At 34.6% G+C, this 288,358-nt stretch overlaps 3 protein-coding genes across 3 annotated transcripts; 2 read left to right on the forward strand and 1 right to left on the reverse strand.

Annotated features, from left to right (window-relative positions):
• Positions 1-24,471: 24,471 nt before the first annotated feature.
• On the forward strand, positions 24,472-186,244 carry THO2. Its single transcript, XM_089819141.1, has 33 exons — positions 24,472-24,792; positions 24,923-25,129; positions 28,594-28,719; positions 29,862-29,903; positions 44,036-44,095; positions 44,194-44,256; positions 44,483-44,563; positions 70,836-70,910; positions 71,037-71,084; positions 71,619-71,687; positions 71,901-72,034; positions 83,092-83,167; positions 83,385-83,578; positions 99,413-99,493; positions 111,347-111,515; positions 111,647-111,889; positions 112,138-112,218; positions 112,381-112,500; positions 112,608-112,667; positions 115,681-115,808; positions 139,490-139,586; positions 139,693-139,821; positions 149,724-149,827; positions 149,954-150,134; positions 164,055-164,218; positions 164,372-164,978; positions 165,203-165,307; positions 180,411-180,566; positions 180,683-180,763; positions 180,929-181,435; positions 181,931-183,139; positions 185,338-185,654; positions 185,901-186,244. The coding sequence occupies exons 2-33, from the start codon at positions 24,989-24,991 to the stop codon at positions 185,974-185,976; spliced, it is 5,724 nt and encodes a 1,907-aa protein (XP_089675267.1). The 5' UTR covers positions 24,472-24,792; positions 24,923-24,988; the 3' UTR covers positions 185,977-186,244.
• On the reverse strand, positions 49,168-52,323 carry LOC149565634 (uncharacterized). The gene is made up of 5 exons (XM_089823350.1): positions 51,584-52,323; positions 51,120-51,418; positions 50,607-51,004; positions 50,265-50,488; positions 49,168-50,139 (listed from the first exon to the last, which is right to left on the reverse strand). Exons 1-5 carry the CDS (start codon positions 52,321-52,323, stop codon positions 49,929-49,931), a joined length of 1,872 nt encoding a protein of 623 aa, XP_089679476.1. The 3' UTR covers positions 49,168-49,928.
• A 33,199-nt stretch (positions 186,245-219,443) lies between the features above and the next one.
• LOC149565635 (beta-glucosidase 17-like) lies at positions 219,444-221,671 on the forward strand. The gene is made up of 6 exons (XM_089816361.1): positions 219,444-219,474; positions 219,589-219,703; positions 220,378-220,623; positions 221,050-221,270; positions 221,425-221,456; positions 221,543-221,671. Exons 1-6 carry the CDS (start codon positions 219,444-219,446, stop codon positions 221,669-221,671), a joined length of 774 nt encoding a protein of 257 aa, XP_089672487.1.
• Positions 221,672-288,358: the final 66,687 nt, after the last annotated feature.

The following is a 288,358-nucleotide window of genomic DNA, read 5'->3' on the forward strand; positions in this document are numbered from 1 at the left end:
TATAAAAACAACCGACCATAGTTTCTAATATCCTAGAAAAGGGAAAATAAAGCACATTGGATCTACTTTCTATCCCCCAATGGATGTGAAATTTCCACAGTGGGATTTCATGATAGAACCATTTTAAATGCTCAAACCCTCTCTAGTCTAGAATATTGTGTACAAGAGTATGGTTTCTATTTGAGAAACTAAAACTTTACAAGATCAAAAACCCAAATGTATAATAAAAGGAAAAAACCTACTCTACCTAATTAAAGTGAAAAACTTGTTGATTCAATCCATTAAACAAGAAATGTTATTGAAGTAGTGTGACTATGATAAGATTATAAAAAACTGTGTTGATTGTTATGCTATTCAAACTTCAAACTACCATCCAACCTCCATAAATTACCATGGAAGGGCTTATATATGTACCCTCACCATGATCTAGTAGTTGGTTTGGGTTCTTGACTGATTTGGAATGAGATGCAATTTCTTTTAAAATGTTGTCATGTAACTTTGCAAAGTTACAAATATTTTCATGACAATATTTTTGCAACCTTGAGCAACTTTTCACTTGTCCTTACAACCTGTTGGTGAATAAATTTGTCTCCTTCGTAAATTATCACAATCTCAATATTTTCATCCTTCCTTGGAGACAACCAAGCCAAAAGAGTTGGGTAAGTGTTTGATAATCACTTCCCTCACAATTTTTAAGAGGTACAACTCCCTCAAAAGATATTCAATGAATAATGCACAGGATATGTCTTTAACCAGTAGACACCAAGGTGCACTAAAATTCATCCATAAACATGTGATGAATGTGATTATAATGTGAATTTCTTAGAGAAGAACAAATTTCTAACCAACAAATCAATTATATAAGCTTCCCTAATTATAGAGAAATCAAGAGGAAGATCAAATCTCTCAATTCATGCAATATAAATACAAAAAACACACATATTTATAATGTATTCATAAACTTGACTAAATGATACAAGAGATAATTAAAACCATGAATGAAACAACCCATTGATTGAATCCAATCAAAAAAAGTAGTATTCAAACCCCCTAATTTGATGTAAAAATCTTTCTTTGGTTTCAAATATATCATAAAATAACACAGATTATTTATGCTTGCATCCCCCCTATAAAATTGATCCTATTCCCCTATTACAATTAATACATAGGAAAAATTATTTTCTTTCTCCTATATCCAACTCACTTTCTAAAAAGAGAAGAACCCCCTCCTCAGTAGAAAATTTCTTCTTTTATAGATTCCTTTCAGTAACCATAATCATTTCTTGAAAACATTATCATTTAATTTCTTCTCATCTTTATATTCCCTTAACATTCTCTTTTTTGAGCTCCACATTTTATAAAGATTTTAGAATTTTAAAGTTTATAAAAATAATATCACAAAGTCTAGAATGATCCACATATATAATCATATTTAGGCAGGTGGCACTTAGAATGATGACCTATATTTTGATTGTTGTTGACAATTCTAATAGTGTTGTAAATTATGTCATCCATTTCTTTTAAACCTGGAATAATTTTGAGAATTGATTCAATGAGGATTTAGATAATTAGGTTTCTTGAAACATATCTGCAATTTGATCCAATGTTGGAATATAAAGTTATGCCCCCAAAACATGACTTTTTTTTGTCATCAGCAAATTCATGGTTACAAGTTGCATTGAAAATTATTAACATTATTCATATCAACTCCTACATGAACCACCAATTTGAATCAATCTTCATTGTCTGGTCATGTTCTTTTATAAAATCCTTTGTATGGAGCTCTATCACTATTTTTATCCAACATTATGACACAAAACTAGGGTGCAATATTGACTAAGTCCGCTATCAACACTTCACTAAATAACCAATCTGAATTATTGAACTAGTTGGAAGTGCTTTGAATTGTGTTCAAATAATAGATAGACATTCATCTTTTGAAACCTTTGGAACTCTCTTGGACTTTATTGAACCATTTCAAACCCAAGGGACCCTTATCAAACCATGTTTAACCTTTTGAACCCTACTAAACTATATTGGACCAAATTGAACCTATAAGAACCTCATCAAGCTTGCTTGATCCTCTTGAACCTGTTTAAACATTTGTGAACCTAGTTGAACCAAAGTGAACCTAGCTGGACTGCTTTGAACCTGGAAGTACCTTCCTAAACTAGATGGAGCTAGCTTGAACTATGTCATACCATAATGAACCACCTAAACTTGGTGAACTGATTTGAAACATATACATTGAACCAAATTGAAACACATTAAGAAGGTTCCAATTTAATCTCTTCCTTGTCATGGTTTAACATGTGGGTTTAAAAGGGGTAATGCTTACCAAAATATGATATTCAAGTGGGGATAGTTTTGTAATGTCCCCATTTTTTTCCAATCTATGCGATTGATAGAGTTAGCTCATCATAGTGACCCTCATGAGTTGACAGGGTGTTTTGGGGTTCTTAGTTGATTACTTACTATTTTTAGTAAGTCTATTATGGGCAGTTGCTATTTTCACCAGCGCAGTAGATGGCTTAGTAGTTGGTCGTCACTTATGGTTGATCAGGTTAATAATTGCACGAGCTCTTATTTATATATTATTCATTGAGTTCAATTATTATAATAATGTTTATATTAGTATAATAATAACTTTAAGAGATATTTCTAAAAAGAAAGTTAAAAAGTTTAAAGTGTTGAGTTCTTTGGGGAAACTTCCACATTTTATGAAGTGGCTTTTTATGAAAACTTTTGCTAACAAAAGCTTATAAATAAGAGTTCATTTCATTGGAAAAAGCATGCATTAATTATATATTTGATTTTGTGCCTTTGTGATTTTTTTCTAGGTTCTTAACTGTATGTCATTTCTAACGTATAAGGGTCTCTAAAGTTTCTAATGTTTGAAGTCACTACTGATGTATAATGATTTCACTATCTAAATCTCCTATATGTGTTTCTCATGTTTGGGAGATTGTTCTGGTAATTTCTTTGCAAATTGTGTTGTTAGAAACAATATGTTGAGTCTCCTTACTCTATTATTGTGGGTTGGAGAAATTGTTACTAAATTATTATGGAGGTGTGGAGATTCACGTCTTTGCTGAGAGCCTATATTGGAGTTCAAGTTTGTTAATGGAAGTTTGCTATTCCTTAATTCTGGTGGCCAAGGTTGATAACAAAGGTGTTTACATCTGAGAAGGTTGGGAGGTTATCAATATTACCATGTTTTTATTGTTTGTAGCCTATGTTTGACTTGAAACGACCAACAATAGACCATGAGGCATTTCCTTCTGTCAATGTTTTGGGTTTGCAGTTGGGCCGAGGGTGTTAATGAAGCTATGTCTGAATTCTAACTTCCTTGCTTGTTGTTTTCTTTATATGAATTGTCGTGAGCTGACTGAGGATATCTAGCAACTATGGTTAGGTTGGCATTAAGAGATTATAGTAAAAAATAAGGAGCTGCTAAGTTACACAAGTTTGACACCCTTAATTGCAATCCAGGTGCCATCTTTATATTATGTAATTTTGATTTGTGATTTTGAAAATAACAAGAAAAATAAAGTGTTAAGAAAGTTACCTAGTTATTATCTGATTTTATTTTATCATCTGAAGCTCTTGAAGTTGTTGATCTTAATCTTTCAAAGAGTAAAGAAAATACTTTATTAAATTGTTAAAGAATCGCAAAGACAACAAATTGTGCTTCTATATTCAAGTCAGTAGCTAGTTGGGGTTCTTACAGTGGTATCAGAGTGGTTTCTTGCCATCCTATAGGGTAGGAAAATTATTTCATTTTTAGATTTGTTTGCGGAGTGACCAACACTTTAATTTCTCCAATTATGGATAGACATAGGATTGGCAGTCCTAGAAGTTGATGGAGTATTGAGGAAGTTAGTCCAAAACTGAATGCTTTGCAAGAGAGTATGGAGAAACTTACGCTTCATCAACAGAGGTTGTTGGAGAGCTTGTCGGATCTAGTAATAGTTGAGAGGGTAGCGAGGTATATGGTTTCCACCTTTAGAAGGTCGACATTGAGGTTGCAAGGAAGGAAGCTTGAGTTTTCCCGACAGGTATCCATGATATTGATGTACCTATATTTAGTATGACACCTGCTAGTCCTATCCGTAGTGTTGATGATGAATTCATTTCACAAGGACATGTGGATGTGCCTGTGATGGATAGAAACACTGAGATTCAACAGGTTGAGGTTCCCAAAGTTTTTGCTATGGTTAGTTCAGAGGTAGTTGGTGATCTAGTTGTCATTAATTTTTCAAACTCACTAGAGGAGAGAGTTTTTATTGGCAACTTATATGTCAGCTACTATAGTGTTGCTCCTATACAGGAGGCAGTTGCTTCTTTAGGTGGGACTGAGGCATGTATGAAGTCACCCAACTTTGATGTTGGTGATATAGGTGTTACAACAAAGTCGGGAGATGTGGATGCAGATGGTATGGTCACATTTAATGATGCTATGAGTTGCACTGGGTATGATATCCCTTATCAGATTTTGGGTGATGACTCTAAGGAAGTACCTAGTAGTTGTATCTTAGACGTGGAGTTGTGAGAGGATGATGGTGCATGTATGAGTGATCTTGTGGTGGGCAGTTCTAATTTAATTTCCTATCACAGTGTAGGTTGTGAGACTTAGAGATTGCATAGGATTCAAGGGTTACAGAGGCATCATGTGACCAGTCAAATGAAGGTGAGTGATAGTGACATTTCTTCAACTCTTGGGCATTACGATGTTGTTCATTAGATGCTAGCTACATTTGGTTGGGGTGCTTCGATGTCTAATGAGCATAGTGATAACACTCTTTCTCTACTAGAGGTTCATGTGCTTTGAGAGGCTGTTAGGATATTGAAGCATAATTACTTGCAACTAGTTGTTGACCAAGATTACCTTCTAGAGTGGGGTAGCACCTATCACCAGACATTGTTAAAGAAAGAGGAGGAGGTGGTGGAGCTCACCCAAGAGCTTGAGGTGACTGTGGACTCTCTTCAATGTACTCAATGGGCTAGTCAAGAGTCACAGTCATGATTGGATGAGGCGACCATGGAGTTGGAGTAGGTTCAGACCACACCAGCCCTAGATCTAGTTTAGTTGCATATTGTGGTTGGTGGTGAGTTTGCTTCTATACTTGGGGATGACGGATGTGATGATGTGACTAACACTTTTGTCTAGGATATGGATGTAGTAGGTATGAATGAGATGAAAATATCTGGGGAGTTGGGCTCTCATGCTGATTTGCTTCCTTTTGTTGGAAGCAAATCTATTTCTTCATCTCATACAACTGATAGCATTGGACAGTTGGTAGTGCCACATTTTCAAAGGGATCAGCTCTGGGTCATAGGGGAGCATGTCAATGCTTCCACATATAATTTCTACTGCATAGAATCTTTCATGGAGTATCTATTGGAGAGTTCGAATGTGAGGGATGATTCATATAGAGTGTTTGAGGGTACTCTCATCCGAGACTCTAATGCTATTAAGAGGTTGCTGGGAAAGATTGTAGAGGCTCTATCTATTATGCTTCCCCACAGGGATTTTGAGGTTGGGTTTGCTGGGAGGGTTGCCCAGGATCCTGCCTAACCAATAGTTCAAAGTCAGAGGTTGGAGCTATCTTTTGATTCCCAGTTTGATGATGATGAGCCCTTGACAGAGATTGAGAGTTTTTATTGGCATTACATTATAAGGAGTGCTCATCATTTTTCTTCTGTCCCATAGGTAGAGGACTTGGTTTCATGACGGTGTGGGTTGGCTCCAGTTTCATACCATCCATTATGGGATGGGTTAGCACCATCTTTTGCAGATGGGATTGACACCTACAAGTTAGACCCCTTGCAGTATCTACACATCTAGGACATTTTGGCATAGGTTGGAGTTGGTGTTAGTGATTCAGGTACCTGTGGTTGTTACCATCTCCACAGCATAGTTGGGTGTGATTAGTAGTTTGGTGGGAACTCAGGTGTGGACATAGTTGGTATTTTAGTTGTGTTGAGTTCCAATGAGTTGTTGCCTTCATTAGCACCTCAGGTCCATTTTTAGATGATTCTGATATTGATGCCTGTTATTTGGGTGTTGGTGCTATATGATTTGCTTGTACACAACAAGGATGGTACACAGTTCTACCTTTGGGATCCAAGTGGATTGTGTGTTCATTTTACTCTGAGATTGCTCGGGGACAAGCAATCCTAGGGAGGGAGGACTGTTATGTCCCCATTTTTGACCAGTCTGTTCGGTTGATAGAGTTAGCTCATCATAGCGACCCTCGTGAATTGACAGGGTGTTTTGGGGGTCTCAATTGATTACTTACTATTTTTAGTAAGTATATTATGGACAGTTGCTATTTTCAGCAGTGCAGTGGATGGCTTGGTAGTTGGTCATCACCTACGGTTGATCATGTTAATAATTGCATGAGATCTTATTTATTTATTATTCATTGAGTTGCATTGTTATAATAATATTTATATTAGGCAAAAGCCTACAATGCAATGGTAACTTGCGAGCCTCTCATGTGTGAGGTCTTGGGTTCGAATCTACCTTCGCTTAACATATAATAATAATTAATTCTAAAAAATAATAATAATTAATCTAGGCTTCGATCGTTTACCGATAAAAAATATATTTATATTATTATAATAGTGACTTTAAGAGATATCTCTAAAAAACAAGTTGGAAAGTTTCAAGTGTTGAGTTATTTTGGAAAACTTCCACGTTTTCTGAAGTGGAGTTTTATGGAAACTTTTGCCAACGAAAGTTTATAAATGAGGGCTCATTTTATTGAATAAAGCATTAATTATATATTTGATTTTGTACCTTTGTATTTTTTTCCTAGGTTTTTAACTGCATGCCCTTGCTGATGTATAAGAGTTTCTGAAGTTTTTGATGTTTGAAGTCACTATTGATGTACAATGATTTCACTATCTAAATCTCCTATCTATGTCTCCCATGTCTAGGAGATTGTTCTGGTGATTTCTTTGCAAATTGTGATGTTAAAAACAATTTGTCAAGTCTCCTCACTGTATTATTGTGGCTTGGAGAAATTGTTACTGAATTATCATGGAGGTCTGGAGATTCACGTCTTTGCTAAGAGCTTGTATTGGAGTTTGAGTTTGTTAATGGGAGTTTGTTATTCCTTAATTTTGGTGGCCAATGTTGATAACAAAGGTGTTTACATCTGAGAAGGTTGGGCGGTTATCAATATTAGCACGTTGTTATTGTCTGCAGCTCATGTTTGACTTGAAACAACCAACAAGAGACCGCGAGACATTTCCTTCAGTGAGCGTTTTGGGTTTGTAGTTGTGCCGAGGGTGTTAATGAAGCTACGTCTGAATTCTGACTTCCCTGCTTATCATTTCCTTCATATATATTGACGTGAGTTGACCGAGGATATCTAGCAGCTATGGTCGGGTTAGCATTAAGGGATTATAGCAAACAATAAGGAGCCGCTGATTACACAGATTTGACACCTTTAATTGTAATCCAGTGCCATCTTTATATTATGCAATTCTGATTTGTGATCTCAAAAATAACAAGTAAAATAAAGTGTTAAGAAAGTTACCTGGTTATTATTTTATCATCTCGAGCTCTTGAAGTTGTTGATCTTAATCTTTCAAAGAGTAAAGCAAATACTTTAGTAAATTGTTAAAGAATTGCAAAGACAATAAATTGTGCTTCTATATTCAAGTTAGTAGCCAGTTGGGGTTCTTACAAGTTTGGTTTTAAAATTTTAAATCTGGATACCAATAATGGGCTAACACAACTTTGACTTCAATTGATGCATAATGATATGAAATCACTTCCTAAACATGCCTAACACCCAAAAACAACATTTTGAGAACTTTTAGTGCCATTTCCCATTCTAAGCCAAATTTGGCCTATATGGCAAGTTTTGGCCAATACATTGAAAACTTTGCTCAACTTTAGCAATTAAACACAAAGCAAGTTTTGGACAATACATTGAAAACTTTGTCCAAATTTAGCAATTAAACACAAAAACTATCAAGCCTCCTAAGCTCACCTATTGGACTCTTGGTTAGTCCTTATTCTCTAATTGAACCTTATAAGATCTCACAACCAAATCTGAGTGCCCACCACATGGAACCCCTAGGGGCTCCTGCACCATAACGGTTTTAGGAGATATTTTAAACCAAGCTTTGTAATACTGCAATAGGGTCAACAATTCAAGTGAGATTAGTAGGAGTAAAGGAAAAACAAAAGTTTAAGGAAATTTACAATTTGACTTGGAGCTTTTTGAATCAAATTTAAGTAGCTTCATTATTCATTATATTTGTATAATGTAAGAGATTTGTAAAACACATCAATAGTTTTGATGAATAAAAAAGAAAAGTCATAAGAATAATTTTAAAATGGTGTGATGCCTAGTCAAAATATTTTGTAGTCCAACCAAAAGGGAAGTTGCTTTATGAATGATATTGTGTCAAATAAACTTTTAGGACGAAAAATACTAGAGAAGTGCAATGTTAGCAAATGTAAATGTGAACTTGTTTCAATAACAACAAAAGTTATACCATCATAACAATAAAATAACATGTACATTTACAACTTGTGTTTGCAGAAAGGAAGCGAACATCTTTAAAAACAAATTACATTAAAGATATTTAAAATCTTAAATGATTCAAACATTGAATAATAGCACACGAAAGAAAAAGGATTGGTATATTGAACATAGCACGATTGTCAATTATGTTGTAGTTGAGGCTAGTGAAAGGTTGCATCAATATATTAAATTCATAATTGAAAAAACAAACCAAGTTATTTCAATTTAGAATGTATAGAAGAATAAAGATGTTAAACACACTCATGATATCTCAGAAAATGTGAAATTAATATAAAGTAATGAGAGATTTCATGTATCAAGAATAATCGAAGAACATTGACTAATAGAAGCAAAGTTAAACCAATGAGAATCGAGTACCCACCTAATGTAAGGATAATGAAGTAATGAAAGGACAATCAAAGGTATGGTTTTTTACTTTAAGCCAATATAGTTCATTTTTAAAAACTACAAGCCAAATATGCATTTAAGGCTCATAAATATTCAATGTTATTATGAAACTTTAGAAAGGCCATGAAAAGATGAAACACCAAAGATAGTGTCATTGAGTGATCAATTAAGTATTACAAAGATGCAAATACCCTATTTGGAAGACACAAGTTCAACAACAAGAGTGATTTTATTGGTAATTAAAGCATCTCAAAATTTAAACCACAAATTCAAAGTGTGAACAATGTTACAGGGGTCAAGAACTATAGATTGTCAATAAGCATAACCAAGCACAAAATTAATGATTAGTCAATCAATAGATAATTAAAAGAATCTCAAAAAGTTAGCAACATAAACAATAGTGCTTTGAGGTGCTACAAAGGACACATTTTTTTTAATTTACATTTATTCTCAAGATATTTATTAAAGCATCTCAAAATTCAATGAGAAAAATCAAGAAATTATGACAAAGACATAACCAAACACATAATTTATCAAACAATCAATAAATGATTAAAAGAATCTCTGGAAGTTAGCAACATAAGTAATAGTGCCTTGTGGTGCTATGAAGGACAAAAAATATATTTCCATCTATTTCCAAGACAAAACAATAAGAAAAATGTTTCTATAGGGCGGTCTCTACTATAAATTTATATAACTTTACTTATTTCTAAGAAGCTTTTTCAATAAACAAATGTCTCTTTACAATTTTAATATTATTTGTTAAATTATTTCTTTGTTAAAATATTATATTTTAATATTTAATATTCTCCTATTAAAAAAAGACTAGCTTGGGATTCACTCATCATTTTAACCTTTATTCATTCCATCGACGTTCAATCTTTATCTAACAACTCATTAATCAATTCTCATATTCTTTGATTTTACCTGAAAATTAGAATAAACGCCATTATTTGAAGAATCCATTGCTTGGCCAAGTAAAATGATAATCACATCATTTGTTAAAACTAATCCATTTGTATTGAAGAGTTTAACTTGAAAAGAATAAATAAAAATATAAAAGATCAATGAGTTTTAGATACAAATGAATAATATTAATGACTTTTGTTGAGCATCAATGAGAAAGTACATATTACTCGCTAAAGATAACAATGACCAAGTTTTGAGGTGAGGGGATGACGATAAGAATAATTCCATGACATATGGAAATGGTTTAATGATAGAGTAGGTATGCAATATGTTGATCATATCTAGATCTTGGACAAAATTTTCAAAGACTCAACATGGTTCTGACACATCGACCTACTCATGGCTATTGTCCTCAAGCCTTTTACAAACTAATAAATGTAACCTAAAACACACCATATACCAAAACATAAAACCCTTGTCACAATGCCAAAGAAGAAATACAAATTCCCGACTTGAGCATCAAAGATCAACAAAAAGAGTAGATTGAAAGAGAACCAATCATACCAGACGAGCATTTTTTTCCACTTTGAATGAAAAATTTCATTTTTATAAATGATGTCCTAAAAGAAACCTTTACAAACATTAGAGATTCGCAAGATATTCACGAACTACCCAAAATAATTACTCAGTGACCATAAAAAATGCTAAATACTAGAAATACACAATAATATATGTTGTATCCTTAACAAATATTCCAAAGGCAAAGCAACAAGTTTCAACTCCTGGAAATTTCAATTGAATGAAAGTGGAAACACCTCTATTGGCAAAATGATTGAAGTGAGGATTAGAAAGATAACAATAGCCACAAGAATAAAAAATTGACTAGTTAGAATTGGAAAGACAAACGATAGCCACAAAAATTAAAAACTAGCCAAAGTGAAAATCATCTAAAAAACAATGTTTCACTATTAACAATCTCTAAAAAAAACCAAGGCTTAACTACATCAGAAGAAAATAAAAATAAAAAATTACTTAAAATATTGAACAAAACTCCCTTCTCAAAGCTTATCAAGTTAAACATATCCACCAACTAACATTATTTAGAAAGCCCTACCTCAATTTTTTTTGGAGTACTTCTCCCTAAAGCCTAGCCTAGAAAAGGACCAAATATTTCAATATTGATTTTTCTGCAATCGATGTTTATTAGCTGATAGGCTTTCCCATTGGGATTGCCTGTAATCATGATTTGTCTCATGCCATAAATATGGAGCCAGTTAATAGTTTTTCAGGCAGTATTAAAAACTTTTCCTCCTACGCTGGCAACCCAGGGTTTCAACTCATGTCAGAGTAAATGTACAGGTGGCAAAGTAAATGCTATTTCAGGCCATCATAGAAATCATTGAACCTAATCCAGTGATATGACTATCAACGGCCAAAAATCTGCTCAAATCATAAGCTCGATCTCATTTATGGGTCTCATGAGTTATTTACAGCACTATCACAGGCTCCACGTTATGGAAAGCTTGGAATATCATTAACTATTGCATCTAATATTCGCCCATATATTAGCACGACTATTTCTTAATATGGATATCTAAACTTTACATAAGTTAGATGCATACAAGCCATCCAATTTATTTCTTAAGTAAGTTGTATTGAAATCTAAACATGGATACAAAATTGATTAGATTGCTCCCATCACGTTAGGATGGATCATCACGTAACAGAGTAATTACAGTAATCCTACTTTTATGACTTGGTGTGATAGCTCTTTACTATCATTTATGAGAGTTAAATACTATACTCAAGTGTTAGTGCTGCCATGGGGTCTTTAAATAGTAAAACTTTTTTTCATATTTCTAGTATCCACAATCAGGCATGGGATTATTGTAGAAGACTTCTGGCAGAATTTGCAGCTTTAGGTTGACATTTATAATTTTCTATTTTAGTTTTATGTTTTTGTCAAATTTTTAGATTGAAAAATACTTTTGCAGATTATAGATTGCTTTAAATATGAGTTGGAATAGCTTTTTTTGGAAGATAACATTTGAATTAGGCAACATAAGTTTGTTAAGATCTATTTATCTCAATAATAATCAATTTTTTAAATCAACTTCCTCCTTCATTTGGTAAGCTTTCAAGTTTTATAGTATGCAATTTTTCATACAGTAATCTTACTAGGCTATTTTCAAATATAACTATATTTCACAAGATGCCTGTTAGCTATTTCATTGAAAATCACATTTACTGATAGCAGTGAAGAGTAACTTGAGGATAAATTCTTGAATATATAAAACTATAATCTTCTAAATTTATAGACTAAGACAACATGAAATACATTGCTTAAGCAAACGCATGATGATAGCTACAGAGTGTGTTGAATAGGAAACCTATGAGTGCATCGAAATGATATAAAATTAAGGGGGAGAAGCTTAGGAATATCCAGTAACCTGATGCATGGATCTCAAAACATATTAAAAATGAGATGAATTACATCGAATACCATATATATATGTAATATCCTAAAAAACAATTATTATAGGAGAGGAATTTTATCTACAAGAACTCAATTAGAATTTCATACATAGAACTAATGCTCTAAATTGTTTGAAGATGTAGATTAGGAAACCTAAGCATCAACTTATGCTTTGTAGACAAAACAATCGGAGTTGTTACTGTTGTATATTAGGAACCTATGGAGCACAACAATAAAAATGTGTGGATGCCCAGTTTTACTATGTAATGAAAAAAATAAAATAAAAATATGCATCAAATGGAATAATAATGATAAAATATCACGTTATAATTTAAGAAGTTTCAGTTCCTTTTCTTATAGTACTAGCCATCCAAATAAAGATAACATATACTTCTATTAGTCTTTAGTTTTAGACCTATCAAGCTATATGTACTAGACTAAAAGACTGATTAGATGAGTTCCTAGATTTAAGATAAATTCTCCATTTATTTTTTGAATCTTTTATTCACCACTTCAGGAACTCTGTCATGACAGCAATTATGAAGCAACTAAAACATCAATGGGCCAAATCATGGCAATAGCTACTACGGTAGTAGGAAAAATTTCACAATTTATTATTGGTAAGGTTTGTTCTTTTTCTTAGGCGTCCAGTGTATGTGATTGTCCCTTTTGAAGGCCGTCATCTTGTTACTTCAGAGGTTTGTTTTTTCCCACAAGTGGGACTTACACGCTAAAATCTAGCAAAATCCATACATAATTTGATGATTTTGGCAATTAAAACATGATAATTCTCTACTATTTTTGCTTGCAGATTAAGTACAGATTGTTTAATTGAATGTTGAATCATGTTGATTGCTGGAGTACTAAAACATTTCATGTTTAACAAATAAATATGGAACCATCTTTTGTATCTTATTGAACACATATTTCCAAAAAAAAAACATTGCTTATGCGTTTTCCCATTCAAAAATACACATGCTTGTATTTTCTGAAATATGCATGCATTTCCCCAATAAATAAATAAACAACAGTTAAATTCTAAATAGCTACAATCTTCTCTAAAATTAGATACATTTTCTTCCAATTCAATTGGTAGCAAAATCCATAGTTATATTTGAATATATTTATATCAGTGGCAAAAGTGGATTCTAAAATTCTAATTAGTTGCCTAGGTTTGAATCATAGTCATATTTGAATATTTAAAAAATAATAATATTGATAGTAATTACATTATATAATTTATGTTATTAAAATATTTTATAGAAAAATGTTTATACTAATAGAATTTATCATATAAATTTATTAATAGTTTGTTAGCTATTTCTGAATATTTTATTATTTTATATAATTAAACTTTCCGTTAGAAAATATATTTTATTATTTTTAAGTACAAATACTTATGTTATTATAAATTAAGTTTTTAATTATATGTTACAAAAAAGTTTTTATGTCAAGCAGCCAACAAACTATTATGAAACACTACTACACCTTTTCATTTTATGATATTTTAATATAGTAAGATGATTTTAACTATGATACATTCAAAGAAGGAAGTTCTACTTGCTATAATTTTGAGCTGCGGAATTTAAATTACAATGTTATACTTCAAAATTTAACATTTGTAATTGTTGGTTTTGTTTACCATGTGTTTTGGTTTATGGCATTCTTAACTTCTATTTTTTTAGCCATGCACGTAATAGATACATACATACATACATATTCTGTATATACTATTTTATTTTTTGTATGAATGAAAGATTTGGACCAAATCTGATCCAATTTTTATTTTGCTTTGTCTATGGATGCAGCTTGGGGTTTGTGTTTGTTTGCAAATTGTTATAGTTTGAGTTTTTGATAAATTAGTTCAAGTTATTTTGATAAATTTGAAATCTTGTTCAAATATTTCCATTGTAAAGCATTTGGTTTCATTCTTAACCATTTTCCTTTTACGTACATGTTTTCTACATATTTTTTGCTCACCAACCACAAATAGGGGACTCAAACTATTAATTTCAGTACTTATACATTACAACCCAACTCTTTAGAATAACGTTCATTCATGCATTTACACTTATCTTTCATTAAAAAGGATATTCATGCAAATTAGTTATAATATATGGATAAAATTAACTTCCATTCAATACTATCAATGTTCCTATTGGTTCTCTTTTTAATATTTAGCATTTGTTTTGGTTTTTTAGGTCATGGCTAATCTTCCCCAACCTCACCACATAATAGACATCTCGAGCAGTACATCAGAGGTCAATACTCCACAACCATCTACAGGGTCTAATGGGTCTTCAATTGGAATGGGTATCCCCAAACTGAAATACAAAGTCTTGCGAATTGTGCTCAACTGTATGCACAAATGAAAGTGGCAAGCATACATACATGTGATATTCAAGAATTTGAGATCATTAGGGTTGAAGAAGTTTTGCAAGAAATCAATTTACAACAACTTGATTACTATCATTATTGCAATTATCTAAGGGAGATTCATGTTGACGAGTATTACAGACAAGGGAATGCACCTATTAATTGTTGTGCTTTTCAAGACTATCTTAACTGTCCATAAAGCACGCTTCACTTGTGTTATCCCTTTTTGGTGATTATTAGTGGTTACTCTATTACAACTCTCCAAAAAATAGGGGTTTTTTTATACTTCTCCTATTACTGTAATACACGAGTCGACCTTATGTTCCTCCTCTATTATGTCGTATGTTGATTGAAGTTTAATTTATACACACTCGGTTCTATTTTCAATACAACTATGCATTACATATATCTCTAACAACTATTCACTTTTCTTCTTCCTTTACCCTTACATAGTTTACTTTTCTTAAAGAGATGCCACATTTGTTTGATATTATAAAGTGAGCTACAATATCTACAAAATAGTTCATATATATTTAACTAGAATGATTTTTTTTCAAGGCACAATGTTTTATACGCTATTATGTGTGTCACATCTTCATGCCTCTTTGCACACTTTTGTCTTATGTTTATGTTTGCACACTTTAGAATACAAGTTTGAGCACTCTTTTCAATCTATTCTCACACTTTATTCGACAAACTTGGGCTTCACCAAAGCAATTTTGGTGTATCGTTTCCTTGTATGTCCTCTTATGTTTAGACAATTTCCACACGTATATGTTTTGGTTTGAAAATAAAGTCAATAGATACGATTAGAACTATCTCTTTATTATAAATTAATATCTTGTTCCTAAGTAGTTCTATATACTAACATCAATAAACAATATTCTACCGTTTCTAAAAACCAACTATTATTTTCAATCGTACTAACCACTTATGAAAAACATTACTTCTCATCCAGGAAAATGCTTGGCAACAAAAAATGTGTATCTGAAGAAATTACTTTTGGATTGTACATTCCTGGTATGCTTTCTTACCTATATTCCTTTTGCACATGTACATGTTTTGCTATACAAGTAAGAATATCTGAGTATGCATTGTTTTAGCACAGAGTTAAATTGATGTTACCTTCCATTTTATTTCACTTAAATTCATAGTGGGAGCTCACTATAGTTACTAATTCATTTCGCTCCTACACTTCACCATAAGCATTCTTTCAACCATATCAAAGTAACCTATAACTACTCTTATTATACTATGACCACTATGTTCCCACACAAAGTGGTACCATACTATAATGCTTAGGTCCAACCCTACTAATGTAATGTGGCCTATTATGACATTGACAACCACATGCTCCTCTAAGTTGACCACTTTTTTTTGACTACTATGTTTGTAAATCTAAACAAGATAATGATAGTTATCTGTCTCAGATTATAGGGAAAATTCAATCTCCCCAAATGATGTCTCAAACTCTTATGAAAGATGCTATCAGACTTATCAACAATGAAAACAATCAGTTGCAACCACATCTCCAAGTATTTGACATTGCACTATTTGGACAAGGAACTCAAGCAATGAATAGATACAAGTTAGAGTTCTCTGATGGCCTTCACCTACAAAAAGCAACCTTGCCAAGGAAATTTGATGATCTTATACTTTCAAAGGAAATCCAAAAAGGTTCTATAATACATGTCACCCACTATTCTATTCCCACCATTTGCGAGTCGAGGTAACTCCACTTCCACTCCACTTCTATTTAATGAATCCCTTCATGTTTTATTATGCAAACATGTACCATTACTAATACTATTATTTAATCTACCTTTTAAGGTGGATTGTAATCTTTGACTTAGAGGTTTTGTGCACAAAACATGATATCATTGGTGTTCCCATCTTCTTATTCAAAGAGCCAAAGAAAACTATAAACCACTCCTTTGTTAGTCCATTGAGCACAGGAAAAAAATGTTGATTAGATAGGAACATTAGCACATATGACTCATACTAAATTGATGTTTGGCCTTGATGCATCTCTACGAAAAAAATGTCGCACTTTAACAATCACTCCATTTAGAAGTTTGAACCCATATCAAACAACGTGGACTATTAAAGGTCGCGTGACCATGAAAAAGGAAAAATACCAATTCAACTCAAAGAATGGGAATGGTCATATGTTTAGTTTTGACATTATCGATACTAAAAGGATTGAAGTCTGAATAACTTGCTTTGGTGATGTTGTAAACCTCCACTTTGCTAAAGTCCACATTGGGAGTGTCTACACATTGTCTGGTAGTACCATAAAATCTGCAAACAAGTTCTACAATAAATTGAACAGTGATTTTGAAATCACCTTAACAGAGGATTCAACACTTTCATTATGTGATAATGACCTCTTAATTCCAACACTTCGATACACTTTTACACCCATTGCAGAGATTATGAATATGAATATTAATTCTACTCTTGATCTCATTGGAATTGTCATTTGTGTGGATCCTGCCTCTACAATAAGAAGGTGAAATGGAATTGAGGTTGTAAGAAGGAGTCTCGAGATGGTTGATGTTTCTACATCCACTATCAATGTAACTTTGTGGGGACAGACAACTATGAAAGAAGGTGCACAATTACACGAAATGTATCATCTACATAAGTCAACTGTGCTCGTTATAAAAGGTGGTCGTTTGACAGAATACAATGGTAGGGTCGTAAGCACACTTGCAACTTCATAGATACTTGTAAATCCTGATATTGATGAAGCCAACCAACTATAGTCTTGGTTTTCTGAACATGGGCATACATTTCTTGCAACAACACCCACCCTACTAGATTCGCCTCTGATTTTAGCATGAAAAACCATTACCAAGATTGAAGAGGAATGTCCAACTTCTTCAAAACCTATCCAATACATTGTTAAAGCAACTCTTGTTTTTGTTGTAAGGAAGAAATTTTGTTATCCAGCTTGTCCCCTTGTCATAGCAGGAAAGCAATTCAAGAAAAGGGTTGAAAAAAATAGTGATTGTAGGTGGTATTGCCCAAAGTGTCTAACCACCTTTTCAGATTGTGATTATAGATATGTACTTCAAGTCAAGATTGAAGACCATATTGGATCATTGTGGGCAATTGCTTTCGATGAAATTGGAACTAAACTCCTTTGTATGCCTGCAAAAGAACTCTATATGCTACAGTTTGATGATAATGAACCTAACCGTGCAGAGTTTTCTATACGAACTGCTCAATACAACCAGTTTTTATTCACAATTACAAGCAAAATGGAACCATATAATGATGAGTTGTGTATGAACTCAACGATCTTGGAAGTTGCTAAGTTGGACTTCATAAGTGAGCGCACCTCACTCTTTGATGGAATTATAGCCCCTGTGCCTGCAACTGAAAAGATAATGCACCACACATGAAGGCACATGACTTCCATTTTTTTCAAACTACTTTCCATACATGAAAATGACATCTTTTTTGTATAATTATATTTTATATGAATCATAAATTTTGTTGGTTCTCCTTAATATCCATTCTCTATGCTTATCGCCTCCTCTTTGTTGTATTGATCACTATCCCCAATAATGTATACTTGTCAATAGGGTTTCAAGACCCCTTCAAAACTTGTCTTTTAACCTTTTGCTAGAAAACATTTATAGTTTATGTTTTTCTTATTATATCTATTATTTAATGTCTTTCAATGACTTAGTTTTCTCTACAAATTATGTACTCTTTGTTATACTTGTACCCAATGTTTAATTTCTATTTGCAACTTCATTATTATCTAATATGTTTTACATTTGGTAATACCAAATACGTTCTATGACAATAATCAACCCTTTACTTAGGCTAATTTAACATTTGTAAAAAGAGGTTCAACACAACTACTACTCTTACTCTTCAACATTTTTTTTTCCACCTATACAACTTACGTTAAAGGGTGGTTACTCTTTTGATATTATTGTTATTGTTCTTGCGGTTCCTTGCTTTTGTAATTTTATAATGGTGAAAGAAATGCATTTTTCTTCTTACTATACAATTCAGGATATGGCTTCCGTTGTTCCTGATCAAGATAGACAACCCATCCACAATAATAGTGTTTCTAGGCAATCACACAAGAGAAGTCATGTATACTATGGCTGTCATAGAGAAGAAATTAGAGCACGTCGTTGCATTCAACGCTACCAACATTTGCAGTCAACATTGAACCAAACATTCCCCTGCCACCTACACAATTCTACAGATTCTCCTACACCACAACCTTCCATGAATGCACCACCAAATCCTAATGAGAAAATCCCTCAGCTCCTTGTCAACAATCAATGAACCACATCGATTTCCAGTTTTCCTCTAAATATATAGATGCAACCCACAGATTTAGAACTAGGATAGATGCCCTCTCACAACTGAAAACATGTACTACTTGTAAGGAGTGCTACCCCGGCATGAATGTGTGTATATCAAATGGAGTTATAACTTGTAAGAGATGTTTTTTCTAAAACGGGAATGCATAGCTTCTCAGAAGCCAACAACATGGACCCCTCTAAGCAACCAACTGTGTTAAGAGTTCTCAGCCAAGTAGAGGAGATGCTTATTGCACGTGTTACTCCCATCTTGCAAGTAACCCATGCTCATGGTGGGCAATACAAATATAGTGGCCACACAATAAGCTTTCCCCAAGATATTTAAACAATTACAAAATATTTACCACTTACAATTGACCAACTAGGTGTCTTAAGGGTTCGAAGATTAAATACAAGTGGGAAGAATTATGATTGCTATGTTAGTAGAAGCCATGTTCACAATGCACTCTCATACATGATCAAGTTTGACCCTTACTACAAAGATGTAGAAATAGACAGTTTGGCGTTATCAATGCTTCCTACTTGCACTACCGATATTTCACAAATGTTACATACAATTGATGATTGCAACGAACCTCTACCTTTGACAACTGCTTTAGTTGAAAACATACAATGTGACATGGAAGATGCCTCCCAATATTCAACATCATTTATTATGAGCCTACCAAACAAATGTCGTCAACTACATATCATAAAAGATTCTTTACAAATGGACCAAGAGATAGATGCCATTTCGGTTTGGCCACCGATAGGTTCAACCCCATTAATGAGTATACTACTAAGGGCTTGTTTGACATGGCCTTCCCCACACTTTTCCCAAATGGTTCTACACTACCCATGCAACCTTGTGCTAGAGAAGTCAAAATCCATGAATATGTTGTGCATCTTATTCATTACTATGATAATAGGTTTGGCCAACATCCACGCTTTAGATACTTCCTCTCGAATCTTATGATGCGTCATCATAGCCAGTCTATTACATCTGTATTTATTAAATGAAAAGTGGAAGACAATACACCATCCACTATAGAAGACCTTCGCTCCCACCTAACTAACCTCCCTGACAATCAACTCGTAGAAGAACTGATGCACTTTGGGTCTACTTTACGAGGGACAAGAACATTCTGGAATACACGTCATATGGAGTTGACAAATTTGATAACCCAAATAGGATCTCCAACATTCTTCTTTACATTGAGTGCAACAGACACTTAATGGCCTGGTTTGCATAGTGTTCTTTCCCCAAATGTACCATCTTCATTGCTTACCAACAAACAACGTATTGATAACGTGATTAATAACCCGCATACAACATCACTATATCTACACCAATGCTTCAAAAAATTTCATGAAGAGATCATTGAGAAACTCATTGAGGCAACTAATTATTGGTATCGCTTTGAATGGTAGGGAAGAGGATTTGCGCACATACATGGTATCATTTGGATTAAAAATGCTCCAATTATGGACACACTTGATTGGGAAGACCCTGAAGCACTAGAAAAGGCTAAACAATTCTTTGAGAAATATGTTTCAGCTATGAACCCTAGCTGAAAAGTAGACATAAACAACTTTCAACATAGGGCTCCAATAGAAGATCCATGTCTTCTAAATACAACTGAAATAACTTATATTGATCCTTTAGTTGATTATGAAGAGTTGGTTAATCATGTTCAAAGGCACACTCGATGTACTAAGAGGACATGCCTATGTGTGAAAGGTAAAGAAATGAAATGTAGATATAAAGCACCTTGGAAAGAATGTGAACAAGCATCGTTATACCGTAATGAAATAGGGCACAAATGCTTTGAACCAGCTAGAAATGATGATAGGTTGAACATTCATAACCCACATATGCTCTCAATATGGAGAGCAAATATTGATTGCCAACCTATTACATCTCGAGCATTAGTTCTCAAATACATTGCTAAGTATGCATCCAAATCTGAAAGAAAAAGTGAACACTGTGTTCAAATGTTGGCTAGAATTTGCTCAAATTCAAATGTAGATGACAATGCCGTCAAAGCATACCAGAAGTTTATGGTTGAAATTGTTGCCGAGAGAGATATTGGTGCACAAGAAACATGTCACATGCTTCAAAAATTGCCCCTTGTGAATTGCAATCGTCAATTTATGTCTTTGAATGTGGGGTGAAAAGTTTTGCACCGCCTTAAACAAACAAGTGTTGGTAGCAGAATAGAATCTAGCTACATACAAGCATACATGGAATGTCTAACTGAGCTTCAACAACTTACACTAATTGAATCAGCAAGATCATACACATATGCTGCATCTCGCAAATGAGATAAATGGAGAATAAGAAAGGAAATAACAATAGTACAAGTGTATCCAAAATATTTTACAATTCCCAATGAAGACTTTGAGCATTTTGAAACCTTTTGTTGGACTGAATTTCTCTTGTACAAACACTTTCGTGATATCTGCGTAGATATAGGTGTGGACAAAGATGACATTATTAGACATTGGAAGCAATTAAAAATAGAATAATATAATGTTTGGCATGTAGACCTCACTGATGAAGATGGCGAGATCTTGGAAGAGTAGAATGATTCAGATGGTGACATAAATATACAAGATTCATTGCAACTGAATGAGTGGGAATTTCTATCCCAACTAGGCCTTGCCAATAGTTCTAGCCTAGATGATCTTGACATGTTGGGAAAACGTGACTTTGACAACAACCATCCACGGGAAGACCATAATGTTCCTTTGAATTTGCATGACCATGCCATTCAATTTATACATAGACAGAAAAATGTTGGCTCAATTGTTGGCCCTTCTACCTCTATCTCTGCCAATAGTTACACTTTATCACAACATCAAAAAATTGCACTTTCTATCATTAGAAACCACTCTACATCTAATTTCTCCATGGAACCTTTATACATGGTCATACAAGGAACTGCTAGAAATGGTCAATCATACCTTATCGCTACATAAAAAATGCACTACACAACTCAATGCCAAATATAATAAATTTACTCCTTGTTCTTGCACCCACAGGCATTGTAGCTTTCAATATTCATGCATCAACCATACATGTAGCCCTCAAAATCCCAATTTGAGAAATGAAATCACTTCAGGGTCAAGCATTAACAAAATACCAAGAAGACATGAAAAATATTCAATAGATTTTAATAGATGAAATGAGTTTCATAGGTCCTAAACTACTTCTTAAAATTGATTATAGGCTACGTGAAGCTATACCCCAAAAAAATCACCTTTTCTCTGGTGGCATGTCGCTGATCCTTGTAGGTGACCTAGCCCAACTTCCACCAGTTATGGATAAACCGCTCTATGCATCTCACATAAATGCAAAACAATTGTGTCATAGCTTTAACATAGTGGTAACATTAGAAATGATATTTAGACAGGAAGGTGATGATTTGCTTCAAATACAATTTCGCAGAGTACTACACAATATCCACAATGCCGAGCCAATGCTACATGATTGGGATTTGTTAATGATTCGCACAAACAGGAACCTTACTCCAGATGAACATATTGAGTTTGACCATGAAACACATTTGTTTGCTACCAATGGACGAGTTTCACTTCACAACAAAAAAATGCTAAAAAAGCTCAATGTCCTTATTGCACTGTGCACTGCAACAAATATAGATCGTAGGCTTGAAGAAACGATTGATGATGACCAATTACCCAAAGAAGTTTTATTATGTAAACTTCAACGTGTCATGCTTATAACGAACCTTTGGCTGGCTGCTGGTCTTGTTAATGGGTCTCTTGGAGAGGTCAAAGATATAGTGTATCCAATAGGATGTAGACCTCCTTTGTTGCCTTCATATGTCACGGTATAGTTCAGTAGTTATACTGGTCCACCTTGGGATCCTAGAAACTCAAAAATCGTTCCGAGAGAACCCATTTCCTGAGGCAATCGTACACAAATACCTCTTGCCACAGCCTGGGCTATCACTATACACAAATCACAAGGTTTAACCTTAGGCATGACTATCATTGATATAGGTAAAATTGAAAGACAAGGCCTCACCTTCACAACAATCTCTAGAGTCAATCCATCCAAGGGCTTCGTATAGAGCCCTCCTTTTCTTTTGAGTGCGTTTATAAGATGAAAAAGAATCTATACAATATTCTTAGAAAGAAAGAAGAAGCACGTTTGCACTCAATCTCGCATCAAAACCATGGCTTTGAAGCTACTTCTACAAAAAATGGTAATGTCTGTCATTCTACAAATATCCATTTTTTCCATTTACTTGCGTGTTTGTGTGGCTTCCTAAGTAATTCATTACTCTTTTCTATAGGTCGACACTTGTTGGATTGAAAGAAGGTGTTCACACACAAAAAAATGCTCAAGAAACTTTCAGGTATTTCAGGTATCTTTTGATTGCTTCTATAATTTCACAACTACTACATTTCCTACAATTGCCTCATTTCTACTTCTTATAAATAATTAATCCTATTTTTTTTGCTTACATACAGGTCTTTGTTGCCTTGCCACAAATAAGGCTCTTATTACATTTCTACTTACAATTTCAAAAAAATTCAAAAAATGTGCAATTCAAATCAAGTATGAAGTCTATTTTTATATCCTCAACATTGAGCGAGTGGACATTTTTGGGTTCCATCAGTGAAAAAATAATGTGAACTTTACCATTGAGATATGTTTCAAGACTATCTATTCTAGCGTTGGATGATCCTTGTAGTTACATCATTATGATTTATCTTTTGTGACTTGTTCTATCTTCTCATCTTATTCTTTAGTACATATTTATGTATTCGATGTGCCTCCTTGATGAGATTTATGTGTATTGTTACGTTTCTATTTACAATTTCAATAAAAATAATAAAATGTGCAATTCAAATCAACTCTTGAACTCGATGTCTTGCATTAAATCAAATAATATAGTTCTACATTTCTTTTTTACCTCCAAAGAGAAATGTCAAATGTATATCCCTCTATTCTAAATATATAATCTACACTATCAATTAGAAATATTTGTTTTAAATTTACGTCTTTTGAATTTGTCTAAAAAAATAAAAACTATCGGCATACCTCTTGCACCTCTTTCTGTAACCATAAGAATTAAAAAACTGGCCAATGTGAAAATCATCTAAAAAACAATGTTTCACTATTAACAATCTCTAAAAAAAAACCAAGGCTTAACTACATCACAAGAAAATAAAAATAAAATTTTACTTAAAATATTGAACAAAACTCCCTTCTCAAAGCTTATCAACTTAAACATATCCACCAACTAACATTGTTTAGAAAGCCCTACCTCAATTTTTTTTTGGAGTCCTTCTCCCTAAAGCCTAGCCTAGAAAAGGACCAAATATTTCAATATTGATTTTTCTGCAATCGGTGGTTATAAGTATCTATTGAAAGTTAACAAACTGCAAAGAAAAGGAAATGCAATTATTATTATTTGTAAAACACTGTGGGCCGTTCAAAAAATCTTTTAATACATCAGCACCATTGCATCGAGGCATACCGTGTAATTCTGAGTGATTCCTGTAACGTTGGATGGGAACACTAAATATTGTCCTTTACTTTCTTCATTAAATTTCATTTTTGCGCAGGCAGGGCGAGGGCCCAATTTGAAGCCAAAGCTTCGTAAATCTCTTCCCTTCACATGCCCATCTTTTTCTGCTAGGGTTTGGGTCGAGGAAAGGAAAATTTGACGCAGCGAGGATAAATCTTCACTTCTTCAGCATGCAGGTACATTTATACTTCTCATCAGGAAATGGGATTATTTCTCCAAAAACATTAGTACTTGAACTTGAACTTGAATCGATCGAAGGGGAAACGAAACCACTGAGCGTGTTAATGGTGGTATCTTCTTCTTCAGTTGCTGTAGCAGCGGCAAAGGCAGGGTCAAAAGTGGACGCGGGGAAATAAGACTATTTAGAAGAAAATGGCTGTTCTGCTCGTGGAGTGTAAATATGTGACAGATGATTGCATTCGGGAATGGAAAAGTGGTGGAAGTGGAAGTAGCGTGAAGCTCCCTGTGGTGGTACCGCCTGAAAGATTTATCTACGAACTCTGCTGGACCATTGTAATACACATTTTTTATAACCCTCTCATCTTTTAATTTTCTCTGTCTTGTTAATGGTGCTGTCCTCAGATGCTCCGTTTGACGAAATAATGTGTAGAATTATTATTTAATAAATACGTCATTAAATGGCCAGAGCTGTACAAAATCAGATTCATCACTTCGTAAGTTTTTGGAATAATGCCTCTTCAAGTTTTTAATAAGTTGTGCGTCATGTTGTTAGAGTTGTTAATGTGTTTATACTTATTAGCAGTAATTTTAATATTTATCTGAATACAACTTTGTCAAACTTTTAGGCCAATTATTGGACTCTTCTTTTACTTCCAACGACAACGCTACAATTTAAGCATTACACATACCACCATGGGCTCTTTGGTTCCCTCTTAAAGGATATAGATTAAAGAATTGTTGACAGAGCCGTATCTGGATATATATGTTGTAATGTTCACGTGCGGAAATCTTTAATTGTTTAATTCTGTTGTTATGTATGAAATTTAACACACATCACGTTTGTTTAGAATTTCGGTACTTTGAGAAAATGAAGTAAAACCTAGAATATGATCAAATGCTCTTTAATTTTGCATCAACATAACTGATTGATTGTTAATGATCATTTGGTCTTGACTCCAGTTAATTTTATTCCGTGCTACTTTCCTCTTCAAAATATAATTTTTAAGGATTTCACATGCACTTCTTGGCTAACCTTTTTGTGCTCATGAATCTCTCTTTCCTCCCTCCAAAAAGAGAACACAATGGAATATAGGTTTAAGTTTAACTCAGTTCCTTACCCACTATTATTCAGCATATTTATTACAGGGCCACTTTACACTGATCATATTATTTGTTTCCTCAGAAAACAGTTCAAAATTATTACAATGTACAGACAATACGCTGGAAATGCTATGTAGCCAACTAATCTTCCTGAATATATCGAAACCAAAATATCAGGATTGATCTGTTTTGCTTATCCAAAAGCATCTTATTGGTTCACAAGAGAACAGTTTAAAAAGTATCAAAGGGTAGAAACATTGGTTCTAAATTCCAGTGTAGCTAGTTAATCTCAATAACTATTATAAAGGTACAAACATAGTTTTGAAGTTCTAATAGCGGACTAATCTCCATGAAGACATTTAAACCACGGTTTCAGAGTTGATTTTTTAAATTTATCTAAATATATCTATTAGAGGCTTGCTTTTGAATAGATGTTTTTGAAACCATTGTTACTTAAGAGCCCAGTTCCATGTTTTCCCTTTTCCTTGTTTTTGAACTTCCTGTGTTCAAATTGGGATTTGTTGATTTAGCCACTCTCATTCCCAGGATTAGTGTCTTTGTTTGTCTTTCTTCATCATTTTCAGACTTATTTTGAGATGCCATCATTCTGCTCTGGTTGATTGTTTTATATAGCCTTTCCCTTTGGTTTCATCTTGTTTCCTCTGCACATGACTTTTGTTTGAAATTATTTAGAACAATAGTCATCTATTCTCCCTCCATTCAAACTCCATTTGATCATTAAGTTCTTATTTGTTACTAAGTCATTCATTTCAGGCTTAGGGAGAATTTTCCCTGCCTGTTGTGTAGAAGGAAAAACAACTTCATTTCCTTTAGAGGCATTATTATCAAGGCCATAATTAAGTATAGATATAAACAAGAGAAATGCAATAGATAGCAACATAAAAGACTAATGAAGTATGTGTCAAGGCACATCCAAAAGTCGTTAAAAATAAAACAGTGAATGCTGCGGGAACCTCCTGCAGCCTGACAGACAGGTGCAGCAGAGCACAGTGACATGGGGGGACAGAATACAGTTATAGTAGAATACCCACGTTATGGGACGAGGGGATGCAGAAATCCATATCATCCATTATTATTTAGATTTTAAAATGGGTAGACATATGACACTCATATACCATAAAATGACACAAATTAACAACCATTGGATTTTACTATTGCTATCCAGTATCACATGTGCCTTTGAACTATATGCTTGTCCTACAAAGAAATATTCTTTCTTACATTTACAATATTTGCTATGAACTTTGAAGACTTATATAAAGGTTGTCAAATGATAACATATTTTCAGTGTTACCCAGGTGCACGCACCTGGGTCAAAAGCCCAGCTGACCGGGTGCGCATACGTCCCCAGTGCGGGTACGTTGTGCACACGAGTACCCCCACCACGCAAAAAGTGCGGCTGCACTGGTCGGAGCACCCGGGTGGGACACGGGTGCGTCCGGGGTGCGGGGGTGCACGCTCAGGTGCAGCTAGGGTGTGCGTGGGGTGGGGCCGACATGTTGGCTAAAAAGTAAAAAAAAAACAAACATTTTTTACAATTGTTTTTTATTGTTTCTTTTAGCAAGGGAACCCTAATTTGATGTGCGTCCCATGAGGTCTATTTCATTTTTGATATTCATTTGATAAATTGACAGTCAATGGTTGACTTACATGGTACTATGTGTGGTTTATATTTTTCATTTATCATTAGGTTTATAAGTTTTAGCATTTTACTAAGTTCAATGGTCATTGGTAATGGTTATGAAGTTTCAAGTTTCAAGTATGAACTTATGCTTCATGAACCGCATTTCAATTTTCTCCATTCAACTATATTTGGTATGTTATATTGTAGTATCATTTCATAATTAGCATTTTCAGGTATAGATATACTATGCAACCACCACATCCCCTCAACCCCCCGGCCGTCCCCAAATCGAGGCCTTTTTTTCCCACACCTGAAACTCGTCCCGACGTTCCCCCGCACCTCCGCACCCCTGCGCTGGTGTAACACTGCATTATTTTTGACAAACTAATGACAAACCAATTAAAATATTAGATTGATCTAACATAAACATGTCTTTTTAGAATTATCTGAAGCCAACAACGGCTTCATTATCTCATACATAGATTAATTGCTGTTAATTTTTTGATTTTATTTTGTGGATTGTGTTTTTTTATGTTTTTTTTTAACTTTTTATTCAGTAGTATCTTTAAGACTGTAGCTTTTTTGAGTATTCGTAGTTGCAAATAAGCTTTTGAATCTCCAAGAAAAACTGCTCTGGGGTTATTTAGTTTGAAGAGTGTCTAGCTCCATGATCAAATTTTCAGTATATTATTTTGTGCCCTGAGCAAAAGTGTTGCAGTATTACCATATACAGTGAACATTACATGCATTATACAATGCACATAATAGTATTTGCAAGCTCTGTAAGATTTCCCATCATGTACATCAAAGAAAAGTTAAATTTAGAATCAAACTAATTACCATATACAGTGAACATTACATGCATTATGCAATGCACATAATAGTATTTGCAAGCTCTGTAAGATTTCCCATCATGTACATGAAAGAAAAGTTAAATTTAGAATCAAACTAAGATTTTGTATGAGTGAAATCAGAAACAGCCATGTGCCTTTTGTGGTTGGGGTAGAATGCATTCTTATGTTTTCATTTCTACTTTGGAATGGCATTTTAGGTGCGTGGAGAATTGCCTCTTTCCAAATGCAAGATTGCTATTGATTCAGTAGAATTCTCGGAAAGGCAAATCAAAGAGGAAACTGCTTCTATACTTGCAGATACCATTGCACACATGGGCCAAGAAGTAAGCATATTGTTCCTTGTTATTTTTTTTTGGCATATATGCAAAGGTTTTTGTTTTTGTTTTGTGTGTCGAATTTTTTCAATCTATGAACTCAGAGGGTTTATAAATGAAGGGACTAACATTCCATAATATGATGCAAAGATGCCGTTAATTCCACCCCAATTTATCATTGGATGGGTTCCCCAGACATGCTCTACTGCAGTAGACAGTGCTAGTCAGATTGTTATCACTTTGGCTGTTCAAGGGAATCTATCATCGCAATCATAGTTATACCATTTTTTTTTGCATACCTCTTTACCGTCAATATAGCCTTATACTTGTCAGTTGTTTCATAAGCCTTCTGTATGATCTTATTATACCCATTGAATTGTATAGTCGTTTTGCATGCCAACTGCGGAATATAGTCCTGGGGTTTGTTTTCCACAGCTAGCGTCTCTCTCTTCTACTGGGTCCCAACCTCATTTGTTGGGGGTATTGGCAACCTGGAGTTGTTGTGTTGATTTCTGAGAGCTATATTTAGGTGTTGATTTTTGGAGTCGGATATTAAGTGTATCTGGTTAGTAATCTAGGCAATTAATTTGTTAGTTTACATAAGAGAGTGAAAGAGCAGGACTCGGTTGTTTCTTATGAAGAAAATTAAAAGGATTGTGTGCATGTTTTATAATACTTAAATACATTACTGTACACTAGTAAAAATTGAGGCGGAGATGCTGCTCTTGTATGATTAGTCTCACAGAAATTAATGTTATTATAATTTATTCCTCCCAAATATTTTGTTGTTCCTTGTAAAACTGATTGGTTTCCCTAAAATACGTGTTTGTAGTTTGTATTATAATTTATTATGATTGGAGCCTGTTGTTCTGACTAATAAATTTAAGGATGCAAATATTTGAATGGCTTATGAATTCAATTTTTTTTCTTTTGATTCCAAGTAATCTTAGACACTGCTTTTGGAAGAGACAACATGATTGCTAATTGTAATGTAATCAAATTATCTGTGTAACATGGCTTCTGTGCATCACTGTTGAGAGCCTTTGGTTTTCTTCACGTGCTTGCTTCGTTGCTTGTTAATTAAATGCTTGCTTGACTGTGTTTTGAAGGTATTATTATTTTCTAATATCTGTCATTTGCATGTCTTTCAGCTTTCGTTGCCTGATGAATTCAGGGTTCGACTTGTGGAATTGGTAGGCTTCCAAACTTATCCAAACAGTTGAGGGTTACTGTGTTATGTCTCCTTTTTTTTTATGGTTTAGTCTATGTGCTGTAACTTAATTTTTTGGATTGAAAATAGAGTAATAATATGCAAAAAAATTACTGTCATATGTAACCTGTTTATATCATCATGTGCTACGTTACTACTCACAAGATCATGCAGGGTCTATGTCACTAATATATGCTAATGCAGATTGCTGGCCACGCCAGGCCAGTAGGGGATTTATGAAAATAGTTATAGCTACAAACTAAGTCACAGGATACGTCGAATTTCATCCATGAGATTTGAATTTCAGTGAATTTTTACCCTTTCCAAACATCATCCGAATGTTATGATATTTAATATAATACTATTTTATTTTAAAATGATATTGAATTATTTAGTTAAATTATTTAGCAATTTTAAACTATTTTGACAGTTTTGTGGATATATTTCTAATATTTTAAAATACATAGATATATAAAACTTAAATTTAATGTTGATTTTTTTTTCCCAAATTTATACCCCTGTCGAATTTCATTGAAACATTATGATGGACGAACTCGAAATCGAATTCAAACCTTGTGACTTAGGCTACAAAAGCCTAATCTGGATATTGAACTAATCTGTAGTTGTTTATAGTCGCAAAAACTGCCTGTAAGGGTAAGCTCCCTTTGAGGGGAGCTTCCTAAAATAATTTGGTGGGTGCTGCTGAGAATTTTTAGGAATATTCTGAAGGTTATCATCCTATTAAGTCAGTGGGTGCAGCTCCTTAAAAGTTTAAGCTCTGAAATTTAGGGTAGATGGCGGTCTCATGAAGATTGCAGCGAAAAAAGAAATTAATAATTGAACATGATTTTCCTTCTATTTTTTTCATTACAATGTAATATGTCCTTATTTTCCATTAAATACATACTAAACATATATAGGATTCCATATCCTATATTATTGAAAACTCCCTGAACTATTTTCCTTATTATCCTAAGTTGTTTTAACAACTCAACATTTGTACATCTAATATAATAGGTTTTTAAATAAACTTTAGCAAACCTAAGAAATATTAATTATATGCATCCTATTAATGATGCAATATGCATCATTCTCCAAATGGGGATAGTGGACCAACAATATTTGATGACCACTTTTAGTAATTCATCAGTTGTGAGGAAATAATATATCCTCCCCCCCTTGATGTGAAATTCTTAAAAGGAGTGTTGGGTACTGCCAATCATGCACTTCAATTACAGTGGATTTTATCAAATGAAAATATTGAAACTTGACTTAATCTAAAAAACCTATCATAAAGATTCAATCTACAAGCATATGACTCTAGTAAATAGAATTAATTACTTAAATGACAAGATTATTCCCTCTCTATGTAAATAAATCCATGGTTTCTTGTTACATCATGCTCAACTCTTTCTTCTTCTAAAGCAATAATTATAACCATGGGTAGAATTGTTCCACGTCTACAAAGTTCTCATTATGACACAACCTTTCTGGATCATATAATGTTCTAGAAACATGACCCTTTAAGTTCAACCTAACCCAAAATAGATGCATAAATGTTTTAAATGCAGATTTGAATTGGTAGCCTATAGATGTTAAGAATGATAAAGATTTCCTTTTCCTCCATCAATGGAGAGATCCTTAATTGTGGTGTACAATGCAATAATTTGAGAATATACAAGATTAATCTTGTTTAACTCTAGATGATTGTGATGCATGCAAATATAACACAACTTTATTTAATGCTCTATGTGACTTGGATGATGCACTTACAATGGTCCATATTCTGTTGAATGGGTTAAGAGCTATTGGATATCATTTCATTGGAAAGTTGAAACAACCATACTTTGCAAAGGTAAAGTGTGCATACTATAAAGATCATTCGCTTGTTGAAAGGGTTGACAAGAGAATGATATAGGTCAACAATTACCAATCGACAAAGGCACAAACTGATTTGATGTGCTAGACTATGTAGGAATTGTCTGAAAAATAAGTTGATCCACCTCCAAATTGGGCACAATGACCACATTGATTGATGCACTACTTATACTCACACATAAGAATTGTGTTGAATCCTGTCAGATTGGAGCCGCTTGTATCATATAAAACAATAGATAGTTCTCCAAGGAATTAAAATGGCATTGTTATCTTGAAGTCTCACTATTCCTTTCAGCTTTCAGGAAACACCGTCCGTTCTAGAGAACCCTTTATTTAAGAGGTTGCAAGATTTAGAAGTGTTCCAGTTTGGACATAGAAATATGACCTTCGGCAAACTAGTGGGATTTTAAGTTTATGCTTCCCATGGAAAGCACTTGCTTGTCACCAATCACAAGTTTGTATCTCAGTAAACGTAGATAATTATGGAGTAGTGCAATAATGGCCTAAACATTTGGACAAGTAGATCGATTGCCAATTCTTAAGAATGGATCTATAATTAATAATAGTACGCTACAAAAGCTTTAAGATAATGCGCACCTCCCTCTTGGTTTGTCTACATTAGGGTATAAAGTGTACAATATAAAGTGAGAATATTGATAACAAATTTCAAATAGTTCTTGCACACAATACTAATTGAGACGCTTGATAGCCCAAGAAATTTGTGCGCTATGTCCGTTCCTTGGCTCACGAGTGCCCTCTTCTTTACAAGTTTGTATCTCAGTAAACTGAGAGAATTATGGTGTATTTGATATTATACTAGTAGACAATGGACAGTCATAATGAATTTACTTGAGGATGTTGAAATTGTTAAAGAGTGAATGAATGGAGAAAATGATATTAATATTGCATTAACAATATTTTTTTTTGATGGGTAAGAGGCTGAAGCCAAGATTAATTATTATAATTATGTGTTGTGATTAATTATTATTAATTATTTAACTTGATTGAGCTTGAACCCAAGACCTCCCAGATAAGAGGCTCATAATTTACCATTGTGTTGTGGGCTCTTGCCTCATTAACAGTGAATTCTTAAATAGAGTTTATAAATGCTAATTCTAACGTGAACAAAAAAACAAGGTTGTCTTATCAAAGACATCAATAAATAAAATCGGAAGAGCAAACTAAAAAGAAAGCCTAAATAACCATTAACTTGAACTAGCTAAATGTAGCAAGATACTAAACATATTAAAAATATTCCAATATCCTCCCTTAATGGTCATTCTATCAACTACCCTATAGAAGACAAAACATTTTTTGTAGGCACAAATACTTTAGAACATTACATTGGCACCAAGACCCTCCTTTGTGTGAAGGAATATGATTTCAGATAGAATACAAATATCACTGAAATTATTTACTTGCAGGCTTGATTATGAAAATAATTCTGATATATATGAATATTCAATATACTTCTGGCCTGTGATATCAGACAAGATATATTTCTTAGACAGAATTATATTAGTATAACTGTTGCCAAGAAGTTACATGATATGCTAAGTATTGTGTGTGGTAGAGCAGACATGAGTTTGCAAGGTAATAACATGCATTTTTTATTGATGCTTTTCCAAACATAAAACTCATGTCATATATACTATGAGAAAGGTCACCCACGTAGGGGCATGACCCTACGTGGTCTTTAGTTGACTTAAATGCAAGGTAATCCCGATCACAATAGGGTCTTATTTAAGAGTCATCGTGCCTTAACTAATCAGGCCTAAAACAGTCACTGCATTATGAGATTGATTTAATAGATTTGTTTATAATGATTATTCACATTATAGTATATATATATATATATATATATACAGACATAATCATTATCATGAATCAATCCGACAGATGCTATCACATTAACACTCCCTCTTAGTGAGGGAGGATTGATACATCCCAATCATCTCTTCATTTGTATGATTTTCATCACTCTCACATTCTTGCGAAACAAGAATATCACACTAAGTCATCATATCCTAGAAGGATATAAGTTATCTGATTTCTGGCACATTCCGGGACAAAACCAAGTGTAGTCTATCAGATATTATCTTGATCTTTAGGGACAACACAGTAGTCTCCTATATCACAGGTATCATGATCTCTGGCTTATTCCGGGACATCAACTTAAAGTAGTCCATTGTGATACATTAATTATCATGACCTCGGACACATTTCAGGACAATAATCTAATGTAGTCTGTCATGATAACTCAATCTCAGTATCATGATTTCCAGCATATTCTGGGACAACAACTTAATGTAGTTTATCATGATAACTGGTCAAAGTATTGCTAAGATCATCACCTTGCAATAGTGACCTTACAAATACATCAAATGAAAAGTCGTCACCTTTCATGACATAAACCACATATGCAACATTCTAACTCTTTAATATTTAAAATATACATGAATATATATTAAATTTAAAATTGACTTGAGACTTAATCTCAGGAATCACAACTACCATTTATTCATACGAAGTTTACCTCTAAAGTGTTCCACTTTCAATTTTGCAAGAGGCTCGGTAAATATGTTGGCATTTTTCTCTTTACTGCTGATATTATACCAACTTGATGACATTCCTCTCTACCATATCTCTACATTATCAATATACTGATATATATTATCAATATCAATTTATTGATTGCTGCCAGCAATATAGTATGATGCATTTCTTTTTATGAACACCATTTATTATCACTATCATTATCCAACATTCCTTTATCGAACATTCCTTTCTTATCATTATCCATCTGATCAGCACCCAGTTTGTTTTATTAATTTCTCTTTTCCTCATGTCCTATTTGATGCCTTTCGGAACAAGGAAGAGTATCTTCATATGTCTTGTTGCTGGGTTGGAATGTCATGTGCATAGGACATGACTCATGTCTTGTTGTTAACACCACTCTTCTGAACTATTTCTAATCGCCACTTGTGTTATTTTTGGAGATTAGTCTCTTTAGTATTACACTAAGGATTATCACACCCTTTTCATTATGGACATACATCAAGTAATCTTTCATTTATCAATGCTATTCATTGTCCATCTTCTTTAGCTAGACAAAGCCTTATTGGTTAAATCTGTTTGCTTATGTTGGTTTGACTATCAGTTGATTTATTTCCTCCATCAATATCTTGACCATAATTGTCTTCCTTTGATAACTTAATCATTGCATAGCTTGAAGTATTGAGAAAGGAGTCTGAAGCATCAACAACATGCATATTCATATATTTGCTGTTGTGTATAAGCGTAATAAACACATCATTTCATTTGTTTGCCGCTTGCTCACTATTCATATACTGATATACTTAAGATGCAATTTTCTTAGTATTAGTAAGAAGACAAGTAATTAATCCATTCTAACATTTCAATATTAACGGATTGCCAAACATATGATTTGAGTCTTGACTATTTATCTAACTTTAATGATATCCTCCAATGGCCACAATACTTCAATCATTGTTGACTTGCTTCAATATTCCAGCCACAAAATGCTCCTTAGCCATGAGTGATGTCAACTTTGATTTATAAAAAGTGTCGTGTTTATTTATTGCCGGTTATTTATTATAATAATAGTTGCTTGATTATAGAGTAACGAGACTCGCCGTGAGTTTTTGAGTCGGTGAGTCAAGCAAGGCTTGCTGGGTCAAAATGACCCGTGACTTGGGCTTGGCGGTTCAGGTTAGGTGACTCGCTTGACTCATGAGTCAAGGCGTGACTTGTGGGTTAGGATTGTCGTGGCCTGACTACAACAATCAAGTTCCGGGTATGACAAACAATTAAAAAATGGTTTTTAAAAAAAATATTTTTAAAAGTGATGGATTTCATGGATTGATATACATTTTGATGGGTTTCATGGATTTTATATATCTATGTTTTCTATTTCCTTCAGCTACCATTTAGTAGTTACCTTTGTACTAATGTAATCAATGTATGTTTAAGTATGCGATCAAATTACCTTCTATTTCATGATGTTATTGCGTTTTTAAGCTTTATTCAATAATGGGTGCATGGAATGCTCTTTAAATCCTAAAAAATCTCAAAATTTCAAGGGTTTTGTCAGTTTGCTGAGTCACTGGCGAGTTGGAGCCGGGTCATGAGTCGAGCTACCCTTGCTGAGTTCGAGCTGGGTCCGAGTCTCGTTACTTTGTTATGGACAGCGCTTTGTCCATTTCTTATTATCTTATTTAACTCGGGAAAGGAGACATGACGAACTTGCCGACCCACAATGATGAAAGGAGGACTTGAGCTAATGAAGCTAATAAAGGCCATAATATACGGTTGATTAAACTAAATGAAATTGTGAAATTTTTTCATTTGGGTTAACAAGATTGAAATTTTTCAGTCATGATAGAAAAACAAGCGTAATCTTTTGCAACTTCTTTTCGTCAGGTAGAATATGATTAAAATTTGTTAGGGTTCTTTCTATATAAATCCACAAGTAGAATGAAGGACTGTTTTAGACCGTAGGCAAATCGAATGAGGACCAAACATTCAAAACTCAACCGTATATATTTGTTGCACTCGTATTATTTCCTTGCTCTTTTGGTCCACCTTTGAAACTTTTACTAATACCCGAGTCAAAGTTGAACTTGAACCTTAATTTTATCCCAAGTTCAAGTTTAGGTTCAAGTTGTCGATGAGAAAGTTGAAAGCCTTATTCTTTCAGTTTTGGGTTGGTGGCCTGCCAAACTTAGACGTTGAACCTTGAACCTCCCAGTTTCAAGTTCAGGTTCAACATCGAGATTTCATTAATTGATGATGCTATTTGGATGACTTTTAACTATAGGTGTTTCTTTCCTAATAAGATATTGACCCCAAATCATGGTGAGTGCTTCCCAAATTTGGAATGCCGCACATGATGGAACCGTTGGATAGCAAAATATAATGATAAAGACAATTGGTGATTGCATGGCAGAGTACGGGTCATCATTAGATGAAGTGTAATAGTAAGATGAGGTCATTGAGAACTGGAGATGCGTGTGGATTTGATAGAGTTAACTAAAAGGCCATAAATGTCTTGTCAAATAAATCTTCACATGAATGTATTTATTATTCCACACTCCCATATCTGTTCGTAATCTTTCTCAAATTCTTACCAAAATGTCGGTCTTTTCACTATTGTTTCTTCGTCGGCTATTCTGGAGTTAGAGACGATGACGCTGGTAAGGAATTGTAGTAGTGTTTTGACACGGGAAATCGTTGGGTTCATGCGCCTTCTTCTATGATATCCCATTTTTGGTTTCTCTTTAAGAAATTTGGGCTGTTGTATGTTGAGGGTTACTTTCATTTTTAGATTAAAATGCCTCTTTTTTGACCAAAGCTCCCCAAACTTGAAAAAGAGAATTGTTTGCTAAGTTCTCTCCCTTAAACTTGTGATACATCCTTGGTGAATGTAAGCTTGACGAATAAATAAAGAGAACTGCCCAAAGTGGAAGGATTTGTTAAAAGCTAACCAACAATGGATTATTAGAAGCTGCGGCTTTTCCTCCCACTCTGGCATGCCCTGAATTAGTGATAGAATGTACAAATAGACATGACTCCAAAAATAGGTGCATTAGAAAAGTTTTAGGAGAAATCTTGGCAAAGATTGATAGGGTTCCTGTTATAGCAGGTTTGAAAATTACCCATAAAGAACCCTACAAGCCTTGGACCTTTGAGGAAGTGACACATATTTATGAAGGAAAGAAGAAAGACTATAATTCCCTCATCGCATAGAGCTGGCTTTTGAAACCGGTAAAAGGAGGTTTGTGATTACCTAAGCCCTTGACTTTTGAGCATTTCATAAAGGAGATTGCAGATATATTTTTCCTTTTAAATAGGGTGAAAGGAAAGGAACATGCTTTTCATTGGGAAAACAGGATGTATTTCTTTATACAAAAAATTGTGGGAGGTGAAAAATTTATTGATTGGGCAGAGCTAATAGTCGAAAGATTGCATAGAGAGCTGTTGGGATTAGCCAATTTGACCCCTTGCTTCATGTCATCCTACCTGTTCTATATATTAGTTGTTTCAAAAGACTGGGAATGGCTTCCCCATAAACCATGGACTGGATACATAAAAATTTATGGGTATTACAAACATTTGCAAGCCAAGAGACCCTCCCAAGAGTACATAAGGGTCAATGACATATTTTTGGGGAGATTAGTATTTGAGCTAAACAGTAGAGAAAATAATAGGTTCTTTGATGAAGCTATAGAGGTGATTGATACCTATGGCTGTCATTTTATCCAATTTCCAAAATTTACCTACATCAAAGTTGGGGCTTTTGATGGTGAACCTCTTAAATTACCCCAATATTGCCTAGATAATGCCACACTATTGGAGGTATGCAGACAATTGGTCACTATTGAACAACAATTGAAAAGCACCAAAAGGCAACAAGAGTCTTATTCCCTATAGACCTGGGTCATTACAGATGTAAAAGTTTCAAAGATGCCATGGCAATAGAAGATGAACTCCAGAACCTGAATCTAAAGCCCTACGTCCCAAGGAAAGATTTTGATTATGCAGGGTTTGCAAGAGAAAATCTAGATACCCACCCACATTCAGGCACATTCTGCATATGGAAGATTATTGGGTCAATTGCCCAGATGAATTCGAAGCCAGAAAAAAGATTGTGGTCCAGAAACACTTTGAGGCAGGTTGTAACCTTTAGAATCGGCCTAGGCATAAATGGAGTCAAAATAATGAGCATGAAGATGTGTCAGACCCATGGTACCTGGTACCGATTGAATGTTTTCCAATCCCCTAGCTAGAGTGGAGTAAAAGAGAAGGAGATGATTTGCAACCTAGAACTACCAATGTGATCAAGAGAATAGAGGAATGGCTATTGAAAAGGAGAACCCTTAAAACTATCACCCGGTCATCAAAACAACATGCTCAGTCGAAGAAAAAGAAGTCTTCGAAAAGAATGTTTGCTCTCACTGACCAATTCTACCAAAGGTTCAAGTTCAACATAGAACGAAGCCTATCAAAAGGATAACTCGCTCAAGCGCGAAGAAGAAGCAAATGGAGAGTAATCCTAAGAAAGATTGTGAGACATTAGTAGATTTGGATCCTCTCGAAGTAAAACAAGAAACAAAGCAGATTTTTGGTTGCGACACTTCCAATATGGCTGCGACACTTCCAACGAGCCCTGAGTGGTGAAGGCAACATTCCAATGGATTCCCTCGCCTTAACCAGCAGCTTCGCAACACCAGAGAAGACTCCAATAGTACCCAAATGATTAGAGACTTCTGTTACCAAGAAATGAAGTATAGTGCCTCTCTCTTTACCTATTGATGACGTAGTAAGTAAATGTTTGGGCAAGTCACCTAAGAGAAAAAAGCCAAAGACTGAATCTAGGCTCAAGTTTGATGAAAATACAAGGCATTGGATGGCAGAAATTTCCAAACCAGTCTAGGATAAAGAAGATAATGAAATGACTACTCAAGATTATCAAATATCAAAGGTAGACCTTGGAAAAGACAGTAGGGCAGCCAATATGAAGATTTTTGAAGTGCCCAACAAGAAGATTGCTAAACGAGTCTGGAAAGATGCCAAGGACAAACAAGACATGAAAGAAATGATGAAAAGCATGGCTCAATATATCAATGCCATCCAACACCTTGAACCAATACAACTCAGTGAAATGCCTGCTATTGTAGATGTCAAGTCCCCAATTAATCAAAAATTCTTGGATCATCTATAAAGGAGCAAGGCAATCACCAAATCATTTGAGGAGTGGGTTGAGTTTGTCAAGGCAGAGGCAATCAAACAGATCAGTTTTTTGAGTGAAGCTTGAAAAGAGACCGCTAATGTGATCAAGAAGCTGGAATTAAGCATAGAGTCCCATGAAAAAGAGAAAAAAACAATTGAAGAGGTGTCATGGATGGAAGAAGTACAGGAATACGACTTACATAAATTTCTTGTAGAATGACCAGTGCTGGGACTTGATGATAAAATTCTCTATCTGATAAAGGATTGTAATGAATGGAGGAACGAAGCTATCACGCAAGGCATTTTTGAGATCAAAGAATTACTCAATGGACTTGAAATCATAGATGGCATCATTCAAGGGGATTTGAAATGGATCGATAAACAGTGCACCAATGTGGAGGAGAAGTCGGCTAGGTCTGGTGAAGAAATTGCTAAAGATTTGTAGAAAAAGTTCTAGGAGCCAAAGGAGGTGAAGGCACCAATGGTACAAGATTTCTCCAAGGTCACCCATGTGGAATCTATGCTGATAATCAACGAGAAACATTTGGAGATGCACGAGACAAAGGTTGGGCTAATTCACAAAGACAAAGAAGTATGGAAATAGAGGATCGCGTATCTCGGGTTGCCACATCAGCAGATCATCTCTGCTTTTACTTCCGCCTATGAAAATTGGAAAATCGCTTGATTGGCTTCTTCTTTAGCAGAGAAATCCTAGGATTTTGGACACCTGGAGATACTTGGCAGGCGCTGAGCACCATAGTTCAGTTTTATTTTGTGTTATGCTTAAGTAGTTTAAGTAGTGGTAACTGAAGACTATTCACTCTTGGTGGAGAAATTTTGACTATGGTTAATTTCAGCGCTGCATTCTATATATGTAAGAACTTGATATTGGTTTAAGGTCAACTCCCTGTGGATACAAAGAAACTATTTTGTTTGATATCTACACTTGAATTAAAGTAAGAACTCTATGATGAAATATATTTAAAATTCTATCTTATAATCAGAGTTTCTGAATGTTGGATACTATTGTCCATTGAGCTGTATGGTTTGTTTTCTTCTGGAGATAAATTGTATGTGAAAATACTCATATTTTATCATAGATAAATTCTTATTTTGGTCTGAAGTAATAGAGGGAAGAAGTGCTAAAGTTATAATTTCGGTTTTGTAATAATAAGAATCATGTGGTTGATTATTGTTATAAAGTTTGAATGGTTCTTCAAATTGCACATTCTGTTCATTTTGATGAATCGAGTGTTTTCCTTTGTATTTTCTGGTTAAAAATATGTGCGAGAGACATTCTCTTTCGTGATGAGAAATTATTGAATATCTTTCAATAAGGTAGCTGCACATAAAAAAGTAAAATTAACAAAGAGTTTGCTATTATGCAAACTCTATCATTGGTATTGTGAATAATTCACTTTCCTTTGGCATGAAAACAACAAACTTAGATTGTCAGGGAAAAAATTGTTTGCCAACAATATTCATCAACAACAATGAATGTTTGTATTAATTTTGACAGTGTGTGAACAATCTCTAGTTTCTTGTTTGCAATGAGAAAGGCCTAGACCTTTTAGGGATTTTTCACTTGAAATGAATGGCCAAGATTTATATTTACTAACGGCCAAGATTTAATGCAAACACTAGGGTGTTTTAGAGCTTTATCAAAACCAGTTTGTTACAACAGGTAGAAAAGACAAAACTGAAATTTATCCTTATTAGGAAAAGACAATAGAGGGAAGAATGTGCTACACTTCCTGGCACATTCTCACGTTGAAAAGACAAGTTTAAAAGAAGGCGTTGGAATTTTCTCTTTGGTAGTGTATCCCAAAAATGTTGGAATGATATTTGTGATATCCATGTGTGGCGTGGGTGTAATTCTTATCATGTATTCCATGGATGCTAGTTCAACAATAGATTCTTCAAATTTTTTGTTCCATTCCAGCTTGTATGGCATGCATTGTAATAAAGAAAGTTGAGTGATCTTCTAAATTGTGTTTTTAGAAGGAAGAGTTTGGTTGTTGGAAGAAGTTATTCTTTGCCGAGCTATGAATATATCAATATCAATTTTCTCTTTCTCATCAATTGTTTTTCAAACTATTGCCTAAAGGAGCAAAATCTCCCTCCTGAATACCTTTAATTGCCTTTTTTGTCTCGGTGCTATCATTTTAACACTTTCCAAAGCCTATTTTCTAAAGGTTAGAGCTGGAAACCAATTATTAGGAACATTGCTTGCATTTAACTGCTCTTCAACACGTGCTTAATAATTCCTTTGATTTACATTCACAATGCTTTCCAACTTTCTAGTACATACTACAGTTACAATGATATTCACACATCTGCGAAGAATAGAAATAATGCATTAGCTATTTGGTCACATCAATTTGCCTTGATGAAACGTGTGATAAGCTAGCTGCAATAGTCCACATGCTATTCCAGAAGAAAGAAGAGGCTACTAGGTTCCTAATGTAACCCTATTTGTTCCAATGGCTATCCACACACTACCACTGGAAGGCACATGCTACAAGTATTTGCCACATCAGTTTGCAACAACTACGTACGCGATTACTAGCCACATGACCCTCCTGTCATTTCAACCTTTTTGTCTGTTGAACACAAAATTGGGAAATTCTGGCTGGGATATGATAGAACATATGTCTACATCTTCTCCTTTCAATCCCAGATCATAGCTCTAAAATTTGAAGTAACACTGATTAAATCATGCTACCATTTCAAGCTCACTATCTGGTTAACTTCATTTGGATAATTGAAAGGAAATGTTTCTTTCTTGCATTTTCCTTTTATTCCTCCATTGTTGTTGTTTGGGTTTATAGGGGGACTATCCTTCATCAAAGCAATGCATTCATATTCCATCACTAGTTTTGATTCTTTGGTCAATAATTGCATATCAGCGGGCTCTGACTTGATCATACCAGCTCTTGTGCTCGATTTGGGATTTGTTCATCACTGCCTCCACTAAATTGGTCGGTCATTGTGACATGCTGCCCAAGAGGTGATGATGCATCAAGTTTGAAAGACATAAAGGCCATTGGTCTATTCAGCTAGAATTATCAACCATAATAAGCTATTCTTGTATCTACATGTTCTAAGATAAATAAATATTAAAAAGTTTTGGAAAAATAAAAGATTACGACTATGCAGCTAGGATTATGATTATCGGTTAAAAATAAGAAAAAGAATAATGTAACTCTAAGCTGCCATTCATGTTAAAAAATGATTGACAAATTGAAGAACAACAATAAATTGTTTTTTAAGAAAGTAAGGAGTTTGAAAATAAATTTATTGAACTTATAAGAACTTTGATACAGGCATATTGATTTCTTAAGAAGCCATTTAACTGTTTTTGAGAGGTATTATAGGCATTTTGATTTGTCTACAATGCCTGACTACTTCAGAAACTACTGACTACTTAAAAAAGAAAGAGAGGAGGTTGGAAATAAATTTATTCTGTATAAATATGTCGTATGGGTGCACAAGGTCTTCTGCTCTTAGTTGTAGAGCAGCTGGTGCTGGAATGGCTGCAATTCTGAAATGGATGGAAGGCCCTAATGGTTGGACTACATGGTTAGATAGGGGAGGGATCGAGTTATGCTTATAGTTACCTTAGATGTTAAGTTTGTTATAGTCATATGATATTTTTTGTAGCCTGGATATCATACTCTCCGTTGTTGACCAGGAAACCAAATGTTTTGTATGATGTAATTCTATAAATAGGTTCTGATATACTCTTTGATGTTGCATACATTATAAATCAATAGAAAAAAAATTAATTGAACTTACAAGAACTTTGATACAAGCATTTTAATTTCTGTAGTGCCGATTTACCCATTTTTGAGGCACTACAATATGCCTTTACAGTGCTTGGCTACTCTAAAAACTAGAGATTCCGAGGAATGAGAAATGCAACTAGGTCATGATTATCTGTTAGAAATGTAAGAAGTTAGAACACAACAATGTAACTCTAGGCTTCTGTTGTTAAAAAATGATTGACTAATTGAAGATCAACAATAAATTGTGTTTTAAAAAAAACAAGGGAGGTTATAAATAAATTTATTGAACTTTTAAGAACTCTGCTACAAGCATTTTGATTTCTGTAGCACCTATCTAACTGTTTTTGAGGCATTACGATATGCCTTTACAATGCATGGCTGCTTAAGCAACTAAATGAGTTTTTGGTGAATGAGGAATTAGAGGCATTATTGTTTGTGTTTTGCGTTTTGTTACTGACATTAGAGTCATTTTCAGGGCAGACATTTTTCTCATGTATACACTATTAACAACTTTGTTGTTGTGTTATTATGTGGGGCTGCCACTAGCGAAATGACAATTAATTTGGCAATATTTCTTGAGAAAAACTTTGCTAATGGTTGAGACTGTAACATAATATACCGTCTTCAATTGGAGTGCTTTAGAAATAAAATGATTGTGTTGAACAGCCAGTGATAACTTACTTCTTCTTCTTATCAGTCAAAATGGCTTGTGGAATCCAACTTGGTTCCTGTGAGGCTTCTTCAGGAGAGATGTGAGGTAATTAGAATCTGCGGTGTTGCTTTCATATTATTCAAATTTTTAGCATGATTTTTATTGGATTGTTTGATGATAATTTGTGTCTGGTTCTCTTACAGGCTGAATTTCTCTGGGAATCTGAAATGATAAAAATAAACGCGGGAGATCTAAAATCCAAGGAGGTGAGTTTCATAAATAGGCTATTCAATTTCAGCAAAACATTACCAATCATGGTTGGCTGTTTGTATCAGTGGCCGTTTTCTAGATGGTAATACTTCAACATAATTTCTTGAATCCTAAAACAATTACAAATGACCATATGGATTAATAGATATATTGTTCAGCATTTTTCCCTCTTCATCTTCATTGGTTTCATTTCTGCATCTGTAATAATATTTTTGTTTCCAGGTGAGGGTGAACACTCGTCTTCTATATCAGCAGACAAAGTTTAATCTTCTTCGAGAAGAGAGTGAAGGATATGCAAAATTGGTATGATGAGTTACTACTTAATGTCATCCATTATTTTTTCACATACTGGAGGGTTGTAATCGTTGTGTCTGTATGTGTTTAATTCTGTGCAATGCTCACATTGAACATTTATTTTGAATTTGAGTTGCTGGTTATATGTAATCTTACCAAAGTGATGGTTTTTTGGTATAAGAAGGATTTTGCATAATGAGAAGTGTTTTACATTTAGGAACGTCACTGTAAAGAACTGGTAGAGCATGGTTAATGACGAGTAAGAGTGAAGTAAAAACTAACATAATCCAAAACTCAAATACTGGCTAATTGTCTCACATGTTGGAAATTGAACCAGCTGCTCTTTGGGAGTCTGGGTACAATGAAACTATAAGCCCGTTTGTTTTGCGGAATTGAATTAGAATTGGGTTTGGCAAAATCCGGTTTTGTCAAACTGGGCGTTTGGGTCGAAATTGTTAAAACAAAATTAGAATACCAGTCTTCTAATTTTGACCCAAAACAAGGATACCAGTCTTCCATTGAAATATCAGGAAATGGGAAGTGAATCTGAGGTTTGCTATTTTCGGGATTACGATAGAATTTAAACAAATGTTTTTTGGCGTCTGTTGATTTTGTAACCTAAAAACAATCTCATTTTACCATTGTGCGGTTGCAATTTTCTTGGTTCTTGTGCTTTTCGGCATTTGATTCCATACTGAGTACACAAGCAGAAAATGCTTTCCATGGAAAGTGATTTCGCCAACCAACGAAACATTTTTGAAGTTAAAGAAAATAATTTAATAGAAAATGAAAATGATTACAAGATCCCAAACTGTGAATAATGCAGGTAAGCATACCTGGTCCTCCGGAAATGAGATCGTCAACAAATAGAAACTCCTGATGTTGTGAATTTGAAGGATTGAAAACATGATAATTGCGTTTTTCCTTCTTGTTAATAATCATCACAAAAGAACACTTTTTGACAGTGCGCATGATAAATCGTTAGACACAGAGCACCTTTGCAGAAAAATAGTTGAAGAGCAAACAATTTATTTCTGAAATTTATTTAAAATCCGTCAAGAAATTTAGTTTATCTCTCTAGAATCGAAATACTTTTTGACACTTACATGATAAATCGTTAGACACAGGGCATGAGGTAAAATAGTTCAGGTAAATTCCAATTCCAATTTTACGAACCAAACGCAAAAGATGTATCTTCCGACTCATCTTCCAGGTTAACCAAACAGGACAAATTATTTTTTCAAAATCAGATTTTGAATCAAAACCTAGTTTTGTTAATTCCGTGAAACAAACAGGCCCTAATGGTATGGAAGAGGTGAATTTTGGATGTGATAGTATGAAGATGAAGTCAAAAGCAGTGGTGCTTCATGTTCATGTTTTTGACATTATAAATGGAACTTAGTCTGCACTTAACATCTAACACAGTTTTCACAAGAGGAATAATACAATTGTTAGGAGGGCTTGGATGGGGAACGTTCCAATCAAATGCAATCAAGGATTGACTGCAGATCTAAGTATTGATTGCAACCTATTATTATGTATGGATAGGAGGAATCTGCGAGCCTTGATCTTGTGGTCATGTGAGGATATAATAAATATACAAAATGTAAGCCTTGTTAATCATGTACATGGTAGTATATTGCACTAAAATTAGTGCTTTATAGAATTAGAAAACACTAGTATATGGACTCGAAGAAACATATATAATAAGGCCCATGAAGTTTTTCACGTCTCATTTTTACCCACTGCTATTTGAAATTGGGCATGTTTAAGGTTCCAAAATTCTGATACATCCTTACATTGTGAAGGATGCACTTTGCTGGTTTCTAGTATCCTAGAGGATCCTTCATGAAGCATGAGGAGAGATGAGGATCACATTAGAGAAGTTTAGTTGGCTATAACTCATACAAATCTATTACAATGGTAATTGCTTGATAATCCAAACTCACGGCGAGTTGAGGTTGTCTGACGAGTTGGTGAGTAGAATCAACTCTATCAAGTTTTGACAACTTGTCTGCTCGGCTTGCCGGGTTTTGATCCATGACTCACCTAACTCGGCAAGTTGGCAAAACTAACCCAACTTGCTGAGTATGAGCATGCATAACTTAGATGGTCCAAGCATACGCTTGCAAGTTTACTGTGAAATTCAAACCTTGGCTCTGGGGGCAAGAGGATTTATTCAAATATAAGATAGGTTTCTGCTTCATAGGAGTTAAGATGCAAAATCTAGATAAATTCCAAGATTCACCATGCCTTCAACACTCTAACTCCTCATAACTCATGTTGGCTTTCTAAAGTCAAACCGAAGCTAGAACAAGGATTGTCTAAATGTTTAAAGTTTTGAACTCATTTCATCGAAAATTTCTTCAGTTTCAATTCCATATTCCTAACAAACTTAACTACGATTCACATTTTACGTATATGATGGATTTAGCATTTATGTTCCTTGTTTATGTATGTGATGACGAATAAGCTTTGATTTGATGATTTTGTAGTGTCTTTAAGTTATACTCCATAAAGGGTTCATGAAACAAGTTTTAAATTCTTAAAAATCTAGAAATTTCAAGGGTTTTTTCATTTTGCCGAGTTGTAGACGATTCTTTGGTGATTCAAGTGGAGTCACCCTTGCCGAGTCGGAGCTGGGAACTAGTTTTGATATATTCAAAGAATGAAATGTACATATATAAGAAATTACACTGACAATGTTGCCTAAAGAAAGAATTGATAACTGCTTACTAATTCAGAAACTGTCTAACTAGACCTTATATTAGATTATTGGCTATTAGCTAAATAAGTATATAAATACTATTCTAGTACCCTCCCTTAATGGTCAATTTGTCAACTACACCTAGTTGCCCCCTAATGTTTGTAACTTTGTAGTGTGATTTTTTGGTGGAACATTCTACATTGTACTGATTTTCTTCTTAGTTGGAACATTCTACGATTGTACTGATTTGTCTTTCACAGGTTGCTTTAACATTTCCCCGATATTCAGCTCCAATTGAGGAAAGAGCCACTGCCTGCTGTTTATTGCTAGTGCATGTGGCTGTGTTGTGCTTAAGCTTAAAGCATATCCTGTGGTGGACTTCTTGTCATCAACAAAAGCTGCCCAAGCTGAGTCTGTGAAACCAATACATTTAGGATCATTGCTTCTTCCATATAGATCCCAAATTTGGAAGTGCCCTTCACATATCGCAGCATGTAGCGAGAGATGTAACTCATGACAAAACTAAGGTCAGGTCTAGTGGAAATGAGATAGATGAGGCTGCCCACCAGTTGCCTGAATATGGATTCATCCACCATAGGTGAATCTGATTTGGCAGACAGTGTCAGCCCTTTTCCCATAGGTGTGGATGCAATTTTGCAATCTCACATCTGAAATCTGTCTTGTAGACTCTCGGTATACTTTGAGTGAGATAATAAAATACTATAATGCCAATACCTAAGCAGTTGGCTCGTTCTACAACAACTCTGTCATGCTCTCCTTCAACTACAAAATGGAGAGATGTCATGGTGCTACAATTACGTTGCCCTTAGTAAAGAAGCATTTGACAATATTGAGATTATCCCAATGTGCATCAAACTCTCAATGACCGCTCGTGTTGTGTTGGCAATCAGTAAAATTAGCAGATAGAAGTACATGAGGTACATATGCTTTTATAAGGGTTATTGAAATTTATCATTACTATTATTTCTAACATTATATGAACCTGAATATAATAGAGTTAATGATAAATAAGAAAGTCATGTTTAATATTACCCATAGAACTATTATATTTAAATGATGAATAATAATTTATTCAATTATGTAGATAACTAACTATGTGTGTAATGTTTCCTTATTCATTTTTGAATCAGAATTTTATAATCGTAGTTATTTGATAAGGAAATAAAATGTTGAGAAGATATGTATTAAAGTATATATTTCAATTAGATTATTATATATATTATTGGAATTATTTATTGTGCAAAATTATTTATTCTTAAGTATGATATAAATCTTTCTCTTATTTCTTGTTTTTCTCTAGGAGCACTTGCTTTGATTTTTTCTTTTCAGTATGTCTTGTAGAAAAGGGGATATTGATATCAGATCTAGAAGGAGTTTGACACTTCCAAGGTAAAGGAGCCTAAAATTTCATTAGAGGCAAGCTCGTAAAGAAAGGGAAATACACAAAGGTAAATCATTAGTGCAAAAGTATTTCGGTACATCTCCATGATTGACCTATTCTCCCAAAGCGCTTAATTCACATAGAAGTGGGGAACTATTCAGCAAAGGTGGTTGAATCCATTGATGTAAAAATCGCCTGAGGAGATTAATCGCCTAGGCCTGAAAAAGTTTAATCGGGAAAAATTGGGAAAAAATCGGGAACTAAAAAACCACTAAATTTTAATAAAAAAATGTGATTTTTTTTACAGAATTCAATGTTTTTTTGCATCTAATGACTTAATTACTAACAATACATAAGAAACAATCATGTTTAGATATATATCAATGCAAAAAGAGTTATTAATTGGTAAATTACTAACAAGTAAGTAGTGACAAGTTGTAAATTACTAACAACTAACAAGTTCACAACACATGAGAAGTATTCTCATAAATAAAATGTCAAATGTAAAGAGTTCAAATAAGCACATCAACATGACTACAAATAAGTACAAATGTCAAATACAGGACTACATCTTCCTCTTCCCAGTCACTTTACTAGCGAGTGCGGGAGAGGGTAAAGCTCTAGAACTAGAACCCCGCAGGGTTTGTGCCCGTGTCTGTGTCTGTGCCAATGCAGGAGATGGTGTAGCTATAGAACTAGATGTCGGTATCTCCACATTCGCTGCGCGCAAGATGTCAAGGTCCTCTGCAGTAAGCTCAATGTCATCATCCTCATCATCGCCCTCCTCGATGTCATCCAAATCGATGTCATATCCAGTTCCACCCCCTTCCTCCTCCGCAGCCTCCTCCGCGGCCTCCCTCTCCAAATTGGAGATGTCCTCCTGTGTAAATAAGGGAGCCTGCTCCTGTGCCGTCCAATCATAATAAGGATCTATCTCATCCAAATCGATTGGCCCAGGAGGATCTTGTTGCGCCTTTTTCATGCGCAATTTAAGATTATATTGCACATAGACCATGTCATTCATCCTCTTTTGGGACAACCTGTTTCTCTTTTTTGTGTGGATGGCCTCAAACAAACTCCAGTTGCGCTCACAATGTGATGCGCTACAAGGCTGTGATAGGATTCTGAGAGCAAATTTTGCAAGATTTGGAGTGCTTGCACCCCAATTGGTCCACCAAGCCACTGCATCACAAAAATTGTACAAGTTAGAAAATACTAATAGACAACAAAAAATGAAACATAAATATTACTTTAGCATTTGAGATTCAGAAGTTTGCAAATGTATTACCTAGGGTTTGTGTAAGCCTTGCTCTCTTGCAGAGAGAAGTGGAGAACACCTTGCCTCCTGCTGAAGTGAAGATCTCCTGCTCAGCGATGATTTTATCTCTTGTTTCCTCGCTGGTTACCATCTTTTCGACGCACTCACTTAGGCCTCTGATGACCTCTCCATCAGGATCTGCATATGTACCATCAGCCCTAAAACCAAAAACCAAAAACAAATAAGTCTTCCAATTTTAGTACACACCCAACACCCTACGAAAGCAAAATGAACTCAAGTCTTCGTTAACTTAAATTTGAGTAAGAATGAGCTTACAGTATACCTAAAACGTGGGTTGAGGAAATATCCTGCTGCATGAATGGGTTGGTGAAGCTGATTATTCCACCTTCTATCAATGATCTGCCAAATGGGTTCATATTTGATGCTTTCCCCCTTGTAGTAATTTTTGACAGATTCTTTGGCCTTGTCCATGGCCTCATATAGTTCACCCATTGGCGTTTGGTCTCCATCAACCAAACGCAAAACTCCGACTAAAGGCTCAGACACCTGCAATATAAATTTGAAATTAGTTGACAAGTTACAAAATTATTATTTACTTGAGTTACAAACTTAGTATGTTATAAAGTTGTAAAGTGTAAACTAAAACTTAAAGTTTTGTAGTTACCTTTACTATTTCATTAGCCTTATCTTCAAAATATTTATCAAACACAATCCGCACAACATTCTCTCCTTCACTCTTCTTTGAAAATGTGGAAGCAAGCCATTTTTTGGAAACAAACATTTGCTTCAAAGAAGCCAAATTATCGAGAATGCTTTGCAATGTCAAAAAAATCGTTGCAAACCTTGTGATGGCAGGCCTGACAATTTCTTTGCCATCAGTGTGCTCTCTCATCAGGCTAAGGACCCATGGGTGATTGTATATGTATTTTGTCACCCGCCTTGCATCCTCCACAATTGGAGTGACCCACTCAAGTTTGCCCATGTCCTCCAAAAGAAGGTCAAGGACATGTGCTGCACACGGGGTCCAAGAGAGAGTGGGGTGCCTCTGCTGTAGGAGTTTTCCTGCCAATTGTAAAAGCAAATACTAATTAGTTTCCAACTTTTCAAATATATCAAACTATTAAAAATTCTTCTTGTGAAATTCACAATGCACATGCAACATAAAATTACGGTTTACCTGCTGATACATATGCAGCAGCATTGTCTGTGATGATTTGTACCACATTTTCAATGCCAATCTCTAAGACCATGTTCTCCAACATCAATGCTAATGTCTGAGCATTTTTTACCTTGTTGGAGGCATCGATTGATTTCAGGAACACCACATTATCATTACAGCAGGCCAAAAAATTAATTATGGTCCTGCTCTTCCCATCCGTCCACCCGTCAGAAAGAATGGTGCAACCAAATTTTGTCCATTCTTGTTTCTGTTCCTCAACAAATGCTTTGGCCCTCTCAACAGCATTTCCAATAAGCCTACAAAAACAAAATTTAGTTATGTCTTAGATTCTTAGTAATTTAAAATTGATTTAGACTTTAGTAATCAACATTCTAATTTCTAGATAAATTAATTAAAATTTAGAACTAAGTAAAAAGTTAAAAATTAAAAGGAAATCGAGTGTAATAAAATTATTTGCTTACCTGCCACCCAACACAAAACGAGAAGGGGACTTGTACCCCTTTCCTGCAACTGTCAACCCTGTGGCCAAAGCCTCCCAATAGGGACTGTCAACAACACTAATAGGAAGGTTGTTGAAAACCCAGAAATCTGCTAGTGCATTGTCCAACTGGTCATGGACCTCCTTATTCCATCTAGTGGCCTCTAATGAAGGTTGTGCACCAGGTGTGTGCCTCGGCACAAAATAGCTCCCTATCCCAGAAGCACCTGCTGATCTTGATGGTGCGGAAGTGCTAGGAGGTGTAGGAGTGGGAGTGGGAGTGGAACTCGTGAAAGAAAAAACACCCTGTTTGCGGACACGCAGCCCACGATAAGAGCCAGCCATGCTCTCAATGGCTGCCTCCTCCTCCTGAACATCAACGAAACTGCCCTGGGTCTCTGCTATGGCTGCCCTGACATGCAATTTATTCCGCTCTCTTTGCAATTTTTTTTGCTTTCCAGCTGCGAGCAAGGCATTTGCAAACCTTTTTATTTCTTCTGTTGTATTCTCACAAGGATTCGTATCATGTTTTGAGATCCCTGCGATGTGATATTTGAACCGGTAAATGCCCCCGAATATTACTTTTTCACATCGAATGCAAATCACTTTGGTTGGTTCATCGGGTGCTTCATAGGCATATTTCCATGCTTGATCTCTCACATTCTTTGGCCTGGTGCCAATGTAGCCTGAGGGGCATGGAGTCAATGGCCATTTGTCTGCCATTTAAAACTGTTGCGGGCTGCCTACACATACAAATTAAAAAAAAAAACTATAAATAAATTATAACAAGATCAAAGTTAACAGTTAAACAAAGAATTCAAGCAACATTCCAATAACAGCACCAATAAATTGAAATCCAAATAACATTCAAACAAACTAGCTGCTAGGGTTTCAAAATTTTTTTAAAAGGGCAAATTTTTAGCATAAATTCGATCTAGAATGGAAAAAAATGCAAATGAATGCATTTAATCTTGCTTACATTCATCAAATGCATTCCTAACTAATTAGGAATGTATTTTTATCCATTTACATGCAAGAAAAAAAAATTCAATCTCTTGCAAAAACAAAAAACAAAGATTCAAATCACTTACCTAGTAACGAAGAAATCGAATCAAAAGGCCTCCAAATGCACTTGATTCTGCCTATTTCTTGCCAAGAACTCCTTCTCTATCCTCTCCTCTCCAAAACACCCTAAGCAATGTAAAAACATAATGAAAAAAACGTGTTTTTTCGTCACTTTATGTGACTGCCGGGCGCGGGCGATTTTTTGCAAAAAAATTGCGATTTTTAGGCGATTAATCTTGCGATTTTTTGGAAAAAATCTGCAAAAAAAATCGCGATTTTTGGGGTGACTAAATCGCCGGCCCCAAAAAATCGCGATTTTATCTCGTATCGCCGATTAATCGGCGATACTAACATCTATGGTTGAATCTATAAGGATCCTTAAGGTAGTTAAGAGTAAATAATGGATAAATATCCTATAATCACCATTTCAACATATAAGGGTAATGAGGTAAGATATATATTTTGTGCATATATTGCTATGAAATAATTGATAGTGTCTTTCTTATTATTGAGTCACTGACACATTTGTTATTGTGAATAAAATTGAAGTCTATCAATGATTCTAATTACAAAGACATGAAATCAGAATCTATGAAACATGGAAGGATATTCTAAATTAGACATGAAATATAAAGGAATATATATATATATATAAAGATCGGCATATTCTTAAGATTAGATAACATTAAGAATGCATTCCAGTTATAGTACAGAGAGTCTATCTCTCGTCCAAAATTACGTAATCTTAGATAGGGAGTTGGTGGAGGGAAAGGCAGAGTAATTTTGAGCACTTGTCGGATCCGCTTGGAGTTTATTTCACTCGCCCTCTGCACTATCATTCTACCATCAAGATGATCGTAACAAGGAGAGAGAAAGTTGTTTGTGTACTATAAGAAGAAACCTTTCAAATGAACTACGTAAATTAAATTTAATACTCATTTTCTCGTCCACATTATGATCTCTTAAGATAGGGAGTTGGTGGAGGGAGAGGCGGAGTAATTTCGAGCACTTGTCAGATCTGCTTGGAGCTTGTTTCATGCGCCCTCTGCACTGTCATTCTACCGTCTCAAGATGGTCATAACTAGGAGAGAGAAGATGATCTGGTACTATGAGAAAAAAACTTCCAAACAAACCAGTTAATTAATAAATTAATTTTTAAAACTCAACTCCTCAATATCTTAATAGCATGTAAGGGTCATAGGCTTGTTTAATTTGGATAACTTCCTAATTTATATCTAAAATCGAATATTAGGTTAAAGGATTAAAAGGGGGTCATCACAGTTGGTAGCCTGTTTCACACGCCCTTTGCATCATAAATCTACCATCTTATGATGATCATAATAAGGAGGGAAGGAATCATCATAAGACTCATATTTCTTTGGAGCTATTATATGCTAATAATTATTTGTGTTTGTAGGATCCATGATCAAAAGGTGTATTGGGAAGTATATTTTAAATCTTTCCCTTTACTCTACTTCATTGTGAAAATTAAATTATAGAGAACCAACAAAGAATGTATGATATGTTTGCATCGTGTTTACTTTTTATTTTCAACTGTTTGCACCGTGTTTACTTCGTGTCTTCAACTGTTTGCATCGTGTATATTTTGTGTTTTCATGCATTCATGTGTCTACTTCATGCTTGCTTTGTGTATTTCTGCATCAATATTTATATTCAATATATGCTTATATTTTCTTACATCATAAGGATATTAACATTACATGTAGATAGTCTTATAAGTTGTCTTTGCTTGAGGACAAGCAAATTCGAGGGGGGAGGACTCTGATGTCCCCATATTAGTATATAATTTAAATAATAAATAAATGTTTTATAGAAAGTAATATTAATAATGATATTAAAATAATAATATTTTTATAAAGTAATATTACATTCTAATTATATAATAATATCATATAATGTAATAATAATAATAATCTAATATAATATAGCAACATCCTATATTATAATTTAATAATATAGTTGATATATTATTAAATTAATATATATTATAATATAAATATTTTGAAGTTGATTCTTACATATATGCATGAGTATATATGATTTGCAAGTATTAAGCATGTAGATTAGATAAAATTAATAATGAAAGATCTCATTTTAAAAATGCAAAAGGAACAATTGTGAGTGAGCAATATTTAGAGATATTTATTACTCCTAATCATGAGTCAAATTCCAAAGCCAAAGTAAATAATTGAACCTGGTTGTTGTTCTATTCTTGCCTAATGATTACCGATCATTAACATGAATAAATAAATAAACAATAGGTTATGTAAACATATATTAATTAATTGTATCATGATATATAAATTATAATATATTTATAATATCAACTAACTAAATAACAAATCATATCATATTGCCTTATTACATATTAATTATTATTGACAAGCTAAAGTAAAGAATAATAATAAAGACAATATATGTATTATGCTGATTCTATTAATCAAAGGCAAATGACATAATAGATACAATCTAGGTAATATCAAGTGAAGCCAAGAGTATGTTAATCCAAAGATTGTAGACATTATTGTCATGCTCAGTATGGATTCCTAAATACCCCCATAATATTAACAATGATTGCCATCAAATGGATACATGATGTCTATGTTGATGACAATCAATGATGGTTGGAGAATTCATAAAAAGGAGACTACGGCATCAGTAAACTACAGCCATTATATTATAATAATGTCATAAGAATAGTTATATCGTATATAATTGAGGTGATAGAAATTAGGAAATATTACATATTCAATATGCCTCATATTTATTAACGTTCTAGATATAATGACAAAATAATACAGTCATCTATCACGTTGCTTCTTAGGATAATGATAAAGTGGTTTAGGAAATACTATCTCTGTCCCAAATAGTAAGCCCAATAATAATTAGTTAATGTGTGATTATAAAGGTTGAGTACAACACAACCAATTGGCATGATTTCACCAAAGAGTCACAACTCTTAATAAGGAAGGTATATTGGATATATAAAGGATTTGAAGAGAAAAGGGAAGGGCAACGAATAAAAAAATCAGGAGATGAACAGTTCAGAAACCATTGACCAACCAATCATAATTCTCATTGTAAATTGGCAGCTTCAACCCGACTGAACAATAAGCAAAGGAATGACAAATAGAAGGGAAAAATATGGCAAAAGGATACAAATAAAAGAAAAGGTCGAAATAAACAAATGACCCCCAAAAGGGTTCATTACAATATCAAAGTCCCATATTTGTCATGTCAAAGAGATGGCACAAACTCTACTTGATCCACTCAATCAAAAGTACAAAACTACTAATAACAATCAAGTTATTGACATAGATTGCAAGTACAAGTATACCACCATTACCAGTTTTGACATACAGATTGGAATCAAAAGAAATCCTCTGAAAACCTTGATTAGTAAGGTACTTTTTTGTAAGTACCACGCTTGAGGAGTCATTTTTAGGCCATAGAGTGCTTTCACTTGTTTGCATACTTGGTGTTCTGTAACTACTAACAACCTTGAGACTTAGAGGTTCTGTCATGTAGGCTTCTTGCTTTCTATCCGGATTGGACCGAAAGGGCAAGGATAAGCTGAATGCTATTCGTTTTGACATTTTGAGACAAGCTGAATATAATGCAAATAGACGAGATATATTTCCTATGGATTCTATTTTTAAATAGCAAGTAATTATAATGATTATTGAATTGAAGAAAGAACTATCATTGGAGCGTAGATGATTTCAATTAATCATTATGTAGAAGGCAATGAATAGGTTGTACACAACAATCTAAATAATACTAGTCACTTTTGTCGATGATTTGCTAGGAATGCATAACATGAAGAGGAATATGTACTGAGTAGATGTTCACATTTTCTGCAAAGAATGCCACAATTTTGTTCTAATCCTGTCAAACAATACTTTGACTTGGTAATGTCATTTACAGTGGTCTCATGTCGACATAATTTAAAGACACTTTAGTGCTATACACAGTCACACACACACATGCACACACACACATATAAGTGCTCTATCAGAGGAAAACTCAACACTTCCGTCTTATCCACCGTAGTAGACAGTAATTTGATGTTTGGCAATTTTTTTATTAGGTTTCATGTTTCTTGTTCAAATTATAAAAGGCATATACAATTAGTAGATTTATCTATAACCAATATATGCCACTTGTAGATTTAATTGGTCGTGATGTCATTTATTCATCAGTACACATGTGCCTATTTCTTGATTGTATTTGTGATCGAATTGCTTCAGATGGATGATTATATATGGATGAGCATTCCATAGGCTAGACAGTTATAAACTTCAAAAGGAGTTTGATTGCTTAGTTAAAAAGCCATATTTGAGGAAGTTGGGTGGTAGTTGAGATATATGTTGCTTTAAGAAAATTGGGTTATTGCTTAGGATGTTTAGTGGGTGTTGAAGAGTTAGTGATCTTAGGGGTTTGATGACTCCTTAGTATTAGTGTCCTTAAATATGTTAGAATATTATTATGTTTCTTTAATGGCATTTTTGTTAGTCTTTGATTTATTGATTAGTTTCTATTTTCATCTTTAGTTCACGATTGTTTCTTTTAGAAACATCGTCTTTGTAAATCTATACAAGGAGTTTCATCTCCTTGGTTTTATTCAACTACAACAACATCGATCTAACATAACATGGTATCTGAGCAGGTGGATGGGACTTCATAAAATTTGGCGAATTTTAAAGAAAAACTGAGCCTCTTAAAATTTTGTATTTTTTCTAGAACTTTGTTTCTTTGATTTTTTGAAATGAAAATTGTAAGGGGTATTTTATAAATTCGTGATTTGTCCTTGAAGATTAGTGCCAAAAACCGTAATCCTGGACAAGGTTTTTGAATGCACAATTTCCTAGTGAGTTGCATGTTCTTGCATGTGCTGTTTTAACATGCAAAGTCTCATGTTTTGTGCATGAAGGTTTCTATGCTGGGTTTATAATGTTCTATTCAAAATTTATTTTTGTGGGTTTGTAATTTTTTCTCAAAAATTATTTGATAAGTTTTCATAAAATTTTCCCTCAAAAATTTATGATTCTGTAATTCACAAAGTTGCGTTGGATGACTTTGTGGGTTTATAATTCATTCCTCAAAAATTATTGGTGGGCTTATAATTTTTGTAAAAAATATAGTCGGGTTTCACTATTTTTCCTAAAAAATGAACCTTTGTATTTTCTAAATTTTCTCCTTACAAAATCATGGCCTTTTGCAATCTGTTATCAGACATCATGTTCAACTACAAAGTTTGGAGGGTTCGCCAATTGATCCTTAAAAATTGTGTTAGCTATTATCAATGTTTGTCTTTGTGACTAGGGATGTTATGGTGATTCTGAGAGGGTTAGTGGCAGATTCATCTCAGTGGCAGGCTCCGTTAAGCATGTTAGCATTGTGGAAATTGAAATTAAAGTATCTTGTGTCTAAAGATATTATTATACTTGTCTATAACTTAATATCTTTATTTACTACTCATTTTTAATATGAATATTATATATATATATATATATATATAATATCATTTATGTTATATATATATACACAATATCATACAATATTATTATTGTTTATTAGTAGTGGGCCGTATTATATCCTATTGACATTTTCATTTAGATGGGACTAATTCACTTTAGTTAGTGTGGCTTATTAACAGCCGATATCATTCATAACGAGTACCAACATGTTAGTCGGCCCGTATCCTTGGTTGCCGACAAGACATGTCCGCTACCAATGTCTTTTGAACTTTGTATAATATGCGATGGTGAGAGACAAGACCAACATCATCGGGAATCAAAGTCTCTTCACCAATCACCTTCAAGCAGTACTATATCACTCTCAATTATATATATTATAATATATGATATTTTATCTTATATTAATAACTAGATTCTTATCAAGATTAATATTAAGATATTATTGTAATTGAAGATCTATTCAAACTTTAGATGGTATTAGAGCCAAATTGGTAGACAAATCTCGAATTTCATTTCAATTGAAAAAGGGAAGACATCATGACAAACAATATCAGAGTAGAAGATAGACTTGAAGGTGCATCAAATTTTTTCTCTTGGAAAACTCGTATTATTACGATCCTTGAAGAACTGGAATTAGAAACCTTCATTGAAGAAGATATTCCAATACCTCGAAATGAATCAGAAAGACTCACCTAGAAAAGGTGGAACAATAAAGCAAGGAAAATTATTTCCGATTCAGTAAAGGATCACATTCTTCCTTCTGTATCAGATATCAAAGGTGCATATGAAGTATTTAAGACCATAAAAAGTACATTTGAGATAAATAACTCAAGTAGATTGATCACCTTAAAAACTCAACTATTGAATACTAAAATGGAAAAAGGAGATTTTGTTCAATCTTATTTTGAGAAGATTTCTGAAATCAAGAAATAATTATCGTCTATTGGAAATAAAATAGAAGATCAAGAGCTTTCATTAATAGCCCTTAGAGGACTGCCAATGTCTTGGGATACATTCATTCAAGTGGTAAGTAGACCTTCAATTCTTACTTTTGATTAGCTAAAAAATGAATGCATATCAGAAGAGTTAAGGTTAATCTCCAGAGGAATCACATCAAATCAAGAGGGAGAAAATCAAGCTCTTCACACTGTCTCAAATAAACGAAAGAGAAAATTCAATAGAAGGAAATTCAATAATAAGAAAAAGAATTTTAGAAATAATGATTACTCCAAAGTTAAGTGTTTCAAGTGTGAGAAGATGGGACACACCTTCAAAAACTGCCCAGAGAGAGAAAAAATACTAGCCTCCCTAGCTGAAACAAAGGAAGATGAAAATCAACAATACTATTCTGCACTTTCAAGTGAAGTAAATTCAAATAAGGAAGCTTGGATTGTAGACAGTGGTGCATCTCGTCAGATCTTTGGATTCAGAGATATGTTTGATACATTTGGAACTTATATTACTGAAGTAGTCACATGGAGACAACTCCACCTATCCTGTCAAAGGTATGGGGAACTGTTCCATTAACTTAAAAGATGGAGCTACACAAAATCTCAACGATGTCTTATTTGTACTAGGTATAAAGAGAAATCTAGTTTCAATCTCGAGTCTAACCGATGATGGATATCAAGTTGCCTTCAACAAAGACAAAGTATTATACCGGCCTAATAACTCAAATATGAAAAGAGCTATTATCATAGGGTCCACACTTGGAACATTATATAGATTGAGCAATATTCAAAAGCAAGCCCTTAGTCATGAAACATCAAATGTTAATGAATTATGGCATAGAAGACTTAGGCATATTGGGTTCTAAGATCACTTTTGGAACCCCTAAACTAGACTCAACCCATATAGGAACTTGCAAAGGGTGTGCTCTAGGGAAAATCATAAAAAGGCCATTCCCTACTAGTGAACACAAGTCAAAATCAGTCTTGGAACTAGTCCACCCAGACTTATGTGGGCCCATGCCCACACCATCTCTAGGGGGATTCCTTTATTATATATCTTTCATTGATGACTTCTCTAGGAAGACTTGGATCTATTTTTTGAAAACTAAAGAATCTAATGAAGTATTATCAAAATTCAAAACCTTCAGAGCCTTAGTGGAAAATTAGACTGGTAAAAGAATTAAAACATTAAGATCAGACGATGGAGGTGAATATACATCTGAAATCTTTAAAAGTTTTTGTAATTTTGTTGGGATTAAGAGGGAGTATACGATACCTTATAATCCTCAACAAAATGGAATCGTAGAAAGGAAAAATAGAACCATCATTGAAGCCACAAAAGTTATGTTACATGATCAAAATATGCACGCTTCATTTTGGGCAGAAGCCTCTAAAACTGCAGTATACATTCAAAACAAATGTCCACATTCAGTTCTAGAAAATACCACACCAGAAGAAGTTTTCTCAGGGACTAAACCGGATTTAAGTCATCTCAGAATATTTGGATGTCCAGTCTACATTCACATACCCAAAGAAAAAAGGACTAAACTCGAACCTTCTAGAAAGAGAGGTATATTTGTAGGATACATTGAAAATTCCAAGGGTTATAGAATTTACACTCCTGGACAAAGATCAGTTGAAATAAGTAAAGATGTAATTTTTGAAGAACACACTGCACTAAAACTTTCAACCGGTATAGAAGATGAACCAAACTCAGATGTTGAAGAATCTAGACAAGTTAAGACTCAGAGGGAGAACACATCTAAAGGAAGAGAATCAGATATAGCTAATGAGGTAATTGCTAATGGGAAGAAAAGACCATTATGGGCAAGGAAGATGATTGAAGAAAACAATGAAGAACCAGATGAGATCTCCAAAGAAAGTAAGAGAACTCGAAATCAATCATGTTACACTGCCTTGATAACTAAGCTAAATAAAACCGAACCATCAACCATTGAAGAAGCTCTAAGTTCGCAAGAGTGGAAAGATGCCATGGTGGATGAATACAATTCCATACTTCAAAACGATGTCTGGGATATTGTACCTAGACCTAAAGACAAATCAGTTGTATCTTCAAAATGGTTATACAAAATCAAATACGCGGCAGATGGAAGTATTGAAAAACACAAAGCTAGATTTGTTGCTTGAAGTTTTACTCAGAAAGCTGGCATCGACTATGAAGAAACTTTTGCTCCAGTAGCTCATTACACTTTTGTAAGAACAATCATTGCAATTGCAGCATCCAAAGGATGGAGGATTCATTAGATGGATGTAAAAGTTGCATTCCTAAATGGGATCATTGGTTAAGAAGTCTACATAGAACGACCTGAAGGGTTCACTGTGAAAGATAAAAAGTATTTATGTAAACTCAAGAAAGCGCTCTATGGTCTCAAACAAGCCCCTCGAGCTTGGTATGAAAGGATAGACACCTATCTATCCAAACTTGGATACTCAAAGAATGAAGCCGATTCTAACATATACTTCAAAACCTCAAAGGATGAGATGTTAATACTTGTTTTATATGTTGATGATTTACTAATAACATGAGATGATCATTTGATTGAAAAATGCAAACAAGACCTGATAGCCAAATTTGAGATGAAAGATCTAGGGTTACTACACTACTTCTTGGGACTAGAAGTTAATCACAAAAAGGACCACATCTTACATCAAGGAAAGTATACTCAAGATATTCTGACTAGGTTCAAAATGATGGATAGTAAACCCTTATCTACTCTGATGGAAACAAACTTGCACAAGCTAAAAGAAGAAGCTATAAACTCTAAGGACATTGATCCTACTCTCTTCAGACAGATTATTGGATCACTTATGTATCTTGTAAATACCTGACCAGACATATGCTATGATACCAATGTCTTAAGTCATTTCATGTGTAAACCAAAGAAGATTCACTTAATAACTACCAAACACGTCCTGAGATACTTATGAGGAACTATTGGTTTTGGTTTAAAGTATAAAAATGTTGAGATAAATCTTGAAGGGTATATTGACTCAAATTGGGTAGGTTGCTCCACAAATCGAAAAAGTACTATAGGTTGTTGTTTTAGTCTTGGGTTAGCTATGATATCTTGGTTCAGTAGAAAACAACCAATTGTTCCCTTAAGTTCTACTGAAGCTGAGTATGTAGCTGCCTCTATGGGAGCACGTGAAGTAGTTTGGCTCAGGAAACAATTATTTGGGTTATTTAGAAAACCTCTAAATCCTACAGTGATTCATTGTGATAATCAGAGTTGTATCAAACTTTCTACGAATCTAGTTTTCCACAATCAGTCGAAGCATATTGAGACCCCTTATCAGTATATAAGAGATATGGTTGGTAGAGATTTTATTAAATTAAGTTATATCAGTACAAATGAGAAGAATGGTGATATTTTTACCAAGCCTCTTGCGAAGTTGAAAATTGTGTACTTTAGAGGTAAACTTGGTATGACATTAAATGCATTTATTAACTAATATATTCATGAATATAAATTTTGTTTCTTGCAAGCTTGTGTTGTGAAAGGTGACGACCTTTCTTGTGTTTTGATACTATCATAGAGTGACAACTTTATTTATAGTTGATCTGTCTTTGAAAAAAAATGTTTGAAGTTAGGGTTATCCTTGTTCTTTGGGCCGGTTTTGCCGGACGCATTGATGACCTTCATGGTTCTTTGGGTCAGATTTTGCCGGACACCATGAAAATCCATTATGCTCTATATTCTTGGTTCAGATCTTGCTGGAAACCATATCGTGTATGTTTGTTTTATTTTCATTTCAATTCCTCTTGCTAAAGAGGAAGTGTTAAGCATGCTAGCATTGTGGAAATTGAAATTAAAGTATCTTGTGTCTAAAGATATTATTATACTTGTCTATAAGTTAATATCTTTATTTACTACTCATTTTTAATAAGAATATTATATATATATATATATATATATATATATATATATATATATATATATATAATATCATTTATGTTATGATATTATATATACATATACAATATCATACAATATCATCATAGTTTATGAGTAGTGGGCCGTATTATATCCTATCGGCATTTGCATTTAGATCGGACTAATTCACTTTAGTTAATGCGGCTTATTAACAGTCGATATCATTCATAACGGTAATCGACATGTCAGTCGGCCCGTATCCTTGGTTGCCAACGAGACACGTCCGCTACCAAATGTCTTTTCAACTTTGTATAATATGCGATGGTGAGACAAGACCAACATCATCGGGAATCAAAGTCTCTTCACCAATCATCCTCAAGTAGTACTATATCACTCTCACTTAATTATATATATTATAATCATCGATAGATGAAACATAAATTGTGGATTTTCCAATGGAAGGAACATCTATAGGGACCAATCTCATCAGAATGAATAAGGTCCAAGACATCACAAGATTTGAGAACTTGAGTAAAACTAAATGTGGCTTTGTTTTCCATAAATACAATGCTCATGGAAATTAAAATCAAGTTTACATTTGAACAAGGTTTTTCTTTTTCAAACCCTTCTCTCCAATGTGGCCAAGTCTTTTGTGCCATAACATAGTCTTATTTGTAGGAAACTTTGATTTAGAAGAAAAACACCCTTGGGTAGCCTTACGTTTTGCAATGATGTGTACAACTTATACAATGTACCAACTCTAACACCTCTAGCAATCAGCGAAGTACCTCTCAGCATTTTGCATCTTACATAAATTTTTGGTACTTGCATACTCAAATCTATTCGTTTGCTCACATAGAACACATTTCATCTCTGACTAGGGAATGCAAGATACCTTTAATCTTTCTCACTGTACCACCAAGAAACTTATTTTTAACTTTACCATGACCAGCAATAAATAAGTGAGAATTATCACCCAAGTACAACTTACCTCCATTAATCCTTCATATTCAGAAAATCAATCTTAGGCAAAGCACAAAACATGATCTAACTTTTCTCCTCCTCATCCATGTTGACACCAATAAATGACAACTAAGCCACCAAAATATTGAATGCTTTTAGGTGGTTTGTGATTTGTCCACTTTCTATTCTCAAGAAACATAGTTTCTAATTTCTTCCTTTGGTTAATCTTGTTTACTTAAGATTTCTCTTGAGAGATCTCACCAGGCTTCTTTTTTAGATGCTTTGTAGAGGACTCTTCATGGACATTGAATAAAACAGTTTGCAAGCACAATCTACTTCGGCACTTGGCTTTATGGTCCATAAAAACATATTTGACAGCCTCATCTAGACGTGTAAGTCTCAATACATTCTCATCAACGAACTCTAACAGATCTCGATCTTTAGTAGATCGTCCATCTTTAGCTTCCATTTCTCCACCTCTATTCTCTTTGACAACGTAGCCATCTGAAATTTTCCACTACACGATCGTAAAGTATCTTCTAGATAACCCTTGCGAGAGAAAAACTCCACACTCCAAAACCTACCCAATGTATTATTTAGAAATCGACAACAAATTACAATATACTTGCAGAGAAAGCTTCTAATAGGATTATCACCGTCTAAATAATTAGAGGTTTTTGAATAGCTATAGGACTCTAACACACACCCTCCATCTCATGCACCTAGTATATGTGATATAGTCTATAGTTCAAAATCTTGTTCTCTGCCACTTCTCGACGAGGCAAATTTTTTTTTTTAAAGCAAATATCGGAGAGAAATCAGCAAGTTCTCAGGAAAATATCGAGAATTTTAAAAATGACTTAAATTTGATTAAAAATGCATTTTTTTCATAAAATTCAATAAGTAGATGTATGTAAGGAGTTAGTAAATGAGTAAACAAGCCAAACAAGCTGATCTAGGTGTATATAAATGCAATAAGTAACAAAATCGCATCCTCATGCGGAATGTCGATGTAGTCAAAGACTATGAACTCAGAAGCAAACTACAAATACCAAGTTGTCTTTGTAAAAATATAAGCAAATACAAATGTCAAGCTCAATATAAAACTAGTCTACATCTTCTGCTTCCCTTTCCTAGTAGTTTTAGTAAAAACTATGGGAGAGGGAGGGGGTCTAGTGGCTCTAGCCGTAGTAGTCGTTTGTGGTGCTTGTGGTGGTGGCCTTGGCAGTGACTCCTCATCCTCCCCATCCTCACTATCATTGTGCTTACTGTCTGTGTCCTCACTCTCACTGCCCTCCTCCTGTATGTCGTCGAGTCTCGCTACAAACCCCTCCTCCTCCATAGCTTGCCTCTCCAACTCATATATGTCATCCTCAGTGAACAATGAAGGCTGCTCTTGTGCTGTCCAATCACCAAAAGGATCTTTGTCATCCAAATCAAGTGGCTTAGTTGCTGATGACATTATCTTTCTTATGTGCAACTTGAAGTTATAATGCACAAACACAAGGTCATTTAGGTGTTTCCGTGGCAACTCGTTCCTCTTTGTGTGAATGGATTCGAACAGTCTCCAATTACGCTCACAATTGGATGAGCTACATGGCTGACATAAGATGCGAAGAGCAAGTTTTTGCAGATTTTGGACATTTCCACCTCAATTTCGCCACCAAGCATTTACAAGATAAATATTAAAGAGTTAGAAAGCAAGGTGAGGACAAGTTTTTGTATCTTAGTATTTATCTACTTATCATGCATGTGAAAAACTCCTAATTCCAAATATTGTGCCTGGGGTTTGAGACAGTTTGCCTCTCTTTGCCAAGGGTGAGGAGAATAGTTTGCTCATTGCATTTTGATACACTTCCATCTCGACCACAATGAGGTCTCTCACCACAATGACAATTATGATCCTCTGCATGCATTTACTGAAGCCCTCCATGACCTCTCCATTGGGATCCATGTATGATGGAGAGAAGTAGTAATAGGGGTTGAGGAAATACCCCGTTGCATGAATGGGTTGGTGGAGCTGATTGCTCCACCCATCAATAATATCCCATATGGGCTGAAATTTTGGGCTCTCCCCCTTGTACATATTTCTTACAATCTCTTTGGCCCTATCCATGGCCTCATAAAGGGACACCGTTGGGGCTTGTTCCCCATCCACCAAGCGGAGAACTCTAACCAAGGGCTTCACCACCTACAATTGAAACTTAGAAAACAATTATTAATCAGATGGTAGGGTTATAATTTAATAATGAAAGACGTGATTAATAAGTACAAAAAAATTAAATATTCAACTTTTGAAGTTTCTAAGTTACCTCCACAATTTCTGTAGCTTGATCAAAAAATCGGATGTCAAAGACAATGTGTGCAACACTTTGTCCATTGACCTTCTTTGAATAACTTGACTGTAGCCATTTTGGACACACAAACATCTGCCTCAAAGGATTCATATGAAGAATAACACTTTGCAATGTTAAAAAAATCGTTGCAAATCTTGTGACCGTGGGTCTAACCAACTCCTTGTCTTCGGTAAAGTCTCTCATCAAATGAAGCACCCAAGGGTGATTGTAGATATATTTTGTTATCTTCCTTGCTTCCTCTACAACTGGTTTCACCCAATCCAATTTCCCTATATCCTCCAAAAGAAGGTCAATAACATGCGCTGCACAAGGAGACCAAACAAGTGTGTTATGCTTTTCTTGTAAGATCCTAGCTGCTGCCACATATGTCGCTGCATTGTCAGTTATGATTTGCACCACAGTTTCAGCCCCAACCTCCACTACGACATTCTCTAGTATTAGAGCCAAAGTCTCAACCGTCTTTATCTTGTCTGAGGCATCCAAGGATTTAAGAAAGACTACTTGATCCTTGTAAGAAACCAAAAAGTTGATGATGGTACGGTTTCTTCCGTCTGTCCATCCATCTGAAAGTATGGTGCAACCATATTGTTTCCATTGTAACTTTTGCTCTTCAACCACATCTTTATCCCTAGAGACAACATCTTTGAGCAATCTACAAGCACAAAATAAAAAATGGGATTAAGTACACAACTTTTATAAAAAAATATTACTTTCAACAAAAATAAGTAAATTGTAAAACTTTAAAAGTATTAAAGTTTGAAACAAGTAAACTAACCTCCCACTCAAGGTTGCAGGAGTAGGTGGCTTGTAGCCCTTTCCCGTTACTGTACAACCAATCACAAAATTTATAAAATATGGACTTGCTGCAACATTGAAGGAGAGGTTGTTAAAAAACCAAGAATTAGCACATTGAATGTCAAGTTGCTCATGCACATCACGGTTTCATCTAGTACCCAGTGATTGTTGTGCTCTAGGTGTGTTTCTATGCACAAAATAACTGTCAATAGAAGAATTTTGTGCTCTATAGAGCCAGGGAATGTGGAAGTTGAGCCTGAGGGCTTGCCACGGGTAGGTTTGGCTCATGCACAGATTGTGGGCCACAGAAAGAGCCCACTATCCCCTCAAGTGCATCTTCTTCTTCATCAAGGGTGATTGAGATATGTAGTCTCAACCCACATCATTTCATTATGAATCATGATGATTGTTTTAGCACAATCATTAGTCGTGATTGTTAAATAATAATTGATTCTTAAAAAGAAACATATCTTACAATTCGTAAATGGATGCCTTCATGGCCAATTTTGCCATTTCCCTTTTCAACTTCTTCTCTTCTTGGGCACTAAGCAAAGCAATCATCTCTCTTTTTATTTCCTCTGTAGTCGCATCACAAATCCTTGTGTCACGCTATTCTATACCAGCAAGGTGGTACCTCAAATGAGATATGCCTCCATGAATTTGTTTTTTGCATTTTATGCATATGATACTACTATACTCCGTTCCTTGAAAGGCATATTTCCATGCAAAGTTTTTAGCCCCTTTAGGGCGCGTGCCTATGAATCTAGATGGACATGCTACGGGGCCACTGGGAGATGCTGCATTTGGCCCAGTTGTATTTGCCATTCAATGTAAAATCAACCTACACATACAAAATAAGCCACAAATTTAGAAATTTAATAAACATATTTAGGAACAAACTATATTAGATGAAAACTTCAAATAAGTTTAAACACAAGCTGGAAAATCATAGAATAAAACAAAAAATGTATTAGGTTATGAAATTATTGAGAAAAAGAATTTTTTTTTCTAGAAAAATTGCAAAAACATGGTGTTAGATCTTTGTCATTACAGTCTAAAATGTATTAGAGACGTTAGAAATGGTATTCGCTTGTCATTAATTAAGTTAGATGCAAGATATGCAAGTATAGGAAGACAAACAAATTTTAACTCAAAAGAACAAAAAATCAAGAAACTTACTTGTGAATCTGGATTTTCTTGGAAAGAGCTTCGAATCCACTTCTGATCCATTGGAAATCGCTTTAAATCAATGCCAAACACTTAGGAGATGCTCCAATACCCGTCTGCTTCACCCTAGAAGCTGAACACAGCAAAACAAATAATGAAACGTTGAACTTGTGTGCGGGTTTTTATTGGCAATGTGTGCGCGAGAAGTTTGTTAGTTATTGTCGAGAAATGGCGATATAGCGCCAAGAAATCACCAACTTCTTGCGGGATAAAACCACAATCTCGTCCCTTGAAATTGGCAATAAAAACTCAAGTTTTCTTGCCACCATGAATTTCTCGCGAGAAAATGATATATCGGCGAGAATTTGAACTATGTGATATATAATATAAAATTCCGTCAAATGGTATTACAAAACCAAGGGCTCAGAACCACTTATAAAGTGACTCCCTATTACAACCTATTTATGTGTTCAATGCGTTTTTACATTTCTTATTTCAGATTTAACTTCTAGAGGCTATATTTTTCAATCTGATGTCCGCTTGATGAATCATTTGAAGTGCCAGCTGATGATGAGCTCTATTAGATGGTAAACCATTGCTTCATTTACAGACATTTCGGGACCATTTCAGAACTTTTAAAGTGCTTGTAATTGAATTCAAATTTTTTATGGACAATTTAAAAAATGGAAATTTTAACTTCTTCAAAATCAGACATGATGTTGTAACAAAATTTTATGACATGTAGACCTAACCCATTTGAACCTTTGAGCAACTGCATGTAAATGCAAGGTTGAGACATATTTTCCTAACAACTATGTGCAGATTTAGAGTGACCTTATTGTGTGCAAACATCGAAATAGAATCATGTGCGGATGGCACACAAGATTAAACCCTAGAGAATCCGAGTATAGCAAACCTATAGAAAACGAGGTTGTGCTTCCATTACATAATGACCAATGTTAAGGCATGGCTTTTGCTTCTCAAATATCTTTTCCTTAATGATCTCGTACTTTTTTTTCTACAAATTATTATTGACTCTTCAACCCCCTCCAATACATTCTTTTAGCTGGAGCCTTTTGTGAACCTATCATGGATAACTCCAACCCATAAACTGGCTGAGTATATGGCATAGAAGTCATTCTATTTTCCAGTCTTAGTGATGGACTTCAGTCCTGATTAAAACCGTTGATATTGCTTGGGTGACAAGTGCAGTGTCGTATGATCTTGCTTCTGTTCTTGGCTATTTTTGGACGGGTTTGGTCAGTGACCAAATCTGTCATGTACTATTGACATATTCTTGACAATGGGTTCTGTCTGGCAGAGACCCATCTTCGAAACCAATTTTAAGGAAAACATAAGATTTGGAAGGATTTCTTGGTATTCTTGAAACCTTCCTGGATTTTTTCTCACACATATACAAGTTCTAGATGTTTACACCCTGCACATTTATGCTTTATTTACAAGGCTAAGAGAGACTAAATACATATAGAATGATGCTTGAAGTAGCTCATAAAATGCTTAAAAGTTTTTTCAAACAGAGATATAACATTGAAGGGAGTGTTTTATAAATAAGACAATTTGATCCAATTCTGATATGGTAATTTGTGGAAGAGAGAAATTCTTGTAAAAGTTTCTGTTGCAAGATGGCAGATAAATATATGCTAAATGGTGTGGTGGCATAGAATTCATGGTCAACACAATTTTTTAAAACTAGATAAGTATTCATGTGCATGAATTTTTGAAGTCTTCTAGAGAGCAAAATTCTTATGAATCCTGTTTATTTTTTTCCTTTCGAAGAACCTTCAGAGAGCTTTTTAGGCTCTCAACTTCTTTATAAATATCTTCATCTTTCCACAAGTTCCAAATGTTGGTGCCTTATTCATTTCCTTGTTAGTACGAGTCTTGATATGTGTTCTAGGATACAATTACCAGCGAAGGATAAAAGATTAAAGAAAAACATTTGTTGAAACTGGATTAATGCATGAGTTCTTGAGTAAAAACATTTGTTGAAACTGGATTAATGCACAAGTTCTCCAGTAACTATTTCAAGATTAAACCAAGGTTACAAAATGATGCAAAACATTCAAAATATAGCATAAGAGGTAAGATTTTTCCTTTACTTGAATTAACGCATAGATACATGAAGTTACATGAAGACCATCATACATATGGGAACAAGATTACATTAGGAATCACTGTCAGGTAATATAAAGATCACATGTTCATATCAAGGACCAACATGCCGATTTACTCTTTCTTTTACATCATCGATAAGCATGGATACATGTTCAATATTACAATTTACTAGATTTCTCTACATCATGTTTGCATATACATATTACATTTGCCCCTTCAACTAGTTGAATACATCAATGATATATCACTGATGTATGGGCATAGATAAAAACTGTTTTATAAAAACATTAATACTAATCTTTTGCATGCTTAGCAATAATAGATTTCTCTTAAAATAACATAGGATTATTACTAGAAGCATTTGGACAGACTAAAAACAGTAATGATGCACATTTTCTGATGTAGGTGACTCTTCTATGTCAACGCGGTGCTAGTGCATTGACACATAAGACTGCTCCAGCAGCTATCAGCACAATTAAGGTTTATTATATTTAACTGTTTTGCATGTTTTGATTTTCATCATGTTTTGATAATTTCCAGTACATATTTTGAGTTTCTTAAACTCTGTTCAAGCTTTACTTACCTCAACTATTCTTTACTGTGCAGTCTTTAATTGGTCACTTTGATTTGGACCCAAATCGAGTTTTTGACATTGTAAGTTTTTAAACTATTATCTGCAAATTTTTTTTTGGTTGAACTTTAAACTGAAGAAATTGGTGTTCCTTCTAGAATTTTTTTGGTAAAGAAATAATGCTCCAATTTTTGATGTATTTTGCTGATGAAATTATATTCCATTAAATGTTTAATCAACATCATTGTTTTTTGATGTTCTCTCTCAAATTGGCCTTCTTTATAGCACTAAAAATGCTGCAAAGGACTTCATCAATTAATGATAATGATTAGTGTTTTTTGTGTCAATATTTTAGAGTTTGGTTGAGAACTTGTTAACCCATGATTTTTATTTTGCGGAGTCTTGGCAAGTCTGGTTATGTTTTGCACTTGTTCCATTCTTAATTTATTCTTCTGCAGGGTCTTAACTCTAATTGGCTAAGTTATTATAATTAATATTAATATTCAGTTGTACATTTTTTTTTGATGTTTATGAGCTGTTTGTGATTTAGCTTCTATTCTTATAAGCAGTTTGGAAGTTACGTTGTCTATTGTGAGCTGACTCTGAACATTTTGTAGGTTTTGGAATGTTTTGAGCTTCAGCCAGAAAATGATGGATTTTTTGAGCTGATACCTATTTTCCCTAAGGTAGACTTTTGGGTTTCCATACTCCATTTTGTTATTCTAAATAAAATTACTGAACGCTAAGTACTCCAGAGGACCCAATGAACAATTTGTTTTCCAGTAACTGAGCAGTACTTCTGTTGGTTGACTGGAACTCTATGAAAGTTTGAAACTTAATATTTGACAATTAATGTTGTGGGTGAGTTGTCTCTAATCTTGAAATATCAAAATTGACAGTCTCATGCTTCGCATATACTTGGATTTAAGTTCCAGTATTATCAGCGTTTGGAAGTAAATGAACGTGTACCTGATGGTCTCTACAGACTTACAGCAGCTTTGGTGAAGGCAGATTTTATTGAGCTCGATAACATGTATGCTTCCTTTCCTAACCAATTCCATATAATATTTTGTTTTGACAAACTTGTTTTCTGTGGTGTGTTTTGTTGTTCTGAACTTGGTACTTTCAATTTTCAAGTGAAGTGGTACTTTTGTTTATTCACTGGATTTTGGTCACTTTGGATCATGTTGTAATGTAACATATATCACTTGCTGGAATTTAGTATTGGTTCATTTGTGACTCAATAAATATATGGTCTATACTTTTCTAGCGTGTCTTTTGAGGCATTGGTAATTGTTGTGTATGTCACACACATCAACGGGCAAAGAGGTAGAATGGAAACTTAGAATATACCAACACTTATCATGTTTGCAAACAAACAAAATATAAAAAATCAATTGTTGGCGAAGTTAATGTGAGGTTTGCTGCACAACAGCAAGGAACAGTGACAAAGAAATTGTAAGGACTTGTGATTTTGTTACAGTTCACAAAGTGAAAGATTAAATATACTTTGTTTAACAAAGTTATTTTTGATCAAGCATGTTGTACTGTCTCCTCTTTCTCAAAGACATTAATTACCCTACTGGCTCATTATGTTTACATGTTAAGTGAAATGACAGCAATGCTGTTGGTGTATGCTTCAAAGCTTGAACATAAAAAGTGGATTTCTACTATGCTTCTTTGAAGAAGTTGCTGGTGACGTGAACCTGATAGTATGGTTCTCATTCATAGTCTTCAATAACTGTGTTAATATCTTTCAACTTACATGACTGTTAAATTGGTGCAGCCAAAGCAATGGGGAACAAGGGGACAGTCACTGTAATCAGAGTGTCTTTTAAAAGTTGCAGGTGAATACTGTGAGCTGGCTGATGTGTATATTTCAGGGTATTCTTGGAGGGAAAATACAAAATGGTGAATTAATAATGAGATCTTGAGGAATTTATTCCAGAAAAAGAGAACTTTAGTTGTCATAAGAAAGTATGCCAGTTAACAATTTTTTGAGATTGCTTGTCTGGACAGCATCTAAAAATGGAGAATCTCCTGCAAAGATTTGGTATGGGTTCTGAAGTCTAGATATTTTGGTGATGGCAAAAGTTAGTTTTGTGGCAGAGTGTCTTCAAATGTGAAAATGATGCAAAAAGCTCTATTTGGAGAAAGCATAATAAGGAAATGAAGACTGTTGGAAAGCAGAAAGGGAAAACTAAAAGTTTTGGCAAGAATGTTATTCATCTATGACTGAAAATATGTGTGCAGGAATGTACAAGGCCAAACTCACTCTCAAAATACTTTTAACAGATCTCAGTAAAGTTCAGATGTTAGAGACAATTCTAGGAAGCATAAGACTCCAGCAACTTTTAGATCAGAGTAAACATACTTCTACATGCCAAAATTATTCTCATGGTGTAATTGAGGGATTAATGTGGAGAAAAGGCTCTGTTTTCCTTTGGATAATTTTAGATCTAGCAATTCAGGTCTGATTATTATTGAAAGATCCTCCTTGTTCGAAGGTGGTGCCAATAAAATAGTATCTAAGCCAGAGTGCTACATGTTTAACAAGCCATGAAAGCCATAACCCAATGGTTGAACTAGTGCAAACTTTAACGTGGTGTGAGAATGAAGACAGAAGTAACAACTATTACTGGAGCTTGCAAAATCTGGCCGTAAATTCTTCGTGATACTTTTACCAGGATTCGCAGGTGCATTCTAATCCTTTGAGTTAAGTGTAATTTATTGTTTATTTCTGTTTACATTCTATCCGTAGGCAATTTTAAGAAGAAAGCCATCCAAGACATTTTGAATTGGTTAATCTTTTCAAATCCATAATGTTTCTTCTTTGGGGGAGATTTCTTCATAGCAAAAACAGTTGAAGAGAAAAAAAGTATCCTAAATTGCCCGACAACTTAAAGCTAAAAGGGTGTTTGACGGTGTTCATTGACTGTGTGATTGATGTGAATGACTGTGTGATTGATGTGAATTTTAATTTTAATTTTTGAATGTGACCAGATTTCATTCAGATAGCATTATAGTTGGAAGGGTACCAAATATGTTGTTGAGAAAATAGATTAGTCTTTGGTCTCTAGTTTGTCGGTGAACAGTCAATGGTGCAGATCAGTAAAACAGGGGCTATCGAGGATCCCATAAACATCTTTTCATAGTATAGGATTCAGTGCATTTAATTAGACCTCAATTGAGGGACAGCTTCCAAGATGGTGGAATGAAAACCATCTCATTCAAGGGTTTGCAATAAATTGTTTTGCAGAAAACCTTTATCTCTTCGAGCAGAAAACAGAAAACCAAGTGTGGGAATTTCTGAAATATCCCTTTTCATACTCATATCTCCCAAAATACATCTTTGTTTTATACCTATTTTTCTTGATTATAATTGCTATCTACTTAGTCCTTCAAGAAGAGTTAATTTTACATTTTGTTCACGAACAAATGTGTCAACAATTTTGTGCTAAATGACCATTCTTTGGAATCAAATGATAGAAATGTTATGTGTACAATTTGGTTGTCTTTATGCATTCTCTTTCTTGGGGTGGTTTAGAGCACTATCTTAATTCCATATGGGAACTGGTTTTAGGAGTGAATATTGTGTTTTATCCTCAACATCATTAAAGTCGATTATGCCTTGGCCACTGTACTGTAGGGACCTTTGCCATTGCATTTTATCTGGTAAGTGTCTCGATTTTTTTTTTGCACGTCAATGGGACAGTATATGAGGTAAAATGTATCTTCATTTTGGGAAGGGAAGCTCCCTTTTAACTAAAACTGACTGTTTACAAGATATGGTTATTGAACTGACGCTCAGCCATTCTCTAGGTGTATTTGATGTAAAGTTAAAACACAAAGTTGAAATCAGTTACTTTTTGGCAGATGAAATTTTCTGTTTTAGAACTCTGAATTGAAAAAATCAGCAGCTAATCTAAACATACCAATCACATATCCAACTGGCTAATAGCAGAAAGCAGCATGCCAGTATATATGATAGTTTGAGAAGTAAACTATCTAAAGCACAAATAACTGTAGATTAAATTTAGTCCAAGCTGCTTGCAAAGTACAACCTAGATAAACAATAATGTCAATACAGGGATGAACATTTTTATTAACTTTTGAGTTCAATTAATCAATTTAAAATACAGTTGTCAACATAAACTGGAACTATACTTTCAGTGGCATAGTTGTAATACAAGTATTATTTCTGTAAATATTGTGTTATTTATATGTATACAAAATGGTATTCTATGTTTCAGGATAAACATGAAATACTAAAAAGATTTAAGCCAAAGCTATAAAGAATGTTTTTAGATAATTGATGATATAAAATAGAATTTATAAAAGACTGTTCCAAAATGGATCCTTCTTGAGTCCATTCACATCCTTCTTGAGTCCATTCACTAAGTGCTGAAATTCACCACAGAAGTTTGGCAAACCTAGGAAATGGAAACCATTTTGGTCACCAACTCTAGAGTTGAATGCTTCTTGCTAGAATGATAACCCACGCTTTCAATTTTGGTTCCATTTTTTAATTTTGGAAAGTCATGCTTGGATTCATGTTTTTGGAATCTTAGCCTCGTAATGAGATGAAAATTGTGTGCTTTTGAATCATGCTTGAATCTGCACATTGCGAGCCAGCCTAGTAATGAATGATGATTGTGTGCTTTTGAATTGTGCTTGCATTATTGCAATAAGTGCCATTACTGGGAGCACTTTTTAGGCAAAAAGGACCAAAACACACACAACTCGACTTATAACTAGGACAAAACCACTTAAAATGTGTGATTTGAGGTTATAACCACTTTTGATGAACCACTGAAATATTTTGGCTCTAACAAAAATTTGCCACTTTTTTTGTTTTAGATAATGTTTACTTCCATTTTTGGCAAAATCAGCCAAAGTGTGCTCTTGAAGGTCTCAGCAATGTCAAGGCCACTTAAAGTACACACTTTTGAGGTTAGAATAACTTTTCTGACAATCAATCTCACACACAGCAAAGCAATGAAGGAACCATCTTGCCATTTCTTGATATGCTGTTGTTTTATCTTTTTGTAATTTTACTTTGACTTGTCACTTGTCCAATGACTTAACAAAGCAAGTAATAACTTTCTGGGATGAAGGAGTTCACATACAATATGTTCAAGCAATGAGGGAACAACATTGAATTTGATAACTTCCCATGATAGATTGATAAGAAAACTTATTACATCACATATAAGGATTCCTAAAAGATTTTTTTGGGCCAAAATGTATTTACCTCAAGTAGAAGTATATTGAGATTTGCAGTCAATTTTTACGGAAAAATACATAAATGTAAAAGGAAAAATAATCTTTGTTAGGGGCATGATGAATTACTTGTGGGAGACATAGAGGAAGAATTATTTTGTAAGTATTCCTTTGCATTTGGGCACAAATTGGTATATAAAAGTTTAAATGTAGTAAAATTCTAGTAGGAACATGGATTGGTCACTTGTTATGATTTAATACTTGAGCTGGACAAGCTCAGCAGGGTAATAGATTAAAATGGGATATCATAATTAAAAATTACGAGTAATTTGACACTTAGGGCTTAAATTGTATAAATGAGATGAAATTCCTAGCTTAAAGCATACCCTCTCATTGGAGATCAGTTTGTTTATCAAGATATGGAAACAAAATCATTAACAATGATAAGGATGTCGTGCTGGGCAAAGCAGTCCCATATAAGGAATCGAACAAATGGAAGCTAGTAGATCGCCTAAGATTGTTGTCAATGATATTATGAGCAAATGCAAAAGGTCATGGATGAAACAAAACAACAAATGGATCGGCAAATACAAGGAGTTTTTGAATGCTTGTTCTACAAATAAAAGAAATTGTTTTAGATAAGTTTCATAAACATATGCCGCAGGGTAAAGCACCGAGGAGAAAATAAGTATTATCCTGAAGAGTTCAATCCCACATGTAACCACCTACACTAAATGTCAACAATAGCTAATATTCTGCAGAGAGCCAAAATTATCATTGCTCAAGTAATATCCAACTCTCATTATCTCTGATTGAAACAGGGAAGTGGAAAAGACCTAAAGAGGCTTGGGAAGAAAGGACGTGATTTTTTTGCAATGCGGGGACAGGTCAATCGGTAAAACATTATTTTAGAATGTGACGCTTTCAAGGAAATCAAAAGAAAGCACACCAACTTAATGACAGCTGCTTCTTGGCAAATTTATTTTGTGTGGAGACAATTGAGAAGGTGGGGTTGTTTATCATCTCATTCAATAAGAAATGGACTGAAATGCAGGCGAAATAAAAATTAAAATCAAGGCTGGATGTCCCATAGGTTATTTTTAGCCTCATTGATGTTAAAAGCTCTATATAGCTATCTATTTACACCACAAACATATTTCTATTGTATAATGCAAAGATACAAGTCCATACATGAAGTTTGGAGACTGAAAAACTTCCCAAAACTAAAGTGTTAATCTTAATTTTAGTCCACAAAACAATTATTGTTGAATGTTTTCTGTTGAACAAAGAAAGGATAGATACACTAAGATAAATCCAAACTACCAAATTGGACTTGTGAAAAATCCGTATCTTTTCATTGAAAGTCTCTTTGTGGTGTTTTCTTCCGCTCATCAACCTTTTCAACCTCTTTCAAGGTTGTTTCCGAAAAAAAATGACTGCCATTTTTGCCTGCAGCTTTGTTTTCGAAGCTTGTCTACAATTTTTTTGAGTTTTTTCCAGCTGGCTAGGGTTTCCTTCGAAACTCCTTGTTCTCTTGCTTGTTAAAACATCTACTTGTAGATTCTTGGTGCGTTATTCAAATCCTCAAGTGGGTCATCATCAGATTTGTCTGGGTATTCGTGCCTCAAATTCCGTACCAGCTGGATTTTTATTATGATTTTATATTGCATTAGGGTTTTTTGAGATCTCTTCTAGGTCTTCATTGAATTTCTCATGGTCAGCCAAAACATTTTCTCGAAATTCGCACCTATTCGGTTCTGATCAATGTTTTCCTCAAAAGTCGTATCTAATCAATATGTATTTTGTGATGTTTGTGCGAGATTTTGTTCTCTAGGTTTGTCAATGTTTTCCTCAAAAATTGTTCTTTGGGTTTTGTAATTCATAGTTGCATGGGATTATAAGAGATTTTAAAGTTTTTTTTCAAAAAAACGATGCTTTGTAAAACTTTGGTTTATGGGTTTTTTGGTTTCCTATCTATTATGAGTTGTAGTACTCTTTTGCAAAAACTCTTGGTCTCTAACATTTTGCAAACCGAGGGAGGGCCTCAACCATTGTAGAATGTTCTGACATCAATACAGTGACCATTAAGGGAGGGTAGTAGGATAATATCTTCGAAAAGAATGAATGTTTCTTTAGTGGTCATCTGCAAAATGTTAATGACAAAGAAGCTATCCAAAAAAGAAAAGAAACAGAGACAAGAGCCTTCCATTAACTCGGCCATTGAGATGAGTCTACCGCTACCTCTCTGAGGATCAACAAATCTTTTGACCAGAATTCATCTCAAAGTTTCAACCTGATGTTGTATAACTGAGCTGCCCTTCCCTGTTGCCAAAGAGATACTAAGAACAACTACCACAATTTTGAGGAAATATCAATGTAACACGAGGACTTGCACCCCCCTCCCAAACCTTGAAGTTCCCGTCCCTTAGACATCCCCGACCCAAGTACCCCCATCTTTGCCATTCTGCAACCATGATATCGCTAGGATGGGTATTTGATTTTCTAATTGAATTTTGATTTTTGAATGTTACTATTGGGTATATAATATGTTACTATGTTGAATGTTAAATGGTTCTAGTTCATGTTATGATTTTTCTATATTCAAATGTTTTAATTTGGTATGTTCTACTAAAACATATTTTCATAACTAGCATTTCAAGTTCTATATTTATACTTTACAACACCCCTCCTTGTCCCATCCTCCCCTTGTCGCCGTCCTCTCGCCATTTCAAAATGAGGCCCATTTCCCCTTGTCCCAACGTCCTGACATACCCTAGTATTGGTGTTACATTAGGAAAATCGACAAACCATCTAACCTTTATAGATGAGTAAGGTGCCGCAAAACAGGCTGCAAGATACTATGATTCAAAGTTTACAAAGCATTGTTTTCGAAGAGAAAATTTGATGAAAACCTAAAACAATTTTTAGGGTAAAAATCGATCGAAACCCAACATGATATTTGAGTGAAAAATCAGTCAAAATCAAACACAATTGAGACACCGATAGCAGAATACAAAACTTCGTTTTTGAGGAAAAACAATAAAACCCAACAGATATTTTAGTTAGGAAAAGATTATTATAACCTATAAAAAAATTTTCAAGGGAAAAATTATGAAAACCTTTTAGATATTTTTGAAGAAAAAATTATAAACCCAATAGAGAAACTATCATGTGGCAAAACATGAGACATTGCAAGGTAAAACAACATATGCAAGAACATGCAACCCTCGCTTTTGCTCAAACCAAAAAATCACACAATCAAAACCCTCAACTATGCTGGAGATTTTAAGCAAAAATCTTCTAACACTAATCACAAAATTTCCATAAAGTAACCCATATTTTTTTCCTAATAAAGTGAAAAACCGATTTCTGGAAAAATTCCAGATTAGAAGAGGCTTGAATTTTTGCTAAAAAACTTACCAAATTATATGAAATCCCATTGGCCCACTTTGATATCGTGTTATGGTAAATCGATGTTGTTGTAGTTGTATTAAATAGACGAGATAAAAGCTCCTTAAGTAGATTACAAAGACAATGTATCACAAAAGAAACAATTGTGAAGTAGAGACAAAAATAGAAACTACTTGATAAACTAAAAACTAACTAAGATGACCATTAAAGAAACATACTAATATTGAATATTCGAATAAAACTAAAGATTGGAAAATTGTGTATTATATACTTAGACAGATTAATGATAACAATGACAAGGGCATGACTGCAAAAATTGGATACCTAATTCCATTTGAATCTAATGAGTAAGAAGAGTATCAAATATGTGATGGTTCACCTAGATGGGATAGCACATGACTGATGGTATCATGTATTGGTCACTATGGGGCATTTTAAAATCAAATTTTATATAAAATTTATGGAGAGATTAATAGAGAGATACAACAATAAAGACCCTAGGCTATATTTCAAAGAACTTACCTAACTACAGTAAACAAAACAATATATATGAGTTTCAGTCATTATCAAATTGAAATAACTGTAATTTGCATATGCTATCATAAAAATACACAAGTATTCAACTATCTTCCATTACTTGTTTAGATTTTAAAATGTTATCAATCGACATAGTAAGTAAAGGCAATTGGCCTAACAGTTCATGCATTCCTTTGTAGCCAAAAAGGGGACGTTACAGTGACTCTCCCAGTCAATAAGTTGATTTTTTTAAAAACTAAATATGACATCTAGCTGAGGAGACTCTCATAATTTGATTGTCAGAGAAAAGGTTGAGCTTGAAATTGTTAAAATAGGAATGAATGTAGAAAACAATATGATATCGTATTCACAATGAACTCTTAAACAGATTTTACAGATGCTAATTATAGTGTGACCAAAAAAGAAAGGTTGTTATAATAAAGATGCCTATAAATAGAACTGAAGGATCAAACTAAAAAGAAAGCCTAAATGACCATTAATTAGAACTAGCTAAATATTGTGAGATACTAAAATTTAAAAAAATATTCTAGTAGAGTTCCATGCTTGGAACATACTAAACATTGAGAAAAAATAATATTCTCCCGCAAGATTGAATATGCACCATTTCCTTTGCCGACAACAGTATATCATTGCATTTACCCTTGCGAAATATCAGTGAAGTAGTGAATGACAGGTACTCTGTGAACCATTTAAACGATGAGTGAAGCGTCGAGATGGATATGAATCAATATATGAGGTAAAGGACTTAAAACATGATTTGCTGGTCTTTTAGGCATTAAGTCATAAAGGGCAGATTCCTCCTGCTCAGTGTGCTTTGCAAAATCGACCTTTTTGCTGAGATTCTCCCCGCTTCTTCTGTTTAGAAGCCAAGCAGTGTCAATTGTCTTTCTTCATGTAACATACTTGTGGCAATAATTTCCCTAAATGTTCTTGGAGCTGTCCTAGGATTGAGTTTCGCCTTTCTGCTGAGAGGACCAACTTTCCCTTATATGCTTAGCAGAGGATTTTGCTGTGAAGGTCTATTCTGTGGAGGATGTAGTAGCACTGAACTATTATCTCCATCGATCCTGCTGTAGAAATCTGGTGCTCATAAGACTTTGGCAGATGCTTCAAAGTGATGACTACCATGTCTTCCTTCTCCATCTTACGACCAATCGCTTTCAACTGATCATGGATGTCCTGAATTTTCATGAAATGCTACTGTAGAGACATCCTTTCATCCATTACCATTGAGAAAAGCATGTTCTTTAGAAAGAACTAGTGTTGTTGGATGTTTCATGTAGGGCTTGAAATGATACCAAATTGTCGGTGACCAAAAATTTAGTGACTATCGCAGCTTCCCAATTCCACGCATAGAACTTGTCCTAATTTGCTCATGAAACACAAGGTAAAATTCGAGAGGCTCAACTCTGATTGCATGAAACTCACGACTTGAATCCCAATACACAGAAAACAAAAACAAATTTAGAATGCAAGCACACATCTGTACAGAGACTGTTAAAACTTAAAAGCCCTAGTTTGTCAAAAGTTTTAAAAGCTTCAGATTTTTCAGATTTCGATATAAAGGTTGAGGCTAGTACTTAAAGAAACAAAGGGTTCGATGTAAAGTTGTAAACCCTGGATGCATCTGCAAAGTATTAGAAAGTCTGAGCAGAAACCCATAGCAGAAGATTGCAAGAATATGTGGTGTTTGAACAGAAACCCTTCCAAAAGATGGGAGGAGAAAAATGCCAGCCAAGGATTTCTTGTTTATTGTGGCTCAAAAGTATTATCTTCCTAAATTTACAGCCTGCCAGAAAACGAAGCATCCAAGGATGGACGTGGGGATTTCAACAAGAATGTGATGCAAAAAATCCTTCAGACAGTCCTTGAAATTATTGCTTTTTGTTGCACAAAAATGAAGAAAATCACTAAGAAGGGAAGCATTATTTTAACCTGCAATCAAACTGTGATTCAGATGTCCTTTCATAGTCATAAACCCTCACACACAAATGTGGTAATCACAAAATCGACCTTCAAAATAACTAGGGATAGGAAAAACTCAAACATGTTACATAACCCTTGTTGGGGTGTTTAAAGTTTTTTTACCCATTTAAATAATTTATGGAATTTTAATTTAATAAAAAACTCTTTTAGCTGGCTCTAATATCATGTTAAAATACTTCTAATTGCTTGTATTGAAATGAAAGATTGTGTACATTTTATACCAATTGCAAAATGATGTTTCCTTTAGAAACAATTGTAACCTGAAAGCAAAAGTAGAGACATTACTAGGGGCTATCCCGGTCTAAGATCAAGGGAGGGGTTTCCTATACAAATAGTAGGGCTCTTCACCACCGTTCTTTAAGATCCTCCAGTTACAGATTTATGGTGAGTGGTTTCAATCCAATGGCTCATGCCAGAACAAGCTGGATTTGGTGGGCCCAAACATGGACCGCCCCCGGTTTGGATTGGAAGAAAACAAAACTTCTACTCGACTACCCCTTTAGAATTGGGCGTGTAGCAGAAATATTTCAATTTAATTTATAATATAGCTTTGCCCTTCAATAATTCATTATTGCCATAGTGTGTGGGCCTAGTAATAAATGAGGAGATTTAATAATACCATAAGGAAAAATCAGTAAAATTATTTAAAAACTTAGCAAAATTATTAATTGCTTTTCTTGTGCTACAAAGTTTATTTCTTTTATTGTGTTTAAACCTTGCTCTTAATAAGCATGATTTATGGTAATTTCTTGAAACATATGTACTTCATTGTAATTTGTGAACTTATATTCCATTTGGAAAAGCAAAATTCAGACGCAAATAATGGATTATAAAGTTTTTTTTGGCATCTATTGTTGTAGGTTTTTTAAAGCAATGTTCCTGCAGAATGTTGTCTATTTAGTGACAAATAGTTGCACTTTAATGTGATCTCAGATATTTGCATCTGTTACCCAAAGATGAAGAGGCATTCGAGCATTATGAAGAGTTCTCTAAAAAGCGTTTGGACGAGGTATAATTATTCTTAAAATGAGAAATAAAGAAATAAAGAACCTTGCTATGTGGCTTCACTTTATTATTTTGGAAATCATTTCATTGGATTTGTACTTAACCTTCTAATTTTTTTGTCATATCATAACCATTCCTCCCTCTGTTTATCCATGAGAATTGAAAGCTGACTGTTCTTTTCATTTTTTCTTGGCAAATTGTTCATATTTGGTTGTTTGCAGGCAAATAAAATTGGCAAGATAAATCTTGCGGCAACAGGGAAGGACTTGATGGAAGAGGAAAAACCTGGAGATGTCACAATTGATTTGTTTGCAGCTCTGGATATTGAATCTGAAGCTGCAGCTGAACGTTCTACTGAACTTGTTACAAATCAAAAACTTGGTCTGCTGAAAGGATTTCTTGATGTTGAGGATTGGTAACTTCACATGTGGCTAATGCATTTTTCGCTTTGTTAAAAATGCTTTTCTAAGGCTAATTAATGCCATACTCGAGACTAATAAATGCATGTCTCCACAAAGTAGTTAATTTCGTGTAGCTTGTATGAAGGGGAACCTTTCTAAATTAATCGAGTGGAAATTGGCTTGTATTTTTGTCTTTGTGCCTAATAATGCACTATCTTCTTCATTATGTCCCTGCTTTTGAATCCATTTCTTTAAAATAAATAAATATTTGCAGGTTTTTTGATGACATGCCAATTTGTACTTATGCTTGGATCTTATGTTTTGTGCTATAGAGCAAGAAACTCACTGTAGAGGTGCTGGCGTATTTTTAAATGGCTTAATTGCTTTTTTGTTGCCTACAGTGGTTTTTTGATCCCAGTGTCATGGATTTGAGCTACAGTGACTAAAATGAGTTAGGTTTGCAGCTGGTTGTGATTTGTTGCAGAGCTATTTATGCCCCTTTTCTTTTATATTTTTATTTTGTTGTGAACTGTGTCATTGTTGTGGCTACAGTCGGATTGAATTGACCTAGAGATATTCTTTCTATGGTTATTGATTAATCATTAATTAGACAAACTCTAATAAATCTACTTGTATATATATATATACACACATTAATGTTAATATTATCTAAATGCTTATTAACTAATAAACCATAGATATATGTCTCTTCATGAGAAATGTCTCCACTACACATTTATATACATTTGAATCTGCATTTGGAAAATACAGAAATAAATGGCGTGTTATTACATTTGCAGAAAACGATCCTCAAAATTAACATGATATCAGAGCGAGGCTGCAAACATCTCAGGCTAACCTAAAAATGCTTGAGGAATCGAATGATAGATAGGAATATCAAATAGATATTCATCCAGCAATAAATGAATGAGCGAGAAATATGTGCACGCATTGACCAATTGATTTGAAATGGTCTTTAAGAACAATATCCTGTCACAAAGTTAAGCGCAAGAATATGAAGCTGAAATCCTCCACATGTATATACTATTTGCTATTATCGTTCTCAGACATAGAAAGTGACATTGTGATACACAAGGAAAATAAAAATAAAAATAAATAAATCTAGTCAGTTGTATAAGCACTCAATATCCAAGTCCGCAATGAATAGGGAAAATCAACAATCAATGAGATGTGTGTTGACTTTGGTAAGGACGAAGCATAGTGCCACAAAACACCATACCTGATACAACCTGACAGGAAAGGACGTTGACAAGGAATGAAATGGATCTTTGTTTTGCTATGCGGAGGTGGCTTGGCTCTAGTTAAGAAGACACATCATACATTCAAATTAGAAAAACTCCTTAGCAGGGAAAAGACGATGGTGATAATTTTGTCATGGTTGCAAGTGAAACTTCGTATGACAAGAACCGTGACATTCCTAACTTTGAATACCCATATTGTAGACGTGGAGGGAGGATAGAAGGCGATAGTTATAAGGAGTCAGCGTGGAAGATAATGTAAGTAGAAAGGAACAAATGTCGGTAATGTGACTTAGCTAAAATAGGGGAGTTTGAAATAAGGAATAATTGTGAAGAAATATAGGGGAGTATAGGGGATGAAATAAAGATGAGCATGGAAGAGATTGACTTAAAACCAAGCTTTGGTGGGGATGAGAACAATAAATAAATAAAGAGATGCTAAGCATTTTTATGTGGTTACACAAGCATTGGAGAATCAGTGAGTTAGAAGTGTACAATATCTAAAGAGGAGAATTAATGGATGATAATTCAGCCTGAATATTACATATCACCTTCAGCCTATCACACTCAACATCATTGGCCAGTATACTGGAGTCAGATATAAATAGATATAAACGTAGAAGACACATATGGAACCAGGGAACGAATAGGATGTAAGAAAGGCATCATAACAAAAGAAATATTCCACTGATGTTTATAACAAAGAACCCAACGCCTTTGATAATGTAGAAGTCATACATAACCTGAATCTACCATGAACGACTAACTTCAATATCAATAGTCATTAGCTGAAGATAATATTACATAATTTCATTGTTTTCCCAAGATACACTATTTTATCATAATTATTAATCAAATGCCCAGATGATACTTCTAATATTGATATTCGGAGAATATGAAGACATTAATATTGATACATAGAGAGTACAATTTTTCTGGGAGGAAGTGGATTCCCTATTTGATAGAATATTTTTGCTCATACATTCAATTCCAATGACACAAGCAATCGTTACAATGGGAATGATGCATCAGAGTGTATCTGACTACGAAGACTAATTTGGTTCTCTAATTATCATTAGTTGCTAAAACATTATCATTGGATAGAGGTCTATGTTTGGCTCATAATAAATATTCTCCTCATTTGAAAGGTTGGGAATTGGATACATCAGGTGGAGTGATTCTGAAAGTCTCTACCTCAGATTCTTAATATCAGGATTTCACTATTAAAATATTAATATTGAAGCATCAAGAACCAGTGGGATCATACCATGAGATTAAAGGATTACTGAAACTCCCATATCAAATGGAATCTGAATTATAAGACAAAATACCTAAAATTTTTGATGTTTTTTTTGGAAAGAATAAGAAGTAGCACTTTTGGAGCCACCTCGCTATACATTATTCATGACTAAGAGCCATGTGTGACAGGTACATTGAGTTCCATAGTAGGATGTTTACTTTATCAATAGCCAATTAATTGGATGATGATAGATTGCCTAAGAATTTTAGGGAGAAGGTTTTTTTAGGAAGTCATGCATGCTGATAAACTGTGCATAGACACAACTTTTATTGGTGCTAAGTTGAATCATCTATTGAAGAGGAAGAATATATACAACTTGTAATCGATTTCTTCAAAGAGAAGGATATGAAAATTAGCAGAGAGCTTGAGCAATAAAGGGAGAAATAAGAAAATGACATTCATTATGGCCATCTAAATAGCATCTCAGCATAAATTTGATACAAAGATCATTGGAAATGAATTAGAATACGATGTTAAAAGAAATGTGAATGCCAAATACAATAGAATACTGAATACAATAGAGTGGGGCAAATTTCAGTAAAAGTTTGTTATGATGCAATAGTTGACTTCGATTATGAAACTCATGTGTTTGTTGTCCAAAGTTGAAAGCTGGGTCTAATTGCTCTATTGCATCCTCTCATAGTGCAAAAAGACTTTAAGGTTCTGAGAGCTATTAAACAGAAAAATTGAAGAAGTTTGCCATTTTTGATGTGATGCAAAATCATTCAAATATATAAGAGTGGGAATTTTACATTGTTGGGGGGGGAATAATAATCAATGTTACGTTCCCACTAGAACCACCTTTGGAAGGGAGATGTTCCATTCTCAAATTAGACATTTTCTATTTTGATGCATACGGACCTTCATTGGAGTAACTTGTGCAGATAAGTATTCTTATCCTCGAGTATTACATTTATCTACTTATTATAGTCTCTCCGTCTTATTTGTAATTCTATACATAGCTATTTGCCTTGATCTTTTCCTTTGTGTCTGGAGATATTCTTGTAGGAAAAGAAGGTTGGCACTTTATACATGATACCAAATATTGTGAAGAACATAATCTTATGATAAAGAAGTTTTGATCTAGAATTCATTAGTCATTTGATGATCATGTTGGATAAAGTGAGGCTCTTGAAGCGGATATCCTTGATGATTAAAATTGTGAAGAATCCTCTTATATCAAGAGAGAGTTTAACAATTCATTAGAGGCAACCTTGGAAAAATAGAGGGAGCAGATATAGGATATGCTTTAGTCAAACTTTTGGTGATTTTGGTTGTATTGATTCAAATAGAGTATATTATGTCGAGATAGATTCCCCAGTGATCATGTATGTACTTTGGTAGGCCTTATGATATCTGGATACTTGTTGAACTAAGGAAGAATGACACGACTTGTTGCCAAGAGATTAGAAGGATGATATCATATTTAGGGGGACTCAGAGACTTAATTGGAGGCAACCTTGTACGAGAAGATCAGAAGGTTGATATCCATTTTAGAGGGAGTTTGACATTACTTCAGAAGCAACCTTGAACCAAAAAAAGTCTACAGATTGAGAGGGAGAAGTTCGAGGTGAAATTCCTTGTAATCATTCTTCTCTATGAAAGAGAAGTTTGAAGTGAAAACCCTTGTTCCACCCTCTAGGAGCAGCTATGGTGGATCCACCCTTCGACTTGGTTCATGGTGGATATCATGTGAGCTACTACATGACTTTGTTGGAAAACATCATCAGAGGTGACGATCTTTCATCGATGTTTGTGTTGTGAGGTCACTATTGTAAGGTGATGATCTTAACAATGGCTTGACCTGTTATAATGATGGACTACATTAAGTTGTTTCAGAATGTGCCAGAGATCATGATAATGAATGTATCATGATAGCTACATTAAGTTGTTGTCTCAGAATGTGTCAGAGATCATGATACTACATTTGTTGTTCTTGTGTTCTTGCTCTATTATCATGATAGACTACATTAAATTGTTGTACTGGAATGTGTCGGAGATCATGATCACGAATGTATCATGATAGACAACATTAAGTTGATGTCTTGGAGTGTGCCAGAGATATGATTCTTGCCCTAATGGAGACTACATTAAGTTGATGTCTTTGAGATCATGTTTTTTATTTGATTGACTACATTCAGTTGTTGTCTCAGAGTGTGCCAGATATCAAATAACTCATATCCTTCTAGGATATATAATAATATATTTGTTGGTAGGCATTATGATGTTGATGCTAGTGTTCATATCACAGAATATGAGATTGATAAGATTGCTCAAAATTAAATCACCATTTTATGAAATGATAGTATTGATCAAATCCTCCCTCGAGATTATGATACTCGTCATGATGGGCTACATTCAGTTGTTGTCCATGGGTGTGCCAGAGATCAAATAACCATAATCTTTCTAGGTTATAACGTATTCTTTAGATAGGCATCATGAACATGATTCCAGTGCACATACCAAGAGAATATAACTATGATCAATATTTCTTTTTATCTCATACGTCGGATGATATTGAAAGAAAACATTTAATTTGATAGAGATATGTTGATATCCTTAAATATGCCTTTCCAAGAATATCATATTGAGATGATATCTCTCTATATACTTGAGAACAAAATGTCTTCTATAACAATCCTCCCTAGCTAAGAGGGAGTGTTAATGTTGGAGCTTTAGTTGGATTGAATTGACCCAGAGATAATTATTCTGTGGTTATTGGTTAATCATTGATTAGAGAAACTCTAATATATCTATTTATATATTATATGTATTATTATATATATACACTAATGTTAATACTATCTAAATGGTTATTAACCTAAGTTGCCGGTTCGGATTTTGGTTTGAATGCGGGTTCGACATTTAGGTTCAAAATTCGATCAAATTTTTTTTGGGTTGGGTTCGGGTTCGTTTTGGGTTTGTCCGTACAAGAATTAGAATAGATATATGTAAAAGTATGCCACAACAAACCAGTTCATACACAATATGCTAATCTAAAGAAATTTAGCAAATTCAACCACCACATATATTAATGGTTTTGTTTGAATGGCATGACAAAATGTCAAAATACACCACCATATGAATGTTTCAATTCAAAAACTTTACAACAACAATGTCAACATTAGTAATTTGTAAATAGTAATCAGTCGTAGACTCATATGTGATCAAATATCAATGTACCATAAAAAATCATCAAAGAATTCATCATTAGGCATTTGCTGATTAGAAGCACAATTAGTGCCACCAGCATCAATAGCCTCAACAGTAGTCTCAGCCGTAGCCTTAGGATTAGCTCCATCAATACTATGTATCTTAGGATCACCATCTTCAATCGCAAGTGCATCAAAGTGGACTTGCAACTCCGTGGCCTCTGGTTCGACATCCCATTGTTTTGCCTCCCCCTTTTTGTATGTATTCTCTTAGTGAGTTGTGACCCTCAAGTTGGAATGCACAAACACTAAGTGCTTTCTTGGAGTTTAGTTTATTGCATTTTATTGAGTGGATGAAGGAATATGTGCTCCAAATCCTCTCAGATAATGATGAACTAGCAACCTATCAAGATTTGCAAATTTACCAAAAAGAAACTAGAAATTAGAGTTTTGAATATTCACCAACAAGAAACTAGAAATTAGAATCTTAAGTTTAAAAACTTACGTGTGATAAAACTTTAATGGCAATGGGCTGCAAGTGTTGGTGTCTTTGTCCATGGAAGTACCACCATTTATGAACATTAGCATTGTTCTTGTCTTCAAGAGCGTCAAGACCACAATCATCGGTGGTTGCAAAACTCATAAATTTAGACCTCACTGCAGGCCGTAGGTGCTCAAGAAAGAGTCTTCGAAGGGCTGTCTTGTACCCTTGAGCAATTTTAGGATCTCTGTATGGGGGAACTCTACTGGTACTCCACGTGAGGATCGATTGGCTATAGAACCTGGGGCTCAATGCAAAGGCAAGCCGATGCAAAGGGGTAGTCATTTTGTTCCATCTCTCAACAATGATTAATTGTAGCTCCTTGAAGAACATTTCATCAAGATCTTGCTCTTTCTCATTTATGATATTTATAATGTCCTCAATCATGGAGTCAATGCCATCATATACCTCACCCAAGCAAGGCCTATCCATGTTAGTGTATTGGATCATGCTCAATATAGGCTCGGTGATCTTTAGAAGGTACTCAACATGATTTTACCAAGATTCATTTAGTATCAATCCCCTTATGGCAGTTGCCTTGAAACTATTAGATTGACTTCATACGCTCTCATTAGCACTAGTTACCATTCTAGTCAATGTGTCTTTAACCTTGATAAGGTGCCTCAAAACAAGTGTTGGAGGTAAAGCGGGTCTCAGCGACCTATTTTAAAATAAAGACAGTAATAGTTTAAAAATTTGAAAACATAGAAAGGTTACTAAAGTGGCTGGATTTCTAAAACATGTTTAAATTTTAAACAATTCAACTTACCTTCGAGAGCTCGAAGTTGAAGAATTATTTGAATATGGCTTGCGTCATATAGTGGTTCGTGAGAAACATTTGGATCACTTGTGCCTCTTCATACATTTTTTTAATCCACTCAACCTTAGTGCTAATTTTTTGCAGCATTAGGTTGAGTGAGTGCACAACACAAGGTGTCCAAAAACTAGGTTCATATCGCTCCTCAACCAATAAGCCAACACTACAATTCTTCCCATTGTCGGTTATTATTTGAACAACATTCTGAGGGCCAACTTGCTCGATAGCTTGGATGAGAATGTTTGCAATGAAAGGACCATTCTTTACCTATCCTTTACAATCCACAACTTTTAGAAACATTGCACCTCTTGTAGACACTGCAAGAACATTCACCAAAGGACGGTTCCTTGCATCTTTCCATCCCTTGATACTATTGTCACACTTGTTTCAACCCATGCATCCTTGATGGGCAACATGGCATTCTCTACACGGGCCACCTTATCATCCAATAAAGTGGTGCGTACCTTCTCATACCTAGGACCCTTGAACCCGTTTGGAGCCTTATCAATTGCCCTCACCATCTATTGCCAATACAGTGAGCAAACAACATTAAATGACAATCCATTTGCATAAATGTATCTAGCTATGGCTTGATCAACAAATGTCTCTAGCTTCATTTTGGAATGATGATTCCAAGGATCCCACTACTCTTTTACTTACAATCTATTGTTGAGGAGGACGCAAGAATGGATGGCCCTGTATAGGTGGTTCACTAGGAGTGGTAGTTGAAGTCATAGATGATTTTTTTCCATTCTTTAGAGGCCTACCATTTTCCAACGGATGTGAAGAATTTGCCCTCCAAACAACTTCCTTTGCTTGCTTCTATTCTTGAATATATTTGTTTATGATGTGATTTGGAAGAAAGGTTTTAGTTAGTACTTCGTTTACTCGGCTTCTCGGTGCAAAATTTGATGCCTTTTTGAGAAATAAAGCACAAATGTGCTTTTACTGTACTGTAAGAGCTATTAAATTCCTCCTTGCAGTGGCTACAAATCCACACATAACCTCCTTTACCTGACATTGGTCAAATCATTTGAACACGTTTCCAAAGTGGGGAACATTTGTCGATTTTGAAGTGGGGGCTATTGGCTACAAAAGCACTTGCAACCATGATAGAATCTACAAATAAATAAAACAGGTTACAACAATGAGAAGATAACACAATCACTTCAAATAGATAACAATGAACACAAATCATCTAAAGACTAATACAAACAATAGTAATAGTGACTTGTCTAATACCTATATGCTATAGATAATGACAAGCACTTCAAATAGTTTAATAGATAACAATAACATTGAATACTAAATAGCAGAGAATTGAATAATCATAATTATAATATTATGATTATTAAATCCTTTGCTAATTAGTGTTTACTGTGATCATACATTTGAAGGCCTGCATGATTATAATAAAATATTTAAAAAAAAATAATAATAATAAAATTAACAAAACATTAGAATAGTACATACCTATAGTAGTGTAGAGGTTGACTGTAGAGGCTCACGACAAAAATAAGCCTCTATAGGAAGCTTGCCAAATAACAAAGAAATACAACGATTGACCCAAGGAAATACGATTCAGTTTGATAAAATGTGGATTTGCTAGACAAAGGAGTAGTAGTTCCTTCCAACGGGGACAAACGAGTAGTAGTTCTTTCCAACGGGGACAGAGGAGTAGCAGGGTTGCAATACGTGAAAATCAAAACCCTAAACTGCCATTGTCGCAACCAAGTGCGAGTTGTGGAATGTAAAAATGAAAAATCCCAAACGTAGGTTGTCTTATGTGTTGTTTTAGTTTTTTATCTTGCATTATGTCAAAGGTTGATAGTCAAAAAGATAATGTGGCTCGTAAATTCATCTAAATTCCCTATGCACTCGTCCCGGGCTTTGTTGACGTCAAAGACATTCAATCTAAATTCCTACGCATTTGCCCAGGGTCCAAAAACATGAATTCACAGGGAATTTGGATGGCATCAAATGAATTTGCATCGACTTCGAATCTGAGTGAATTGAATGTTGCGTTTCGTGGTTTTTGAGCGAATTCGGTAACTTTGTTATTAACTAATAAACCATAGAGACATGTCTCATCTACACATTTATATACATTCGAATCTGCATTTGGAATATATAGAAATAAATGGCAGTGTTATTACATTTGCAGAAAATGATCCTTAAAATTAACAAACTTTTCAAGCTGTGGGTCCCTCCATTGGATTACCGTAGGATTAGTTTAAGCCATTGTAGGGCTGATTATTCTCTTTGATTTGTTTTGTCGTATCTTAGTTGTGGCAACAAATGGTTGAGGTTTAACCAATTCTGTCTTGTCTTTCATCCTTTGGTTACTTGGAGTTTGCTTTAGTGTTATTGTTTGGTTGTTTTTAATAAACTCTGAACTCTAAAGCAAACTAAAATAGAAAATTGTCTTTGTAAAACGATAAGCAAATACAAATGTCAAGTACAATATGAAATTAGTGTACATCTTCCTCTTCCCCTTCCTAGTAGCTCTAGTAAAAACTATGGGAGAGGGAGGGTGTCTAGCCCTAGCAGGCCATTGTGGCTTGTGACTGATATCTGTCCTGGATGTAGCTGGTGCTGGCATTGGCAATGACTCTTCATCAATTGTATCCTTAGTCTCAGCATCCTCAATGTCCTAATTTTAACTACCCTCCTGGATGTCATCCAATCCCGACGCAAAATCACCCTCCAATTCCAGATTTGCTTGAAAAATCTCTTTGAGTCCACTTCAAATCCACTTGCAATTGATCTTACAAGGATTAAAATAATTCTCTCTCCACTGAAACCCTTCCCTCCTCAAAAGGCTGCAAATTGAAAAATGGGCCACCTAATGGTAACTTGCTGGGCGTCTCAGTTATGTTCATGCCACCTGTGAGATTTTTTCAACTTCTTGGAGAAGTATGCAACTTCTCTGGAGATATATGCAACCTATTCCGAGAAATTGAGAACTTCTCAGTATGAACTACCCGCAAGAAGTAGAGTTCTCTGCCACTTCTTGGCGATATTTTGATCTAAACTTTTTATTATTTAACTTATATATTTTAACTGAGTTTTCTTTTGCATTCCTATAGCCCATTGACCATTTGCAAGCATTCATTCTCTGTTTTTATTTCATAGTTGGTTTGGAAAATAAAAAACTGAGTTTAAATTTTCTATGAGAGAAGAAGCAAATGGTTTTTATTTCCAATATAAACTAAATGGTTTTTATTTCCAATATAAACTAAGTTAAATGTTTTTATGAGAGAAGAAACAAATGTTTTTAATTTACAATATATATGTCATCTATTATTGTTTTAGATTTGTACTAGTTTGTATTTTATTGCGTCCAATACCTGTCAGACTTGGCTGTGTCACTGAAAGTTAATTCTTCCATTTAGGACCCATAAATCTGAAGCAAAGCTAGTGCAAGGAGTATGCTAGAAGTTGCCAAAGATATATTGTCCCTTTTGCTGTTATTATTATTTATGCTCGAAAATGACAATTCCAATTATAATAAGAAATATATAACATTCAAGAATACAAATTTACCAATTGAGTACTCTCTATAACAGAAAACCTTGTTTACGTCCTGTACTCAGCATTGGTCTCTGGAAGTCGACTTTACATCATAAGCCATAATATCATATATCATACTTATTGTTAGTAAACACCTTGATGTCCATAAACATTATTCATATTGAAATCTAAATTAGTAATTTCCTTTTCAAAGTAGGTTCCTACAATAGTCTCATTAGGACTTGAAACATTTGGAAAGCATAGTCTCAAGTTTGGTTGCCCTTGCACTGCAAGAGTTTGAAGGGTGGTCCCCATTCTATCCCTCAGCTCACCTTGGATGCTGGCTGTCTTTCTTGTTCAAGTCTGAGAGCATCAAAGTCCAGTCTTACATTCCACCTCTTGGATCGCAGGCACAGAAGGCTGGCTGTCCATTCGATTTCTAGGTGGTGTACTTGACGAGACCTCAAGCTCTAGGGCACACTAAGCCCCTTGGCCCACGCTTATAACATTTATCTTGAGTGGCGTACTTGATGAGGTCTTGAGCCCAAGTGAAGATTACGTCCCTTGGCTCACGAGCATGACATTCAACTCAGCTTGGCATACTTAGGTCTTGTGAACTCAGAATGTCCTTCCTATTTGCTAATCATTTATCTAAATTCAGAAGGGACTATATTTGCTAATCATTTATCTAAATTCAGAAGGGACTATCTTATGAATCTTCCATTGCATGTTTATATTAGAAAGACCTTTAAGATTACTCAATAATTTTGTGAACATCTCTACAACATTAACACATGCACAGATCTATATTTCTATTTATCTATCGCCTTTGTATGTCCTCAAATAAACCTTCTCCTCTTTATATTTTTCATTGTGAGGGAGAGACACACCTCTTCATTATGTTCCAATTTCTTTCGTTCTGCCATGAATTAGGCGGGAATACGGGGGCACTTGGGGCGCTTAACAGCGATATTGCTGCTAAGCACGAGCTCATCCAAGGGTGTCAGACCTATATGACCTTTTTGGATCAGTACGCTGCGCTGCCTCACGTGTCCGAAGTTCTAGCTTTGGGAACTTCCGATGTAATCCAAGGGCACTTGGCCGATAACCAAGCCATCCTAATTATGTTGATGCCAATTTTGTATCACTTACATAACATATTAGGATTTGAATATTCGATATGGGATATCAAACATGCAACTCCTCTCTTGAAAAGTTATTACTCATGAAGACATAAGCAATAGCTCCAATGCTCCTCACACCGTTGGATACTCGCTCAGTTTTATCGATATGATTCATTGATAATCACATAGGCGGCCTTATGTAAATTCTTGAGGATGACTTGGACTTTGATGGGATGAAGGTGATGGTGGCTCGGTTTGTGAAATGTGCGGAAGCAGATAATATTGATGGTTGCAATAATGGAGGGTGTGTCTGCCGATGATGATGTTGATGGGAAAGCGATGGTTGTGGAAGGTGGATGGATGCGCTCTGATACTTAACTTACTCCTCTAACTTCCCTCTCTCTACTTTGACTACCCAGCTAGTTACTATTCTACTCCTACTCCTATGAATGGAAGGTTAGCAAATGGACGTGGATCGAACCTAATGAGAGCTGACCAACGGCCTCACTTCCATAGGTGCAATGATTCAAAGGAATAATAAACTAGTTTACCACACGAAGCTTCCCAACCAGCCGCTAGGATGCTAGGGGCTTAGTATTGATCCCTATCAAACATTTACCAATGCTACCATACAACTATCTATCTACTTTAACTTCACTTAAACAACTTCAAATGCAACCAACTTTAACAACTTGAAAGAAAAATCTAACTAAGTGGAAGTAGAAAACATGCAATAACACCCAATGTTCTTGATCAACATGCCAATCGCAACAATGAAAAAGAGAGCATTTTGGTATTATCTTCGCAACAATTTCTCCAACCACTTTACAAATGAGAGCAAATGGCCTTATATAGGGGCCAGAAATACAACAGACGGTGGAGATCAAAACAAGATCAACAATCCAGATTGGATCCTCAAAACCCTAATTAGGGTTGCCACCCCCATCGGCCAATGAGAAGCTGCCATCAATGGACCAATGAAAAAAGTGCAAAAAGTGGCAACCAATGAGAAGGCACCAAAATGGTGGCCAATCAGAAATAGACACTTGTCCTATTCTAGAAGAAAGGGAAATTGCCACTTGGGCTTACATCAAATGATCTTCTAATATAAATCTTCTTTTTTCTTTCATTTTCTTAGCTAAGGCAATGAACTTAGCTAGCCTTTCATTAACTTCTCCCGTAGGAGGATAGGGTGTGTGCTTTGCCCTGAGTTCTGTTAACTTCGCCACGCCACTTGCTGCTTGTAGTATCCTTTAGTGATCCTTCTCATATTCTTTCTCAAATCCAATAAAAGCATTGAGAGAGGAAAGGGTGCCCAAATGTTTTCTTGATAGCAACCTTTCCCAACTCATCCAACTTCGATCCAAAATTTGTCTCGTTGACATCTTCTTTGCCAAGGGGGATTGTCCTTCCTTTAGTCTGTCCCTCATCTGTATCATGTCTACTGTACAGATATTGGTATCGGTTATTCACTTCATTTTCGAGAAGAAGGAAGTTTTGGGCGTCATATCCTCTTTGTCGTTCTTAGTGTTCGCCCGCTTGGGATTCTTACTTGCACTATCATCCTCCATGCTCGTCGCCCTATTACGGGATGGTAGAGTGGTGGACCAAAAGGCAAGAAGAACCAAGCGGAGCAATCCTTAGACTAGAATGAAAGATGGATGTCAGCTTAAGCACTCCTTGCAACTCTAGATGGTGAAAATTCACCTTAACTAGTAAACTTACAGCGACTTTTCGGAACCTAGGATATGACTTTCAAGAAGTTCAAATCCCTTTGCAAATTAGAAATTTATCATGCAATTCACCTCCAAATAAAATTTTCCAACCTAGGGCAAAAATCGCAGCCACTTGCAAAAATCAGAATTTTATCTCTCACAAATTTTGGCTCCTACAAATTTCGGCTCCAACAAATTTCGCCCTCCACAAAATTCGCCAAGCAAGAAAAGTGCAGATCTGCTCTTGCAAAATCACCAACGCCTTGAGAAGGAGAAGTGAGAAGTGAGGAAGAAATGGGAGAGAGGCCTCCTCTTATACCCAACTTTCTTCTTGGACTCTGAGAGAAAAAAAAACAAATAATTAATGCAAAATTATGGCCCACAATTAAATACTTAACCAAAATTAATTTTGCCATGATGAAAAGTAACTTTTAAAATTGCCAATTAGTTCTAAATTGCAAAAAGAAATTAAATGGTGCCTTGGAGATGTTAAATATTTCCATTTAATGAAGATTTAGTAATTAATATGCCATTAAAATAGGATTTTGGCTAACCAAAAGCCATTTTCAATATTAAATTACCAATTTCATTAAAGGCAAAAAGTTTTCAAGACAATTTTAATCTATTAAAATCAATTTGTTGCAATTTTTTACCCAAATCGATTTTGCTATGCCAATAAATTTATTTATTTATTTATTTTTTGACAAAAATAAAATAAAATTTCTTCTAAAGCCAAAAATCGATTTTTGAAATTTTATTTCACCATCACAAAAATTAATCTTTTTCACCAAAAATAATCAAGATTTTCCAAAAGACCAAATTTAACAAAATTTTCATTTTTGAAAATTATCCAAATTTACACAATTATATCCAAATTTTCAAAAGAAAAATGTCTAAGTACAAAATTTACAATTTTATCCTACCAAGTGTTGCTCTTTAAAATTTGTTCGGCTCAAGGATGAAATTGGTGGCTCTAGAAAATCAAGTTGAAACCAGGTGAAAAAAAGCTAAGCCTCCCCACACTAGCCCGAAAGTGTCCAAGGCTCAATTTTCAAAATTGTTGGACAATCCAAAAATTTGCCAAGGCAATTAGAAAAAAGGGGGTCCCCAAAATTTTTGGGGCGATGGTGTGAAAACCTCACAACATCTATCACCTTTGTATGTCCTCAAATAAACCTTCTCCTCTTTATATTTTTCATTGTGAGGGAGAGACACACCTCTTCATTATGTTTGTTCCTCGCAAAAGGGTGACAACCTTTCATGCTTACCACCCTTTGAAAGAATAAAACCCTTGATAATTTCAAACCTTTGAAAGAGTTGCAACCTTTCATAATTACCATGGTTTGAAAGAGCACAACCTTCAATAATTTTTCCCTTTGAAGGAGTCACTTCCTTATTTTCTTACCATTCCTTTTGTTTCTTCAATAAACTCTTTGTTGATTCACATGCTCTATCCTTTCAGTTTCTTCCTTCTTCCATATCACCTTTTAAACAACTCTCCCTTTATATCCCACGATTGAGAGGGACTCGGCTCTTTATTACACGCCTTTTGACCCTTCATTAAACTTAATGGAATTTTAATTGTATTTATATATGAATTTTATTATTATTTATTAAAAATCCTATTTCCAGAAGGGGACTTTACCAAAGTTAACTCTTAGAAACATCTAGAGCCTGTGACGTCAGTTATACTGAAACAGAAAGTAAGCAGTCACAGTAATTTTCTTATCTAGCTCCTCTACCTCTCAACATAAATGGAAAAGTTTTAATTGTCTGATTTTCTTTGCTAAGTTCAGAACAATTGAAGCTTCTAGATTGAATTCTGTAGGAGACACTGATGATTGGAAAGTTTTCAAAAGAGTTGGTTCAAGAAAACTGGCCAGTTTAGTAAAGTATTGCAGCAAACTCAGAACCTTCATTTACTGATATGCTACGCCCATTGCATGACATGACAATTCTTAGCACAAATTCACACAGTTTTGAATGCATTGTTTTAACTGTTCAGTCCAAGTTTTATACCAGTTGTGATCATTCTCCTCGAATTTGACTCTAACCGTTTTCAATAAATCTGTTTTTTAGCTCCAAGATTAAATGCAACCTTCAGATGACTCTGTATGGACATTGACATGTATACACTTATGTTCCATAAATCAGTTGATTGTATTCTACAATCAATAACAATGGATGGCATCAATCCATTCAACAAAACAGCATAGCAGAGCCAATTATATCTATAGTTCACATTCAACTAGTTATTTGATGGCATTTTGTTGTTTTATTTATACCATTTGAATTTCATAATTACATAAGATGCAGATAATTCAAGATCCTTAAATTCTTTCTTGTAATTTTCTAATTGGAAATGTAATATAAATATTTTTAATGCTTATATTTGGCTTCTAAAGAATGTTTTTGTACTTCATGCAGGGCCCATGCACATATCCTGTTGGATCGTCTCTCTCCACTGAATCCAGTTGCACATTATCAAATTTGCCATGGCTTATTCAGGTAAGTAATCTGATTTGCATTTGGATTGTAGCTTGGACCATCTATTCAAGTTTGTTATCATTGCATTTAGACAGTAACTCGGGAATTTTTTTTTGAAATGCTTCACCAGAGAACAACCTGCTTCATTGAGTTTCTCTAGCTGGATAATACCAATTGGTTTGCAAAAAAATGAACATAGCGCCCTGAGTCAGAGATAGATACTTTCTTTTTCCCTTTATTTGCATTGACTAGTATGACACTTAACCCTCAAGTGCAATTGGCAGAAATCACAAAAGTCATGTATGTTGTACATAATTTGTAAGAAATTTCCGTTTTAAGCTCACATTCAGCTCGTATCACAATTTTCAAAGTCAATTGGTGCCGTGCAGACATTCAGACCTTAAGTCTTCGCTCAGGAAACTCCCCTTCAGTTTTTGACATTGTTATCCAAATTATGTCTTCTTTCAACAAAACCATTCTATGTTTATGAGACCAATTGATGGAGGATCCTGTCAAATCTGTTTTCAGGAACTTTAGTATATATCTTGTCGGGAAAATTTAAAATGATTACCAAGCCTCATAGTAATTGTAAATGTAGGGCATACTGTTGCCAGACTTTCAGTCCATCCCATTTGAGCTTCTAGCTTGATGTGTTCTCATTGCAAATATATTCTTTTTTTTTGTCTAGATGGTCCCTACATGGCTGTAGATGGTCCCTACATGGCTGTCTTCTCATGAAGCATCCTAAGGCTTTCCCTTTGTGTCTTTTCCCCATTTTCCCTGTTCCACTTCCCCTTGTACCTCCATGCAGGATTTTTGTCGTTCCACTGCATTAAGGTCTTAGGTGATCTAGGTTTAGGCGGGTTGTTGTTTGAGCATCTTCTAGATGAGAAGAAAGTCCTATTTGTTCTGCAACTTTGTTACTACCTCATGTAAGCATGTTTCCTACGGATTCCGGCCCATTTTGCTGGCTATCCGTCTTTGGCGAACTCTATTAAGCAAGAGTCTGAAGAATAGAGTAACAATGACATTTGTAGATATATGTTTAGTCGATTCATGATAAAAGACCAAGAGAAGCAAAGATATAAAGCTAAGAAACTCTTAGATCGAAGATCCGAAGTCAGAATTCAGTTCTGTGTAGAGAGATGAAACTTCATGTTTTTCAGCTGCTCATCCTCTGGAAGTGAACATTTTCTAATGTGTTTCCGAAGCTAAGACAACCTGTGCTCTATTCAGAAGATTTTGTGTGTTTAGTGGGACCTAGGCGTAGTGTTATAAAGAAATGAATCCGGGCCCTTGATATGCATCACCAAGTGATGAATCCATGGTCAACAATTCGTTCCAAGGCAAAGGGAAAGGTTTCAAAATGCTTCTCTCTTCGGAAAGCGAAGGTCAAAATAGTGCCTTTCCATCTAATAGAAACATTCAAGGCTTCCTTTCCGGAGGACAAGGAGGAAAACAATTCTAAGAACTACATATGAGGATATTCTGCGGAGATGCTAGAAAGATGCTTTTGGTGAAGTCAGTTGCAAGCCTCCGCCCCTGATACAAAGGAAATCAAGTATTCCTAATCGAGACGGAGAATCCATTCCGTGGCTTCCCCAAATTAAGTTGTGAAATTAAGAAAGAAAGCCCTTGTGCGGAAAAGAGGGAAATAAAGTGCCCAAGGTGCCGAAGGAGTATTGCTTGCGCTGCGATCCCGAATCAAAGGAAAAGGCAAGCTTGTTGAAAGATAAGTCTAAGATCTCATTCCTGCACATAGGAAGTTGTGATGAGAACCCTTGTTCTAGATTTTGAAGTAAAGAAGGGAGCTTCCATTAGGCCAAATTCAACTAATCTGGTAAGTGGCTTATCTCACTACTATATGAGATTTAAGTGAATGATATGATCGTTGAATTTATTAATCTTCATATGGGTAGAAGTGGAAAGTTTTAAATAGCCGATAACCATCAAATTTATTACAAATCCTACTGTTATAGCAGTTGGTTGTGATTTATTTAATTTGTGTGGCACCAACGTTCGAATTCTCGCATCTATATGATTGGATTTTTCCCAAACGTAGTTCTTCATTGTTTTAACGACTATTTATCGAGTAGTTTGTCCCCTTTATAAAATTGTAAGTTAATGACAATCAGAGCAGTAGGGTATGATCGTCTGATTGGTTTGGAAAGTGAATTGAAGAACTTCTCAGATACCTTGTTCAAATTTTATGATTTAGGCGATCTGCACAGAAGGCCCAACTCTCTGCCGATTCACCCAGTAACCCAGAAATTGAAGGAAAGCGGATTAGTTGAGGCTGCTAGATTCCCCATGGCCGTGCAAGCGCCAGAACTGGTAAAGGAATGTATTGACAGATACAATTCGGAGACAGAGCAATATTGCTACCTGATTAGTCCATTCTGTTGTCTATAAACAAAGCATTTATGCAATCTGCATTTGACATTCTAATAAAAGAGGAATATTGTGACATTGACTTCTCATCCTTTGCATCGATGTTTAATGAAAAGAAGACTCTGAGAAGAGAAGACATGTAGAGAACTTGGTTACTGACACCTCGTTCCAAAAAGAGTAAAATGCCAAAGATTCTTTTTGGAACCAATGTAAAAAGAGAGATTTTGCACATCTTGGCACTATTGCTAAGATTGAAAGGAAAGGAGGAAATCTTGGATTTCATCGAACATCACTTCTTCTTGGTACATGCCATATGTGGTGACGGAGTGCAGATTGATTGGGCTCAGATCATATGAGAAGAGCTTGCGTCTTGGCTAAGTTCGGCTAAGGCATTCAAGCAGTTCTATATGTCTTCATACTTGATATATGCCTTAGCCACACATAACCTCTGGCCGGGTTTTCCTAGTATCGAAGGCTATGATGAAAATATGAAGGTATATGAGTTCTATCCCCACCTACAGCTACAGAGGAGCTTTGAAGAATATGTAAAGGTTAATGATGCCTTTACAATGAGGTTGTGTCAGGAATTGCAAGGTTGCCCTGAGCGCAAGTTTTCACCTGAGGCTATATCAGTTGTAGGCCAATTTGAATGTTGTTTCATCCAATTCCCATCTTTCTCTTACCTGAGGATTGGTGCATTTGATGGTTTCCCCAAAAGGCTTCCCAGGTATCCCGAGGACAAGGTTGTTCTTATTGAACTATGCAAACAAATACTGGAGGTGAACACCTTGTGTTCCAATGTGAACAAGATAGTCAAGATTTCCTTCCCAATAGTGGGAGGACCTTATTCCTGTGCTTCTAGATCTGATGCTTGGAATCTAGTCAAAAGCTTTGAGAGTAAGATTAAACGAAACTTTGTGAGAGATCATCTGAAGCTTGGATATGCTCACAGGCATGTCCTAGATATTGAAGACTATTGGGGCAGATGCTATGATGAAAACCAGACCAGCGAGAGGTATTGGTCCAGGCTAACATTAGATGAAATTAAATTGTATAATGATAATGCTGATGTTTATGATCTTGCAGATGATGGCTCCTACATGCATCCATCAACCTATGAGCAAGTCAAGAAGACTCCCATTGTGTCAACTCCGCCTGAAGGTCCTCTTGTCGACACAATGGAAGTCTTGATGCGTGGAATCATCAAAGGGATGAATAAGTGGGTGGAATAGATCAGAGTGAGGAAGAAAAGAATTGGAAGTGCAAGTCTACTGGTGGAGTAGCTTCTGGAACAGCTCAATCAACTGCTGGTACATCCACAACTGCTGCTACTTCAACATCAGCTAGTCCAATACAGTCTGTTGGTGGAGGAGACCAACCTTCTGAAAAGAATATCCAAGTTACTCCAACTTGTAGAGGAGGATCTTTGCTAGACACGAGAAAGGTTGGGAAGAACAAAGAGCAGGCATAGGAGAAGTCAGTGGCTAAGCCCTCCTCCTTTGTGCAATTCATCAATTTGGATGGTGACAATAATCCCTTGGACGGTCAAGAACAAGAGGCATTTCAGAAAGGTGACACTCTAGCCCTCTTAGTCACCAAAGTAACTGCTTTTCCTATTACCACCCAGAGCAGGGAGACACCCCCAGTGGCGAGGAAGCTCTTCAATCCTACAACCTTATAGTGAGCAATCAATGTTCTTTCAACTGAGTCATGGTTGTAAGAGACTATTGATCGGAAGAAGCGAAGATGTGAAGAAGCTGCCCCATCCAAGGACTTCACTGTGCAAGCAACTTCGGCTCAGCCAACATCAAAGAAGGCAAAGAAGCAGAAAATTATAGCGGCTTTGACCACTGATTCTTCTACTAGTCATATGCTAGTAGAGATTGTGGAACCTTAGAAGGAGGGAAAGTTTCATGAGCTGACTACAAGTGATTTCCAGATCAGAACTGTTGACATAGGCATTCCAGTGTATGATTCTATGGTCAACATCTGGAAATCAACAAATGAGAAGATCGAGGATAGATTGGAAGAACTAAGGGTAGATAAAGAGGTACTCAAAGCCTCAAATAAGGAGTTGATGGAGTACATCAAGGCTACACTTGGAAGCACCTCTACAAGCACATTTGACCCAAGTGCAGAGGAGAGCAAAAATCTGCTACTAAAGCTACATCAAGAGATGCAATTCAGTCAAATCGGTTGTGCCTGAATTGATCAAATGAAGGCCCAAGCTCCCCTCTCATTGAGAACCTTGGGAACCTGCTGCTAGATACCGACAAATTGAGAGAAGTAGCATCCAGTCATCAAACCTCAATGCACAAAGCATCAGAGGGTCTGACAGAGTAGTTAGCCTTGTTGCAGGAGGTTATTGGTATGAAAGCTAATGTTGCCATGACCCGTGGGATTCTCAAAAGAGGCCAAGAACCATTGCTTCATTGGAAGCAATCATTGGAATTCATAATTGAGAGGTCTGAAAATGAGCTAAAAGATGTACATGATTTAGTGCAAAAAGTCATGGATAAAATATTCGAACATCTAAAGGTGTTGCATACAGAATCATATATTACCAATAATTATCAATTGGTAGACATTGAACGAATGAAAGCTAAATTTCTAGCATTCGTGGAAGAAGCCATTGATCCATCAAGCTTCCAAATGTCAAACATCCTGGAGCTTTCAACAGCGGATTTTGTTTTGAGTCATGCATCAGAGAAGCTCCAATCAAAGATCTCCATAGTTGAAGAATTGACAGAAATGCATGATTATTGGATGATTCAAGCTGATAACATTCTCGTCCCAGGTGTTAACGAACTCAAAAGTGGAACTGAGGCAATGAAAGCATAAAGGGTTAAGTTTGTGACCCGAAAGAAAAACTGATGCTCTGACACTCTCTGTTACAAGTGTTACCTCTTCTCTTTCTCAATTTCTAATATTGTAGCCATATTTGGCATTCTTCTCAAAGGCTAAAGTTTTGTAATGGATGACCCTCCAGTCAGTCCTATTATTAGAATGATTCAAATATACTCTACAGAGTAATCATTAGTATTGTTGGCCATTCCCATGAAGGCCTATACATGTAACCTTTTGAGGAATAAATCAGATTGGCGAATTATTATGTGGGCAAACCCTTGTAGCTGGGACTACTGTGTGAGAATCTGCGTCTACATTTTATTCTTGTTCATTTAAGTCTTGTATTGTGCTTGGGATGAAATATGCTGTTAATGAAAATTGTAAAGATTGCAAATAAACTAGGTTTTGTTTCTTTCTTTTTCAGTGATTGTAAGGTTTACTTTCCTCATTTACAACATTGTCTCGATTCCTCTGTTCTGTACAAGTTAGTTCATTTGCATTTTATTGCTGTATGAGAAGTCTGGATTTTGGTTAATGAAAGGGACCGAATGGGAAACAATCTGACTATTGTCAAATTTCAGTAACTGGGGTAATATAGGTGTTGTCTAGTTGACCATACTTTCTCTTCTTATGCAATGTGCATTGGTAGATAGTTTTGCATTGTTACATCCTGCATTCAAAGGTTAGAATAGATGACATTTTAGGTGTTAGATGAACTTAACAATTCCTTACATACATTCATATCTGTGGAGGTTGTGAGTTATAATCTGAAATTCGCCTAGATTGCTTGAAGCGTTAGGTAATTTGGTTATACCTCTTCTGCTCTCTGGTTAAGAGCATACCCTGAATCAGCTAATTTACCAAAAACAAATTCATTGCAAATCTTTGCACTACAAGAGAGCTGTACCTTACAATTCGGGGGTCTCTGGTAGATTACTACATTGACCCATTTTGTCGTTAACCGTTTTGTTTTCCACCACACTGGGCATATTAGAAGTTGAGGTATCAACCAAAATCCAAGGAAGACAAACTGTTAACCAACACATACAAAGCAGCAAAATATTGCTTGCAAAAACAACAAAATAATATTAACTTGTGATAGTGATTCCATGGGATTGCTACTTTGTTGCATAAAGGCCTTTTTAGAGGTATATTAAATAATTGGTAAACTTCTGTAGACAATTATGCATGATTGTAAAAGGGTCTGATACAGCACTTAAACTTCTGTGGAGTCTTGTGCAGACAAAATATGTTGCACAAAATCTCAGAAATCTGTCAAAAATGGAGAAATGACACAAACAAACGTCCATTGCACAGGTGTGCGGGTCGAAAACAAAAAATGGAGGTGTGCAGGTTCTGCTAAAATGCGAGCAGCACAAAGAAAAACCGACGCCTCAAATGCCTGTGAAAACACTTGCCTCCGAGCCACGAACCAACAGACATGGTTTTACAAACAGAAATCTGATAACCCTCATATGTAACTCTCAAAACTCTCACACATGAATTACAGAGGAAAAATCAGTGTATCAGTGTACCATACATATAGTACTTGAATTGCTAGTTATGAAATGATGTATAATTATATAAGAACTAATAAATTATAATGTTAAACACTTGAACATAGCAATTGTAACATGAATATGAAAAATTTCAAACAGATGATTACAATGAGTAGCATGGTATATATATTTAAAATATCTATTATATATATTAAATGCAAATAAATCCAAGAAATATACAAAATTAAATCATTTGATAGTATGATAATTGTCCATTGGTCAAGATATCTGATAGTTCACAGATACTCAAAGTGAAATAACTAATAAGTAATAAATGATGAGCATTTGCACCAAACGGAGGTGCCATGGTTATGCTGATAGTGAAATATATCTTGTGATATGTTAGAGGGCTGAAAAATCGAAACGAATGAAAGCTACTGCTTGTAGGATTTATTTCTGGCAATATAAGTGAAATGTCTGGTAAGTTGCACAAATGTAATTTTTTTAATCATATGAAAAATCTTTACGTGCATATTAAGTTGAAGGCTACATGGAGTTATTTAGCCTTTCTTGTGTCTAATAAAACATTTGTGGTTTTTTCATAGTTTTTAGGTTGCGTGTGTTCTTATTATGCAATAAAATATTTTCTCCTTACTTTCGAATATGTGAAAGGTCATTTTTAAATGACAAAGGGCAATTTGTCTGCTATTACCCAGTTTGCCCAATCCTTGTCTCACTTTCTGCTTGTTTCTTGTATTTTGATTTTGGGAGGTCTGCCTTTATAATTTTGTTAAATGTTTGTGCGTATTTGTACATTGCTTTTGGTATGCTTTACGATTTTGTAGTCACTTTTTCTATTTCCAAGTTCTAATTTTTGAGTTGGATGTGTTTATATATATATATATATATATATATATATATATATATATGCAAATAAATCCAAGAAATATACAAAAATAAATCATTTCATAGAATTATAATTCTCCATTGATCAAGATATCTAATAGTTCACAAATACTCAAAGTGAAATAACTAATAAGTAATAAATAACTAGCATTTGCACCAAAAGGGGGTGCCATGGTTATGCTGATAATGGAATATATTTTGTAATATGTTAAGAGGGCTGAAAACTCGAAACAAATGAAAGCTACTGCTTGTAGGAGTTATTTCTGGCAATAAAAGTGAAATGTCTGGTAAGTTGCACAATTGTAATTTTTTTAATCATATGAAATGTCTTTACAGGCAATATTTTGTTCAAGCCTATGTGGAGTTATTTAGCCTTTCTTGTGTCTAATAAAATATTTGTGGCTTTTTCAATATTTTTTAGGTTGCGTCTGTTGTTCTCATTATGCAATAACATGTTTTCTCCCTACTTTCAAATATGTGAAAGGTCATTTTCAAATGACAAAGGGCAATTTGTGATGTGAATATCAGGATTCAACTGTGTGATTTTTGAGTCAAACTCGATGACCCATGTTTCATGAGTAGTGATTCAACATGAATCCATCTCTCATGAGAATAAATGGAACACTTAGCACTCATTGGATCTAGGTGATGCTCACAGGGGTGAAGCACCGGGACTTCCTGGGAGGTCACCCATCCCAGTACTACTCCAGCCTGAGCAGTACTGGGATGGGTGACCTCCCGGGAAGTCCCGGTGCTTCACCCCTGTGAGCATCACCTAGATCCAATGAGTGCTAAGTGTTCCATTTATTCTCATGAGAGATGGATTCATGTTGAATCACTACTCATGAAACATGGGTCATCGAGTTTGACTCAAAAATCACACAGTTGAATCCTGATATTCACATCACAATTTGACTAGCTGTGGAAATCATCTCCTACTTATCAAAGGGCAATTTGCCTGCTATTACCCAGTTTGCCCAATCCTTGTCTCACATGTTCTTTCTGCTTGTTTTTTGTTGTATTTTGATTTTGGGAGGTCTGCCTTTCTAAATTTGTTAAATGATTGTGTGTATTTGTACATTGCTTTTGGTATGCTTTACGATTTTGTAGTCACTTTTTCTATTTCCAAGTTCTATTTATTAGGGATTAGCTTGATTTTTCTTGGTAGAACTATCCATATTCTGCATCGTAAATTTCAAGTTGAATTATTAAATTTTGATAATAGTAAAACAAAAAAAAATCACTTATATTTTTTTGGCATAGGTAATTTTTATAATTTTAATATTATATATAATTCGAATCATATTTAAGTAGAATTGTAAGATAATTTATAATATAATATAATAAATTAAAATATTTTTGTCTAACAAATCTGCAAATAAGTATTATTCTAATCTTACAATATCATCATTTTATTAAAGTAGATAATATATTCAACATATTGTGATTTGATTATTTAGATAATATAATATACAGTGAGAATTTGTTAATAAGTTAGAAAAATAACAAATAATAATTGCATAAGTATTTTGATGTAACAGGATTACATTAAGACTTCCGATTTTTAAAGCACAATTGTTGTGCAAATTGGAAATTTCATGCATTTAAGAGGTCATAGTGAGATTTAAATGCTTGAGCTAGGAATGATGTGACCCATTGATGAATTTGTAACAATCATGTTTTCAAAAAATACAGCAGCTAATTTTAGTTTAATTTCGTCTTCTTTGGGATTATTAAAACAACGAATTTACAGCCTGTACCGAAGAAAATCGTCTAGATGGAAGATCATCATAAAACAAAAATCCAGCTGCCGGATGGGTTGGAGCCCAATCCTCTTAATCCTGTACTTACTTGAATAAGAATGAGAATTCTTCCTTATGATTTGCAAATAGGTATCCTGCAGGGTTCCCATAGGCCATGTAAACCTTCCCAAGGCGGTCTAATTCTGAGCAGTGCCAGGTTTTTTTTCTGTTGTTCGTTTTTTGATTCTCGTTTTTATTAACAGCTCATTTGTTAAGTGTTGTACACGGAAACACAAACACCCAACTGCCTCAATTTTCTCCGATTTGTCAGTTGTTCAGACGCTACTTCAAACTTTTCCGGCACCATCCTCTTTTTGTTCCAGCCGGGATATTTTTTCCGTATGAGACATCTTGTTTCCTGGCAGAAGTCTGCAGTATAATAGCCCATTGGCTAATTATTTTATATTCAACAATTAGTTATTAAGTAGAAAACTATTGATTCACTGAATATTTACAATTTTTTAAAATTAACGACACCAAATGAATAGTTATTAATAATTTGTCCCTTCAAGTAATGTGTAAATACGGCAAACATGTTCGGTGTGCAGCGTAAAAAATGGCAGAGCCGATTTATTAAATCTCACTCTGATCTGCAAACGATTGAAAAATACAGAGGGCAGCAGAGTCGAGTAGTATTTTTAACGGAACTTAATATTATTAGAAAAACACAAAGGGCAGAGCAGAGTAGTATTTTTAAGGGAACCTTGATTTTATAAGATTCACTTATAATTGATAATAATGGAAACTTGAGGAGGAGATATGGGTTTCTCGAAAGCCGTTTTCTGTACAACAGGCCAGCTGGAAAATGACACCAAAGGGGAAAAAAGAGGTGCTTGTAAGTGAGTGCTTCCAATTCAATCTACTTAAACTCTCTCAAGCGAGAAGCCTGCTGTGTGATTCATAGGCATCCAGGTGGCATCCAAAGGGCACCCGGTCCCGGTTCCGCATCTAGGCATATTAGAATCCGCATCCTGGCCTAGGAATCCCGCATCAGTAACTAAGTATTAAACCAAGGAGATTAAGGCTCCTTAGACAGATTTACGAAGATGATGTTTCTGAATGAAACAATCATGAACTAAAGACATACAGGGAAACTTCCTAAAATAACTAAGATGACCATTAAAGAAACATTATAGTATTTTAATAATTGCTCCTCAAGATATTCAATTATTAACTTATTATTAACTAACATTCCTATCATTATCTTTGTGGATAAGCTTTAAAACACTCCTTTTGATACCAGCTTGTAAAGTTCCAGTCATTGTGTACCATATTATTTACATGGCATTAACACAGTGCCATAAAAGTATAAACAACTATTTAATACCATTATTCAAATTTAATAGCAAGAGTACAGAAAATCAGGTGAAATTAGTGTTGAATTTTTTTCTATCATCATCGAATCTTGGAAAACTTAACAAATGAAACACATTGAAGATTTATGAGTTAGGAATTGAACCCTTTCTGTTTTTTCCACAGATGCTGAACCTAGCTCTTAGACAATTCCTTCACAATTCGATCTATATTAAAGAAAATTTTCAACTGCCTAAAATTTATCTGTAGTTAGTTTACTTTTATTGTTTCAAATTAGATCTCATAGAGGTTCTTACTTGAAAATATTGTCCTTACCTCGTCAACATTTGCCCCCTGAAATAATGTAGTCCAACAGTTACAGGGTCTATGTCTTTGAAAGGTTTACTGTCGTGGTGAGGCAGATATATGGTGAGGCAGATATACTTGGAAGATTTAGAAGATACATTCATGCTGGTGGACATTCAAGAAATTACTCACATGCATCTCAGATTTCATTGTTGGAGCTTGAATTAATTCTTCACGCAGCTAATTCTTGTGGATTAATGATCACTCTTTTGCTTTTAAAATGAAAAACAAATTGAAATACCAATTCAGAAATTGCTTTGACAAATGAATGAAAGTGTTTATAACCATGCACAGTTGATGCGCGAAGCAAATTTGTCTGAACAGACAAAATTGAGACGGAAGCTGAGAATGGATTTTTCGTTTTACCGTCACCTTCTATAAATGCACACTGTTTGTCTTCAGGTTGCAAAAAATATTGCTGCTCATCACCCCTTCCCCCATAAATATAATTGTACTATATAGAATTTTAATTGTGGTATGTTAATTACATTATTTTTGTCCAGATAAAAATGTTTTATTGCTTCCTTTTCTGACTTTTTAGTAGTGGCTGTACCACCGTGGAAGTTTTTTGGTAAGGAAGATTTTAGTACTTTTAAAACAAGGTTTGCATAAGCCTTGAGTGCAAATTACATTGATATTTCTAACATTTCAATCACACTAGGAACACAAACATTGTCTTTAATATTTATGCTACTATGCAAAGGCAACTCCGTTCCTTCGTCATGTTATTAACTATGGCTATGTATTGTATGGCATCTGTGTGGTTGCAGGGCTATTGAGAAGGCAATTTCATCAACCTATGTGCTTTTGAAACAATCACATTCAGCAAAACCAAACTCTTCTGGTCAATCATCATTGATTGACTTACCTAGGGAACTTTTCCAGATGCTTTCTGATGTTGGTCCATATCTTCATCGGAATGCTCTTCTTTTACAAAAGGTTGGGTTTCTGCTTTGTCTGGTATAGCAAGAAAACCTTTTATAAAAATGTTGATGTTCATCTTAAATATGTTGTTTGTTAATGAATTGATCAAGTTTTATCTAAACCCGTTTACTCCCGAAAATTTCTAGGTGTGCAGGGTACTAAGAGGCTACTATTCAGCTACTTTGGCTCTTGTTACCTCCACTGGTAGTTCAAACATGCAGGAATTAGGGGATGGTGAACGAAAAGATCCTCGTATTAGGCTAAAGGAGGCTCGGTTAAATATTGAGGAGGCACTTGGAACATGCTTGCTTCCATCTTTACAGCTTATACCTGCAAACCCTGCTGTAGGGCTAGAGATATGGGAAGTGTTGAGCCTTCTTCAATATGAGGTTAGGTTTTTAATACACAGTAGTTATTGTCTATTTCTTTTAGCTCTTAAAATCTGATCTTCATTAACAAAGCATTTATTGGATATTGGTTCGTTTATATTTATATAGGCTTTGGAGTCTAGGGTTTTCCTTGTTTTCTTCCTACTTGTCTAGCTAATTATATGAAATTTTAGTACTATCTTAAAAATGGCTTTTCCTTTACTAGAATATGTCTATTGGATGTTATTTATTCAAATTCTTCTGTCTAGGCACGTTATCGTTTATATGGCGAATGGGAGAAAGATGATGAACGCATTCCACTTGTTTTAGCAGCACGATTAAATGCTAAGGTGATGTAGTAACTTCCAGATCTTCATAATTATTCTAATCATAAGTTTCCCTAGTTGGCATTTATAACTTTCTTCCTTCGTCTTCCTCATGTTTCCTATTTGTGCTGCAACAAGCATCTGGATATTGCTGCAAGTTATATTTACTAGTGTTGAAAATTGCAGTTGGATACTAGGAGGATCCTAAAACGTCTTGCAAAGGATAATTTGAAGCAACTTGGTCGAATGGTGGCGAAAATAGCTCATGCCAACCCAATGACTGTCCTTCGCACAATAGTGCATCAGGTATGCACTTATACCTATTGGTAAAGAGTGTACATAAGCAATTATGGTTTCCTCTCTTACATTCTGCTAGTATGTGCTATTGCTTAAAGATTGTTTGAAATGTTCAGATTGAAGCGTATAAGGATATGATTGCTCCTGTTGTGGATGCATTCAAGTATTTGACTCAAGTGAGCATATCTGTCCTTTATTTTACTCTGGCTCCTAGTTTTATCTATTCTTAGCAGATGTTTTATGTAATTTTCTTTTGAGAATTGTTGAAATAAAATTTGATTTTCTGAGTTTTATAGTTGATGACAGTAGAACATTGCTGAAAGTTTATGATCCAGGTTGCATTGCCTGCTTTTTAATTTCAGGGCTATTGGAGTATGTATAAATGGATAACTTTTTTTTAGAATGGTTATTTTGATGTAGATACCCAGCCAAAATTTCATGTTTTGCCTGAAACACCCCGTCTTTGCCTTTGATATATTGAGTTAAAAAGAAAAGAAAAACTATGATACATAGGGATACATACCCAGGGTTTTTTACATAACCCTGCATCAGGGGTGTTTCCTGGGGTCTGACACTTGAAACAATACATGCTTTGAGCAATATATTTGGATTTGAAAAGGTGTATAGAGTAACGATTTACAAGAATGCATCCGGCACTTAAATTAAGGATTATATAATTTATATGTCAATGTAATGAATGATTCTAGAATTTATATATGTTTTCAAATGCCGCCCTGTTTGCTGTCCCTTGCTGACCCCAAAAGTGGCCTAAATGTCCCCAAAATGCTGCATCGGGGGTGTTTCCTCGGGTCTGACACTTGAAACAATACATGCTTTGAGCAATATATTTGGATTTGAAAAGGTGTATAGAGTAACCATTTACAAGAATGCATCCAGCACTTAAATTAAGGATTCTATAATTTATATGTCAATATAATGAATGATTCTTGAATTTATATATGTTTTCAAATGCCGCCCTGTTTATTGTCCCTTGCTGAGCCCAAAAGTAGCCTAAATGTCCCCAAAATGCTTTATATCCCATCCTCGTGTCACAGAAACTTGGTGGAACATAGAAACAAAGGAGAAAAAAAATCATATAAAATCTAAATTATAAGAACTAAAAGAAAGAACATTGAAGAAGTTAATTCTTATCCCTAATACTGTCTAATCTATATTATATGAATTGTCATTAATTTCTTTATGAAAATTACATTATTAACCATTAAAAAAATAGATATGTAAATTTTATTCTAATAGGACCATATTGCTTTGCACCAAATGACACTTTCTCTTGTTTTACTGCCCTGTGATCACTTGATCATTTAATCGAACTTCCTAGGAGAGATGCTGATATAGGGAATCGCTGGAGAATTCAATTAGAGTATTGCAGGAGATTTCTAAAAGAGCATAGAAAGATTCAGTATCAGGACTGGTCTTTGAATCAGAGCTATCCTCTGAGACCACAGAGGAAGCAACTGTTAAGAAGATTAGTATAGAATAGGAGGACTGGAACCTTGAGACTTTTATAAAGAAGAGACTTTTATAAAGAAAAGAATAATTGAATAGCATTCACAAGATCTTACAGCCCTTAAACAATAGTCATTAAAATTTAATTCAACCCAAAAATAACCAGTTTTCTAAATAGCTTCAGTCATCTCAAGAAATCAGTAAACTAAAATATAAACAAACTTCATTCACAAGATCTTACAGACATTTAAGAATAGTTTTTTCATTATATTAAATCAAATACAAATTAACCAGTTTCCTAGTTAGCTTCAGTCAAATTGAGGTTACTGTCCAACCTTTCCTTATCTGCTGCATTTGTATTTAACTATGATCTAATCGACTTGCTTATAACAATAGAAATAACATTCTGAGCAGGGTCTTCTTTGATACCAAAAGATATTTATAATTTTATCTGTTTAAAATTTATCTTTCCTGCTGCTCCTTTGTTTGGATTGTTGCTCCCAGTTAGGATTGCATCTTGCATTTTCAGCTGCCTTTAAATCATTATCACTGCATTTATTTTCATCTTTAATAGCAATCACTTAGGACACTAACTTCAGACTTGGCAACCACTGTTTTGAATATCTTTGCAGAAACTACTTCTTTGGCATGAATGTTTTCTTAAATTTGGAGTGTGTTATCTTCCCTTATCCTTTATCCGTAATGTTTGTTAACTGTTCTTCTGACCCGAGAAGCTAAATTTAAATGTTTTTTTTGTTTTGTTTTGTATGAATAAAAATATGGTAAAATGATGATTGCAAGAGGTTGTAGGTGTTGGAAATTGAAATGTTAGGCTATAGAGACATCACCAACTGTTAGCATGCTTGGCATAAGAAATGAACATACTCAGACCACTGGATTGTACGGTATCAACAAACTTATTTGTAATTACATATTTCAAATTAGGATCTAGGAAGGCTGGCAATCTCTAGCATTGCTCCTTTTGCTGGCTTTCACATCGTCGTATGGTGCAACCATCCACAACAAAGAATGAGTCCTAGTGCTTGATCTGCTTGGTAGGAGTTTGGTTGGGCCCACAGAGGGCATGGACAGAGTATGTACTGCACCTGGATTTTATTGATCCTGTACTTGTTTTGGAAGATATTTTTGCTTGAAGTGGTAGATTTTTGAAGAAGAGAAATGGCTCCTATCTCAGCCAATCTCTATTTCATTGTGATTTTTGTAATGGTTGATGATGAATGATTCAGCAAGATAATATTTTCAGGAGTTGTCTTGTGAGTTGAGTAAATTAATAGAAACATTGTTTGCAGCAGCCAAATAACCAGATTGTGGACCCACAGAATGAAGCAAGAGCTAGGAGAATTAGTTCATAATTTTCATTTTTGTTGTTTACCTCAATCATTTGTAATAATAAATGCTTGGGTTGAAGTCCAACTCTGATCTTGTGAGAAGAAATTTTCACAAAACATTTTTTTTTGAGTTTCTGCTTTGCTTAATATGGGTAATAAATTTGTTTTAGAAGCTGGTAATGTTCTAGGGTTAAGAAAATGTAGGAAATACATATTGGAGGACCTTTAATGTTTTAGATTCTAGAATAGAAATGTTTTTATTGCTTGTCACAAAATAATACTTTTTGAAAGCATTATATTTTGTCTGCAAGATTATGTTGATAAACCCAGTTCAATGATTGTAAGCACTTTGATCACCGTTTAAATGTTGCAGCTTGAATATGATGTACTAGAGTATGTTGTAATTGAACGCTTGGCACAAGGAGGGCGTGAAAAGTTGAAAGAAGATGGCCTCAACTTATCAGACTGGCTGCAGTCACTGGCATCATTTTGGGGTCATTTGTATGTTCAGGATTATGCTCTTTTGCTATTAGATATTTAAGATAGTGGTTTAGATAATTAAATTTCCTGATAGTATTGGTAAAAATTAAAAGATTCATTCATATGGCTCATTTTATTTATTTATATGAATATATTATTTTTGAAATTTATAGATTTGATGCAATTCTAGTCGAAAAGATGAGCCTGGTTAGTTAAAACATGTCCTCTATGACATGAAATCATCAATATTGAACTCATGATTATAAGCACCCTAGTCATCCTTGCAAATCATTACTGATGAATAGTTCTCTCTCATGGATATTCTTAATTATGCTATTGCGGGAAGTAGCAGCCAATAAAAGATCAGCAGACTCTAGTATTACAGTTCAACCTTGAAACAAATTTGCTTACTTCATCCAGAGATTGTCTTAAAATTTCCTGATAACTATGTGGCAAACTTAACACTTAACTTTCCATAATTCTATTGATGTATGGAACCAATGGAAGGAATATTACTGCATTGTTTACGCCAGTCAATTGATGATACATTAGATTATATAAGAATTGTTTGGGTTTTAGGTTGGCAATTTTACTAGCAAATGGAGAGTGAACATGTCTTGTGAGAAGCATCCAGTTTATAGTTATCATCAAAGTCTGATCTGACATTTCTTTCAATTTTGTTTCTTTGTCAATTAGTAGTCAATTTCATGGATCAGTAAACTTCAGCATTATGATCTTTTATCGAGACTTCTTATGTTGTGTTTTTACTGCTGTATTTGATTCTATGCATTGTGTCAATTATAAACTATCTATGTACAAATTTGGGTTTTTTTGCCTTTCCTGAAACCCCATCGCCTGTTATTGGAGAAACATTACATTTTGTGCTGAAGGCATTCGCTAGATGAAGTGAACCCACTTTTTGAAATCAATGGTTTAGAATATAAAATAATATTGTAATATTGATATAATGGTCATCTTGGTATTTAGAAATTTCATTTTGCATCTTTTGTCTTTAGTTATGAAATGATAATTGATAACTTGATATTGACAGTGGAGACAAAGGTTCCTTGAATAGAGAATACAAGACGAATTTTCCATAATAGAAATGATCGAGAACAGAAACAAGAAACATGAAACACAAAAGTAAATTTTGTACAACTAAGGGTAAAAGACATAAAAGGAAGTTTCTATTTATCAACCAAGATGACCATTAAAACAATATTCTAATATTATTCTAACACACTCCCTTAGTGATCATCCATCGAACTACAGTAGAGAAGATTGACATAATTTACAAGTCATTTGGCTATGAATGTATAGAATGTTAATGTTGTAGCTTCAGTCAGATTGAATTGACCTAGAGATAATTCTTCTATGGTTATTGGTTAATTATCAGTTAGACAAACCCTCATATATCTACTTATATTTTATATATAGATAGATATAGATATATAGATATGTTATATATTAGTAATAATATTATCTAATTAATGATTAACTTATAAATTACCATAGAGACATGTCTCTTCTATGCATATTTATATAATATTCAATTCTGCATTTGGAACACACATACATAATGGCAGTGTTATTACATTTGCAGAATAAGATCCTAAAAAATATAACATGGTATCAGAGCAGATTCGAACCCCTGGGAATAAAAGCAAGTGTCTAGTATAAAATATACACTGAAAATTTTAACAATACAAAGCACCAGGCTTGCCACTCCATCCTACAGCAAAGATTTCAGTACCCCATTTGGTCGGCAACCGGTTTTGAGAAAAGGAAAGCAAAGTTACCAATCATTATCGAATAAATGAATGAATGACAGTACATGCACCAGAGCCATCTGAAATATATGGTGAACAATTGGGAAGTCTTATCGAATCAACGGAAGATAATAAAAACAACGCAATTACCAAGTGGCATGAGGCCGTAAGCTGTCAGAATTCACAGGGATCCGATCAACACATTTTATATGGCCAGCCTATAAACTCAGAAGGAACAAAGAGGTACCCTTGAAAGCATCGCACTAGCATGAAGGATTACATTCAAAGAAGACCAGCAATCTGGGGAGATTGACGACAGAGTTATCGAGCAAGCACTAACAAATTAATGAACGAGTAACAATTGGATAACTCTCAATTAGTTAAAATAAATGAAGAATGGCATCGTCATCATGTTTATAAATATGAAAATCAGTACAAAAAGCCTAAAGAGAATGTGCATCGAATTTAAGAGTGATGAGCCTAAGACTGAGCTGGCACTTGCTGCCCACATATACGAAAGCTTCTGATAGGTTGGTTTTTGTTTACCATTAAGTCCACAGACCTATCATATATTTTAGATGCCTCTTTCAGTTGGTCCAACATATGTATGTAGATTGCAATGGATGTTAAGGGACTGGGTTACATCATAAGCAATTACTTTCTCACAGCCAAATTTTGTCTCTTCAATGCCAGTACATTCACTATTTACCACATGGCCATCACCATTCACAGATGATAATATTAAGCCACTGACACTACCATCATGATTATTGGCTGTGTGACTCCCAAGTTTTACAATACTCCTTTTTTGCAAAAGCTACAGCAACAATGATCGGCATGCCATAGTGAACTCTTCTTGGCTTAATCACTTTCAAAGAAGTATGCTTTCTGTATACTAAAATATTGAATTCAGATTTTTGAATATATTGGCACATCTCATAAGTGGCTGAAAGCTATTTTAAAGAATTAATTAAGTGCCAAGCTTACGATCAAGATATAATGGAAATTGATTATTAAGAAGGGCATTGATTATTTACAAGGGACAATTGGACATTCAATTTAATATTATACATTTCCTCACCTTGGAGCGGCAGTACATGTATCAAAACCATAAAACACGTAGGAAGAGCGATTACCAGTAGCAAAATGCAGTGTTAGTGTGTACTAATAGAGATCGTATTCTTCAGATAAGATCGATATAGTCTCTTAATAGAAGTAGAGAGACACGACAATAATCTGTTCCAGAACCTTGGGAGGAGTTTTGCGGATAAGAAAGAAACAGTGTTTGAGTAGACGTCAATCAAATCAGAGTATGTATTGTGAGAAATAGTATGGGCATGGAATATATGAATTACTAAAATGGAAGATATATGTCATTTGTGAACTTTACAAACCTCACTATATTTTACCGTGGGCGTCATTGTGGGAGGAACCTTATTATAATTTATAAATATAATTATTGGTAAAGAATATATATATGTGCCTTGGAGCTATAATATTGGAGGCTTCACACCAAAGAACATGATTTTTTTTTGGATCGGTAATCGGTTTTCTTAAAAATTAATTAAAAATATAAGCACAAAACATCATCAAATTGGATTAAGTCCAGCTATCAGTTACCTCTTCTACCCTTCAGACTTACAATCCTTCCCTCTCGCTTTAGCTTATTTTCATCTATAAGCCTTTCTCTCTAGTCTAGATAAAATTTACAATCTAAAGTCCTACATAATTAGAATTAACCCAAAGAACATTTTTATAGACCTGAAATATGAGCTGATACATAATATCGACATTTGAGCTCTGTCTCCTCTTATGCTGGATCATCGTCTGTCTGCGGTTCTAACATTGCAAAATTCAAAACTGGTATCCTTCCACAATTTTGCATAGCTGACTAGATTTCACTTTATCCTTTATGCTCTATCCTTCTCGTCATTTCCAAACAACAAAATGTTTTGCACGTCTCTCAACCACCGCATGCCCATCGTCCTCAAAATTGTGTGTTCTCTTTCCTCGTCCAACAGCTCTCAGTCTCCACCTGATCCTAATAGGGAGCCTCCACTGCTTCTTCTGTGACGAGGAACATTTCTCCACGGTCTAATGACTGCTGCTTGCTCAGATCATTCCACATGCCCCACTTCCCTCACAACTCTCTGCTAGGCTTCCTCTGCCTTCCGATAGATCAGAGGTTTGTCAACTCGAGCTTTTCAATGCAGAAAGGGCACATAGCCAAAGCGTCAAGCATCGTCCTCATTAGCAAAACACTCGCTTTTATCTTGCCCGATACCTGGAATTGACCACTCCATTATTGGTTCTAGTCCATCAAGCATATTTTCTACAGACAAAGCTCGCGCTATAGATTCCACTTCATATGTGCTCTTATTCAGTTCCAAACCCGAAGCGATGAAGACTGAAATCATGTCCAGGTTTGTTGACCTTTTTATTGCTCGTTCTTGGAACTGGTCTCCAATAACCCCCATCACCGCCGAGATCATCTCCTCCATTTTTTATTTTAAGTAATCCTTTCACTCGTTCCCATTCTGCAGGTCCTTTAAAGGCCTTCAGCTGTATGTCTGAATCCACTGTGAATGGTCTCTATATTTGCCCTTTTCCTCGTTTTTTAGAAACCGCCTCACTTTCTTACCAACTCTATCGTAGCAGATGGTAATTATAGTCAGTTTAATTTGCACTACACTCTTCCCTTCACACGCCTTCTCTGTCACCTCACAATCAATTCTTTTTTTGGGTGTAGCAATGTTGCTGAAAACCACCATCCTGTCCTTCAAGACAGTGTCATTAATTGTTTTCCATAATTACATGCTTCCAACACATCTTCCACCATCTTGAAGAAGATTGCCGTTATCTTAAGAGTAATAACGCATGTCTACGACAATCACTGAAATTCTCCATCATCATTTCTCCAATATTGGATAAAGTCATTTATCCTAGTACTACTCCAGCCTGAGCGTGCTTAACTACGGAGTTTCCTCCATGGTTAAACCCAAAGCTTGCAACCCCATTTGCAAAACCTTCACCAAGTGTTGTGCCTTATGAACCATTCATTAGAAAGCCCCTTAAGCTCATCAATTGATAAGTAGGAGATAATTTCCAGAGCAAGTCAAATTGTGATATTGCTATCAGGATTTAACTGTGTGATTTTTGAGTCAGACTCATTGACCCATGTTTCATGAGTAGCGATTCAACATGAATCCATCTCTCATGAGAATAAATGGAACACTTAGCACTCATTGGATCTAGGTGATGCTCGCAGGGGTGAAGCACCGAGACTTCTTGGGAGGTCACCCATCCCAGTACTACTCTAGCTTGAGTGCACTTAACTACGGAGTTTCCTCTATGGTTAAACCCAAAGCTTGCAACCCCATTTGCAAAACCTTCCTACTTATCAATTGATGAGCTTAAGGGGCTTTCTAATGAATGGTTTGTAAGGCACAACACTTGGTGAAGGTTTTGCAAATGGGGTTGCAAGCTTTGGGTTTAACCATGGAGGAAACTCCGTAGTTAAGCGCGCTCAGGCTGGAGTAGTATTGGGATGGGTGACCTCCCGGGAAGTCCCAGTGCTTCACCCCTGTTAGCATCACCTAGATCCAATGAGTGCTAAGTGTTCCATTTATTCTCATGAGAGATGGATTTATGTTGAATCACTATTCATGAAACATGGATCAATGAGTTTGACTCAAAAATACACAGTTAAATCCGGATAGCAATATCACAAAGTAATCACTTGCAAGGTTTCTCCTATTGCTTTGTAAATTCTGTTCCAAATTCTATCCACTGATTCTGCAGTCTCTAGAAAAATTCGTCTATTTCTCTCCTTCCACAGCTCCCATATAACTATTGAAGGATTGATGATCCATAATTTTGGAAAGGTCGATTTCTTGAAGTCTTTTGGCCAACCTTGAAACAAAGGCCATATCTTATTTAGTAGTGGGCTGGACCATTATAAATGATATCTCAATTTTTCCTAACATACCTAGCAAAAGCTTCTGCCTTCTGCAGACAGTCCTTATCTCAACATAATTTTGAGGGCCAATCCTCTATGCTGTTTGCTCTACGTACCAACTGGTACCTCACTTTTGTTGAGTATCTACCACTTTTCGTTTCGCACCATATAACCTTATCATCTTTCTCCCTAATGACAACACTCCTTTCACAGAAAATCTTCTGAATCACCCTTTTCTGATCCTCTGATAATCTCAAGGGAGTCCAATCTTTCCATCCCCATTGAGGGCCTAAAGGAGATTCCTTCCTTTCAATGTAGTCTGTTACTTTGTCCCCCCATTCTCTCACTAAGATTTGTTTTGTTAGTTTTTAGAGATCTTTGATAGACAAAACTATTACAATAGATATGAACAGTAGTAAATATTCTTGAATAACTGCAGAACAAAATTGTTCTTTAAATGGTGAATGTTCTTGAATTGCTGAGATGCAAAATATCTTCCAATGAATATTGCTGATAACACGTACTGCTAAAGGAGGAGAATGTTGAGAATTTATCTTGTAATTATAATGCAGATCGTTGGGACTTATAATGCCATGTATTGATTGTTGTCCTCAACAATTTGCATATACACTTATATGTTTGTGAAGATCCATGACCCCGTAAGGTCATGAATCTACGTGGCCTTTGGCGACGTAGGGTCATGCCTCTACGGAGGCATAACTAACAACTTGTTTGTTAGTGTAAATCAAAATATCCACAATGCTTTAGTATAAGCAATCGGTGCCATAATACAAGACCACCGATAACATGAATAATGTAAAGTTTGCCTATAGTAATTTTGAATGATGATAAGCCAAATGCATGTATATATGTATATATACATATGTATAAATGTAGATATACATACGTACATACATATGTACATATATAAGTGTGTGTGTGTGTGTGTGTATGTTTGAATCTATCATATCATAATTTACAATTACTTTATAATTACTTTTTCTGATGCTATACATCAACACTCCCTCTTAGCAAGGGAGAAGTAATACACCTTTAGATTTCATAATAGAATATCTGAACACATTATCTGATCTTAACACTTTGAAACAATGACTATTCAAATAATTAAAATCACCATGCTATGAACACTATCATAACATATATTATGATCTCTAATTGTTTGAAACAATATCTAGAGTAATCATAATGGATTCGTTATCTATGATCTCTAATTTGTCCGAAACAATATCTAGAGATGTCCACGGTAATAGGCCTATCATTTGCAAGATCGTCATCTTACAAATGATTACCTTCTGAATATATATGTCTATGAAAGATCATCACCTTTCATTACATATCGGATGCAATTAAACAACAATAGAAGCATAAACTCATATGAATTGAAAACTTAAATTCAATATTCAATATTACAATTTAATCATACCATGTTTTTCTTTGAAATATTTCAACCTCACTTTAGCAAGAGGCTTAGTAAAGATATCTGTTATTTGCTCATTAGTAATGATGTACTCCAGTTGAATGATTCCTTGATCCACCATATTTCTAATGTAGTGTTAAGGAATTTCAATATGTTTGGAACAATTGTAAAAAACTGGATTAGCTGAAAGCTTGATGCAACTTTGATTATTACAATAAATCACAGTGGGCTTTAAAGGTCTTTTGAATAAATCTACTAACAACTTTCGTAGCCATACCGTTTCTCTAGCACCCAAGGAAGAGGCAATGTATTCTGCTTTGGCAGAACTTAATGCAACTGAAGACTGTTTTCTGCTGAACTAAGAAACCATTCTAGATGCTAGACTGAAGCAACATCCAGAAGTACTCTTACGTTCAGGAGGACCGCTTGCTCAATCGGAATCAAAATATTCATGAAGTTTGATGCTGACTTGATCATATTTGATTCCCATGCCAATAGTACCTTTTAGATATCTCAAAATGTATTTAGCTGCATGTAGATGTATCCTCTTTGGTGCACACATAAACTAACTCAGGGTGTTAGTTGCATAACATATGTCAGGACGAGTATTCACCAAATACATTAAAGATCCAATAATCTATCTATACTAAGTAGAATTTGTAGGTTTTGATTTGATTATATCATCCTTCAACTTGTGTAGATTGACTTCCATAGGAGTAGAAGCTGGTTTACATTCCATCATTCCAAATTTTGTTAAAATATCGACTGTATATTTTCCTTGATTCAGAAAAATGTAGTTATCCTGTTGCTAGACTTTCAATCCAAGAAAGTAGTGTAGAAGACCTAAATTTTTCATTTCAAACTCTGCAGTGAGTTCTTGCTTGCATTTCTTTATGAGTTGTTCTTCACCTGTTATCAACAAATCATCAACATATAACACAAGAATAATCATATCATCACCATCTTTTTTGATGTATAAGTTAGGATTAGCTTCGTTTTTAGAATATCCTAAATTCATTAGATAGTTGTCTATCTTTTCATACCATGATCTGGGAGCCTGTTTGAGACCATATAGTGCTTTCTTTAATTTACAAACGTGAGTTTTGCTATCATGAGTGTTGAATCCGTTTGGTTGCTCGATATAAACTTCTTCTTCAATTTTGCCATTTAGGAACGCTGTTTTGACATCCATTTGATGAACCTTCCATCCTTCGGATGCTGCGATAGCCAAGATGGTTCTAACTGAAGTATATTTAGCAACTGGTGCAAATGTTTCTTCATAATCGATGCCTTCTTTCTGTGAGAAACCTCGTGCTACAAATCTGACTTTGTACTTTTCAATGCTGCCATCAGATGCATGCTTAATTTTAAACAACCATTTAGAAGAAACAACTGATTTGTTTTTAGGCCTCGGTACAACATCCCATACATCATTTTTTAGTATGGAATTATATTCTTCAATCACTGCTTCTTTCCAAGACTGACTTGAAAGTGCTTCTTTAACGTTTGAAGGTTCTGTTTTTATAAGTTCAGTTAATAATGCAACATAACATGACTGATTTCTCGTTCTTTTACTTTCTCGAATCACTTCATTAGGTTCAACTTGATTTTCTTCTATCATTTTTTTAGCCCAAAGTGGCCTCTTTTTATTGTTGACATTTTTCGAATCATGATTAGATGTAGCGGTAGAGGATGGTTCAATAACATTCTCACTTTCAATTTCTGCTTGGTGATTTTCATCTACTTCAAGAATAGATTCAGTAATAGATTCATCACTGTTTCTAGAAATATTAAAGGCGATCTTCTTCAAATTTCACATCTCTACTAATCTCAATTGTTCTTTGACTTGGAATAAAGACCATGTAGCCTTTGGTTGTTTCACTGTATCCAATGAGTATCCCCTTCTTTCTGGATGGTTCTAGTTTTGTTGTTTTCTCTTTAGGAATGTGGATATAAATAGGACATCCAAATATTGTTAGATGACTTAGATCTGGTTTAATACTCGTAAATGCTTCTTCAAGAGTGTTGTTCTCTAATATTGAGTGTGGACATTTGTTTTGAATGTAGACTGCAGTGTTAGATGCTTTAGCCTAGAAAGAAGTATGAAGATTTTAATTGTGCATCATTGTTCTAGCTGACTCAACAATTGATCTATTTTTACGTTCTGCAACTCCATTCTGTTGAGGATTATATGGTACAAAAAACTCCCTCTTAATTCCAACAGCAATGCAAAAGTTTTTAAAAATCTCGGAGATGTATTTACCTCCATTGTTTGAACTTAGTATTTTTATTTTCTGTCTTGACTGCTTTTCAACTAGGGCTTTGAATCCTTTGAATTTTGATAATACTTCAGCTGATTCTTTCTATTTTAGAAAGTAGATCCAGGTTCTTCTAGAGTAATCATCAATAAAAATTACATAACAGAGACACCCGTTAAGAGAAGGTACATGTTGGTTCCCCAAACTACAGATTGGAATCCTACGAGCTTTGCCTGCTCGATGTTGGGATATCCAACTGGTTAAGGCCAACATGACGGGATTGATCGATGTGATTCAAATCCCTTGCGCTTCCTGCTCTGCAAAACCAATGCGGTGTACCTGATCTTTGACGACAACCTTAAATCCAAGATGCTTAAAGCAGATTGGTTAGAACGCAAATGTATTGAAAGTTTTCAAAATGGCAAGAATTATCAAAAACTAAAAATTTGCGATTTATGTACTGAGAACGAAGGTAAATGATTGTATAAATAAAAAATAACTATAAATTAATGCAACAAATGAATATATTAATTCCTCAAAGGAAAGAAATGAAACAATTGCCAGCATATGGATTATGAATCAAGAGTAAAAGACTAGTGCTTAATTAAATGGGCAATTAGAGTCAATATTATAAGTTGAAACGTACAACTTTATAAAGTTCAATATATTTAAACTATAAACAGATTAATAATCCATACGCAACGGATCAATTATACAAACACAATTTTAAACTAGTTTAGTATGCACGTTAACTCATGTGATATGGAGACAAACTAGACATAAATACGAAAATAATTAAATATTTCACAATATTTACATTTATCAAATTTAAAATGCAATAATAATCGAGTCCACTTATCTGAATATTAAAATATTTATAGAAATTAATAAAAAACATTAATAAAGGACACAACTTAATAATAATTAAAAACTCGAAAATTTAAAATAAATAATTATGCTAGAAATAAAATCGCAATAAAGACACTCCTTACAGTTGATCCATCTATTGCATTTCAATTCCGGAATCGCATATAAATTTGCTCGTTAATTCACAATCCATAGGCTTAGTTCAAAAATTCATTCATTTGCCAATGAAAGAATATAATACATCATAGTGCATATATATAACTTGGGTATAAATTTTTTGGGAAATATATAGTCTCTTTTTTACATCTTCTATTTATAAAAGATGGAAGGGCATTACTAATCATCACACCTCTTCCTAACACATAACCGGCCAATAATAACCTAGACTAAATATGACCGGCATTTTATTGTATTTTAATCGGTGGCACATTTAGTTTGAATAATTCACTCGATACATAAATCTTCTCACTTCAAATCTTTGGCGTAGCCCTTTACTCCTTGCATTTTGACATCTTCAGGATGTAACCAACGACATGTGCAAAGCTAGCGATGGAGTATCTTGTATCTTTAATCTGTGCGGGCTCCTCTTCCTATGTTTGTTTTTCTTTCGACTTCATTCCGAACAATATCAAGTTGAAGGTGTTTTGATGTCGTGAATGACATTGAATCATGATGGTGGAAGCTTTCTTCACGCGGGTCTTTCTCTATCACGTGAAGCTTCTAGGTGACTCCTATCGCATATTCCACGAACCTTCAACAAATACAAAACACAATAATATTTTGACTTTCAAGTAAAAATAAGTGAGTGATATTGAATGATTCAAATTTCTCCCATAGCTATACCTATCAATAGTTGTATGATGCTTGATGCTTCTTTCATATCTCTTACTGCATGAAGTCTGTGAGATCCAAATCACAGGGATGATCAGTCTACACATCAAGCCGCATTCTCCAGTTCTTGGTAATTTGATCATGGGACTTGTATATGAAACTGGTTCCAATATTCAAGGGTCCATACATGTTACGGTGTGTCATTTCCAGAATATCCAAATCATATTCTCCATGCCTAATACGTATTCATTTGCTTTTGAGTACGTATAGGGGATGAGTATTTTCGATGAATCACCAGTGACTGACCCCATTTCTTCAGATTTGATGCTTCCTCCATCTTTGACTATATTTACAGTGAGACTTGCTTCCTGGATCCTTTACTCGTGTGGCATAGTACAGTGCTTCCATATACTACGAATTTATGGCAACGTCACATCTCTCCAATACACTAAAAGGCTCACGATGATTTGAATTTGTGGTCAACATGTCACCAACTCTTTATTTACTGCTTTGGTCTGTGCATTTGTAAACTTCCATCGATCATATTATCAAGAGGTTGGAAATTCGATACCATTTGGTAATGATATATATTCGATTGTAACTGTATGCAGACTCCAGAGTGATCTCTTGTCATTTGTTGTTGCTGTGAATCTTCTGTGTACAGTAGGGAATTGATGGTTTAGAAACCCCCAATAAATTCCAGCATATTGTCTCATTCAATCTGCCGCACATACTCTGCTCTAATCTGTTGTTATTGAATATTTATGATGCCTGTATTATTTACCTCTGCATAGAATAAATAGTTAATATGCTAAGGATGTCTACCCATCATTGTTAACATAATGTCAGGACTTCATGTATTGATCGCTGAGCATTTTGCATACAATAATCTAAGATAAAACTCCATTTCAGAACAGTCTTTAGCAGGAATGGGTTAATTCCAGCATATCTAACTATATCTCAACCAGTTCTTTGGGAAAGACTCTTCAGCTAAACATATATCAAACACAGTCCTTATAGAAAAAAGTGCTATCCTGTTACAGCATCATCCATAGATTGATTGAAAACAAACAAAATCTTTATTAACTTGGGAGACATTGAGTGATTTTCTGGACCAGATTCTCTTATGCATATAACATCCTTCATGTTTCACAATTAATGAGGTTGGGCATTGATCTGAAAGTTCACCATGATGAGTCTGATATCAAGCTATTCTGGATAGTGATGAAATGCATGCCTATATGAAACAATTTCCCTTTCCATATTCTTTTGATCAGGACCTCAAGCTACTCTGCATGATTTTATTACTGAAAGAGCACTGAACAGAGACAGCAAACCCAGGTATGTTGAATGGACAATAGTGCAATTATCTCTGATATCAGTAATATTTTGTCATGACTACATCCTCTGTCCAGCAAGTTCTGTATGTGAACTTAAATTTTTGAATCCCGTCTTGCTCCAGACTTCATATTAACTCAATCTTCAGTAAAAAATGGAGACTAAAATTTTGGGCTCCATCAGTACAGACATAGGGCCACAAAGGTTAGTGTGAATCAGTTCAAGAATGGATTTTTATTTGTGAAGACTTTTAGGAAATATTTGTTTTGTGTTTTTACCTAGGGCACATCCTTTGCAAATGCTTAAGAGATCAGTTTTGAGACTAGGTAAACTTTTTACAATTTTTCCTATAGATGATAAGCACAATAGTGAAGGTGACCTAGCCTTCTATGCCTGATTTCGATAGAGTTTGATGTTTCAATACTTAGTGCTAAGTTTTGATTGTTACACAATTTATATAGACTTCCATCTCTAAATCCAATAGAAATCGCTTTTTTGATATTAGAGTTCTTTGGCCAAGATAGAACTTTGTCCTCTTGAAAAGTGATTCCGAATCCTTGATCAGCAAGACTAGAAATAGAGACGAGATTTATTTTTATTCTAGGTACATATAAAACATTTTTGAGTTGGAGAGTAATTCTTGAATTTAGATAAATTGAACAAGAACCAATACCTTTGATAGGATGAGTGATGTTATCTCCAATGGTTACTTCTTCTGAGGAGTGTTCTGAGAAGGTTTCAAAATTGTCTCTAAAACCGGTGATGTGCCGAGATGCTCCATTCTCTATGATCCAAGTGTTGTTGTTTGAGTTTAATTCACTTGAAAGGGCTAAATAAAATGCATAGTTTTCGTTTTCTTCTTTCTCTACTTCTTCTCCTTTGATTTCTGCTAATGCTGCTTGAATTCTCTTCCGTTCAGGGTAGAAGTTATGAGAGTGGACAATTTTATCACATTTGAAACATCTAACTTTGGACCAATCACGTTTCTTATATGATTTGTCAGATTCTCTTCTATTATGTTTGAATTTTCTTTTCTTGTTTGAATTTGCATGAAGCGTTTGAATATCTCCCTCTTGATTTATACATAGTCCTCTTGAGACTAATCTTGATTCTTCTTAGGTGCATTCATTTTTTAGTAATTCAAATTTAGGAAGTTCGGGTCGGGAGCTTAATCCTCGAATAAATGTTTCCCAATATAGAGGAAGTCCTCTTAATGCTATCATGCTAAGTTCTTTGTCATCGACTCGATTTTCCATTGTTGCAAGTTGATCTTTTAACTTAGAAATCCTTAGAAAATAGGATGTAATAGATTCTCCATTTTTCATTTTTATATATAGTAGATCTTGTTTTAAGGTTAATAATCTACTAGTATTGTTGATTTCAAATGTATCTCTGATAGTAGAGAACATCTCAAATGCAGTCTTGAGACTGGCTATGGATGGAAGAATATGATCTTTTACAAAATCTATTATAATTTTCATTGCTTTGTTATTGTGTCTTTTCTATGTTACTTTTTCTAGAGCATTTTCAGGCATGGATATGTTTGTTTCTATATGCTCCTCTAATTCCATTTCTCTTAATATTATCATGACTCGGATTTTCCATGATGAAAAATTTGATGCACCCTCAAGCCTAGCCTCTAGCCTTACATGATTCACCATTTTGATTTAAGAATATAATTTAACTTTTATAAATCTGTGACTTTAGATTTTAATTCTGATAATATATTTTCTTATCAGAATGGCTCTGATACCATGTTAGTGTTTAGAGATCATTGATAGACAAAACTATTACAGTAGATATGAACAGTAGTAAATATTCTTACTTGAATAACTGCAGAACAGAATTGTTCTTTAAATGGTGAATGTTCTTGAATTGCTGAGATGCAGAATATCTTCCAATGAATATTGCCGATAACACATACTGCAGAAGGAATATGCTGATTGTCTTTCAATGAAGATTACAAAGGAGAGTGCTGAGAATTTATCCTGTAATTATAATGCAGATCGCTGGGACTTATAATGCCATGTATTGATTGTTGTCCTCAACAATCTGCATATACACTTATATGTTTGTGAAGAGCCATGACCCCCGTAGAGTCATGACTCTACGTGGCCTTTGGCCACGTAGGGTCATGCCTGTACGGAGGCATAACTAACAACTTGTTTGTTAGTGTAAATCAAAATATCTGCACTGCTTTAGTATAAGCAATCGGTGCCATAATACAAGACCACCGATAACATGAATAATAAGTCTGCCAATAGTAATTTTGAATGATGATAAACCATATATATATGTATATAGGTGTACGTCTGAATCTATCATATCATAATTTACAATTACTTTATAATTACTTCTTCTAATGCTATACATCTTGTATAACCTCTTAGATCTCATCTGAATCAGCTAGTACTTGTTCTCCATTCCACGAGTCTTCCCAAATGGAGGCCTTTCTACCATTCCCTATTTGCCAAGATAGGTGTTCTGTTATAACCTGTTTGCAATCAAGAATAAAATTCTAAACAATAGAACCTTTTGGGGGGTCTCTAACCGTTGTAATTCTAGAGGGCTCCCTGGAATCAAGGTATTTAGCTTGAAGGATCTGCACCCACAACTGAAATGAGTTAGCATCCATATCCCAAACCAACTTGGCTCCAAGTGCTTTGTTTGCCAAGTGACATTTTCTCTAGCCCGCTCCCCTTTGCTTCTTTGATTTACATATCAAATCCCATGCAATAAGGGGAATCTTCTCCTCCTGCCCTCCATTCCAAACAAATTTCCTCATCCTTTGTTCTATATATCTCAAAACTTTTAGGGGGATCTTAAGATAGCTCATTGCAAAAACTGGAATAGCCGAGATAACAAAGTGCAACGGCAAAATTCTACCACCATAAGTCAACCATTTCCCTTTCCAACTATCAAGCCTTTTAAAACAAGCGTCTATCAGATCTTTCCATAGATTGACTCTATTTTCCCCATTGAAAAGAGGGATCCCAAGATACTTATTAGGCAGGGTGCCCAAATTCATACCCAAAATTCTACCAATGTGCTCTTGGGTGGGGCGGGGCTATTAAAGAAAAATATTTCAGATTTTATCTAGTTTATGAATTGACTTGAGGTGTTGCTATACTTCTCCAGAACTGATTTGATGACATTTGCTTCAAGAATTGAGGCTTCGCCCATAAGAAAAGTATCATCTACAAATTGCATATGTGTGGTCGGGTCTATTCCCCTGGCAATTGTTAAAAATTTCCAATCCTTGTTCAAATTAGCCTTTTCAATCGACCGCCCCAAAACTTCAGCCATGTTAATAAAACGAAAAGGGGATAAAGGGCCGCCTTGTCTAATAATTGTGGAAGTATCAAAGAAACCATGTGGACTGCCATTGATTAGGATGAAGAGCTTTGGTGGTGAAATACATCTATAAATCTAATTGCACCATCCAGGGGCAAAACCAAAATGATTTAGGATTTGAAGAAGGAAGGCTGTATTGACATTATCACAAGCTTTCCTCATAGCTAGTTTAATGATCATTCCCATTTCTCTAGCCAATTTTAGAGAATGAATTACTTCATGCTCTATAATAATCCCTTTGTAGATAGATCTTCTTGGAGAAAAACCACTCTGTTTCCCCCCTGAAATAATAGTTTGCAGAACTAGTTTCAGTCTATTTGCAATAACCTTGACAATAATTTTGTAAGTTGTATTACAAAGGGCAATTGGTCGGAAGTCCTCAAATGATTCCTTGGCACCTTTTTTAGGTATCAATGTGAGAAATATATTGTTGAAGTCTTTAAACACAAAACCCCTTTCCGTGATTCTTCCACCACTTCCCATAAGTCCTTTCCAACCACATTCAACACCATTTGAAAGAATAGTGCAGGAAAGCCATTCGACCTTGCGGCTTTAACACTTCCTAAGCTGAATAAAGCATTTTAACCTCCTCTACTGAAATAGGTTTCATTAACATGACATTTTGATCCTCATTTACTAGTTTGGGGATTCTTTCTAACAAATCATCCGTACCATTCCTATCCTGAATGTTTTTAGCAAAGATATCAGAGTAGAAACTTATAGCTTCCTTGTTCATTGAGTCAGCCTCCTCTATCAGCCTACCTTGTCTGTCTTTGATAGTGAAAATCTTATTTACTGCTCTTCTCCCATTGATTGAGTTGTGAAAAAACTTTGTGTTTCGATCCCCTTCTCTAAGCCATAGCACTTGTGATTTTTGTGTCCAAAAGGTTTCCTCCCTATGTAAAACCTTATTGTACTGATTTTTAAATTCGCTTCTTGAATGTACATGATTTCATCCATGCCACCTTTCATAATTGATTCATTTGAATTTGCCAGCTCTTTTTCAAGTTTAAACTTCTCATCAAAGATATTTTTGAAAACGACTCTATTCCAAATCTTTTATTGATCCTTCACAAATTGTAGTTTCTTGAAAAAGAAGAAGCTAGATTCCCTGTTCTTTTTGGCATCGAGTTCCACCAGTCTTGGACCAAATCTAAAAACCCCTCCTCCCTTAACCACATTTTTTCGAACCGAAAGGGGCCTCTTTCTGGGGTTGCATTATCCCACAAACGTAGACATATAGGAAAGTGATCTGATCCACTTAATGGCATCACTTCAGCTTGACACAACCATTTAGTTTCGTTCTATGTCCCCCCAAATAAAAAATGATCTATCCTTTCAGCAATATTTGTAAAACCTTTCCGATGGTTAGTTCATGTAGAGTTATCATTGTTTAAATCCACATCCTCCAATCCATTAGCTGTTACAAAATCTGCAAAGTCCACATGTCTTTGGCTGAGGCAACAATTGGCCCCTAACTTTTCTGCGGGAGACAGTATAGCATTAAAATCCCTTCATAGTAGAAACAAGTTTTCTTTAACATTATTGCATTTATTGTATAAAGCTGCCCAAAGTCGAGAATTTAAAGACCATTGACATGGTCCATATATATTGAAAGCAAAAAAACCAATCCTTAACTAAAAAGAGTGAACTTTTATCAATTGCCAATTTGTATCAGAGTCTATCATTAGCATGCTTAACGACGCTTCCTGCCAAAGGATGTACAAACCTGCCGAAGCTTCATCTGCCTCTACAAATAAGCTTCCCCGCATCCTAAACTTTTTAGCAAAGCTTGTAAATTGTCCCCACTTAACTTTGTCTCTTGAAGGAAAATCAAATCTGGTTGGGTTTGATCAAGACCTCGTTTGATCAAACGCCTTTTCTCAAAGGTATTGCAGCCTTTGACATTCCATGAAACAGTCTTCATTTTTGCTGGGAAGAGGTGTATCCTCATCCCGACCTCAACAATTTTGACTGGCCTGCTATGACAAGTTTAACTTTTGTCGATTTGGGTTCTCTCTTTTTCTTCTCCCTACAATTAGGTTTTTGGATTTGGGAGGGTGTTTGTGAGATTGTTCTGTTTTGCTCTATGTCTACTTGATCGTCAATTCCACATTCATCCTATCCATTATCCTCCTCACGAGAATAATATTCCGAATCTGAGACTAAGCTATCTCCTCCACTATCCCTAGGTCTGTGTAAAGCCATTTGCAATTCTCTGATAGGAGAGATTTGTATATCTTTGAAACCTTCTGCAAAACCACAGAATTCACCTTTTGGGGTGGAGAAATTGCTTGTTGAGGGATTGAAACCTGATTTAGGATTTGGTTTTTGTCCTCTATCCTCTATAATACCTTCTAAAATTTGTAGGCTCTATTCAAAGTCCTCCATAGTATCAAGATCAATACAAGATAAGTTATTGAAATCCAGGTTTGCTGCTGAAGAGTTTGACTTAAAACCTTTGATCCTCATAAGGGTATATGATGTCTCCTTTACAACTTGAGTAGAATCTTCGGGGTTTGGATCTGCCCCAATAGACATTTCTGGTTTTGGTTCTTATTGATGCCTGCTCATACCTCAAGCTTGGTAACTGTCAGACATGAAATATAGATCAATAGTAGTCTCTAGAGATTAAATAACATGAGACTCGCTGAACCATTGTTTTTGTCACTCGTAATATTTGTCAGCACGAGACAACATTCACATCAAGCCCATCTTAGTAAATTGGAGAGTGGTTTATCAAACTACAAGGTGAAGGTCATGCAAGGAGCCACATTAAGCTCAAACTCACACATTCATGATCATCAAACAAAAATTGATTTATATATAGAAGATCAACATTATCTTAAATGGACCAATGTAAGAATTAAGTACATAGTTTGGTTAAAGATGTAGTTTCATATAAGAAGTAATGGTCTCCATTTAAGTAGCCATAGAGAGGGGACATTACACATGTGAATGCTCTAGACTATTACAACTCAAGGTATTTGAACAAACCATTGTTGAAGATTAGACAATAATCACATATTCAAATTGTTTAGCCCAACAAAAGTAGCTCATTTTACAAGTTAGATATCAATAAAAAGGGTTGGCATAGTTTAGTGTGATTAATAGAAGAGTTATAAATCATCAAAAATTGGAATTTGAAGTTCAGAGCATCAAATAAAAATTAGAGATCAGATAGTACAAATGGATTAAACTAAGATGGATCCCAGATTGGTTTTAACATGGGTCACCCTATTTATACTCTTAGGAGGAGATGCTCAACTTGGGCTCAACCAAGGAGAGGAAAGGTTCATTCAAACCATAGGCAAAGTCAATGTGAGACTTTGTTTCGATCCTTCAAATTTTATTGGGAATTATTGCATCAGATCTTTGAAATTGAGAACTACTTTAATTTTGAAGACACAAAGGAAGATAGGAAGGTGAAAGATGCTTGTATGAAATTGAAAGGGCATGCATTCTTGTGGTGGTATCATTTGTAGACTGACAAACATCAAAGAGGCAAGGAGAAAATATTGTCATGATTGTCTCTCCTTGGACTTGATAGTGACTGAAAACTAAAACAATTGAATGAGTGGAAATTTTACATTGTGGGGGGGTGGGAATAATAACCAATGTTCGATTCCCATCGTTTTACAAATGCTTCTATATGGAGGCATTGTCTTATTTGATGCATATGGACCTTCATTGGAGAAAATAGTCTCTAGGATGTTCATGTGCAAATAAGTATTCTTATCTTTTACATTTATCTACTCATTGTAGTCTCTTCCCTGCTTGTAATTCTATACATACTATAAGAGTTGATTGCCGTGATCTTTTCCTTATGTCTGAGTACGTTCTTGCAGTAAAGAAGGTTGTTACTTTACACATGCTACCAAATATTGTGCTGACTCAATCTTATGATAGTATATCCTTGATCATTGAGATTACGAGTATTCTTCTATATATAAAGAGGAAGTCTAACACTTCATTAGAGGCAACCTTGTACAAGGAGGTCGGAAGGTTGGTATTAGATTCAGAGCCAACTATAATTTATTGTGGTAAGCAAGCTGTGTGAATCTCTCTATTAATCCCGTGTTTCATGTTCAAAGACATGGCATTGAGAAAACTTGCACATTTTCAAGACAAGCGGTAGGCGTTGCACCAAAATATCAAGTTGTTAATGCCTAGTACAACCACTAGATTTATAGAAGACACAAAAGGTTGTTAAACCATGTCACAAATCCAGCAAGCGAGACTGACCCATTGCTAACAACAACTCGAGGAGTAGTGTAGCTTCAAAAGCTCCTTGCAAGATTGTTTGGTCAATCGTTGGAGCCAAGTGTAGTTTATTGTGGTAAGCAAGTTGCGTGAATTTCTCTAGTAATCCTGTGTTTCATGATGAAAGATATGGAATTGAGAAAATTTGCACATTTTCAAGACAAGCTTGGTGTTGTGGAAAATATTGCCTATGTTGAGAGGAGTGTCAGCATAAGTGACCGTTAGAATGTGTTAAAATGCATATTTATCTGAGATGTAGAAATATGAGGTAAAAGCCCTTGAGAGACTTTACTTTTCACTCATGGGAGTAGCCATGGTCGATGTCATGTTGAGAGACTTCATGACGAGATGACATAAGTGACCTTTATTATGTGTTAAAATACATATTTATCTGAGACATAGAAATATGAGGTAAAAGCCCTTGAGAGACTTTACTTTTCACTCATGGGAGTAGCCATGGTAGATGTCATGTTGAGAGACTTCATGACGACATCTTGTTTAGTGACTTTGCGATGAGTACTTGTGCACATGTTTCTTTCCACTCGTGGGAGTAACCATGGTGGACATAATGTTGAGAGACTCCACAACGACATCACGTTTAGTGACTCTGCGATGAGTACTTGTGGACATGTTTCTTTCCACACATGGGAGTAGCAATGATGGAGGTCATGTTGAGAGAGACTCCATGATGACATAATGTTGAGTGACTTTTTGATGAGTACTTGTACACATGTTTTCTTTCCACACATGGGAGTAGGCATGGGGGTCACAATGTTGAGTGACTCCATGACATTATCATGATTTTGTGTTAAATTGTTTGCTCCAATAGATGTAGCCATTGTGAGTGTCATGTTCAGTAATTGCATGACATTATCATGTTGAGAGTTTTTGTGATAAATTCTTTTTCACAAATAGGTGTAGCCATTGTTGATGTCGTCTTATCTTTCATATTAGTTTCTGTATATTTGTTGAGCATGTATTTTTTTAAACCATTGGAATGGTGTTTCATTTAGATTCTTTGATATAGCCCTACTATTGTTGGGTGCGATGAGTTTGGGACAATGTCAGTATCTGCAAGAATGACTCAACCATAATATAGAATATGTATTATTTCCTAGCTATAAGGCTTTGGTGGTTTTTAATATTGATTGAAATCTTTGATAGAAAAGAATCAAAGTTATAAGATTAGATAATGGAAGGAGTACACCCTTGGAGTATTTCATAACTTTCTCATCGAGGCAAGCATCAAGAGGTAGTTTTTCCATGATTTATTGGTGTGGCAAGAAAAACTCATTTGCGGTCCAATACACTGAAAATATGAATACATTGCAACATGTGTAGCAACTTGAGAAGCAGTGTGACTTCAAAAGCTCCTTGCAGGATTGTTAGGTCAAATACTAGAGCTAATAATGATTCATTGTGAAATTCACACATTTTTGAGACAAGCTTGGTGTTGTGGAAAATGCTGCCCTTGCAGAGAGGGAGTCTTAGCACCAACGACCCTTATGTGCTAAAATGTATATTTCTCCGAGACAGAGAAATATTAGGTAAAAGCCCATGAAGGATGTTTCTTTCTACTCATGGGAGTAGCCATGGTGGATGTCATGTTGAGAGACTCCATGACAACATCATGTTCAATGACACCGCGATGATTACTTGTGCATATGTATGATGGTTGTCTTGTTGAGAGACTCCACAATGACATCATGTTGAGTGATACTGTTATGAGTACTTGTGCACATTTTTCTTTCCATGATGGATGTCATGTTGAGAGACTCCATGTTGAGTGACCATGATGAGTATTTGTGCACATTTTTCTTTCAACACATGGGAGTAGACATGGTGGATGTCATGTTGAGTGACTCCGTGAGATTATTATGTTGAGATATTCTGTGATAAACTCGTTTCCTCAAATAGATGTAGCCGTTGTATCATGTTGAGTGACTCCATGGTGTTGTCACCTTTAGAGATTTAGTGATAAATTGTTTTCCGCAAATGGGTTTAGCCATTGTGCATGTCATGTTGAGAAACTATATGATATGGATATTTGGAAAGATACCTCCCTAGTTAAGAGAAAGTGTTGATGTTATAGCTGTAGGAGTTGTCTTTTTTGCTTGTACTTGAAATTAATTAAATATCTTTGTAATGCCAAGGTAATGAAGGGACAAGACAAAGTAGGAACCTCATTTTGTAATGTCAAGATGATGAAGGGAGAAGACAATGAAGGGTGAAGATATTTTATATCTCTTTGAGATGGAGAAATATTAAGTGAAAGCCCGTGAAAGATGTTTCTTTCCTCTCATGGGAGTAGTCATGGTGGATGTCATGTTGAGAGACTCCGTGACAACATCACATTAGTGACACCGTAATTATTACTTCTGCATATGTATGGTGGTTGTCTTATTGAGCGACACTACAATTTTATCACGTTGAGTGAGTGCACATTTTTCTCTCCATGATGGATGTCATGTTCAGAGACTCCATGATGACATTACATTGAGTGATCGTGATGAGTACTTCTGCACATTTTGCTTTCCACACATGGAAGTAGACATGGTGGACGTCATGTTGAGTGACTCCATGAGATTATCATGTTGAGAGATTTCATGATAAAATTGTTTCCTCAAATAGATGTAGCCGCTGTATCATGTTGAGTGAATCCATTATGTTATCACTTTGAGAGATTTAGTGATAAATTCTTTCCTGCAAATGAGTGTAGCTATTATGCGTGTCATGTTAATTATACACAGATCCTGATCGGAAGCAGAAGAAGAAGAGAAGGATGAGGAATGTCCTAGAAGGAAGGTGGAAAAATGTAACTTGAGACTAAAAACTGATTATCCGGATGTATGGATGTACTTTATGATGTTATCAAGGCTTAGGCCATTTATCTATTAAAAAAATAAAATTCCACTGAGCAGAGAGCAGGATTGACAATTGGGTATAGCGTTTAATTTAACTGCCAGGAGAATTGCAGTCAAAGCTTGTATTTTAACTATTTTATTCATGTGCACTGAGAATATCTCCTTGGCCTTTTGTAAATTGAAAATCTTCTGATACTGATAAGTTTTTCTAAATATATACTTCCATTGAAACATTTTGCATATCGAACTTATTTTTCCTCAGTTTATTTGGTGAACCTTGCTAGTGGACAGTAATTTCCTGTTTAGCCATGCCAAGATTAAAAAAGGACATGGTCTTCTTAAATCCAATTGTGTAGTTTTGACTTGAATTGTGTTACCATTTTCTTTCTTTTTCTTGAGTACTGATAGTGATAAGACTAACACCACTTCATAATTGTCTCTGTTGGGAATATTTGATGATATTTTAGTTGGGAACATTTTCAATTCCCTAGAATTTTTTATTTGGAAGAAAATTGCTAATGTTGTTTATCTTTCAACTATCAATTTGTGACAGCTATCAAGTTGTGTCAACACTAATTCCATAGTTTTGGCTTGAAAAGTGCCGTGCCATTTTGTTTCTTTTGCTTAGTGTTCTGATACGAATAACAATTTCAATTTTTTTCCGTGTGAAGCTATCGATGATGCTATTTTAGTTGAGAACATTAAGTTTTCCTAGAATTTTGAATTCCGAAGCGTAATGCTACTGTTATTTATCTTTCAAAGGTGCAAGAAATATCCATCAATGGAGCTAAGAGGCCTTTTTCAATATTTGGTAAATCAGCTAAAGAGGGGGGAGGGTACAGAACTTGTACTCTTGCAGGTAATTTTAATTTTTTCTGTGTTGTTTATCTGGCCCCAATTTTTTTGTTATTTTTTTACTGTAGTAGTACCTATAGTGAGAAGACCATGCACTTCTTCTAATGCAGGAACTGATCTATCAAATGGCAAATGTCCAACATATAGAGAATATGAATGAGGAACAGTTAGATGCAATGGCTGGTGGGGAAGCACTCCGATATCAAGCTACATCTTTTGGGCTTGTGAGAAATAACAAGGTGCTTGTACAGAATGTTATGATGTAGAATTTCTCCATCTCCTAAAGTATACATGCAATCATTTTGAGATTTTCTTAAAAAATTGCATATTATAGCTGAATGCAGATATGCAACATTATGATTGTTCATTCTATTCTTTTCTCGTTTGTGTTAGGTTCATAATTGATTGTGGAATCAAATAATAGTTGTATGTTCAGTAATTATTAATTAAAGATAAGAAGGTTTACAATTGAACTAACTTTTATTGCTTTCATACCATAAGAAAACTCTCTAGTGAGCATGCTTCTGATGCTTTTTCATACAATAGACGATCTTATTGATTTAATCACCTGGTATGTTTAGACTCTAGAGTCCATAGTGTTAAGATTCACTGATGACTTTCCTTGACTTGTGAGACCAAATCTGAGCCACTCTCAGCAATTCTGTGGGTTAGATTTGCTGGCCTTGTGAGGTGAAGCTCGGGATGGAATTCTGTAAGAGTGCCAGTCAGAATACACACTTTTGAAAAAAATTATGAGTGCCAGTCAGTAGAACACACATGCTTGAAAAAGATAATTCTCAACCCTAAAAGACATTGACACTTATAAAGATGCACTTAACCATTTTGAGCTTATTATGGATTGTCCGTTTGCATAAAAATATTTACACCAGAGTTGTATGGAAATGCATATGGTATCAGATATGCAAACAGTGAATTATCAAGGAACCTTGAACCCGATATGGTTAGATTTGTGCTAGGGGTTTTATCCCTCAAAACATTGCGGGAAATGTAGCTCCTAGATCTCACAGCTCTGATTTAAAAACTAAAAAACAAGACTTGTTTTGTGCCACGGTTAATAGAAAAGTAGTATTTTTCGTGAGTAATTGTATTCCATGTATATGTTTGGTTTGTTTTCACTTGAATTTGCTATTATGCAATAATTTTAAAATTTTTCTGAATTTTGCAGAACCTTTGTGTGCATTTGGCTCTGAGTCTATGGCTGAGTCAATAAACAACTTGTTGAAATTCAGCTGAGTCTGAGCCTGAATGCTATGGGCTAAACCAATTCTGTCTATACCTGTCAATTCACATTTGCTGTCTAAAATTTGGACTGGTGGCTGATAACATTTTCATGAAGAGCAAGTAGATGTCCACAATATTTAACTTATCTTCTAATTGTGTCTGGATGTGATTAGGTCAATGTTTTTGCATCAATGTTTCGGATCACACTCTGTGATCCATCAATAGGATGAATTATGGAGAGCATAAGAATAAAATGAGTATAGTAGGAGACTCGTCCACCTAGAGAGAACATTTCGGATCACACTTTGTGATCCATCAATAGGATGAATTGTGGACAGCATAAGAAGAAAATGACTATAGTAGGAGACTCAACCACAGAGAGAGAGAGAGAGAGAGAGAGAGAGAGAGAGAGAGAGAGAGAGAGAGAGAGAGAGAGAGAGCTCTATTTGACTTGTTAAGTTTCTCTCTCCTTTCTTTTATTTTGAGCCTGGTTTTCTCTCTTTTCCCTTATGTTTATTATTTTTGTCTTTTCACTCTCCTCTCTCTCCTTCCTCCTATCTTCCCTTTCTAGGTGGTTGAGTCTGCTACTATACTCATTTTCTTCTTATGCTCTCTATCGTTCATCCAGTTGATGGATCAGCGAGTGTGATCTGAAAAGTTGATGCAAAAATATTGACACAAACGAATCTAAAATCAATTAGATCTTAGATTCACTCAATAATGCCTCTTTTTTCCTTCAAAATAGAATTGGGATTCTCTTCAAATACATCAAGGATTTATATTTGTTGTGCATCATAAGGTTTACATGTCATTACATGGAGAGCTGTTGGTACAAAGTATACCTGGAAAATTGGGATACGTGAGGAAATCAATGGAGTTAAAGCTTGTTATGTGAATGTGTTCACCAAAATCTGCAGTTTTGGAAGTGGTGATAGGGACATAGTCCTTATTGTATTCTGGAGTTTCTTCACAACTATGGTTTTATGATCCCATAAAACAGCAATCTCAATTTATTATTTTGTTTCATCTAAATCAGAACACCTCTTTTTTGCTTGTCATGTGTTCTTTGAGTAAGGATCATATGTTGATGCAGCTATATTTGATAAATAAATATGTTCTCTTCATTTTTCTACCTAGTTTCCCATGTGCCTCCAATTGCTTGTTAAATCACATCAGACTTACATTTTGAATGTTTTATTTTATTCTTTGATTTCTGCAATTGAAACAACTTTGTTGCAGATTTTATTTAGTTTTTGTGATTTCTTATTCTTGTTACTGATTCCTATGCTCTCGTATCCATAATTCTTTAACATACAAAATTTTAATGTTGCAGGTGTCTTGTTATCATTTATTATTTCTCAAATTGCTGATTTTTGTGGTCCTGTCTTAATAATCCTTTAACATACGAAAATCCTTTGGATGTAGGAATAATGTTCCAAGTAAATTTTATCAGTTTTTGTGAACTAATTTTTGTTTGGCTTTCAGTTGTTTTCTTGACTGATCTAATATTTTAAATGATCAGCAAAAGTTTCCATGTTTGATTTTAGACTATTTAATTTTCAAATCTGAAATCTTGTTTTCATAATTCTTGTGATGTTTCACTTTAAGTTCATTCTTTTTCTGTAAATCTGGAATTACATCATCATCAATTACTGAGATAATTAGCATCACTGTGTGTGATAGTTTAACTTCAGAGGTGCTAGTACAAGACATCTACGGAATGACTTCTATCAGAATAATTTGAATATATGTTTTGAAGCCTTTGTTGTCAACTTTAAGTCCAAATACAGTTTAATTTTACTCTTCTTTCCTTATGATTTTAACTTAATACAAATACTCCTTGTCTGGGAAAAATGATTCTGCAGACACTGTTTGTTCAATTAGAGCCATGGCTTGCACATCTCCCCAGCAGGATGACAAACATCTAAGCTGTTATATCTGTAGGGCTTCAACAAATTTAATTCACGCGGTTAGGGTCAAATTTCTTTAAACAATCAGGGCTAAACTCCTATATACAATCATATTTGCAATAGAAAACATTGAACTATCAAATTTCACACAGAATAAAACACCGAGCAGGACAGTACTTAATTTGAAAACCTCGTTTACAAAGTCACTAAACCATGAGACCCTTGTGATGTGCAAGTAATCAAACCCCAAGTGGTACAATTGATGAGCAAGGTTTCAAAATGTGTGACAGCAACAAACCCTTGGTTTGAATGTGTAATTTGCATTGTTGCAGCGCAATACTGATTGAGGACTGCCACAACCGAATTCTATTCTGCTAGTCACCCAGATCTAAGCTCAGAATGCAAAAAAAGGCCAGACCTGACCAATATTAGCAAAAAGGACATGATCTACAGGTGCGAAGTCAGCTGATTGGCTTGAACCATAAGCAGTAGGGCTTTAGGATTGTGAAATGCTGGAGCATAGTGTCCTTACTGTGGTTCACTGCCAAGTATGGGTTTGCAGATGAATGACATTTTCTGTTCACAGACCCTTCATGATAGTGTTTCCCGGATGTGATGCTAATCATCCTTAAAGTTTGCATTTATGTTTGTGACGTCTGGTCACTGGCAAACGGATCTGCTCTAATTGTGCCCAAACAGCTCCTACAGGCTCTCAGAGTGCCTAGCAGCATCGAAGGTCTCCTACAACTGGCAATCCTCTCCATGAATACTCCCATTTTCCTTCCAGTTGGACATCAGATCTGTGGAAAGAAGGAGAACTCAGCACAATGCATACTCTAGAAATGGACAAAGACTCAAAGCAATTATGGGTTTTGTCCTAACAGAGTTCTAGAGTTGAGGGTTTCCTTCCAATCTAGGGTATAAGAATGACACAGTAGAAATCTTAGAACTCTCTTAAGTTTGCACCAAGCAAATAAGCCCATAAATAACTTTTTTTGAAGGGGATGCTAGGGTCAAAAGTGTTTACCGCATAGATTAATTGATTGATGCACATAGACAATGAAATAAGAACAGCAACCGCAGTACCCTTTTATTCGCATATGCCAATAGATTACATCCAGAGCATAAGATAAGATAGGATGATTTACAATGATCCTAGACGGGGTATAAATACTTCCCGCAGAACCTTCTCGAAGGGGTTTGTTGGCTACATAACAATCCTAATCTACCCGTCGGCTACAAAATCTTTATTGACAACAACACCCTGTCGGCTACACAATATTTACATACAACATCATCCCCCCCAAAAGGAAAAGTTGTCTCCGGATGACAAATACAAAATATCTGATACAAATTAACAAAACAGAATACATTAACTAAGTAACAAGATAGATCTAGTTCTGTCTTCTACATTCATCCCGTGCCTGCACCAAATTGGTCTCCAATCCACGTTGCATCTGTAGCCTTTGCTAACACAAAACTATCTCCTCAAGCTGACCTTGATAGCCACCTATGCTGCTTTCTCTGTTTTCAAGTGGGGTCGAGCCGCCAAGACCAAATTCGCACTTTCAAACCCACACAAAAGTCCATGGAACACACCATTTTTGTCATTTTGTTTCGATTCCACACGCTTTCTGGCAACCGTTGATGTTTTCCCTTCCCTTTGGCATCATGCGTTATTCATTTCGAATTGCTTCAATCTGTCGTCGTTTTTTTTTTTTTTTTAAATTTAGAAAACCTGCTGCCACCCTTCTTCTGCATCTACCAGTGTATTGCAATCTTCTTCTCCCTCTCCAGTTCTTGACCGTATGGAATGACTCCCTTCGTGTTGCTCTAAGATCTATTCGTGGGAGATCAAAAGCTCACCCAACACACCTCCGCGGAACACTAACCCACAATCACAATGCAACCCGCGGAAACTAGGAAGTAGCTCGTGGAAAGAAGAGCCAGTGCGGGGAAAGGCAGACACTCTGTGGGAAGGTAGACAATCCCCGGGAAGACAACTCATTCGCAGGAAAAAACATCCGCGAGAGAACAAGTTTAAAATCAAGTCGGCCTCAACAAAAATATTTACTTATTTTAATACTAGAATTTATTAAATTGAAAATCAGGTCAAACCACAATGGGTTTTTATTATAAATAATCAATATTATTGTTATAGTTTAAAAAAATACTTTTTATTAATATAGAAAGTAACATCATAGCGCTAGGGTGCAGGGGACATGATAGTCCCGCCCAAAATATTTCTTGTCCTCAATCAATTTCAGATTTGGATGATCAAAGATCTCAGATTTGAATTATATTATGAATCCTGCCGGTTTCTAGAAGTTTGTCCATAAAATTGTGGCTTCAATTTCTCAGCACCGCTTCCTGAGAGAAGATTGTCTATAGGGCCGCAAGATCAAAAAGGCCATGTCTTCCACCTCAACGACCCTAGCTGTTTAGTGACGATGAACATACATCTTATTCTGTTTTGGGACTGTCGGCGATCAACCCGTAACCTTCACTCCATTTAGATTGTCTTTGAATGCATGCACAATATCTAGGCTTTTTTGAACCAATTTGCTAGCTCTAGGGACTCTCCTATCTAGAGTACAAATCCACAAATGGAATATCTTGGTGAGTGGAATTATAGCAATATTTCCCAAGGTGGAGCCATTTGACATAAGGTGTTTTCTTTCCCATAACATAGTTTCAAATAACCTTCCATCCATTTGTTCACAATTTATGTTTGACGATAATAACTAGTTTTTGGAGTTGATTCTGTACCTGTGAATCAAAATGTTCTTGCCAAAACAAGTTGATAAAACTGCTATCTGCTATCCTTGTCACTTACAATGCTACTTGGGAGACCATGAAGTCTAATAGTCTCTTTCAAGCTTAGATTAGCCACCTGTGGATCCTTAAATTCTGAAGATGTATGAAAATTAGCATGTTTAGTGAGCTTGTCAACAACAACATAGATATGATCTTTACTATGCAGCTTTGGGAATCTTGTAATGAAATCCTGGGAGATAATCTTCCTTTTATGATTTGCAATGGGTAAGGTCTGCACAAATCAACTGGAAATGCATGTTATGTTATGTATTGTTGACAACTCTCTCCCTAACATTCGTCAACGCAACACATTTGGGCAACTTCCATTAAAATTTCTCACTAGATGATTAACAAGTGGGTTGTTATGTTTGTGGCACAAGGTTAACACTGTCCTTATACATAATTAGTCTATCACTTTTTACTTGTCATCTTGTAACTTCCTCTCCAAAATGTCAATAGCATATTTGTTGTTGGCATGTTAAGCTATTATAACAACCTTCCAATCAAGAGATATAGACTGGAAATAAGAATCGCTTGAGAGATTATTGGCCACCACATTATTCCTTAACATATTTAATGTCAAAAGCATAGTTTTGTAACTTCAAATTCTGTCTGACCGAGGAAGAACTTCAAGCTGTTATTTTTCATACAAATTACATATTGTTTATATTTGGTTAGTGCATACATGATGGCCAACATCTCATTATAAATAGTGAAGCTCTTCTACATCTTCTTGAGCCCACTACGCTCACATGCTATGGGATGCCAATTCTGTCGTAAAATTGCTCCAATTCCCCCTCCTGAAGCATCACATTCTAGAACAAAAAGAAGTGAAAAATCAGGAATAGCCAAAACAGGACATGAACTTATTACCTCCTTGAGCTTGTTAAAGCTTGTTGCACTGCAGTGCTCCAATTGAAAGCCCTCTTCGTTGTCCAATTTTTCAATGGGGTTGCAAGTTGTGAAAATCCCTTCAAAGACCTCCTATAATAGCTGCAAAGACCTACTGATCCCTAAAATGTAATAAATCCCATGGGCTTGGCCAAATCCCGAATCACCTCTGTCTTCTCCTCATCTACGCTAACCTATTGAGCAATTATCTTATGCCCCAAATTTTATATTTTCTCAATCAAACCAAACTCAAGTTTGGATGCTTTAGCATAAAATGAATGCTGCTCAAGTATGCCAAGCACCTCATCTAAGTGCTTTAAGTGGTCCTCCCATGCCATGCTGTTAATCACGGTGCCATGAAACAAAAATAGCACAAGTTTCCTCAATTGTAGAATAAACACCTGACTTGATTCATGCATGAGTGAAATGTTGTGGGGACATTATACAACCCAAACGTCATGACCAAGAATCTGTAATGCCCATATTGACCCTTCAAAGCTGTATAACATCCTCATCTATAACCGTAATTTGTATATCACTGTTATTGTAAATCAAGCTTGGAGAAGGGTACTGTACCATGAAGTTCATCTATCCACTCATTGATCCGAGGTATTGAGTAGCAATTCTTGATTGTCTTTTGTTGAGGGCTCTTTACTTAATGCATATTCTAGTATTTCCATCTTTTTTCTTCATCAACACCACAAATGAAGAAAATGGGTTAGAACTAGGTTGTATTTGACCTATGTTCAATAGCACCTAAATTGCCTTCTTAATCTGTTGCTTATATCAGGGTGCCGATAAAGCTTATAGTGATGATGGGATTTGCTCTTTCCTCAACCAGGAGGAATTTTACCAAGTGCTTTCTCTCTAGAATGCTTAACCTCTACGTTCTCCTCATGTTCAACCTCATTTGCAACATCCTCAGGCTTAGATTTTCCTACCTTAGAATCCTCACTAGAAACTACCTCTATATAATGTATTTGTCCTTTTCCAAAACATCTCTGATCTAGAAACAATGGCTCTTTGCAAGTGAAGCATATATTTTTCCTTCATTGCACATTTTTAGTTTTGTCCACCATACCAAGCTTTGGAGGAAAGGTCTTAGGTTGTGGAACATTCTTATGAAATGGCTTCCTCTGTGCCCAGATGGTCCACCCTTGGGAAGATATTCCTCAGCACATTGTTCTTTGTGCTCAAGGTGCTTTGGATAGCATCCTCCAAGGTAATTGTATCAAAAGCTCTTTTTAAACCACAAAAGACTCTGATAATCGCTCAATGAATAAGAACTCACGTCTGGAACCATAAGTGAACTGTGAAAGCCTTTATACTCCATTAAACTGTGCCTACTCAAATTTGTCAACTTCTAAATACACCTCTGGAAGTCTTTTATTAAACATGTCTAAACATTTGTAGGAAATCAGTATATATCGCCATATGGTTAATCCCTTCTATCATCAAGCCAAGGGCGCCACCTCTGATAAGCCACACCCTCCCAAGTGTAGAATGGAAAACTTGAAAATTTCATCTTTTGTGAAATATCCCTCTTAAATTTTTCACTTAAGAAATGCTCAGATAAATAAGCATCTACAGAAGAATTTCCAAATTCTAGAACTTCACACCCAAATTAACATCTTAAGCTCAGGATTACAATGATATTTTCTGCTGTAATGTTATTAAACTTTCCAATTGAGAGATATATTTTCATTCATTCAGACTTCAAACAAAACTTATCATGAATTTCCGATGATTGTTAACCAACTCAGTACATAAGCTAGCAACAGATGACTTTAGAATTTCTGATATAAACTGATACAAAATAATATGATTCTTATGGCAAAATCATCAGGCATATAAGTACCAATTGTGTGGAGTGGGGACTATTTCTAGTAGCTGCCCTCATATTATCTCCTGATTCTGACCAGCTTCACTAAAAATGACTCTAGGCAACTTTACAGATGTTGGCAGGCACCCCGTAAGGTTGGCTCTGCACAAATTGCCTTCAGAGGAGATGATGTGCGCCCCGGACAGAAATGTCATTCAAATGGGTGAGATTTCCTTTGCGAGGAGGGTGACTTTCTTCTTCAAGCAGTCTCTTTAGTGTTCTTTCTTAGAAGAATAAGACATATACAATGGATTTCCAAATAACCAATGACCTTCCCCAACCACTTATACCTTTATATATATATATATATATATTTGTTTCTCAATTACCCCAAAGGATTAATCTGCCATACAGCTAGTTGGCTTGAAGGAATGTATAATTAATTACTGTATATATTCCTAAATTATTTAATGCTTTTATTTGTTTATTTAAAAAAAATGCAAATGGAAGACCTGTCGGACCTAAAATCTAACCGAGGTCATTACGTTTTGTCATAAGGATGAGTGAAAGGTATGTATCTAATTTTTGAACGCAAGCCCATTCATTAATTTTTTTAGAGCCACCAAGAAGTGTCAATTTGAATTTACACACTTCGTGTTGATATTTATTAAAGTGCTTCATAGGTTGTCTCCTCTACCCCCTTGGTCCACATCTTGATTGCACACTAATGTAATGTTTAAATGGAATGTATCTTCTAGCATCTGGATCAAGTCTCATATACTCATGTACAATAGCACTGAAGTCATTTGCAGCCTCATCTTACCTCCAATTTCATTGTGTTTACTTGTGTGGCTTCTCTCTCTCTCTCTCTCTGACTTAACTGCATGCACAAAAAACTCATGCAGCAGGCTGGTAGGACTGCCTACTCTGATACCGTTTTAATAACCCTAGGGTTTAAACAAATTTAATTCATGGGTTTATGGTTAAATGCCTTCATACAATCAGATTCGCTATCTAACAAATTTGAACTATCACCTCATACTGAGTAGAATACTGAACAACACATGAAAATGATTATACTTATTTCAAAACCTCATTTACATGGGCATCAAATCATAACATCCTTTTGGTTTGCAAGTATTCAACTTGATTAGTACAATTGACGAGCAGAGTTAGTTAATGTGTCATAACAACTGCTATTTAATTCATCTTGTTAACCTTGTTAAGGTTTTGCATGTATTCAGTAACCAGTCTCTGACATGAACATTATTTTGCCATTTTATTGTACTTTGTTGGATATTTCATATTTGTGAACACTCAAGATCATGTAATTGATTTCCTGTATCTTCTTTAGTGCGTATGATTTCATATTCTCATTTTGCTTTCGTTTCTTTTTAAAGTTTAGCGTGTGCTAGGACCACCTCTGATTGATATTTTTTTCATCTTTTATTTGAAGTAGGCATTTATCAAATCTACAAGTAGATTAAGGGACTCCTTGCTTCCAAAAGATGAACCAAAGCTGGCAGTGCCTCTTCTATTGCTTATAGCCCAACACCGGTCTATGTAAGTAACATCCTGTACCAAGTTGTGCTAGATACCTGATCATATGATGAATATCCTTATCTGTCTTACATGAATATTGCCACCAAATGGAGAATTTTATAACAATGATTTTTGTTCTCATTTCAGAGTTGTCATTAAAGCAGATGCACCACATATAAAAATCGTCAGTGAACAGTTTGACAGATGCCATGGAACATTGCTTCAGTATGTGGAGTTCTTGACCAGTGCAGTTACACCTCTTGTTGCATATGCACAACTGATACCTACATTGGATGACCTTACACATAAGTATCACTTGGATCCTGAGGTATGTTATTTGACTTAATTCTCTTATTTAGTGCTTCCACTTAGGACTATGATACATGGGAACATGTCTAGGAGTTTTCGTGGCTGCTCCTATTCCTGTTATATTTGTGGAATGTGAGGATGTGTTTCAAATGCCCCTGGGCAGTCCCGTATCCCACTCTGCCCATTGGGAAACGTCCAGGAAATGACTGTCCGCTTTTTGGGGATGATAGTCTACCATAATTTGGTTTTCTTTATTCAAAAAAGGTAGAATGAATTGCAGATCTGCCTTTGTTAAGCAATGTCTAAACACTATACATTACCAACTGGCTTGAACTATTATTCATATAATTGTGATAATGCTATTAAGCTATTAACAATGACTGAACATTTTTGAAAGTAGTAGCAGCAATAGAGTTCTTACCATTGCTGGAGCATATTTATTCAGCTTGTTTGGACCGAATTTTAGATTAGTTTATGCTAGAGCCTGATTTATCGATCATTCTTCTATTCATCTTGGTCACTCTTGTCAATTTCTTATGCTCTGTGTGTTTATGCTGTGAAATATGTTATACAGTCTTCATGTTATGCGCGATTCTCTTCCTATGTCGTGTCTTCTATGTAACATACTGGACATATCTGACTGGGCACCACTTTGTCTCTATTAGCCGCTGACATGGCATCACATTCACCTTGTCTTGCTCGAGTCAACAGAAGTCATTCTTTGCATATCATCTTATATTCTCCAACGGCTTCTTCACTTATTCTATTTTGTTTTTCACAACCTCCATCGAGTTGGAAGATATATAGTTTGTGGCGGTGAAAGAACATGGAATAAAATAATGTAATAAAGTTTAATTAATGGCAGTCGATTGTTATTTTTATTCAGTTTTGTCTCTATGCATGTGTGTGAATATATTTTATAAGCTAGCGGAAGAGTTATGTCATAGTTGGAAAGCTTGCCAAAGCCAAAAACTCGCCAAGATCTGAAAAACAAATTCGGGGAAAACTCAGCCAGTTTTCATAAAAAACACAGCAACATAAAAATTTGCTTAAATTTAATTAGAAATGCATTTTTTTGCAAAATTCAATGAGAAGATACATCCAATGAGTCAATAAATGAGAACACGAAATAAACAAGCTTAGTGTAGATATATTTAAACACAAAGTGGGTACAAAATCGCATTCTCCTGAGGAAGATTCATGGCTAGAAGCAAAATAGTAAATGATTTATGAAAAACTAAAAGTAAATACATCATTCCAATTATATCTTCCTCTTCTCAGTTCTAATAAAAACTAAGGGAGAGGAAGGACTAGAGGGTCTTGTTAAATTTGTAGCTTTAGTTGAATTCAAGCACATAATAAATCAAATGTATAATTGAAATATGTTCATACATATATATATATATACACATAATATACATAATCATATAAATGTATGTGTGTGTATATATATATGTATGTGTGTATATATTTGACAATCAAAATAATAATAAATTATCACGACTTTCAATATTATCCAGCATCTTTTGTATTACCCGTTAATCATGAATCAGGCTTCTTGTTATGTGATTGGGTAACACATTATAACTCACGAAATGCTTAATCTGAAAGCACCGATAGATATAAGGTTGTGTCCATGTAATGTCCCCATTTGTTGCCAGCATCAGAATTTCAAGGATTAGCCTAATATTGGATCCTCGTAGGTTAGTAAGGTTGGTTAGAGGGTCATTTGAGGATTGATTCGTCTCCAACATTCAAGGATTTATGGATTTGGCCTTCATTCGATATCTTTTGGACTCCATTTGCCATACTTACTATGTATAGTAAAAGCCAGGAGTAATAGAGATGGACCCTTTCTATTTTTAGAAATCGTATTTGGTCACATGGGGAATTATGAGGAGAGATTCCTATTTCTGACGGCATGGCAATTAGACAATTATTTCAAGATATATTAAAGTTCAAGTGATTTATTTTAATATTTTAGTGTTATTATAAAGTTATAAAGTCACTTTATGACAAAATAACTTAAGTGACTAAAAGATGAAAGTCTTTTATCCCACATTGCTAAGTTGTTCTTACCTCTCCTCATTTTGAAGTTATAAAGGAAAGCATATGCATTGGGATTGACACAACGAATATATATGATATTTCTTCAAATCTTAATGGTGGCTTTAATGTGACTAGATATTTTCTAAGGACGAAATCCCTAAGGAAAGTGGTGAGACTAGACGAAAATCTAGTGGCTCACGTTATAATTACAGAACTAAGGTTTCAAATTAAAGGTCTAGAAGTTTGCTACAGGAGCTTTAGACAACGCACGAGTACATGCTGATTGAGCGCCCAAAATATCAGTTGGAATATAAAGTTTGGCAGCAATCAGTGGAGTAATTCTATTGGCAGCAGAGAGACTCACTTTAATGTAAGCTCTGTCCCTTTTGGTATCAGAATACGATGTCAATGTTTGCCGGTGTCAAATAAAGTAGTAGAATAAGGGTAGCAAGAATAGTCGACAGTGTCTCAGACTTATACCGTAGTGCAGTACTGTTATAAATATCTACATTCCAACAGTGATGGCAAGGAAACTATAGTGGGTCTGCACGCAAGGAACAGTGGAACCAATCAAACATCAATCAGTGGGTCACGGTTTCAGTACATGGGCATTCTCCGTTTTAATCAATGACTGCATATAGCTGGAGTATCATCATGTCAGGAGGAGTAAATCATAGTTGAGCAATACAGCCGTGAGCCTCTGCAACACACAGGTTCCATCATTACTCTTGCATACGTTCGAGATTTAAGTGTAGTTAATGGTTGAAGAAATCTCTCAGTAAATGTTTCAGCATTAGGCATGATATTTAAAACGTTGTATGAGTTTGCTGTGATCTGGAATTAATAAAATGCAGTAGTATCATTCTCTGAGATTATCTTATTACATACAAGTTTCATAGTCATATTGTTATTCAAACTGGATTCAAATTATTTATAGCAACATTAGAACATATTATCAAGATTACGTACCAAGCATTTGACAGAAATACCTCTAGCCAATAAAAAGGGAACTGCATCTCAGTGTAAAACCAGACTGAATGTTATATTTCTGAATGTTCCGATGGTCCTATGATACTCCATACGTGTAGTGAGCCGACTGTCTTTCAGTCATTATAAGTTGTTGTTTCATTACCTCAAATGCAACTTATCCTGTGATTTAATGTATCTATCGTATCAATATTACAACCCTTGTAACCATTAAATCAAAGTTGCTGAACAGTGAGGATTTACGATTATTAAACTCAGTTACATGGAGCCATTTAAAACTAACAGCAATATTATGCATGCCAACCATTTGTTAGAATTTCTTGGCTAGAAGTTTAACTCTTTTCTTCAGTTTTCAAGGAGGAATATTATAGTCCATGTAGGGACATGACCCTACGTGGCCATAGCCATGTAGAGTCATGTTTCTACGTAGACATGGCTTTTGAAGTCATATTTATGGTCATCACTGCTTGGAAAGAAAGATATCAATCCAATGCATCTCAAGTACTTTCAAGCAGCGATCACATCCTCTTCCAACTGCAGTCTTCAATTCATTTCCAGTTTGCAGAGTCATTCAGTAATAGGGGTAGCAGACACACACACATAGACACACAGAGACACACACATGCACGCGCGCGCGCGCACATGTGCACACACGAGCACACATAGACACAGACACAGACACAGACACAGACACAGACACAGACACACAGACACAGACACACACACACACTCGTCTTCTGTTAGTCAATATCAGACTACAATAAACACCATCAGAATTGTTATATCTACTCTATCAGAGGTCCTATAAACATTTACATGGTATCAGAGCTTAACCGATAGAGCAAAATATTTAGTTTCATTCAGATATCAGATCTACATTAATAATCTCAAATTTGCAACCATGGTGAATCATGTAGGGTTGGAAGATAGACTTGAAGGTGCTACTAACTTTGCATCATGGAAGATACAAATAACGATCGTCCTTTGAGAGTTGGAATTAGAAGGATATGTGGAAGAAAATAAATCTATACCTGAAAGTGCTCTAGATAAAACAATCTGGAAAAGACATAATAATAAAGCTATGAAGATCATCATAGATTCTGTCAAAGACCATATACTTCCGTCTATATAAGTCTCAAAACTGCATTTGAGATGTTCATGACTATTAAAAATACTTTTGAAATTAATAATACTAGTAGACTACTCACATTGAAACAACAACTGCTTTGCGTCAACATGAACAATGGAGAGACAATTACATCTTATTTCCTTAGAATTGCAGAATTAAAAGATCAACTTGCAATCATTGGAAATAAGGTAGATGACAAAGAACTATGTCTAATAGCCCTGAAAGGGTTACCTTTGTCTTGGGAATCTTTTATCCGTGGAATGAGCTCTAGACCCGAACTACCAAATTTTGATCAACTTAAGAATGACTGCACCCAAGAGGAGTCAAGAGTCAAGACTAATCACAAGAGGAATTAGTCCAAATCAAGAGCGAGAAATTCAAGCCCTTCAAACTAATACAACTAGTAGAGGAAAGAAGGGCGAATTCAAATAAAAAAAATGAAAAGGAAACCAAAAATACAAGAAAAGAGATTGGTCCAAAGTACAATGTTACAAATGTGACAAATTTGGTCAGACTCACAAAGTCTTTTCGAAAAGGATGAAAATTCAAGCTGTCCTACCAGAAGTAAAGGATGAAAGTTTATTATTTTATTTAGCCCTATCAAGTGAGCTAAACACCAACAAAAATACATGGATAATAGATAGTGGAGCATCTCGTCATATAATGGGATTCAAAAACAAATTCAAAACTTTGAAGGTTACTCAACCAAAGAAGTAACAATAGGGGATAACTCTAGATATCCAGTAAAGGGAATTGGAACATATTCGATACAATTGAAAACAAGAGTCACTCTGTAGCAAAATAACGTATTATTTGTACCTAGCATGAAAAGAAATCTGGTTTCAATCTCTGACCTTGCAGATCAAGGGTATTGTATCACATTTTAAGAAGATAAAAGTTCTATATTTTGGCCGAAGGACTCCAATATTAAGAACGCAATCACCATTGGTTCCAGAGATGGAAGCTTATACAAACTTTGTAACCATCAAAACCTAGCCTTAAACCACAAAGTTTCAAACTCAAATGAAATCTGACATAGAAGACTTGGCCATCTTCATTTTTGTGCCCTACCATCTATAGAAAAGATTGTAACAGGTTTACCTAGTCTAAAACCTGATCATTGTAGAACATGCAAGGGATGTGCATTAGGAAAAAATACCAAAGGAATGCTTACCAAAAGTGAACATAAATCCAAAACTTTACTTCAACTTACTCACACCAACCTATGTGGTCCTATGTTAGTGCCTTCCCTAAGTGGGTGCTTGTATTATGTAATTTTTATAGATGATTTCTTTAGGAAAACTTGGATTTGCTTCCTAAAACTTAAGGAATCAAATGAAGTGTTATCCAAATTCAAAGAGTTTAAGGCATTAGTTGAAAATCAAATTGTGAAGAAAATCAAAACACTAAGATCTGACAATGGGGGTCAATATATTTATGAAAACGTTAAAGACATCTGCACCTTTGTTGGCATTAAGAGGGAGTTTTCAATACCTTATAATCCTCAACAAAATGGAGTGGCAGAAAGAAAAAACAGATCTATCATAGAATCTGCCAAAGCCATGATGTATTACCAAAATCTCCACATCTCATTCTCGGTTGAAGCCTCAAATACTGCAGTTTACATTCAAAATACATGTCCTCATTCAATCTTAGAGAACATAACCCTTGAAGAAGTATTTACAGGAAACAAACCATATTTACGTCACCTAAGATTTTGAATGTCTCGTATATATTCATATTCCGAAAGAAAAGATAACTAAACTAGAACCATGTGGGAAGAAAGGCATATTTGTGGGGTATAGTGAATCCTCTAAAGGTTTCAAGGTTTACATTCTTGGACAAAGAACTATGGAAATCAGTAGAGATGTAAAATTTGAAGAAGATACTGCTTATAACCTTTCTAAGAACATTGATGAATCAAACATAGAATCAAAGAACTATTGAAATCAGTAGAGATGTAAAATTTGAAGAAGATACTGCTTATAACCTTTCTAAGAACATTGATGAATCAAACATAGAATCAACCACTGAATCGGATGCGAATCCCATAGTTGAGAATCAGAGGGAGAGTGGTTCAAAACTCTCAATTGAACTCTAATATTATGTATTTTAATTATATGATGAATATGTCAAATGCTATATCACATGAATTGTCATATTTCCTTATTTCCTATTTTTTAAAATTCCTGTTTTGTGCCCCCTCTCCCTCCTCCAAAAAGAAAAGGCCTCCCAGTCTTCTCTGTGATAATCCCAAAATCCTTGTGGAAAATAGTCTTGGGATGTTAAGTGTGTGCCATGTTGCCTACATGATTTTTGGTTGGTTGGTGTCATATTTGTGCGTATTTATGATTTATCAAGTAAAATAATGAGTCACTAATGTGAATATCAATGTAATGTGACTTTGTTTATTAGAGAACTTTAACTAGTGGGAGAATTGTCTAGATACTCCAAAGTTTAATACAGTGCAACAGGAAAATAATTTAGAGATAAGTCTATATTGTAATTTTTGGGCTCATAAAAGATAAGTCAATAGTCAATGAAATTCGGAGTTTATATATTGTTGGCGGAAATTTAATTTTTGTATTTAGTTTGATTAATACATAACGTATTTGCACATAGGATAGAGGAGACTTGATTAGGTAGGTATCTATTTGGGTAGGTTTAACATGTGACATGTACTTCCTATTATGGCAAAGATGGTGTGCACACATATGATACATCTCCTTCATCCCATCTTGGTTGTACATTCACATCTCTTGGTAGCGTGTCTTATGATCTATGCTTTCCTTTAGTATCTTGACCTTGGCGTGACATGTACTTCCTATTATGGCAAAGATGGTGTGCACACATATGATACATCTCCTTCATCCCATCTTGGTTGTACATTCACATCTCTTGGTAGCGTGTCTTATGATCTATGCTTTCCTTTAGTATCTTGACCTTGGCGGCTTTCATATTTAACTCTTACATGGGTCATTGGAGTGGGAGAAGTTCTATATGCATGTATTCTTCCCATGCTGAGTATGCTTGTATCATATACCTTTTAATGATTTGGAGAATCATAGAAGTTGAGAAAGAGAGATCAGATTACTGGGGGTTTTCTAATTTTGGCTTTGTGTTGTATCTTGCTTTGTATTTTAGGAATAACTTTGAGCTCAATATTGGGTCTTGAGCATTCAAAAGGTTAGTTTTACTATGTCTAGGTTACCGGTTCTTTCTGGGAATCATTAGAGGTAGAAGTGGATGCTTGGGGCTGCTAAGATGGAAACGACATCTCCATAGACATCTAGGCGCCTGGGACGCACTTCCAGGGCTCATTTTGGGAGCCCAACGTCTGCACAATTTTTTTTCTTAAAAGCACATTCTAACATGTGCTATTTACATTTTTATTTCCTCTTAAACTCTAAAATGACTGAGAAGAGGGCATTCCATCTTTATGCATCTCCTTTTGTTTGCAACTAAGCTCTCTCCTCATTTGGTCTTCTTTTTTTGGCATTTTGAAGGCAAGGTGATTATTTGCAAAGAGGACCATTTGTAGTGTGTGAGATAGCTTCCACAAAGGAGTTTTAAGCATTGTTTGCAGACTCGGAGTTAGAGTACTTGGCAAGCCCAAAATTTTCAACTCCAAAAAACTCAGGGAAAACTCGACAATTCAGAAAGTACTAAAATTTAAAATCTCTCAAAGAAATATATATATATATATATATATATATATATCTTTTGTAGAATACAATTATAAAATGTATTAAATTAGTAATTGACATTTCAATGGAGAAAATGTATAGTTGTATAGCACTAAAATGATATTGAAATTGCATCTAATCCAATGTTTTCCCTGTATCAACATGTTCACCTACGGTTTTAACATCTATAAATATGCGAGCGTTAAACTTGAGAGTACTCGCCCAACAAAAAAACTTGAGAGTACTCGGAAACTTTGAGAGTGCTCGGAGAGTTTGCGAACTATGGGTTTAACTTTTAAGCATATAAGGTAAGAATTTGATCCCATTCTTGATTTCTTTAATGATTTTTTTGAGATTCTGATGATTTTTTTCAAGCCTGGGAAGAAAATTTTCAATCTTTTTCCCCTTTTTCTTAAAAGAAATTAAAAAAAAGTATAGCTATTTGTTTTAGTAGTTTTGTGCCATTTTTTTGGACTTTATGCTTGATGTACATAGTATTTTTCTAATTTTAATTTATTTAATTTCTTATAATAGCAAGGAACAAGATTGTATTGTGCAAGAATGGCTACCATCGGTATTCAAAATTCAATGGGTGGGCAAGGAGCTGATAAAAATGTCATAGGTTTCAAGAGGTGGCTCATATATTTGGAAGTGTAATTATTGTCATAGTAACAAAGGCAAACGATTTAGTACCTCATTCTCGGGTCAAGCTTCATTTTATGGGCCCTTCTGGGCATGGAATGGAAATGTGCAAAGACATAGATGGGAAGGGGATGTCTAATGCACAAAAAACTTCATATGTAAAATAACAAGAAGTTTTTGATAATATGGTTAAAAGATCAAAGAAAAGTTTTTATCAAGGTCCATCTGGAAAGAAAACAATGCAATTACCCATTAAACCAATTGTATCCTCCAAATATCCATTTTGGCAAGTACCTGCACTGGGAGAGGAAGAGGAGGAATTAGAAATTACCGCCCACAAAGTGTTCCATTGGACATTGCATTTAAAATGGAGGCAAGAGAGCTTGCTGATCAAGCCATTGCACGTTTCCTCTATGCTAATGCTCTTCCTTTGAACTTGGTGAGATCATCATATTGGAAGGAAATGGTGACAACCATCAATAAAGCACCAGCTATTTATACAACTCCCAGTTATGAAAAGGTGCACACCACTCCTGCAAAAAGAAAAGACTTCTATAGAGAGAGCTATTCAACCAAAATGAAATTCTTGGAAAAGTTTGGGCATTTCTATTTTTTATGGTGGATGGAATGATATAGAAAATTAGCAATTGATTAATGTGATTGCAATGTCCCCTAAAGGGGCAATGTTTTTTATGGCAGTTGATTTTAAAGGGGAAGTGAAAGAATTACAATCGATATCCAAAATTCTCTTTAAGGCTATGGAGATGGTGGGTAGTGAGATGTGGTCCAGGTGATTACAGAGAGTGCCAAAAGTTGTAGTAGTGTAGGTGCGTTGGTTGAGAGTTGATATGACCATATTTTTTGGATAGTATGCATCGTACCCTCCTTCAACTTGGTCATGAAACAAATTGGCACTCAAATAGATTGGGTGAAGCAAATATACCAAGAGGGTGATGCGATACAAATGTTTGTGATGAAACATCACATGTCACAATCGATCAGACCATTCTCCAAATTGGAGTTGTTGAAGGTAAATTATAATTACTAAATTTAATTTCAATAAATTTTATATCATGTTTAATTATCAAATTGTATATAACTTTGCTTAATATTTATTGGCATATTGTCATTAACTTGCTTAGGTTGCTGAGACCGCTTTGCATCTTATACTATTCTTATGAGATGACTTGTCAAGGTGTAAGGGGCATTGAGCCAAATGGTTATTTCTAACTTTTGGATATATTAAAGACTTGGAATTTAGAGAGGCCACAAAATGTCAAAGCACTGGTCTTGTATGACAGTAGGCTCATGTGCAATTTGTATTGGATTTCACCTAGTCTATCATGACCATGCTCCACTTTACGAATACAACTCAACCTTATTTAGTGGATGTGTATGATGGTATGGCACAATGACTGAGAAGGTGAAACTTGCCATACAAACGTGAGAATGACCCCACAAAATGTGAATCCCTGTGCAATAAGGGCTAAAGCATCATTCATCATCGTTGGGAGAAGATGACCACCCCATTGCACCTTCTTGCATATCCCCTCTTGTTGAGGTACTATAGTGAGGAAAAGCTTTCTATGCTAGATAGAGTAGCACCATATTTGGATGAAGAAGTTGCTATGGGGTGCTACAAGCTTTTGCAAGACTCTTCCCAGAGAAGAAATGCACTAAAAAAGTTAGGAGAGAATTTAGCTTATTTGCCTCATCCAGTTGCAATAAAGGACCAAAGTGACATGGGAGCTATCATATGGTGTTACCTCTATGGTCAACCATTTAAGCATCTACAACCTAATGCAATTAAGATGCTCTCACATGTAAGTTTTTGTTTTGTTTGTTTACCACTTGTATTCTACACTTCTTTAATTTTCTTTTCATTTTTATGTTTAATTTTGTGAATATTATCTAGGTTGCAAGTTATTCTGCTGTTGAACGGAATTGGAGTACATACTCTTTTATCCACTCAGGAAAGTGTAACCAATTGGGCTAAAAAAAAGCCCAGGACTTGGTTTACATTCATGCCAACTTGCGTTTTTTATCACGAAAGAAGGAGCACTACAAGGAAGGAGCAACCATGCTTTGGGATGTAGCCCATGAGTGTGCCAACTTGGATGCAACATTTTAGGATCTTATGACATTCAGAGATGATGATGATGGTGATAACATCAAGACTCATGGTGCATCTAGCACAACTGGAACATTTTGGGATCAAATGATCTTGCACTTGCAGTAGTTAAAGATGATGATGAGTTTTCTGTGAATCCATATTATTCTGATTTGGATTGATGAACATTGATTCATGAACTATATTTTGATTTGTATATGATATGGCTTATTAGTTATTTCAATTTGAATATTTGTAAGCTATTTGATATCTTGATCAGTGATGAAGTATCATAGTATCATATGTTATAATTTTGTATATTTCTTGCAATATATATATATATATATATATATATATATATATATAAACACATCCAAATGCATTCAAAACCCCCATTTTTTTTTTCACATCCGCACAATTCTCGCATCTGCATCCGAATCGACAGCTATATATATAAACACTTCCAAATACATTCAAAACCCCCCTTTTTTTTCACATTCGCAGAATTCTTGCATTTGCATCTGAATCGACAACTTAGCTATTTATTCCTAGATCTTTGTTTGCACACACTTTTGTTTGTACTTGTTGGGTTCCAAAAGATATGTAGACTTACCATTGCAAGCCACAACATGCACAAGCTGGTGCCACATGGCATGAACCTGCTAGCTTGCAAACCAATCGACAATATAACTAAACAACCAATTATGCAACTGAAATTGTTTTTCCAAATGATGTGGTTTTGTGCGGGTTGAGAAAAGTTTTTAGAGTTAATGATAACATTTCCATAGTACAAAATGTGGCTCTTTTGAACTGTTATTAGTTTTGAAATTTGGAGAGAATATTCTAAAAAGGGGTATAATATGTTGTTGCAACTATTGATATCATCTTTTTGACTGTTATATTTTCAGCAATTAATACCATCGTCTAGGTGGGCATTTTGTTAACACCACCTTATTGTTGTTAACGCTAGCAATTTGCAGTTTTGAGGTTTGGACAAAATATTTTGTAAAGGGGTCTAATATGTTGTCACAACTATTGGTATCATCATTTTGACTGTTTTTGTAACAATTTCAATGAGTAGTGTCATTCTCTAGGCTGGCATTTGTTAACATCTCTTTATTGTTATTAAAATATTAATGCTAGCAATTTCTCAAAAATAGTGATTTCCATTAGTTACAACATATCATAAGATGTCATAGACTCACCCCTCACAACATTGTCTTAGCTGAGTTTGGAGCTCCTTTGAAACTTGCCGCCATTTTTGACTTAATTTGGTTTCCTCATCGGCCTCATGGTTCTATGGAGTCTAGTGTTGACCATCATAGATACTCTCATCTGTATACTGTTCTTCTGTTGAGATTTTGAGATCTGACACCTCTACTAGGTCTCGTTGTTGGTACGCCTAGGCCACCTCTTTGTTGGGTTCGATTAGTATTGAGATAGATCTTCTTCCTCCTTACCAATTTTCACTTGATGCTCCTGCTCATCTTCTCCCCTCACGTCAGGAGTTGAATGAGCATGTCAGACTGGATATTTATAGACAATACATTACCGCTACTTGGAGTAATTCCTCAGGAGGTCTGCGACCTAGGATGGCTTTTTATGCTGAACATTTTCTTGAGATTTAGGATGGTATTATTGTTCGCCCTACTTATCTCTATCGGTGATGGAATCATGCCTTACGGTTTTCTTTAGGTTCATTTAGAGTTGGTTCTCACTACCTCAAAGCTCGGACCGATCACCATATGGATCAGGCTGATCGGATATGTCAATTATGTACTTTGGTAGAGGTTGAGGCTGAGATCCACTTCATATTTCGATGTCCTCTTTACTATGAGATCCAAGGGAGATTTTACTGCCTTTTCAGAGACTGCTCTTCTCTTTCGATGTTCTTTAGTTATATTGATCAGCGGTGTCTTGCACTTTATCTTTAGGAGGCCACCCATCTTTGAGAGATTACCCTGCAGTCTTTTATACCTCAGGGGTGTACTTAAGACCAGCTCATTATTGCCTTTTTCTCTCCCTTGTCTCCTCCACGGGGTTTGAAAAGGTCTTCTAGTACTTCTCATTCCAGATTGGTTAGACATTGCGCCAGTCTCTCAAGGCAGCAACAATTCTACAACGGTTCTACACGACATTCTCAGACTATGGATCGTTCACGGGTTTACCCCTCTATTACTGATTTCTTTGTGGCAATGAAGGACCCTTAATCCTTACCTTGTCTTCTTTCTTGTTTTGTTTCCTGCTTTTGTTTCTTCTTAGTCATCGTTTGGTGCTTCTGCTTTGGCCAGCTCTTCTGTTTGTATGCTCAGTCCCATAAACCTTGTTGGTTTTCCGTGGACATTAATATTATTATCTTATCTTATCTTAGTCGACATCATTTTTCATTAAGTTATTATCAAGTCTGTCCAATTCTGCCCCACTTTACTGTTAGTTTTTTGGATATTTGAGCCAATCATTAAAGGCTTCATTCTTGGTCATATGGATGCCTTTTTAGGAGCATTTTCGTTTGTTTGTGCTATTTTCATGCATTCTTTGGTGTAGGAATTTTGTGAGTTTGATGCACAAGTTTTGTGGCATTTGTAGATTCTCATAGGTGACAGTGCATAGTTTTCATTTTGTAACCTTATGAGGTTCTGTCTGAACATGTACGAATGCCTTTTCAGGTATATATATATATATATTTTAAAATGTATGATATTTTGAGTACTTTGTATAATGTTTACTTTGTTCCTTTCTGCTTCCTTTTTTTTCAGTAAGGCCAGGTATGTCTTAACCTCCATTTATTCATGATGATTTTAAAAGTTTACTTGGGTTTTTTTTTCTTTTGATAGAAGTTTGACGGATTTGAGAATTTTCAGGATATCAAATCTTTTAGGTTTGTAATTTGTAATAGGCAATCGATTAATGTTAAGTCATGTCTAAAAAAATGATCTGTGCTATTTGATACGTACAGAAATACTTGATATATGAATAATTTTGGCTTTGTGCTGCACTTTCTCCCCAAATGTGCAAATTTTGATTACATTGTTGATCAAAATATGTGCAAGAAAAAGGAAATTGACAAAAAGTAAACTCAAAGGTATAATAAAAGAAAGAGAAATGTGTATGGTGATAAACAATAGATAGCCATCTTACTCAAGCTCACAAATCTGAGTCTCCAGAAGTGTCTCCCCCAGGTCCTAATTTCAAAGTGAATTACAAAATATGAAGAATGTATTGCAATCAATAATATGAGAACAATAATTTGTTTAGATTTAGTTTTGATGAGTATATTTGTTATGACATCCTTTGGAACATTGCAATCATTGATATATTTTTTGACTGTATTTGCAGATAGCCTTTTTAATATATCGTCCAATCATGCGCTTATTTAGACCTTCTAAAGGGTCTGAAACCTGCTGGCCTGCAGATTTGTCTCATGGGAATAAGGAACTAGAGCAATTGAATGCATCCCATGAATTGGTTCTGGATCTCGGATCACATCGGAAGCCCATCATGTAAGTGTAATAAAATAATATCATTGATGGTGACAAGCTTACTCTTCTTTGTTTGTCCACTTTTATATAATTATATTTTCTTTACTCAGAGATGAACATTTACTGTAGAGGGGACTCCATTTTTACTATTGGTGTTTATGGATCATATCTCAGGTGGTCAGAGCTTCTTACAACAGTTCATTCAATGTTGCCTTCAAAAGCATGGAATAGTCTCTCTCCAGAGTTGTATGTCACATTTTGGGGGCTTACATTGTATGATTTGTATGTTCCTAAAAGGCGATATGAAGCTGAGATTGCAAAACAGCATGCTGCTCTCAAACAACTCGAGGAGTTGTCAGACAATTCACATACTGCTATTGCTAAGCGTAAGAAAGAAAAGGAAAGGATTCAAGAGGTTTTGGACAGACTAACAAGTGAGCTTCAGAGGCAAGAACAGAATGTTGCTTCTGTACATAGGCGACTTGTACAAGAAAAGAACTCTTGGTTGACTTCCTGCCCTGACTCTTTAAAGATTAATATGGAATTCTTACAGCGTTGTATCTTCCCACGTTGTGTTCTGAGCATGCCAGATGCAGTGTATTGTGCTAAGTTTGTTCACACTCTGCACTCTCTAGGGACACCATTCTTTAACACAGTCAACCACATCGATGTACTTATATGCAAAACATTACCACCCATGATATGTTGCTGCACAGATTATGAAGCTGGTAGGCTAGGCAGGTTTTTGCATGAAACATTGAAGATGGCCTACTATTGGAAGGTATCTACTATTTTTGTTAGTATGACTTGTTTAAAAATTCTTTTGTAGCATGGTTTACTGTTCTAGTACATTGGATTCATGCACTTCAAATTTTTAACCCATAAACCTAGAAACTCATGTTTCTTATTTAAAAGGTATTTTTGGGCAGCGTTGAATTTTGTAAGTTTTCTTTGAGTTTTAGATTTACTGGGAAGGTTCTTATTGAAGTATTTCCATATTTACAGAGTGATGAGTCTATTTATGAACGTGAGTGTGGCAACATGCCAGGCTTTGCCGTTTATTACAGAGATCCAAACAGCCAGCGGGTTACATTTGCACAGTACATAAAAGTAAGCTTGACTTTTGATACTACTATATGATTTAGGTTGGTTATAGAGACAAGTTCCTTTGTTTCGCCTTTATGGTGATGTGGTAAATTCTGCAAATAAGGTTATTATTCTGAACAAAAAATTATTGAGTAGAAACTATTGGATGAAGACATAGAAATGCCCCAAGATGATACCTGGATAGGAACATAGCTGATTTTTATAGGGTCCAAACACAGCTTAGATATCTCTTCTATATCTGGAGCAGTATCTGTGCCAGGATGTACAGAAAATGGAATAGTTAGACCAAACTTTTCATCCTCTCCATAATAAAAAATATATGACGTGGATGGAAATAGATAGGGTGCATATGGTTTGATGCCCTGGCTCTTTAAAATGGATTGGTCGTAGTAGTATATATATGCCCCCATTGATTTTATGTTCACTGTGTTGTTTAGTTTATTTAGAGAACCAGAATTTGGGGAGCTTTTAGCTCAGGTAGAAAGCTTAGGACATCTTGTACAAGCTAATGCATAGTATATTTGTATGGAAATCTATGCTGAATTCCTTCTGGACATTCACATAAGTGCTCAATGAATTTCATTCTTCTGCATTACTGATACTTGTCTACTATAGAATTGTATCTTTTTTTTATCTCATATGCTATTTTTAATCTTATTTGGGACTCGCACCCTGTGATCGCACACATTTTTTGGTGACACATACAGATCTTGGAGATGCTAGGGCTTTTGTAGGCATTCACAACCCCTAGGGGTTTCAGTGATGCAGGGATGGCTAGGAAACATCAGTTGGGCTGACCCTGAAATTTTCCTGTATCTGGGAAGATTCCTAAAATGGGGCTTGGGCAGAGGGGGTGTCAATTTCAAAAATAGAAAAATGAAAAATAAACACAGAACAAGACCAACTAAATATATTTATTGTATTTTTGTAATTTGTGACTTTTTTTTATCACCCATACAAACAAATTGTTCTTGTTAGTTTCTTGTCGATTCTTTTTCTAATTCAATAAGGAAAGTCCTTGCATGGTAAGTTCAAGTGTTCATTAATTTGTCATTTTTATATGCATACTTTTCTGAAAAATATTTTAAGTAAACTGTGAAGTCTTAACCAAACCTTGAAACATTGCTTCCGTGTCTATATTCTGCTAATCTTTATTGAAGCCATTGAGAATTACTACTTTGCCTTCATTTTCAAACTATTCTTAATATGTTAAGAAAATAACCTGTATAATCTACAGGTCGATAGGTACAGATCGTGCCTTATTTCTTCTTGTTTTACATCCTCTATTGAATGACATTTGTATTATTTATATTCTCTATACAGGTGCTGGCGATCAGGATAAGACTAATTAGTTTGACCGTTAACTAAACTTTAGTTAAGACCTGTGACTAATTACTAGACGCCGCCTTAGAGAATTTAAACTAATAGGTGTATGCAAGGGTTATGTCCCTTAAGGGACACACCCTTCAATGAGGATATTTAGGCGGGTAATGTATGCAGTTTTAGGACACACAGAATATAACCAGTCTGGACTAAAAGCATAAATAACCTATCGGGTTCATTGCATTGATTTCACACATCAGTTTGAGATTATCTCAGTAATACAGTCTTCTCAGTATTCAGCATATTCAGACCTTTACATCAGTATTTGATCAGGGTTGAGTTTCAACTAGTTTTAGATCCTTATCTCAGAATTTTGTCATAAGAATCTGCAGAAAAATTACATAATATACTTTATTACTAATTTTCTATGTAGCATGATTCACATTGTTTACTATTGCAGTTTATAAGATAAAAAGTCTGTTGGCAGTTCACTTTGCAATTTATACCAATTTTGTTTTATAATTTGTAATCTGTTGCTTGGCCTGGAGAAAGTAGCTTATTGTTAAGTAAGGATTAGTTGTGGAATTTTTCTTATGTGTGTTTTTTCTTATTTTTATAAAATTCCCCTATTTACATTTTGAATTGTTATTTTTTCTCCTAACCCTTGTTTCTCTGAGGTTTAGGAATTGCATTAATAGTCTAGCTTTTTGGGGCAGCAGTGAGATGGCAAATAAAATAATATAAAAATATAATATTTGAATTTTTAAAATACCAGCAAGTTAAAAAGAGCAAGAAATATTGTCTTCTCGCAATCACTTGGAAAACAGTGGGTGCAATGATTGATTATTGGCACAGGGTTGGGACCTTCTGCATATTCCATGTACAAGAATGCACAGGAATGTAGGTTGGTTACCTCTTCTGGCCAATCAGTCAATGGGTTTGTTCGATGTGATGAGCCTATTTCTTTTGCTGGTTCTTAATTAAATAAATAAAGATTAATATTATAAACAAATGTAATTGTTATTGATTCTAATAAAATTGCCTGTTGATTGACATGGGTAGGTATACTTAGGTCAACTTGCCAAGGGACAGCCAATGCATGTAGGTATGTGTTGTTGATCAATATCATAACATTTGGAATATCTCTGCATTAAATGAATACACCTGAAACTCAGATGCAAACTTGAGTTTTCAAGCTGGTAGGATGTAGCTCCTATCCATTTGTTCATGTTATGTTTCCTAATATTTATTTGATTGCAGTCATTGATCTGGATTGTTGACATGGTCTGATCTAAATTGCATCACTATACAGGCTGACCATGATATTTGTCAAAGTCATATTGGCGGTTTCAAAATCACCTCAACTCTAGCAACAACTATAGGTCTAATCATGGGTCACAATGATTAGCACTTGACATCACCAATTCCATGAGGGTGTGAGTTTATATCCCAAACAGTTGTATTTGTGTACATGTCAATAGTAAATACACATCATCAGAAAGGAAGAATAATGTGTATTACACAAGAGGGCTTTCTATCAGGAGAATCTCATCCTTCCATCTCTAAACACAGGCATGTTAATTGGTTCATTGCTAGTTATACCTGCCAGACTAGGGGAATGTACAGAGAGGATTCAGATTCCTTATTTCCGAGGTAGATTACATCCGAGTCATTATCATACTTTGCTTCTGGATTATACTGCGTAGTGTTTTGGTAGCATCAAAATACTACACATTATTATCCAGAAGCAAAGCACAATGATAATTGACTGGAAATCTATTCTCTCTTAAATGAGTTATTGTTAATTTTTTGATAGAATGATATAATGGTTTGCTGAGCATATAGGGAAGAGTGTTTGGGTGAATGGAATGTATTAGTATATGTTATGAACCTGTGAACAGTGTATTGAGAGCAAAACAAACCTGTTATGATATATTGTTCTAGAACTAATTTTGGTAATCCAAGTGGTTATTTCTGAGTGCATGATTTTCAACTCTAGTCAATCAAATGTCTAAGGGGTTATGCTTAGTTGGTTGAAGCAATGAGTTCTCATTGTGAAGACCTTGGTTTAAATGTGAAGAGAGACATCATTGTTGAATTCTAAGTTGTGACTCTTGGTCTTCCATTGGTTGTATCTGTCTCATTGTAAAAGATGGGTTCTAAATTGTGACTCTTGGTCTTCCATTGGTTGTATCTGTCTCATTGTAAAAGGTGGATTCTAAAATGTGACTCTTGCTCTTCCATTTATTGTTTCGAATGTGGTTTCTCGTAAGGCGCACAAATAAGTGCCAGAGATAAGTACCAGATTCATAGGAGATTTTTGCACAAGGAATAAGTGCCAGAGATAATCTTCCTGACTTCAACAGACTTAAGAACAATTGTCTTCAAGAAGAATCCAGAAAACTAAAGAAAGGAGGGAAACTAAAAACAGAAGATGAAGAACTTCATGTTCTTAATAAAACTCCTATAAGGGCAAAAAAATTGGACACTAATGTGAAAAAATTGGACGCTACAAATCAAATTGTCCTGAGAATTCTAAACAAGTAGTGAATTGTTCAAATGTTACTAGGGAAGAAGATAATTATGATCCTGAGAATCGTGTATTATATTCGTCACTATCAAATGAAATCTCAAATAAAGCATGGGTAATAGATAGTGGATCCTCTAGACATATAAGAGGATACAAAGAAGCATTAGACTCCATTTTAGAAAAGGTCAATGGCGAAGTTACCATTGGTGATAATTCAGCACATCTCATCGAAGGAATTGGAAATTGTACCTTGAAACTGCAATCTTGAAATTCAATTCTTCTCAAAGGTGTACTCTATGCACCAGGAATTAAAATAAATCTAATCTCAATTACAACACTTGAAGATGATGGGCATAATGTTGCATTTGTGGATGACAAAGTAATAACTTGGGCAAAAAACTCCTCAATCAAGAAAGCAAAGTTGATTGGTCAGAGAAAAGGATATTTGTATGAATTGAATTTAGAACCTAGTCGACATATTCAAGCCTTAATTCATGAAGCTGAAGACATAAATGAAATTTGGTACAAAAGATTAGGGCATCTAAATTTCAAAACCTTATCAACTATGGAGAAGATGCTTACTAGGTTACCTAAATTAAATAAAGACCACTCAAGCATATGCAAAGGGTGCGCTCTGGGTAAGAACACCAAAAGTCCATTTCATGATAGCACTAGGAAAACAAATAATGTTTTGGGATTAATTCATTCAGATCTATGTCTGTTCCTTCTCTTGGAGGATTTTAGTATTATATTTTGTTCATAGATGACTTTTGTAGGAAAACATGGATTTACTTCTTAAAATGTAAAGAATTAGAAGAAATCCTAAAGAGATTTAAAAAATTCAAAACATTAACTGAAAACTTATCAGGACATAAGATTAAAACTCTTAGAATTGATAATGGAGGAGAATATACCTGAGATTTAATTAAAAGGTTTTATAAAGAATCAAGAATTAAGAGGGAGTACACCGTTCCTTATTATGCAAAACAAAACGGGGTAGCAGAAAGAAAGAATAGAACAATTATAGAAGCTGCTAGAGCTATGACATTTGATCAAAATCTAGAATATTATATTTGGGTAGAAGCCTCTTGTATTGCCATCTATATTCAAAACAGAAGCCCGCATTCTTACCTTAGAGATAAAACTCCTGAAGAAGTATTTAATAAGGTCAAACCTAATATAAGTCATCTTAGGATTTTTGGGTGTCCCGTATATATCTATGTTTCAAAAGAAAAGAGAGCTAAACTAGAACCCTCTGGGAAGAAAGGTATTTTTGTAGGCTATAGTGAAACATCTTAGGTATATAGGATTTTCATAACTAGACAGAAAAGTATTGAACTTAGTAGGGATGTAATTTTTGAAGAAAATCTAGGATTCAGAAAAGCACTAAGTTTTGAAGAACCTTCTCCTTTGTTTAGTTCTAAAATAAATAACGAGTCTGAGTCTCAAAGGGAGAACCTAGAAGAAATTGAAGACGAAATTCAAAATCTAAATCTTGATGAAACTAAAAATTCAAAGAAAAGACCACTTTGGGCCATTAAAACAGTAGAGGAAGCACAAGACTTTGCTGCACCTTCTGGAACAGTTAGAGAAAGCAAAAGACCTAAAATATTTTCTAGTTATAAAGCAGACATGAGTGATTTATTCAAAATAGAACCAACCAATCCTTCTGATGCTATTAAACATACAACTTGGAAAGAAGCTACGACAGAAGAATACCAATCTATTATGAAGAATGATGCTTGGGTGTTCCAAGACCCAAAGGAAAATTTGTTATTTCTTCCAAGTGGATATTTAAAATAAAGCATGTTGCTGATGGTAGTATTGAGAAGTATAAAGCTAGATTTGTAGCTAGAGGATTTTCTTAGAAAGAAGGGATTGATTATGAAGAAACCTTTGCTCTCGTTGCCAGATATACCTCCGTAAGAGCAATCCTAACAATTGCAGCATCAAAGGGATGGAAAGTACATCATATGGATGTAAAAACAACATTCATAAATGGAAAGATTACAGAAGAAGTATATCTGGAGCAACCTGAAGGATTTGAAATTCATGATCTTGACGTTTTTGTTTGCAGGCTCAAGAAAGCTCTCTATGGGCCTAAGCAGGCTCCCAGGGCCTGGTATGAAAGGATTGATAAGTGGCTTAGGATATCCAAGAATGAAGCCGATCCAAATTTATATTGTAAAAGAGATAAAGATGATATGGTAATTCTGATATTGTATGTTGATGACTTATTAATATCAGGTGATGATCATCTTATAGATCAATGCAAGAAAGATCTAACTAGAGAATTTCAGATGAAAGACTTGAGACTCCTTCATTACTTCCTAGGACTAGAAGTATGATAGAACTCTAACAGTATCATACTTAATCAAGGGAAGTATACATCAGACGTTTTGAAGAGATTTGGAATGTGGAATTATAAGTCTGTCTTCTCCAATGGAGACTAATCTACATAAACTTAAAGAAGCAGCAACATAATCACCTTCAATAGATTCTACTCTCTACAAACAGATGATTGGGTCCCTTATGTACTTAGTAAATATAAGACCTGATATTTGCTATGCTATTAATGCCCTAAGCTAGTTTATGTGTGAGTCAAATGAGATTCACCTAGTTGTAGTTAAACACATTATGAGATACTTGCAAGGCACTCTTAATTTTGGACTCAAATATGAGAAAGTTGATCTAGATTTGCATGGATTCACCGACTCAGATTGGGGTTGAAGTGTTAAAGACAGAAAAAGTACTTCAGGATGCTGTTTCAGTTTAGGTTCAGCGATGATATCTTGGATATGCAGAAAGCAGTCTTCAGTAGCTCAGACCTCCACAGAAGTTGAATACATTGCAGTAGTGATGGCCTCTCGAGAAGCAGTTTGGCTTAGGAAGTTGCTTGTGGTATTATTTGGGCAACCTATGAATCCTACGATTATTCATTGTGATAATTAGAGTTACATCAAGCTCTCGGTGAATCCATTGTTTCATGACAGGTCCAAGCATATTGAAATTCCTTACCATTATGTAAGAGATATGGTAGACAAGAATTCTGTAAAATTAGAATACATTTGCACTGCAGATCAGACAACAAACATACTCGTCAAACCTTTATCTAGAGTAAAGATAGACCACTTTAGGAGAAGACTTGGTATGGTTGAATTGTAATCCATTTGTATTCTTTAAATTATTAATAAAATAATTTTATTTGTCAGGCTATTGAGTGTTATGGGCTCCACCATTTGTATTCATTATTTAAGAGGTGACGATCTCTTATATAATGTGCTAAACAGTAGTAGAGTTCTACTGTAAGATCTAGATGAGTTCAAGATCACAATTTGGATAAAGGAAGAATTTTATTATTCTCCAGGTTTATCCTATATTCTGGTAGGTCTTAAACTCAGGATCATGTTGTGATATAGAAATACCAGTATCTATGAGTCACAACTTGGATAAATGAAGAAATTAAATTACTCTTCAGATTTATCTTGTACATTGTATTCTTTGCAATACTGTTATAACTAGTAGCAGTGATTTGTCACACAACAGGTTTAGTAATATGACATTGTATCATGTGTTCTATGATACCACATGCCAAGGAGATTCAGATAGATATAGAGTATCAATTCTTGCTTGTTTGTTTTTATTGATGTTTTTAGATACGATATCTCTCAGTATGATTATCAAGTTAAGAGGGAGTGTTAATTTTGTAACTTCATATAATACTGATCTGATCGATCCAAACTGATATGGCATGATAAGTAAAGGACTAAAGTCTTTTCTGTGTTTTCCTTTATAAGATCAGCGTCTTAGGATTTTGTTTTAATACTAAACTAAACTTAATTGTTTATGTTTGTAATTAAACTTAAATCATTCCTAGAAAGTCGCCGACTTCTAGAGGTTGGGCAAACAACTTTGGAAGAGACATATCCTTTCTAAGGACATGTCCGTTGACTCCTATACTTATAGAGGGTAAGGATGAAGTCTAAGAGCACACAAGAACAAATACAAGTCTACTCCTTAGTCATTACTGCCCTTGTATGAATCGCAGAAGTAAAGGACAGAATTCTGAATTACATTTCTAATCCAATTAAAGGTAATAATCTGAAGTTCTTCACAGCAAGTATAAGGAGATAAAGAAGGTAGAATCCAGTCTATATTCAGTCCAAAGAATTTGCAGAAAACTTTACAAGGACAATTTTTCCTTTGAGTATGAAAATTTGCCAAAAGGAGTTTGATGATGGGGGAGTAGAAAATCAAGGATGACTTCTATATTGTCAGAATGAACATGGGAGTTGCTAGGAGTTTGATGGCTATGCTTTATTGATAAATATGAGAAGAGCTATTAAACCATGGAGTTCTTATTCCAACACAATGGAAAGAAGATAGTTCTACAAAGTGTATCTAATAAGCAACCTATTAGAGTTTCAGCCAAAAGGAAGGAGTGAGCTTTTTGCAAAGACCAAGTAGCATGAGAAGCTGAATGTTTTGTTACAAACACATGGCCTTAAAAGGAGGGGAGATTGTATTATGTAGAAAATCAGTCTATTTTGGACAAGCATGGGAAGGTATTTGAAGACGTTTCTCCTAGATGGCCACCAGATATGGGTTTCCAACATAAAAGTGAGCTGGAGGAGGGCAAAACCAGTAATGATGGCTCCACACAGTCATTTGAAGGTATAAAAGGAAGTGAGATTGAAAAAGCAATAAAGGATCTATTGTATATGTGGCATATAAGGCCTAGCTTTAACCCTTTTGTGTCATTTGTGGTGCTAGCCAAGATGAAGGAATGGGTGATATGGATGTGTATCGATTATAGATAATAATAAAACAATAAAAAATTGCTACATCATTGAGTTTATTAATGATCTGCCCATGTAGTTTTTGAAGATTGATTTGTGTTTCAGGTACTATCAAATTGAGGCAAGAGATGAAGACGTGCACAAAACATGATTTAAGACGTCATAGTGGGTATTATGAGTTCTTGGTTGTGCTATTTGGCCTAACAAATGTACCAATAACACTTCAATCATGCGTGAATCAGGTATTCATTATACAGTTGAGGAAATTTGAAATGGATTTCTGTTATGACATTCTGATTTATAGTAAGGGAAGGGAGGAACATCAGAAACATTTAAATGAGGTTTTTGTTATCCTTGTGCTGCATTCCTTCTATGTCAAAGTCTCCAGATACGTGTCTAGGTTGACATCATCTTTGTATTTGGGAATCAAAATTAGTGCCGAAGTGCTAGTGTTGACGAGAAGGTTAAAGCTTTTCTAGATTGGCCTAGACCAAAAAATTTGACATAGGTGAGAGGAATTATGGGAGTATGTAGCTATTATAGAAGATTTGTAAAAGGATTCCCACAAGTTGCATCCTCTTTGACAAATTTGACTAAGAAAGGAGCATTCTCCCTTTGACAAATTTGTCCAAGAAAGGAGCATTCTCATGGAATACAACAGCCTAGCATGCTTTTGACAAACTTCAGGAGGCAATTCCAGATTCTTAACTCACTCTCGTTCATGAAAGCTCAAGGAGGTTGAGAAAAATTCTTCAATTTATGATAACAAATTGCTGGACACAATGCATGCTTTAACTAAATTCTGACAATATTTCATTTTTGGGAAGTTTGTAGTTAAAACAGATCACAATTATCTGTAAATCTTCCTCAACCAAAGGGATTTCAATGATATGCTGTTGAAGTGTGGTGGGCTATAACATAACATCTCAAAATAACTTGCAATTCTTGACAACAGACAAAATTCGCAATAGCTTTTGCTTGATTAGAATTGGAAATCATGCATGCTCAAATAACCACTCTGATTATCAATTAACAGCTTCAGAACAATATGATGTATTACTATTTTTTTAAATCATTCTCTCAGTACAGTGTTCAAAAGTTCATTAAATTTACTGATAAGTTGCTTTCATGCAAACAGCTTTCCCTGTACACACAGCAACACACAATATTGTTCTATCAAATATGAGCAATATCTCTGATGTAATCAATTTCAGAAGCAAGCAATCTAGGTCATCTCCCCTTGGTTGGAAGGTAAGATTGGCAATGATCTAATTGAGATGCTTGTGTTTAGAGGTGCATATGTCTCACCAGATATTCTGTCTTCCAGTATGGATGTGTTTGATCAACAAATAGAGTAAGCTGGTGGACAAGTGGTGGTTGAAAGTGCATGTAATAATATGGGTTTGGAACTCTCCACCAACTCAGAGTAATGTGCACATGCCAACCAATTCTCCATCTCTTCTGCCAACTCCTGAGTAGGCCCTATGAATATTGGCTCATGTTGCTTCTTTTCTTGATGTGTCCTTGACTCCTTGATGAGAAAATTCCATCAGAAGGCTTTGGAGGGCTCAAATTGTTGTGCACTGTATAATTATTATAAGTGATGGTTGAGAGTGCATGTAATAATAAGGGTTTGGAACTCTTCAACAACTCAGAGGAATGTAAACATGCCAACCTATTGTTCATCTCTTCTGCCATTCTGCCATCTCCTAAGTGGACCCTATGAAGATCGGCCCATGCTTCATCTTGTTCTGGATGTGACTTTGATGGGAAAATCCCATCAGAAGGGTTTGGAGGGCTTATATGGTCAATGGTGCAAATTGCTGTGCACTGTATACTTATTAGAAGTGGCTGTTTAGAGGAACTCTCCACCAACTCAAAAAAATATACAAATGCCAACCAATTGTCCATCTCTTCTGCTATCTTCCATGGGGACCCTATGAAGATCAGCCCATGCCGTTTCTTGTCCTTGTTGTGTACTTGATCGGAAAATCCCATCAGAAGGCTTTAGAGGGTTTGTATGATCAATGCTGCGAATTTTTGTGCACTGTATAATTGCATTTAAATACATGACAGTGAATGGTGATATATGTGGACAAGAGTGTAATCAGATGGGACCATAACCTTGCATGCCTAAGATTGATGCTCTACATTATGATGTGTCCATTTGGAACCACATGATGTTCATCATGCAATTCACTTTCTTTTTAAAGATTAGTATTGTCAAAATCAGCCTGCTTATTAATGCACTCATTATCAATACATGTGAAGGACAACCATTTTGGAGTGTCTTATGTTTGAATGTGGAAGGGATTGCTTGCAAGTTCAGGGAACAGAAAAAAAGAGGTAAACTAATTACTCCAGTTGCTTTCAAAAAATTCAGATGGGCAGATTTATTTCTAATCAGAAGCATTAAGAATAGAAAATACAAAAAATCAGGAGGCACTCTTGACTGCATGAAGACACAAGAGCAGTTGATTTATCGAGTCCATTGACTCACCAGAGCTAGGATATGGGCAACAATGCCACAAGAAATCTTATTTTACATCAAAGGACAAATTACGTCAAAATCTGTTTACTCAATGTCTGGCTTTCAGTTAAGTTTCTGGCTTGAATATAATTCCATTAGTTAAATCAAGGTCTGTTAGCTCTCAGTTAGCTTTCAGTTAAGAGTTTGACATGAATGCAATTCCATTACTTAAATTAAGGTCTGTTTACTTTCAATTAGCTTTCAGCTAAGAGTATAGGAATTACTGCTCCCAACATTCAGCAGAAACCATCACTCATGTCTTTTCCATCTAGACATAAGTGACAAGGAACCCCCCTGACATGGCAATGCAATGTAGTTAAGTCCGTGGATTGAGGGTGATTGATTAGTTAAGGAAGATCAATATTGATAACCTCTCCCTCTTCTTCTGTGCTATAAGACAGCAGATTGCAATACCAATCATAGTTTAACAAATCGCAGTACTCGCCAGGGACTTGTCTGGACTCTGAAGTCACAAGTCAGAGGCATGGACTTTTGCAAGTCAGACATCAGGATTCTTGGTCCTAGTTATCACAGCTAATCTTGTAATAAAGTATGTTTTTTTGACTTTTTCATTCGTTTTCTGTTCTCTCTTGGTCATAACAGGGTTTTAGGGCATGGAGAAGTTGAACAATCAACATCAAATCAGCAAAATATATCCAGTTTTTTAATTTTCTATGTAAAACTAGGGTTTTTTCTTTTGCTGAATCCTTGCCGAGTCCTTCCCTGAGTCTTTTCCTAGTCTGAGTCCAATTTTTCAGTTTGCAGAGTCTGAGTTTTTCAATTATAATATTGGTTGAGTTTAGGATCTCCAGTTTTTTTTCTTGGGTTTGTTTAGGCTGTGTTTAGCTTTATGTACTAAATCTATATTTATTATTTACTAATATATCATTCTAGTATATATAATAAATTAATCAGTACATAATTATAAATTATATTTCTATGTTAAATATATATATATATATATATATAATTTATTTTTTATGGCCCATCTTGCATACACCGTGCATGTGCCGAGCTGTGGTTTCAGCCCAGGTACATTTTGATGGACCTGGCTCAGGAACCAAGCCTGTACCTGTCCAGTTCAGGTATATGCAGGGATCTTGGCATACCCAGAAACATAACATTCCTTACCGTGTATTTTACCTTAAGATTAGATTTCTACATTCATTAGTCTTATTGAGACGCACAGCATAATCTCTTACTGAAAATTCCTTTGTTGAATCATAAAATGATAGTATTAAGATTCAATCACACTGGTGTTTCTGTGTACATTTTTTGGGTAACCATCTATTAGGAATCGAGGATATGTTGCATTTCAAGTTGCTGTGCTTCTTGTTGAATTTTGTTATTGTCCCATTGTGAATCGCAGCCTGACTCTCGAGTTTTCTAGTATCTGACATAATGTTTGCCTCAAATTTTCTTTTTAGTTAGTCTCTGCAGTGTAAGAAAATTGGAATGCAGAAATGGATAAAGTTTTCAGAGGGGTGGCAATGTTTTCCCATAAAATTAGGACGGAGGCCAAAATAATACAACTATTTGAAAAATTAAAAACTTGCAATGTCATTTGTGCAAGCAAATCAAACCAAATTCTAAAGACAGATAAATGAAAATGGTTAAAATCATAGTAGCATTACTCAGATTTGCTATTGACTTAGCAGACCAAATGTATAAATGGAATTTAATTACTCTTAAGATTTAATCTTATAAATTTCAAGAAAATAATGTTGGTTTTCCATTTGGTGCAGCACATTTATTATTTATTATTTATTTTTAATTAATACAACCAGACATCAAATTATGTGTTCTGGTGCAAATGTCATGGCACATTTTGTTTTTACTCTAGTCTTCAAGGCAGATGATATTTGCGCTTGTTTTAAGCCTCAATACAGTAAAAAATAACTGATACCACAGAGTGCTATTCAATGTATAAAGCTTAAGTGGAAGAAGTATAAACTTATTTGATTTGTGGTAATTGGGTGGCATTGTAGAAAATAAAACTTGAAATGATTGGTTTTTATATCTAGTTGAAGTTTATGGTTGACAAAATGATTGCACTAATAGTAATTAGTTTAATGATTTCTTGATTTTAGAATATATTTATGAAGATTAGGATCAATTGAAGAGGATAGTCTAAACTAAAGAAAGGAGTGGCCATGTAATTGACAGTGTAAGGACTGAAGGTGAGGGCTGTGCAAGTTAAGATGAAGAAACACACACACTTGCAATGAGAGGGGGGTGTAATCAGTGTAAGACCAAATTTTACAATTTATAAACTTTAACAATCACGTATTAATAATCAGAAGTATCCAGACAAGTAAGATGTAACAATTTAGAATACAAGATGCACACAAAATGTCTGTGGAGACCCTTGTGAGAGAAAACCATGGCAAGGTTTTGCTTGTATACGAAACTTCTTAAAATATTCTTAACCCACAGGTGTTACCAATTCCCTCCACTGAGTGCCAACTCAACAAGAAACACCAATCTGTTTGAATGAAAGGCATCAACCTCCCAATCTCTTAGAATAGAAGGCACTGATGATATCATAAAGTATTTTGTTACAAATTGTGTCCCTTCATTATGGAAACTTGAAGGACTCGTTTTAATGCACTTTCCATGACCTTATTATCTCACTTGAACTATATGAGTGCAATACAGAAATGAAAAAGGCATAATTCATTTTTAACATGTGAAAGAAAATGAGATTTCATCCTACTAATGTAGCAACCATCATCTCTGCTAAGCAAAGTACTAGATCACTGATTAGATGAAGGGATGCAGTATATACTATAAAGTAGATGCAAATCCATGATCAAGTTGGCAAGTGTTGAGAAATAGGCATGCTAACATGATGTAATTGTTCAAGTTGTGCAAATGCAAGGAACAACCTTGTAGATGATCACTGGATCAATCCAAAAGCTCTACTTTAATATCTGTATTTTGAGCTAAGGTGGCTAATAGACCGAGTGGCAGTGTAGTGAGTATTGGTTAGGAGTTGTCAACCAGGAAAATAAAGTTTTGCAGGTTAAGACTTTATATGGAACTAATAAGCTTAAAAGGGACGCTTCAAAGCACTATAATCCTTAATGAATGGACCAAATAGCTGAAATCTATGGAAACTAGCTGTTAATCATCCCAGAACCTAAACAATAGTCACAGCTGACACCACCATGTTTGGAAAAATGGTGGCATATTTAAAGAACTTAGAAAATGATGCTAGTTTTCCAAAATGATGAGTCGTGAGACAACTGATGGATGCTTTATAAGGCAGGTTGATAACCAGGAAAGGTGTTAGTGTATTGAAATTGGAAATGTCTTTGCTAGTCATTGTATGCTATCATTGGGAATTGGTATATATAAAATAATCTTTACAGTTATCAGTTTTTACTTTTTATTATCTATTAGTACATAACAATTGATTTTCCAATATTCTCTTTTTAGAATGTTGAAATACAATGGATGATATAGACTTATTTTCATAGGCATGAAACAAAGTAGTTATTTTTTCTTTAGCATTCTATTATAAAACAGCACCAAATAATAGCCGAAACTCATCAGCAATTCATAATACCACAATGATGAAGGATGAAGAGTTTGGTACACCACTTTATTTATTTTCCACATCAACTTGAATCAGTAAATTACTAAATTACATTCTAGTTGTACAGAAACAGAAGCAGGAAACAATTATAAGTTTTTAGACTATAGATGTGTACTTTAGAGGTATATGTATATTTCTATTTTGATACTTTATCAAATCAGATTATTTCCCTTAAATTATTTTCCTTGTTTGATTTATAATTTTTTTGATTAATGCATCTCTATTCTTTCAACCATGGTTTGTGGTAATGCTAATAGGATATGTATTTTTGTTAATGAGAAGTTTGACGTTCACTGATTTTATATTTTATATATCATTACTAGGTACACTGGAAATGGAGTGGACGGATTACACGCCTGCTCATACAATGTTTAGAATCAAATGAATACATGGATATTCGCAATGCGTTGATAATTTTGACAAAAATTTCTAGTGTTTTTCCTGTCACAAGAAAAAGTGGCATTAATCTTGAAAGAAGGGTGAGATTACAAACTAACCTTTTTGTTGCATTTTGGAAAACTCTGTTTCATATTTACAATTGTTAGCTCCATTTTTCAATCTCTTTCTCCTGTATTGTGTGCATTGTCATATTCAGGTTGGTAAAATTAAGGCAGATGAAAGAGAAGATCTCAAAGTTTTAGCAACAAGTGTTGCTGCAGCCCTTGCTGCTCGAAAGGTCACTATTTTCAAGTTGTATTCTTATCATTTATTACTCATACAACACCATCGCTAATGTTTCATGTGCATTCTGCAAGTGCCTTCAGCTATAGTTCTGCTTAAAATGTTATTTTGAGCATTAGCTGAGTACTTTTACATTAAAAATACTTTTATGGATGTGCAGAGTTCATGGGTTTCAGAAGAGGAGTTTAATATGGGTTACATTGACTTGAAGCCCTCAGCTTCACCTGCCAAGCATTTGGCTACTACATCTATGGCAGTGTCAAATTCTTCTGCCTCTCAACATGATCCTTCAGGACTACGTACGATTCCAGGAACTTTGCTTCCTGTGGATGCCACTGGCTCACTGCCAGAACAGATGTCTCGTTCACTGAAAGCTTCAGGCAGTTTAAATGCAGATGCTAGGCTTGAGCGTTCCGAAAGTATCACTCCTCCTGTGAAACCTGATATACATCAAGCTGCAGTGAAGTCAGTAGCAAGTACAACTGATTCTCAGAATTCTCTCCCACCTGGAGGTGCTCAAGTTGGGATAAATAAGTCATCTACAGGAGGAATGTCAAAGAACATAGATGAGCCTTTGAAAGGATCTGGTACTCACCCAGCGACAGTAACTAAAATGGAAGAGATTTCAATTAAGCTGTCTTCAAAAACAACTGCAACTGAAGCTGAGGTATCTATTCCAAAAGATTGATCTTCGTTGTTTGCTGGTTCTGATTTTCCATATTTCAATGATTCATTTATATTGTAAGCTCATTGGATATATTTTTCATTTAAAACTGTGAATTATTCTTTCAATAAAATATTAACATCTAATTGTAGGTGTTTTCACCTGCACTGCTTGGGTGAAGCATACATTGTGAGTTAATATAGGGCTTATTATTTGTTTCTTCATTATAGCGTGGCTGTTAAAAACATTTTTTGTTTCTTCATTGTAGGGCAGCTCTTCAAAACTTTCTTTTTACAAATGTAAATTTGTTGTGAAAGTTTAAAATCTTAACTTTTGTTCTTTGTACCGACTTCCATCGAATATGCTTTTCTCTCAGAGCTCTTTATTTTCCTTCTAGCATGAAATGTGTTTTGTCAGATATTACGGCTAGATTTGACTCATGCAGATGGCTTGTTACTTCAACAAATATTCATACGCTTTTCTCATCTCTTTTCACAGCCTCGACCTCCACCAAAACGAGGTGGCCAGTCAACATCCATGACTAAGCAATTAAAGCCAGACACCATCAAAGAAGATGCAAGATCTGGAAAAGCAGTTGGCCGAGTTGGACCATCTACTGGTGACAGGGATGCTGCCTTGCGTACAACAGAAACACGGCAGAATTTATTGACTAATGCTGTGAATGCTCCAAGCAATGGTGGCGCAGGACCTTCTTCTGGAACAGGGAAAGTATCAGGTACCTCAGCAAAAGTTCCCCAGGAAATGCCAAGTATTTCAATGACAGAAACTCAAACAAGCAAATTGGTGGACATGAGAATTGGTGGAACTGGAGAATATGAAGTTGATAGGACTGAACCTCAAGAAGCATCAGGAATTCAGCCTAATCGGCCTTCTAAATCCCCTCACAGGGAAGAAGCTTTACATGCTCCAAAAATTACAGATGATTTCATGAGGGAGAAGCAGCCAAAGAGACCTAATATAACTGATGAGACAGAGCGACTGAATAAACGTCGCAAGGGTGACAATGAGGAGAGGACTGGAGAACCTTCAGAAGCTAGAGGATTAGATCACCGTTCTGTAGATAAAGCTCGAACAACAGACCAAGAAAAATTGGGGTACGAAGAGCGCAATTTTGAGAAAGGTGCTGAGAAAACTTTAGATAGGGCTAAAGACAGGGTTGGAGAAAGAGTTGATCGTGACCATAGAGGAGAAAGGCCAGAACGCTCTGATAAGTCACGTAGTGAAGAGCATCCAGGGGAAAGGACAAGGGATAGGTCAATGGAAAGATTTGGAAGGGAAAGATCAGTTGATAGAGCCCAAGAGAGGTCAACAGAAAGAAATTTTGAGAGGCCTTTAGACAGGAATAAAGATGAAAGAAATAAAGATGACCGCAACAGGTCTCGATACAGTGAGTCCACAGCAGATAAGCCACATCCTGATGATCGCTTTCCAATGCAGAACCTACCACCACCCCCACCGCTTCCACCAAATGTTGTTCCCCAATCACTTCCTGTTGGTAGACGAGAAGATGAAGTTGATCGGAGAGGTACAAGTAGCAGACCACTTCAGAGGCTTTCTCCTAGGCGTGAAGAAAAAATAGAGAAAAGGAGGTTGGAAGAAGGCTCTGTGGTTGCAATTGATGATTCAAAACGAAGAAGAGAAGATGAGATCCGAAAGCGGGAGGAGAGGGACGCTTTACCAATGAAGGTATCTATTAATTTATGATTCTATTGCATGCCATTGATTAATTTTTGTATGGCAAGTGGGAAATTAGGTGTTCGGAATTTAGTTAGGTATAATTTTGATGGGAGTTGCTTTATTCTCGTCTTATTAGTTGTATTTAATTACTAGGTGTAGGTGACATGCACTAAATTGAGGATGATGTGTCTTTTTCACATGAGAATTTTAGTTCATATAAATTTTTCTCTTTAGTATGTGAATTTTCCTTTCGCAAATCATAATGTGTCTCTCTGAGCAAATTTTTCTTCTTTCCACTCTACATGAGCATTATCTTGTTTGCAATGGCCCTTCCACCATTTTTTGAAATATAGTCTTACATGATGTCTTTCTTTACAACTTGAAAGAATTAAGTACTTAAATAATCTTCTCATTTAACACAACACCCAATACTTCTCACCATCCTTGTTGATCTTCTTCTTCTTGTGTGTCATTCCTTTTTTATTGCTTATTTTTACTGAAATTTTAATCTCTTATTGATCATGGGATGGATAAGGCAACGTGTGCATGTTGTTTTGTGACAAGAATGTTTTAGTCACAATTTGTTCAATCTCTTAAAATTTGGATGTCTAGGACTTAAAAACCTTTGCACTAGGGCTTGTGTATCAGCACAAACGAGTTTTTGGCTAAAGGATCATTCTGTTGACTGAAAAAGCAACAAAAATTCAAACTATAAATATGTTCCTAGTGATACATAGTTTTGCCACTTAAATTCCTTGTGTTTCAAGAATATTTGACAGGATTACAGCAATGGCTTGTATCTCATCACTGCTGTATTTTGTGGAATTTTTAATGAGTGGTGGTAAAATCTTCTGAAGAACAACAAAGATTCAAATTATAAATATATTCCTAATGGTACAGAGTTTTGGTACTTAACGTTCCTTTGATTTTTAAGAATGTTTAACATTCCTTTTAATTTCTATCTATATTTAACCTCTTTGTTCTATAATTTGAGGCAAGATGCTCCTTAAGTCCCTTTGCGACTATTCTTACAGCTTGAAATTTGATATTGAGAACCCTAATAACAGGAATTAAATAACAGAGTATAAAAGTTGCCATCATATCTGAGAACTGAAAGTATTTTTCTTGGAAGGTCGTTTGCATGGAGATAGGGAAATTTATAGGTAGATTATGGACTTCTGTGTTAACCTTGGGATGTGATTTTGACAAGTCTTTGGCAACAGCGAGCTATATCCATTAACTGTGCACCAAGGATGCATGCTGTGAAGGGCTGACCATATTTTAGAAGCCAAACTTTTCAGCTTCAACTGCGATTGTGTGTCTATTTCAGTGTCTATTGAAGTTTAGCAGGCTATGCTTGTCTTTGTACTGCAGGATAAGAGCATTCAATAATCGAACCTGCATTTGCATCTTTTAAGTACATCGGAGTAGCTGTTACAGTTTGTACCATTTGAAGCAAACCCTTCCATCATGCAATGATCTTGAAAATGGGCATGTGGCAACACTCCACTCTGGTGCTCATCTTTATGAGGCAGGGCAGAGACATTGTATTTGTTGAATCCTATCTGGTGTCTACAAAGGGTAATCTGGGAGTCTGGTGGTTTCAATTCACATCATATAATTTCACAATATTCAATTCATATTCTCCTATCATCAATATTTCAAACAACATATGGCTTCATATATATTAAGATTTATTACGAATTAGCAAGTATAATAGGTTTTCAAATGTGTACCATACCGTTTGCAATGGGATTGCTTCATTTCACAATTTAAATGTTGTTTGAAGTGCCCCTGCTTCTGATAAGAGTGAAATTTTGGATTGCTTTTTAGATTTTTGAGATAAATATAGATTTTACTTTCATATCTTTTCTTTGCTTCAAGCTACTAGCTTTACAATCTTCTTGAATTGTTTCACAGAAAAATAAATGTTGTTGAAGCTAGAATTAAAATACTTGTGCTGTGGTATCCTTCATGTTTAGCTATTTTAGTCATACCTATTATACATTTGAAATACATTGCATTTAAATAGAATATTTGATTAGCACAGAAATCTATTGATATTAAGAACTACTGTATTTTTCAAGTAACTTAAATGTATGTAGATAAATTATTAATTGTTTCAATCAGTTCTTTAGTGGATACAATGCTAAAGACACTCTTCCTGTACCTGTGGTTTGTAGCACTGATGTACATTTGCATAACAGGTCGAGAAGGAAAGAGAGAGGGATAAGGTGAATCTCCTAAAAGAAGAGGCAGATGCATCTGCTGCCTCGAAGAGGCGCAGGCTTAAACGAGATCATCTTCCAGCATCAGAAACGACTACTAATTATGGACCGTCACCACCACCACCTCCTCCTGTACCAGTCACAGCGCTTCCACCTTATGATGGTAGAGAGAGAGAAAGGAAAGAAACAGCAGTAGCAAGGGGTTTATATATAGAAGAAAGTGGATATGATAAAGGCTCTACTGGAAGAATACATACCAAAGAGGGTGGCAAAGTTGCTCGAAGAGATCATGAGCAGTATCCTAAGTCCTTCCATGTTTATCTCTTCCAATATTATAAGTAAAAGTATATTATTACTATTATCATTTTATTTCATTGGATGTTAGGTATTGTCCAACCTGATTGAATGTCTATTCCGTAACATATAATTACATAATGGATGGTAAACACAATATAAAGTGAATTATTTTTCCTGTTATTATAGGGATAGGCAGTTTGTCAGTGTTATTGCTATAAAAGATCAGTGTCCTTAACTTCATACAGGGTTTACAATCGTGATTGGGAAGATGAAAAGCGACAAAGAGGAGATGCAAAGCGTGCTAGACATCACCGAAAATAGAAGATCTACATTGCTTGTCTTGTTATCTGTCTTATTGAGTGACAACAGGCATTTGAATTTGAATCTTGCGTTTTTTGTCAGTGCAGCTGTCTGGTGTACTTGACAAGTTCCAAGTGTACAAATTTTGCAGGATACTCAGATTTCTCAAATGCCTTCATTATCTGAATCTGATGTCATTACACAGGCATGGATATGTATTCATGCCTCATTCCACAAGCAGTATGGTTGTTAATAAAAAATGTTATAAAATCATTTAATTTTGTTTCCATTCCTCATTCATGTTACAGAATTTTTAATTTCCTTGTAATATATCAAAGTCAATCTTGTTAAAACCAAACTAAAACTTGGTTAATGGTGCATATATATTTTTGATAACTGAAATAAAATCCTTTCTAACTTTGCATTGTTACTTCATCTTACTAAAACATAAGAATCATGTAGACAATCAAACTTCAAGAGAGAATTTTAAATGCCTATTTTTGGGCATCATTAAGGTGTGGATTCACCCAAGAGATGGCATCCATGGCTTAAAAAAGGCATTTTCTTTGAAATGTTGAGATTGAACAAACTGTACTTTATTGAAGGTCTTACGTTGCTGTGTTTCATTTTAATTTTGTGAATACCATATATTACCAAGTTTGCGAAGTTTTCTTTATAAGAAGTTTCTGTGAAATTACATAGCGAGCTTGCTTTATTTTATCATTCTTTATCACTGTTTAGACTTGACAATAACTTTGGCATTAACTAGAAAGATGTCTGTAGGCTTACTGTTAAGTGTGGACACTATCTAATTCATCTTTTGTATAAATAGGCAAAAAGCCAAGTAACTGTGCATTCTGTAAGCACGAAGGAACCAAACCATGAAACACTATTTTTGGTTCCTAAATTGAAGTAATTGTTATACAAATAAACAATAAATTAATAATATACCGGTTCCTTTGAGTTGCACATTGTTTCTTATGTAGTTTGAGTGACTATTAAGTCATGTGTGTTGATGGCCACAATTGCTGTTTTCATTTTTGGAGAGTATGACTGCTATATGAATTTACAGACTATATATATATATACACACACACAAGTTACTGGTACTTCAAAAACTTCCTTCAAACGCTGGTACGCTATGTATGAGAACTGGATACGTTCAAAAGTACTCATGGAATCTGACGGTTCAATTTTTGGAAGCTTGAAACGAATGTGACTTTTGAAGCCCATATCCGGACAATTTTTATGCTGGTGTGACGATTTGACTTAGAATCTGGGTGGTAAGACATTGCGTTTTGACTTTTTTGGCTGTCGAATTTGAGGGAATTTGAGGGTTTCGTTTTAAAAAAAATCCCCTTTTTACACATTTGAAAACCCTAAAATCTCACAAGTAAAGCTTGTCCTCTTTCCTTTCTTTCCGCCACAAATAGAAACCTTCGTCCACTTTCTGCCCAAACACAAAATGAAAAACCTACAGATTTAATGAATGAATGAATGATTTTAATAAAGTCCGCTAGACTAAAGCAGCTTATGGGACCCACAAGACAAAAGACAAGCACCCCTACAAGATATAAACATTAGTCCTTTTGGAGTTGCTTCTTTAAGTCTGCTCTTCGAAAATGAATATTGACCACTAAATTTGTTGTCCTGTCCAACTGCTCTTAATCAAAAAGAATATCTAAATTGCCATTTTCTAGAATATCCTGATACTTGGAGTAGATGCCACTATATGCTGGGCACTCCATGAGGAAGTGTCGCTCGGTCTCTACCACTCACGTGTTGCATAATAGACATTCTCTCTCCCCCTTGTCTCCTCTGCAGGGTTTGAAAAGGCCTTCCACTACTTCACATTCCAGATCCGTCAGACATTGTACCAATCTCTACAGGAAGCATCAGTCCTATAGGGGTTCTTCATGGCATCCGAAGACTATGGATTGTCCATGGATGTACCTCTCTATTACGGATTTCTTTGTGACAATGAAGGACCCTTAGTCCTTACCTTGTCTTTATTTCTTCTTGTTGCTTTGTTACTTTTCAGTCACCGTTTGGTGCCTTTGCTTGGCTGGCTCTTCTGTTTGTATGCTTAGTCCCATAAACCGTTTTGGTTTTTTGTGGACATTAATAATTTTATTCTTCCTTAGGTGTCATCTGTCTGTCTGTTTCACATCTCAAATAATGGGAGCTCGTCCTAAGGTGCACTATGAGCATCTTAGCTCTCTATTTGATATTTGCTCCTATCTATGTTTTCTCCTCATGGGTTCTTGTTGGATTAAATTCTTTGATATAGTAGTCTTTTTCACAGCCAACTATATGCAACAATTTTTCCTTCACAAATTTTTTTATCTGAACATTGTTATTTGAACATTCATGCATACTCGAACTTGCATGCAAACGTTTATCTTAAGATCAAGCTGCATGTAGATATTTGTCTTAAATTCAACATGCGTGCATATGTTGGTCTTGTCTAAATTTTACAGACGATTCAAGAATCATCAGTGCAAATAATTTGTCGTTCGAATCACAATGCACTACCAATATGACAGAACTCAATTGTCGTGTATGAATGTGTTTTTATTAAAGTTCTTAGTTTATTGAAGTTCTAAAATGCTTGAAGTTACAGGGATGTTTAGAATGGTTTAGGATTTTATTTTTATTTTATTTGCAGTATTAATTTTAAATGTTAAAATACTATTATATTGTATATAATATATATACCATTTTAAAGTTTTTAAAATATTTGAATTTTAAATTGCAAGTTTTAAATTTTTTTATGATTATATATTATAATATTATAATATTAATAGGCAAGAGCCTACAATACAATGGTAAATTGTGAGCCTTTTTTATGGTAAATTTTGAGTTTTGAGTTTACTCGAGTTTAACTAATAGTAATTGATTACAACAAGTAATAATAATTAATTTTGGCTTCAATCTATTTAAAAATAAATAAAATGTTATACTATTAATAATTAATAATTATTTTTTAGTTTAGTTTATATATATAACTTCTTTTGTAGATAACATAATGGCAATTATTGTTCAACCCAAATTCAAGATTGACCCAAACTCACAATTATGAAAAATGTCACAAAAAAATGCCAAGTAAAAGGGGGAACATTTGTTTGGGAATGCATTTCTCCTAGAAAACTAGCTCCTAGTTCGAGGCATCCACCTCCATCTTATAGTGTCTTTCTTGATATCATCATAGAGAACCACCTATTCTTGTCTAGAGTTAAAGAACCTATTATCATAAAGAGAAGGTAAGGGGACATTAGAGAGCATTCGAAGATGATGCTAGGGAGATCACAAATCAAGTTGTTGGAAGATGTGTATATGCAAACAACTTGTCATTTAATGTTTTACGCTCACCATATTGGCATGATATGTGAAGGGAAATGAAAGCATCCCATAAAGTTATCTAAGACCAATAGGTACATTCAATAACCAATGATTTTTTCAGTAACTTCTAATAAGCAAACACAAGTACATGGTTCACTTTAGTGGCAAATATTTGTCAATTGGCGAATTTCGCACATTGGCCTATGTTGTTTGGCGAATTATTTTCATGTGGCAAGGACTTTTGCCCCAACTTTACTAAAAATGGGTTGCACCCCTAGGCCCAATGTTGCATGATTTATGCCATCGACTCTCCTTTTCATGCGATATAGCAAATTCAAATTTTTTTTTGCACATGGCAAATTGACCTCATTCACCTATGATTTTTGAAAGGGGTTTTTTTTTTATGGCCTAAATTTGCCCATGGTTTTAAAAGGTTTTTTAGGACAACATTTGTACCACAAATATGTGGATGTGTCCACTATTGCAATTTTGCCAACTATGTTATGCATGGCCATATATTCGACGAATCATAATCGCTTTGAAAATTAAATAAGACATTTTTATTATGTGGGCTTCGCCAAATATTTTGTATACGTTATAATATTCCTTTGCCAAAAGAGATTGATATAAATACATTCATAGATCAATATGTTCTCTAAATTTTGATTGATAGTGAAGTCTCAATTTCTCAAACTATTGAAAGCATTGGCGAACAACGACTGTAATTGTGGCAAAAGTGAGTAACTCAGACCCCCCTCACTTTCGACTTTGCAATTTTAGCTCGTTCTTACTTAGTAGGTTCAAGTTAATGTGAGTGGTCAGCTATTACCTGGGGCCAATTACCACCGAGTCTCTCAGTGACTAGGGAGACCTAGGACATTTATATTTTATAATGCAAGTCGTACAACCAATGCATTTTATTTCTATAAATATATGCAATAGTTGTCTATCACTTTTTGAACAAGTTGATTATTTTGGCATCCTATATTTCTTTGAAGATGTCAAACATTAACAAGGATAAGAAACCTACATGTGGCAGAAGTTGAGAAAGGCTAACCAAATGCAATTGTAGAGCCTTGTCATATTTTAGTGGCCAAAATCAAGTAGCTACAACATCATCAGTACATTTACAAGATTCCCAACTACATTTGCCCCACGAATATGTGGATGTGTGTCCTACACTAATGTAATTTTGCGAACTATATTACACGAGGTCATATATTGGACGAAGCATAATCACTTTGGAAATTACATAAGAAGTATTTTTATTATGCGAGCTTCCCCAAATATTATAATATTCCCATGGAATCTACCAAAAATGATTGGTATAAATACATTCACAGATCGGTAGGCTCTCTTAATTCTGATCGATAATTAAGTCTCAATTTTTTAAATTGTCGAGAGCATTGGCGAGCGACAACAACAATTGTGGCAAAAGTGAGTAACTGAGACCCCTATCTCTCTAGACTCTGCAACTTTAGTTCGTTCCTATTTAGTAGGTACAAGTTACTGTGAGTGGTCAATTATCACCTTGGCCTAGTGACCATTGAGTCTCCCAATAACCAGGGAGACCTAGGACATCTATATTTTTATAGTGTAGGTCATACAACCAATGCATCCTATTTAGATAAATATATACAATAGTCGACTATCACTTTTTTAGCAAGTTGATTTTTGTGGCAGCCTATAATTCTTTGGAGATGTCGAACATAAACAAGGGTAAGAGTCCTACATGTGGTGAAAGCCAAGAAAGACCAATCAAACACATGAAAGGGAAAAAAAGATTTACAAAGTAGAAAATGATGCAAAATATTTTTAAAAATGCAATTGGATAATACTGACCATAATTTTTTAAATAGAATGGGCCTCACAGTATCTATCATTGAACTTGTGCACAATCCAAATGAAGGTGAGCCTTTGGTAGAATGTAGATGTATGCTATGTGTAATGCCCCACCAACGAACCCAAAAGAAATTAACCTAAAGTTCCACTAAGTTTGTCAAACATTTTTTTTTTGAAAGATAATAACCAACAACAAATAATACAATAGAAGCAATAACAAGAGATAGAATATCAGAAGCAATAACTCACATACATACAACCATCATAAACAAATTACATCTCCTAAGGGTCCCATGATGTTGAATCACATTTAAGTTTAATTAAATACTAAATCCAATACATAATCAAAATCCACATCATGGAATAATCAAAAGTACGAATCCATTTAAACAAATATACAATTACAAAGGATGTCACTTGGCATAACTAGAATCCATAATCATCCACTATACAAATCATAGGGTATGATAAGCTCAAAGAATATACATCATCAATAATATACATCTCATAAGATCTTTAAAAATCAAATACAATATAATAAGGTATAACCATCCAATAGAAGTACAAGATCAAAAAGAAAGGATGAATTGCACAAACACATCCAACAACGACATCTAGCTGTCAAATCTCAATGGTAAAAGTAAAAAGCACTACCACTCGACCTCGTCGAACCTAAATGGTCCACTCCCACCGTGCCAAGGAGATAAACTCATGTCCAAACAAATATCAATCCATAAGACATAACCAACACCTAGGTTCAAGGAATCGCTTGAAAGCAAACTATCTCAAAGAGTACCAAGACACAAGTATCATCTAATCCTAGAGGCAATAAAGACATCTAGAAAATCAACTATGCAAGTGGGCAAGTGTCATTGCATGAGCCAACTCTAAGGTAACCCTAATAGCCACTTTGGACTTTGACCCTCTAGTGTCTCAAGGTGGCATCAATATCCTTTTGTATGGACAAGGCATACTAATGAGTCAACTCTAAGGTTACCCTGGTAGTCTCTTAGGACTCCGACCCCCTAGTGACTTTATGTGGCACCGATATCTTATTAATTCATTTAAAATTCATTTAATGAAATGTTATCACTTAGTAAAACAATTTACAATGGGTTACCTAGGCAATAGAAGATCTTATAAGATCATAAAATACACATCAGTTCTTAAACAAGCAACTAGAAAGCACTGAAATATCATTGTTCAAAATCACAGATTTCACCAATACAATCATCCTAATAGGACTGATCCAAAACCAAGTACACGTATACCAACCCATGACATCACATGACATCACTAAAAATAAATCACAAAATCACCTCAGGCCTATACCAGCAACTGGGAAGCAATCCAAAGATAACCGATTGAAGACTCAAAGGTTATACTAGAAAAGTCACACCGTTCGCCTCAGTTCTACACAAGAAATTGGAAAGCACAAAAAAACATTTGATCAAACTCATCGTAGAACACACATGACACATCACCATGGTTGGGTATAAAAGATCGTAACCATAACAATATCTTAGAACAAAACCCCCAAGCCTCTGATAAACAATCTGATTGGTCAAAGTACTAAGTCAACCCAAAACCCCCAACAATAAGCCACACATCAAATAAAGTACATACAATATAACTTTCTCAATACATTAGGTTTTGAAAACATAACATTTCAATTTTCACTAAAGGTTTTCAAGTTTCCATTTCATTTTCAAATCATAGGTTTGCTAATGTTCTCAAGTCCACACAAGTCTCAACTCTCAACAAATCATTAAAAATATTTTAAACATAAAACCCCTAATGTAAAGCCACACACATCTCAACAAAGTCTTTTAAACATTTGTTTTCATAGTTTGTTTCCAAATATCATAAATACTAAGTTTTTGCCTATAAACAAACTGAACTATTTAGTAAAAATATGATTTTTATTAAAGAAACCACTTCACCCCAATTTACAACTATCAATTGACTTCACATATTTATTTTAATAATAATTTAATTAAAAATATTTAATTAATTATTATTAAAATTCAATTCAATATTGTTTAGTTTAGTAAAGATAAAATAATTTATATTATATTATCAATAAAATAATTATGAGTCGATTAATTAAATAAAAAACAATATTAACAATAATAATATTACCTTCAATATTTAATAACAATAATATAATATTTATAAATAGTTATCATAAAATAAAACTATTTTTAAATAACACATACAAAAATATTGATAAAATTTAAAAACATTAAAAAAATAACTAAATTAAAAACACTTACCCCAGACCCAAGTGGGCTCACCCCCATGCTTGTACTGTGTGACACAATGCAAGGTAGGAGAATCCCCAAAGGAGATGACCTAGCCCCTAGTAAATAACCACACAATGGAAGATAAACAATAATGCAAAATTTGAAGCCAACTCATAAAAAATTATTCATAGATATAACTGATTACATGCAATGTGTCGGTTTGTAAGAACTTCTCGATTATGATCAAATACAAAGAAAGTAATAGTTCTACAAGATCCCTCAAGATCCGATCCAAACCCTAGCTAGTCCAGATTCACACTCTGGTAGAAACCTCCAAGGAAGATCCAACAATTACTCTCAAATCCACCAAGCAATCTCCTTTTTTTTTCGAAGCCTCAACTACTAGCCTTCTCAAAATTTCGCTCCTCTACCACCTCCTCTTCTCCAAGATTGATGAATAATGACTAAAGACTTCACCACTACTCCTACTTATATCAATCTAAGCCACAAGTCGGCCCAATATGCTACAAATTAAATATCCCTTACATTAACTACTTTAAGAGCCACAAGTCGGCCCGCAACAAGAATTAAATACCAAATGCCTTTAAAAGCTTACAATAATTATTAAATACATCAAAATTAACTATCCAAGACCCAAATAGGTCTACTCAACCCCACCAAAATCCCTTAATCATGCAGGATAGCCAACTACCTTGGGATGCTCCTACATCAAACTCCCCAAGTGCGAAAAGATGTTCTCAGTAGCTAGAAGAACATCTTCTAGGATCCAACACATAAATCCCAAACTGGTTCTTCACATACATGTCCTCAAAGTCTTCAACTTGTATATTCTTTCCCTTGCTCTTCTTCCACTTTTCCACCCTTGGTGTTCTATAGGTTTTCTATCCACATTGATCGCTAACCCTTTTAGAATCTGCCAACTCAACTCGTTTGCCAATACTTAGGTTTCTTCTACTGACCTCTTCATTCCAAAAAATAATTAGGGAATGCTTCCTGCCACCTTTCTTAATACTAAGCACATTCTTGACACAATCATGCACAACCTTGCAATCATACTGCCAAGTTCTACCAAGCAACAAATGACAATTGTTCATGTCCACAATATCACACAACACTTGATCCTTATACTGCCCAATTTGGAAATCAACAAGGCATTGCTCCTTCACTTCCAAAACATGCTCACCTCGCAATCAACCAATCCTATAAGGATAAGGATGTCTCACTCTCTTCAAATCAAGTTTCTAAACCATCTCCTTAGCAACAACATTATTAGTACTACCACCATCCAAAATCACATTGCAGACTTTACCACTAGACTTACAACAAGTCCTAAACAAATTACTCCTTTGACAAGATCGAATAGTCAACTTGTAGAACTCCTTGGTATAATCTTTCATAGTCATCCTTCTGCTTCAGATTTTGCAACCTCTTAAACAACTCAAGTTCATAATTAGCAAGAATAAATTTAGCCTTCAACTTAGTCACCTTCTTCTTCTCTATCACTTTGTAGTTCCTTCCACCAAAGAGCAACATGTCCCTTCAACTTAGTTTGTACCAATCTTATCTAAGTGCATCCTCAATATCCTCAAGCTCAAAGTAGTCTTCCAATTCACCAATCCAATCAATCAAGTCTTTAGGATTCAAAGTACTTAAGAATTTAGAAACCTCAATCTTATGCTTCAACTTCAACTGAGATCCAAGTCTAGCAAACTGACCAACCCTATTTCCCATAGGTCTCTCGACATGATCAGTTCTAGCCTCACCACTCGATCGAACAAATTTAAAGTCTTCATTAACTTCTTCATAACCATCTTCAATACCTGTATGCTGAGGTACACCACCTATAGTACTTATGATCTCAATGATCATATCACTCTTAATCAATGCCATCTCAAATCTAAAAGTGGCTTTAACCTCCTCTACTTCATATCTAAAATCTACTTTAACCCCTTATGAGATCATTTTTTTCATAGCATCACTAAGATCATCAATCGCCCTAGGGTCCAATCTTCTTGGAGGCATCTTCCAAGATTTTTGCAAACTCTAATAAATCCACTTCACAAAACCCTAGTGCAAACTGCCTCAACTTTGGTGCTCAGTCTACATACTCGAGAACAACCTTCACTCTGATACCAATTGACATAGTGCAAGGTAGGAGAATCCCCAAAGGATATGTCATAGCCCCCAACAAATAACCACACAATAGAAGATAAACAACAGTGCAAGATTTGAAGCCAAGTCATAAAAATTATTCATAGATATAACTGATTACATGCAACGTGTTGGGTTGTAAGGCCTTCTCAGTTACACCCAAATACAAAGCAAGTAATAGTTCTATAAGATTCCTCAAGATCCAATCCAAACCCTAGCTAGTCGAGATCCACACTCTGGTAGAAACCTCCAAGGAAGATCCAATGGGTACTTGCAAATCCACCAAGCAATCTCCTTGTTTCCCAAGCCTCAGCTACTAGCCCTCTCAAAATTTTGCTCCTCTACCACCTCCTCTTCTCCAAAATGGCTAAAGACTTCACCACAACTCCTACTTATACCAATCTAAGCCACAAGTTAGCCCAGTATGCTACAAATTAAATATCCCTTACATTAACTACTTGAAGAGCCACAAGTCGGCCTACAACAGGAATTAAATACCAAATACCTTTAAAGGCTTACAATAATTATTAAATACATCAAAATTAACTACCCAAGACCCAAATAGGTCCACTCAACCCCACCAAAATCCCTTAATCATGCAAGATAGTCAACTACCTTGGGATGCTCTTGCATCACTGTGTGTGGCTGACTGCTTTAGTAGCCTCGATAGTCAAGGACCACACGAAAACCTTGGCAATCATCACAGCCATGCGATGCGGGTAGACCAAGTTGTGGGTAGAAAGAAGGAAGGGAGGAGGAGGGAGGTGGGTTTGAGGCCCACCTTCCCAAAACAAATTAATTACTTTTTTAATAAACAAGACCAGTCCCAGTCCCCCCTTACAAAAATTGAAAAGGTTAGAATAATTAATTTCAATTATCATTTTGTTTTATAAAAACAAACAAAACAACACCCTCACAATAACTTTGCAATTCCTATTATAAATATATTCTTTTTATTTAATAAATTTGCACAATAGATCTGATAGGGAAATGAAATTTAAGTAGTTAAAACTCGTAACACAAATATAGTTTTCTTTTCAAACCCCACATCTCGATTTTTACCAATCAGATTATGAATCTCTAAAATTTTCCAAACAAGGGTTTCAATCTTCCATTCATTTACATATGCCTTTGAAGACAAAGAACAATAAAAACACAAACAAGGGTTTCAATTTAAATAATTTATTCACAGACATATTCAAGAATAGAGAATAGTAAATTTCAACACAAGAGTTTCAACTGAATTTAAAATTTTGAAAACAAATTTATCCAGACACGAAGAAGGTAAGAATTTGAAGAACGAAAAACTACTATGCAAATAACCCACAAGATTCTACTTGAATCTGATGCTAATACGACAAATGCACAGAGCACACAAGTATCCCCCTTTCTTTTGAAACCCTTGTTCTCGAAAATTGCTCCTCCAAATCTTGATTCTCGCGAAATGAACTCTAAATCTCTATTAAAGAGTTTTTCCCCAATTTAGGGTTCGATTGTGCAATCACACACAAACTCTTTTTCCTTTCTATTTTTATTTTTATTATTTTAATTTCGTGCACAAGCTTTATTCAATTTAATTAAAATAAAATTTATTAAATTAATTCTTTTCTCTCTTTAATTAAATCACTAGACATTTTAAAATATATTATTTATTAATTTAACTAATAATAATATTTAGAGTTTATTAATTAAAATAAAACTCCTTATAAATTATTATTAAATAAAATAAATATAAATATGCCAAAATACAACTTTAATAAAAATTCTTTAAATTTAATTCTTTTATTTATTTAAGTTCTCAATTAATTAAATATAATTAAATATTGAATTTTCTTTATTAAATTTTCATTAAATTATCTTTTAATTTGATTTAATTATAATAGAAAATCACAATAGATCCACAAAATCAAATACAAAAACTCAACTGAAGGACAAAGCACAAATTCAAACTTCAAGGTCAAAATAACGAATTGACATCACTTGAAAAATCTAGACGAGTAACCAACTCAGATACTTGTCCTACTTTATAGGACAATTGGTTTAAGGTTAGGATTTGGACTCAAAAATTATCTCTCCACTTATACCATTGAGATACTACAATACGGTACACTTATCCTGGCAATTTAGGGAATTCAATACCTAGTACCTGCAATCTGCATAAAATCCATCCATGTACATACTCATGTATTCTAAACTAAACATGCAATGGCAGGAAGTGGTAAATCGTGTAGATCCTGACTAGTAGGTGACTATGACTGCCTCACTCAACCACATCAAGAACATCAATCATAAAGTAAAACAAACAAGTATGCCATACACATGCAAGTATGGGGTAAGTAATCATAGAAACTGCATATAAATCATTCATCTAACTAACATCATGAAATAACTGAAAGTCACTAAATGAACATACATGTATCATCATCGAAATAATAATAAACACATGAAATAACTAACTAACTCAACACATATATTAACTAAATATGAAATACATTTAATGTAATCTAATAACCAAGTACCGATAATCATAAACATAAACATAAAACAGGCCTAAAAGAATTTGACAATACAATTAGAAAAGTCAATTAGTGGTAGGCATTACAATCTGCACACGGATAAATAAAAAGGAAAAAATGTTGTAGCGAAATATTAACACTATAGAAAAGTATATGGATAAAGTTTATGAGAAGAAAATCATAGATGGATTGGAACAATCAGTGATAAGACAAAAAACCAAGGAGGAATGTCACATGTTTTTGTTTTTGATTGGTAGCATTTTAATTTATTAAAATAAAATTGAGATTACATCATAAATTCTAATCTTCAACTAACAAACCCCTCACTCTGAACAATAAATTAAACTTCCCCTGATACCCCTAATAATTTACATCATAAATCTATACACGTTTTCCACCACCACTAAGAATCTAAAACCAAGACTAATTGTGTCTACAATTTTGTTGATCCTATTTCATGGATATCAAATCCATGACCATCGCTTATGACTTTTCCCTTACCATTGAGCCTGCTCACTAACAAATCAACAAATTCACAATCCAAGCATTACTAGGGCAACAAATAGTCCATATTCATCTACCCTCTTCTCAACCTTTCTCTAAACCCCAACTACCTTAATTCTCTTCATAGTCATCAAGTCTTCTTCACCTTGTTGCCACACGACTGCCCCCTCTACCAATCCCTAACCTCAAAAGCTACTTCTACCACTTTGAACTAACAGCCTAGCACTTGGAGGAATGTCAACATGTTAAGAATGTATAAATCTTTGAATTTCAGGATAAAATATAGACGAATCCTATTGTAAGTAAAATGCTTAATTGAATCTCTTCTAAAAAAGTAATGGAAGTAGAAGATATGGGTAATGCTCTTCAGTTAAGTGTTGTCTTTTATATTTTGAGAAAAGGACGTCCCATGATAGACTATCCATCATTGAGTGTTTTATTACACTTTTTGAAAGTTTTTTATTATTCGTGGAGTCATTAATATTCATGGAGAATATTGGTGCAAAAATTAAAGAGTCAAATATGATTGCATTGAGGTGACAACAATAGACAATACAACATGGATATGCATGCATGTCTATATTGTACATAATTTTGCCCACCAACCTAACCTACTAACTATTGTTAAAATGAAGGATAATTCAATGGCAAAAAACATATTTGAACTAGTAAAGAGTTCTATAATTGAACATGGAGGTATATATGACATGAAAATTGCCCAAAAGTTGGTGTGTTGGAGTAGATGGAGCTTCAGTAATGCAAGGCTATAAGAATGGTCACGTTACCAAGTTAAAAGATTTTCTTGCACCTTACATTGTTGGCCTTCATTGCATGGCCCACAAAATGAATCTAGCTTTTGGAATTGCCAACAACTATTTGTAAATATACGAAGTTGAAGTTTTAATGGAAGAGATCTATAGACACCTCTGTCGAAGCCCTAAATGATTGATGGAATTTCAAAATTTTGCCAAGGTACCATGTAATGGGAATAAATTTCTTAAGGATAATGATTCCAGATAGTTCTTTTTGGATGGACCAACTCATCAATTTTTTTTTGAATATCCACCATTGCTTGGTACAATGGAGTCAACTTGTGAAGTGGGTGGCCAATGAAATATGGCGAGCTACTTGAAAGGTTAAGTAATGTAGAGATATTCTTAATGTTAGTAGCCATTCTCTCCATGTTAGAGGAAATGAGGTATTTAACAAAGAAGATCCAACAAAGATTTATTTATATTGCAAAATACAATACATTGCATAAAATGACATGCGTGACCCTCAATAATCTCTATAGAAATCTAGATTCATTTTGTAAGGATTAAAACTTTCAGAATGGATCATAATCACATATTTGGATAATCTTGATAACTTTTAAATGTTTGATGCAAACGGGGAACTATGTGCCAATATATGAGGTTTTGACATACCAATGCACTACTATAGAAGGCTCGTGTCCATGAGAAAAGGAAATAAACTCCCACAACCAAAATTAACTGCTACAAAGGAAGTGTTTAACAAGATTGTTAAGTCTATGATTAATTATTTAAAGGAAATAGCTTATAAGATTTCCTTAGAAATTAGAGAAGGATTGCCTCTACACAAATTACTTGAAGCAATGTGTATTATGTTTCCCAACTATTGGTGTTTTTGAAGCCCAATTTTTTTAAGAAATAAGTTAATGGTTTTGATAGATAGCTTTTGCAAAACCAAAGAAATCAATGGGGTAGCTGTAAATGGAATTTTAGATGAATCTCATTTAGAGAGAAATCATGTCATTTTGTAGAGACAATTAAGGAACAATATGATTTTATTTAGAACCCCAAAGAAGAAGGTTGTATAAATCTAGATATGATGTCAATCATTTTCCTTATGAAAGGTCACTAAAATTGTGGATGAAGAAATGTCAAAGAACATGGTTGGACAACATTTCAAACAATGAAATCAATAACTCAAGTAATGAAATTGGTAGTGTTCATGTTTAAGAAAAGGATAAGCTAAGCGAAGGTATGTAGACTAGCAAAAACATGGCGCCTAATGAAGGACTCTTTGACCTTGATGGTGAGAAATCTAAAGATTCAGATGAAGAGATGCAATGACAAGTCTAACAGTATGGCAACTCCAGATTTATTACTCATTAGTAATACTATGTAAATACAGTCTACTTAACAAATTTTGGACACTATTCTAATGATCTCATAATCTATCACGCATAATAAGTTATATCGCATTTTAAATGTCTAATCTCAAACAAATATGTATATTGTATGTTAGATGATGTCACCAATCATTCAACTTTTACCATTACTATTGATTTTTGTTTGCATTATTATGCTCATGATACATTTTTATGGTACAATCCTTGAAGATTTTTATTAATTTTATGAAAATATAGTAGTTCAGATTGATCCTCATTACTTTATTTACAAATGATAATTGATACAATTTAATATATTCATTTTGCAAAAGTTAAATTTCAATACCCAATTTCATAATCATAAGTTATAAGTATTATGTTTACAACCATTAAATTTAACAAATGACCCTGAATTCTAGTTTATTGAAATAAGGGAGCAATAACAACTTTAGGTCCATTTGCCTCATGGGAAGAGTAAGCTAAAATTCAATATCACAAACATTTTTTGCATTTGCATTCGACATGTCTGTTTAACAGAATAGCATTTGGGTTCTGCTATCTTTATCTTGTTCACAAATTTTTTTTCAAATTTTAAAGTCATATCAAACCATTAGAAATAGAAATAAAATATACACTATGAAGATGATTAAAAGTACTTTTCAAGTTTCACATACTCTTATTGATGTATTATGATATGATTTTCACAACCCTATATTTACATATAATGAATCCTCTAAATATTTTAATCAATGATATTTATCAAATATATTAATATTTTATATTAACTCAATATTATCATACCTAAAAATAATATAACAATTTAACATATAAATGAAATGAATCAAATATTATTACAATGCATAACATTGAAATACATTAAAATAATAAGTATGCATCATGGGTAAGTGCACAAAGTAGTGGTACCAAAAGCGGGGTATAAGATGCAACTTTTATAGGGAATCAACAATTTCTGAACTTTGATGAGAATTTGAGGATAGTTACACTAAAAATTTCAAGATATGGCTAAAGAAAAAGTTGTAGTCCTCTGAATCTAGTTTCTAAACTACTATTTAAAAAATAAAAAGGCCCTCCAAAAAGGGGGTCATAGAAAGTGGTATTACTTTTTCAGTAAAAACATAAAATAGTGTAAAGTATGGTTCCCCTAAAATCTTTTTTTTAAATAGAAATTATTTAATCACTTTAGTCAGAAGTTAGCTAACACCATGTAGTTCATCCATACTTTTTGGGTAATTTTTAAGTGTGTGTGTGTGTGTGTGTGTGTGTGTGTGTGTGTGTGTGTGATGAATTTAGTAACTAAACACATCCCAAAAATATGATATATTTGTGTGCTCTGCCTATAAATCATTGAGAAGTAATAACAAATTATAAGTTTTTAAAAAGTGTTCAGAATGGAGTCTAGTTTCTAAAAAACTATCTTGTTGCAAAATTAGACAAAGGAGCTAAGATCTAACCCCCAAATACTACATGTTGGTTTTAGAGAGAAAATGGACATACATTGAAAATAAATTATAGTTGAAAGGCATAAAATGTCTAAATTCAAAATAAATTATATGGTTAGATAGCTAACACAGAGATATACAATATCATATAACCTAATTTATCAATATTCAAGCACAGTGAAACCTGATGCAGAGCACACAAGAAAAATCATGTAATTTTGGTATGCTTCCTGAAAATCATGTCTGAGGCTAGTTTGAAACAACCAAGCCTTTGGTTTGGATCTCCAATGCATATCCAAGCCTTAGGCTTGGTGAATTTGAATGCATTATGAAGCATGTACGTGCTATGTAAACAATAGTGCGTTCACACTATATGGCATACACACTACTTAAGAAATTTACATAGCCAAAGAGAGAGAGAGAGAGAGGATGTCCACATAAGAAGATAGAGTGTATAAGATGTAGAGAGAGTATAGGATGACAATAAAAAGATAGAGAGACAAGGATGGGATGGAGAATGGCCAAGGAGGAGATAGGAATATAGGGAGGGGATGGAGAGAGAGAGAGAGAGAGAGAGAGAGAGAGAGAGAGAGAGAGAGAGAGAGAGAGAGAGAGAGAGAGAGAGAGAGAGAGAGAGAGAGAGAGAGAGTATAGGATGGCTAAAGGAAGATAGAGAGACAAGGATGGGATGGAGAATGGTCTAGGAGGGGATATGAATATAGAAAGGGGATGGGAGATATCTAGAGAGAGAGAGAGGATAATCCATGTAGATAAGAAGAGGGAGTGGATAGGATGGAGAGAGTGTGAGAGAGAATGGTATAGGATGGAGAGCTAAGGGGGTAGGAAGAGAGAGGGTGTGTGTGTGTGTGAGAGAGAGAGAGAGAGAGAGAGAGAGAGAGAGAGAGAGAGAGAGAGAGAGAGAGAGAGAGAGAGAGAGAGAGAGAGAGTATAATGGAAAAGAAAGGGAATAGGGCATATTAAGAGGGAGAGAGGATAGAATGGAGAGAGTGGGAGAGAATGGTATAGGATGGAGAGAAAAGGGGTAGGAAGAGAGAGGGGATATGATGGAGAGAAAGAGAGTTGAGCATAAGAAGAGGGAGAGAGGATATGATACAAGATGCTCCTACATTAGACTTGATGAAGGGTACACTCTGATACCACTTGATGAAGGGCCACACCACCCTTACCAACTCACAACAAAAAATAATAATAATATGGAGACAAAGAGAAGACAAAATGCTTCACAAAGCATGCTTTTATTATACATGAAAATCCTTAAAAATCCTCCAACATGAGAGAACTCCAAATTCTCACAATATGAGAAAGCTTCAAATATGAGAGCTTACCAACCAATAGCTTTAACCCAAAGAGCTTCACCAATAAGAAATTCCCAACTAAGATTTTACACACTAAGATCCTCCACCTCAAAAACTTGCTTACAAGATATTAAACCATGAGAGCTTGATTACAAATGCTCATATGCTTTTCTTATATAAGCACTTACCACCCAAGATATTACAAACATAACCAATGCAGGATAAAAGGAAAATGTAAATACATTACAACAAATATTAAATTCCCACCCAAATACAACTAAGCCCCACCATGTGACCAATTAGAAAATCCATTGCTTTTCTAGATCACAAAAATTATTAAATGCATGTTTAAGGAACTCTCCACAAACTTCTAAAATACCATCTACACACCTTGATAAATGAAATGAAAACTATTTTTCTTTTTATGCCATCCATGCACCTTGGTAAATGAAATGCCTTTTTTTCCTCTTTTTCTATTTTCTATGTTTTTATTTATTTTCCTCTAATTTTTGTCACTTTCTCTCTCCTCCACAATTTAAAAAAAATACGCCCTCTTTTATTTTTGTGATGTAAGATGCTCCTACATCAGATACCCATGGTATGAATTTTTTTGTGAATATAGATTCACAAAATGAAGTAGTTGTTGTTGATATATATATATATTTGTTCTCTTCAAACACTTCACTAGAACAAGTATTGATTGCCAATATATTTCCTTCTTTCTTATTTTCCAACACCTAGCATGAGCAAGTATCTATTGCTAACTATACTCCTCTGCAACTAACTTCATCCAAATGCAACTCTCATCCTCCTCCAATCTTGTTGAATCTAATACACCTATAATAAATTGAGCAACACCATACCAATCTTCCTTTGCATACCACACATCACTAACCTGATCCTCATGTAAACCATCATCATTCAAATTCATCTCAAATTTAGCATCCCACAATTCATATAAATTTACCTCTTTCACATATTCATCTTCCCTTATTTCTTTCATGTTATCAACAAGGCATATAACCGCTTCACTTGCTCAATCTCCAACCAAGGCATTATAATTTTCCCGTACTACTACAATCTTCAAATCATCTTCATATGCTTCAGGCTCAAAAGTTTGGTCATCTTGATGCTCTTCATTTTTTTCTTCTTCTTCAACTTTAGGTTCACAAATATTTGTATCTTTACCATCTTGCTCTTCTTTTTCACTGCATGTGTGACACTCCATTGAATCTTCTTTCTTTTCTATATCCAAATGATTATCAACATCTCTTTTCTGGTAACATGCTCTTCTCTTTCACAACTCTACTTTTAATTCATTCACTTGCTTCTGTAAATCAAAGAATGCAACTCGTAATGCCTTCGATGTCTTGCTTTAATTTTCTCAACTCTAGGAATCTTTAGAATCCATCCAATCAAAAAAATCTTCTTTTTTCTCTTCTCTATGCTCAAGTCTTCATAAGAAAACTTCATGCAACACAAGCACCTAATGCAAACTACCTCATAGTTGACGATCTATCTACACAATCAAGAACTCTTTGACAAACTTCACCCAACCCAAGGTTCTGGTACAAACTGCCTCATGTTTGATGATCTGTCCACATGCTTAGGAACTCCTGCTTTGATACCAGTTGATGAAGGGTTGCACCACCCTTAACAACTCACAACCAAAAATTCAACAATATGGGGAGAAAGAGAAGACAAAATTCTTCATAAAGCATGCTTTTATTATACATGAAAATCCTTACAAATTCTCCAATGTGAGATAATTCCAAATTCTTTCAATATGAGAAAGATTCAAATATGAGAGCTTACAAACCAAGAGCTTGAACCCAAAGAGCTTCACCAAGAAGAACTTCCCAACTGAGATCTTACACACTAAGGCCCTCCACCTCCAAAGCTTTTATTACAAAAGCTTCCACTAACTAAGATCTTACACACTAAGATCTTTCACGTCAAAACTTGCTTATAAGAGATTACATCATGAGAGCTTGATGACAAATGCTCATATTCCTTTCTTATATAGGAAAATGCAACTACCTTACACTAAATATCAAATTCCCTCCCAAATGCAACTAAGCACCACCTTGTGACCAATTAGAAAATTACATTGCTTTTATGGATCACAACAAATATTAAATGTATGATTTAAGGAAATTTCCACAAACTTCTAAAATACCACCTACCCACCTTGATAAATGAAATGACAACTATTTTTCTTATTTTTTTCTTTTTATGCCACTCATGCACCTTGGTAAATTATGAAATGCCTATTTTCCCTCTTTTTCTATTTTCTAATTATTTATTTATTTTCCTCTAATTTTTGTCACTTTCTCTCTCCTACACTATATATATATATATATATATATATATATATATATAAAATCACACCCACTTTAATTTTTGTGATCAGAGAAACAATTTAAAAGTTGTGGCCTTCCGAAGTTGGGTCGATTAAAACTTCCAAAATGAATGTCACAAGTGTATTTGATTGACTCTATATGTATTGTTAAAGTTTGTTGGCCCTAGGTATTAAGTTTGAGTGTCCAAAAAAAAAAATTGTGGAGAAGAGAGAAAGTGATGAAAATTAGAGGAAAAAAATAGAAGATGGAAAAAGAGAGAAAAAAAGGCATTTCATTTACCAAGGTGCATAGGTGGCATAAAAATTAAAAAATTAAAAATAGATGTCATTACATTTATTGAGGTGTATAGGTGACATTTTAGAAGTTTGTGGAAAGTTCCTTAAATCATGCATTTAATATTTGTTGTGATGCACAAAGACAATGTATTTTTCTAATTGGACCACATGGTTGTGCTTAGTTGTCATTGAATGAGAATTTAATTTTTTTGTAAGGTAGTTGCATTTACCTTTTATCTCACATTGGTTGTGTTTGTAATATTGATGAGGGCACGACCCAAGACAAAATTGAACACAACAAGAAAAGGGAAATATTATTATCAGAAGTGATATGCTATTACATCCAATACAACAAAAATAGACTCCACGACATGCCCTATGGGCTTACAATGTTATTAGATTTTGGAGAAAACCCTTCTCACAGTATCTTCTCCCAAACTCCACCAAAAACTGTCTTTATAATGCTAGAAAGGTCCTTAAGTAAACCATATTAGGTTTAGGGTTAGGAATACATTTTAGAATATTCTATTTTGCATCCATTTCCAAAATAGAAGGTTCTAGAAAACACATCAGAAGTCGGTGTAAAATTAGAAGAATCCAAAAATGGTAGTCCAACTTCTTGGAGGCATAACATTTGATCTGGGACTCCGATTGATGAACCATTTATATTTTTGGAAAGCTCTCTAAGCGCTCTATAGCCCTATGGACCAGCTTTGTTCATCCTCCATTTTTGGGCATGTACATAGCTATTTAGTGCCTCAAATCTAACTTTGAAGCACTCTTAAGAGGTCTCCAAGCAACTTAAAACTACAATAACTTTCAAACTGTAAAGCCTTTTGACCTGATTCTTTTTCTGGAGTGCTTTAAATTACAAGTATAATCATCTCTCCAACTTAAACCCTCTAACTCATCATAATTGTGGCTTAATTACAAAATAACCTATTTTTAACATTGGCATGTATCCCAAGGTGCTCAAAAACTCTAACCCAAAAAATCAAAAGTGGAACTATGAGAGTTGGAATCTCTATTTGACCCAAATGGGTATCCAAAAATGGAAACACATTAAATAGAAACTAACACTAAGCATTTTTTGGGTGATACAAGATTGCCCTTACACCATTGGATGCTCCTGCATCAGACACCTAGGGTAGATTGAAAAGTGACCCTATCACTTTATAGCTGGTAGAGGAAAACTCAAATGGGAAGCATTTTTTGTGGATATCCAAGTTGAGTCTTCTATTGGTCATCCTTTCCACTACACCAAGTATTCTTCATACTGCCTATTTTTGGTACTCCAGCCCACATGACTATCCAGAATTTTTTCAATCTCTTTTTTCACAAAAGTAGGAATTAGACATGTCTCCAACATCAAATCCTCATCTACACCATCATCATGATATTTTTTTAAGTCTACAATATTAAAAATAGGAGAAATGTGAATCACATCTGGTAACTCCACCTCATATGCATTCCTTGAATCATGTTTCTTCAAAATTTTATAGGGGCCAAATTTCTTCATCTTCAGCTTGTTGTAGGTACCCACTAGAAATCATTTCTTCCTCAAATATACCATAACCTGATCTCCAACTTGGAACTCCTTATGTCTCCTCTTTTAATCTGCCCTAGCCTTATATTGTAGGTTCATCTTGGTAATATGTGCTAACACCTCCTCATGTAGGTTCTTGACATGTTCATCAAAGTCTTATGCCTCAACACTTGTCCTCTCTCCTTGCTCCATCTTCCTTAGCTCTGGTGTAGTCCTTGGACTACTCCCATACACAATTTGGAATGGTGATCTACTAGTACTCATATTTACAGAATCATTGTAAGCAAATTTTTCTTTTGATAGAATCAAATCCCATCCCTTGGGTTTATCTCCTACTAAACACCTCAGCAAATTGCCCAGATTCCTATTCACTACTTTTGTTTGTCCATTAGTTTGTAGATGATGTGCAAAACTAAACTTCAATTCTATCTTCAACTTCTTTCACAAAGTCCTCCAAAAATACCCAACAAATTTAGTATCTCTGTTAGAAGCAATACTTTTTGTGAGACCATGTAGCCTTACCACCTCTCTGAAAAAAAAATCTGCAAGATGCACTACATCATGAGTCTTGTGGCATGGAATGAAATGTGTCATCTTAGAGAACCTATCAACCACCACAAATACTGAGTCATCACCCCTTTGTGTCCTTGGCAATCCAAGAGCTAAATCCATACTTATGTCCTTCCAAGGCTTCGATGGAACAGGCAATGACTGATATAGTCTGATATTTTGAGTAAACCCTTTGGTTGTTTGACATACTTGACAAATCTGCACAAACTTCTTCACATCCAATTACAAGTGAGGCCAAAAATAATGCTCTCTAATAATGGCAATGGTCTTATCTTGACTGAAGTGTCTTGTCATCCCTCCACTGTGCTTCTCCTTGATCAAGTTCTCCCTCATTGAACTCCTTGGAATACACAATTGACTTCCCTTAAAAAACATACCATTTTGAATCATGTAATCTAGCCACCTGGTCTTGTCTAGAGTAACAAGTTCTTTACAAGCTTTCCAAGCCTCTACAAAGTCAGGATCCTTTGGGTAAAGATTCTTGAGTTCATCAAACCCAACAACTTCAACCTGCACTACTGTCAGCAACAACTATCTCCTACTCAATGCATATGCAACCCTATTAGACCTTTCGCTTCTATGTTTTAAGACAAATGTATAGCTTTGCATGAACTCTACCCATTTCAAATGTCTCTAATTCAATTTAACTTAGCTATTTAGGTACTGCAATGCTTGGTGATCAGTATACGAAAAAAATTCTTTTGGCAACGAATAATACCTCCATTTTGTTAAGGCCTAAACTATTGCATAGAACTCCTAATCATAAACCAAATACTTCTTCTTTGCATTATTCAATTTTTCACTAAAATAGGCAAGAGGCTTACCTTCTTGGCTCAACATAGCCCCAATAACACTTCCACTACCATTGCAATCCACCTAGAATACTTTGTTGAAATCAGGAAGTGTCAACATAGGTTGCTCTGTCACCTTCTTCTTCAGCAATTCAAAACTCCTTGTAGCTCCTGTAGTCCACTTGAACTCTTTTCTATCTCCCCTCATTGTTTCAGTTAGGGGTGCACATATACTACTGAAATTCCTGATGAACTTCCTATAAAAACTAGCCAGACAATGGAATGACCTCACCTCAGTGGCAAACCTTGGAGTAGGCCATTTCAAGATGACCTTCACCTTCTCTAGGTCTATTTTGAGACCCTCAACTGATACAACAAACCCCAAATAGACTAACTCCCTTTTGAAAAAGTTACACTTCTTCAAATTCATCAACAATTTCTCTTCCCTCGACCTTTCAAGGATACTACGAATGTGCAATAAATGTTCATCCAAAAATTTACTGAAAATCAAAATATCACCCAGATAGACAATAACATATTTTTTCCTAAAAATTTCTTTAGTACCTCATTCATAAGCCGCATGAAGGTGCTTGGTGTATTGGTCAGTTCAAAGGGCATGACTAAGCACTCATATAGACCCTCCTTGGTCTTGAATGCAGTCTTCCACTCATCTCCCTCTCGTATCTATATCTGGTGATAACCACTCTTGAGATCTATCTTTGTGAAGTACTAAGCTCCACTTGAACAGTCCATAAGATCATCCATTCTTGGCAAAGGAAACCAATACTTGATGGTTATTCTATTTATGGCCTAAGAGTCTATACACATTCTCTACTCTCCATCCTTCTTTGGTGCTAGCATTGTAGGTACTGCACATGGAATCAGGCTCTCTTGTATGAAACCTTTCCTCAGTGGCTCTTGAACTTGTCTATTTAGCTCCTCAATCTCATTAGGAGTCATCCTATGAGTAGACCTATTAGGCAAACTGGCTCCAGGGACTAAATCTATTTGGTGACTAATTTGCCTTACTGGTGGCAACCCTTCTGGAACATTATCAGAGCTGACATCTTCATACTCACTTAATAGACCTGAAACTTCAAGTGGAATTTCACTACTACCTTCCTTATCTTTTTTAAGAATTAAAACATAACACATATGCTAATGTTTCATGCCATCTATGAAATTTTCTTCCATCAACAAGACATACCCTAGCACTACTGCATACCTTTTCACCCTCCTTTATCAAGGACTTCAATTTGTGGTGAACTCCATCCTTTGTTAGAGAGCATGTATTTTCATGACCATCATGTATATCATGCCTATCAAACTACCACAACCTTCCCAAAAATAAATGGAAAACATCCATTGGAATGATGTCACGAAGAGTCTCGTCGTGGTAACTCCCAATCCTTAACTTTACTGAACATTTCTCACTAATCGGGACCTTATGATCATCCTACACCCAAGAAATTTGATAGCATTAGGGGTGTTTCTCCCCCTTGAGCTTTAGCTTTGAGACCATATCCTCTAACACCAAGTTGTTAGTTCTTCCACCATCTACAATCACATCACAACATTTACCCTTGCACTTGCACCTGGTGTGAAACAAACTCCTCCTTTGTCTAGATTCAGTCTCACCGCTCAGTAAGACTCCTTCATTAACTAGAAACTCTCCTCTTTTTGCATCTTCTGAATGTGATGACTGCGCATCATCATATACATGAACAACCCTTACTTGACCATTAGTTCTTCTATCTATCCTTCTTGGCATTGAGGGCATTTGAAGGCTCGATGACCTTCTTCATTACAATGAAAATAGGTACCACAGAAGCCTTCTCTTCTTGAACCTTATCCAAATCCTCTACCTCTTCCTCTTTGATTTCCAATGTTTTGATCATGAGAGCGGTTAAAACCCTTGTTACTTTGATTGTGGCTAGTACCCACATCTTCATTTTTTTTTTGGTTCTCATTCGGCCTCCAAATGACCTGCCACTGCCCCTTCCTCCTTGACTATGCTCTCTTTGCCTTCCATCAAACTTTTTGTTTAGCTTCTCCTTAACTCAAAAGACAAACCGGTATGCCTCTTCAATGCTAGTCATTCTAACAAGACTTAAAACCTCCTAAATTCTAGGTTTTAACCCACTAAGGTAATGAGCAACCTTCTCCTTGTTTGCTTCTACATGCTTCGCCCTAATAAGCACTCAATAAAACTCCTCTATGCATTCCTAGATAGATTTTCTTTCTTGCTTTAACCCTTGCATCTTCTTGAACAAATCAAGCTCATAATCAATAGGAATGAACTGCTTCCTTAGTTTTTCCAACATGCAATCCCATCTTGTGATTTTTTCCTTTCCTCTTCTATTTCTTTCCAACTGAATCTCTTGCCACCAGATTTTGGAATGGCCTTTCATTTTGGCCTTCACAAACTTAACCCTATCAGGGTCCCCAACATCCCAATATTTCCTTCTTATTCATTTTCTTCCTCACTTTCGTTGCCTACGGCAATATTCATCCCTCTATGGATCTCCTCCCGCAATGCCTGGACTTGTCTCTAGAAGGCTCTAACCTTAGGAGTAACAACTCTAGCCCTTTCACCATACTCCCTTCATGGAGGAATCTTCTTGTATCAAAACCCACAACCACACAGTCCTAGTCCAAACTACCTTATAGTCGGCACTTTGTCTACACACTCTGGAAAACCTGCTCTGATACCACTTGATGAGGGCACAACCCAAGATAAAAATGAACACAACAGGAAAAGGGGAATATTATTATTAGAATTGATGTGCTATTACATCCAGTGCAACAAAAATAGACTCCACAACATGCTCTATGGTCTTACAATGTTATCAAATTTTGGAGAAAACCCTTCTCACAATACCTTCTCCCAAACTTTGCCAAAAATTGCCTTTACAATGCCAGAAAGGTCCTTAAGTAAACCATATTAGGTTTAGGGTTATGAATACATTTTAGAATATTCCATTTTGCATCCACCACACCAAAATAGAAGGTTCTAGAAAACACGTCAGAAGTCAGTATAAAATTAGAAGAATCCAAAAATGGTAGTCCAACTTCTGGGAGGCATAACTTTTGATCTAGGACTCTGATTGATGAACTGTTTACATTTAAAGCTCTCCAAGTGCTCTATAGCCCTATAGACCAACTTTTCTCACCCCCCATTTTTTAGGCCCATACAAGGCCATTTGGTGTCTCAAATCTTACTTTGAAGTGCTCTTAGGAGGTCCACAGGCAACTTAAAACTGCAATAACTTTCAAACCGTAAAGTCTTTTGACCTGATTTTTTTTCTAGAGTGCTTTAAATTACAAGTATAGTCATTGCTGCAACTTAAACCCTCTAACTCATAATAAGTATGGCTCAATTACAAAATAACATATTTTCTACATTGGCACATATCCCAAGGTGCTCAAAAACTCTAACCCAAAAAACCAATAGTGGAACTATGAGAGTTGGAATCTCTATTTGACCCAAATGGGCACCTAGAAATGAAAACACATTAAACAAAAACCAACACTAAGCATATTTTTGGGTGAAACAAGATTGCCCTTACACCACTAGATGCTCCTAGATCAAATATCTTGGGTGGTAAGGGCCTATATAAGCAAGGCATATGAGCATTTTTAAGAAAGATTTTAAGGTGAAAGATCTTAGTTGGAAGGATCTTGTGGTAGAAGCTTTGGAGGTGAAGGATCTTAGTGTGTAAGATCTTATTTGGGATGTTCTTGTGAAGCTCTTTGGTTGTAAGCTCTTCTTGTGGAAGATATCTTGGTGGAAGCTCTGAGTGTAGAAGCTCTTTGTTGGGAAGCTTTCTTTTTGGAAGCTCTCTCATATTGTAAGAATTTGGAGCTCTCTCATTTGGAGAATATTGTAATGAATTTCAAGTATTAATGGATGCTTTATGAATCATTTTGTCTTCCTTTTGTCTCCATATTGTTATGTTATTAGTTGTGAGTTGGTAAGGGTGGTAGTATGACCGTTCATTAGTGGTATCAAAGTGTACCTTCTTTAGGAGAGAGAGAGAGAGAGAGAGAGAGAGAGAGAGAGAGAGAGAGAGAGAGAGAGAGAGAAGGGGATAGGAAAAGAGAGGGGATACAATAAAGAGAAAGATGTAGAGATAGAGAGAGAGTAGGGGATAAGATGCACAGAAAGGGGCAGTAAGATCACTCAGGAATAGGATGAAGAGAAAGAGAGTAGGGGATAGGAAGAGAGAGAGTCTCAAATAGGATGGACAGAGAGTGAGTGAGAATGAGATAGGATGGAGAGACAAGGGGGGTAGGAATATCTATAGGGGATAGGATGGAGAGGAAGGGAGGAAAATGTGTATTGACATAGCGCGACTACACTATGTGAATACACAAAAATACTTAAATAACAATGTAATTGTTGAGATAGGCTCACATTCTTTCTTTTGCAATCTGTTCAAATCTTCTTTTACAACAGAAAGGCAAGTGTCATGGTGTTGGCATTCATTAAGCACTATTCTTGGTGTTGGAAGTACCAAAATCAGCCATTTTCTACACTATTTCAATTGTTAGTCAATATTGCAGCATATTTGAGGTTAGTGTAGTACTTTTTAAATGTATATTGTGACTATAGAGATAAATTATATTCTCATTTGGCAAGTTGTCATATATTGTATTCATAGATATCATTGTAATTCATATGTTTGTATAATTTGATGTTTAGAAATCATTGTAAGTAGACATCATCATCATGCCAAGGAAGAAAGAAAGAATTCAAACACCAGACGAGGAGAGGGATTTGGAAATTAAAAGGGAAAAATGAGACTATTGCATGAACAAAAATTGGAATCAATTAATGAAAATTTGGAAGAGGATTAAGAACCACCAAGAGAAAGAATCCAAGGGAAAGGGCAAGGGTAGGGGTGATTCTATATGTAACATGCTTTCCCACCTAGGCTCTCACTCAACCTACCTAGGGTAGCCTCCCTCTCACCTCAGGGGTAATCAACCCCACCTACCATCTCTACCCAATCATTGTTAGGTCCAACACTCTGCATGCATGCATAATCTCCCCTACTATTAGAAAGAAAGGCTATCATTTTTTCAACACTCTACTAGCCATCACTTTACTATCCAACATAGATAGCATCTATGACAATTAAATTGAGAAATTTAGGCCCATCTTCCAATATTGGAGTCACATCATAATCTCATGTTGAAGAGACAACATGTTCTATGTTGGAGTGTGTGCGCACTCCATCATGTCATGTTGAGGGCACACAATCAACATACCACCTAGGTGATATTCTATCTTTTTGCTTCTTATTGCCAAGGCACATCATCTTTAGTTGAAGGTACATAATTCACCCATAATTAAGTTGATGTCAAAAGGCTGAAACCACTGAACACATTAGAACACCTTGTACAATTCATTTTAACAAAGCCAAGATATTTGATTGATATTGATGCTAATATTTTGCAATCAATGTCTGATAAGATTCCAAAGCATAGTTGTCAAAGAGAAGTTAATCATATATGGAAATTATTCTTTGAAGAATTAAATGAAGATTTCAATTCACTAGTACATTTGATCGCATTTTTAGACCAAAATTTTTGACTATCTATTAAAATGTTTTAGGTTGGTTAGAATATGCAAGGAAAAATATCTTTTTAAAAAAAAATCCATGCCTGTGTTGGTTGAAATTTTTACCAACATAGGCTTCATATTGTTTTGAAAATGAAAAAGGTTGTGCCCTATTTCATTGTTATGCACACTCATTGTTATGCCGAACATAGGCTTCATCTTTGGTTTGTCGAATGCTTAATCTCCCAGCTGACCCTAAAACCTTTGAGTGTGGTGAGCATTACACATCTGACTCATCTGCACCACTTTGTGGCATTAAACAAACTCTATAGAACCTACGACATGCATCAAGGCCTTCTTCTAGGAGGTCTTCTTCCAATCCGAGATGTCAAATCAACATCCAAAGAGCAATGTAGAATCACTTCGCCCACAGTTGGCTGAATGAGAGGCTTTGTGCTTTGTATGCTCTTGTTCCCAAAATCACCAAGGCAATATTCCAGATTAGGGTTTTCTTTTCTTTTTTAGTTTCTTTTTCTTCTGTTTCTTGAAGATTCTGGGTGAAGTTCTCTATTTGTTTGTTTTGAAAGGGGGTTTGTTTTTTCTTTTGTAGATGGACAAGGCATCAATTGTTAGAGATGACATTAGCTATATACAAGACTTGCAGAAGTAGGTGAAGGACATTAAAGCCGAGATCTGCAATTTGATCGCATGCTACAGAAAAGTTCTCAAGGTTTGAGTTTAATATGACAATCGAGATGTCTTAATTATAGTAGCTACTGTGATGCTTTTGGTAGCCATTCTTGGTTTCTGTATGTGCCTCTCTCTCTCTCTCTCTCTCTCTCTCTCTCTCTCTCTCTCTCTCTCTCTCTCTCTCTCTCTCTCTCTCTCTCTCTCTCTCTCTCTCTCTCTCTCTCAGCAAGTTACAATCGTCTTGCCTCTCTGTTGAAAGGGACAAAATAACTTCAAATTTAATTTTGTAATCTAATAGGAAAAATTTAAAATTATATGCACAAATATAGAGGAACGAGCTCTTGTATAGGGAATTAAGACTTTTTGTTAATATCCTCAACCTGTAATTCCTGAATATTACAATGCTAATAGTCATGGTTTCTTTGTGTAGGAAAATAAACTCTAGATTTACCTTTACTAATCTATAAAATAGTAATATAGTAGCAATCATATTTGAATTGAGACTGATAGAGGGGTGGGATGTGTTTAAATCATATTAGAATTGAGAGTAATAGAGGTGTGGGATGTGTTTAATTTTTTGTGTTGATTTGTACTGCTTAGATACCAAGTGTTGCATTTGATTCAAATTCTTTATACTTTCTTTTGTAATAAATCAATGTTGGTGTATAATCTTATGTTCTAAGGTGCCTTAAGAACTAAGTAAACCCTTGAGGTGAATTATGGTAGTTTTATTTAGATTATCTATATGAATCATTGGCTCTTTGGTCTTGTTGTTGGTATTTAATTCTATCTTGCTTTAGTCCCCAACCCCCTTCTTGTTAAGAAGTTAGTATAATGTAGAGCTTCATGTACCAATTTTTGAAGGGAGTTTCTTACTGCCATGGTCATGGTGTAATGCACAGGTGATTCTATTTGTTTCACATGCATTGTGTTGTGGGTCAATTTTGATTTTCTTTTTTGACAAATCAGTGATGAAGAAACTTTGTGATGCACTTTGGGCTAATAAGATCACTTAAAAGAGTACTATTGGTATGTCACCCTTCCAATTGGCATATGATGTAGATGCAACCATTCATTTCCTTTAGAACTCATTCGTTGAATCTGTAAAAGGCAATAAAAGATGAAAAATTCTAGTTTGGTATTGAGAAGAGAATCATGTACTTGAATCATCTAGAATAGAAAAGAGAAACAATGTTGGATATCATTGAAAAGAATCATAAAAATGTAAAGAAGATATTCAATAAGATATCTTAACAAAGATACTTTTAAATTGAAGATATGGGTTTTTTTGGGATAATTAGAGAAATCTAAAGGATTGCATAAAAAGTTTGACTCTTTGTGGAGGAGTCCTTTCAAAATTTTAAAAAAAGGTGCTAGGTAACAATTCCTTCCTTTTGGAATACCCATATGGTACCAATCTTCCTCTTTCCTATAATGGGAAAGATTTAAAAACTATCTAATCTAGTGCCCCCCTCTTTCCCTTATACACAATATCCTTCTTTCTTCTATTTTATGTGTGTATTCATTTGTGTCTACTCTTTTGACCTTGGTCATTTGGATTCTCTCTATCTTGATATTCTTTCTCTCCCTTAAAAGCTATTTTTAGTTGCATTCCATTTTTCTTTGTTTCTAAAGGTTTTCTTTTTTTGAGAACACAAGTCTAACTGACTTTTTGTGGTCTTAATAAGCTTAAAATCCCCAATTACTAGTTAGAAGTCTAGGATAATAGGTGATTGATTGACTAGTTATTTACTAGTCTTAGTGAATTGTAGTTTACAGGGCTTGAAATCTGATTTAGTTGATGATAAGGCACTTTAAAATTGATGGAGTAGCAATTTCTAGGGTCTTTTGAATGAGAGAGAGATTCTCCAGCAGCATAACATGTAAGAGCTAGATGGAGGCTTCCACAATATTCCTTACTTGTGTATATGGCTTGGATGAATCAACTCTTAATGCTAGACTTGTACATCTACCCCTCTCCTATATTGTGTCAAATGCTGAGGCTATTCCAAGATGGAAACAAAGCTCATGCATAGCAATCAAGTGTACTTGGCCAATTTGGATCCCTTGTTTAATTTGAATGGCCCTAAAATGAGACATATGTCCTCAAAAAGAAATTTGGATGATCACTTGGGAGGACTGGTACATGCATAATTATATACATGCATATATAACTATATAAATCTTGAGGAATCCCTTAGATTGGCCTTGCTTGGATTATTTTGGATGATACTAGAATTTACTATATGCTAAACCTCCTATTCTAAAATGCTTTTAACATAAGAACTATCATGAGATGGCAAAAAAGCTCATACATGGCAACAAACCGTCTTGAATGAAGTTGGATCTTATGCCCAATTTTCATACCTCCCAAACATGATTTTTGTTGTATATGAACCTAAGTGATCCCTTACTAGGTTTGGCACATGCATAATTTTGGTTTGTCATACTATCCAAGCCCCTCTTTGGGACTCCAAGTCAAGTTCTTCTTTTCATTGCAAATGGTCTAGCACCCTACTTAGATCACTGTCCAACTCTAAACTATTGCAGCCCATTGTTATTTCTTATAATAAAAAAACTACCATCATCTTCGTGACACACTAAGTTGTATTTTTCTACACTTTGCTATAGCTCACTGAATGTTAATTTAAAAGTCCTTGATTGCCCCAACATAACCCTTCTCCTTGAAAAAGTTATTACTTTGTATGATACTAACACTGTAGCTGTAGGAATTCCCCTATAAGAGTTATTTGTTTAATTCTCAAGCAATTGAAGGCTTGGACTATTTTCAAGTTCAAATAACTGCCTTGTGCTAGAAAATTTCTATTGCAGCATTCACAGAGTGGATGCTATAGATTAATGATTAAATGCATGTGGTGACTGACCTAGGCTTATTAAAAAGTTGTTATGAATGTTATCAAGTAGCCCAGCTGATTTGTGAGTTAGTTGGGATTTAAAAAACAATAGAACAACCAAACCCATCTTCTTGGATTCATAGAAAGTTGAGGTATTTTTGTGTATACAATCTTGTGAAAAAATATTTTCTTGAGCTAAAGGTTCAAATATTGTGAAATAGTTGGTTTGAGTTCAAACAATGCAATAGCTAAATTTTGGAAAGAAATATTAACACTCATCCTTTAGTAACATCTCCTTTAGAAATTCATCTCTGGAATGAAATTTTCAACCATTAAATGCTTAATTTACTGGAAGGAACAATAGTTTGTTCAAGGTCAATCTATGATGAATGTGGAAAGATTTTAGGACCTAGTTTGAGCTCTCAATTGAATAAATCCTTTCCTCTTGTTGCTTGAATGAAGGATATCTATAGCTGGGAGTTCTAATTGCTAAGTTCTTGAATATTGTTATATCTTCAACAGTTGAAAAACTCAATGTCACAAATTTATCAATGGTTTGGGGTAGCATCTTACAACCTACTGAATTGTACATCCGACAAAATGAAGAAAATAGAAAATCAAAAAATTATTTTTTTCTCAAAAGAATTTAACAACATATTTAATGGCAAGCAACTAAGGGACTTGTAGAAGGAGGATACTATGTAACTGAATTACACTTGGAGTTCATGAAAATTTTGGTTGGTCTTTGCAAGTTGATTCATATAGATTTTCAATTGCTTGGACTCGCATTTTCCCCAGTATGTCATAGAATATTCTCTCTATTTTGGTTAATATAATTTAGAGAACACATAACAGATTGAACAAATTAATATAATATTTGATAATTCTTAGGATGATTGTTGTTATTCTATGGATTGTCATTGCAAGTAATGATCAAATGGTATGTCTACTTTTTTTGTAACAACATGATTTTTTGCGAAACAATGGTATTTTGCATTTTGTTGACAGTTGTTGGCTTTATTCAATATGTATTTGATCTTTATTTTAGCTTAAAATTGAGCAATTACAATGGTTGGTTTTTAATTACTCTATTGATTAGCAACTTCTTTTCATGAACAATTGAGAGGAAGGACACCCTAGTTAGCTACTTAATGTGATATGCTGGAATACTTATCCCAGGCATTTACCTAACTAAATGTCTCATAATTATATTTGGTTGAATGGCTTTTTATTGGATTTGTTTACAAGGTGATGTTTTTATGTCATGCAGTGAATAATTACTACCTAGAAGTTTGTTATCATGGGAGATCAGGATTCCCATTCTCCTCCAGGTATTGACTATGCTTCAATGGACAATACTAGTATTATGCTTGATGCAAACAAATATGTTCCAAACCACAAGAGTGCACTTCCTCAGTAATCTCCAGTTGTAGAGTATGTTGCAGATGGTGTTATTTTTCCTGATGGAACTTTGCACCCCTTTGCTACTTTTGAACCTGGAGAAGAGTCTGCTTTATCTGGTGGAATCGAAGGAATTACCCATCAAGATTCTATGATAAAGTAAGGGCCTCAGCCTCCTACCTTTGTAATGGAAGATACTACTACTTTTAGTGATGGAAAAAAAGTTGTAATAGGGTAGGATGCTCCTATGGAACAAGTTACTCAATCGTCAATGTATGAAGGTATCTATTAATTATGACCTGAATAAATACATGAGAAATCAAGATCCGACAACAAATCAAGAAGTTGTTAATATAGCAGATATAAATCAATATAATTCAGTAGAGCATCATGTGGATGGGAATGGTAGTATTGCGACTATAGAGAACAAGGAACCCCAACAAATACAATATGAGGAGCCCCCAAGTACTATTTTAATTTTATTTATTTTTTAATAAGCCTTCCAAACTAACTTGAAATTTTTGTTGCAACCTTTTGAGACTTTTTTTGTATTTGGTTTCCATATATCACTGATTTCATCTTGTGAATTCTTGTGGGATGTTAAGGTCATCTTATGCAACACATCATGATTGAATGTGTTTTTTATGTGTTCTTTGAATTTGTTCAATCTGTTATGTTATTTATCTTCAGTTAATATAATTGTTCATTATTTAATACAAATAAACTACTGAAATTTGTTGAGTCAATATGCCATCTCAATATTATTTCTTTTAATCATTTATATGAATATATTGGAGAGTTTAGTGTTGATGTTTTTTCCTTCATATGCACAGAGAAGATTTTGTGACGTATGTAGATGTGTGCTTTAAAGCATTTGGTGATAGAGTGAAGGATTGGGTAACAATAAATGAGTTGATAAGTGTGAATGTGTATGGAAAAAACTTTGGAAGCCTTGTGCCTGGTCGCTGCTCCAAGTCAGTTGGAAACTACAGTGATGGAAACTCAGCTATTGAGACATATATTATCAATCACCATTTGATTCTTTCACATGCTGTCACTATTAAACTATACAGAGACAAGTATCAAGTATGCCAAGTTCAATAATTTTTTTTACTTAAAACTTCACCTTTGTTTCATCAAATGGGTTTCCTTAATATCTTATTCATCACATAGATATTGAAAACGGGTTATCTATACTATTGCAGAAAATGGGTTATTTAGGTGATGATGCTCATACAAGTGTAGCATTAGGTCTCTTCCTATTCTAATATAAGTAATATACTCCAAATCAAGTGCATTTCCTATAAAAATAGACCTACTTAACTTACAATACTATTTGTCAACCATGCATCAATGCATTATAAAACCCCTTTAGACTTAACAATTGATAATATATCTCCTAATTATCTATTATATTGTGAATATATATATAATCCATAACAAGTCTCCAATTATGGGTTTTTTCACATTTGAGAGACTGAATAATAATGTTATAGGTTTAACAGGTATATGGATCCTCTAACAAAAGGTGAATATCTAGCAAAAATGAGAGCTATATTGGGTGCCCGTTTGCCCCATTTCACCCAAGCACAGGCAAAGATAGTGAAAAGCTCGTTTGATTTCTTGGGCATCAGTTATTATATTGGAATGTATGTCATCGATGACAACTCTACTCAAAACCCATTAAACAACAATTTTACACAGGATGTTCGAGCCACATTAGTTTGTGAGTGAAGTATATTTTTTATTACCAATAACCAGTTTTAAATACTTAAAAACTCTTATTTCTAGTGTTCAAAAATTGGGTTGAGTAAAGTGGATTCCAATAAAATATTAGATGATATTATTCATTTATTTACAACTCTTCTCCCTTTCTGCAGATAAACGTGATGGTGTTCTGATTGGACCTCAGGTAAGCTTGGAAAACCTAAAGTTATTAAAGTAGTAACTCAATATTTTTGAGATAATAATTTGATTCAAAGTGGAATGATTTATCAGGAAGGAGCAGATTGGTTGCATCTTTATCCCAGAGGGATTAAGGAGTTACTCAATTATGTGAAATACAAACACAACAATCCACCTATTTATATCACAAAGAATGGTATAATACAAGTATATGAATTATAGTTTTTTCCCTTACCAAAAGCTTATTCTTATTTTCATAATAAATTTTTTCCCCAGTAAGCATAGTAATCTTCCATTGCTAGGTGTTTCTATTCTTCGCACTAAGTATAACAATGTCTGATTCTCTTCCAGCTATGTTATTGTTATTTATTCACTTATTCCTAAAAAAACACTGTGATTAGTTATGTCCACTATTCTTTTGTAATTGATATGTTTGGTTAACATGTGATATAATGCATCTAATTAAACTTGTTAAACGTAATGTTATTGCAATTCTTATAAAACTAACTGTCATCTTCCAGAGGACTCTTGATAGAAATTTATGCCGATACATTGAAAAATCATTATAAAACACTGGAAAACATATCAAAGATCATCCTCAAATGATAGCCATAAACACAAGGAATTTGATTATAATTGTTAAATAAGGTTTAGGGAGTTATTGCCCAAATTTACTGTACACCAAACAAATAGGAAGGTAGACATTGAACTAGTTATAGCTCTAGAAAAAGCAGTATGAATCTAATTAAAAATATTTACACAAATACGTAATCTTAAAACATGTTTTCAACCATAGCTATATGGAAAAAACTTCAAATGTTTGTAGTCAATGATATAGGCTCTACTGGATGCATCCAAATAGGTGATAGTGAAGAAATGTTTGGGATCAACAAATACCTTGAAAGTTTTTCATTTTCAATACAGTTACATTAAACATAGTACACTAGAACTAAATACCATTAGTATAGTGTGAATCCATGAACCTTGATCCTATGGATATAGGGTATGTAGGTAGTTTGGGTTATAAAGGATGTTCCCAGTAGTACTTGAGTATCTTGAATATAGCTACGAGTGATAAAATTATATTGTTAATGAAAAAAATTATAACCAACAATGTCCAACATGCCTTGATACTTAGGAAGGTACTTGTACCTACCCAAAAGTGTGAAAGCCAAGGAGGGGCCCATGACTTAAATGTGATAATTGTCAAGAGCTTAGATGAACACTAATGTCTTATCATGGAAGAAGCGTACAAACATAAATATCCTTATGATTGGAAGAAAAAAAAGCCTATAATATTTAGAGAAACAAAATAGTCCCTTGTAAGTATTTCAATATTCTTAGCTTCTTTGAGGCATTCTATAAAATAGTTCACATGCCTTGCCTATGATTTGACATTTTGCATGCATCTTGCACTCTCTCATCTTGATGATGGATTATAGAGAGTGATATGAAATGATGATGCTAAAAAACACACACAATCAAATCCAAAATGAACTTGCATTACAAATGGATTGTGGAAATCTGATATTGTTAATTTTGCATGCATGTCTGCCAGGACAATCAAAACTTAAACATATATAATTGTGATTGTCCTGGTAGACATGCATGCAAAATTCAAAATATCATATTTCCACAATCCATTTGTAATGCAAGTTCATTTTGGATTTGATTGTGTGTGTTTTTTAGCATCATCATTTTAGATCACTCTCTGTAATCCATCATTAGGATGAGAGAGTGTAGGATGCATACAAAATGTCAAATCATAAGCAAGGTATGTGAGTTGTTTTATAGAATGCCTCGAAAAAATATTAACCAACCATTGGTCAAAATTTTGACCAATGCTAGGTCAAAAACTACCAGGTATTGGTCAAAATTTTGACCAATACCTAAAAGTTTTCTACCAGGAATTGGTCAAAATATTGACCAATACCTGACAGTTTTCTACCAGGCATTGGTCAAAATTTTGACCAATACCTGAAAGTTTTCTACCAAGCAGTGGTCAAAATTTTGACCAATACCTAAAAGTTTTCTACTAGGCATTGGTCAAAATTTTGACCAATACCTGCTAGTTTTCAACCAAGCATTGGTCAAAATTTTGACCAACACTCGAAAGTTTCCTACCAAGCATTGGTCAAAATTTGCTACCAATGTCTAGTAGGTCAACCAATCATTGGTTGAAATCTTGACCAATGCCTGGTATAGATTGCATGAGAACTCTGGGATATTTTTGACCAATGTATTGGTCAAAATTTTGACAGGAAAACCTTCGACCAATTGGTTGGTCCAAATTTCAACCAACCTGGGTCAAAATTTTGACCAATATTGGTCAAAAAATGGGGTCAAATGTACTAGTGATTATTTTTTTAAATGATGTGAAATTTGAAGTTTAGGCCTATCATGAAGATTCTTGGGCTAAGAACAATCGATGAGTAAAAGAATTTTTTTGTAAAGAATCTAATGAGTGCATATGAAAAAGGGGGTTCTAAGTCACACAACAAAGATAGTAATATCATAAGACATGTACTTACATCAACAACAGTAAGTTCCCAAATGAAGAAAGATTGACTCATTAGAAGAACAAGGAAAAAATGAAAATACATAGAGGTACTCTAATGAGAGCCATTAGAAGGCGAGAAAGAGTGGAAGATCCAACAAAAAATGAGTTATGGACATTTAGCAGTAGACTACCATAGGAGGATAAAGAAATTAGCGAAGTTTTGAAATCATTGATTGAATATTTTTGGAAGAATAAAACATTTGTTTCTCCTAATCAAAGGGATGTGGTAAGAAGAAGGATTGGTAGTAAAAAATGCAATCCACATGCAAAATATTTTTTGGATTCAACTCCAATGCAATTCTTTGCAAAATCTATTGCTACATATCCTCAAATTAAAATTAGTCAAAGATATTTTGAAATGGGTAAACCTTTTTATGTGGAGATAAATCACACACAAACAACTTGTTATTGTATGGTTCATATTTAATTTTCTAACCATTTTGATGTTCTTAGGAATATATGTGTCTTTTTGCATTCTAAATTTGTTATGCATGAGTGTAACATAAATGAACCACCTAGATCTTCAAGAAAATTCATTTCTACCATTTTATGTGAAAGAGGGGATGGTCAATTTGTTTACAATTTTTCATACTTGAATGATACATCCCTAATTTATGGTGGTTTGCAATGTTTATCAACTTTTCAAGACATGGATAGTAAACATGCAATTGGAAATGAAATAGTAGATTTTGGAAAATATAAGACCGGCATACACTCTAAAAGATAGGAAAGTGGTTAAAAGATGTGATTTAGTGATTGAAATGATTCTAGTGTATGAGTTCATGAACATATTTCATGAAAAAAAACATTTATGAGTATGCAAGGCATAGACATAGGGAATGATGGTTGGATTTGTAATTCAACTTATGCAAGGACACATTTGCACTGGATACCATTGTTTCAGTTGTGGACTTCATAGAGAATTACACACTAAAATCACAAAATGAGGTGCAAGCAAAGTATTATACTTCTCAACAGGTTTCCATATTTGTTCATATATCATTCATCCATTCACCTGCAATTACAGAAGACATGAAGATATTGAGGGAGTACCATTTTTACATTAGTAATGATCGATCATATTCTATAGAGTTTTTACATGGTTTCTTTCAACTATTTTATGGTGATTTGGCTATTAGGGGCATATCATATCATCAACACATCATTTGGTCACACAATTGTGCATCTCAATTTGAGAATGCACAAATGTTTTATTGGTTGAGAACAATGCATAGGTTGACTAGTATCTAGTATATGTGGAATTTGATAGAGGCTAGTCATGGAAAGGGAGAATATGATGGCACATACACATGTATCAAAAGAGCCCCATCTTATGAAGAATTAAATTACAAAGACAGAGAAACAGTGTTATATGTAAAAACTATTATTGATTGGTGTAACAATACAATGAGTCTAGGTTAGGAAGGTGAGTCTATGGGTTGAAGATTTTTTTGGTTGATAGATAATACTAACATTGCACCATACAAGGATCATTATACATGGATAGGATCAAGTGAGCTACACTCTTTTAGATACTCTAATGCAGGTTCATGGAGTATCCACACACAAAAGATGGCATGCTTTTGTCCACCATGTACAAAGGAATACTAAGATTGATATGAGCCGAATGAATGGGTGGATGAATGACATTTATGAGTTTTTTATTCCAATTGACACCTATCATCCCCCATGAGCATTGGAAATAGAAGTGATCAAATCATCGATTGACTTTAACTACTTGTTTTATATGTTTTAACTAGGTAATATATCAATGTAAATGATAATATATGGTGTGATTAATAATGTTTATAAATTTCATATAATTTTTTGGGCAAGACCTAAAGTTTTTTCTCCTTATCTCTTTCCTATTGATGTCTAAAACATATATAAGTAGTAAATAGAAATTCATATCATTAATATAAAGATATGAATGTTATTGTGATTTTGCAACCAAGATTCTATTGTGTAGATTTTTGAAACACATTCATTGCATTGATAGAAAGACATTCATAATGGGTCCAATATGGAAACATATCAAATAACGATCACTCAATGAAACAAATTGTTTGGTTTATTTAGACATGTGTAAAGTAAGGTAGTTGAAGAAGTTTAAGGCAGTCAAGTGTTGATTTTGTTAAAAATTCCCAATTTTGACCTACTAGGACAAAGAGCATAAATACAAATGAAGCATATGCAAAACATGTCACCAAACTCCAAAACCTTGGACACTATTGTACTATAATCCTAATTGAAGGAATCTACAATTATACATGTTAGAATACCTCCATTCATTGTGCATCAAAAAACCATTCAAGGAATGGGTCAAGCTATTATACAAAAACTCAATACTAGTGTATTGAAAAACCCTATAAAATGGAAGCAATCAGCATAGCAAGGAAAAATAAACATATGAATGATTAAAAATAATGGCTATAAATGCTTAGAAAAAATTTCAATTCATTTTCCTTTAAATATTGTAAAGAACAAATAGAACTTGCAAGAAGATAAAATATTGCATTCTTATGTAGCAAAAAGTTGCTAAATGGAACATCTTTCGATCCATTCATTGTGGGACCATTATTTTAGCTCTGCTAGGTCCAGTTGGTTGGGAAAACACTAGGGGACATCTTATTTTTCTCACTAAGCATTAGGAATGCTTTCATACATACCATAGCTAGGTGTCCCCAAGATGCACTAAGTCGAACCAATCAATGGTTTTTGAATGGCAATATCTTTGACCATAATGGTTATCAAATTTCTATGAAGTGTATAAGTAAGGTGTTCCCAAGGTCTAAGTGCATGTAGATTCATTTTTTGATTGTCCATGCAGTTTGGTTTTGGTGAACACATTTCAGTTGACACAAAATCTTGCAATCTTGTGAAATAGAAAATTGCTAAATGGAGCATCTTTCAATACATTTTTCGTGGGACCATTCTGTCAGCTCCACTAGGTTTGCTTGGTTGGATAAATGATAGATGACATCTCATTTCACTCACAAAGGATCAAGAATGCTTTTACACATTCCACACCTAGGTGTCCCCAAGATGTAGTAAGTCAAATCAAACAATGATTTTTGAAGGGCGATATCTTGGACCACATGACGGTTAATGAAGTTTTGTGAAGTGTGAAAGTAAGGTGTTCCCAATATGTAAGTATGTGTAGCTCTATGTTTTGATTCTCCACATGATTTGGTTTTGGTGAACATGTTTTAGCTGACACAAAAACTTGCAATCTTGCGTAATGGAAAGTTGCTAAATGGAGCATCTTTCAATCTATTCATCATGGGACCATTTCATCATCTCTGTTAGGTCTAATTGGCTAGGTAAATGTTAGTGGACATCTTTTTTGTCTCACCAAGCATTGAGAATGCTTTTGTGCATTCTGTACCCAACTGTCTCAAAGATGCACTAAGTCAAACCAAACAACAATTTTTGAAGGGTGATATCTTGGACCTCGTGATGGCTATCAAAGTTTCATGAAGTGTGAAAGTAAGGTGCTCCCAATGTCTGAGTGTGTGTGTAGCTCCATTTTTTGATGGTCCACATAGTTTAGTTTTGGAAAACACATTTCGATTGACATAGAATATTGCAATCTTGTGCAAAAAAATGTTGCTAAATGGAGCATCTTTCAATCCATTCATTGTGGTTTCATTCCATCAACTCTGGTTGTCCAGGTAAACACTAGGGGAAATTTCATTTTTCTTACTAAGCATCATAAATGCTTTCGCACATTCCGTACCTAAGCATCTTCAAGATGCACTAAGTCAAACCAAACAACAATTTTTGAAGGGAAATATCTTGGACCTCATGACAGTTATCTAAAATCCATGAAGTGTGCAATTAAGTTATTCCCAAGGTCTAAGTGCACGTAGCTCCATTTTTCAATGGTCCAAATTTTTTGGTTTTGGTGAACACATTTCAGTTGACACAAAATCTTGCAATCTTGCACAATGGAAAGTTGCTAAATGGAGCATCTTTCAATCCATTCGTTGTGGGGCCATTCCATTAGCTTTGTTAGGTGTGGTTGACCTGGTAAATGCTAGGGGACATCTCATTTTTCTCACTAAGCATCAGGAATGTTTTTTGTGTATTCCATACCTATGTGTCCCCAAGATGCACTAAGTCAAACCAAAAAATGATTTTGAAAGGGTGATATCTTGGACCTCATGATGGTTATCAAAGTTTTGTGAAGTGTAAAAGTAAAGTGCTCCCAAGGTTTAAGTGTGTGTAGGTCCATTTTTTGGTGCTCCATACAGTTTGGTTTTGGTGAACATATTTTAGTTAACATAAAATCTTGCAATCTTGCACAATGAAAAATTACTAAATGGAGCATCTTTCAATCCATTTTTCATGGGACCATTTTGCCAGCTCTATTAGGTCTAGTTGGTTGGGTAAATGCTAGGGGATATCTCATTTTTCTCACCAAGCATTGGGAATGTTTTCACGCATTCTGTACCTAGGTATCCCCAAGATGTACTAAGTCAAAAATCAATAGTTTTAAGCTAAATCAACCATTTAAGGATTTTTTAAAGCTACATCAACACTTTCTTTGTGAAATGATATAATTTTTTAGTAAGGAATTAGTTGACTTACACTATTTATCAAGACTTATCAACCTACTTCTAGATATTTGAATTCACAATATGCAATGAAAATTTAATTTATTTTTTCAACTCTCAAACTCTTAGCATAAAGTTATATCTAACTTTGGTATAACCATAAATGTTGAGAATACTAGTTTTGGTCTCACCTAGATCATCAGAGTGGTTAACCCCAAAATGAATGGTTTCTAAAAACATGTCATATGTTCCTTTATTTAATCCATTAATGTAGAGGACCTCCTTTGTAATGATGTCAATTCAACAAGCAATTGTTGGAAATATATATGATAGGCTAAGTTACTAAGAGGGGAGGGGTGAATCAGTAATTTAAAAACTTAATCCTTATTTACCAATTAATCCTTCATTTGTATTCTGATCTAATTGCATGCATGAAAAACTAAAAGCATTAAAATGTTCATAACACTTTGACACACAATATAGTGACCCAAAACCCTTCCAAATAGAAAGTAAAACTAGGGTGGGGATGATACCCACAAGCTTTAGTACTGCAGTATAAAGTTGGCTTGTTAAGGCTTACAATGATCACTATTAAGTCTACCTTGTGAAAGGATTTAATTAATCCACTTGTTAGGATGAAATAGTGGTTGATCTTTAATCTACAACTTGGTTTGCTGAGTGAGATTCTTTTGAGTGTAATGATCACCTTGTTGTGATAGATAAATCTTTGATGCTCCTTATTCTATTGTAGCCTTTGTACTTTGCACTTCTGCTCTTCTCTTCTAGTTACATTACTTCCATACTATTATTTTTTTGGATGTGATACAATACAATACATATATACCAATCCAATTTACAATTCAATAAAGTTGGCTACAATACAAGTTTACACAAAATACACAAAGTTGGCTCAACTGCAAGAACTCTGATTCTAAAGACTAGCTTGGTGAGGTTATGATACTTGGCATCCACTATCAATGCTTGACATCATCATGAATTCAGTAGATGTAGAAGCTTGGTCCATAGTGATCACTTCCAAGTAGTCTAGACTCGATCTACAATGGTGACTCGGTGAATACTGTGAAACTCAACATATAAATTGAATCACTTGATTCACACTAAGTGGCTCGGTCAACACTGGATGCACATCATTGTAACTGTGAACTCGCTAAGTACTTCACAACTTGGTTTGAGCCGAGATGCTTGATTTACACTATTGATTACCAACATGGCAAAAACTGCTTGGCGAAAACTGAATATTGTTCCTTGAACTTAGTAACAATAGAAATGTTCGGTAAATACTATTAACTGTGCAATAAGCTCGGTAGATACTATCTATTTGAATAAGTGTGTGCCACTAATAACAAACATGACCTTAATTTCAACAATCTCCCCCTTTGGCATTAGTGACAAAAACACTTATCAGTCAAAATTGAAAAAGTTCAAGAACACATTTTTTTCATCATCTTGTATCTCCAACTCAGTAGAGTACTTTCTTTTTGAGATTTTTCAAAATTGCTTTTGTAAGATATTTTTCTTTGAATATTTATACATATATAATATGATAATGCTCCCCCATACATATATATACAATATACTTTACATCTTTTCACATCTGGTATTTACATTTTCTCCCCCTTTATATATACTACATCTTATATTATATCTTCTCCCATTTACAATATACATCTTCTCACCCTTTTTGACATTAATGCAAAAGATGTATGCTATATACTATACAGTAATGCCCAAATGTGACAAGAAATCAGGATATACCTTTAGAATCAATGCCATTGTCTTGTCCCAATTTTCTTGCAACACCTTGCATGTGTGCAATGCAACTTGAACTTCTACTAAAAGTTCTATCATGTGATCTACAATTGAGAAGTTGTTATCATGGATGAGGGTTATAGCTTGTGCAATATGTTTCTACAATGCATTCATGTTTGGAAGAATCATGCCTTATATTTTTACCAGTGTAGCTCTTATTTTGTCTTCTTCTCTTAGCAATTCTACCTGCATATCAGTTAAGAATATGATCTTTGTGTAGTGGGCAAAGTTGTAACTTGGGTCAAGTTGCAACTGTTGTGCACTTGCCTTCAAATCTTCATCAATCTTTGAAATTTTATCTCTAATTTCCTTGGTGAAAATTGAAGTATCATAGAGTCTACGGAATAATGAAATCACATTGTTGCAAGAGGTCTCCAATGAGCTTAGAATAGTAGATAGATCTACTTGATGAATTGTAATCTATTGTGCTACTAGTTCCAAAACTTTATTCTCAAACTTCTTGTCAACTTTCTGCAACAATTTCTCCTATCCATTTAAATCTTCATTGAATTTTTGGACTACCTCTACTAATTGAATCAAAATTGGTTGAGAAATGCCAACCTTTATGCTAAGTGCTTCTACTAGAATATTCTTTGCATCTTCAAGCACTTGAAATTCCTTATTTCTTTAATCTCTAATCCTCTGTTGCTTAGCTTTCTTCTAAAGAAGTTCTCCAAATATATGCATTTGATCAGGATTAAGATTGGAGATGTCCCAATTCAGAATAAAAATCTCCTCGTCAAGATCAATTTCCTCTTCTTTCTCTTTGCCTTTACTCAAAAAAATTGTACTTGGTTGAGGCTTGGTCTCAAATGTCCTTGTATTATTATTTGCATGATAGGAATGGAAACAATGGTAGAAATAGTAGGACTGGCAAGAAAAGTAGCTACTACACTTATTGAAGGAATACCTTATGTAACCAAAATTGATGGAGGAGGAAGTGTTGACTTCTCGATAGATGAAGTGTTTGTCACTTTTGTCAATGAAGTATTGAGTTGAACAGGTGCAAAAATTGATTGATTGCATGTACTTGCAATGTTTGACGCAATCAATTCTATAGTAGCTTTCTCTGAGCTTGATGTTTTTAATGCTTCAATCAAAGAATGAAAAAATGAGGCTATGACTACTGCTGCAATTTTCTCAAGGTCAGTCTCCTTAGTGATTTGAACTTTAGGTAGATCTTCCTTCGTAGCTTCCTATCCCTATTCTTGTTCCTCATCATCTATATTGTCATAATGTATTACTTCTTCATCATTAGTTTCCTCTTCCTTATCATGTTCACCCTCATCTTCATCCTTGTCACTGACATGAACCACAAAATCACTTTGTTTTTGAAGATTGAAAATGTTCTTCCATGTGTTGGTGGCATTCCTTACCACATGTTCAATGTCATTCATCAATATAAGACACGATTCAAGGTAAGTTTTTCTTCATTCTTCTTAATGGATTATTTCACCTCCTTGTCATTCAAGCTTGGCATTAGTTGGCTTAGGGTCAACTCATAAATATCTTTAGCAATTTTCATAGCATGCTCCCATCATGGATTGACCTTCTCCATAAAATCACTCAGAATTTGCTGAGCAAGCTGGTCTAGAGAATACTTCCATTTACCCATCTTAGACATTATCATGTCTTCTATTTGCTTCTACTCCTTTGTATTCCTAGTCTCATACCTTAATGATTTGAATTTTGTTATGCCAACTCCTAAATCTATTTCTTTCAACCTTTCCTCAAAGGTGGGTGGAGGTCATTTAAAGATCACATCTCCTCCTTCTTTATCAATTTTCTTCCTAGATGTCCTCATTGTGAACATAGTAATAGATGGTTTGGCAGGTTTGGCTATAATAACCTTACCTTTCTTCTTTATAGGTTCTTCTTCTTCTAAATTTTCTTCATCTTCTACTTCATCTTCCTTAATGTCGTCTCCTTTTCCTTCAGTAAACAAAAGAGTGGAGATGGTTTTCAATTTTGCAATTCTCTTCTTTCCTTTGTTGATTTCTTGAGGGAGTTTTATTTCTAGTTCTATTCTTGCCTTTGCTTCATCATAAGTGTCAAAGTATGCATCTTTTGGGTCAACTAGCTCATTTAACAATGCTTCAATAATGTCCTTGGTTTCATCAATGTTAACTTCATAACCTAGAGGCTTGACCCATACACTTCTTAGTCTAACTGATTGAATATATACTTTATCACTATCAACCATGAAAAAAATATCATATTTGTAAGCATCAAAAAGTTTCTTTAGTATCCTAAATCTATTATTCATCTTGTCCTTGAATGCATCAAAGTAGTTATCCATAATACTAGAATAGTTTTCTCCCATTTCAAATATATATTCATTTATTTGATAAAGAATAGGTACGTCCTTCCTCCATACGATTGTACCTTTAGATGGGAAAAAAATTTCCACATAGAAAAATAAACAAGTTAAGAGTGAACCGAACTTACAAGGATTGTTTTTTGAAGTTCTTATACTCTCCATATTTTTGTTGAACTGATTCAGCATCAACTCAGTAAGGTCAAGTCACAAGTTATTTTTGACCACTTTGTATGCAAGATCCACTACTTCACATGACACACTATTGAGTCTTCTCAAGATGTATATTTTTTCTGCAATGACATGTATCCCAAACTTCAATTCCATATTCGTGAAACAAATGATCTTTATTTCCCTTGCATCGCACTTGGCTAGGGTTTTCTTCTCTAGTTTGACCTGACTTAGGGTTTTAGTCATTTTTGCTTTTGCCAGCATTGGAAGACTAGTGATCCTATGGATCATCTTATTTGTTATCACAATAGGTTACTCTAACCATAACTGACCATTATGATACGGTTGAGGATAAATCTTATCCATTTAATCTGAAAATATTTTGGCATGTGCAGAATGTGAATCAAACCCTTTACTTCAAGGTGTTGATGCTTTGGTTTTAACACACCATTCATGCACAATTCTCTCAAGGATTCATCCATTTATAGAGTTCCAATATCTTGAATAGCACATCAAAAATGTGAATGAATGTCATTAATCAATAGTACCTTGGATGGAATTTGAGATTGAGCTCGACTCAGATCTAGGGTTTTTGCAATAGCCAGACTCAGCTTAAAGTTTGGTGCCTTCCATTCCATGCCTCGAACTAACATATCAAATCCTTTCTTTGTTTTTCTACTAGTGGATGCCATTTTTCTTAGTAGGGTTTGAGAGAACATAGAAATCATTAATAATAATACGCATGGATCACTCGGATGCACTAAGAACATTCTGCACAAATATCTCTTGAAAATTCACGATGAGAAATGAATTTGATTTTACCCTTTCTATCAAATTTCTCCTTTTGATCACCATAAATGCTAGGTATGACTATTTTCTCAAATGATAGATTGTCTTCCACTTTGCTTACATTAAGTGCTCGACGGAATCATCCATGACTCGATGTCCACACAATAATTTTAATAGCTCTCGACCTTGCTCAACAGGGTCTTGCAACTTACCTCGCTCATTAAGGTTTGCAACTTGACTTCACTTGGTAATGGTTGGCATCTTTTTGAATGCCTGGTGATCCCTTTGCATCTTGAATGCTGATATGGATCTTTCATCCTACTAATTGGAACTAATGTGAGATGTCTTCTTTAGAATCCTGGTTCTAGTTCTCCTTGTGAGAGATCAAGTGGAAATGCTTGAGTCACCTAATTCTTGAGTGACATGTTCATTAGTGCTTGGACTTGCATTCTCAAAAGATTTTGGAATTCATTGTTATCTCATCTACTTTCTAATGTTATTAGCATTTTTGTTCTTTTCATCTTCAATTCTTCCAATATTCATATAGTCCTTGGCAAGATGACCAAGTTCTATACAAATGAAACATCTTTTGGTAGTATCTCTTGTCCTCATGTGATCTTTTACACAATTCATTCCAATGTATCCAAATTCTCCACAAAAATCACATTTGCACCAATTGTTATAGTCCCAACCAAATATAGCTTTTACAATCTATTATGTTGGGTTCAATGTCTTATTTTTTCATTATGAAGATTTGTGCCCATGCTTCTTACATTTGTGACATTTTCCTTCAAACTTAGGCTTCTCTTTGCATTCATTAGCTCTATTACCATGCTAATTGCAATTGTAGCATTTTCCATTTAATTTAGCCTTCCCATTGCTCCAACATTTATTTGATGTATGAACTATCTTACCACAGTGATTTCAAGTAGGTCTTTGATTCTTTTGATCTCCTTGTTTGGATGATTCACCTTCTTCTTTATATCCATTTCCTACTTTTCCTTTTTGTCTATAATGGCTTTGCTCATTCAATTGATTCATGTTTTCTTGAGATTTCATCATCCTTCATTAGTTTTCTTTTTAGTGTTTAGATCATTCAGAAATCTTTCATTCTCTAATATAAGATTCATGATTTCTTCATTTGCAATGGTGATTTGATCAATGAAGTCTACCTATTGAAGGGATAGATGCTGAATTTCATTGTCCTTTCCTTCTATCTCTTATTTTATCTTATTTTTCTCTTCCATGACTTCACACAATCTTACTGACTAAATTTCTTTCTCTCTTCTTAGTTTTCTTACTTCTTCTTGAAGGTTACCATTTTTCTCTAATAATTCTTTGATTTCTTCATTGGCTTCATCTGGATTGCTTGAATGGATGTCTTCAACTCTTTCTTCAATGTAGAGTTTGTCATTCATCTGAATTGCAAGATCTTTTCTCCTTTCTAGGGATTGAGAGAGTTGCTCCTTTACTTTCTTGAGTTGTCCAATAGCCAATTCCAAATCTAGCTTCTCATTGTCAATAGCCTTATCAAGTCTGAATACCTCCATAGCCTCTGATCTTTGCTCAAGTTGTTGAACTTTTCTTTGAGAACCACAAAGCTCTAATACCAATAGTTGGAAATATATATGATAGGCTAAGTTACTGAGAGGGGAGGGGTGAATCAATAACTTAAAAAATTAATTCTTATTTACCAATTAATCCTTCATGTGTATTATGATCTAATTGCATGCATGAAAAATTGAAAGCATTAAAACATTCATAACACTTTGACACACAATATGGTGACTCAAAAACCTTCCAAATTGAAAGTAAAACTGGGTTGGGGATAAGAACCACAAACTTTAGTAATGCAGTATAAATTTGGCCTATTAAGGCTTATAATGATCACTTCTAATGATCTACCCTATTAGGAGCTATAAGGACTACTAGGTCCACCTTGCAAAAAGATTTACAAACATACAATGAGGTATGCACTCGGTAAACAAATTTACAAAAGACAATTAAGTCTACCTTGTGAAAGGATTTAATTGATCCACCTCTTAGGATGAAATAGTGGCTGATCTTTGATTTTTAACTTGGTTTGTTGAGTAAGATTCCTTTGAGTGTAATGATCACCTTGTTGTGATAGATAAATCTTTTCTGCTCCTTATTCTATTGTAGCCTTTGTACTTCACAATTCTGCTCCTCTCTTCTAGTTACATTACTTCCATACTATTTTTTTGGATGTGATACAATACATTACATTTATACCAATCCAAATTACAATTCAACAAAGTTAGCTACAATACAAGTTTACACAAAATACACAAATTTACCTCAACTCGAGGAACTTGGTTTCTAAAGACTAGATTGGTGAGGTTTTGACACTCGACATCCACTATCAATGCTTTACATCATCATGCATTCGGTAAACATGGAAGCTCGGTCCATAATCATCACTTCCAAGTAATCTAAAATCAGTCTACATTGGTGACTCAGTAAATACTGTGAAACTTGGGATATAAACTGAATCACTTGATTCACACTAAGTGGCTCAGCCAATATTGGATTTACATCACTATAGCTATTAACTCGGTAAGCACTACACAACTTGGTTTTCACTGAGATGCTTGGTTTACACTATTAATTATCAACATGGTAGATACTACTCGACGCAAACTAAATATTGCTCCTTGAACTTGGTAACAACTAAAATACTTGGTTAATATTGTTAACTGTGCAAAGCTTGGTAGATACTATCTGTCTAAATAAGTATGTGTCACTAATAAAAAACATGATTGTAATGTCAACAATAACATCTATCAAGACACTTTTAAAAACAATGGCATTGATAGATCTTTGGGAAATAAAAAGGAGAAGGCTCTCCACTATTAAAAGAAAGTAGATGATTATAACTAAAGTAAATGAACAACTACAAATGTTTGGACTATTACAAACAAAAAAGACAACTATGAGTGACAAATATTTAACTTTGTGACCTCATTGTCTAAGAAAATATGACGAGTCTACAACTATGGTTCCTTGGACTCTGAATTGGTAAGGGTACGAACAATAAGTACAAAATGACAAATATCTTACAATAAATAAACAGGTGAGATAATTTGTGATAGATAACCAAATGGATATAGTAGATAAACAATAATGCAACTTAAATAAATAGATAAGAAGGATAATATGCGTTGGTCTTTGATGATGCCTCATATTACCCACCCAACCTTTGGAAAGAATGAAATAAACAAATCTTTAGGAATGTTAGTTTCTCTATGGGCTTTGTTTCCATGAAGACTCTAATTGCTAATAAGATAGGTTCCCAACGTGACATTTTGTAGTCCAAGTAAAAGAAAGTAGATTTATAACCATGGTATGATATTTATAATGATAATGAACTTGTTATTTTAATTAAATTTTTCTTCCATGAGCATCTACAAGTATACAAATTTTGGGAATACAAGACCTTATTGTGATGCATAGAATGCCTTAGCCATTGAAGCTAGAAAAAATCATAATTCTATATAGTTTTTTTTTGGCATAAATTTAAAGTGTCATAAAAATATTCACACATGAAAAACTCTAGAACATGTGAGAAAACCGTACATTCAAAAAGGAGGAGAAAATTGAGGAATAAGGATAGATAGGTGAGAGAAAGAAAAACATGAGGATAATAGTGTGATACCATAGAGATAAATAATAGAAAATGCAAAGAAGAGGCTTCACAAAGAGGAACACAACATGAGCAAGAAACACACCTTTAGGGGGAGAACCAAGAGAAGTGACTCATTATATTTTGAATGAGTCCATATACTAGAGTAATGCTCACTACCGATACAAATGATTGAATGAAGGTTGAATGAAATTTTGATAAAAGAGAGATAAGTAAGTTTTATAAGATGATGGTATAAGAAGATTTTTCCATCAATGAAAAAGGGGAAGATTGTTGACCCTACAAGAATCATTAGCATGAAGATTTTGAAATGGTGTTATCATTGATTTCTAACCATTCAAAGAGAAGAAGGAGAGGTTATGAAGTAATTCTACCATTGTTAGAGGGTGGAACTGGTACATACACATATGACAAGGCAGTCTATTTTACCACTAGCATATAAACATGAAGGTTAGGTGATCATCAATAATCTATAAGGTGAGTCACTATGGATGAGGCAAGACATGAAGAAAATTATAGTTGATGTGACAAAAGGTAAGGATGAAGTGGTGAAAGTGTGTTGCCCCACTTTTCACTCTATAACCTTTTGCAAAGGTGGAAAATTTTGTGTCTTAAGTTAAGCCTAAGTATGTTTGGGTCTAGTTTTATTTCCCCTTAGGTGAATAGAGTCTCCATCAAATTTTCCATTTTTCCCTTCTCCCACATTTCATGGCCAGGTGGTTTTCCTTGATGTTGTGAGTTTATGGCTAGCTTAGTACCTAATTCAATGGGGATTCTTGCAATATGTGAAGTTTATTCACAAAGTTGGGCTTGTTTGTGACTTTTCATCTTTTCAATGAAAGAAGGAAGCTTGCAAAAAATTGAGCATTGCCTTCTCCTCCGAGGGTTTTAAACCCATGAAGGCAATTGTCTGCAAAGAGCAATAGATGATGTTTACAGGCCTATATAAGAAGATAACGAGCTACTTTATGGAAAATCCTTATTTTTATTACAATATTCTACCTTGGGAAACATTCCAAATTCATTACAATGCTCAGAGTCATCTTAAGTGAAAAAATAGAATGACTTCTCGGTGGGCTTTTGACCCTTGAAGTCTATTTTCTGCCAAAGGCAATTGTAAAGGAAAGAAACAAGGAAGTGGGCCCCTTTTCAACTTTTGTAGTCCTTTCAAGATTTTCCACACCCAAAGGAAATATTAACTCAAAGGATAAAGTTTAAAAGAATGTTTGGGTAGAAAAATGGTAATCATCTTCTCCTCAGTAGGTTTTCAACCCATGAGGATGATTTTCCACATTTAAGTGAAAATCAACTTTGTAAGTGGATTGGACCCACAAATTATACACAAAACATTTTAAGATGATAATGGAAATAATTTAACCATTGCAACAAAGGTATTCTAAGCAGAATTCAATTGGGCAGATATTTCCTTACAGGGTACTCCATTCATAATTCTCTAAAACTTAATGGGAAATAGAAAAGTAAATATGAAAGAAAGGAAATTTATCGTTGGGCCAATGGAAACAATGAAAAGACACCAAAATATCCATTAGAGCTCCCGCATTTACTACTTCAACAGATTTATGCTTTAATTCATTTGTGTGACACGAATCCTGAAGATCAACAGATGAATTGAGACTCCTATATAGATGGAAACATAACAGTTATGCAAACTACCACTTTTTCTTGAACTATTATTCTGTTAAATTGTACAACACTTTCAAATAGTCTGTATTTGCAGATTCAATATCCTATTCTTCATCTAGATTCAAAATTTTAATGTACTTCATTCTTAGACAGAATGGCAACTAGATTTGCGGGGTTTGATGGGCTAGATGGAATCAAGTCCACATTGTAGAATTTCATAGATACTTCACTCCATTTTTATGACATGCAAGATTTCCAAAGGAGGCTAAAGTTAGAACCGATTCAACCCATAACTGAGAAGCTATGAGGAAGTGGACTAGTAGAGGTAGTTGGTTTCCTGGTAGTAGTCCAAGCTCCAAAATTGATTTATGAATGCATAAATCACTATAATCCGGACACCAGAAAAATTTTGTTACCTAATCATATAGTATTAATCTCCATTGATAGGAAAATTGTGGTGAATTGCCTCTGAGTTCTAGAATGGGAGGATTTTTTGGACTTGACAATAAGAGGAGCAGTCTCTGAGTTCTTGGCAAAGAAGATGGTGTGGAGGAAGGAGATTATGCAATCCTGGTTTCAAAAATTGCGGAGTGCCAAGAGTAAGGTCCCCAAAACTCTATTTGGTACTAATCTCAAACTTGAGATTGTAGATATTTTGGTTCTCCTGCATAAACTAAAAGGTGAGGTAGAGGCTCTAAATTTCATTGAAGAATATTTCTTTCTGGTACAAGTTATTTGTTTAGATACGCAATATATTGATTGGGCTCATGAGGTAAGTGAAAATCTTTCCACGGCTCTCAGCATCGCGAAGTTCTACAACACTTTCTATATGTCTTCATGTTTTATTTACATGCTAGCATCTCTGCAGTTATGGCCAAGCCTTCCAAGAATAGAAAAAATTACTAATGATGTGAAGTGTTATGAGTTTTATCCATGTTTACAATTGCAAAATAGTTATGCGAAGTATGTCACAATGAGAATTTGTAGGGAACTCGAAGGATGCTCGGAGAGGAGATTCAGTCCAGAGGCAATGGTGGTTATTAGTCAGTTCAGAAGCTATTTTATCCAATTCTCATCTTTTTCATATTGTGTCTTATAGCTTTCAACGAATTCCCCCTGAAGCTGCCTAGGTATCCAAGTGACATGATCGAGCTAATAGAGATCATGAGGTAGGTGGTCCAGGTGAATATGCTAAGCAAAAGCTTGAAGAAGAAGGGATATGAGTTCCCTATGAAAGTAGGAGCTTACAATTACGAGTCTTGATCTAATGCAAAGAATATGCTCAAAGTGTTCAAGATGAAATACAAATTGGAGATGTATGAGATCTTGAGACCTATGTTTGATCTAAATGGATATGCTAGGGATGTGTTGCAGATTGGGAGTGTGATCAAACACATTACCACTGTTGAAGACTATTGGGTGGATTGTAAAGATGAATTTGAAAGTCGAGATCATACTTTCGCTAGGCTCATAGCAGAGAAAATAAAGCCATATAATATCAATCTTAATGTTGAAGGATTGGAGGATGGTGGGCAATATATGTATAGTAATACATATTTGACTAAGTTAAGGAGCACTCCTATCAATTTAAAGATTTATGTGGATGCTGAGGAAGATTTAGACACTATGATGGCTCGAATCATCAAAAGAACTGGGAAGTGGGTCTAATGGACATCCAAAAGAAGTTAGAGTAAGGGCACAACCACTCAAGCCTCTCCAACAATTGCAACACCCTCTTCCTCCTAGAGTGCTACACTAGGTGTAACATTAGCTACCACTCAAGGACCAACTCAACCTTCAAGAGGAGGTGACCAACCTCTAGAAAAGAGTATTCCCATAGCTAAGACATGTCATGATGGTTCCCTCCCAGTTATTGGAACCCAAACTGATGCTGAGGAGAAGAAGATGGAGGAGCCAAAGGATAGTGTTGTTACCTCAATACCCTCTCCTCATGTTACACCTATCCCCTCTCATCATATCACCCCAATTCCCTCACCTCATCATAGTCTAGTTCTACCAGTAAGTGGTACACTTCTACAACCAAGTGGCTCCCTAGTGTAGATCATAGATTTGGGAGATGGAAAGAGCAACAACAATGAATCTACTTAATCTGATGAAGCAACAAAGAAAACCTCAGTGGTGGAGAAAGGCCAAAGCTCTTACAAGCTCATTTATCAGGCCCCACAGAATCCCTTCTCTTCAACTGCAATGAAAATCACTTCAGTTAAGAAGAAGATGTTTAGCATAGAATCACTTAGGATGGCATCCAAAGTGATAGGCATTGATTCTTGGTTAGAGGATACTCTAGAGAGATAAAGAAAAAGGAAAGATGAAAGCACCCCCACCAAGGATACCATATTCTTTGTAGTTTCTTTTGGATCTGCATTAACCAAGGTGAAGAAGCAGAAAACCTTGTCTATACTTGGGCAAGATCTAGAAACAGGGCACCTAACAATGGAGATAGCCAAGCCAACAAAGAAGGAAGAATTGAAGATATGACTACTAATGATTTTATTATGCACTCAATGGACCTTGGAGAGGCCAAACATGACACCAAGTTTGGCTTGTGGAAGTTAACTAATGAATTTATTGAGGGACAATTGGAAAACCTGAAGTTGTCAAAAGTTAGGATGAAGGCTAAGATAGAAGAGTTGAACAGATTCATAAGATAATTGGTCACTCCATTGGCAACTATCTCTGGAGTATCAGTAACAAGAAATCTTATTACTACCGAAGTTCAAGTCCTTATCTCTCAACTTTAGGAAGATAGGCACTTTGGCCAAATTGGTAAAGACTGGATTACGAAGCTTAAACTAGAGGGAGTCACTATTATAGAACAAATTGGCAATGTTATCTTAAGATTAGAAACAGAGAAGGATAACATATTATAAAATAGTAGTACTTTGGTCACAGAAAGAGTGAAGTGCAATGATTATATCTCTCTTCTGAAGATGATCATTCAAATGAAGATGAAGGAAGCCACTAACGAAAAAATCTTGTCAAAGGGAGATGAACCTCTATTTGAATGGCTTCAGAGCATGCAGTTCAAGTCAAAAATGATCCTATTAGTAGAAAAAGGACTTAAGGAAATAGAGGATAAAGTGAAGAAGACCCAAGATAAAGGATTTGAACTCATGAGGGGGCTACATACAGACTCATAGACTAGTGACCAAGGGAAAGCACTCATTGGGATAAATCTCATGAAGGATAATTTCTCCAAATTCTTAGATAGGCTGACTGATGTGTCTTCTAGTAATCAAAATAGAGTTGCATGACTCCAAAAACTCAACAAATGCATACACATGGCCACAGAGGAATTTCAAAGTGAATTGAATGTTGTGACGGAGTTGGCCAGGGAACATTCTAAGTGGCTCTTGAGATACACCAACATACACATGCCTAGGCATGAAGAGCTAACCCCAATCATAGTTGTCGCTAAGGCATATAGAACAAAAGTAGAAAAGGGGAAGTAGATGAAGTGATTCACATTCCTCCCCCCTTTCACTTTCTTATGTAATTATTGCAATATGAAAAACTGGTTTCTTGCCATTTTTCATTCTTTGAGGATTGAACTTCTATTATAACAGTCATCTCAAAATCCTATATGTATGAAATTGAAAGATTAATAAAAGGTCAAAAAAAATTTGGTGTGAAGTACTTGATGTTGTACAGTTAATTGAATGGTATTTTATATGAACTATTTTCTGTTCCATTTATGTTAGTTGTAGTTATATGTTTTCTCTTTTGTCTGGATTGAAGTAAGGAAAGAACAAAATTTCATTCCCCTGTTTCGAGGCAATGAATGGATGTGACAAGCAGTGTCATTGCACATTCAAAGAGGAACCGCTTAAACATTTTTCCCTTTTAGTTAACTTTTTCTTCTCTGTAGTTCAGATCCTAATTAATTCAGTTTAGTATTAGTTGTTATGTTATTAAGCTTTGTAAGCTCATAAGATGTGTGGATTCATAAACTTAATTAATTCCTCAGAAATCTTTTTTTGCCTAAGTTAGATCCTATTTAGGTTTGGCTCAGTTTTACCTCTTCTATTCTCAAGTCAAGAACACACCACCATATTAGTTTTAGGAATAAAACATATTTTATTGCAAATCCACTATAGGGATTTGTACCTATTAATTCAAAGTAAGGCCAATCTATCCAGAAGTGACTTTTCAACTACTTGTAATCAGATATTGTTCATAATTTGGGCATTCAAGAGTCATAATCAAAAAAAAAAAAAACAAATATGTTTACCAACAAAGTGGGAAAGGAAAAATTGTATACTTAGGCTGGGAGAAGGACTAGTAGGGCTACCAGTCTAGACCCGGGGAGTAGGGGTCATGGGTTTTTTGTGGAAAACTAGGACATGAAATCAAGGAGGATTTTTTCTATGGATATCTATGCCCTAACATTACAAGGTGTATAAAGGCACTTGAGCTTCATTGTTGTGATGCTAGTTGGAGTGAAGTTGATAGAGAAGAGTTCTTAAGGAGTAAGAGAAAGGTATTTTTGTTCAAGGTGCAATCTAGCTAAGAACATTTTTGCAAATGGAAGAGACATAGCATAAAGTTTGTTCCAAACTACTAAGATTGAAGGTGAGACTAAAGAGCTCATAGAGTAAGCAGAAGAGATAATAATATTATAAGCATCTTCAAGGATACACAATGGATATCTACAAGGTAAGATAGTGGTAACTTTAGATCACACATTTAGATTTCTTTCTCACTGTTACATCTATTTGTATCTCTTAACAAGGAAAGATTCAATAGTAAGCTTTTGTAAATCCTCTAACAAGGTGTCTCTCAAAAAGAGATTTGTAAACCCTCAAATTCGATAGCTTTCAAAAACTCTTGTAACCATAACATGTTATATACATTCCTAATAGGATATATTTCCACAAGAAATAGTTGTAGCTTTTAAGTAGGAAACCCTCTACATACATTATAAGTGTTAGTTTATATATGAATCCCATCGTAGTTTTCATACTCTCATTAAGGGTTTCCATGTATAAATTTTTATATCACTTGATGAATTCTTTTGTGTTTGAGTTTTCATGCTTTTATCTTACTATATTTATCATTATTCTAGTGGTTAAGTGGGTTTTGTTTAGTTTGGTTAGAACAGTTATCAAGAAAATTAGTTTGATTATTCATGCTTATTTACTCCCCCCTCTTAGTACCAGTTGGGACCAACGCTATGTGTTTGAGAAGGTCGTGGTAATTTGAAAGGCATGTTGTACATGATGGTCATACAAATACCTATTCCTTAATAAAGGATAGAGTGAGACATAAGCTAAAGCCATTGAAAGACATAGAAGAAAAGGAATTTAGTAATGCCAAAATAATCTTTGTTGATGGAACAAAGTTCCTATAGGGTATGAGACATGAGCATATGTGTTTTTCTATAATTCTAAAAGATGGTAAAGAAGAAGTAGAAGATTTACATGCAAAAGTTACATATTTGTTGAATGAGTTTAAGGATATTGTATCGAACAATATGCATGATGGATTACGACTAGTAAGGAAGACCAGTCATCAGATGGACTTGATTTTAGGAGCTAGTTTTCCAAATAAGGTCACACACATAATCATGCTAGCAAAAATTGAAGAGTTGAATAGACAAGAATAGAAGGTTTTGCAGAAGGTGTTGATTTAAGAGATTCTTAGTCCATGTGATATGCCATCAATACTAGAACCAAAGAATAATGGAGAAGGGAATATGTGTACATATTCTAGGGTTATTAATAATATCAAAATCAAGTGTATATTTTCCTTTTCCAAGATTGATGATATTATGGATTGTTTGAGTGAAGTTGTGAATTTCATAAAGATAGATCTGAAGAGTGGATATCATCATATTTGGATTAGATAATGAGATGAATGGAATACTTCCTTCAAGACAAAGGAAGGGTTTTATGAGTGGTTATTCATTACTTAATGGCTAACCAGTTCACTGAGTACTTTCATGTAGTTCATGAATGAGGTACTGAAATAATTTCTTAGTAAATTTTTTGTTGTTTACCTAGATGATATTTTGATCTTCATTAAGATATTGGATGATCATATAAAATTTTTATTAATTTGAATAAGTGCAATTTTGTGAAGGAGTTAATGTACTTTGCATTTGTAGTTTCAGAAAAAGGTGCAAAAATGAATCCAAAAATATGAAGGCTATCCTCGAATGGCCCACTCCTTGGAGTTATAATAAGGTAATATATTTTCATGGTTTTGCTAGATTTTACTAAAATATTATCAAGGTTTTTAACATTGTTTATGGACCCTTGACTGAAACAATGAGAGGGGATAGGAAACATTTTAAGTCAACTTCACAAGTAGATAAGAGTTTTTTATTTTTTGAAATAGAAAGTTATAGAATGAACCATTTTATCAATTCTAGATTTGAATAAGGTGGTTCAAGTAAACTATGATGCTAGTGGTACTCCAATAAGAGTTGTTTTGAGAATAGAGGGTAGACCCGTTGCTTATTTCAATGATGCCAAAAGGAAATTTTATATTTATGATCAAGAATTTTATGATATAGTTTAGGCATTGAATAAGTGGAGACACTATCGTCTTCCTAAGGATTGTGTCTTGTATATTGATCATCAAGCTTTGCAACATTTGAATAGTCAAGGAAAGTTGAATCAAGAGCATCTGAAATGGGTTGAGTTTTTGCACAATTGCATATATTTTTTAAATAAAGAAGCATGAAGTCTAATAGGATTGTAGATTCTCTTATTAGAAGACAAATTTTACTGATAGAGATGTAGATTGATGTGGTTGGGTTTAAATAATTCAAGAATTTGTATCTAGAGGACCTTCATTTTGGATAAGCTTGGAAATATTGTATGGAACCTGTTACTCTAGATAGAGCCAAGTTGTTGGATTTAATCATCCAAGATGGTATGCTATTTAGAGGAAGTTAGTTGTGGATTGAGAGAGAATATCATCAAGGAGAAGCATAGTGGAGGATTGGTTGGATATGTTGGTAGAGATATAACCATTTCTCTAGTTAGTGAGAATTATTACTGGCCACTGTTTTAGTAAGATTTCAAGAATTTTGTATAGATTTGTAGAGTTTGTCAGATGTAAAAAGATGCAGAGAAAAATATAAGGTTATATCATCCATTACCTATACCAAAGAAGCCCTAGGAGAATGTCATCATAGACATTTTTCTTATTTTACCAAGGACTCAATGAGGACATGATTCAATTTTTGTGGTGGTTGACAAGTTTTTTAAGATGACACATTTCATTCCTTGCAAGAATACTAGTGATGTTGTTTATGTGGTATTTTTAGAGAAGTGGTGATACTACATGTCAACCAAAGAGCATAGTTTCAGATAAAGATAAATTTGAAGTTGATCTCATCACATCATGCATAGACTGATGGATAGATAGAAGAGATGAATAGGAGTTTAGGGAATTTTTTGAGATGTTTGGTTGTAGATAAGTCAACAAGATGGTATATGGTTTTACCATAGGTAGAATCTCCGTATAATAATTCTATCAAGAGAAGTGATGGTAAATCACCAGTCTAGATTGTATATGGAAGTAGTCCTAGAAAATATTTCAAGATTGAGGAAAATGGATAAAGAAGGGAAAAGTAGTGTTAAAGTTGAGGAGAATACTTGAAGAACATTAAAGAGGAGTTGAGAAAACACATTGCTAAAATAAATACACAAAACAAGGGTAAGGAATATTAGAAAAGGAGGCATAAGGAGTTTCAAGCTGGGGATGAAGTCATGGTTCATTTGACAAAGTATTTCTTTCTAGTAGGAATATGTAATAAGTTAAAAATGAAGGATTTTGGACCATGTAAGATAGAAAAGAATAATGACTCAACAAATGTATGTGAAGTAGAGTTGCTTGCCAAACTAAATATTTCACTAGTTATAACATTTCAAATCTAACACAGTATCATGAAGGAAGTGTTGAAGATGAGGTCATAAAAGTGCAATGGAGTATTTAGGAAACTACTTCAACTAAAAAGGAGATTAAGGATACACTAGACAATCTTGTTGGCAGGAGTAAAAGGAATAATAAATAAGAAGAATATTTAGTAAAATGGAAAGGATGACCTATAGAAGATTCATCATAGATGAGAAGAGAGGAGGTTAACCATCTTGGTTTTTCCTTTGAACACCTAAGACATAAAAGGATCACTTGTCAAATTATCTTGGATGTTTGATATAGGAGCATCTTGGATGTAAGGGAAATTTTGCGTCTTCCAAAATATTTATATTTTTTGTCTCATCAATAATGATTAATTTAGTGTAGAGTTTTTATTTGTGGAAGCTTACTATTTTTATTAAGTTAGTCTTGTGATCTTAGCATCTTTTAATTTCATAGGTGAAGGTTCATCTTAGATATATCAGCTTGCCAATAGAGTTTCATTAGCATATCATATGTATTAGTGAAGTTATTGTGGATTTCCACTATGACTTTTTGGTGCAAAAACTTTGAGCTTAATTTTGAAGGCTTTAGAGGCTTTGAAAATGGGTCAAACCTAATATTAGTGGATCTTGTGTGATTCAAGAACTATAGATTAGAAGCTATCATTTCTAAAAATTGGTTATAATAGCTAGTAGGAATTATGGTTAAAAAGCTATGGCCTTTGAAAGTTGGGATACCTAAAATCATGATTTGAGCTAACTCTAATGTAATAAATAGGATAATTTTAGGTTTATTTAGTCTTAATGGTTTTAGTAAATGTCTAGAACCTTCTTGGAAAATGGAGAATTACCTATATAAGGAAGGATCAAAGTGTTGCCTTGGGTAGTTCTAGGTGGTGGTTCACAACTCTATCTTTGTAGAATATTGTAAGGAAGGTACACATTGTAGCTTTTCATATTGTATTTATGGAATATTTTGTTAGCCTCAACTAAATTTAATTAGTAATGTTATGAATGTATGTAAAAGAGTCATATCAGTTGTTATGGTGTCATTGATGTCAAAGTCTTAGTTGGCTAGACATTATGCTAACTCAAGAGAGTGCTATATCACTATGATTGATGAAGAGGATTTGAAGAAAGTATGTTGAAGAGAGATTTTATAAGTATGGTATAAAATTATCACTTTATGGATTTGGACAATGATAATATAATTGTGGTTTTATTATTTTATAATCATGTAATATTGTAAAGTATTGAGTTATACAAGCTTAATCGGGTGACAAAGTTAAAGAAGGAAGACATTATTCATCGAGTGATTATAGTATTCATCAAGAGATTATCAAAGTAAGAGGAAAATTATTATTTCTTGATAAAATTCTAGTATTAAACAAGTACTATATTGCCCAAGTGAAATATTATGTTCATCAAGTAACAACCAGAAGAACAAGTTGAAGGAAATGGAATCTAAGGCCAACTTTTGATGGAAATATAGAATGTTCAAGATAGTCAAAGATTCAAAGTTTTTATCATGGATGTTAATCATATTCCTTTGGGGGAGATGTAGCATGATTGACATGTTGTATTCATGACTATGTTTGTCATTGATGACAACACAGTATGGTTTTTGTAAAGATTTGCAGAGTAGTAGACATAGATCATGGTCGTACAAATAGAGATTTGATGTTCAGATGAAGCATGGTTAAGGACATGTTCTACACTATGTCTTGATGATGACATTAAGTGCACATGAAGTAAGTCAAAGACATGTAAAAGATATGTTTGATTTATAGAGAGTAGTACAGAGACAGAGTACCTAATAAGCAATTTCTAATGATTGGATTGTATCTCCTAACAGAGATAGAATCATGATATGTGAAGTTATACAGTGATAGAGGATATTCTGATGATGACATCAGATAGTACACAAAATCTAGAGTCAAGTACACAAAATCTAGAGTCATACATGTAATAAGTTGTATAGATTATGAGCCAATAGTGTTGTGTGATTGTGAAATAATTAATTATCTTAATGTGATCCTAGTATAATTAACTGAGAAAGCCTCAAGACTGAATCAAGGAATTATTTTGAGGACTTGGTATAAAGGTAAGTATTTTCCTTGATTGAGTAGTGTGACTTGTGTGTGAATTGTATGAACAAGAGTAGAGTATTTGGTAAATATGAGTAAGCGATCTAAGGGATTATTGGATGCAAAGTTGGTGATCCAATATCGAGATAAGAAGAAGAAGAGAAGTATGATTGAATGGATAGAAGAAGAGGAAGTAAAAGTGAAATTCGTTTCTATTATTTTGCAAGGAATAATACAAAGATCATTTGGATAGTGGGTTCATTGGTCTTTCCCCTAAAGATATTTGGGCAGTGGATCCATTTGCCTTCTACAACTCCTAACTGTAGACACCTAAAAATTCTTTAGAAAATAAAATATTTTTATTTTCTGAAAAAAGTCCCTGATGACATCATCATTTATTAATTAATTTATTTATTTTTATGCCATTAAATCCCTTTATCTTAATTAAAAATATTTAATTAAGGAATCCCTCCCAAAAATGTTTAAATCTTATTTAAACATTATTTCCTTATTTATTAATTATTTAATTAATAAATTGACCAAAAAACCCAAAATAAATAAAAAAATTATTTTTTGCCCAAAACTTGGCCAATTTCCTTAAGACCACTAACCTCTTCCAAAATCTTCTAATCCTTCTTTAATTTTGATTAAAGGCTAATCCCATCATTTCCTACCCCTAATCCCAACTCAAAATATTTAATTAAGATTAAATATTAATCCTCATGTTTATTAAAAAAGTTTTAATAAATATCTCCTCAACCCAAACCCTTGAAATAAATAAAACTTTATTTGTTTCCTAAAAATCTAATTTATCCTCATCCTAAGAAGTTCTAGACTCTTCTAGAAAGTCTTCATCCTCATCCTAGGAAATTCTAGACTATTCTAGAAAGTCTTTATCCTCATCCAAAATCTAGACTCTTCTAGAAGATGTTTTTAAACCTAATTCTAATCCCCTCCTAACCTTGTCACATTCCCTAAAAATGGGTTAAGACTTACTAACCCAATCCAAAGTTAACAAATATCTCCTCCTTCACCCACCCTCATTAAATGCCATCCACTTGCCTATCCCTAAGCTAATCCTAAACCATCCTAATCCATCCTCTAATAATTTGCACAAGCCTAAGCAAGCTTAAAACCCTCCTAATCAAGCCCAAGTCAAAATTTCTCTCATCTCCCTCAAAATATCTCAACCATAAAACTTTATGAAGCCCACTAGGCCATAAATGACTCTTCCAAGCCCTTTTATTGCTCTTACAAGTCATTATGAGGGTCTTTATGAAGATTTTATCCCTTGAGCCTCCTTTGTTGACTCATCCTTCCCCTTTCCTCCATCCTCTCACCATGTGACATGTGTCACTCCTTGATTGGCTGTAAGGAAGCACAATCCATGTGCTCTCCTCTCATGCAATCTGAGCCCTCCATGAGCTTTTTCCCATCCTTGCATCTTAGCCCTCAATCCCTCAAGCCTCTTGCCTATAAATTGGATCCTTCCCCTTTGCAAAATAACACAATACATGAAGTAAAGTCATAATGCCATTTTAAGAAGCCATTTTACATCAAAACCATACACTCACACCCAAATTCCAACTCCATTTGAAGCCCTTTTTGAAGCATAAGCTTGAGCATACATCCTATCTATTTAGACAAAGCCACTCAACAAGAGAGCTTCTTATTGAGAGAGCCCATTAATGGCTCATATTCTTAATTGAGAGTTCATCTTAGTCTATCTTGAAGTTTATGAATTTTGTTTAGTTTGTAGAAGCTTTATTTAAATTTGGTTTCTATTAGCATACTAACATTGCTCATATACACTAACAAGGTTGGAATCTCCTAACAGGGATTCAAAGTCTCCTAACAGGGACTAATATGTACTAAATGTTTTTATTGACTCTTAATAGGGTCCATCCTCTAACAAGGAATATTTATATCAGGACATCACCTTTTGGGCACCATCCCCACTAGGGTTTTCCCTTTGATTAGGGATTTCCCTAATTAACATATCTAGTGTTATTACATATGAGTATCTTGTTATGGTTCTTGATTATACTACTCATATGCTTAAAGATTAATAAGGTTGATAATTATTTTAATTTTTGGATAATTTATTCACTACCCCCACTCTCAGTTACATTGGTGGACTTTATATTCTAACAACTGGTATCAGGGCATTAGGTCCTTGAAGAGAAAGCTTAACAACTTTGAGAGATCAATGGCAAGTCACTTCAGAAAAGAAAGTCCTAAGTTTGATGGAGTTAAATATGATAGTTGGAAAGAAAAGATGAAGACTCATTTTCTATGTATAGGTCAAGGATATTATCTTTTGACAAAGGATGATAAAGATATTGTAAAAGAAGAGAAGCTTGAAGAATGCAATGAAGCAGAAAGAGATCTATTTATGTACAATATGAGAGCTAGAGAAGCCTTATTGACAACTCTTCCTGAGAATGAATATAGTCAAGTAAAGTAACTAGAGACATCTTATCAAATTTATAAAGCTTTAGAAACTACTTTTTAAGTAGATAATGTTATCATTAATGCTGATGATACTACATTGGGGGAGTATCCTAAGCATTGGAGAGTATTGAAATGTTGCATTCATGACTGTGTTTGTCATTAATGTCAACATAGCATGGTTTCTATAAAGATTGGATGAGTATAAGAAAAAGATCTTAATGTTACAGACAATGGTTTGATTCTCTAGTGATGAGCAATTATGGACATGTTTGGCACAATTTCCCAATGACATGTTTAAGTGCATAGAGTCTAAGTAAAAGACATATAGAAGTTGTACCTAATTTACGAAGAGCAATTCAGAGAAAGAGTATTGGGAAATTAGTTCCTGATATTTTTTGTCTATCTTACATCTAAGATGCAATGAAAAGATGCATAGTTAGTTAATGGCAGAGGACAATCAGGTGGTGACATTAGTTAGTGTGCAAGCCCTAATATTGCACATGTGAAGTTTTGTATAGGCTATGAGCCAAAAGTGCTATTGTAATTATAATTTATTAATCATCTTATTATAATTATTTAGGAAAGCCTCAAGGCTGACTCAAGGAATTATTATGAAAATATGGTATAAATGAAAGATGTTTTCCTTGTTTGAAGTGTGTCATGATCATTCTATGAGGTGCAAAGTGTAAAAAGGAATAGATTGTTTATTGAATGCATGTAATACAAGATTTGTGATCTGGTTACCAGATCAAAAGGAGAAGAAGTCTGGTTGACAAGACAAAGAAATAGGAAGGAATAGTACAGTACAATCCTATTATTCTACAAGGAATAACACAAAGATCATTTGTACAATGGGTTCATTAGTCTTGCCCTTGAAGTTGTTTGGGCAGTGGATCTAGTTGTCTTCCACAACTCCTAATAAGGTTGGTACAACTTCTAATAGGGTTTGAATCTCCTAATAGGGATTCAAAGTCTCCTAATAGAGATTCATATGTGTTGAATGTATTCATGGACTCCTAACAAGGTCCATCCTCTAACAAGGAACATTTATATTAGTACATCACCTTGTGGGTACCATCCCAACCAAGGTTTTCCCTCTAATCAAGAGTTTCCCTAGTTAACATACATGGTGTTATTGTATATGAGTATCTTGTTGTGGTTTCAACTTATATTGTTCGTATGGTTAAGTTTGTTTAAGGTTGATAATTGTGATAATAGTTGGATAACTAATTTACACCTCCCCCCTCTCAGTTATATCAGTGAACTGTATATTATAACAATTGGTATCAGAGCATCATGTCCTTGCAGGATAAACTTAACATCTTTAGGAGATCGATGGAGAATCTTTTAAAAAGGGATAGTCCTAGATTTGTTGGGGCCAACTATGATAGTTAGAAGGTGAAGATGAAGACTCGTCTATTGTGTATAGGTCTAGGATATTAGATCCTAACAAAAAGTAAGAAGACAATCATTGAAGAAGAAAAGCTAGAAGGATGCAATGAAGATGGAAGATATCTATTCATGTGTAACAATAGAGGAAGTGGAGATCTACTAACAGCTCTTCCAAAGAATGAATACAATCAGGTAAAGTCACTTGAAATATCTTATAAATTTGGAAAGCATTAGAATCTACTTTTGAAGGTGATAAACATGCAAAGAAGATGATATTATAGAATTGGATATTTGCATTTCAAGATGCTAAAATGATGGAAGATGAATTTATAAGAAGTTACATTGGCAGATTATCAAAAATTGTTGTAGGAATTTGGTCTCATGGTGGAACCAAGGAAGAAGATGAAGTTAAAATGGAAGATCTTGAAAATTGTGACACCACCATTTAAACAAGTAGCTCAGATGATTCAACTAGTAATGCCCTACACTAGGGATTTCACAAAGAAAATGTTGCTTGGAAGATTAGAATCTGCAAAGGTAGATCTGAGATAGTTTGGAGATCTAGCAAGAGTCAAAACAACTTTCAGTGCCTTGAACATTCGAACTAATCTGACAATGAGTGCAAGCACATGAGATTTTTATGATCGCAATAGATCTAATGAAGACAAGAAGAATGAGGAAAGAATAGCCCTTCTTGTGAGAAGAGAAAAAGATGGTAAGAAAATCTTTGAATGTTGGACTTGCAATGAATTTGGTCATTATGCATCTAAATGTCCTAAAAGAGAGAAAAAGTATAAGAGAAAGTTTAAGCCTAGAAGAGATAGAGATAGAAATTGTTTGTATGTAAATGAAGATAAAGAATCTAATGAGAAAGGCCAAAGTGAAAGTGATGATGAATTGGGATTTGTGGCTACCAAAGAAGATGATCTTGATAGAGATATTAGAGAAGAAAGAGCTCTAATTTCCCAAGTGGAAAAGAAATCTGATTGGATAATCGATAGTGGTTATTCACATCACATGACTAGTGATATGAATAAGAATGTTAAGTTCAAGAATCATGATGGATGTATTGTTAGAGTTAGTAACAATGCAATCTATCATATAATAGGAATTGGATCCATTACTCTTGATGGTAAAACTAACACTGATGATGTTTATTTTCTTAATGGATTAAAGCATAACTTGTTGAATGTTGGATAGTTCGTGGACAAGAGTTATTAGTTGCAGTTCACTGAAAAGGCATGCATTATCAAAGATAGAGATGGTAAGCTAATTGAAACTGGCACTAGATCGAGAGGTAATGTATTTTAGTTGAACCCTACGTAAATGACATGTTTAGTAACTAAAGTAGATAGCAGTTGGTTGTGACATAGAAGATTATGTCACATAAACTTTGATAATATTGTGAAGGTTACTAACACATTTGTAGTCAGAGCCTTACCTAAGATCACAAAGCCTACTAATGTTGTGTGTAAAGAATGTATTTTAGCTGAGTAGAAGAAAATATCATTTCCTAGCAAGAATTTCACTACTGTAGAGAAGCCAAAGATCGTTCACATAGATCTGAGTGGTCCCTCTAGAATAAGAGGATTCTATGGTAAAAGGTATTTTATGATTTTTGTTGATGATTTCACTAGAATGATGTGGGTAGCATTTCTTAAAGAGAAATATGAATCCTTTGAGAAGTTTAAGATATTTAAGAATAGAGTTGAAAATAAATCTAGTGTTAAGATAAAGTGTTTGATATTAGATAGAGGAGGAGAATTCACCTCTAGAGAGTTTAACATATTTTGTGAAGAGAATGGAATCAAAAGGAAGCTATCTTTATCTAGAACATCTGAGTAGAATAGGATTGCTGAAAGAAGGAATAAGTTAGTAGTAGAAAAAACAAGAGCAATGTTGTTTGAGAATGATGTTTCTAAGACATTTTGGAGAGAAGCAATCAATACAACAATATACGCTCTGAATAGAGTACATATTCGAAAAGCTATGAACAAGACACCTTATGAACTATAGTTTTGGTCATTCACCATTAGTTAAGTATTTCAAATGTTGACATTGGTAAGTTTGATCCAAGAAGTGATGAAGGTATGTTTCTTGGTTATTCATTGAAAAGCAATGCATATAGATGTGTTAACTATAGAACTAAGATAATAGTTGAATGTGTAAATATGAGGATTGATAAAAATCTTGGAACCAAGTGTAGTACCTCCCCCATTTCACTTGTGTAAGTCATCCTGATGGATGCAACCTTGTTAATCTCTCCTTGAGAAGAGATTGTGGTTGGGACCATGAGCGGTCTACACCCTTGTGGTGATTGGATTTATGTTTCTTTATCAGTTTCTTTAATTATTCTTATTGCTGATTTACGAGATTATGATGTGTTAGATGGTTCACTGAGGTTTGTGTCAGTGGTTACTAGGATTGATGTGGTATCATGATGTTGTTTCATGGTTACCCTGAGATGTGTGCAAAGATTGACTGTGTAATATTACCCTACTACACTAGACTAGGTTCCTATAGTAGTGGTTAGTCATGTTATGACTAAGTTCTCTTATGTGTTTTAAATGCCTTTTCATGTTAAGTAATCAACCATTATTAAATGCTTAAATAATTAGAAATGGATTGTCTATGTTGGATTCATCAGTTGTGTGTTGTAGATATTTACCTTGTTATATTTAGATCCAAGAGATACTTGTTACTCACGTTATGTTATACATTTGAGATGACCGGAGGGTCAGATGCTATACTTTGATTTTAGTATCATAGATGTTAGAATTCTATGTTGTTTAGTTGATCATATTTGCATGGTGATTCCATTTTGAGATGACAATATGTTTTATGATGATATCTAATTATCTAGTATTTGGACATATCTATGATTATGTTATGTGATGGATTTAATGCTATGGTTATTTACTTTATTCTTGCTTCATTATGCTATATGCGAATGTGAGTGAGCTAAATAGATTATTTTGGTATAATTGAATAAATGGTTAAATTAGTCATTTAATACTTTTACTAGTCCGGCTATGTTATCATATGCAATTGCACTTGATTGTGTTTTTTTGTGTGCAAGATTTATATCCCTGGTAGTGGCATATAGAGTTAGTGATTTAGCTATTCATATTTACCAATGTCGTCCATGTATGCTCAATGTATCTTATTTAAATGTTTAAATTAAACCTTCAAATTATTTGATTAAATCTAGACTCATTACATTATGTGACTAGACCTATAAGCGTATCTGTGCATTTAGAGGTTCACATTGTCGCGAAGGTTGTTAAGGAAATTCTATAATTTTTGGGGTTTCGATCTTTGTATTATTTTATTTTAATTTTTGGAAGCTTTTCATAGATGAATTCCAATTACTTGGAATAGCCTGTTTTCATTTGGGTCGATTCAGGGTTTACTAGGTTGGTTGGTTATTTGCCCTAATCAGCTATTCACTTGGAAAGTGAATAAGTATCCAAAAAGGAATTTAATTCCTCACTTCTCACTTTTGAATTATAAAGTTTGAGAGTAAAACCCAAAATCCTCTTCAAGAGGAATTACTATTTCATTTTTTGTGGGAGCTATGGGCATGGGATTGTCGTGAGGTTGGTCTCGTTGGATCTAGCTTGGGGAGACCTTGGATTGCTGCAATTTTTGGCTACTTCTACGAAATTTTTATTTTATGGTTCAGATTCTCATTTTGCCCTTTTGGCTGCAAAGTAGGGCTCTCCCATTTTATTGTTTTAGCTTTGTTTCTACTTCTATTTTTGGTATTCATTTGTTAGAGGCTGATAACTAGCATTCCCATCTATTTCTATATGCTAACTCTACCCGGTTGGGCAGGTATGAGCATTTCCCTATTTTTTGGGTTGAGGGTTTGGGGTTTTGCACCATTATGCTGGCTATTTTTGCATACAAACTCCAAACCTAAATTTTATTTGATTTTTGTGGCTTGTGTGGCCTAAGACCAAATGGGTTTTAATTTTTAATTTTTGAGTTTTGATGTTTTTTGCCTCAATTTACGTATCACCCAATTTTCTTAGGTTTTCTTGGCATGATGTTGGTCGTGGACTTGGATTATCTGTAAGATGTCATTCAGACCATTGTTGTACTTTTATGTTTGCATTTGGATGTGTGTCACATCCATACTCCCAACTTTGTGTTCAATTAAGTGATTTTATACCTCGTACTATTATTTCTTTTGGACCCTTTTTATTTTGTGGACACTAGAATTTGTGTAGAATCCATCCTCCTGGATTGAGGCCGATTGAGTGAGTTTATGATGTTTGGTTTTATTACATCATTGGGATTTGTGTAGAATCCATACTCTTGGATTAAGGCCAATTGAGTGAGTTTTATGATGCATGGTTTTATTGTTTCTTTGGATTCATGTACAATCCATCCTCCTAAGTTTGTTTTCAATTGAGTGATATTTTGCTTGTGCTCTCATCCAGTCCTTTTGTTATTGTTGGTGTAAATAAGTATTTACTATTTAAACTTTACTTAAATTTACTTAGGTTAATGCATTATTTTATTATTTATTTAGGTGAGACAGTTAGGAGTTTGTGTACTCTCATGAGTTGTCATGTTGACAACACAAAAGTATGCAACTCTATTTCAGCACATGGTGTCTACAACACTAGAGTTTGCATCATTCACTGAGTTGTCATGTAGACAACATAGTTATTCGCACTCCCTTTTTAGCACATGTTGTCTACACCACTAATTTACATGCTACACCATTATAGGCTTATCCTCACATCATTGCACTTACTTTCGTGCTTAATGGAGGATAACCCATATCTGGTGTGCATGTGTCTGGTTGTATGACTTATCATGTTGCTGACTTCTATGCATTATAGAAGCTCTCCAGAGTTCTTTATATACAGGCACTCCTAGTGAGCTTTCATATGGCATATTGAATGAATATATCATTATTTTGATCATACTCTATCTTTGGTCTACTGTTGTGCTTGTGTTTGAGTTCCTTGGTCTTGGGTGAATTCTACCCTAAGGCAAATTCTAACATAGTATCAGAGTTTGGAGAGATTCTCTACATATAGCCATTCGAGACCATTCATGCTTTAGCACCTTGACCTAAATCTAGAGTATCTATAGAAATTGGGAGCGTCTAGAGCCAGATCTGACCTCACCATTGCATCCAGAACTTCAATTTGGTGAAGATCGACTATAAATTTTCCTATGCTAGGCTAAAGTTGATCGTGAGGCAAAAAAAAATTGCAAACCGACACCTGAAGGCACTTATTTGCAAACTGAGTATGATCTAATCAATGTGATTATTTATTGTTCAGATCTAATTTTTAATCTCATCTCTGCAATTTATTTTCAAATTGGGTATTTTTAGATTTTTTTGCCCAGTCAGAGTTTTGTTGCCCAGTCAGAGTTTGTTTACCCAGTTAGAGAAAAAAAAATTGCAAAACCGAGTAGTCACACCCCGTCTCTACAATTTATTTGTGAGGAATATTAATTAATTGTAGGCATATATTCCTTATTGGTGGGCTTCTCTATTTATTTCGAGATAACTCTACTAAATTTGGGCACCACAGAGAGCACATCGGCAGCCATACCTAAATATCGGCAGAGGCACCTCACCGGCCACACAAACCAATTTTCAGCGGGTGGTAATTATTTTCAACATGCCCAAACCCACCGGCAAGGCATCTCTTTGTTTCAACCCCATGTACATAGTGTTTCATACACTATCCACTATTTATTCCCACCAAATGTGGGATAAATCCCCACAAACATCCAGCGGCCTGTAATCAGCTTGCTAGCACTATTTTTTGGTGCCTACAAAACTGCTTCCCTGCCAAACAAAAAGGTATTTTAGTGACACATAAATCACCGACGATGAGGAACTTATGTGCATGTGCTCACAGACATGCGAACCACTAATCTTTGGCCACGCGACTGTGACTACACAACACCACATGGTAGATTGCACAGCACCCACTTGTGCAGTCAGACACATACCAAGTCCAATCAGCACATCCAAACATTCCTACCATGTCCCATTGTACATGCAAGTAGCTGACTCAAACAATCTAGTCAATAGACATGACAGTGGTCCATGCAAAATCAGCAGTAAATAACCACTCAACACGTGGACAACTACCCACGTTAGCTTCTCTAACACATGTCTCTATCGTATGCCCAATCAAAAAATACAGTTAGCTACCACATACTCGAACACATCATTTTTTTGGTACAATTTTGTATGATTCTGTATGATGTGACATCATCATGACATTATGCTGACATCATCACAGGCTTGCAATTGTTAATGTCATCAAATCCATGAGCCTAAATTTGATGGTCATCTGACTATTATTTTAGAGAAAATTTGAACTACTACAATGGCCATATGAACATCAAATTTAACTTCATCTTTTGCTGATGGAACCCCTCTCCAAATTGATTTTTGATTTTGTAGTCTAACTTTGGGAGGCCATATCTCAGTCATCTGGACTCCAAATTAGGTGCAATTTTTTTTGAAATTGGATAGAATTTCCTAAAAAAATTATTGATGTATCTCTTTTCTAGTTTTGGTACACATATTTTTAATAATTTGTATTTTTTGGTGATTGTACCTGCATAATCCTACTTTTTGCAAATTCAAACACTCTGTACGGGCACATTTGGACTCGAAAACTAGTTTTGTTTTTTTTGAAAGTGCATTATTTTTTATCTACTTTCTAGATATACAATCAAATTGTAGGGTTGTGTGGAAAAAAGTGTCACCTTCAGAAATAGGGTCTTTCTTTGCTTTGTATTGCTTCAAAATTGTAGCACATTGTAAAGTTCTAGATTTTTAATCTTTCAAGAGGTTGTAACAAGAAAAATTAGAAGTCCATGAAGGCCAAAATTGGAAAGTGGCCATTATAATTGCACTACTTATAAAGTGCCAAAAAGCATCTATTTTGGGGGGTTTCTTGATTTAGTGAAAAGGGGGGGTGTTCTTGGTGTTGTGTTTCTTCTTTTCTACAACTTTCTTTTATTTTATGCATTATGGAAAATTTTAAGTTTCCAAAATTAACTCCACATAACTATGCTACATGTTCCATCAAAATGTGGTATCATTTAATGCACAATGGAGTTTCTCAATATGTAGATGGTACTCTTCCTAAACCAGCAAGTGATAATGTATTAGCAAGTGATATTTCAGCTTGGGTAGCAATGGATAGGAAAGCCCTACATGATATATGTTTGGGGGTTGATGACAATATCATGTATCAAATTAAGAAGTCTTCTACATCCAAGGAAGCTTGGGATACCCTCGAAAACCTATATGGTAAAGTGTCTGAAGAGGATGTTTTCAAAATTGAAGATAAGCTTGTCTCCTTAGATCCTAAGTCATTTGATTCTATATAGGATTTCATCATTAAGGTGAATGAACTAAGGACAAAGCTTACTAATTGTGGGAGTTCTATCAAAGATGACAGATTGATCTATCTCATTCATAACAAGCTACCATCAGAATATTCCATATTTGTTTCTTCTTTTAACACCTCAAAAACTACATTAGGGTCTGCCTATAAGAAAGTCTCTTTTGATGAATATGTTGATATGTTGGATACAAAAGAAAAGAAGTTGAAATCAATGGGGATTCTCAATTCACCTAAGTCTAAAGCATGGGTGGCCAATAATGAGGGTTCTCAAAATTTAGTTGGACAATCTTCATATAAAGGAAAGGGTAAGAAAAAGAAGTGGAAGAAGAAATCAAAGGATGTAGAAAAGACAACACCATAATCCAATCAACAAGGCAAGTCATCCTCGAATTCAAACAAGAAGGGGGATAACAATAAAGACAAGAAAAAGTGTGCCTATTGCAAGAAAATGGGTCACGGAGAACATGAGTGTTATCTTAAGAAGATTGATGAGTTGACCAACATCATGAAGAAACATAATGTTCTACTACCTAATGCTTACAAGGAGAAAGAGTCTTCTTTAGATTCAAAGGGCAGAGGGCAAGCACTCATGGAAAATTCAAATTCTTCAAAGGAATGGATACTTGACTCAGGTGCCTCCTATCACATGGGTTCTTCAAAAGAGGATTTTTCTTCAATGAAGTAGTCAAAGGTACTGCACATCTTCATGGGAGATGGTACTAAAATGGAAGTTGAAGGAAAAGGAAACATGAAATTGAAAATGGGGAGTTTCAAGATGTTCTCTACATTCCAAACCTAAGTTATAATCTCCTCTCAATCTACCAAATCACTCACCTTGGAGATGGACATAGAGTTGAGTTCCTTCCAGACTCAGTATAGGTGCATAGTCTAAAAGATGATTCAGTGATTGTAGTGGGGAAAGTGAATCATAACAAAAGGTTATACTCTTTCTCCCATTTTGTGCCCAAGTATCCTTCAAAGGCCTTGTTATCTCAATTAAATTCAACAATCCACTTATGGCATGAGCAGTTTCATCATCTTCCTTCTGCTACCTTCAGCAACTTTGCACAAATAGAATGGTCAAAGGTCTACCTCAAATTAAATTTTCCCACTGTGAATGTTCAACAGATTCAATAGATATGCATCTAAAGGGGAAGTTACAGAAAGGGAAGTTTTCAAGAGCACTAGTTGTTCTATAGATGGTTCACATGGTATTAGCAGGACCTTTTATAGTGACATCAATTAGCCAGGGTCGCTATATACTTACTTTTGTTGATGACTTTTCAAGATACGCTTGGGTCTACTTTCTTCATCATAAGAATGAAGTGTTGGGCAAGTTTCTAGCCTTCAAAGCTCATCTTGAATAGAAATCCAAGAAAGCCATCAAAGTTCTAAGAATGGATAATGGAAGCATGTATGTGAATAGAAGACTAAAAGACTTTTGCAGACTTGAGGGAATTGATGTTTAGAATCTACTAGCATTGAGTCTGCACAAGATAGATGTTGTAGCACTAAGGATTAGGGCTCTCAAATCCATGGCAAGTTGCATGATACAAGCCAAGTCTCTAGATCCATCATTAGAAGTTGAAGCAATCAGTAGTATCACTCACATTCTAAATAGGTCTCCTCATCCAGCCTTAGATGGCAAGACTCATTTTGAGGCATGGTGCGGTAGAGAACCTATTGTGACACACTTCAGAGTCTTTGGTTGTCCTGCATGGGAAAAGATATCTTTCAAGGGATGCAAGGCACAGTTACCTCGGCCTTTTACTTTCATTGGTTATGAAGACAGTGTCAAGGCATACAGACTAATGGATCCTGAGACACATTATATCTTTGTGGAGAAGGATGTACACTTTGAGGAAAGTTCACCAAGCTTGTCCCCTAATCCTCTTAGCACATCATACTCTGTGGAAACTGATAGTGAGATCGATGATAGTGCTTCAACAGATTCAGACATGTGGGGTTCTATTGATAGTTGCAGCAAGAGGTCATGACATTAGTATTCTCCACATGCATATATTGCCATAGTGATAGATCCAACATAGCAGGGTACATCCAGTCTTCCAGGTCCAACATCAGTGATAGATTTGGGGGATAGTGTTGATGATCTACCTCTTCTTCTTGATGTAGCAACACCTTCTTTAGTTGTCACGAGGGCTCCATCCGACCCTCTTGTTCATTCTCTACATGATCGATCATTATAGATTGAATTGACTATGGATACTTATGATTAGCAGCTCCATAAGGGTTCTTCATCAGCTGAGGAGACAAATAGTTCTTTAAGATAGGTTCTCTAGCTAGTTGAGCAAGTTTTAGAGACATCACTTACCTATGGGATTATTTCCATGCACAGAAAAAGTGTCTCATTTGTACCCTTGACCTTGTTTCTTCCTAAGGGGAGGAACACCATTCTGTAGTCTTGGATCAGCTTCTTTATCAAATAAGTCACTGGTAGGCATTCTTCTTTGTGGGGGGAGCCTATCATGTCTCTCTTCCTCTTGTTATTTTTCTCTTATGTATATACTGGATGTATGTTATGATGGGGGGTCTTGATTACTCCATCCATCCATGCATCCTATTTTCATCTCTCTTTTTGGGGGAGGGTTTTTCCCATGAGGTTTTCCCTCTTTCTCTGCTCTATAAGAGATTACATTTCATTATGTACATAGGTACCTAACATGGCCTAGTAGTCGGGACCTATCATCCATTGCATCCTAGATTTTGTAAGCTTAAGGGCATTTCCCTAAGTTGCACTTAAGGGGGGTGTTGGTGTAAATAAGTATTTACTATTTACACTTTACTTAAGTTTACTTAGGTCAATGCATTATTTTATTACTTATTTAGGTGAGACACTTACGAGTTTGTGTACTCTCATGAGTTTTCATGTTGACAACATAGAAGTACACAGCTCTATTTTAGCATATGGTGTCTACAACACTAGAGTTTGCATCATTTATTGAGTTGTCATGTAGACAACATAGTTATTCACACTCCCTTTTTAACACATGTTTTCTACACCACTAATTTGTGTGCTACACCATTGTAGGCTTATCCTCACATCATTGTACTTACTTTTGTGCTTAATGGAGGATAACCCATGTCTAGTGGACATGTGTGTAGTTGTATGACTTATCATGTTGCTAACTTCTATGCATTCTAGAAGCTCTCCAGAGGCATTATATATAGGCACTCCTAGTGTACTTTCATATGGCATATTGAATGAATATATCATTATTCTAATCATACTCTATCTTTGGTCTACTGTTGTGCTTGTTTTTGAGTTCCTTGGTCTTGTGTGAATTTTTCCCTAAGGAAAATTCTTAAAGTTATGATCTTCATGATGGTGGTGCACCACACACGATTATGTGCATGTACCTTTATCCAATAACTTATGAGGCTTGATCTTCCATGGTACTTTTAGGAGTTATGATCATTGGGATTGGGTTGGGAATATGTATGCCTATGGGCACTTATTATTGGATGAGCATGGGTAGGGTATGGTAGCATATGGAGGGGCTTCTATCTTGCAACCTAGTGTTCATGGAACCATAGGTTGGCAAAGGGAGCTTTAATCAAGTGATAACTAAATAAAACACTAAGTGGTAATGAAACTTAAATTTTAAAAAATGTGGTGTGCTACAACTTTCTATCAAGAAGTTGAATCTACATGGTCCAAGGTTGGGCTTTTGGATGCCAAGTGACTCTCCAAGATATCATCCCCTACTTAGTAGCCCATTGAGTGTCTGACTAGGACTTGTTTGTACTTGCATTGTCTCATGACCTTCGTTTCAATCCTCATTACTATCTAGCATGAGTGTTAGCCTTGAAGATTTTCTTTGAGTGTATTTGTGGTTGCATCATTATCTCCATCAGCATAGTGAGAGTGGACGTAGAGGTTTCACATGGTTGGGAGGTGTAGCTACCCATACCACTACCAGGGACTAGTGTACAAAGACAATCTATTGTTCTAGTGTGATTTTTTCTTGATGTTTTCACTTGATACTTCAGGTTCCAAAGTATGCTTTCTTGTGATTATGCTTTCATTGGAATGCTTGTATATCATGTTTAGATGATGTTGGTTTATTGATACATTCCCTTATTATGATGTTTAGCATATGATAGATGATGTTATCAACTTAGTTGGAGTATCTATTGCTTTTGGTTTAGTATGTTAGATTTCCTATTGTTATGATTTTATTATGCTTTAGTAGTGACATCCTTATAAGATAGCTCTGACTATCTAGTTGGCAATTTGGGATGTTACACACAGGGGATGGCTAGGACTTTTGAGGTCTAATGATGCTATTATGGTTGGGAGGACCCATGCATGAGTTTTAATTGTGTTTTTTCTTTATGTTCATGTTTACTTCATATGATGTTTGGTTTATGAACCATGTATGTACATTGTGATGTTTCTTTCCACATATTCTTTCATATGATGTTATGGTTTAGATGGATAGATTTTCCTCTTTCTTGTTTTAGGGTATCTTGTCATTTATGCACTCAAGTATTCATTCCTTAATCTACATGGATCCTATACTCCCCAGTTTGAAGGAAATCTTCCTTTTATCTTTTTATTTCTTTTTTTTTTAGTTTGTTGTTGTGGATCCTCATGCAAGATTATACTTTATCATGTGAGAGTGCTAAAGTTTGCGTGGTGTACTAGATTTTCTCGCATAGCTCTTAGTGTTTCCTCATGCAAAACCCAACACTAGTTTAGGGTGTTTTGGTTGCTAGAACAAGAAAGTCCTCACGTAATTGAGAAAATTTTTGCATGGCTTGTTTTACATCCTTGCACAAAAATATGTTAGTTTTGTTTCCTTGCACGAAAATAAGGGGCATCTTCACTAGTTTTCAGGGAACACAATTTGGTGTTTTGAGTACCCTTTGGGTTTACTTAATTTCCCATGCTTTGATAGATAAAACTTTCTAGTTTCTATTGTAATCTTGAATTTTTTCATCGTCAGTTTGAGTGTGTTAGTTTGGTTGTGGCATCTGGAGATTCAGAGGTTAATGGGATTGTTGGTAAAATATTTCGTTGTGATCTTTGTGATCCCTATATCATGTTTTCATGGGCATTCCCTTGTAAAAATATATATCTTGGCTTTTATTTATCCTTGTTCTAAGGATCTCTATGTGGGGCATTACACTAAGGAAAGGATGGTAGATTATAATTCAAATGAAAAAGAAGATAATTCTAGAATTGTTAGACAAAATGCTGAAGTTTTCTTTGAGATTAACAATGATTTTGTAGAATGATGTGCTAACTATTGACAAATAGGAGAGCAGAGATTTGAACCTAGAGAAGAGATAAGAGTTGAGATGTCAACTCCTATCTCTAACAGGAATCTAACAAAGAATCACTCTCCTGAGAAGATAATTGGAATCAAAGACAAAGGTGTGATGAATAGGAACATAGTAAATTAGGAGATATGTTTGATATCTCAATTTGAGCCTAAGAGCGCAAATGAAACATGTAAATATGATCATTGGATTCAAATGATGAAGGAAGAATTAGATCATATTGTGAAAAATAATACATGGGAGTTAGTTCCTAGTCCTAAAGATGAATGAGAAAGGTGAAGTTGTGAGAAACAAGGTTAAACTTGTATGCAAGGGATATTCACATCAAGAAGGCATAGACTATGAAGAGACATATGCACCTATAGCCAGAATGGAAGTAGCAAGGATGTTCTTGGCTTATGCGATAAATAAGAAGTTCAAGGTTTATCAGCTAGATGTTAAATCAACCTTTATAAATGGAGAACTTGAAGAAGAAGTATATATTGAGCATCTGTAAGGTTTTCCTTTATCAAAAGACAAAGACATGGTATGCAAACTAAAGAAATCTCTATATGGTTTGAAGTAAGCACCTAGAACCTGGTATGCAAGGTTGAAAAAGTATTTGGCAAAGCTTGGATTTTTTAAAGGTATGGTAGACAATAACCTATATTTGAAAGAAGTTGAAAATGGTTTTTTGATTATTGTAATATTCGTTGATGACATAGTTTTTGGAGGTAATGATGAAGCAAGTAATAAGTTTGCTGAAGAGACAAAGAATGAGTTTGAAATGAGCATGATAGGAGAAATGAAGTTTTTCCTAGGATTGCATATTGTACAGAATAGTAATGATATTTTATTTCACAAGCTAAATACTTAAATGACTTATTGAAAAGGTTTGGTTTAGAAAGTTGTAAACATATTAGTACACCTATGATAACTAGTCACAAGTTATCCAAAAAAGATGAGACACCTACAGTAGAGTAGAAAAAGTACATATACATGATTGGAGGTTTGTAGTATCTAATTCACACCAGATTAAATATAGAAAATATATTTGAGATTGTAGCTAGATTTCAGGCTGATCCTAAGGAGTATCATTTTGTAGCAGCAAAGAGAATATTTAGATATTTTAAAGGGACATCTGACTATGGAATTTGGTATGAAAGATCCAGTAATTTTACTCTAAGTGAATATACTAATGTAGATTGGGTAGGCAACATGGATGATAGAAAGAGAACAAGTGGTGGAGCATTCTTTCTTGGAGTAAGATTGGTTTCTTGGTTAAGAAAGAAGCGAGATTGGATTTCACAAAGTACTGCTGAGGCAGAGTATATTGCAACAAAAAATAACTATAATCAAGTTATGTGAATGAAGAAAATATTGAAGGATATCATAAATGAGTTTGAAGAACTTGTTATCATTTACTGTGATAACACAAGCATAATGAGTATGTCTAAGAATCCTATATTACATTCTAAGACTAAGCATTTATCTATTAAGTATCATATAACAGTATCATGTGCTAAGAGAGAAAGCAACATAAAAGGAGATTATATTGGAGTATGTGAGTACTAAAGATCAAATTTAAGATATCTTTATGAAGCCTTTGCCTAAAGATACATTTCAGTACTTGAGAAGTATGCTTGGCATTATGCCCCTACCTACTTCTGAGTAGATGATGCAGAGTACATCAATATAGTGGTACAGAGAACTATTGTTAGCCTGAACTAAATTATGATGCTTCCCATATTGGGGAGTACCTGTGATGATTTGAGTCACTGAGGAATCTTGGTATTTGATATTGAATAGTGTCTTTGGAAACTTGATCTGGTTGAAGACTTGCTACAACATATTAGTAATTGGTATTTAATAATTGGTATCTTGTAACATTGAGATTGAGGTCTTTGATATTGATGTCAATGGGGGAGAGTATGCATGAAAGAAACATCTTTTGAGTATGGGGGAGAGAATAACTCCCAAGTATAGGGGAGAGAATATGCATGAAGGAGAGATATCTCTTTAGAGAGATTTAGAAAGATTCATGAAAAGAAGTAAGAATATTCATCTGATGTATTGTGAATTATTTAATGTGAAGTAAACAATTGATGTCTAAGAAATAGGAGTATGCACAAATTGTGCACCTATTGTATTGAGATTCTTTTTAGCATGTGGATAACTAATGCTAGTTAGAAATAGTAGTAGAACACTATTTGTGATGTAGGAGCATCCTGGGTTGCACTACTATCATGCATGTTTTTAGTTTTTAGTTATTTTTACCTTGCTGCTAGAACTATGCTTTCTAGTTTCTTGGTACCTGTTGTGGGTTATGTAACTAATTTTTTGAAATGAGTTAAAGAATGAAAAGTTTAGGAATTGAATAGGGCTTAGATTAATATCTATGGTTAAGGTCACAAGTCCTAATTCATTATAATTTTGGAGATATGGCAATTCTCTTGGAGTATCATTTTTTGGCAGTTTGCATAATTGGCTTTTGTGTGTGAATTCTGAGATAAATACGAAGACATCATTAATGAATCAGCCTTAGAAAAATTAAGGGGTTGTAGAGGACCTAAAGAAATATCTTTGGTTTCAAGCACAAGTTCTAATTCAATTGGAGCTATGAGATATCACAATTTTTCTCAGATATTGATTTTTGGACATTTAATTTATATTAGAGGCTGACTTGTGGCTCTTCAAGTATTTAATATTGGATTTATTTAGTTTTTAGAATTATAGGCCAACTTGTGGCTTAGATTGGTATAAGTAGGGGATCTTGGTTAGAGTCTTGAGTAAAAAAAAAAATTTAGAGGAGTTTTAGGTGGAGTAGAACTGGAAAGTGCAAATCTACAGTTAGATCTTAGATCTTGAATGTATTTTGTGTATGTTCGTAACCTAGAAGGTCTTACAACTAGGCATGTATGATGATATTTTCATGAATCAATAAAGAATATTGTCATCTCTATCTATGGTGCTATTCTCTTTTGTTTCTTCTTCTATTGTGTTAACTCTTGCAAGGTGGTTTGGGTAGCTAAGTGTGCCAATTGGCCTTAGTTACTCACGTTGTCGCTACATGAGGTGGTATCAGAGCTTTAGGTTTGTCCTTGTGGAGATTGGATCATGTAGAACCCTAATTTGGATTTGGTTGTAGGGTTGTAGATCTATGGATTTGACCTATAACTTGCAAAGGGTTACAATCTTGCAAGAACCTGATCTGTAAAGATGGTTTGCAGCAAAGGAAATGTCGATAATGTCATGTTGGATGTATTGAGACAAATTACAGCAAGATTAGATGTTGTGGAGATAGCCTAGAGGAGAGGAGCACATCTTGAGGATGTGAGTGATGATGAAACAGTAGTACCAAACCCTAATCTAGAACTTGAAGAAGATCAAGATGAGGAAAGATTGCTGAGAGTATTGTCTAAGGCACATTCAAAGCCTGTTGTGGAAGTTGTTCCTTATGATGGAAAGTTGGACACCAATGTTGTGTTGGATTCGATCTCTGATATGGAGAAGTTATTTGAATATGAAAACACTCATGATAATAGGAAGGTGAAGATTATAGTTACTAGGCTGAAAAGTCATGCTTCACTATGGTAGGAGCCTTTCCAAACTGATAGACAAAGGAGAGGAAATGAGAAGATCAAAACTTAGGTGAAGATGGTGAACAAGGTAAAGAATAAATTCCTTATTGTTGATTACCAAGTTAGCTTGTTGAGAAAGATGCAAAATTTGAGACAAAAAGACATGACTATGAAAGAGTATATTGAGGAATTCTATAGATTGGACATCAAATCTAGACATGTGGATGATGATGTTGAGAAAATTGCAAGGTACATAAATTGACTAAGAACTGAAATTCAAGATGAAATAATTTTTGTGAAATTGGAAAGAGTAGAAGAAGCATATCAATATGCCTTGAAAACTAAGGAGATCTTGACAAAGAAGAATGAACAAAGACAAGAGGTAGAGGTGGTAAATTCTAGAGAGGAAGAGGTAGATCTTATGGTGAAGGTGGTAGATCTAACAATTTTGTGCATGATAGAGGCAAATCTAAATGGAAGAATGATGATAAAGACAAAACTGAGTGGAAAGGTGGTCGTTCTTACTGAGGAGATACTAATTCTTACTGAGGAAGAGGTAATTATTATTCTAGAGGTGGTTTTCATGGTAATTGTTTCAAATGTGGTAAAGAAGGGCATAGATCTTTTGAATGTAGATCCTCTAAACGTGGATAGAATAATAGAAATGTTGTGATTCAAGGAAACATTGAGAGTTCACCAAGTGGACCTGAGGCTGGAGAAAATCTTATGGTGAGAAGAACCTTATGTAATATGGGAAGTGATGAAGAACCCATCCTTAGAAGAAGTCTTTTCAAGAGTAGATGTAAGATGGCTGAAAAATGCTACAAAGTGATCATTGATAGTGGAAGTTCAACAAATTTGGCATTAGACGAGCTAGTTACAAAGTTTCAGTTGTAGAGATTGAAACATCCTAAACCCTATCATGTTTCATGGATCAAAGATGAGAATAAGATATTGGTAAGTGAGCAATGTATTGTGAAGTTCAAGATTGGACATTACTTTGATGAAGTGTTGTGTGATATTATCCCTATGGATTGTTGTCATATTTTTTTGGGTAGACCTTGGCAATATGATAGATATGGTATACATGATGGAAGATTAAATCAATATACTCTTTGGGTGAATGGGAAGAAGAAAATAATGATGCCTTTGATTGAAGTCCAGATGAGGTTAGTTGTACTACAATAAAAGTTTGCATGGTTAATGGAAAACAATTTGAAAAAGAAGTGAAGAACAATCGAGTTTGTTTTGCTATAATTCCTAGAGGATCGAGCATTGTTGGTAATGACCAAGTGACAGCAAATAGTGGTCCAAGTACCAGAAGAAATTACAAAATTGCTAAATGAGTATAAGGACATTGTTGTTGAACATGTTCCTGATGGTTTACCACCAGTAAGAAGTATAAGTCATTGTATCGATCTAATTCCTGGAGCTAGTTTTCCAAACAAAGCACCATACAGATTGACACCTACAGAGAATGAAGAACTTAACAAGCAAGTGCATGAGTTGTTGCAAAAGGGATTAATCAGAGAAAGTTTGAGTCCATGTGCTATACCTATTGTATTAGCACCAAAAAATAATGGAGAATGGATGATGTGTATTGATTCTAGAGCTATTAACAAAATCATAGTGAAATATAGGTTTCTTATGCCGAGGATGGATAACATAATGGATTGTTTGAGTGGAGAAAATTATTTTACCAAGATTGATTTTAAGAGTGACTATCATCAAATTAGAATCAAAGAAGGTGATGAATGGAAGACTACTTTCAAGACAAAAGATGATTTGCATGAATGGTTGGGTATGTCTTTTGGTTTAACTAATGCACCTAGTACTTTCACAAGGTTGATGAGTGAAGTTCTGAAGAGATTCTTGGGTAAGTTTGTGATTTTTTATTTGGATGATATTCTAATATTCAATAAGACTAAGGAAGAACATCTTGAGCATGTTAGACATTTATTGAAAAGATTGAAAGATGAAAAGTTGTTGATTAATCTGGAAAAAGTGTTCTTTTATGCAACAGAAGATTGTGTATTTGGGATTTGTGATTTCAGCTAATGGTTTACGAATGGATCCAGAGAAGGCTAAAGCAATTTTGGAATGACCTACACCTAAGAATGTGAGTGAGGTAAGATCATTTCATGGTTTGGCTAGCTTTTATAGAAATTTTATAAAGAATTTCAATATTGTTTGTAATGTTATGACTGAGACAATGAGAGGAGATAAAAAGGAATTCAAGTGGACACATGGAGCTGATAAGAGTTTTGAGACTTTGAAACAAAAGGTTGTTGAATTGCCTATCTTGGTTTTACCTGATTTCAATAAGGTATTTCAAGTTGAGTGTGATGCTAGTGGTAGTGCAATAGGAGTTGTATTAAGTCAAGAAGGTAAGTCTGTTGCTTTCTTAGTGAGAAGTTGAATGATGCTAAAAGGAAGTATTTTGTGTATGATCAAGAGTTTTATGCTATTGTCCAAGCATTGAAGAAGTGGAGACATTATTTGATTCCTAAGGAGTTTGTGTTGTATATTGACCACAAAGCTTTACAGTACTTAGGAAGTCAACATAAATTGAATCAAAGACATATGAAGTGGGTTGAGTATTTGCAAAGTTTTACATTTTTTATTAAGCATAAGAGTGGAGTTACTAACAAAGTTGTTGATGCATTGAGTAGAAGACGTTCTTTTTTTTACTGAAATGAAGGTTGAAGTTCTTGGTTTTGATGAAATGAAAGAGTTGTATGATATTGATCCTAACTTTTTTGAGGTGTGGGGAGAGTGCAGAGCACTAAATCTAACAGATCAGATCAGTAAGTATGATGAATATTTTATTCTAGAAGGTATGTTGTTCAAAGGTATTCAATTGTATATTTATAGAGGTTGGTGGATTGGCAGGACATTTTGGCATTGATAAGATCTTGAGTTTGCTAAAGGATAAGTATTATTGGCCACAAATGTATAAGGATGCTCAAAAATTTGTAAATAGTTGTAGAGTTTGTAAAGTTGAAAAAGGAGTAAGTCAAAATACTAGTTTGTATACACCTATTACTGTTCTGCAGAAACCTTGGAGAGACATCAATATGGATTTTGTCCTTGGATCACCTACGATAGTAAAGGGGTATGATTCTATATTTTTTGTAGTGGATAGATTTTCTAAAATTGCTCATTTTATACTATGTAAGAAGACATCAGATGTCAAGCATTTTGTTGAACTTTTCTTCAAAGAGATTGTGAGATTGCATGGATTACCAAGAAGTATTATTTTTGACAAAGATAGTAAGTTTGTTGGTTATTTTTAGAAGACTTTGTGGAAGAAGATGGGTACTGAGTTGAAGTTTAGTTCTACATTCCATCCATAGACTGATGGAAGGACAGAGGTTGTGAATAGAATCTTGGGTAATTTTCTAAGATGTTTAGTTGGGAATAAGACAAGTAATTGGGAGATGGTATTGGCACAAGATGAATTTGCATATAATAATTTTGTGAATAGAAGTACATGAAAGACACCTTTTGATATTTTTACTTGAATGAAGCTTAGAGGAGTATTAGATTTAAGAGATGTTGGTGAAGGGAAGAGAAGTGACATCAGAGAAGAATTTGTTGATTTTATCGAGTTTTTGCATAAAGAAGTGAAGCTAAAGTTGGAATAAACTAATCAGAAGTATAAAGAGAATGTTGATTAGTCTAGAAGACATCATGATTTTCAAGTTGGTGATGAGGTGATGGTTCATTTGAAGAAAGGAAGATTCCTTGTTGGAACATGCAGTAAGCTGAAGATGAAGAAGTTTGGGCCTTGTAAGATCTTGAAGAAATTTGATAGTGCAAATGCTTATGAAGTTGAGTTACCTGATGACATGGATATATCTCCTATATTCAATGTTGCTGATCTTTATAAGTATTATGAGTTAGATGATGAAGTTGTTGTACTTGATGATTATGCTAAGAAGTAGATTGAAGAGGTTGAACATATATTGGATCAAAGAGTTGGTAAAAGCACATGAGGAAAAGACTACTATGAGTATTTGGTGAAGTGGAAGAACAGACCAGTTGAAGATGCTACATGGATTTCTCAGTTTGAATTGGATTCAGCTTAGGTTGTGACACTTGCATGATTTAGGAGAATCATTTCTTCCACCCCTATTTTTCTAATGCAGGAGCATCCTGGGTTGCACAGCTATCCTGCATGTTTTTAGTTTTTAGTCATTTTTACCTTGCTGCTAGAATTATGTTTTCTAGTTTCTTGGTGCCTATTGTGAGATGTGTAACTAATTTTATGCAATGATTTAAAGGATATTAAGTTCAAGGATAGAAGAGGGCCTAGATTAATATCTCTAGTTAAGGTCACAAGTCCTAATTCATTATAAGTTGGGAGATATGGCAATTCTCCTAGAGTATCAATTTCTGGCAGTTTGCATGATGGGTTTTTGTGCGTGACTTCAAAGATGAATACAAAGATATCCTTAATGAATCAGCCTTATCAAGATTAAAGGGTTGTAGAGGACCTAAAGTACTACCTTTGGTTCAAAGAACAAGTTCTAATTCAATCAGAGCTATGAAATATCAGAATTTTTCTCGGATATCAATTTTTGGACATTTAATTTTTGTTGGAGGTTGACTTGTGGCTCTTCAAGTATTTAATGTTGGGTTTATTTAGTTTTTAGCTTTATAAGCTAACTTGTGGCTTAGATTGGCATAAGTAGGGGATCTTGGGTAGAGTCTTGACCATAATTTTTTGACAGAGGAGCCTTAGGTGGAGTAGAATTGGAAAGTATGAATTTACTGTTGGATCTTAGATCTTGAATGTATTTTATATCTAGTCGTAACCAAGAAGGCCTTATAGCTAGGCATGTATGATGATATTTTCATGAATCAAAGAATATTGTCCTCTCTATTTGTGGTGTTGTTATCTTTTTTGTTTTCTTTCATTGTGTTAACTCTTGCAAGGTGGTTTGGGTAGCTGAGTGTGCCAATTGGTCTTAGTTACTCACACCATCCCTGCGTCAGTTTGGTATTCTTGGAGCTTAGATGGTTCTTTCATCTATGTTTCCATCAATTCCAAAGGGGGAGATTGTAAGTATGAACATTGATGATACTATATTAGGGGATTATCCTAAACATTGAGAGTATTGACATGTTGCATTCATGAATGTGTTTATCATTGATGTCAACATAGCATGGTTTCTGTAAAGACTGGTTGAGTAGCAGACACAGATCTTAATGGTATGAAAAATGAATTGATTGTATGGTGATGTCTATTTATGGACATGTTTGGCATAGTTTCCTAATGATGTGGTTAAGTACGTAGAGTCTAAGTCAAAGACATATAGAAGTTGTACCTAATTTACATAGAGCAATTTAGAGATAAAGTATTGGGAAAATAGTTCATAATGTTTTTTTTCTATCTTACATCTAAGATGCAATGAGAAGATGCACATTTAGGAAGTGACAAAGGACATTCAGGTGGTGACGTCAGCTAATGCTCAAGCCCTAGTATAACATGTGTGAAGTTTTGAATAGTCTATGAGCTAACAGTGCTATTGTAATTGTAATTAATTAATTATCTTATTATAATTATTTGGGAAAGCCTCAAGGTCAACTCATGGAATTATTATGTAAATATGGTATAAAAGAAAGATTTTTTCCTTGTTTTTAGTGTGTCATGATCATCGTATGAGGTGCAAAGTGTGAAAAGGAGAAGAGTGCTTATTGAATGTATGTAAGTAATCCAATGGATTATTAGATGCAAGATTTATGATCTGGTTACAAGATCAGAAGAAGTAGAAGTTCAATTGACAGGACAGAGGAAGAGGAAGGAAAAGTACAATATATTTCTATTATTGTACAAGGAATAATAAAGAGATCATTTGGACAATGGGTTCATTGTTCTTGTTGTTAGAAATAGGAACTATTGAGAGGGGGAGTGAATCAGTAATCTACAAACTTTAGATGACAACTAGATATTATTTACTACTTTGAACCATACATAAGAAATTACACAAGTAATGTTGAACATTAATGGTAATCATGCACAAAGATAACTCATAATACCATATTTTGTTAACTAGGGAAACCTTGACCAAGGGAAAACCCCGATAGGGATGATACCCACTAGATAATATACCGATATATATGTTCCTTGTTAGAGGATGGACCCTATTAGGAGTCAATAAGAAATTTTAGTATAGAGAGTCCTTGTTAGGAGATTTTGGATCTCTGTTAGGAGATTTCAACCCTATTAGGAGTTGTAGTACAGTTGATGCAAGAAGAGCTCACTTCCCAAACATGCACTTTCAATTATAAGAAGAGCTCACTACCTAAACAAGTAATTAGTTTTCCAAATGTATAGGTGTTGTAACTTCTTTCTTAACTAATCTATGATCACAACTTGATCTTGGATCACAAAATCAGGTTGTCAAAACTTCACATATATCGCTTTCACAAAAGTTATCATATCACTTATCACAATACAAAATGCACACTACTACACATATGAATTCACAAGATGTCCTTTGCATAAATACCATGCCTTTTCACATATTGTTACTAGGTTGACTAATACCATTATATACTTTTCCAACTTAGAGTAAACATCTGGGATGTCGGTCCTAATTGGTCAAGTAATTATTTTGTAAACAAAATAATTCCTTTACCTTTAATTATGTTGTTTTGTTTCACTGGTAAAACAAAAATATCTCTTTTCTATACAGTCCAAACTGATTTATGAGGTCATACATGTCATCATCAACATGTATACTATCTTGATCTAACTTCACTAATCATAATATGATGTCAGTAACAAGTTACATACAAAACAATACACTGTTGTACATCAATTTCATACTTAGACAATTTTCTAGGTACCAAAAACTAAGTATCTTTATTTTTGAAGTTTTTTTACAAGAATGTACATCATGTGTTGCCATAAATGACAAAAATTACATATCTTCATTAGCCAATTGTCAATAATCTCCCCCTTTGGCATTGATGGAAACAAAATAGGGAAAATTGGCTAAGTAACAAAAACTTGTCCAAAACATTACAGTAACAATACATTAATCATCTTTCCATAAATGACAAAAATTATATTTCTTCATTAGCCAATTGTCAACAATCTCCCCCTTTGGCATTGATGGCAACAAAATAGGGAAAATTGGCTAAGTAACAAAAACTTGTCCAAAACATTACAGTAACAATACATTAATCATCTTTTACAACTTATCCATGTTATATATGCTCCCCCTTTCAATGTTATTTTATAGCTTACCTTATTTACATTTTTCTAATGCATCTTCTCCCCCTGTGACATAAATGACAAAGATTGGAATGTCAAAAATTGTCAAAAACTATTCATTTGCTATTAAAAACTTTGTTTATCTACGTTAAGTTGATAACATCTTCATGCAATCATCAAAAATTTCCTTGAGTTTGTTTAAACCTTTTACCCATGTATCCTTGGTTGTTTCAATAGAAGTTAGAATTGCACATTGGGCATATGATGCAATCTCAACTACATTCATATGGGAGTATAAGAAATTTGAATAGGTGTCCTTGGCTTTGAAACATTCCTCCAACTATCTCTCAAAAGATGATATCTTCAAAGCAATAGACTCTCTGAATTCTAATACTCTCTTCAAAATTTGTTCTTTCTAAAATTCCAATTTCTTGATATCATTGTGAACACCAACCACTTGTCCTTCAAAGTCATCAACTTTGTTGGAAGGTTTTTGTATCTAGCTTGATAGAGCTTCTAGCTCATTCAGCTTTCCTTTAATATTACTATCAAAATTCTTGGTCAACTTATGAGATAAAGTACACTTAATGTACAATACCTTTCCATCTTGTTGACATCTCTGAAGTTCATTGATACAAGTATGAAGACTTAGAAAATTATTCTTGATGTTCTAACAAATGGTGCTAAATAGATTAGCGTCATAAGAAATATGGGCCTTGGATCCTACAATATTCAATAAATTTGTAAATTCCTCATTAAAAGACTTTAAAATACACTTGTGCCCTCTGTTCAAGATCTACCTCTATATGGTTGATTGCTAGAGTACTATGTAATCTGTCAATTACCTCCATTAAGGTTCTTTGTAAGTTCTTTACTTTTCTTTTCTTCTCAATGAGTTTTATTAGAGATGAGATTAAGTCAATTTGATCATCATCATCACTTGTTAGGCTAGCAAGTGAAAGTGGAGTAGATGAACTAGATGGTTTAGCATCTTCCCTTTGCTTCTTCTCTGCTACCTCCTTAGTTTTCCTCTCTTCTTTCTCTTTCTCTTCCTTTTCTTTTCTTTCCTTCTCTTTCTTTTCTTTCTCCTCTATTCTTTTCTTCTTTTCTTCCTCTACTCACCTTTTCTTTTCTTCCTCAACTTTTCTTTTCTTTTCTTCTTCAAGCAATTTTTTCTTGGATTCTTCAATTATTCTCTTTTCTACCTCTAACTTCTTGTTTTCCTCTTCAATTAGATTCAATTGATCCTGAATAACCTTGGCCTAAGATTTAGGCAGTTGGAAACTATCAAAAGGGTTAGTGTCATCAATGTTAATAGTAACATTGGTCTGGTCAATTTGCATAGTATCACCACTTACTAACACTTTCAAAGTTTTAGGTGTAGGTGAAGGTGCTACCTTTGATTCTATCATCATCTGACTAATACCACTTGTTACAAGCTAGAGTTTTTATTGCACCAAAAGATGGACCTATCAATACCTAATACAACTACTAGAACTATAAAATACATGAGGTGCTTAAGCCATGTCAAGAATCTCGAAGGGGAACATTGGAAGTTAGTCTAATAATCCCCCCCTCAGCATTACCCCAGGAGATTTGAACCTCCGACCAAGCTCTCATACCAACTGTTAAAAATAGGAATTACTTTTGTAACTTCACAATCATGTTGGTCTGACAGTATAGATCGTACAAATCTAAGTATTAATTGTATACCCTTCTGATGATAGGCTATATAAATGATTGCCTTGTCTTAGTAAGAAATTAGTGTCTCCTTTGGATTAAATAGATAAGTCCAAACTTGTCAAATTAGTTAGGATAAACACTAACTAATGATCTTATTCCTTGAGTGCCAATTCTAGGAAACTAATCAAGGTCAACCTCGATAGGGACATATGTCTTATAGAGACATGCCCTTTAGTTGCATATTTATGTAGGGTGGCAATGTAGTTAAAGGACACACAAATAGGAAAAGCTTAATCCTTTAAGAAATTATGCCTAATTAAAATACTTGCTAAGACAAAAAATAAAAATAAAAATAAATAGAATATTAAATTGATATTGACATATATTCATCAAGTCTAGAATAGAAGGAAGATCATCTTCAGCAAGCAATATAGAAGTTATTAACTCAATTTGGTCACATAAAATTTGTAAAAACTTTACATGGTATTAGAGCTCTGGTAGTTGAACCTAGGCTTTGCAAATTAAATAATCAGATTTAATATATCTAGCATCATTCTTCTATCTTCAATTCCATACACAATTAGACCCGAGGATAGGTTTGATGGGAAAGAACACTTCTATGCTTGAAATTTTAGAATAATGATGATTCTTGAAGAAAATGATGTAAAATAGTTTGTTGATTCAACATCCAAACAACCTATTGTTGAACCTAATCAAACTATATGGAGTAAAGGAAATAGGAAAGCCATACAGATCATATTAGATGGAGTGAAAAATGAAATAGTGCCCATGCTAATGAAACATAAAACAACATTTGATATGATGAATGCATTATCAAATTCATATGAGGTTAAGAATGCAACTAGAGTCCTCACACTAAAAAGGAAACTAAATCATATATAGATAAAGAAGGGAGAATCAATCAATTCTTACTTCCTAAGGGTTGCCAATGTAAGAGATGAACTTGCAAATATAGGAACCATAATTAATGACATAGAACTAACACTAATGGCTATGGATGGATAATCAGATTTATAGGAACATTCACAAAAGGAGAAAGTGCTAGAGACAATCTTCTTGACTTCAATAGACTTAAGGGAGATTGTCTTCAGGAAGAATCTAGAAAACTTAAGAAAAGGGAAAAGTTGAAAACTGAAGACAAAGAACTTCATGTTCTCAACACAAATTCCTATAAAGGTAAGAAGAAGCATTTCAAGAAGTTGAAATGAAATCAAAAGAATGAAAAACCTAAGAAAGATATATCCAAAGTAAAATGCTTCAAATGCAAAAAGTTTGGACTTTACCGATATAATTTGCCTGAGAATTCTAAACAACAAGTAAACAATACAAACATTACTTAGAAATAAAATAAATATGATCCTGAGAATCGTGTATTGTATTTGGCACTATTAAATGCAGCATCAAGCAAGGCATGGGTGATTGATAGTGGAGCATCTTGACATATTATAGGATACATAGAAGCACTAGAGTCTATATCTGAAGAAGTTGATGATGAAGTTACCATCAGTGATGATTTTGCTCATTTAGTCAAAGGAATTGGAAATTTCACTTTGAAACTAAAGTTAGGTAGTTCTCTACATCTCAAAGGAGTACTCTATGTTCCAAGGATAAAAAGGAAAATAATCTCAGTTACAGCACTTGAAGATGATGGACATAATGTTGCATTCATGGATGGTAAAGTAACCTGGGATAAGAACTCCTCTTTTAAGAAAGAAAAATTGATTGATCAAAGAGAGGGGTACTTGTATGAATTAAATTCAGAACCTAGTTGACCCATTCAAGCCTTAATTCATGAAGCTGCTGATATAAACAAAATATGACACATAAGCTTAAGACAAATAAATTTCAAAACCTTATCGACTATGGAAAAGATGGTTACTAGTTTACCTAAGTTAAAAAGAGATCATTCAAGCATATACAAAGGATGTGCTCTGGGTAAGAACACCAAAAGTCCATTCCATGATAGCACTAGAAAAACTAACAATGTTTTGGAATTAATCCACTCAGATTTATGTGGACCTATGTCTATCCCTTCTCTTGGAGGATTCTAGTACTATATACTTTTAATAGATGACTTCTCTAGAAAAAATTGGATTTACTTCTTAAAATGTAAAGAATTAGAAGAAATCCTTAAGAGATTTAAAGAATTTAAAACCTTAACTGAAAACTCATTAAGACATAAAATTATAACTCTTAGGACTAATAATAGAGGGGAATATACCTTATATTTGTTTAAAGAGTTTTGTAAAGAAACAGAAATTAAGAGGGAGTATACCATTCCTTATAACCTACAACAAAAAGGGGCAGTAGAAAGGAAGAATAGATCAATTATAGAACCTACAGGAGCTATGATAGTTGAACAAAAACTAGAATATTATCTTTGGGTAGAAGCCTCTCATATTACTATCTATATTCAAAATAGAAGTCCTCACTCTTACTTTAGAGATAAAACTCCTAAATAAGTATTTACTAAGGTTAAACCTATTATAAGTCATCTTAGGATTTTTGGATGCTCAGTATATATACATGTTCCAAAAGAAAAGAGAACTAAGTTAGAACCCTCAGGGAGGAATGGTATTTTTGTTGGGTATAGTGAAACATCTAAGGCATATAGGATTTTCATGCCTGGTGAGAAAAATATTGAACTTAGTAGGGATGTAATATTTGAAGAAGATTTAGCTTTCAAAAGAGCCCTAAGTTCTAGAGATCCCTCTCCCTTACCTAGTTCTGAAGAAAATATTGAATCTGAGTCTCAGAGGGAGAACATTGAAGAAATTGAAGATGAAATTCAAAATCTCAATCTTAAGAAAACTCAAAATTCTAAGAAAAGACCACTTTGGGCCATTAAGACAATAGAGGAAGCACAAGACTTCACTGCACCATATAGAACATTGAGAGAAAGCAAAAGACCCAAAATATTTTCTAGTTATGTAGCAAACATGAATGATTTGTCTAAATTAGAACCAACCAATGTTTTAGGTGCTATTAAACATACAGCTTAGAAGGATGCCATGATGGAAGAATACCAATCAATTATGAAGAATGATGTTTGGGAAATTGTTCCAAGACCTGAAGGAAAATCTGTTGTTTCTTCCAAATGGATATTTAAAATCAATTATGTTGCTTATGGTAGCATTGAAAAATATAAATCCAAATTCATAGCTAGGGGATTCTCTTAGAAAGAGGGGATTGATTATGAAGAAGCCTTTGCTCCTATTGCCAGATACACCTCTGTAAGAGCAGTCCTAGCTATTGCAACATCAAAAGGATGGAAAGTACATCAAATGGATGTAAAAACAACATTTTTGAATGGAAAGATTACAAAAGAGGTATATTTGGAGCAATTTGAAGGATTTAAAACTCATAACCCTAAAGTTTTTTTTTGCAAGCTCAAGAAATCTCTCTATGGGCTTAAACAAGCTCCAAGGGCATGGTATGAAAGAAATGATAAGTATCTCATTGGCTTAGGATTCTCTAAGAATGAAGTTGATCCAAATCTATATAATAAAAAAGATAAAGATGATATGGTAATTTTGATACTATATGTTGATGATTTACTAACAACAGGTGATGATCATCTCATAGATCAATGCAAGAAAGATCTAATCAAAAAAAATGAGATGAAAGATTAAAGACTCCTTCATTATTTCCTAGAACTGGAAGTATGGTAGAATTATGACAGCATCATACTCAATCAAGGAAATCATACATTAAATATCTTGAAGAGATTGTGAATCTGGTATTGCAGTCGTCTGTCTTCTCACATGGAGACTAATCTACATAAACTTAAGGAAGTAGCAATAGAATCACCTTCCATAGATTCTACTCTTTACATATAGATGATTGGGTCCCTTATGTATTTGGTAAATACAAGACCTGATATTTGCTATGATGTTAATGCCTTAAGTCAGTTTATGTGCGAGCCAAAGGAGATTCACCTAGTTGTAGTCAAACACATCATGAGATACTTGCAAGGCACTCTTAACCGTGGGCTCAAGTATGAGAAAGATGAATTGGATCTACATGGATACACAAACTCGGATTGGGCTGGAAGTATTACTGATAGGAAAAATACTTTAGGATGTTGTTTCAGCTTAGGCTCAGTGACGATATCATGGATATACAAAAAACGGTCTTCAGTAGCACAAAGTTCCACAGAAGCCAAATACATTGTTGCAGTAATGGCCTCTTGGAAAGCAATTTGGCTTAGAAAGTTACTTGTGGGACTATTTGGTCTAGCCATGAATCTTATGATTATTCATTGTCATAATTAGAGCTCCATCAAGCTTTTTGTGAATCCATTTTTTCATGACAGGTCTAAGCATATTGAAATTCCTTACCATTATGTAAGAGATATGGTAGATAGGAATACTATAAAATTAGAATACATTTGCACTGCAGATCAGACAACAGATATTCTTACTAAACCTCTCTCTCGAGTGAAGATAGACCACTGCAGGAAAAGACTTGGTATGGTAGAATTTTAATTCATTTGTATTCTTTAAATTATTATTAAAATAATTTTTATTGTCAAGTTATTGACTATTATGGGCTCCACTATTTGTATTCATTATCTAAGAGGTGATGATCTCTGAGATAATGAACACTTGTATAAAAGACATTATGAGAGATGACAATCTCTTAGATAATGTGCTAAACAGTAGAGATCTACTGTCGGATCTAAATAAGTTCAAGATCACATTGTGATGTAGACATTGTTATGCCTATGGGTCACAATTTGGATAAAGGAATAATTTTATTATTCTTAGGATTTTATCCTATGTTCTAGTAGATCTTAACTCAAGATCATGTTGTGATATAGGAATGCAAGTACCTATGAGTCACAACTTGGATAAATGAAGAATTTAATTATTCTCCCAATTTTATCATGTATTGTATTTTTGCAATATTTTCATCACTAGTATCAGTGATATTTCATATCACAAGTATAGTAATATGATATAGTATCATGTGTTTATGACACCACATACTCAGAAGATTCAGATAGATATACAGTCTTAATCTATGCTTATTCGTCTTAATTGATGATGCTAGATATGTTATCTCTCAATATGATTATTAAGTTAAGAGGAAGTGTTAATTCTATAACATCATAATCATGTTGGTCTAACAGTATAGATTGTGTAGATCTGAGTATTAATTCTATGCCCTTCTAATGATAGGCTATATAAATTATTTCCTTGTCTTAGTAATAAATTGGTGTCTCCTTTAGATTAAATAGATAAGTCTAAACTTGTTGAATTAGTTAGGATAAACACTAACTAATGATCTTATTTCTTGAGTGTTGATTCTAGGAAACTAATCAGGGTCAACCTAGATAGGGACATGTCTCTTATAGAGACATGCCCATTGGCTGCATATTTATATAGGGTGGGAATGTAGTTAAAGGACACACAAATAGAACAAGTCCACTCCTTTTAGCAATTTTTCCCAATTCAAATACTTGCTGAGACAAAAAAACATTTCAAAATATTAAATTGATATTCACATATCTTCATCAAGTCTAGAATAGAAGGAAGATCATCTTCAGTAAGCAATATAGAAGTTATTATCCTAGTTTGATCACATAAAATTTGCAAAAACTTTACACTAAGAGGAGGATGAATCAATAATCTACAAAATTTAGTCACCAACTGGATATTATTTTTTACTTTGAACCATACATAAGAAAGTAAAAAAGTAATGTTGAATAGTAATAGCAACCATGCACAAAGATAACTCATAACACCATATTATATTAACTAGGGAAACCCTGGCCAAGGGAAAACCCTGGTGGGGATGATACCCACTAGATAATATACTAATATATATGTTCCTTGTTAGAGGATGGACCTTGTTAGGAGTCAATGAGAAAATTTAGTATAGAGAGTCCCTATTAGGAGACATTGAATCCTTGTTAAGAGATTCCAACCCTGTTAGGAGTTGTAGTATAGTAGATGCAAGAAGAGCTCACTACCCAAACATGCACTTTCAATTACAAGTAGAGCTCACTGCCCAAATAAGTAATTAGTCTTCCAAATATATAAGTATTGTAACTTCTTTTATGATTGATCTCTGATCACAGCTTGATCTCAGGTCACAAAATCAGGTTCTCAAAACTTCACATATATTACTTTCACAAAATTTTGCACATCACTTATCACAATACAAAATGCACATTGCTTCACATATGAATTCTCAAGATGTCCTTTGCATAAATACCATGCCTTTTCACAAATTTTTGCTAGGTTTACTAAGCCCATAATATAATTTTCCAAATTAGAGTAAACATCTAGGATGTCGGCCCTAATTGGTCAAGTAATTATTTTATGAATAAAATAATTCCTTTACCTTTAATTTTGTTGTTTTGTTTCACTAGTAAAATGTGAATGTTTCTTTTTCATACAATTCTTACTAATTTTTGAGGTTATACACATCATCACCAACATGTATACTATCTCCATCTAACTTCACTAATCATAATATGATGTCAGTAACAAGTTACATACAAAACAATACACTGTTGTAAACCAATTTCATACTTAAACAATTTTTTGGGTACCAAAAACTAAGTATCTTTATTTTTGAGGTTTTCTACAAGCATGTACATCATGTGTTGCCATAAATTACAATAATTACATAACTTCATTAGCCAATTGTCAAAAATTTCCCCCTTTTGACATTGATGGCAACAAAATAGGAAAAATTGGCTAAGTAACAACAACTTTTCCAAAACAATATAATAACAACACATTAATCATCTTTTCCAACTTATTCATCTTACATATGCTCCCCCTTTCAATATTATTTTATACCTTACCTTATTTACAATTTTCTTATGCATCTTCTTCCCCTTTGACATCAATGACAAAGGTTAGAATGTCAAAATTTGTTCATCTGCTATCAAAAATTGTGTTCATCCTTCTTAAGCTAATAACATCTTCATGCAATTTTCAAAACTTTCCTTGAGTCTATTTAAACATTTTACCCATTTATCCTTGGCTTTTTTAGCAGAAGTGAGAATTGCACATAGGATATATGATGCAATATCAACTACATTCAGATCAGAGTATAAGAAATTTGAATAGGTGTCCCTGGCTTTGACACATTCCTCCAACTTTCTCTCAATAGATGATATCTTTAGAGCAATAGACTCTTTGAATTCTAATCCTCTCTCCAAAAAAAATTCTTTCTAAAATTCAAGTTTCCTAATATCACTGTGAACACAAACCACTTGTCCTTCAAAGTCATCAACTTTTTTGGAAGGTTTTTGTATCTGACTTGATAGAGCTTCTAGCTCATTCATCTTTCCTTCAATCTTACTATCAAAATCCTTGGTCAACTTATGAGATAAAGTATACTTAATGGACAATACCTTTCCATCTTGTTGAAATCTCCAAAGTTCCTTGATACAAGTAAAAAGACTTAGCAAATAATTCTTGATGTTCTAACAAATGGTGCTATATAGATTAGCATCATGAGAAGTCTAGGCCTTGAATTCTACAAAATTTTTTTAAAAAAAAAAAAATCCTCGTCAAAAGACTTTAACACTACTTGCGCCCTCTATTCAAGATCTACCTTTGTATGCTTGACTGCCAGAGTACTGTGTAATCTATCAGTTACCTCCATTAAGGTCCTTTATAAGCTCTTTACTTTTTTGTTCTTCTCAATGAGTTTTTTCAGAGATGAGATTAAGTCAGTTTGATCATCATCATCACTTGTTAGGCTAGCAAGTGAAAGTGGAGTAGATGAACTAGATGGTTTAGTTTCATCTTCCCTTTACTTCTTCTTTGCTACCTCCTTAGTTTTTCTCTCTTCTTTCTCTTTCTCTTCCTTTTCTTTTCTTTCCTTCTCTTTCTTTTCTTTCTCCTCTATCCTTTTCTTAGTTTCTTCCTCTACTCTTCTTTTCTTTTCTTCCTCAACTTTTCTTTTCTTTTCTTCCTCAAGCAATTTCTGCTTGGCTTCTTCAATTTTTCTCTTTTCTTCCTCTAATTGCCTCTTTTCCTCTTCAATTAGTTTCGATTGATCCTAAATAACCTCAGCCTAAGATTCAAGTAGTTTGAAACTCTCAAAAAGGTTGATGTCATCAATGTTAATAGTAACATTGGTTTGGTCAATCTGTATAGGATCACCACTTACTAACACTTCCAAAGTTTTAGGTGCAGGTGAAGGTGTTGCCTTTGATTTTGTCATCATCTGATTGATACCACTTGTTACAAGATAGAGTTGCCATTGCACCAAAAGGTTGACCTATCAAGGCATGATACAACCACTAGACTTATAGAACACAAGAGGTGGTTAAGCCATGTCAGGAATCTTGAAGGGGAACATTGGTGGTCATTCCAATAATGCCCCCTCAACATTACCCGAGGAGATTCGAACCTGTGACAAAGCTCTAATACCAATTATTAGAAATAGGAATTACTGAGAGGGGGGTTGAATCAATAATCTACAAAATTTAGTCACTAACTAGATATTATTTATTACTTTGAACCATGCATAATAAATTAAACAAGTAATGTTGAACAATAATAGTAACCATGCATAGAGATAACTCATAAGACAATATTTTGTTAACTAGGAAAACCCTAGCCAAGGGAAAACCCCAGTGTGGATGATACCCACTAGATAATATATTGATATACATGTTCCTTGTTAGAGGATGGATCCTATTAGGATTCAATGAGAAAATTTAGTACAGAGAGTTCCTATTAAGAGATTCCAACCTTGTTAAGAGTTGTAGTACAATAGATGCAAGAAGAGCTCACTGCCCAAGCATGCACTTTGAATTACAAGAAGAGCTCACTGCCCAAAAAAGTGATTGGTATTCTAGATATATAGGTGCTATAACTTCTTTATTGATTTATCTCTAATCAAAACTTGATCTTATCACAAAATCAAGTTCTCAAAACTTTGCATATATCGCTTTCACAAAAGTTCGCATATCAATTTACACAATACAAATTGCACACTACTTCACATATGAATTTACAAGATGTCCTTTGCATAAATACCATCCCTTTTCACAAATTTATGCTAGGTTGGATAAGACCATAATATTCTTTTCCAAATTAGAGTAAACATCTAGGATGTCGGCCCTAATTGGTCAAGTAATTATTTTGTAAACAAAATAATTCCTTTACCTTTAATTCTACTATTATGTTTCACTAGTAATATGGAAATATCTCTTTTTCATATAGTCTATACTAATTTTTAAGGTTATACATGTCATCATCAACATGTATATTGTCTCCATCTAGCTTTGCTAATTATAATATGATGTCAGTAACAAATTACATACAAAACAATACATTGTTGTAAACTAATTTCATACTTAGACAATTTTATGGGTACCAAAAACTAAGTATCTTTATTTCTTAGGTTTTCTACAAGCATGTACATCATGTGTTTCCATAAATGACAAAAATTTCATATGTTCATTATTCAATTATCAACACTTTCCCTTGAAGTTGTTTGGGCAGTGGATCTAGTTGTCTTCCACAACTCCTAGTAGGGTTGGCACAAATCCTAACAGGGTTGTAATCTCCTAATAGGGATTCAAAGTCTCCTAACAGGGACTCATATGTATTGAATGTATTCATATACTCCTAAGTGGGCCATCCTCTAACAAGGAACATTTATATTAATACATCATCTTGTGGGTACCAGCTCCACTGGGGTTTTCCCTTTGATTAAGGGTTTCCCTAGTTAACATATGTTAACATATCTGGTGTTATTATGTATGATTATCTTGTTGTGGTTTTAGTTTATATTGTTTATATTGTTAATTTTGTTTAAGGTTGATAATTGTGATAATAGTTGGATAAGTGATTAACCACCCCCCCCCCCTCCCGTCAACTTTGCATATATCACTTCACAAAAGTTCGCATATCAATTTACACAATACAAAATGTACACTACTTCACATATAAATTTACAAGATGTCCTTTGTATAAATACCATCCCTTTTCACAAATTTATGCTAGGTTGGCTAAGACCATAATATGCTTTTCCAACTTAGAGTAAACATCTAGGATGTCGGCCCTAATTGGTCAAGTAATTATTTTGTAAACAAAATAATTCCTTTACCTTTAATTCTACTATTATGTTTCACTAGTAATATGGAAATATCTCTTTTTCATATAGTCTATACTAATTTTTAAGGTTATACATGTCATCATCAACATGTATATTGTCTCCATCTAGCTTTGCTAATTATAATATGATGTCAGTAACAAGTTACATACAAAACAATACATTGTTGTAAACTAATTTCATACTTAGACAATTTTATGGGTACCAAAAACTAAGTATCTTTATTTCTTAGGTTTTCTACAAGAATGTGCAT

Source organism: Cupressus sempervirens, chromosome 3, assembly GCF_028749045.1.
Source record: "Cupressus sempervirens isolate cs-2001-9-10 chromosome 3, ASM2874904v1, whole genome shotgun sequence".
Lineage (NCBI taxonomy): Eukaryota > Viridiplantae > Streptophyta > Pinopsida > Cupressales > Cupressaceae > Cupressus > Cupressus sempervirens.

Excerpts from the sequence above, each read along its gene's own strand:
- THO2 (XM_089819141.1), top strand. The coding sequence starts at position 24,989 with ATGGCTGTTCTGCTCGTGGAGTGTAAATATGTGACAGATGATTGCATT. Across the intron at positions 44,096-44,193 it reads TTCTTCAGGAGAGATGTGAG|GCTGAATTTCTCTGGGAATC; the intron begins GTAATTAGAATC and ends GTTCTCTTACAG. Across the intron at positions 139,587-139,692 it reads CAGAACTTGTACTCTTGCAG|GAACTGATCTATCAAATGGC; the intron begins GTAATTTTAATT and ends CTTCTAATGCAG.
- LOC149565634 (XM_089823350.1), bottom strand. The coding sequence starts at position 52,323 with ATGGCAGACAAATGGCCATTGACTCCATGCCCCTCAGGCTACATTGGC. Across the intron at positions 51,005-51,119 it reads TGCTGCATATGTATCAGCAG|GAAAACTCCTACAGCAGAGG; the intron begins GTAAACCGTAAT and ends TACAATTGGCAG. Across the intron at positions 50,489-50,606 it reads AGGCTAATGAAATAGTAAAG|GTGTCTGAGCCTTTAGTCGG; the intron begins GTAACTACAAAA and ends TTTATATTGCAG.
- LOC149565635 (XM_089816361.1), top strand. The coding sequence starts at position 219,444 with ATGGGAGATCAGGATTCCCATTCTCCTCCAG. Across the intron at positions 220,624-221,049 it reads ATTAAACTATACAGAGACAA|GTATATGGATCCTCTAACAA; the intron begins GTATCAAGTATG and ends TAGGTTTAACAG. Across the intron at positions 221,271-221,424 it reads TGTTCGAGCCACATTAGTTT|ATAAACGTGATGGTGTTCTG; the intron begins GTGAGTGAAGTA and ends CCCTTTCTGCAG.